At 59.7% G+C, this 265521-nt stretch overlaps 21 protein-coding genes across 66 annotated transcripts; 12 read left to right on the top strand and 9 right to left on the bottom strand.

Moving 5' to 3' along the window:
• Positions 1-23892: 23892 nt before the first annotated feature.
• LMNA (lamin A/C) lies at positions 23893-46520 on the top strand. Its single transcript, XM_082333100.1, has 12 exons — positions 23893-24350; positions 40519-40675; positions 40847-40972; positions 41098-41268; positions 41365-41490; positions 41598-41818; positions 41908-42112; positions 42243-42350; positions 42540-42659; positions 42745-42843; positions 44130-44387; positions 45016-46520. Exons 1-12 carry the CDS (start codon positions 24001-24003, stop codon positions 45046-45048), a joined length of 1974 nt encoding a protein of 657 aa, XP_082189226.1. The 5' UTR covers positions 23893-24000; the 3' UTR covers positions 45049-46520.
• An 8036-nt stretch (positions 46521-54556) lies between these two features.
• SEMA4A (semaphorin 4A) lies at positions 54557-59859 on the top strand. The gene is made up of 14 exons (XM_082332815.1): positions 54557-54724; positions 55861-56021; positions 56136-56198; positions 56288-56386; positions 56850-56958; positions 57073-57189; positions 57301-57431; positions 57529-57698; positions 57778-57928; positions 58185-58374; positions 58473-58588; positions 58678-58847; positions 58931-59043; positions 59162-59859. Exons 1-14 carry the CDS (start codon positions 54586-54588, stop codon positions 59791-59793), a joined length of 2361 nt encoding a protein of 786 aa, XP_082188941.1. The 5' UTR covers positions 54557-54585; the 3' UTR covers positions 59794-59859.
• Positions 59860-61110: 1251 nt separating this feature from the next.
• SLC25A44 (solute carrier family 25 member 44) lies at positions 61111-71946 on the top strand. 11 transcript variants are annotated; one of them, XR_014230442.1, is made up of 7 exons: positions 61111-61265; positions 62003-64241; positions 65288-65398; positions 65747-66482; positions 68443-68570; positions 69121-69573; positions 70058-71946. XR_014230442.1 is itself a non-coding variant. In XM_082333114.1 (6 exons), exons 4-6 carry the CDS (start codon positions 65861-65863, stop codon positions 69310-69312), a joined length of 942 nt encoding a protein of 313 aa, XP_082189240.1. In that variant the 5' UTR covers positions 61111-61265; positions 62003-62072; positions 65288-65398; positions 65747-65860; the 3' UTR covers positions 69313-71946. The 11 variants fall into 11 exon arrangements, 6 of the variants coding, with proteins under 6 accessions (XP_082189240.1, XP_082189238.1, XP_082189237.1 ...); XR_014230443.1 differs by having other exon boundaries at positions 69121-69898; XR_014230444.1 differs by having other exon boundaries at positions 69121-69957.
• A 62-nt stretch (positions 71947-72008) lies between these two features.
• On the top strand, positions 72009-76862 carry LOC309600654 (polyamine-modulated factor 1-like). Of its 2 annotated transcripts, XM_082333117.1 has the most exons (5): positions 72009-72292; positions 72384-72489; positions 73414-73514; positions 74265-74460; positions 74849-76862. In XM_082333117.1, exons 1-5 carry the CDS (start codon positions 72030-72032, stop codon positions 74900-74902), a joined length of 720 nt encoding a protein of 239 aa, XP_082189243.1. In that variant the 5' UTR covers positions 72009-72029; the 3' UTR covers positions 74903-76862. The 2 variants fall into 2 exon arrangements, with proteins under 2 accessions (XP_082189243.1, XP_082189242.1); XM_082333116.1 differs by lacking the exons at positions 74265-74460; positions 74849-76862 and having other exon boundaries at positions 73414-74237.
• A 416-nt stretch (positions 76863-77278) lies between these two features.
• On the top strand, positions 77279-78792 carry BGLAP (bone gamma-carboxyglutamate protein; the record flags this gene model as incomplete). The annotated part of the gene is made up of 4 exons (XM_082332739.1): positions 77279-77339; positions 77638-77682; positions 77766-77832; positions 77893-78792. The coding sequence occupies 4 exons, from the start codon at positions 77279-77281 to the stop codon at positions 78161-78163; spliced, it is 444 nt and encodes a 147-aa protein (XP_082188865.1). The 3' UTR covers positions 78164-78792.
• A 130-nt stretch (positions 78793-78922) lies between these two features.
• On the bottom strand, positions 78923-83798 carry PAQR6 (progestin and adipoQ receptor family member 6). Its single transcript, XM_082333108.1, has 8 exons — positions 83399-83798; positions 82225-82333; positions 81878-82005; positions 80759-80964; positions 80540-80666; positions 80217-80313; positions 79970-80114; positions 78923-79825 (listed from the first exon to the last, which is right to left on the bottom strand). The coding sequence occupies exons 2-8, from the start codon at positions 82273-82275 to the stop codon at positions 79551-79553; spliced, it is 1029 nt and encodes a 342-aa protein (XP_082189234.1). The 5' UTR covers positions 82276-82333; positions 83399-83798; the 3' UTR covers positions 78923-79550.
• Positions 83799-89713: 5915 nt separating this feature from the next.
• SMG5 (SMG5 nonsense mediated mRNA decay factor) lies at positions 89714-118055 on the bottom strand. 4 transcript variants are annotated; one of them, XM_082333266.1, is made up of 23 exons: positions 117890-118015; positions 115724-115833; positions 110930-111028; positions 110175-110298; positions 109322-109478; positions 106134-106223; positions 104710-104799; positions 103731-103809; positions 103032-103157; positions 102511-102579; positions 100308-100516; positions 100026-100163; positions 98237-98938; positions 96212-96381; positions 95852-95927; positions 94973-95148; positions 93695-93853; positions 93417-93476; positions 92433-92592; positions 91948-92038; positions 91233-91307; positions 90751-90889; positions 89714-90353 (listed from the first exon to the last, which is right to left on the bottom strand). In XM_082333266.1, exons 4-23 carry the CDS (start codon positions 110271-110273, stop codon positions 90270-90272), a joined length of 2949 nt encoding a protein of 982 aa, XP_082189392.1. In that variant the 5' UTR covers positions 110274-110298; positions 110930-111028; positions 115724-115833; positions 117890-118015; the 3' UTR covers positions 89714-90269. The 4 variants fall into 4 exon arrangements, with proteins under 4 accessions (XP_082189392.1, XP_082189391.1, XP_082189393.1 ...); XM_082333265.1 differs by lacking the exon at positions 115724-115833 and having other exon boundaries at positions 117890-118055; XM_082333267.1 differs by lacking the exons at positions 115724-115833; positions 117890-118015 and adding an exon at positions 113220-113237.
• A 268-nt stretch (positions 118056-118323) lies between these two features.
• On the top strand, positions 118324-122829 carry TMEM79 (transmembrane protein 79). The gene is made up of 4 exons (XM_082333274.1): positions 118324-119072; positions 120006-120836; positions 121100-121313; positions 121591-122829. The coding sequence occupies exons 2-4, from the start codon at positions 120104-120106 to the stop codon at positions 121793-121795; spliced, it is 1152 nt and encodes a 383-aa protein (XP_082189400.1). The 5' UTR covers positions 118324-119072; positions 120006-120103; the 3' UTR covers positions 121796-122829.
• Positions 122830-123101: 272 nt separating this feature from the next.
• GLMP (glycosylated lysosomal membrane protein) lies at positions 123102-128622 on the bottom strand. 2 transcript variants are annotated; one of them, XM_082333273.1, is made up of 6 exons: positions 128434-128622; positions 126930-127187; positions 126080-126262; positions 125702-125920; positions 125305-125582; positions 123107-124035 (listed from the first exon to the last, which is right to left on the bottom strand). In XM_082333273.1, the coding sequence occupies exons 1-6, from the start codon at positions 128500-128502 to the stop codon at positions 123867-123869; spliced, it is 1176 nt and encodes a 391-aa protein (XP_082189399.1). In that variant the 5' UTR covers positions 128503-128622; the 3' UTR covers positions 123107-123866. The 2 variants fall into 2 exon arrangements, with proteins under 2 accessions (XP_082189398.1, XP_082189399.1); XM_082333272.1 differs by lacking the exon at positions 128434-128622 and having other exon boundaries at positions 123102-124035; positions 126930-127795.
• A 196-nt stretch (positions 128623-128818) lies between these two features.
• Positions 128819-137730, bottom strand: CCT3 (chaperonin containing TCP1 subunit 3). Of its 2 annotated transcripts, none has more exons than XM_082333271.1 (14): positions 137573-137618; positions 136007-136068; positions 135492-135542; positions 135334-135396; positions 134638-134734; positions 134135-134252; positions 133759-133945; positions 133156-133305; positions 131840-131972; positions 131299-131380; positions 130993-131173; positions 130424-130669; positions 129686-129817; positions 128819-129062 (listed from the first exon to the last, which is right to left on the bottom strand). In XM_082333271.1, the coding sequence occupies exons 1-14, from the start codon at positions 137601-137603 to the stop codon at positions 128958-128960; spliced, it is 1638 nt and encodes a 545-aa protein (XP_082189397.1). In that variant the 5' UTR covers positions 137604-137618; the 3' UTR covers positions 128819-128957. The 2 variants fall into 2 exon arrangements, with proteins under 2 accessions (XP_082189397.1, XP_082189396.1); XM_082333270.1 differs by lacking the exon at positions 128819-129062 and adding an exon at positions 129087-129478 and having other exon boundaries at positions 137573-137730.
• A 1535-nt stretch (positions 137731-139265) lies between these two features.
• SSR2 (signal sequence receptor subunit 2) lies at positions 139266-147840 on the top strand. Of its 3 annotated transcripts, none has more exons than XM_082333231.1 (6): positions 139266-140449; positions 143360-143514; positions 144062-144160; positions 144548-144656; positions 144828-144905; positions 145232-147840. In XM_082333231.1, exons 2-6 carry the CDS (start codon positions 143360-143362, stop codon positions 145340-145342), a joined length of 552 nt encoding a protein of 183 aa, XP_082189357.1. In that variant the 5' UTR covers positions 139266-140449; the 3' UTR covers positions 145343-147840. The 3 variants fall into 3 exon arrangements, with proteins under 3 accessions (XP_082189357.1, XP_082189356.1, XP_082189358.1); XM_082333230.1 differs by lacking the exon at positions 139266-140449 and adding an exon at positions 141467-141529; XM_082333232.1 differs by lacking the exon at positions 139266-140449 and adding an exon at positions 141530-141637.
• A 1466-nt stretch (positions 147841-149306) lies between these two features.
• On the bottom strand, positions 149307-157192 carry NUP210L (nucleoporin 210 like; the record flags this gene model as incomplete). The annotated part of the gene is given in 10 exon segments (XM_082332738.1): positions 149307-149374; positions 149377-149395; positions 149602-149664; positions 151174-151314; positions 152324-152437; positions 153291-153457; positions 154599-154823; positions 154989-155081; positions 155313-155444; positions 157120-157192. Coding segments are annotated over 10 exon segments (1095 nt in total).
• A 457-nt stretch (positions 157193-157649) lies between these two features.
• On the bottom strand, positions 157650-177887 carry TPM3 (tropomyosin 3; the record flags this gene model as incomplete). 18 transcript variants are annotated; one of them, XM_082333183.1, is made up of 11 exons in its annotated part: positions 157650-159583; positions 163140-163203; positions 165129-165207; positions 167028-167097; positions 167260-167322; positions 168399-168474; positions 169270-169340; positions 169590-169707; positions 170553-170686; positions 177271-177396; positions 177774-177887. In XM_082333183.1, 11 exons carry the CDS (start codon positions 177885-177887, stop codon positions 159506-159508), a joined length of 993 nt encoding a protein of 330 aa, XP_082189309.1. The 18 variants fall into 18 exon arrangements, with proteins under 18 accessions (XP_082189309.1, XP_082189299.1, XP_082189315.1 ...); XM_082333173.1 differs by lacking the exon at positions 168399-168474 and adding an exon at positions 167826-167901; XM_082333186.1 differs by lacking the exon at positions 168399-168474 and adding an exon at positions 167826-167901 and having other exon boundaries at positions 158806-158856.
• Positions 177888-182193: 4306 nt separating this feature from the next.
• Positions 182194-186521, bottom strand: LOC309600590 (protein C1orf43 homolog). Its single transcript, XM_082333001.1, has 7 exons — positions 186346-186521; positions 185133-185234; positions 184772-184880; positions 184477-184530; positions 183992-184158; positions 183798-183856; positions 182194-183377 (listed from the first exon to the last, which is right to left on the bottom strand). The coding sequence occupies exons 1-7, from the start codon at positions 186412-186414 to the stop codon at positions 183179-183181; spliced, it is 759 nt and encodes a 252-aa protein (XP_082189127.1). The 5' UTR covers positions 186415-186521; the 3' UTR covers positions 182194-183178.
• A 58-nt stretch (positions 186522-186579) lies between these two features.
• Positions 186580-218056, top strand: UBAP2L (ubiquitin associated protein 2 like). Of its 9 annotated transcripts, none has more exons than XM_082332993.1 (29): positions 186580-186639; positions 190597-190726; positions 191310-191387; positions 191820-191930; positions 194452-194620; positions 194957-195052; positions 195782-195827; positions 196113-196225; positions 197881-197955; positions 201459-201511; positions 202978-203063; positions 203522-203693; positions 204544-204745; positions 205977-206251; positions 206529-206701; positions 207441-207630; positions 208235-208289; positions 208750-208924; positions 209113-209185; positions 209899-210094; positions 210201-210289; positions 210987-211040; positions 211691-211772; positions 214078-214295; positions 214384-214489; positions 215723-215790; positions 216101-216298; positions 216746-216796; positions 217415-218056. In XM_082332993.1, exons 2-29 carry the CDS (start codon positions 190637-190639, stop codon positions 217508-217510), a joined length of 3390 nt encoding a protein of 1129 aa, XP_082189119.1. In that variant the 5' UTR covers positions 186580-186639; positions 190597-190636; the 3' UTR covers positions 217511-218056. The 9 variants fall into 9 exon arrangements, with proteins under 9 accessions (XP_082189119.1, XP_082189120.1, XP_082189121.1 ...); XM_082332994.1 differs by having other exon boundaries at positions 186589-186674; positions 197881-197940; XM_082332995.1 differs by having other exon boundaries at positions 186589-186674; positions 216761-216796.
• A 2529-nt stretch (positions 218057-220585) lies between these two features.
• On the top strand, positions 220586-222765 carry HAX1 (HCLS1 associated protein X-1). Its single transcript, XM_082333033.1, has 8 exons — positions 220586-220705; positions 221155-221363; positions 221472-221614; positions 221725-221770; positions 221884-221999; positions 222116-222266; positions 222339-222484; positions 222630-222765. The coding sequence occupies exons 1-7, from the start codon at positions 220653-220655 to the stop codon at positions 222455-222457; spliced, it is 837 nt and encodes a 278-aa protein (XP_082189159.1). The 5' UTR covers positions 220586-220652; the 3' UTR covers positions 222458-222484; positions 222630-222765.
• A 3359-nt stretch (positions 222766-226124) lies between these two features.
• Positions 226125-237194, top strand: ATP8B2 (ATPase phospholipid transporting 8B2). 3 transcript variants are annotated; one of them, XM_082333292.1, is made up of 27 exons: positions 226125-226196; positions 227786-227844; positions 228591-228704; positions 228856-228954; positions 229153-229214; positions 229344-229416; positions 229768-229838; positions 230008-230087; positions 230303-230461; positions 230536-230624; positions 230699-230895; positions 231625-231833; positions 232059-232102; positions 232178-232343; positions 232421-232609; positions 232809-232924; positions 233078-233242; positions 233326-233437; positions 233569-233674; positions 233804-233948; positions 234035-234218; positions 234409-234632; positions 234941-235024; positions 235210-235455; positions 235593-235731; positions 235818-235948; positions 236048-237194. In XM_082333292.1, the coding sequence occupies exons 1-27, from the start codon at positions 226166-226168 to the stop codon at positions 236333-236335; spliced, it is 3582 nt and encodes a 1193-aa protein (XP_082189418.1). In that variant the 5' UTR covers positions 226125-226165; the 3' UTR covers positions 236336-237194. The 3 variants fall into 3 exon arrangements, with proteins under 3 accessions (XP_082189418.1, XP_082189420.1, XP_082189419.1); XM_082333294.1 differs by lacking the exons at positions 235593-235731; positions 235818-235948; positions 236048-237194 and having other exon boundaries at positions 234320-234632; positions 235210-235386; XM_082333293.1 differs by lacking the exons at positions 226125-226196; positions 227786-227844; positions 228591-228704; positions 229153-229214 and having other exon boundaries at positions 228858-228954.
• A 456-nt stretch (positions 237195-237650) lies between these two features.
• On the top strand, positions 237651-241905 carry IL6R (interleukin 6 receptor). Its single transcript, XM_082333019.1, has 10 exons — positions 237651-237765; positions 239337-239594; positions 239680-239803; positions 239953-240137; positions 240215-240375; positions 240464-240608; positions 240690-240733; positions 240865-240943; positions 241036-241144; positions 241219-241905. Exons 1-10 carry the CDS (start codon positions 237672-237674, stop codon positions 241406-241408), a joined length of 1389 nt encoding a protein of 462 aa, XP_082189145.1. The 5' UTR covers positions 237651-237671; the 3' UTR covers positions 241409-241905.
• A 1284-nt stretch (positions 241906-243189) lies between these two features.
• Positions 243190-247863, bottom strand: SHE (Src homology 2 domain containing E). Its single transcript, XM_082332785.1, has 6 exons — positions 246858-247863; positions 246097-246223; positions 244976-245284; positions 244377-244527; positions 244150-244269; positions 243190-243712 (listed from the first exon to the last, which is right to left on the bottom strand). Exons 1-6 carry the CDS (start codon positions 247251-247253, stop codon positions 243526-243528), a joined length of 1290 nt encoding a protein of 429 aa, XP_082188911.1. The 5' UTR covers positions 247254-247863; the 3' UTR covers positions 243190-243525.
• Positions 247864-250806: 2943 nt separating this feature from the next.
• UBE2Q1 (ubiquitin conjugating enzyme E2 Q1) lies at positions 250807-259172 on the bottom strand. Its single transcript, XM_082332782.1, has 13 exons — positions 258834-259172; positions 257581-257685; positions 257143-257247; positions 256735-256785; positions 254489-254629; positions 253828-253912; positions 253284-253344; positions 252656-252746; positions 252495-252553; positions 252176-252224; positions 251870-251965; positions 251636-251702; positions 250807-251232 (listed from the first exon to the last, which is right to left on the bottom strand). Exons 1-13 carry the CDS (start codon positions 259116-259118, stop codon positions 251201-251203), a joined length of 1227 nt encoding a protein of 408 aa, XP_082188908.1. The 5' UTR covers positions 259119-259172; the 3' UTR covers positions 250807-251200.
• A 555-nt stretch (positions 259173-259727) lies between these two features.
• On the top strand, positions 259728-263013 carry CHRNB2 (cholinergic receptor nicotinic beta 2 subunit). The gene is made up of 6 exons (XM_082333121.1): positions 259728-259959; positions 260514-260659; positions 260753-260797; positions 260915-261024; positions 261149-262109; positions 262677-263013. Exons 1-6 carry the CDS (start codon positions 259917-259919, stop codon positions 262845-262847), a joined length of 1476 nt encoding a protein of 491 aa, XP_082189247.1. The 5' UTR covers positions 259728-259916; the 3' UTR covers positions 262848-263013.
• Positions 263014-265521: the final 2508 nt, after the last annotated feature.

The following is a 265521-nucleotide window of genomic DNA, read 5'->3' as shown; positions in this document are numbered from 1 at the left end:
GGCTGGGGCAGGTTGTAGGACGGGGTCGGGGCAGGTTGTAGGACGGGGCCGGGGCAGGTTGTAGGACGGGGTCGGGGCAGGTTGTAGGATGGGGCTGGGGCAGGTTGTAGGATGGGGTCGGGGCAGGTTGTAGGACGGGGTCGGGGCAGGTTGTAGGACGGGGTCGGGGCAGGTTGTAGGATGGGGTCGGGGCAGGTTGTAGGACGGGGTTGGGGCAGGTTGTAGGATGGGGTCGGGGCAGGTTGTAGGACGGGGCTGGGGCAGGTTGTAGGACGGGGTTGGGGCAGGTTGTAGGATGGGGTTGGGGCAGGTTGTAGGACGGGGTCGGGGCAGGTTGTAGGATGGGGCCGGGGCAGGTTGTAGGACGGGGCTGGGGCAGGTTGTAGGACGGGGTTGGGGCAGGTTGTAGGATGGGGTTGGGGCAGGTTGTAGGATGGGGTCGGGGCAGGTTGTAGGACGGGGTCGGGGCAGGTTGTAGGATGGGGTCGGGGCAGGTTGTAGGACGGGGCTGGGGCAGGTTGTAGGACGGGGCTGGGGCAGGCTGTAGGATGGGGCCGGGGCAGGTTGTAGGACGGGGCTGGGGCAGGTTGTAGGATGGGGTTGGGGCAGGTTGTAGGACGGGGCCGGGGCAGGTTGTAGGATGGGGTCGGGGCAGGTTGTAGGATGGGGTCGGGGCAGGTTGTAGGACGGGGCTGGGGCAGGCTGTAGGATGGGGCCGGGGCAGGTTGTAGGATGGGGCTGGGGCAGGTTGTAGGATGGGGTTGGGGCAGGCTGTAGGATGGGGTCGGGGCAGGTTGTAGGACAGGGTCGGGGCAGGTTGTAGGATGGGGCTGGGGCAGGTTGTAGGACGGGGTTGGGGCAGGTTGTAGGATGGGGCCGGGGCAGGTTGTAGGATGGGGTTGGGGCAGGTTGTAGGACGGGGTCGGGGGAGGTTGTAGGACGGGGTCGGGGCAGGTTGTAGGATGGGGCTGGGGCAGGTTGTAGGATGGGGCTGGGGCAGGTTGTAGGACGGGGCTGGGGCAGGTTGTAGGACGGGGTTGGGGCAGGTTGTAGGATGGGGTTGGGGCAGGTTGTAGGACGGGGTTGGGGCAGGCTGTAGGATGGGGTCGGGGCAGGTTGTAGGACGGGGCCGGGGCAGGTTGTAGGATGGGGTCGGGGCAGGTTGTAGGACGGGGCTGGGGCAGGTTGTAGGACGGGGCTGGGGCAGGTTGTAGGACGGGGTTGGGGCAGGTTGTAGGATGGGGCCGGGGCAGGTTGTAGGATGGGGTTGGGGCAGGTTGTAGGACGGGGTTGGGGCAGGTTGTAGGACGGGGTCGGGGCAGGTTGTAGGATGGGGCCGGGGCAGGTTGTAGGATGGGGCTGGGGCAGGTTGTAGGATGGGGTCGGGGCAGGTTGTAGGACGGGGTTGGGGCAGGTTGTAGGATGGGGCCGGGGCAGGTTGTAGGACGGGGCTGGGGCAGGTTGTAGGACGGGGTTGGGGCAGGTTGTAGGATGGGGCCGGGGCAGGTTGTAGGATGGGGTTGGGGCAGGTTGTAGGATGGGGTTGGGGCAGGTTGTAGGACGGGGTCGGGGCAGGTTGTAGGATGGGGCTGGGGCAGGTTGTAGGATGGGGTTGGGGCAGGTTGTAGGACGGGGCTGGGGCAGGTTGTAGGACGGGGCTGGGGCAGGTTGTAGGACGGGGTTGGGGCAGGTTGTAGGACGGGGCTGGGGCAGGTTGTAGGACGGGGTTGGGGCAGGTTGTAGGACGGGGTTGGGGCAGGTTGTAGGACGGGGTCGGGGCAGGTTGTAGGATGGGGTCGGGGCAGGTTGTAGGATGGGGCTGGGGCAGGTTGTAGGACGGGGTCGGGGCAGGTTGTAGGACGGGGTCGGGGCAGGCTGTAGGACGGGGCTGGGGCAGGTTGTAGGACGGGGCTGGGGCAGGTTGTAGGATGGGGTTGGGGCAGGCTGTAGGATGGGGTCGGGGCAGGTTGTAGGACAGGGTCGGGGCAGGTTGTAGGATGGGGCTGGGGCAAGTTGTAGGACGGGGCTGGGGCAGGTTGTAGGACGGGGTTGGGGCAGGTTGTAGGATGGGGCCGGGGCAGGTTGTAGGACGGGGCTGGGGCAGGTTGTAGGATGGCATCAGGGCAGGTTGTAGGATGGCATCAGGGCAGGTTGTAGGATGGGGTTGGGGCAGGTTGTAGGACGGGGCCGGGGCAGGTTGTAGGACGGGGTCGGGGCAGGTTGTAGGACGGGGCCGGGGCAGGTTGTAGGACGGGGTTGGGGCAGGTTGTAGGATGGGGTTGGGGCAGGTTGTAGGACGGGGCCGGGGCAGGTTGTAGGATGGGGTCGGGGCAGGTTGTAGGACGGGGCTGGGGCAGGTTGTAGGACGGGGCTGGGGCAGGTTGTAGGATGGGGCTGGAGCAGGTTGTAGGACGGGGCCGGGGCAGGTTGTAGGACGGGGTTGGGGCAGGTTGTAGGACGGGGCTGGGGCAGGTTGTAGGATGGGGTCGGGGCAGGTTGTAGGATGGGGCCGGGGCAGGTTGTAGGACGGGGTTGGGGCAGGTTGTAGGACGGGGTCGGGGCAGGTTGTAGGATGGGGTTGGGGCAGGTTGTAGGATGGGGCTGGGGCAGGTTGTAGGATGGGGTTGGGGCAGGCTGTAGGATGGGGTCGGGGCAGGTTGTAGGACAGGGTCGGGGCAGGTTGTAGGATGGGGCTGGGGCAGGTTGTAGCACGGGGCTGGGGCAGGTTGTAGGATGGGGCTGGGGCAGGCTGTAGGATGGGGTTGGGGCAGGTTGTAGGATGGGGCTGGGGCAGGTTGTAGGATGGGGTCGGGGCAGGTTGTAGGATGGGGTTGGGGCAGGTTGTAGGATGGCGTCGGGGCAGGTTGTAGGACGGGGTTGGGGCAGGTTGTAGGATGGGGCCGGGGCAGGTTGTAGGATGGGGTTGGGGCAGGTTGTAGGACGGGGTCGGGGCAGGTTGTAGGATGGGGCTGGGGCAGGTTGTAGGACGGGGCTGGGGCAGGTTGTAGGACGGGGCTGGGGCAGGTTGTAGGATGGGGTCGGGGCAGGTTGTAGGACGGGGCTGGGGCAGGTTGTAGGACGGGGTTGGGGCAGGTTGTAGGACGGGGCTGGGGCAGGTTGTAGGACGGGGTTGGGGCAGGTTGTAGGATGGGGTCGGGGCAGGTTGTAGGATGGGGCTGGGGCAGGCTGTAGGATGGGGCTGGGGCAGGTTGTAGGACGGGGTTGGGGCAGGTTGTAGGATGGGGTTGGGGCAGGTTGTAGGACGGGGCCGGGGCAGGTTGTAGGATGGGGTCGGGGCAGGTTGTAGGATGGGGTTGGGGCAGGGTGTAGGATGGGGCTGGGGCAGGTTGTAGGACGGGGCTGGGGCAGGTTGTAGGACGGGGCCGGGGCAGGTTGTAGGATGGGGTCGGGGCAGGTTGTAGGACGGGGCCGGGGCAGGTTGTAGGATGGGGTTGGAGCAGGTTGTAGGATGGGGCTGGGGCAGGTTGTAGGATGGGGCCGGGGCAGGTTGTAGGATGGGGTTGGGGCAGGTTGTAGGACGGGGTCGGGGCAGGTTGTAGGACGGGGTCGGGGCAGGTTGTAGGATGGGGCTGGGGCAGGTTGTAGGATGGGGCTGGGGCAGGTTGTAGGACGGGGCTGGGGCAGGTTGTAGGACGGGGTTGGGGCAGGTTGTAGGATGGGGTTGGGGCAGGTTGTAGGACGGGGTTGGGGCAGGCTGTAGGATGGGGTCGGGGCAGGTTGTAGGACGGGGCCGGGGCAGGTTGTAGGATGGGGTCGGGGCAGGTTGTAGGACGGGGCTGGGGCAGGTTGTAGGACGGGGCTGGGGCAGGTTGTAGGACGGGGTTGGGGCAGGTTGTAGGATGGGGCCGGGGCAGGTTGTAGGATGGGGTTGGGGCAGGTTGTAGGACGGGGTTGGGGCAGGTTGTAGGACGGGGTCGGGGCAGGTTGTAGGATGGGGCCGGGGCAGGTTGTAGGATGGGGCTGGGGCAGGTTGTAGGATGGGGTCGGGGCAGGTTGTAGGACGGGGTTGGGGCAGGTTGTAGGATGGGGCCGGGGCAGGTTGTAGGACGGGGCTGGGGCAGGTTGTAGGACGGGGTTGGGGCAGGTTGTAGGATGGGGCCGGGGCAGGTTGTAGGATGGGGTTGGGGCAGGTTGTAGGACGGGGCTGGGGCAGGTTGTAGGACGGGGTCGGGGCAGGTTGTAGGATGGGGCTGGGGCAGGTTGTAGGATGGGGTTGGGGCAGGTTGTAGGACGGGGCTGGGGCAGGTTGTAGGACGGGGTTGGGGCAGGTTGTAGGACGGGGCTGGGGCAGGTTGTAGGACGGGGCTGGGGCAGGTTGTAGGACGGGGTTGGGGCAGGTTGTAGGACGGGGCTGGGGCAGGTTGTAGGACGGGGTTGGGGCAGGTTGTAGGACGGGGTTGGGGCAGGTTGTAGGACGGGGTTGGGGCAGGTTGTAGGATGGGGTCGGGGCAGGTTGTAGGATGGGGCTGGGGCAGGTTGTAGGACGGGGTCGGGGCAGGTTGTAGGTTGGGGCTGGGGCAGGTTGTAGGACGGGGCTGGGGCAGGTTGTAGGACGGGGTCGGGGCAGGCTGTAGGACGGGGCTGGGGCAGGTTGTAGGACGGGGCTGGGGCAGGTTGTAGGATGGGGTTGGGGCAGGCTGTAGGATGGGGTCGGGGCAGGTTGTAGGACAGGGTCGGGGCAGGTTGTAGGATGGGGCTGGGGCAAGTTGTAGGACGGGGCTGGGGCAGGTTGTAGGACGGGGTTGGGGCAGGTTGTAGGATGGGGCCGGGGCAGGTTGTAGGACGGGGCTGGGGCAGGTTGTAGGATGGCATCAGGGCAGGTTGTAGGATGGGGTCGGGGCAGGTTGTAGGATGGGGTTGGGGCAGGTTGTAGGACGGGGCCGGGGCAGGTTGTAGGACGGGGTCGGGGCAGGTTGTAGGACGGGGCCGGGGCAGGTTGTAGGACGGGGTTGGGGCAGGTTGTAGGATGGGGTTGGGGCAGGTTGTAGGACGGGGCCGGGGCAGGTTGTAGGATGGGGTCGGGGCAGGTTGTAGGACGGGGCTGGGGCAGGTTGTAGGACGGGGCTGGGGCAGGTTGTAGGATGGGGCTGGAGCAGGTTGTAGGACGGGGCCGGGGCAGGTTGTAGGACGGGGTTGGGGCAGGTTGTAGGACGGGGCTGGGGCAGGTTGTAGGATGGGGTCGGGGCAGGTTGTAGGATGGGGCCGGGGCAGGTTGTAGGACGGGGTTGGGGCAGGTTGTAGGACGGGGTCGGGGCAGGTTGTAGGATGGGGTTGGGGCAGGTTGTAGGATGGGGTCGGGGCAGGTTGTAGGATGGGGCCGGGGCAGGTTGTAGGACGGGGTCGGGGCAGGTTGTAGGATGGGGTCGGGGCAGGTTGTAGGATGGGGTTGGGGCAGGCTGTAGGATGGGGTCGGGGCAGGTTGTAGGACAGGGTCGGGGCAGGTTGTAGGATGGGGCTGGGGCAGGTTGTAGCACGGGGCTGGGGCAGGTTGTAGGACGGGGCCAGGGCAGGTTGTAGGATGGGGTTGGGGCAGGTTGTAGGATGGGGCTGGGGCAGGTTGTAGGATGGGGTCGGGGCAGGTTGTAGGATGGGGTTGGGGCAGGTTGTAGGATGGCGTCGGGGCAGGTTGTAGGACGGGGTTGGGGCAGGTTGTAGGATGGGGCCGGGGCAGGTTGTAGGATGGGGTTGGGGCAGGTTGTAGGACGGGGTCGGGGCAGGTTGTAGGATGGGGCTGGGGCAGGTTGTAGGACGGGGCTGGGGCAGGTTGTAGGATGGGGTCGGGGCAGGTTGTAGGACGGGGCTGGGGCAGGTTGTAGGACGGGGTTGGGGCAGGTTGTAGGACGGGGCTGGGGCAGGTTGTAGGACGGGGTTGGGGCAGGTTGTAGGATGGGGTCGGGGCAGGTTGTAGGATGGGGCTGGGGCAGGCTGTAGGATGGGGCTGGGGCAGGTTGTAGGACGGGGTTGGGGCAGGTTGTAGGATGGGGTTGGGGCAGGTTGTAGGACGGGGCCGGGGCAGGTTGTAGGATGGGGTCGGGGCAGGTTGTAGGATGGGGTTGGGGCAGGGTGTAGGATGGGGCTGGGGCAGGTTGTAGGACGGGGCTGGGGCAGGTTGTAGGACGGGGCCGGGGCAGGTTGTAGGATGGGGTCGGGGCAGGTTGTAGGACGGGGCCGGGGCAGGTTGTAGGATGGGGTTGGAGCAGGTTGTAGGATGGGGCTGGGGCAGGTTGTAGGATGGGGCCGGGGCAGGTTGTAGGACGGGGCCGGGGCAGGTTGTAGGACGGGGTCGGGGCAGGTTGTAGGACGGGGCTGGGGCAGGTTGTAGGACGGGGCCAGGGCAGGTTGTAGGACGGGGTCGGGGCAGGTTGTAGGATGGGGTCGGGGCAGGTTGTAGGACGGGGTCGGGGCAGGTTGTAGGATGGGGTTGGGGCAGGGTGTAGGATGGGGTCGGGGCAGGTTGTAGGACGGGGTCGGGGCAGGTTGTAGGATGGGGTTGGGGCAGGGTGTAGGATGGGGCCGGGGCAGGTTGTAGGACGGGGCCGGGGCAGGTTGTAGGACGGGGCCGGGGCAGGTTGTAGGATGGCATCAGGGCAGGTTGTAGGATGGGGTTGGGGCAGGTTGTAGGATGGGGCCGGGGCAGGTTGTAGGACGGGGTCGGGGCAGGTTGTAGGATGGGGTCGGGGCAGGTTGTAGGACGGGGCTGGGGCAGGTTGTAGGACGGGGCCAGGGCAGGTTGTAGGATGGCATCAGGGCAGGTTGTAGGATGGGGTTGGGGCAGGCTGTAGGATGGGGTTGGGGCAGGGTGTAGGATGGGGCCGGGGCAGGTTGTAGGACGGGGCCGGGGCAGGTTGTAGGACGGGGCCGGGGCAGGTTGTAGGATGGCATCAGGGCAGGTTGTAGGATGGGGTTGGGGCAGGTTGTAGGATGGGGTTGGGGCAGGTTGTAGGACGGGGCCGGGGCAGGTTGTAGGATGGGGTCGGGGCAGGTTGTAGGACGGGGTCGGGGCAGGTTGTAGGACGGGGCCGGGGCAGGTTGTAGGACGGGGCCGGGGCAGGTTGTAGGATGGGGTTGGGGCAGGTTGTAGGATGGGGTCGGGGCAGGTTGTAGGACGGGGCCGGGGCAGGTTGTAGGACGGGGCTGGGGCAGGTTGTAGGACGGGGTCGGGGCAGGTTGTAGGATGGGGTTGGGGCAGGCTGTAGGATGGGGCTGGGGCAGGTTGTAGGACGGGGCCGGGGCAGGTTGTAGGATGGGGCCGGGGCAGGTTGTAGGACAGGGTCGCAGGTGGCTGTGGCCCAGTCTGTGGGGTTTGCTCCATGGAGAGTGAGGGCATAGCTAAGACGGAAAAATAAGAGCTGAGAAAAGCTAATTTGAGCACGTTAAAGGTTTCTTAGAGTTCTCCTCGCCTCTGCCTTGCAGGGGTTAAGGATCCTGACAATACCTCTGATGGCTAGGTTTAAAAAGCGGGAAGAACGAGGTGCGGACACGCAGCCTCGACCCCTCTTGGTTTTGCCCACAAGTTACTCCGACGGGCGCTGGATTGTGCCCAGCCGCGTGAAGCGCACGCTGAAGCAGAATCAGGCCCTGAGCCAATTTAACCCTTCTTCTTATCAGTCTAGACATCCTCATTATCCAGATAAATGTCTGATCCCTCACTGAATCCCGCTAAGCTCCTGCCTTTATGGCGCTGAAGGCAGAGGGCACTCGCCCTAACCCGGGGCTCCCCTTTGGGTGGGAGATCCTGCCCCCGGCCCCGGTCCCTGCGCCGGGAGCAGGTCGCCGAGCCAGCATGTATTATTAAGAGTGCTTTACCAATTACAAGTCATTACTAATGCCTTTATTACTATTATTTAATAGGTTGTGTTAATTATTATTATTCATTTGCTTTAAAAGAAGTGTTTCCATAGCAACGGGGAGATGTGTGCTGCTTTTCAGGCACGTCAAGTGGACACGTTCCCGGCCTCCTCCAAAATGGGCTGACAGCCCACTGCAGTGCCGGGTGGCCTGGGAGGGAGCCGGGCCTCCATCGTAGCTGCGCCGAGATCCCCGCGCGGATTGGTACCCGCAGGGCCATCCGGAGAAGGCGACGGCACCGTCTCTGTCACCGAAAGGTCCCTCGTGCCATTAAAAAGTTCCTGCTGGATGCAGACTTTGCGCCTAAACGGTGAGGATCCTCTAAGAGAGCAGAGTTGGTGCGGTAACGTTCGTACATATGTGTGTGACCCAGGAATGAAGGCACCCGCTGTTAATTATTGCGTTGCTGAGTGCCCCGGACTCCAGGGCTTCCTGAGAAAGCGCCTTGTCTCCTTGTGTGTTTTCCAGCCACCTGCAGAAGGACCAGGACTTTGAAGTCAGGCAGAAATCCAGCAGATCTGGCCTTTCCCGGCTGCGGGATGCCAAATCCCCGGGCTGGTCCTGAAGAGGTCTGCGGTGAGACGGGACGCTGCTGCCGGCACGCGGAGGAGGCTCTGAGCCTCTGCGTGCGCTGCGATGGTTCCTGGGGGCGAAGGGCCGTCCCTGCAGCGGCTGCTCGGATGCCACCTCCCTGCTCCCAGGTGCTGGACGGGCTCTGGTCCAGGTAAGGCTGTGATGAAAGGGGAACGTGGGGGATGCTGCAGGCTCTTCGAGGGTGTATTCAAGGCATCACACGTTTGCCGAGGCTGGAAAGGGAACCCAGGCATGCTGCTTCCTCCTGGCTTTGCAGATGAGGTTTAAACACCGAGTCCATGTTTAAAGTTAGTCTCTGACTTGTCCAGTCCTGCTCACACCGTACCCAGCTCAACGCTTTGCTGCACCGCAGCTTCTGGGGGGCCGAGGGGCTGGCGGTGTGAGCGGGCGAGGAGCGGGGTCGACCTGTAGTTCGCTGGGGACCGCGTACACCAGCGGTGGTGGAGATAACAGCGCGTCGGGGCTGTAAGCTGGGTCCTCTGGAGGGGAGTTTGCAGCAGAGGAGATGCAAATGGCCAAGGTGAGGCTCAGCTGGGAGCGGCAGGGCTGGGGCTTGCCCTGAGCCCCCAGCGCTGTTCAGCGAAAGCCCGTGCCCAGCGATAGCTCCAGAATGAGCTGGTGTGCTAATTGGCACCCTTGCTGGCAGCCTGAACGCAGGGCCCGCTGCTGGGGAGCCTGTGGGGACCACGGCTCCCGTCTGCCCGATCTCGAGGCGTCCCTGCGGGGCTGGAGCGAGACACGCTGTCGCCTCGTCCCTGCTGGGTGGAGGTGGCTGCGGCGGGTGGGCGACTGCTGGCCCCGAGGGTGGCACCGGCAGCACACGTGCTCCCCCGCGCCGAACGGGTCCCCGGTCTCCGCATCGTGCTGGCAGCTCATCAGCAATTGCATTTCCCCACCACTTTCTATGTTGTCAGAGCGGTGGAAATCGGTCATCTTCATGGAGGTTACAGCCAGAGGCAATTGCTCAATCCAGCGACTCCTAAACAGTGGTCTGAAAGCTGCAGCCTTAAGCGAAACCAGCAGTGACGGCCCAGGCAAGCAGCAACGCTTAAAAGCACTTGCTGTAGCGCTTAAAAGCACTTGTTCAGCGGCAGCGTGTCCTGCATCGCTCTGATTTACCCCGGCGCCTGCCTCCGCTCTCCCGGGACGGCGGGTTCCCCGGGGCCGGGGTGGGGGATAGCCCTGCTCGGCCCTACGCGTCCCTTGGGGAACGCGGCTCCCAGCAACGCTCCGCTGCTCGGGGTCAGAAATGGGAATGGCAGGTGGCTGGGACAAAGCACCGTGTCACCCCCCTTGCCGGCCCGCGGCGTCCCCGGGGTTCGGGGGGCTCCGGCTGCCCCGCGCGCGGGTAAGTCAGGTGCAGGCAATTATGTCTAGACGGGACCCGCTGGGAGCGCGGCGGCATAATGGTCCCGCGGGGACACCCGTGCAGCTCCATGCTGCACAAAAGCTGCCTTAAGAGCCCGCGCCTCCCCCTGCTCCTCCGAGAAGTGGAGAAACACAAAAGAGAGAGGCAGGAGGGGCTGGGAGCTGGTGGGAGAGAGGGAGGGAGAATCCCCCCGTGCCCGGCAGCTAATCCCAGCTCCGCTCTGAGAGGGATCTCGAATAACAAACGTCCGTGGTCGAGGCCAGATGGATTTGATTTAATAACAAAGCAGGGGGGCTTGGGATCATTTCAGAGCCTGCCAAGGGGCCGGATCCTCCGCAAGCAGCAAAGGGCCACCTGGTGTAAATCCAAGTTTGAGTTGCAGGCAGCTGGGATGCTCCCCGAAATGCTGGGATTGCCTTGGCTCTGGGAACACCCTCCTGCCCCTTGGGAGCTGGTGGGGTCCCAGCCACCCGCAGGGCACGGGGCCGTGCCGAACGCGCAAGGGCTGCGGGTTTCTCACGCGGACGTGGCCGGGAGGCAGAAGGTGGAGGGGAGCGGGAAGCAATGCCTGGGGTCTCCACAGCCCCCGGCTCTGATGTCTCAGCTCGGGTAGGGCTCGGCGCTTGCCTTGGGCTCAGACCTCTTTGCGGGGTGGCCAGCGAGAGGAGCAAGGGACAGCCCTTGGCCCTGCTTTTGCAAAGCCCAAGAGATCCCCACTGCATCCCATGATGGCTGAAGCCTTGGTTTCACCATCTTGGAGGCAAGGAGGTGGCGCAGGGCGGTGTCATCCCATCCCCGTGACATGCCAAAGGAGGAGGCAGCGGGTCAGGCGAGGGGGTAGCACCCAGGGCAGCGATGCTGATGCCAGATTTTACCCTGCTCCTGCCTCAAATCCCACCCTGGCTTTGCCTTGGAGAGGGTGGGTGGACGGGCTCGGCTTCCCTGCCTGGTGGGTGATTGCAGGGAGGTGTTTCTTGCATATGGCACAATTCAGCGCTTTGGCAAAGAGCCACCCAGCTGGCTGAGCCCCGCTCCTGCCCTCGCAGGGTCTGTGGGGCCCCTAGATCAGCGTCAGGAGATGCAGTGGGCTCCTCGGGCCATGCCTGACCCAGCGCCTTGCTTAGGGGAGCTGCAAGGTCGGTGTCAGTGGGGCGGATGCTCGGGCAGTGCTGAGGTGCAGGGCTGGGGACCGGGCTGGCTGCAGGCAGCACCAAAAAGCCTTTTACCGGGCGATGCTCCCGCGGCAGGCAGGGTCGCGGCGCAGCAGAGCGGCACCTCGCTGCCGGGCCGTCCCCGCCGCGGTGTTTGCCACGTCTGCCAGTTGGTGCCTGGGCCAGGCAGCCTCCCTGGAGATCTTGTTTCTGGAAACCGGAGAAGCCTTGGCGCTGCCCCCGCCACCTCCCCGAGCAGCGGGGAGGTGCTGCTGTCAGCCCAACACCTGCAGCTCAGCCCGGCTGTCAGCCTGCTAACTATTCCCGTCCAGATCGCTTGGCGCTCTGCCTTGGGAGCAACGAGATCCCGGCGCCAGCGATGTGCCGGCAAGAGCAGAGGAGTGTTTTGTGCTCGGGGGAGGATGCCGGGGCCGTGCAGCTGGGCTGGAAGGGCAGTGGGAGGCAGGAAGGACCATGGGGTCCATCCCAGAAGCGGGGAGCCCGGCTCCGTGTCCAGCATGCTCCGTGCAGAGAGGCCGGGATGCTATATCGCTTGCATCCCAAGTCACCAACAGCCCATGCTGTCTTTTTGGTCCAACGCTATGATTTTTTACCTGCACAGCGCACGGTGTTTGTCTCCATCCCCGTCCCACCCGCTCCTTGGTGGCACCACGTTAGCTTGCTCCGTGCAGGGGCTGCAGCTGGTTTCCAATTCCTGCTTTCACCCAGCAGCCTTGTTGGCAGCGTGTCCCGTCTCCTGGCCGGCTCACCGGGACTATCTGCTGTCCGGGAGCCTTTTTCCCCTCTCTCCTCCCTCTGCAGCGGGCATTGGCAAACGGCCTGGAGGGGGAAACGGGCCGGCGTAGGGTGGTTGCTGCTCAGGGAGAGGGAGGTGAGGGCTGTTCTGCCATGCTGCCGTGCCACCGCCGGGGTCAGGACATGGTTGTTTCTCCCCCCGCCGGCATCAAGTGGAAACAAGTGGGTGCTCCCCGCAAGCCAGAGCTGCATTGGGTGCACAGGGACAAGCGCTGCAGGCAGTGCAGACCCCGGTGAGGGACGTCTCCTCTCCCCGTCCCCTTTGCGTCCCTTGGTAGGACGCCAGCCCGTTCTGGGAGCTCGGCACCATTTATTACCAGGCTCTGCTCTTCTAATGAGAAGCAGTTTCTCAGCGCTGGCGCTGTGCCTATAAAAATGAATCTGTGCCTGTGCTTTCGGTGCCATGTGCGGTGCAGCGAGAGCAGGGATCTGCGGAGAGGGGTGGCACGGGGCAGCGAGAGGGTGGCATCCCCATGGGTGAGCACCCCCGGACTGCTGGGAGCCTGAAAGCTCTGGATGGCATCCGGACGATCCCCTGGGTCTCCAGGCTGGGGACTTCTCGGAGACGAGTGACATCTCTGCCATAAGTCCCGGCCTCCTCCAGAAGCCACCGGGTGAGGATGGCTGTGACACCAGTAGCCCCCAGAGCCCAGCCACCTTGGGGACCCTGGGAGATGGGGAGATTTGCTGCCATGGACAGTGTTGTCCCAGGACTGGACTCGCCTCGTCTGTACTGCACACGTCAGACACGAGATGGTGCTGCCGTTCGCTCCTGTTCCCTGTCTGGGAAACCAGGATGCGCTGAGCTGAGCCCTGGACCTTGTCCGGCTGGCAGAGCACCCCGCTGCTAAACACAGCCTCTCCTGGGGGACAGATCCAGCGTCGCCCGCGGCGTGTGCGACCCTGCCATCGCTTTCTGGAGAGCTGGCAGCTCCCCTTGGCCGCCGCGGCTGCGGGGGGCAGAGAGGCTGGGGGTTGCGGGGTAAGAGACGGTTTTGTGCCGTGCCTTCGCCAGCGCGGAGCCCCACGGGGACGGCTGGCTGTGCCGGCCTCTCGCTGCCAAGGGGAAGGGAACTGGGAGGAACCGGCCATGTGTCTGCAAAATCATGCGAGTGGTCAGACCCTGGGCGTGCAGAGCATGTGGTTATACAGATGATGCTGTATAATCATTAATAATACATGACTTTATTTGTGTTACGGTAGTTTCCAGCATCCTCGGACGAGAGCGGGGCTTGCAGGTAGCCACGTATACATGTCCTACCAGAGGGGATGCGTTACCGGACCTGTTGGTCACCAATGCAAGTAAGGTAATCAGAGGCGTCAAGATGGGAGACAGCCTGGGCTGCAGCGATCATGCACCGGTGGAGTTCGCAGTCCTGAGGGACACGGGACAGGCGAAGGGTAAAGGCAGGACCCTGAATTTTAGGAAAGCAAACTTGCAGCTCTTGAAGGAGTCGGTCATTCGGAGCCCCTGGAAAGTGCCCTCAGGGAGAGGGGAGCGGAACGGAGCCGGCAGGTCTTTAAGGACGCTGTCCATAGAGCGCAAGAGCTCTCAGTCCCCGGGTGTAAGAAATCGGGCAAGGACGGCAAGAGACCGGCATGGCTGAGTCGAGACCCGCTGGGCAAACTGAAGGGCAAGAAGGAAAGGCACAGGCAGTGGAAGCAGGGAGACCTTATTGCGTCCTTTCAATATTTAAAGGGGGCTTGTGAGAGCTGGGGATGGGCTTGTTAGCAGGGCCTGTAGCGACAGGACAGGGGGTGATGGTTTTTAACTAAAAGAGGGGAGATTCAGACTGGATCTAAGGAAGAAATGTGTTCCGCTGCGGGTGGCGAGACACCGGCCCAGGTTGCCCGGAGCAGGGTGGATGCCCCGTCCCTGGACGCATCCAAGGCCCGGCTGGACGGGGCTGTGAGCAGCCCGGTCTGGGTGACGCTGTCCCTGCCCACGGCAGCGGGGTTGGACTGGGTGACATTTAAAGGTCCCTTCCAACCCAGACTATTCTGTGATTCTATGATTCTATATGCTTAAAGAGAACCATCTCTATCCAGAGAAGCTCCCAGGTGAAGAGCTAAGATGGGAAAAGGCTGGAAAAAGGCGCTTACCCCACTCTGGCAAATGGAGAAACTGAGGCACGGACCTCCTATCACGGACAGATGAGCGCTGAGGACTCCGCGGCTCGCTGGAAGGTGGAGGGGGTGTTTCACGGGGTGAACTGAGCCCTGCAGACCAGGCAGGGCAGATCTGGAAGGCCGGTGCGGGGGGCCAGGCTTCGCGCAGAGAAGTACAAAGGTAGAAGCGGAGGCAACTGGAAGGGGAACCTCACCTCCAGCACGGGAAGGGGAGGACGGTTTGGTGCTCTCTGTCTTTGTTGTCGGAGCCAAGGGTGTTTCCTGACTGTCCGTGAGTCGTTCCCGGTGGGGTCTGTCCTCCAGCCCCTCTTGTGCAGTGGTTCTTGGGGCTCGTGTGTGTAACCAGCACCCTGCGCTCCTCCTGGGCGAGCTGGGGTGGGTGGCACTGGGTGCATCGACAGCTGCCGTCAGGCCCCACAGCCTCCATCCCCACGGCTCTCCGCAGCAACCGGGGTCTCCACCGGTGCCGGCACGGCCAGCACAGCCGCCTTTCCTGGTACCGCAGGCTCCGTCCTGCCCAGTCCAACCCAATCCTCTGGTTTCAGCTCTGCCAGCAGATCAAAGGCAGGGATCTCCCTGGCTTCCCCCATCCCAAACCCCCTCGGCGAGTTCGAAACAGCGGCTGAACCGCAGAGCTTGCAAATCTCAACCTGCAGCCGCGGGGCACTTGGCAACCGGCAAACAAACAGCCCGGCGCGGCGCTCGGCCGCTGGGCTCCGTCACACCGCGGCCCACAATTAACAGCGAGGACGGAAAGGCCCGTTTGTCTGCTTGGCCTCTCCTGCCTGGGACAAAACCAAGACGAGGCACTTTTACATCATATTTTTCCTTTGATGTTAATCTATTCATTTCCAGCCTCCACTGCCTTTTACGTCCAAACCCCATTAAGAAAACTCCCATTGCTCCTCCGCCCACGTACCCAGAAATGCTGCAGGATCAGCTCAGATTGGCAGCACCAGCAAACCTCTGCCGCGTGGGTGCTCCGGCTTCACCCCACGTTGCCAGCCAGCGGCTCCCCTTGCAAACCATAGCCCGGGCACTGCCCGCTGCCATTTTGGGGCCTCCAGTCCCTTCCCCGGCGCCGATATGCAGAGCTTCCCCCCATGGGGTAGATTTGTTCGCCCCACTTTAGGCAAAGACTTTTTGTCACCCATAGTGTAGACGAGAGCAGCCTCAGGGTTGCTCTAACTCTGCAGGGTCCGGGCTGGAGCAAGCAGGTAGCAAATCCTGCATCCCCCTCGCTCGGACGGTCCACGCCGTGCTCTGACCACGGCTTCGTGCGACGTCTTGCTCTCATTTCTGCAACCGAGCCTGTTTCTTTTTCTCCTTTAATCCGCGGGACTCCCCCAGCACTTCCGTTTTGCACTATTTTGAGTGCAAATTTTTTTTATTTCGCTTTTTGCAGTACTAAAGTGTGGTAAAGGCAGCCAGCCCACATCCCTCGCCTCTCCCGCCCCAGCAGAAAAGCTGAGCGGGGCTGGGAGGGAGAGGTGGTAGTAAATAGCAGGAAAACACCCCTGTTGCAGAAAGCTCTGTAAAGGGAAATGAATGAAAGGCAGCTGCTGACGCACCCGTCTGGGCTCACGGGGTTTGGCCGGCGCAGCTTCCCCCATTGATGGGTTACGGGGAGCGATGGTTCCTCTCCAGGAAATACAGAGGGGTGCAGAGGAGGGAAGGTGCTCGGCTGCCAGCAGAGCAGCTCCCGTCGCCCAGGCCCTGGGCACGGCTTGCGTCCCCTCCGGGTGCCCGGCGGCGCCGCGGGACGGGGGGTTCCCTCCCCAGGAGGGCACAGCCCCGGCACTGGGAATTGTGCCGCGCTGGGCAGCTCTCCGCTGCCGGAGGAGCCCAAGGGATGCGCAGCGTGCCAAGCGCATGGGGAGCGTGAGTCAGGCCTTGGGACCGGGAGATAAAGCGCCGTAAAGGCTGTGTTTTTCCCTTCGGATCCTGCTCTCTGAGCTTCTCAGCGTTGCTCGGTCACACTTTAAGTTGCCTCCGCAGCGGCAAGGGTTGCAGATTTAGGAGGAAAGAAGGGAAGAATTGAGATTTCCGTAACCCCGTGATTCAGAGCTGAAAGAAGCAAACACCATATTTTGTATGGGAAAACACCTGGGATGTTTCTTGCAGCATTTAAGGAAACTGAGGAGTTCATTGCTGTGGGATCCAAAGCGGCCAAAAGGAAAACAGGCTCAAGAAAGGGATGAGATGGTGGTTTTGGAGGACGAGGGAGTTTACGAAACATCTCTGGCATAAGAAGACCGCGAGCTGCTGGTAGCTGGATGTGCCGCGGCTAGATTTCCTTCTGCCAGTGTGTGAGATGGGTCAGCCGCTCTGCTCCCGGGTGGGCACGGATGCCGGCCTCTGGAGACATCACCCCTTCTCCAGGGAGCTGCCAAGAAGCGACCGAAGGAGCCATCCCCGGCTGCGAGACCGTGGCACCCACCCAAGGAAACGGAGCTGCGCGGGGGCTGCCGGGGAGGTGGGGATGCTGTCTGGAAACACGGGGTGCGTCCGCTCTGTCCCGCCTGTGCCGAGGACGCCGGGAGGGATGTGCCGAGGCCGGTGTGTGCCGACGCTCGCGGGCCATCCCTGGCCTCTCCCCGGCTCTCCCTTTTAAAGGCAGCAAAAAGGGATGTGACTATCTGCACCGCAGCTGTGGGGCTCCGGGTGTTTGTCCTGGCACTGTCCCAGCACCTTGTCCCTGTCCCCGTCACTGTCCCCATCCCTTCCCCAGGGCTGCAGCAGGGAGTGAGCGATGCCAGGAGCCCACAGCAGCTGTGGGGCTCCGGGTGTTTGTCCTGGCACTGTCCCAGCACCTTGTCCCTGGCCCCGTCACTGTCCCCATCCCTTCCCCAGGGCTGCAGCAGGGAGTGGTGATGCCCAGAGGCTGCTCTCGGGTACAGGGCCCTGCACAGCCCCCAGTAAAAGGTGGGGTTTAATCCCTGTAGCTGCCCGCAGAGCAGGAGCAAAGCTGCTGGGCTGGGCATTGCGTACATGGGCAAAATGTAAAAGTAGGAGAGGTCACCTCAGAGGCAGGATTAGTTCATCCTGAAACCATCCCTGGAGATATTTGTCTCCTGGGATCCTAAAAGCCCCAAGAAATAGAGACCTTTGAGCATGTGGCTGTTGTACCGTAGGAGCAGCAACAGCCCCTGGCTGCAATTTCTTGCACCCGCAGCCGCCCTCCTCGGGGCTTCCCCCGGGGACGAAGGCACGGGAGCACCGCCAGCCTGGGGACATTTGCCCAGAGGCCAGGGCTGGAGTCGTGGAGGATGCGGGGGAAGCTCAGCAGGGCCGCGGCGAGCCCTGGAGGCAGAATGGCTTTTATCCACCTTTCCTGTGGGCTGTCAGCATGGCAGCCGGGGCAGGCTGAGCATCACGAGCGTCCTGGATCTTCTCCAGCTCCATCCTGCACAAACATCCCCTTCGGCACCTCCACTGCCCTGCGAGGAAGCTGATGAGCTGCCGCCCTGTTGACACAGCCAGGGATTTCTCTGGCCGGGGATGAGGGCAGGCAGATCCGCATCCTGCCCGCGGTGTCGGCTGCCAGACCTGCCAGGGCTCGGAGGCTCCGGCGTTTTGCATGCCAGGGCGAGCTGGCACAGATCGCACAGGAGGAAAACCCCCGCGGCCCTGCAAACCACATCCCTGCCTGTGCATCCCCGGCCGTGCCGCAGGCTGCCCGCGGCTGGGCAAGCGGCAACACCGCGGGACTACCCTCAGCCCAGCCCAGCTCCAGTCGTGGCCAGGGGGGCTCAGGAGGGAGCCCCCAGCCCCGCGCATTGACACCCCAGCCTGGTCGCAACCAGCCCATCCCTGCCTGGGAGTATCGCAAGGGACGTGGCTGCTTTCGACCTTTTGATAGCACAAATAGTGAGAGCGGCTGGGAATCACCACTAGCAGCTCCGCTTTTTTATTTGCAAAGCCTCTGGTCCCCCCACTCTGCCCTCCCTCGAGGCACCGCGTGTCTACGGAGCCCCCGCTGCGGGAGATCCCCCAGCTCCCCGCCGCGGCAGAGATGACTCTGCTGCTGCCTGTGTGGGAAGCAGAGATTAATTTCCAGCAGCGGTAAGGTTCCCCTAATTTACCCCAGGTGTCTGGGCAAAGGGATTTTTAACTCCTTCGAGCCCCCTCTCCGGCTCGATGGGGGTGAGCCGGGCTCCCGCCGGCCGGCTGCGGGTATGGGTGTCGTTCCTGAGGTGGCATTTAACGGGGCAGATCCCGGGCTGGTGCGGGTGTGCGTGCCTCCGTCCTGTACCCCACGGCGGCCTGGGCTGGCGCCAGCCCATTGTGTTCGCCTTTCCTGCGCACGCCAAGCTCGTTGCTTGGGGAAAAAAATGGTCATTAAAATGTGAGCGTGACCCCAACCCAGCAGCGCCGGGGGGTTGTGGGGAGCAGAAAACTGGCTTGCTCAGGATTTTATACTCGGAAACTTGCTCCTTTCAGTGAAATGGGATATTTCGGGTGGATGTATGTGTGGTCTACTGACTTTATGGAAAACAGGCTGATCCTGCTCTGTAGGAATGACCCTCAGCAAAGTTGGGAAAGGGGCAGGAGGGCTCAGCATCCCGTCCATCCCTGATCCCCAACGGACTTAACGTGCGGGTTGGATAACGGGGCCACAAAGCAACGCCACACCAAGCCAGCTTTTCCTTTAAACCCCTCCCCTCGTGGGGAAGCCATGAGATGCATTTTCCACTGGGCTGCCTGGAGCGGCCGCATCTTGCCGCTTGGCAGCCCAAGCGCTCCCGGCTTTGGCGAGAGTTTGGGGGAGCGCCGAGCGTGCTGCAAACCCCGGGGCACGCTCCCCTCTGCCCCAGCACCCTGGGTGTGCGCCTGGCTCTGCTGCTGCACCCGTGGGCTCCTGCACCCTCGGGTCCCTGCTCTCTTGCTAAAGAAGGATTCAGATGCTGGCTTTTAGGGATGCTTTTGCTCCCGAGGGAAGCGTGGGACTTGCGGGGGGACACAGGCATCCCCTCGGTCGTTGCTGCGGGGCAGACATCTGCCCCGGCCCAAGCAGACGGAGCCGTTCCCATCCCAGGAGCTCAAGCAGAGCAGAGGTGACTTGTTCCAGCGTCCCAGAGGGACACGGCAGGGACCCCGTGAGCCTGAGTCTCGCAGAGCCCCGTCCTCATGTTTGGCATGTCTGTCTGTCCATCTGCTCTGCTTCAACACCTTGGCTGCTGATCACAGGGCGGTTCGCAGGTGCTCGGGGTTCCCAGGCTGTCTTGGGCAGAGGAGCTTGAATAGGATTCGTGCCAGAGTGGCTCCGCGGCAGCTCCCGTTTCTGCTGTTGCCATATCAGAGCACAGCCATCAGCGCTGCCCTGGCTGCTGCTCGCTGCAAATTTCAGCTCTCTCAATAAATACAACTGGTAAATCTATTAATTTTACAGCTCTAATTGGTGTATTGCTGTAATTACCTTTTATAACAAGGCAATTAAACCCTATTAAAGATTATTAGCTAATTAAGACTCCTCTATACACACACACCAGCCCCCTTATGCGCACAGATTGGTGGTGGGGGGAACTGGAAGCCCATCGCAGTCACGGCCTTGCAGGTCAGCACGGTGCACGGCGTGATGTGATGGGTTGGGGTGCTGGACGGGGAGATGCGGGTCCCATCCCTGCCTCTACCACCCATCTCTCCATCCTTGGGCATGCCACAGCTAGAGCTGTAAGGGAGGGCGACTGCTGCGTACGTCCAGCCCAGCGATTTTTGGCTGTCTGGGATCAGACGGGAAAAAACTTGGAGGCTGGGAGCTTCTCCTGCTGGTAATAGGGTGGGTGGGGATGTAGGGTTAACGGTGCTATGTCTTGTTGGCCAGAAGAGAGGGTTGGAAAGGGAAAATCCCCACTTGGAGATGGGGTGTGTCGGCTTTGGAAAGGAAATAACTGGAGAAACGGCCCCATGGTGGGGCCGGGAGCGAGGGGAGCACGTCGGCTGGGGAGAGCACTTGGAAGGCGCCCGTGGGATCGGGGTGGCTCCGTCCTGGGTTGCTCTGCGCCTGCAAAAGCGGGTGACAAAAAGCTGTGCACGGCCTGGGAAGTGAACCCCAGGGTCCTTGGAAAAAGCCAAAAAGAGCTGAAAAGCCCTCTGAAAAGCAGTCCACAGGGCTCCCACCTGGGGCACTGCCTGGCCCGATGGCACATCCCCTCCCCACGTCCCTCCGTGCTGGAGCAGCCGCGTGGCGTGGGGGTCCCCGGAGCCGCAGCTCCTCTCGCCGCCCCCGACCCCCGGAGCCGCTGCGCTTCATCGCTCCCCACGTGTCCACATGTAAGTTTGCATTGCGGCATTTGCAGGCACCCAATGTTTCTGGGCTTTTTTGCAGGCCAAAGAGCTTTGGAGGCCGAAAGGGGTTTGAAATTCCAGGGATGTGACTGCTTTCTGCCTTCTGAGTCACGCCGAGGAAGATACAGCCCATGCTGAGAGCCTCTCCTTGGGCCACGCAGCCTCCTTGTCCATCCATCGTCCCTCGCCCGTCCCCCTTGCTCCGCTGCAGCATCATGAATGCCGCTCCAGCTCCCCGAGCGCTCGTGGAAACCGCAGGAATTCACGTTTGTGGGCTGAAGCATCGCGCCGTGCCCCGGCCTGTGCCATGCCCTGGCCTGTGCCATGCCCTGGTCTGTGCCGTGCCACGGCGGGGCTGGCCGCGGCAGGGAAGGGAGTTGCGGAGCGGAGCCTGTCCTCCCGGCTTGCCCGTGATGCAGCCTGGCTCATCTGGTTTAAATTAAACCCCTCCTGCCTTGCACAAGTGACAAGCGCCTCTTTGCCAGTCGTGAGCCAGCCAGACCCAGTGACCGGCTCAGGGCTGTGCCGGCAACGGGCTCCTCCGTCTCCTCGCATGCGTGCCAGGTCGGGATTCTCCTGCCCTGGTCCGAGGCAGGGCTGAGGGCATCACCCCCTGCAACCTTGCTTGGGGCTGGTGGGGAAGCCGCAGCAGCGCGGGGCTGTCTGCACCCAGGAGACGGGGGTTTGCACGGGTGCAGCGTGGGGGCATCGCCGTCCCGTCCCGGAGGGGTCTGCACGGAGCAAGTAGTGCAAAGGAGCCAGAGTCCCACCCTCCCCGGGGCCTCTTTACTCCGGGCTGCTGAAACCACCAAGGAGGACTGCAAAAGCCCTGCGGGCTCCCCAGCCAGCAGAGTCCCCCCAGCCCCCCGTGTCGTCCTGCTGCCCCCAGCCCAGGGCAGCCCTCGAGCTCAGTCCCCCCAGGGCAGCGCAGCAGGGGACCGAGCGCCGGGGTCCCGTGCACGGCAGGAGCTCTGCGGGGAGCGCAAGGAGCCACGACGTGCCGGGGGCTGCCAGAGCGGGGACAAGCTGTGCCGATGACCCTTAGCTGTCATTTTTAGCTGTTGCCCAAGCTGGTCCCTCCGTGCCTTTGCCCTGGCCGCAGTTTCCCACATTAAGGCAAGGAAGCTTTAACCCTGCTGTCCTTGTCCCAGGGGATGCTCTGCACCCTGGCAAACATCGCCTGCTCGGGGAGCACCCGGAGGCAAAGGGCATAAAGTGCTCTTCTTCCCGCCCCGGGGTTAATTTTTAAAACTAAACAAAGCTGCGGAGTGGAAGGAGGCTGTTTGTGTCCCACAGTGCCCCGCGGCTTGGCAGCCGCCGCGCCGCAGCCGTCGGCCAGACCCCGCCTTTGGCAGCGAGGCTGCGCAGCATGGGTGTCCCGGGGGGCTGCGGGTCCCCAGCCTGGCCTGCCATGGTGCCAGGGCCACCGTCACCATCCCTGTCCGTGTCCCCTGCCTGCATTGCAAGCACCCAGGCTCCTGCGTGCTCTCACCTCCCTCGGGGACGTGACATGCGTGGGGGTCCCCAGGGCTGCAGCGTGTCCCCCCCGGGGAAGGGGGAAACGGGGGAGGAAAGGCAGCCCGGGACAGGCAAGGAGGCAGAAGGTGGGAGGAAAAGGGGAATTCAGCTAGAAATGCAAAGGAGGAGAAGGATTGAGCAAAGGAGCGGGGTAAAAGAGAGCGGACACCCCTGGGGCCGGCAGGGAGCCCGACGCTGGGTGGGTGGTGGCACAGTCACCCCCTGCACACAGCACCCGAGGGTGCCTCTGCGTGCAGAGAGGGACCCCCAGCGAGCAGGGATGGGGAAGGGGGTGCAACGAGGCCAGGGGAGCTGAGCACCCCAAATACCCCCCAAACCTCTCCCCATTGCAGTGCCAGGAGGGCTGTGCCCAGGCTGCCCCAGCCGCCCGCCCCAGCTCTGCCGCGGTGCCGGGGCGGCTTCCTGGCATCGGGCTGTTGCTTTTTGAAAGTTGGACCCGGCTTTTTGCTGTGGTCCCTCTCCCCACCCCGCTACTGTTCTCCGGCCGCCGTGACTCATTGCTGCTGGGAGAGGAGCGGGGATTAATCATTCATAAAGCGCGCATGCACACGCACGTGTGTTCGTGCGTGCGTGTGTGTGTGTTTGCCTGTGTTGCTCCGGTTGCTGCGTGAGTCATTCCCAGCCTGCCTGGGGTTTTGCTGCACTTCAATTAGCTGGGAAGCGAATCGAGCTCGATTGCACCGCGCGCAGGATGAGCTGGTTGTGGCTCGGGAAGCAGCGCTTTCGCCGTGCCTTTGGCCTTGAATCTCGCCGGCGTCGGACGCCGCTGTCCGCAGGGGATGGCTGGGACGGGTCGTGCTTTGGGGTGGGCACCGCTGCCCAGGCTCTCGCCAGCGTCCCCGGCCGCGGGGTGCAGCGCCTTTTCCAGCTTTCCTCGCTGCAGAACCCAATTTTGCAAGCACAAAGAAGGAAGCTGGAGCCCCCCTGACCGCCACCCACCGAGGTCCTGGCTCAGCCCCTCATTTCTGGGGCGCAAAGGGGTTGCTCCTCCATTCCCCTCGCCGTTCCCAGTTGTCCCTCTCCCGCACAGGAGGAATTGGCTTTGAGGTGCAAAGCACGGGGGGACAAAGTCTGGCGAGGGGACGAAGTCTGGCGAGGGGACGAAGTCTGGCGAGGGGACGACACCCCCGCGGTAGCACTGGGGGGTGCCAGGAAGCCTGTGGCAGATCTGGAAGTCACGAGCTGCCGAGTCGCGGCAGCGCTTCGAGGGAGGCAGGGCACCCTGCTCCAAGCTGGGAGGACTGGGAATCACCCGTGCTGGGAACTGGGGATAGTGGAAGAATGGCTGAGCGCTGGTGGGACTGGGAATGGCTGGCACTGGGAGGTGGGAGAATGGGAAACAGCTGGGGTAGGGGACTGGGGCAGGGGAAATTGGATTCAACTGGTGCTCAGAACTGGGGGAGTTACAAACTGGGCACAGCTGGCATGGGAAACTGGGAAAAAGGATAAAACTGGGCACAGCTGGTACTGGGGAGAGCTAGGAAATGGGGACAGCCAGTGCTGAGAGAACTGGGCAAAGCTAGGGCTGGGGAAACGGGGGGGTGTCCGTCCCCATCCGTGTGTCCGTCCATCCTCTGGTGCCCCAGGGCTCTGTGTCTGTGATGCCTCGCGGTTCTGGGGTGCCCTAGGCAATGGTGTTTTGGGTGACTTGGGACTGTGTATTTGGGTCCCCGGAGCCCAGAGTTTGGGGTGCTCCAGGGTCCTGTGCAGCCAGGTGCACCAGGACCCCCCAGCACCCCGGGGTCAGCTGCCGGGGTGCCGCCTGCCCTGTCCTGTGGGGCAGCGATGTCCTGGGGGTGCCCAGCCCGGGGGTGCTGGGGGTGCCTGGCTGCACCCCGTTGCTGCAGCCCCTCTCAGGGAGCACTTTGCCCTTGCCAAGTCCCCCCAGGCTGAAAGCCAACCTCAGCTGGGGGGGGGGGGGGCACTAGAAAAGGGGGGGGCACGGGGTGTTTGCGAGGGGGTCACCCTGGGCTGCGCGCCCCACAGCCACCCTCCCCAGGTCCAGGGATGCTTTTCCAGTTTTTCCCAAGCAAGGGCCTTGACTGATGCAAGTGGGTTGTCTCCACCCAGGGTTTCGGATAACTCCACCCTCCTCCTCCTCGCAGCTCCTCCTCCCGGTGCACAGCCCAGCTGGGATATAAGCAAGTCACTCAGACAACCAGGAGCAGCCGAGACAGCTGGGTGGGTGGCGTGGGACGCTGAGCCGTGACCTGTGCCGTGTCCTTCGCCTCGACGCCGGACCCCATGGCGACGCCTTCGCAGAAGAGGAGCACCCGCAGCGGGGCTTCGGGGACCCCCTTGTCCCCCACCCGCATCACTCGTTTGCAGGAGAAGGAGGACCTGCAGGAGCTCAATGACCGCTTGGCCGTCTACATCGACAAGGTGCGCTCGCTGGAGCTGGAGAACGCCGGCTTGCGGCTCCGCATCACCGAGTCGGAGGAGGTGGTGAGCCGCGAGGTCTCGGGCATCAAGGCTGCCTACGAGTCGGAGCTGGCGGATGCCCGCAAGACCTTGGATTCGGTGGCCAAGGAGAGAGCTCGGCTGCAGCTGGAGCTCAGCAAAGTCCGGGAGGAGCACAAGGAGCTGAAAGCCCGGTGAGTGCCCTGGGGACGGGAGGGACCGCGGCGGGACGGTCACTGTCGTCATGTTTGGAAGGGAGCCGGGAGGGAGGAAGGAGCGACCTGGAGGAGGCAGGGAGAGGGGAAACCCGTGACCCGGCTGGGGCAGGAGTGTCCGTGGCAGGGACCAAGAGAGGAGAGAAGCTCTCCCGGCATTCCTGCTCTCCCTCCAAGCGCCATCTTTGGCCGGGATGCCCTTGGAGGGGGGGATCTGGGAGCAGAGCTGCGAAAGCCCGGGGCCGGGGCTGCGCGGACGTGCCCCGGGCTCCTGGGGAGGGTCTGTGCGACGCGGGGCGCGAGCGCTGGGCTGGCGGCCCCTCCGCGTTCGTCATCCTGGAGCTATTCCTAAACGCGCTCCAGCGCAGTCCGGGAAGCGGTGCCAGCCAGCTGGCTCTGTCCTGCCCACAGATCTCGCCTGCTCGTCCTATTTTCCTCTGCTGTCTTTGGCATTGGTTAAAGAACCTGCTTGGGTTTTGTTTGCCTTAACCCTCCCTACGCCGAGCTGTTCCCGCTCTGCAGGGTCCCCTGCTTGGGGGCAAGCAATGCTCGGGCAACGCCTGCATCCCTTTCCCGTCAGCTGGCTCTGGGTGATGTGCTCCAGGTCTGCTTTGAGGCTCAAATCCCCCCAGCCCCTTCCCCTCAGGTTTCTCTCTTTCCCCTCCTGACATCAGAAATGCCCACCTCTTGCCACCTCCCCTCCTCGGGACCGGGGCAGACGCCCAGCGCAGGGCCCCTGAGGACACGGGTCCCTGCGCGGGGCTCCCTGGCCGGTGTCACGCTGCTGGCCGGGCCGGGACCGGCCGCCGGGCTTCCCCGGGGCTCTGCCAGCCCCCGCGGCATCGGGACCACAGCCCTGTCGCGCTCAGCTCCTCGAGTCCTGCTCCGTGGACGGAGGAGCAGGTCCCTTTCCATCATCAGCTTTGGCTCGGGGCAGGATCTGGGCTGGGCAGTGGCGGGACAACCCCCTCTTCCTCCGTCTGATCTTTTGCCTCTTCTTCTGGATACCTCATTTTTGAGTCTGTACCAAATGAGGCTAAAATTAACTTCCTCAGAAGATGCCATAAATATTCTACCTACTGGGAAGGGAGCGAATGTGCAGCCTTTTACAGCTGTCTTTGAAAGCGGTGCAGTGTTTTATATTTAGCTTTCTGTTTCCCGTGCGCTGCTGCGGCTCTGTCCCTAGATAAGGCGGCTTTGCTCGTCCCTCTCGCTGCAAGGCAGATCCCTGCTCACCAGATCCCGAGGAGCTGGCGAGCTGAGCTGTCTAAAGGCTTTTGCTGCCTTATGCAAACCCAGAACTATCTTGGCTGCGATCTTTCGAGGGCTGGAAAAAATGCCCGGCCTGCAGTCGTCCCTGGCTGAGAGCTGCGTGCTCAGCCCGGAGCTGGCTGTGCTGCAGATCCGTCCTTGCGGAAAAAAAAAATATGTTAAGCTTTTCCCTGCGATGGGCTGCGTTCCTGGAGCTTTCTGTGCTTGTTCCCTAACGCTGACAGATCCCCCTGAAGAAGTGCTTTGACTCGAGGGGATTCCCAAAGAGCGGCTTTCGGTTTGGAGGCGGGTTTCGGTGGGGTTTCAGACCACCGTATTCGGAGAACGGGTGGTGAGCATGGTTTCTGAAGGAGAGAGGTGTTTCAATGTGTTGAGTCGTCTCTGAGTCACGGTTCATGAGATGGAAGAGCAGCTCGGCCGGGGGAAGCCGGTGCTATGCATTCCTGCCTCTGGCGTGTCCCTGCTTGCTTGGGTGGTGGCGTGGGGGCCGCTTTCCACCCCCCAAAATCCCTGCGAAGGGGCTGCAGCTCATCTCGCGTCACTGGGGACCTTCTCCATGTGGCGGAGTTGCTCAGAGAGGGGCACAAATCAGCTGCCAAGCTGTGATGTTGCTCCTAGGGCTCACTTTGGCGGGGTGCCCCGAATCTTTCGGGAATGGGGCAGCCACGAGCCCGACCCTGCGGATGGGTCGGAGGCGACGGGGTCGGGAAGGGCCTGTGTGCCGCGCTGGCGGCAGTGCGGCCATCGCTGCGCTCTGTTATCTGGCTGGGCAGGGAAGTACCGGTCCCGCTGGCTCTGCCTGCCCACCCCGACCCCTGTGTCAGAGCCTTGTCCCCAGCAGTTTCGCTGACCTCACTGCAGCGACGTTTTGCTGGGCTAATAAATAACTCGGTACCCCCTTCGCTCTCCCCGTCAGCCCCGGGGGAAGCGCTGGGTATCTCCCGCCGGGCAGGCGGCTCTGGGGCCATGTTATCAGCACCCGCAGCATTGCCGCTGCCCGCGGCCGGGGTTGTCTTGCCTGTGCAGAAGGGAGGGTGGGGGGCTGGGGGTGCCGGGGCATGGCGTGGCGTGTCTGGCCGCGGGCACGGTGCCCGGCGCTGGTGGAGTCGGTGGGTGCTGGGCCCACCCCGGGAGGGAGAGGAGCTGGGTGCCCCATGGGGGAAGAGGTGCTGGCTGGAGGGGGACAGGGTGTGCAAACAGGAGACCAGTCTCACCAGTTGCTGACGCACTGGTGCAGGAGCTGCGTGGGTGGAGGAGGGTCTGGCCGGCCTGGGGCAGAGCTGGGTTGAGCGGTGCAGGCAGCTGCCTGCCCTGTGCCTCCTGCCACCCCTCTCCTCCTGGCCGGCTGCTCTTCCCTTTGGGCTGGACCCTTCCCGCTGCCTGTTCGGCTGCTCGCGATGCCAGTCCAGCAGGGGCTTCCCAAAGCACCCACCCTGGCTCCTTGCACCAGGGGACCCCCATCCCTGTGCAGCCTGGTGCTGGCTGTGCCCCCGGACAAGGGACCCCCTCCGGGCACCGCTGCCTGGCCCTGTGCCGTGCCTGTCCCCAGCCCCTGGGTTTCCTTGCTGGCTCCCCGGCCCCGTGTGGCTGCTGGCTGTGCCGGAGCCGCGTTTGAGGCGAAGCAGAGGGTGCGGCGAGGGCGGCCGGTGACTCAGGGGTGCTGGCAGCGCCTGGCATCGTCCCCTCCCGGACCGTGGGGAGAGCCCGGACCAGCCTGAAATGCCCCTGTTCCAGGTGTCCCTGACCTGCGGTCCCCAAGGAGGGGCAGGCAGGTGGGGTTGGAGGGCACAGGCTCCAGCACGGCACCGGGCTGCTGCGGAGAGATGCTCTGCGCCCCGGTCCTGCCCGTCGCCGCCTCTCCATGAGCTGGCCCCTCACTCGCAGGGGGAAAACAGGAGCCACAGCCCTCGCCTTGCCCCGCTGAGGATTCCCCTCATCCCGGATCCTCGAGGCAGAGGTGTTTGTCAGTGCAAGCCCCGCTTTGGGGGCGCAGGGGTGTATGGATACGGCCCTTGGGCACCTCCATCCCCGAAAGAGGAGCCCCGGGGGGGGTCTCGGTGCCCCGCTCCCATGGGGGCAAGGGGTGGCTGGGCTGTGGCCGGCTCCCTCCTCCGAAACAGGAACCAGGCCCTCGTTAGCAGCACGGCTGATGAATGATGGCTTCCTGAATTGCAGCCCCTAACCTGATTAAGCCAGCGCCTTGGCAATCCCTCTTCCTCCCCAGGCCCAGATCTCATCCCTGACCCTAATGAGGAAAAATCTGTTTTCCAAAGGTCGTTGCGGTGAGGGAGCTCATCCAAGGGCAGAGCAAAGGAGGCAGCAGCCAGGGTGCCAGGAGGGCTGGGGTGAACCCTGTAGCCCTTCCCCATCCCAGGTGGATTTTGCCTAGTGATGACCTTGAAGGAAGGAGCAGGTAAACGGCACCCGTTTACTGGAAAAAGGTGGGGGGGGGAAAAAAGCCTCCCCGCCGCAGGGCCGGGCGCTGCCTCTGTGCCGCCTTTAGCAGCAATGTGCTTGCGCTGGAACATTTTGCGTGGGGGAGAAACCTCAGGCTCCTGGGCTGTTTCCCCCCCTCTGTCTCATAGAAACCCTGCCAGGGAAGGAACGGTTTGGCTCGGAGGAAGCTTTGCCCTTTCGGAGCAAACAAAGAACAGCTTGTGCAGCCGGGTGATGCTTTGGGGGAGCAGGCGATGTGGAGCCGGGGCTGGTCCGGGACACCCCATGCCCCTCGGGGACCCTCTTAAACACGCCGCCTCTGAGTCTCCAGCGCTCTGGACAGATTTATTTTCCCCTGACATCGACTCCTGACAGCTCTGGATGGCCGGGCGCGCCTGCACGGTGCGGCGCTGAAAGGCTCGGTGGCAAAAACCCTGTTGCTTTGAGGCTTTCATTAGCCCCTGGCTATTTCTGTGCGGGGGTATTTCTTGCCTGGGCAAACATCCAGCCCCCCTTTTTCCCCAGCTCCCCGAGCAGGACAATCTCAGGCGGAGGAAAATGCTCCAGCACTTTCATTTTGTGGCTCTGCTCTCGTCACTGGCTGCATTCGCCAGCATTTTCCAGACGCTGCTGCTACCCTGTCCTGCTGCAGGGCTGTCCCCTCGCTGTGCCGCCCGTCCCCGGGGATAAGGGGAAGGAGAAGAAATCCCGTTGCCTTCAACATATTTATTACGATAGGATCCACCCTGGCAAATTAAGGACTTTAACCTCAGAGCTGGGGGATTAAAGAAAAGCAATTGCGAAGGGAAACGGGGCTGGTTTTGGGGTGGGAATGTATCCGTTCCCCGTACAGCGCCTAGCGCGGCGCGTCCCAGCCTGCCCTGGCCGTGCTTGCTGCCACAAGTGTTTTTCAGCCTCGCGCACGTCACTTCAGTTGTCTGAATCCCATTAACGCTTAAACTTCAGAGCCCAGCAGAAGTCGGAGCCTTTCCCGGCTCGGCAGAAGCATGCGAAGAGGGTGGCACGGCTGGGGTGGGGCACGCCGAGCTGCTGCCAGCTCCTTATTTTGCTAAATTTGTGCCCTTTGGGAGCAGCAGTTTCCTTCTCTGCTGTTGGCAGCCGGGATGGGAGGAAGCCACCGGAGTTCTTCCCCCGGTCCTGGCCAAAATTAGGGCTGGCGTGGAGGAGTCCCTGGGAAGCATCAGCCCAGCGGGTTCGGGATGGGCTGTCCCGGGGTAGAGCTGGGAATCGCCTCCCGCTCTCCTGCTGCCAGCTGTGTTGCCCATTTCCCCGTCCCGCTCTCTTTGCGAGGCCGTTTGCCGAGCCTGCTCCTCCATGACTGGCTCGGCACCTTCCCAAACAGCTGAGGCCGGTGCCATGTGAAACCCGTATCTGTCTGGCTGCCGTCAGTCACCCGCAGCCCCTCACCGGGGCGTCGGGGCTGGGTGCCCACCTGCCTCCGCTCCCTGCCGAGGGCTGAATAGCCCCAGTGTGAAGCTGAACAACTGCAAGGGGCTGGCACGGTCCCCCGGCCCCGCTCGGTGCGGTGGCAGCTGCAGCCCCGTGCACCAGTCCCTAGCGCAGAGACGGCTGCGCTGCAGCCCGGCTCTCGGCCGTCCTGGAGAAGCCCCGTTTCGGTATGCGACGGGCATTGCAGCATGGCGGTGAGCCCCACGGCGTGATCTGGGGCTGTGGGTGTAAGGAGAGCCAAAGGGGGGTGGAAGTTGGTTAATGAAGTGCATTGAACCGAGCCCGCAGAGAGGCCACAAAACCAACCTGGGGTTAGGACACCTCTGTTCCTGAGCGCCGCTGAGTCAACATCGCCTGTTGTCGATCGTAAACCAATTTCCTTTCCATGATGAAGGTGAACGTGCCTGTGGCTGGGGTTATCATCCAAGCCGTAGCCAACCGTGATGCTCTATTGCTGCCTTCCTGGTTTAGAGCCAGGAGGTGCAGCAGCGATAGAGGCAAAGGTCCCCAACAACCCGGGCAGCGTGCACGGTGAACGCCCCGCCGCCTCTACTTTGCCCTGCTTAATTACGGGGTTGCACCATTGGCGCCGTGTCCTTGCAAAGAGGCGATGGAGCCGGGGTTAAGAGCAAGCAACAGCTCTTCTGAAGCTCTCGCATTTTTGCATCGGGGCTGTGAGTGGCCCAGAAGCACTTCTGTAGGAGAGGGTTTCCGATAGCGGAGGTTTCTCAACCCTCTAGGGACAAACGCCACCTCCAGCCGCTTGCTCTGGCTCCTGCTTTCAACGCCCGCGTCCTCCTGCCATCCAGCTTGGTGCCCCCAGCCCTGGCTGAGCAAAGCTTGGCATCCCCCTGCCGCAGCGCTCCGCTGGAGGCCGAGCTCGGTGGTGCCAATTTGTTGGGGTTTTATTTAATAACAGTTTAAGGACATGCCTTCTCCATTAAAGCGCCAGCTCTGAGTCATGTGAGCCCAAAAAAAAGTTAAGCTCTTGACATGAATGTGCAACATCTGGGCTTCGAAGGGGTAGGAGCCCACAGGAGACTTGGCCCTAGTGCTCACAGGCACCCAGCGGCCAAGGGCACCCGGCTGTTTTCCAGCACCAGGGGTGGCCGATTGCCCCATTGCGCTCCCAGTCCCCACTGGGAAGAGCGACTTGTCCCCCTCTCCTTGCAATTTGGTGGCCGAGCAGGGCTCTGGGCTCACCGGTGGCTTTGGGGAGGGCTCTGGATCCAGCCCTGGCCGCGCTCGCAGAGCCTTGGCAGCCCGGTGCCGAAGCAGGACGGGAACGGTAGCAATAACGTGAAGCCCTGCAAATGGTGGCAATAAAACCTCCGTGCCACTCGCCATGGTTTTTTAACGCCTGTCCCTCTCGGTGGGGACAGGGAGGGAGGTTGCAGCGCAGGAGGAGGAGGAGGATGGAAGATCTGCACTGGGGCAGGAGCAGGGGGATGAGTCACGCTCAGCTGCACGGCTTGGGCTGGAGCAGGGTGCGGCCGCCGCGGGGCCGTGCTTCGCCACGTCTTCGGGAGGCCCCCGGCTGCCACGCTCGCCTTCCCCTTCCTTCCTGGCGTGACGGGTGCCCGCAGATAACCCGCTCCCCGCCAGCATCTGCGGGGTGTGAGGATGCTCCCCCACTCATCTCCCCACAGCCCTGCGGGCACTGGGAGAAATTAGGGAGAGTTTGCAAAGCTGAGCCTTCGCGCCGTGGGCTTTAGGGGGGAAGCAGAGTGCTGGGGAGAGCAGGTTTGCTCCTTGGCATCACGCTTTTGCAGGCTGGGTTGCACCCGGAGCCCCCATTTGCGGGGCAGAGACGCAAACCCGCAGCATGCATGTCCCAACTAGCAAGCGGCGATGCTTTTTGCAACCCAGCCTTGGCTCTGTCGCTCCAGTACAAAAAGCTGCCGGACTGGGGCATGCCCTGTGGCGAGGGCTGAGCAGGAGGGAGGCAACGGTGAGGCTGAAGCCTCTCGCAGCGGCCCCGTTGGCAGGGCGATGCTGCGCATGCAGCGATTGGGGCTGAATTGCACTTTCTAGGGATGCCACGTCCGCGGTCCCCGCCGGTGGGGAAGTGGTTATTTCCTGCACACATGTCGAGCAGGCCTGGGCTTCATCCTGGCGCAGCGCGTGCTGGCAGGGAAAGCGGGCAGAGGTGCGCCGGGAGCATCTGCCGCACCGGCTGCCTATGGCAGAGCGCCGCAAAACGCCGGCGTTCATCTTCGCCGCCGCTCGTCCCTGCGCCGAGCTGCCTTTCCCCAATGGCACCGCGTTCGGACCCATCCCGGCAGCCACCCTGACGGAGGCGGTGACTCACGCCGGCAGCCGAAGCGGGCAAACAAGGCGGCTCCAGTGCAACCCGTGCTGGCCTTGCCGCCGCTGCATGCAAACAAACCTTGTGGCAATGTAAACACCTCGCCTGCCTTTATCTGCGCTCCGGGAGCCGGGATACCAATCGCGTTTGTTCCCGGGAGGATGGGTGGCAGCTGGATCCAACAATCCCCTGCTTTGTTTCTTAAGCAAATTTTGCTGGCCGGAAGCTTTACGTACTCAGATTTATGGAAAATGGGGTGAGCTGCTGCTGCTGCTGGAGAGGAAAAAGGAGACCTTGAGCTCGCTCCCTGTCTTGCCTCTCCTGGGTCCTCTCCGCCTCGTCCCACCTTGCCCAGGGACGCTGTTCCCCGCTGAGGATCGGTGCGATGCAGCAGGCACCGGCTGGGGTGCAGCTTTGTCCCCGCAGCGGAGCTGGGACAACGACGGCCCCATGAGCAGAGCAACCTCCTCATTGCTTTCCGTCACCCCACCTCGGGGCTGCAAAGCTTTGCATTCAGAGATGCCGGTGGACCGCAGGTGTGTGCAGAGGGAAAGGAGGCCACCGCCACATTTGCATGGTGCCAATGCGTTTCCTTGCTCCCGGGGCTGGGATTTGCATCCCTGTTCCTTCTCCGCTGCCCCAGGTCCTGGCCGCATCGCCGGCTCCCAGCGAAACACGAGCTTACGGCTGTTTTTCCCCCCTGCCCCAACGCTCCCGATCCCGAAGACGTGATTAATACGAGTGACTCAGCTCACTGCTTTTAACCCTCTTTGCAAGGCCTCCCCCCGCCGTGTCGAATCCCCAAGGGAACACCGGGAATCTGCACTTGGTCTTGGTGCTTTAAGGCGGTGTTTTATAGGCTTTGCATTTCTCATTCGTCAAGAGAAGGATGTATTAAAGGCAATCGAACGTGCTGGGATTTCTGTGGAGGTGCAACACTAGGAGTTGTTTTAGGTGCCAAAAAAAAAAAATTACGTACAAAACTTTCCCATTAAGTTTGAACCCAGTTATTGCGAAAACTGGGATTTGCTGTGTCGGAATAAAATAGTCCAGACTGAGCAAAATCCCTTAAATTTCATTCAGTCCAAAATGTAACTGTTGTGTGAATATTTGCCCGTTATATTAAAGATACGGAACTGCACTTGTCACCGTTGTGACCGTTCACAGTATTGCAATGAATACTTCGAATTTCCTTGTTATCACCTCTTCCCGAAGGCCGAAGCACGCCCAATGCAGGCTTAAGCTTGAACCGGGCTTTTATATTATAGACAACACCGCAAAATGTTAGTAAATTCTGGATTGGAAAAACAAGCTTTCTCCTTGTGCCTTTTCTACTGAAACCTTGTCCGCAGAAGATGGGAGGTGAGCAACGTCGAAGGTGGGGTATTCACATATTTGAGCTACGTCTAAAAAAATTGTCTTTCCAGCCCAATTCCAGTCTTTTTTAGAGAGTTCCTTTTTCCTGATGAAGGACGTTATTGCTTTAATCTATATTTAAGTTGGTTTAAGTCCAGGCCATCAAGTGTCTTTTAGATAACCGGATTCAGAATTCTATGGGAAGGCAGCAAAAGGCAAGCTGGCACGTTGATGACGCATGGCTTGGGGTCGTGCCGAGCTCGGGCGGGCGAGCGGGGATTGATCCGTGTTTGAGCGTGGCTTTCTGAGCAGTCAAGATGTTCAGGGGGGTTTTAAAGTCTTCGGTGATTTTTCTCAACGGCAACTGCAGTTTTTGCAAGCGAGGAAGCAGCCCTCCCTCTGGAAACCCCAGGATCAGCCAAAGCCCTGGGGACCTGCACAGACAGAAACGTTGGCCGGGTTTTTTCCCGTGCACCATGCAGACAAATTGCTGAGCTCTGCTTTGGGGACAAACCTGGGGCAGGACCAGTCTTGCTAAATCAAGTTTCAGCTGATGGCATGTAATCCCAGCCTGGAGGCCTGGCTTCTTCCAGGTAACCCAGGGTTTTGGTGGCGAAGGGAATCCAGAGGGAAATTTTGCCCTTGTTTTGCTCGCTCGTCCCCGAGGCTCAGCCACGAGCGGTGCCGGGGTCTGCACGCTGCTGGCACGGGTGGCTTCCAGCAGCTGATGCTCACTTGCTCCTTCCCAGCCCTTTGCATCCTCTTTGCATCTGTCTCCTGGGGCTTGCCGCACCCTGGAAAAGTTAAAGGCGGCTGTGCAAGGGGGTTTCGCAGGCGGCAGGGCACCGGCAGACGCGGTGGGAAGTTGTTGCGCCTGCTCCACGCTGGGGTACGCGTCTGTGGGGAATAAATCCTGCCCCTTAGTCTGTGCAGCCACATAGATGGATGCAAACCTCACCTGGGGCCCGCAAAAGCGCAGCGTGGGCAGCGGAAAGCCAAGTCCCGTCCGTTCCCCATCGACTCCCACATGGGTGCTGGCAAAAACCCCTTTTCCAGCTATAAAACCCCTCTGGTAATACCACTCGCCCCTCAAAACCGCGGAGCCCTCCTGTTACTAGGGGGGACTCAGCCCAAACAGCAACCTCACTTGATGACTCGGGATTTCCATTTCGAGCCGCTGGCGAAGGCTGAGATGAGTCACCAGCGCTGGCGTGACAGCCCCGGACGGGGAGCGAGTGACACCGGGGCTCCCCAGCCAGCACGGGGTGTGTGGGGCTTTTGAATACATGATTTATTCTCTGAAATCGTGTTTCTGGCTTTTAAGTAGCGAGGGGGGCCATCGGTCCACGCCGCGGTCACGCGCTTCGATTTGTTGCAGTGCTGATGAAGCCTAATTGCTTTTCCCCATCAGGGGAGGCGAGGCTGCGGGGAGCCGGGGCGTATCCCGGTGCTCCGGTGTATCGCGGTGAAAGGAGAAAAGCTCCTAAAGGCTTCGTGGGGAGCGTTCGTAGCCGATTCCTGGAGGTATCAGCTGCGATCGGGTCCAGTCGCGCTGGGCTTTGTATGCGCTCGCAGCTCCCAGCGAGGCTCCTGGTGATGGGGTTTGTGGAGGGACAGGAATGACGCAGGTTTTGGGAATCCCAGGCTGAAGGGTCCGTTTGCATCCCTGTGAAATGCTCTTTTCTGGTTCCCAACGAAGCAGCGGTTTTGGTTCATTTCTAGGACGCAGGGAAAGGCCAGATCCCAATTCCAGGAGGGGGAAGCCCAGCTCTTAGGAGATGCCAATAAGCCGTTCTCGCTCCGCTGGGGCCATGGGGAGCTGAGCGAGCCCCACGGCCCCAGGGATGAGCGTGCCAGGAGCGTGCGGCATGGCCGGCACCAACCCTGGCACCGGGAAGGGGCTTTGGCCCAGCCGACACTGGAGGGTGGAGGCTGTTTCCACTCGTCCTTGAAGGCGGCCGGCACTGGCATCCCCTGGCTGCCATTTGGCAGGGGTTTTGGTGCCTAACAGGATGCTGGCTCCGTGCAGATGTTGTCCTCGCTATACATCGCGCTGGCTATTTACAGCTCCCCTGCTAGGAGACGGCCTTATGTTTATCCTGGTGATTTGGCAAAGGCGCAGCGGCACAGATGAGTCAGGAGCTGGGAGAAGCTGCTTTGCCACATTCCCATTGCCCCACCGCAGAGGTTTTCCCAAGACCGCCTTTCCTCATGCTGTCCTTGCTGCTTGTGGGGCCCTGGTCCCTGGGATGGGGGAACGAGCCCTGGGATAAGGGGGAATGAGCCCTGGGATAGGGGGAACGATCCCTGGGATAAGGGGGAGCGATCCCTGGGATAGGGGGAACAATCCCTGGGATAAGGGGGAGCGATCCCTGGGATAAGGGGGAGCGATCCCTGGGATAAGGGGGAACAGTCCCTGGGATAGGGGGAGCGATCCCTGGGATAGGGCAGAACGATCCCTGGGATAGGGGGAGTGATCCCTGGGATAAGGGGGAGTGATCCCTGGGATAGGGGGGAGCGATCCCTGGGATAAGGGGGAGCGATCCCTGGGACCAGTCCCAGGTGCTGAAGGCAGCGCAGTGCAGAGCAGCAAGCCCAAGGTGGGGCAGAGCAGGTTTTCTGGGTCCTCCCAGCAATCACATCCATCGCAAACCTCCTTGGGCACATGATGCCTCTCTTGCCTCAGTTTCCCAACCTGTAAATATGTCGTAAAGCCTTTTCTGGGGTAGCGGTTCCCCACTCTTGTGGCGGGGTTGCAGGGGAGCGGGCTGGCATGTCGCCTGCCTCCCTGGCAGCAAGGTGAGAAAGAAATCCGCGGTCCCTGGGGATCTGCAGGCGTGCAAAAAGATTTATCGACGGGGCATGAGCCCGCGAGCTCCCCTGACTTGGCGCTTTGTCAGGGGCGGGGTGGCTGCGATTTGGAGGCAGGGAAGGAGGGGAACGCCCGTTTCTCCCACTGGCTCCATCCCATCGCCTTTGGTCTCCTTCCAGCGTGCGAAGCTCGGCGCTGCCCGTTGTCGCTCTGAACGGCAGCCGCGGGAGCAGCCTCGTGCTTCAGAAATGGCTCGTGGTGATTCGTAGTAGGGTGAAACCAAAGGGTGTTTCCTAAAATGCATCTCGTGGGCTTTGGCTTCTCGGAGAGGGTTGGCACCTTTCCACCAGCCGGGCAGGGCGCGTGCCCAAAGCTGCTCGCCGCCCGTCAGCTCCGACGGCTCTGACCGGTCTCAGCTTTTCCAGAGGGAGAGCCCAGGTCTGCCGGGTTTCTGGGCTGGGATTTTGGGGCAGAGCGACGGGGAGCGACAGCAGCTCCTGGGCGGATCTGCGGGGCTGTCCCTGAGCCTTCTGCAGGGCCCGGCCGCCCGCAGGGTCTTCAGCCCCGGCCCTTTTTGAAGCCATCGCTTTGCAGGCTCGTTTCTGTGCCTGTGCTGAGCACAGTCAGAGCAGGTCCAACTTTCCATTAACATTTGGATTTTCTGGCAGGTCAGCTGCAATTTTCGTTCTTTTTTTTTTTTTTTTTCCTCCTTCCTGCTTTTAAAAGCTAAAAATAAAACGTCTTGAGGCCCCTTTTCCCTCCATCTTTTCTCTTGAGACATTTGTTTCTTGAGGATTCGGTGCCTCTGTTGTGTTTTCTCCTCTTGGCTTCGATAAATGCTTGTTTTTACACCCGGCTCTCCTGGCACAGGGGATCAAATCCTGCGGGATGCTGAGCCCCTGGCCGCAGGCACGCAGCCCTTCAGGGTGGATCTCTGCTTCTCTTTTGGCTGGCAGAGGATTTGGGATCTTTTCGGCTCTAGCAGGCAAGATGGGGAGGCCAGCGAAACCCTCCGGGGAGGAGGAGGAAGGTCCCCGTTCGTCCCCTTGCCGAGGGAAGTGGGAGCGACGCAGCTGCCATGGAAGTTTTTATTTTTAGCCCAGCGCCAGCTGGAGCCCGGGAGGCTGCGGGCGAAATAAAAGCAGGACCCAACGGGAGGCGAGGGGAAAACCCAAATCCTGGCTGGGCTGGAACGGGGATCGCAAGGGCTTGCGTGGACCGGTGGGCGCAGGGGTCCCTGGGACGGGAGAAGACTTGCGTGCGTGCTGAAATCTCGTCTGGAGGCTGCCGTGTTCGGGGTCAGGGCTGTGTTTTGAAGGAACATGGAGGGAGATGCTCAGAGCCGTGTCATGCAGACCTCCGGACTCGCCGGAGGAAAGGACAGGACAGGACAGAATTCCTCTCATCCCTCTCCTTCCTGCAAAACCTGCTCCCGAGCTGAGCCCCGCAGCCGCCACCGCGCAGCCCGGCCGGTGAGCTCCGAGCTGCCGTCCCTGCTCCTCCCGGCTGCAGCCCAGAGCTGAGCACCGCAGGCTTTTAAGGAAAAGGGATTTGTCCTCGAGTCTTCTGGGATTTACCATGGGGCTTTCTAGGCATCAGTGCGTTTTGCCCTGGGCTCTGGATCCCTCCAGTCCCCGGACAGGGCAAATCTGTCCCCACTGGTGTAACCCTCCAGTCTCAGCATTTTCCCCTCCGTATTTCACTTATAAATGGTCCTGGCGGCCCCTAAAGAGTCGGAGGCTCCAGGTTGTGCCTGGCGCTGCACGTGCCACAAGCACCATCCCAAAGAGCCGGTGACCCCGAGCTGTATCCAAGTCTTTGTAGCCAACACGGCGAGCAAAGAGCTACAGAAGCAAAATGCCAAGGGCGAGCTTTTCCCGGAGTTAACCAGTGGTTAACTCGATCAAGGAGAGCAGGATCAAACCCTGCCGGCAGCGCCGGGGTGGCCACGCTGGCTGCAAGGGCGAGCCACTGCCAGATGGGAAAACTCAGCCTCAAATGTTGTTTGCAATGAGCTGAGGAGGCTCCGGATCCGCTCCCAGATGGCATTTTTGTCCTATGAGTCAGTGGCATGAAAGGAGTGGGTTGCAGGGGAAGTACCCGCCGGCGTGGCGCTCGGGCGGCCGGCTCCGGCAAGCGGGACCGCGGTTCCCCGCAAAAGGGGGCTAATGGAGTACGGCAGGGCCTCGCACGGTGTGAATATCTCGGAACAACTTCTCCGCGCTGGCTCGGGTCGGAAAGCAGAAAGAAATGCAGGAAAATCTGCTGTTGGCCAAGCAAGGAGCTTCCCACATGCGTGCAAATCTGGGAACGCCGGTTCCTGCTCGCCCTGGTCCCCGTGGGCAGGAGGAGAGGAGTTGAACCACCTCCTCGGTGTCTCAGGGCCAGATCCTGCAGCCGGGGCAGGCTGAGCACCGTCTGTGCCGCAAGCCCCTCCCTGGTATTTTTTTACCCATGATCTAATGGCGCGGGTGCGTGCTCACCGCCCCAGGAATGTGCACCACGCGCCGGCGTGCAGCCAGCGCTCGCCCACGGCCGAGGGGGCACCGCAGCCGGCGCCGGGCCCCGGGTGCATCCTGCCTCCGCGAGTCCTACACCCGATTTTGAGGGAGGCAGGGTGACAATCTCTGTCATGAGCCGACAGTGCAAGCCACTGCGGTGCTGACGGCCACCGGGTGCCGCAGAAAGAGCATTGGGTCTTTTCTTTTTATAGGGCCTACCAAAATAGCGTCAGGTTGCGTTTTGGTGGTTTAGCCGGATCAGATTCCCTATGCAGACAGCGATGTGTCTCGAGTCTGCTGCCTGTAAGAAATGGCCTTGACCTGCTGTCGGGGGGCTTAAACAGCAAGGGGGGAAACGGAGGCACGGGATGGCGCGGGGGCTCTGAGGTTGCACAGCGATGCTGGAGGCCGGGACGCCCGTCCCCAGTCCTGTACTGGGAGGAGGCTGGGGCCACGGGGGGCTGGCATCGCTGCTCGGCACCCACCAAGCGACCGTGGCGGGCTGAGCTCACGGCGAGGCACGTCCACACCCGGGGCAGCCCCCGGCCCCCGCTCGTCGCCCGGTGCCCTCCAGCCGCCCCAGGGAGAGGCACCAGCCTCCCGGCGCCCTGCCGCTGCCTCGCTTGGGCAGCTCTGGCCGCAGCGCGGCTTCTGCACCCTCCAGCACCCTCGCTCCTCCTCGGCTGCCGCCGCACCACGCAGCCCCGGGCTGCACCGTGCTACGCTGTGTGACACGGTTCTGCACTACGCAGTGGTGTTCCGCACTGTGCCGCGCCATGGCACACCGTGCCACGCCGTGCCGCACCGTGCTCCACTGTATCGCGCCATGCTGCACCGTGTCACACCACGCTGTGCCGTGTCACACCACACTGTGCCATGCCATGCCACACCGTGCTGCGCCGTGTCACACCGTGCTGCACTGTATCGCGCTATGCTGCACCGTGTCACACCACGCTGCGCCGTGTCACACCACGCTGCACCGTGTCACACCATGCTGTGCCGTGTCACACCGTGCTGCACTGTGCCATGCCATGTCACACCGTGCCGCTCTGTGTCACACCGTGTCACACCATGCCGCTCGGTGTCACACCGCGCCCCACCATGTTACACTGTGCTTCACTGTGCCGCGCCGTGTTGCGCTGTGTTGCTCTGTGTCACACCATGCTGCACTGTGCCATGCCATGCCACACCGTGCCGCTCCGTGTCACACCGTGTCCCACCACGCCGCTCTGTGCCGCACTGTGTCACACCATGCTGCACTGTGCCGTGCCATGCCACACCGTGCTGCACCGTGTCACGCCGTGCTGCACTGTGCCGTGCCATGCCACACCGTGCCACTCTGTGTCACGCCATGCTGCACGGTGCCATGCCATGCCACACCATGCCACTCCGTGTCACGCCATGCTGCACGGTGCCATGCCATGCCACACCGTGCCGCTCCGTGTCACACCGTGCCACACCACGCCGCTTCGTGTCACACCGCTCTGTGTCGCACCATGCTGCACTGTGCCATGCCATGCCATGCCTCACCGTGCCGCACCGTGTCACGCCGTGCTGCACTGTGCCATGCCATGCCACACCGTGCTGCTTCGTGTCACACCATGCCACACCACGCCACTTCGTGTCACACCGTGTCACACCGTGTCACACCACGCCGCTCCACCGCCGGCCTGGTCCGCACTGACCTCTAGTGGGTGCAGCCGGGCCGTGGGTGTGCGCACCGCCCACGGGCGTTACAGCCCTCAGGCACCCCTGCTCACCCAGCTTTCCCCAGCCCTTTCTGCGCCCCAGTAGCCAAACCGGTGCTGGACCCGCCGGGTGGCCAGGACCCGCCGGTCCCTTTGGCGGGTGGGTGTTAGGTACAATCCTGCAACTGTTTTTGGGGCGGAGGGGTGCGGCGCGATGCTCTGTGTGCTTGGGGTGGGGGTTCGGGGTGCGACGCGTGGTTTCTCCCTGCCGCGCCGCTCACCCGCGCCGTCCGGTGCGTTGCAGGAATGCCAAGAAGGAAGGGGACCTGCTGACCGCCCAGGCGCGCCTCAAGGACGTGGAGGCTTTGCTTAACTCCAAGGAGGCCGCGCTCTCCACAGCCCTGGGCGAGAAGAGGAATCTGGAGTCCGAAGTGCGGGACCTGAGGGCGCAGGTGGCCAAGGTGAGCGGTGGCAACAGCCCTGTCCCCAGCTGGCCCAGGGACCCCCCAGGTCCCCTCTGTGCCAGGGGACCGTGGGGCACAGCTGGGTGGTGGGTGCCTGACCGGCCCCGGGTGCTGTGCCTGGGCAGCCCCCAGGAGCCAGCCGTGACGGTCCTTCTCAATTCCCTGCAGCTGGAAAGCGCCTTGAGCGAAGCCAAGAAGCAGCTGCAGGATGAGATGCTGCGCCGCGTGGATGCCGAGAACCGGCTGCAGACGCTGAAGGAAGAGCTTGAATTCCAGAAAAACATTTACAGCGAGGTGAGCCGCGATGCGCCGCTGCGGTGCCGGGCTCACTTGGGATAACATCCCCCCCATGTGTTGTGTCCCCATCCCCAAGCCGATCCCACCCCGAGGTGACACCGTGTCCCCTGACCCGTCCCCAGGAGCTGCGGGAGACCAAGCGCCGCCACGAGACCCGGCTGGTGGAGATCGACAACGGGCGGCAGCGGGAGTTTGAGAGCAAGCTCTCCGAAGCCTTGCAGGAGCTGCGGAGCCAGCACGAAGCCCAGATCAGGCTTTACAAGGAGGAACTGGAGAAGACCTACGGGGCGAAGGTGAGCAGCACCCACACGCCGCCGTCCTCCTCCGACCCTGCCCTGCGGAGTGCCGGTGGGTGCTGGGGATGCTAAACCACCCGTCTTCTCCTCCAGCTGGAGAACGCCAAGCAGTCGGCCGAGAGGAACAGCAACATGGTGGGTGCTGCCCATGAGGAGCTGCAGCAAACCCGCATCCGCATCGACAACCTCTCCTCTGAAGTCAGCCAGCTGCAGAAGCAGGTGAGTCAGGACCAAGGGATTCCTCTGGATGTCCGCCCCCGGGGATGGTCCCCTTCTGGGGATGGCCCCAGGTGGAGCGGCCACCCTGACCTTCCCTCCCCACACAGTTGGCTGCCAAGGAGGCGAAGCTGCACGATTTGGAGGATATTCTGGCCAGGGAACGCGAGACCAACCGGCGCCTGCTCTCCGACAAGGAGCGGGAGATGGCCGAGATGCGGGCACGCATGCAGCAGCAGCTGGACGAGTACCAGGAGCTGCTGGACATCAAGCTGGCTCTGGACATGGAGATCAATGCCTACCGCAAGCTGCTGGAGGGCGAGGAGGAGCGGTGAGCGTGGGGCACAGCACCCAGCGGGCTATGGGGGTCCTGGCCCTTGTGTCCTCACTGGTTCCATTTCTCCTTCTCCTCCTGCCCAGGCTGAGGCTGTCCCCCAGCCCTTCCTCCCACAAAGGTGCATCCCGTAGCCACATGTCCACCCCGGGCTCCTCCAAGAAGCGGAAGCTGGAGGACAGCGAGAGTCGGACCAGCTTCTCCCACCATGCCCGGACAAGCGGCCGCGTCGGTGTGGAGGAGGTGGACTTGGAGGGCAGATTCGTCCGTCTCAGGAACAAGTCCAACGAGGTGCGTTTGCCTCCGGGGAGGAGCCCTGGCAGTGTAGTTCAACCCCACTTCACCCCACGGGGAGGAGGTGAACTGGGACAAGCTGGGGAGGAATTGGGGGATCTCAGGGTTGCTGCTCTCTCTCTCACAGGACCAGGCGATGGGGAACTGGCAGATCAAGCGGCAGAATGGGGATGATCCCCCCATCACCTACCGCTTCCCCCCAAAGTTCACCCTGAAGGCTGGCCAGATGGTCACGGTGAGTCACTGCCTGCTGAGGGATCCGGGAGAGATCCCAAACCCGGCCGGGCCGTTGGCGATGCGGAGCGGTTGGAGCCATGGCGCAGGCTCCTTGGCGCCTGGCTTTTTTGGGGGGACAGACCCGTGTCCCCGGGGTCTGGGCTCTGCAGACCTGAGACGTTGCTTTTTTCTCTGCTTTTCTCCCTAGATCTGGGCCTCGGGGGCTGGGGCGACCCACAGCCCCCCCAGCAACGTGGTGTGGAAAGCCCAGAGCAGCTGGGGCTCCGGGGACAGCCTGCGCACTGCCCTGATCAACTCCAACGGCGAGGTGAGAGCCTGACGGCAGCACCGGCTCGGGGCCCAGGGGGTCGGCAGACACCCAACCCCCCCAACTCCTTCCCTGTCCCCCGCAGGAGGTGGCCATGCGGAAACTGGTCCGCACCGTGATCATCAACGATGAAGATGAGGATGAGGACGACGATGAGGTTAACATCCACCACCGCCATCACCACGTGAGTACCGCGCTGGGGAAGGCGTTGGTCTCAGGGGGTCTGTCGCAGGGATGCTGGGGGAACTCGGGTCCGGTCCCAGTCAGGGTGGGAGGCGGCTCAGCATCACACAGGATCAGGCCTTAAGGGAGAAGGCAGTTGGGAGGCTGCTGCGGAAACAACCACACGGGAGAAGCCAACAGACCTCCAGCACCTGGAGAAGATTACTGCTTGCCAAAAAAGCTCTAGAGGCCTTGCTGGAAGTCATCTCCAACCCTGAGCAACCGTGACCTGCCGTGAAAAGGGCTGGAGGAGCCGGGCGGGAGGCTGAGCTGGTACCTCGCACCACTCGGAGGTGGAGGACAGGATGGTGGGAAGATGATGGACGACACTTCTCCGCGGCAGCTGCTCCATCCTCTCCGCTTCACGAGGGTGCTGGAACAAATCCAGAGGTGACTTTGTCCTTCCTCTCAGCCCATCGCTCCCCTCGCAGAGCTGAAATATGCACCGGGAAGAGCAGCGGGCAGAGAGCAGGCAGCAGGCAGAGAGCAGGCAGCATGCCAGGAGCAGAGCTGCAGCCGCTTCTCCCCGTATCAAAGCAAGCGTCCCTGGCTGCAGCCCAGGAGCCCCCGCCAGCCTGTCCCGCAGGGAGAGAGCTGTCTTGCACACGCGATGCCCGCGCGAATCGTGCGCGGAGCGATGCCGTCACCGCCACGCTGTGCCTCGACGCTGGTGAAAAATCTGCCAGATGCCGTTCCCCGGGGCTCTGTGTGAGAGGAGCAGGATGGGGCCTCCATCATCCGCTTTCCTTTGCCTTCTCTGGATCTGAAGAGCCGTGCCGAGACGGATATCGATTATCCCTGGGCGGAGGAGCCAAGCTCCTGTGGGCCAGCGCCGCCCATTCATCTGGGAGCTGAATCCTTTCCAGGAGCGAATTTCCCGTTGGAAAGCAGGCAGCCTGCACTCTCCCAGGCAGCGAGGAGGAGGATGCTCTTGGATAAGCACAAGAGAAGCACAGTTAAGATGTCTCCCGTGTGCTGAGAGCCCGGGGTGCAAGGACAGGGCAGGACAGCGTGCCAGCTCCAGTAATTTGGGATTATAAATATAATAATAATAATAATAATATTTTATTATTTTTAAACCACGTGATGGAGAGGATGGGTGGAGTGTGGACCCTCTTTGAAGATCAACTTCCAGAGCCCTCCTGGGTCACACCGGTGCCGCCGTGGTCCTCAGGGCAGGGTGCTCAAGGCAGAAGGTGCTCGGGCGGGTGGTCAAGGTCGTTTTGTCTCTCCCCCCGCCACATCTAGGGTAGCTGCGGTGCCTCTGGGGACCCCGGTGAATACAACCTCCGCTCGCGCACGGTGGTCTGTGGCACGTGCGGTCAGCCGGCCGAGAAGTCGGGCAACCAGAACGCCGGTATCAACACCATGTCCTCGGGCTCGTCCACTTCCAGCGTGACCGTCACCCGCAGCTACCGCAGCATGGGTGACTCTGGCAGCATCGGCCTTGGGGACAACCTGGTGACCAGGAGCTACCTCCTGGGGAACTCCAACCCCCGTAGGCAGGTTAGTGCCGTTTCCAGACCCCGGGGCCAGGCTGTCCCTGTGCTGCCGGCTCTCCACCCTGTCCCTCCATCACCCTTTCTCAGCAAGGCAGCGCTGCGGGGGTCCCTCCTCCTCCTCCTCCTCCTCCTCTCTGCTTTTCCTCTTGCCCCGGGCACCTTCGGGCTTGCACAAGCCTCTTTGTGAGGGGAGCGTGGAGTCTGAGAGGGATTGGAAAAGGATGTGGCCATCGCGTCTCCCCACCCCGTCCCACGCTCGGCCCCCTCGGCGCTCCCGAGCATCCCTCATCCTCCGCGGCTCTTCTTCCCCCGCCGCCAAGCATTATTCATGTTGGTGACATGAATATTTCAGCACTTGAATGTTAATACCCTCAATATTAGTCAATATTATTACCCTCATATATCACCGCTAATTCTCAGATTTCTGATTTCAGTGCTATAAATACCCCAGCCGAGGGATATTTATTATACCCCGAGGGCCAGGGCGGATGAGAGCCGGGGCAGACAAAGTCCGGGCACCGTGGGCATCCAGAGGGTCCCGCTCGGACGTTGCTGCCTCCTTCGCAGTCGGAGCAAATGGATAGGAACACTGGGTTATTTTTAATTTTCTTCTTTTTCTTTCTTCCTCCCAGGCTCAGGCTGTGCAAAACTGCAGCATCATGTAACTCTGTGGCACCATTCCTGTGTTTCCTGGCCGTCTTGAGCTAGTTTTTTCCCAAAGCAAAAGAATTTTTTTTTCCTTTAAAAAAATGATATAAAAAACCAAGGTTGGTTTTTTTTTGTTTTCTATAGCAGGAATTTTATATATATATATATTAAAAATGCTAAAAGATGCTTTGATTTTTTTTTGTAAAGAAAAAATCTATTTCTATAAAAAAAACAAACAAAAAAAAGCTTTTCAGCTTCAAAATTTTTTTAAAACTTCAGCCAAAGACACCGAAGAATTGTGTTTACCAAGCAGCCGTGCAGGAAGAGATTGTAGTGTAATAGGTCTTTAGATTATATCTTTTTTGCCAAAGCTTTTTATATGGGACTGGGAGAAGCAAAGCCATCCCCGTCCGAGCCGCGCGCTCCCGCGGGCGGCGGGCATTGCGCCGCGGCAGGAGCGGATCCGCAGAGGTGCTGGGGCGGAGGCCGAGCTCAGAGCCCCGCTGCTGTTGCAGATCATCCTGCCCGCGCCGGCGGGCTCGTGCCGTGGAGGGTTGCTGTCTCAAGCAGAGCACAGCACCTTTGCAACCCTTTTTTTGGGGGGGGATCTGAACCCCAAATTCCCTTTTCTTTCCTTTTTTTTTTAAATTTGTTCCCTGCAGCGCCGGCGCGGGGGGCTCCCGGCAGCTTGCAGGCGATGTCCCCCGTCTCTCCGCGGCCGTGCGGGCATTCCCCCGCTTCCCAGCCCCTCGCCCGCGTGCACTGCCAGCGCTCCACGTACTGTATTTCCCACCCGAGGCACCTCTTGCCCTTTGGATTTTCTTTTTGGTTTTTTTTTCTTTTTTAAGCAGCCGAGTTGTGCCTTAGCCGAGGCGGGGGCCGCTCCGGAGCAGGGCTGGGAGCCCCGCGGGACCCCGCATGGCATCAAGGGTGGATGGAGTAGGGGAAGTGAAAACCCACCGGAGCGGCATCCCGGGACCAGATGGATTTGGCGGATGGGGTGATGGACCTCGCTCCTGCGGGCTCCGACCCAGCGGGACCCCCTTGGACCCCCTCTTTGGGGGCTGCTGCATCCAGTGGGGCTCACCCCTGTTTTACTCAGCTGTGGTTAGTTGGGCTCTTCTCCAGTGGCAGAAGCTCAGGAGCCCGTTTCAGGGCAGGATGAGGCCAAGGATGGGGACGGGGCTGGTTTGCCAGGAGGGCACTGAGGAAGGCTTTTTGTCTGAGTGAAGGGGATTTTGGGGTCCGGCACGGGCAGCTCCCCTCTCTGCAAGGGTCCCTCCAGCCGTTGACAGAGATTTCAGCTTTTTGCCTCGACCGGGGAACGGCCGCAGCACCCCCTGCCTCGAGTGCAGCCCGGGGGCAGGATCAGGTCCCCAGCACAAGCCCCCCACTCCGGCGGGTTCTGGGGAGACCACGTATGTATCTGTGCTTGCAAAGCTTCTGTATTACTGCCTGTATTTCCTTCCAGAATCAATACAGCCGAAGCCTTCCCACCCCGTGTGCTGTCGTCATTGCTGTCTGGGGGGAATGGGGGGGTGCTTTGCTGCACCCCAACCTTGCTCTTGGCACGGGGGGGGATCTCTTTTAGCCCCGCAGCCGGGGCTGGGGCTCAGCACCCTACCGTGGGTAGGGGGAATGCAGGGTGGCCCCGTGCACCCTGATGCACCCAGAGGGGTGCCCAGGGTGGGGTGCTGAGAGCCGGGGGAGCTGGGGTCCTTGCAGGGCCAGAAGCCCCCCGGACCCGGCACTGGTGCAGAGAGGGGCTGGCGGGGAGGGGATGGAGTTTGGGGAGGAGATTTCCTCCCCCCAGGGTTTTGGGGAGCAGACCTGCCCCTGGATGGGATGGACTGGGGGGGTGCAGAGCCTGAGCGAGCCCCTGATTGCAGGTTTGCTCCTACCACGGGGGTGGCCCCGGCACCCCGCCAAGGGGACTCCCCTGCCGCCCCCGGGGCCGTGCCAGGCACTGGAGCGAGGCGGGAGGAGATGCTGGGGCGAAGGAGAGAGCCGTAAAGCCGGCGCGTAATCGGCTTTACCGGGCACAGCGCTGGGGAGCCGCGATGTGAGGGAGCACGGGCGGGCGGCCGGGGCGCAGGCACAACCAGGTAGGTGCCCAGGGTGCCCATCCTGGTGGTACCCCCCACCCCAGTGCTCGGATGCCTGGGTGCCCCCAGCCGCGCGGGGTCACGTCGCCCCGGACTTGGGTGAGCCTCGTGAGGGCGAGGGGTGCCGAGGGGTCTCCGGGGCATCGCTGCCACCTTCCAGCTTTGGGCTGGCTTGTGGGGACCCAGCAAGGTGCCCACCTCCCCTCCCAGGAGGGGAGGTGACAGCGGGGGATCTCAGAGACGGGTGCTCACAGGGTGACAGGGGACACACCGGCTCCAGTGCCACCCCCTCCCTGTGCCCCATTTGCCCCCCATCTTTCTGCCAGGGATGCCAGTGCCACAACGCCGGGGCGGGTACCCCGCGCAGCCGGCAATGCCAAGGAGCTGCAGCGTGTCCCCTCTGTGCCGCATCTGGCCCCGAGGTGGGGATCCAGCCTGACCCCAAGCCCTGCGGCGCCAGGCCCCAAAAGTCATGAGATTGTGCCCAAACTAGCGGGTTATTCAATGTCGGGGGGAAGCCAGCCGTGCCGCTGGGACCTCGTGCTCCTGCCCAGCCGTGCTGCGGGGAGAAATCGGGTCAGGAGGCAAGGGGAAATGTCACGGGTCCTCCCCACGGCCCCCACGGGACCCAGGGGACGGCAGGGCTGGGTCACGCTGGGGAAGGGCTGAGCTGGCGGCGCTGCTCCGTGCCCCTTTGCCACCCTCGGTGCCCCACGGCTTGCACGACCTGTGCAGTCCCTGCACGGCCCCACGGGGACGTTGCGCAGCCCATGGGGACCTCGCACACTGCTATGGTGAGCGTGTATGGCCCACGGGGACCTCACACAGCCCATGGGGACCTTGCACAGCCCTGTGGTGAGCGTGTATGGCCCACGGGGACCTCGCACAGCCCATGGGGACCTTGCACAGCCTCATGAGTCCCATACACATCCCCCGTGGACTTTGCACAGCCCCATGTAGACCTTCTATGGCCCCATGGGGACCTTGCACAGCCCATGGGGACCTTGCATAGCCCTATGGTGAGTGTGTATGGCCCATGGGGACCTTGCACAGCCCCATGAGTACCATACGCATCCCCCACGGACCTTGCACAGCCCCGTGTAGACCTTGCATGGGTCCATGTGGACCTCGCACAGCCCACGGGGAGCGTGTATGGCCCACGGGGACCTCACACAGCCCATGGGGACCTTGCACAAGAGTGCCTGTGACAGAACTCCAGCCCCGCTCCAGCCGAGGCACTGGGTCAGGCTGGGGTTTCTCCAGCTCCTCCTGCAGTTCCGTGGGGCTGAGCCCGGCTCTGGGCTCTCCTGGGGGGCTGGCAAGAGGGAAATGGGAGCCCGGAGCAGGGGGCCGTGACCCGGCCTCGCTCACTTGCGCACTGAGTGTCAGGGTCTCTGCGGAGGCACCCTGGGGTGCACGGCCGGGTGGGAGCACCGGGGTCTGGGCATGGCAAACAACCACGGAGGGGCACACGCTGGGGACCGTCAGGGTTTGGGGGGAAAAATCTAGCACAAGGGAGCCTTGGAGCAATCCCTGGGATGGGGTAGAGCCAGGAGTGACCCCGATGTCTGGCAGCCACCGGGGTTTACCGGGCCGGGGCATGGCTGAGCGGGTGCCGGGGGCCCTGCGAGCCCCACACTGGCCCCCTCCAGGCCCCTGCGTGCCCGGGGGGATTAAGGTCAGGCCTCCCCGCTAATCCCAAGGGTGGTTTAAGATGCGAGCTTATGCCCGCTGCCACCCCCCAAGGTTGCACCCCAAGGTGCTGCATGTCGTGGGACACCCGCAGGGCACCCTTGGGGGTACCAGGCAGGGGTGGGGGGGTCACAGCTCAGCCCTTGGGGTGGGAGGGGGCCAGGGCAGCTCTGCCTCCCCGCAGCAGCCCTCGGCTAAGCCTGCAGTGCCGACGGGCCGGCCGGCACGAGGCACAAGCTCCTTACGACTCCCAGGCAAAGGCTCCCAACCTCCCGAGCCCCGTGGGAACCGGGGCAGCAGAAAGGGGGGAGCAGCCGAGGGGGCACGGGGGTCCGCGCCCCAGCCCTGGGCAGGGCAGGTACCCCCAGCGCGGGGTGCAAAGGGGCCCCTGGACGGGCCCATTCCCAGCTCACCGCTTTTGAAGGTGTTGATACCGGCACGCCAGCCTGTGCAAAGCAGCAGGGCCGGCACCTTTCCTGGGTGTCTCAAGCCTGGTTGTGCAATTTGCAGGCTGGGGACGAAGTGACGCACCCGAGGTCGTGCAGGGAAGGCGGCTGCAGAGGGAGGAAGCAGCGATGGCGGGGGGATCCTGTTTTGGGGCTTGGTGCGCCCCATTCTCACACGGCCGGGAAGGGGAAGGAGGGCAGGTTCCAAAGGAGAAGTGGGATCTGCCGGCGCCAGCCGGGCCAGACTTCCCCGCAAGGGAAGTTTCGAGGGGGGGATGTGGTGTCCACCATAACCGGGCGCTGTGGGTGCTGCGGCAGCGTGGGGATCCGTGTGGCGCGCGTGGGGCCAGATCCTGGCAGCTGCTGCTGGCGGCATGGCTGGGCCTTGAGCCCCCTCCTGGGACCCCCCAAAGCCAGGTCGCGCGGGCAGCCAGAGCCGGCGCGGCTCCTCTGGGGCCGGTGAGCGGCCATGGGGCGCTGAGACGGGGAGCCGGAGCGGGGGGTGCAGGGGGGCGGGGTGGATATGGGGGAGCAGAGATGGGTGCAGGGACAGGGGTGCAGTGTGGATATGGGGGGGCAGAGATGGGGTGCAGGGATGCGGGTGCAGGGATGCGGGTGCAGGGATGCAGTGTGGATGTGGGCGAGCAGGGATGGGGTGCAAGGATGCAGTGCAGATTCGGGGTGCAGGGGTGCGGTGTGGATATAGGGGGGCAGAGATGAGGGTGCAGGGATGCAGTGCAGATTTGGGGATGCAGGGATGCGGTGTGGATATGGGGGTGCAGGGATGGGGTGCAGGGATGCAGTGCAGATTTGGGGATGCAGGGATGCAGGTGCAGGGATGGGGTGCAGATTTGGGGATGCAGGGATGCAGTGTGGATATGGGGGTGCAGATTTGGGGATGCAGGGATGCAGTGTGGATATGGGGGTGCAGGGATGGGGTGCAGGGATGCAGTGCAGATTTGGGGATGCAGGGATGCAGTGTGGATATGGGGGTGCAGAGATGGGATGCAGGGATGCAGGTGCAGGGATGGGGTGCAGATTTGGGGATGCGGGGATGCAGGGTGGATATGGGGGTGCAGATTTGGGGATGCAGGGATGCGGTGTGGATATGGGGGTGCAGGGATGGGGTGCAGGGATGGGGTGCAGATTTGGGGATGCAGGGATGCAGTGTGGATATGGGGGTGCAGGGATGGGGTGCAGGGATGGGGTGCAGATTTGGGGATGCAGGGATGCGGTGTGGATATGGGGGTGCAGGGATGTGGTGCAGGGATGCGGTGCAGATTTGGGGATGCAGGGATGCGGTGTGGATATCGGGGTGCAGGGATGGGGTGCAGGGATACAGTGCAGATTTGGGGATGCGGGGATGCGGTGTGGATATGGGGGTGCAGGGATGCAGGTGCAGGGATGGGGTGCAGATTTGGGGATGCAGGGATGCAGGGTGGATATGGGGGTGCAGAGATGGGATGCAGGGATGCAGGTGCAGGGATGCGGTGCAGATTTGGGGATGCGGGGATGCGGTGTGGATATGGGGGTGCAGGGATGCAGGTGCAGGGATGCAGTGCAGATTTGGGGATGCAGGGATGCGGTGTGGATATGGGGGTGCAGATTTGGGGATGCAGGGATGCGGTGTGGATATGGGGGTGCAGATTTGGGGATGCGGGGATGCGGTGTGGATATGGGGGTGCAGCGATGGGATGCAGGGATGCAGGTGCAGGGATGCGGTGCAGATTTGGGGGTGCAGGGATGCGGTGTGGATATGGGGGTGCAGATTTGGGGATGCGGGGATGCGGTGTGGATATGGGGGTGCAGGGAGGCAGGTGCAGGGATGCAGTGCAGATTTGGGGATGCAGGGATGCGGTGTGGATATGGGGGTGCAGAGATGGGATGCAGGGATGCAGGTGCAGGGATGCGGTGCAGATTTGGGGATGCAGGGATGGGGTGCAGATTTGGGGATGCAGGGATGCGGTGTGGATATGGGGGTGCAGGGATGGGGTGCAGGGATGGGGTGCAGATTTGGGGATACAGAGACAGGGTGAAGGGACACGATGCAGTTACGGGAGCACAGGGACGTGTCAAGAGAGGTGTTGGCCGGGATACACGTGGGTGCGCCATTGGGTGCACAGGGGTGTCTGTGCCTCTGTCTGTCTGTCTGTCTGTCCCCATCCGCGGGTGTGTGCACGTTCACCCACGTGTGTGCAGGTCCGTGCGTGTCAGGGCCGGTGTGCACGCCGCTGCGCGCCCCCCCCGTGCCTATGCCTGAGCCCAGCCGTCTGTCCGTCTGCCGAGCGTGTCCGTGTGTCCGGGCGGGGGGAGGCCAGCCGCCGGCCGAGGTAAGCCGTAGCCATGGCGACGGGAGCGGGAGCCGCCGGCCCCGCAGGGATGCTGCTCCCGCCGGGCCCCCGCCGCCGCCGGGCTGCGGGGGCTGCCACAGGTCGGTACCGCCGCAGCGGGGCCGGACCGGGGCTGGGGCCGGGCCGGGGGTGCCCCCCCCCGGGGGGCGGGCGGCAGGGCCGGGGCTGGGGGCAGCCGCCATAGCGGGGACGGGCTTTGGGGACCCCCGGGCAGCGCTGAGGCTGCCAGGCAGCGACAAAGGGGCCGAGGTCCCGACCCCAGGCAGAGCTTCCCCGCGTCCCCACCCCCGTCCTCGCCTTTGCACCCCTCCGTAGCCCCTTCCTCCCTCCCGTGTCTCCTTCGCATCCCTCCACATCCCCTCTACCCCCCAATCCCTTCCCGTGCATCCTCCTCTCTCTTCCCTGCACCACCCCACGTCTGTCCCCACCCTTTGCATCCTGCCCTTTGCATTCCCCACCTCCCGAATCCCTCCCCTGTCTCCCCCTACGCCCCCCAGATTCCTCCCATATCCTTACTGCATCCCCCCGACCCCTCCTCGCTTTCCATCTCCCCCACACCCCCTCTTGCTCCGGGTCTGGGGGGATCGAAGGAGCCTCCCCCAGTCTGAGCCAGGCTGCCCCAGTCCAGCGGAGAAGGACCACACTCTTCCCTGCTGCTGGGGGACCCCAGTTCCCAGCTACTCGGGAAACTGAGGCACGGGGAAAATCTCGGCAGCCAGGAGATCGGTGCCCATGGGGCCACCAGCTTCCCGTCTGCCCTGCGCCGTCGCCTCGCACCTTGCTGAGCGCGGGGGCTGGCTCTGTCCCGCGGCAGGTTAAGCCGCTCTTTGCGAGGAGGCTCTGTGTTTATTGGCAGCGTAATATTCCCTGGCCTGGGGGGAGGCTGGAGGGTGGGTGGGACAGGGGACCAGGTCCAGTGGAGCCATGGCCATGGGGAACCCGAAAGCACCAGGGAAAACGAAACCACCCCGAAGCTGAGAGGCCCTTGGTGACACTCGCCCCCACGTGCCAAATCCGACGCAGGGAGGCTGTGATGTCCCCCCCAAAATGTCCCCAGGCCACTTTGGCCAGGGGACCCAGAAAGGAGGAGGGACAGGGCTGTGACGGAGCTTCGGCTCCCCATGCCGCTGGAGCAGCCTTGAGGCTGCTCTCGCTTCACACCCTGTATCAGCGGTGGCTCACACGGGGGGAACACTCTCCGGGGGCTTTCCCCAGCCCCACCACGGTCCCCCTGAGCCTTCAGCCTCACCGAGGAGCCTCCGCTCCCTTTCCCATCCCTCCTCCCCCTCTGCCGGCCCCGGTGGCTCCGTCCCAGGGCAGAACAATGCGGCCGGTCCAAGCCTCCGTGCGGCCCCGTTTCTCAGCCAACCCTTCGCCAAGTGGGAAATCCGGGGCAGAGTAACCTAGTTTCTGTGCTTACAAGGAGCTTTCTGTCCTGGCCAAGCAAGGTGACGGGGACAGCGCTGCCCACCCTGGGTTTGGTGTCCCAGCGGGCAGATGGTGGCACTGGGGGAGGCAGGTAAGGAGGCCCCGACAGGGCAGGATGCTCCTCAGCCTTGTCTGGAGTGGGATATTGGGGTACCTCAGATGTGGCTATGGTGTTGGGGGGACCTCAGGGCTTTGGCTTTGTTGGGTTTCTCACCCACAGCCATCCCAGAGCAGCCTGGGGTGGAAGATGGAGCCTGCAGGGAGCCTGGCTGCTCCAGGCTGTTTGTGGGGGCGACGCTCGGCCCCATGGGGCTGTTTGTGGGGGTGATGCTTGGCCTGGGGGGGGCTGCTCACGGGGGCGACGCTCGGCCCCATGGGGCTGTTTGTGGGGGCGATGCTTGGCCTGGGGGGCGCTGCTCACGGGGGCGACGCTCGGCCCCATGGGGCTGTTTGTGGGGGTGATGCTTGGCCCGGGGGGGGCTGCTCACGGGGGCAACGCTCGGCCCCATGGGGCTGTTTGTGGGTGCGATGCTCAGGCCCGCTGTGGATCCTCACAGCCAGCAGGCGAAAGGACATTGCTTTGCTCTCATCCCAAAGATTTCCCCAAAGCCGGGAAAGGAACCCAGGCATCCGGGTGCTCCATTTTCCCCTGGGCATCCCAGTTGGAGGAGCAGAGCACCCCGGCTCCCATCCCGGCTCCCATCCCGGCTCCCATCCCGGCTCCCTCCGCCAGGCTTCGCTGCCCTCCCTACGGGGAGGTAACGCAGGCGAGGCGGGAGCAGGCGCCCGCTGCCCCAACCTGCTGAGGCTCGTCCTCTTCCAGCAGGACTTTCTGGTTCCCGCAGTCCCCAGCGGGGCCACGCTGGGCTGGGCTGGGCTGCAGCGAGCCCTGCCACGAGCGGGGCTGGGAGCCCGGCAGCGCGGCTGGACCTTGGCCAGGCGCCGGGCATGGGCCCGCGAGGGTCTTCTGGCCGCAGCCCCCTGCGGCCAGGCGCCTGCCGGGTGCCGATGCTCCAGGGGCGGAGGTGAGCCAGCTCTGTCCTCGCCTGCCGGAGAGGTAATGCCGTTTGCTGGGGACACGGTGGCTGCCTACAAGGGGTGCCGGGGACCACACGGTTGTTGAGACGTTGCTCTTTCACCATTGCTTCCAGCAAGCGCTGCAAAAAGAGCTGCAAGAGAGGGTGTCCCGTCCCCCCCCTAATTTTGTGGACCCTTCGGGCCGCTGATGGAGGCTCACAGAGGAATCCCCGATGGGGACGGGCACTGTGGGGCTCTGCGGGGGCAAAGGCAGGAGCATCTGGGCACCTTTGTGCCAAGGGGGTCCCGGTGCAGAGCGCCCAGCTCTGGGGACGACTCTGCCTGTGCCAGGGTGGCAGCGGGAAGCTCTCGCCCACATTCCGGGGCCATGCGCGGCGTGAGGCACCAGGGCCCCACGGCCCCCCTGCGCCGGGTGCTGGCTTCCCCCTCTCATTTCCGCTCAGTGGCACAGAGCCCGGACAGCGCGGGCCCTAACCCTCGCCCTTCCCGCAGGGATGGTGCTGGGACCTTCGAGGGGTGCATCCCTGCCGCCCCCCGCCATGCCCTCAGCTGCCCTCCGCCTGCTCTGTGGTGTGGTGATGCCGGCCACCATACTTTGCGCCGAGCCCCTGCCCCGCGTCGCCTTCCCCAGCGGTGAGTATGGCACTGAGAGAGCAAAAGGGCCGGGGAGGGGATGGGGACAAGCTGGGTTGCGGAGGGGACAACGACGGCTTGGGAGAGCATCCGTCCCCAGGGTTGAGCATCCAGCCTCAGGGACCCGTGGGCTGCTCTCCATCACAGCCTCCCTGCCTCGTTACCCCTCTCGTTAGCCCTGCGTGGCGTTGGGGCAGTGGGATGGCGGCTACGGGGCTGGGGACCGGTGCTGGTGGCAGCAGGGCGATGCGAAGGGCTACGTGGCCGCTGCGGGGGCAGATGTAATGAGGCTGGTTGGCACCCAAACACCGTTGGGAGTGGGAGCTGGGTGCACCCTAGGGTGCCAGCTCTAGCAGAGAGATTTTGGCACCCACCTGCTCCCTGGGCCACCCTGGATGGAGGAAAAAGCTGCCGCCTTGGCGAGACAGGGCACCGCGTCCTGCCTGCGTGTCCAGCCAAATGGCAGGTGGCAAAGAAAGGGGTTTGGCGGTGCTGTGGCACGGCGGCGTTCGGGCAGGCAGGAGAGGTCTGTGCCCCCCCAGCAGGGCTGTGCCTTCCCAGCGCCCCTGCCTGTGCTGCCACTTCCCCTTCCCCATGTAGCTGTGGCGACAATTGCAAAAGCTCCTTTTTCTTTTTCCCTGTTTCGGTGGCTGGCAGGGGCAAACAAGAAGGGGGGGCTGTGCTCCAGGGCACCGGGGGTCTTGTAATTCCCCCCCCCCTCCAGGCTGGCACCTTGGGGCGGCGCATCCCCCAAACGGAGCATCGCCCCGTGGCCGTGGTCCCCAAGCATCACGGGCAGAGCTTGCAGCCCAGCAGGGAAAGACGCACTCCGTTTCTTACAGAACAGCAAAGCAGCGGCAGAGGGCAAGGGATGCGCGGGCTTGGCGGCGTGGGGACGTCCAGCTCTTGCAGCGGGACCCAGAGGGGACGGGGGTGGAGGTGGGGACGTGGAGGGGGAAGTGGGGCCAGCGATGGCGGGGCTGTGGGGGAAGCAACGCACCCCATTTCCTACGCGAGAGGTGAGAAAAGCATCAACGGCAGCTGCTGCCGCATCCGCCCGGGCTCGGCGGTGGTTGTAGCGCTGGGACGCGGGTGTGTGTCCCTTGGCCCCCGTCATCCCCCTTTCCTCCTGCCAGGGGACCCCCGACGGACCCTGACCCATTTCAGCCAGGACAACGTCTCCCACTACGACATCTTCCTCCTGCACGAGAGCGAAGAGGAGCTGTACGTGGGAGCGCGTGACTGGGTGCTGGCCCTCACCGTCGGCACGCCGGGCAGCATCCGTGCCAAAGCCTCGGTGAGGAGCAGCCACTTTTGGGGAGTGCCCACTGCTGTGCCTCAGTTTCCCCGCTCGGGCTGGGCGGTCGTGGCCTGGCTCAGCAGCTGTGGACCGTCTCTATTCCCTCCGCAGATAACGTGGGGACCCACGGCCGAGAAAACCTCCGAGTGTGCTTTTAAGAAGAAGAGCCAGGAGGTGAGACAGCACCACGGGGGGCTCGGGGGGGGGCACCCACAGAGCTGCAGGGGTGCTCAGCCCCCGCCTCTGCTCTTTCCCCGCCGCAGACCGAGTGCTTCAACTTCATCCGGGTCCTTGTGGCCCTGAACGAGACCCACCTCTACGTCTGCGGGACCTACGCCTTCAGCCCCGCGTGCGCCTACATCGTGAGTGTCCCCCCCCCGCCGAGGACGGGGACGAGGGGGGGGGGTCTCCGGACACGTTGTGGCATTGCCACGAAGAGCCACAAAATATCGGCCCGGGAACCACAGCGGGATGGGGGGATTTGAGCTCATTGCATCACGGGAATTCCCCTGGGATGTGGGGTGCCGGGTGCCCCCGCCGCCGAGGCGCATCTTCGCGTTTCGTGCACTGTAGGAGCCTATGGTGTTTCTAACCGTGGCTGCCAGCAGCTTTCCACCCGCCAGGTCAGACGCAGGTGGTAAACCCCCGATTTTGGGTCCCGGTTCCCTCAGGTGACCCCAGGCAGCCTGTCCTGCCTCAGTTTCCCCATTTGCTGAGCACAGGGTGAGCACCCCAGCTTCCCCTCAGGCCAGAAGGAGTCCACAGCCGTTTCTTGAAGATTTGGGGTTTAACTCCGTCAGCTGATTTTTCTCCCCTTTCCCACAGCACCTGGAGAACTTCACACTGGTGTCCAGCGGCAGAGGACAACCTTTCCTGGACGGGAAGGGCCAGTGCCCCTTTGACCCCCAGCACACCTACACAGCCGTGCTGGTGGGTGAGTACAGGGCCAGAGGCCCCCATGGGTGGGCACCCATCCCTGGGATGGAGCGGAGGGTGACGGCAGGGATGGGGCCCTGCCGCCGCTCACCCTCACCCCCTCCCCGAGCAGACGGCGAGCTCTACGCCGGCACCATGAACAACTTCCAGGGCAACGAGCCCATCATCTCCCGCTCGCTGGGCAGCCGGACCCTGCTGAAGACAGACGCCTTCCTCCGCTGGCTTTCGGGTGAGCAGGGTCCTTGGGAGGGCCCCCCTCACCCTCCCCGTGCCAGGGGGTGCCTGCCGCAGCCCCCCTGCTTCCAGCTCCTCACCCACCTGCCCTGGCTGTGCCCCACAGCCGACGTCTCCTTCGTGGCCTCCTTCAACATCCCTGGAGATGACAAAGTCTACTTCTTCTTCGAGGAGACGGCCGATGAATTCGATTTCTTCGAGCGGCTCCTGGTGCCGCGGGTGGCCCGTGTCTGCAAGGTGGGTGCAGGGATGAGGATGGAGGACGATGACAGGGGACGATGGGGGCACCCAGCTCCTGTCGCCCCGAGGCTGAGCATCCTCCCGGCTCTCGCAGACCGATGTCGGAGGGGACAAGGTGCTGCAGAAGAAGTGGACGACGTTCCTGAAGGCCCAGCTGCTGTGCTCGCAACCCGGCCACTTCCCCTTCAACGTCATCCGTCACGCCTTCGCCCTGCCCCGCCGCAACGGCAGTGCCGATTTCTATGCCGTCTTCACCTCGCAGTGGTGAGTCCCAGCACCCAGGGGTGCTGCGGGAGCACTGGGGACCCGCGTCCTCCCCATACCCACCTTGCTGTCCCTGCAGGCAGGCGGGCAGGGCGGGCAGCGCAGCCGTCTGTGCCTATAGCCAGGAGGCTCTGGAAAAGGTCTTCGAGGGCAAGTACAAGGAGCTGAACAAGGAGAGCTCTCGCTGGACAGTCTACAGCGGCCCCGACATGAGTCCCCGCCCCGGCAGCGTGAGTGCTGCCCGCCCGGGGGACGAGGCCCTGCCGGGGGACGATGCTGGTCCCCATGGGGAGGGGTTTGTCTGTCCCAGTTTGCCCCGTGCGCTCGCACTGGGGTGAGACGGTGGCGGTGTTGCAAGTGGGATGGAAAAGGGAGGGGTCCCTTTGCACCTAGTTGATGCTGGCACAGGGCAGGCTGGTGGCACGTGTCCGTCCCCCTCTGTGCCTCAGTTTCCCCACACCAGCACTGACTCCTCTCTCCCTGCAGTGCTACATGGGTCCCTCCTCTGACAAAGCCCTCACCTTCATGAAGGACCATTTCCTAATGGACGGGAAGGTGTCACCCATCCAGGGGCGGCCGCTGCTGGTGAAGACAGACGTCACGTACACACGCATCGCGGTGGACGAGACTCGTGGCGTCCTGGGGGCCACCTACCGCATCCTGTTCCTGGCCACGGGTGCGTTTCTGTGGGGGTACGCACAGGGTGCCTGGTCACCCCTCCTTCCCTTCCCTTGACCCCCCAAAACACCGGTGATGTCCCCTGTGCCCCCGCAGAGGAGGGTTTCCTGCACAAAGCGGTGGAGCTGCCCGAGGGTCCCCACATCGTGGAGAGCATCCAGCTCTTCAGGACGCCGGAGCCGGTGAAGACCCTACTGCTGGCCCCGGGGAAGGTAGGGGATGGGGGTGACGCAACGGCCCACCCCAAGCCTGGCACGGGAGGGCAGGGGAGAGGCTCAGCCCTGCGCCTCTCCCTCCCCAGGGCATCCTCTACGTGGGCTACTCCGGTGGCATCCTCCAAGTCCCGTTGGCCAACTGCAGCCTGCACCGGAGCTGCGCCGAGTGCGTGCTGGCGCGGGACCCGTACTGCGCCTGGCACAGCCTCAAGGGCTCCTGCCAGCCCACCCGCGCCGCCGCAGCCGACGAGGACGTGTGAGTCGGAGAGGCAGCGGGATGAGGATGGGAAGGGGGACGCGGACGGGACCGGGATGCTGATGCCACTCTCCCGGCCGCAGGAGCGTGTGGCTGCAGGACATCAAGGAGGGGAGCCCAGCCGCCGTGTGCCACCGCGGGAGGAGCATGGCCATGCCCCGAGCCTGGGGGACACAGGAGGATCCTCCCGCAGAGAGTTGAGTATGGGGGCGCGGCGGGACGGGGTGGGGGTGCTGCGGGATGGGGCCCGGAGGGTGGGATGGGGCACATGGGGTGCACTGCATCACCCTGCTCTCCCTCTCTGCACCCCGCAGGGTTCAGCCCCCCGCTTAATGCCGTGGTCCGCCTGGCGTGCCCCCGCCGCTCCGCCCTGGCCACCTACAGCTGGCAGCAGCCCGGCGGCCAGGGAGGCCGGAGGGACACGGCGCTGCTGCCCGACCACACGCTGGTGGTCATCATGCAACCGGGGACTGCTGGCACCTACAAGTGCCAGGCCACCGAGAACGGCTACACCTGGACCGTGGCTCATTACCAGCTCCGGGACCCCAGCGGGGCGGACCCCGAGTCGGACAGGCTGGCTGAGGAGGGGTTGGCCTGGGGGTCCTCAACCCCCGGCACTCCCCGGTCTTACTGGCCCCAGTTTGTCACCGTCACCGTGCTGCTGGTCGTGGCGCTGGCCGCTGCCGCCTGCCTGGCCCTCCTCACCTACTGCGACCAGCTCAAAGCCAGGAGCAAGGTACGGGGGTGCAGCGCGCCCCACAGCCCCCCATCCCAGCGCCGGGAGAAGGTACCCCTCAATGGGGGGACTGGAGAGCCCCCGGCACCCGTCGTCGCCACCGAGGAGGAGGAGGAGGAGGAAGACTCCCGCGCTTGCTGCCTCCAGCTTGATGGGGACATCGATGCTGATAACAACAGGCTCCGCGTCTCGGCGGGGGACACGGCGTGACACTGCCACCGGGTCGGGGAGACCGTGGGGAAGGAGTGGGGTGTGGGGGGGATATGGATGTGAAGCTTTTTGGGGTTTTGTTTTGGTTTGGTTTTTTTTAATTTAAGATGTGTTTTAACATAAGGTAATATTTTGGGGTAGTGGCGAGGGGCAGCGGGGTGGGATGGGCCCCTGGGAGCAGCGGGGGAGGCAGCGAGGGGGTGGGATGGGACGAGGGGAGCGTGGGGGGCGAGGGAAGGACACAGGGACAGGGAAAGGACGTGGGCACCGAGGAGGGACGTGGCCCCACGTGGGGCAAGGACGAGGGGTGGGGGCGGGCGGAGCTGGTGGATGCTGACACTGGTGTCACCCCAGGAAAAAACCCTGGGATCCATAAAAGCCCCAAAATGGGGAAAGCCGAGCCCGCGGGGGCTCCGTGGGCCGACCCCCCGGGCACCCACCCTGCGCTGCCGGACCTCCCCCCGCTCCCCACCGCCCTGGGTGCTGGGGGGACCCCGCATCGCCCCGACCCCCGGACAGCCACCGTGGTGGAGCCCCCCGCTTCTCACCAGCTGCCCCCCGGGGTTGGCCCCTGCTGCTGTTTTGATGACGCTGAGCCTTCTTTTTTTTAAAACGAACCAGCTGTAAATTTCCCTGCTCTTTGTACATTTGGTTTTTTTATTAAAAAAAAAGGAAAAGCTGCTGCGTTGCGCTGCTGGGCCCAAGGAGCGGCTGCCCTCCCGGGAAGGCCGAGGGGCTTTGAGAGGTGTGCGGCGCGCGCGCACATCTGCGCAACGCGGCGGGGCGTGCGACACGCGCGGGCGGGGAACGCGCGTTCGCGCGCGACGCGGGAGCGTGCAAGGGCGCGACGGACGCGTGCACGGGCAGCGTGGGTGTGGCGCGTGCGTGCACGTGCCACGTGGGGTTGTGCAAGGTGTGCAAGGTGTGCATGCACAACGCGGGGCGAGGAGCCGGGGGAAACGGCCCTCACACCCCCGCCCATCACTCCCTTACTTTCGACACATCCCTGCTGTTTTCCCCACCCCGCCGCGCCCTCTGCCCTTCCAGCAGCCAGGACGTGAATTCTTCCCGGGAAACACAAGAATCCCACCCAGTCGTTAAAGGCCGCTGGCCCTTTAAGAGCCGTAATTCGGCGTGGTCTCTTTAAGGCGAGGGCGCAGGCCTGCTGCGCGCATGCGCACTCCCGTCCCCGCCCGTCTCCGCGGGGCGCAGCAGGCGGCCGCCCTCTTTACTGCGGCCGGAAGTGCGCGGGGTCTCTTCCGGAACGGCGTCAGCCCTTCCCTAAGATGGCGCCGGTGCTCGGACGCTGATTGCTCGGGCGGCGCGCGAGTCCCCCGACGCGCTGCCGCTGCCGCCGTTCACTTCCGGTCCGGCGGCGGCTGAGGCGGAGGGGGGGGCAGCGGCCATGGGGTGGCGGGACCGGCCGGCGGCGGGGCGGGACGGGACGGGGGCCTCCCGCCCGCCGGCCTGAGGTAAGGGGGCGGCGGAGGCCGGGTCTGGGCCGCGGGGCAGGGGGCTGTGGGGCGGGAACGGGGGCTCGGTTGTGGGGCGGGAGGAGGAGGCCTGGCCTGGGCGAGCGGCGGCGGCGGCGGCCCGGCTCGGGGCCGGTGGTGGAGGCGGCGGGGGGGGCGGGGCAGCTGCTGGTCGGGGCTGGGGGGCCCGGGGCGGGTGGGTGATGCGGAGCAGGCGGGGGGCGGCTGGCGGGGCCTGCGCCGGGGCCTGCGGGGAAACCGGGGGGAGGGGGGGAGGCCGGAGGGGGGGGTTTGGAGCGAGAGCCGCTTGGCTGAGGAGGAGGGCGCTGCGCCATTGAGGAGCCCAGGGGAAGGGGATGGAGGTGCCCGGCGCCTCCGGGGCCGCAGGAGGCAAAACCGAGAGGGGGACGCGGCCGCGACGTGAAAGCAGGGCGCTGGGAAAGGCTCCTTGTCTGCAGCGCTGCTGCTCCGCTCAGTGACCTTGAGCGGGGCCCGTGCCAAACTTTGCACATGTTCGCTGCCTTTAAAGCACATCGCATTTTTTTGTTGTTGTTGTTGTCTGGCCAAACGTAAGCGCTGATGGCTTTATCTATAAGGTAGGAGGCCGGCTTGCTGCGCCAGCTGCCTGCCTCCTGCCCCTGGCTCCCTGGGTGCAGGAGGTGGAGGGGAGGCAGTGCGAGGCTGTGGGTGTGTTGGGGAGTGCTGGCCTTAGACTCTCTCTGCCTCATCGTTTACAGAGAGACAGCTGCTCGCGGAGGAGCTGCAGATCTTCAGTGAGGCTGGTTTTACATCCGCGTCCACCCTGGGGTAAATTTAAGGAGTGCAACGGTAAAGACTTTGATAACGGAGCTGCCTGCTTACACCAGGTTCGGCGTAACGTGGCACAGATAAAAGGCTTCAAATTTGAGAGACTCGTAGTGGATTTGTTTGATCTCGTGCTTTCTCACTTGAGAGGATCTCCACAGGCAACCGCGTATAGCGGTTGGGGCTTGGAAGGGCGGCCTCGCTGCCTGCTTCTGGATGGTTCCCAGGCCGTCGTGCTCAGGCATTAGTATGCTGAGCAGGAGACATCCTTGGCCGGGGGTACACAAAGGGCCTGTCTTTATTTGCCAAAGAATCATATTTAGATACAGCTGCAGCAAAAACGGTTTGGAGACCGGATTGGTGGGGCTGCATTAAAAAGGAGAGAAATTGGAGGGGGGCGGTCATGCTAAGTTGCAGTCTGTGTTCAGAAGACTGAAGCTGTATCCTGTAGGTCATACCGCAAACCAGCGAGAGAGCAGAAGCAGGTGCGGTCTGCTTGGTAATCTCCTGCTTTAATTTCCAGGCAGAAATTCAAGAAATGCCTTTCTGTTCATGGTGAGAAGTCACCATCTGTATAGATCTATTGAAGTGTAGTTTTGGCACGGCAACTGTTTAAGTGTCGAAGTAGAGAATGGCTCCGTGACCTGGGAGGGAAGCTGGTGTACTTGTATTTCATTTTGGAGGGCAGGTCAGTTCTTTAGAGATTTAGCAATTACTTTTCTATCGATCTCCCCAAAATCACTTGGAAGTTCGTCAAAGAGTTACTGAAACTGGATGTGACGGGATCACTGCTCTGAGCACGGCCCTAGATTTAATTTCTGCAAGAATGAATGCTCTGAGCAAAACTCTCGTCTTGGCAGAGCCAGAATTGTGGCCACGGTGGTCAAACCGAAGCATCCCTTGCGATGCCAGGGTGCCTTCCCTCCTCACCTCCCCGCGGGAGGGACTTGCGGCGTTGACTGCTTGCGGGCCCTGCGATTACAGTGACGTTGTCTTTCTAAGTAAGATCCCGAATGCACGTAGTTATTAGTAAGAGTCCAAAGAAAGTACAGTTCTTTCCTCAAGGGGGTTATGGCTGAAATTCGAAAAGCACTGTAGCACATAAAACTAAATAAAAATCAAGGATACTTTAAAAATTATTATTATTTATTTGTTTTCCTTATTGCAGCGATGAGGATTTTCCTTAGCAGGTACACCTCACCTTTCACCTGGGGAGCTCTGTTGGATATGGTTCGGTTTTTGGGTGGCAGAGGAATTTGGAGTATGGACTAAACCCTCAGGCTTCACCAGAAAATTTTGTTGGCTAGACTGTTTTATTTTTTGATAAAATATTAAGCTAGTGGCACTCCTAACAAGCAAAAGATAATGTTTTCGTAGGCGCTGTGTGCAGGTGATTCCTGTGTAGAAAGCTTTATGCTGTCTGATTATGCCTGTATTAGTGAACCGGTAATATTGTAACTATAATTAAAGCAATACAACTTTTGTTTAGCCAAGCCGTGGTATTTGTTACGCCTTATCTGTCTAAGTCAATTGACTGTAACAATAAAGTGTAGTTTTCTTTGTACTGGGTAAAATAGGGTTCCCCCACCCTCCCTGTTGGACCCGGATGCCCTTGGGTATTTTTAACTTCGCTGTCCATCAGCAGGAGCCCTGGCAGCCTGTAACGCTGTTTGCTGATGTTAAGCAAATATTTTGTTGGCAGATAGGCAATGAAATGGTCTGTTAATAGCACACCCCCCCCCCCCAATTTCATAATCGTAATTTCTTCTTTGTGCCAGAGGTAAATAATTGCCAGTTGTTTTGTAATTGCATTTCTAACCAAATGGCTCTCGATTGTTTGAGCTCTCTTCGTGAATCCGGCAATTTGGAGACGTTTATGCTATGGCCTTTCTGCATTACATCGATAACGTAAAATGGCCCCCAAATTGGTGTATGGTGTTGACTGCGTCTCACGTTAAATTGGAGTTCTCACCCAGGCTGGATTCAAAGCAAATCTGTTTTCGGATCTCTGGTTTTGGCACGCTTGTTCCAGTTTCTGCGTTTGCAAGTGGAGCTACTTGGTATTGCTCTGCTCTCCAGCAGTTCAGCTTGTGCCTGTGCACAGACTCCAAATGCCCGTTTGCCGGAGCCTGGAATATAAGCTGTGACGCAGCTGCAGTCGAGCTCTTTCTGGTAATTTATCAGTCTGTTATTCCTGCAGACCTGTAGGCTTTTTTTTGATATGGAAAGAAAGTCCTTGCGGTCAGTGAAATAACCAGTTTCATGTTGGGTTGATTCTTTGAGATGCTCTTCTCTTTTTGCTTGTATCTGCCTGGCCCTGCAAGGAGGTTAGCCGATTCCAAGCTTGGTTAATCGTGCACCACGTCAGAGCAAATTACAGCCAAAAGGGAGATGGGTGGAACTACCGAGAGTCTTGTCCTGGGGAAGGAGTTGTTGGTGACTGCGGGGATGTGGCTGCCGGCGGGATGAGATGCAGCCGTAGTGCATCGGGGCAGGAGCCGGGCTTGGGAAGGGTCGCTGCCGGCGGGATGAGATGCAGCCGTAGTGCATCGGGGCAGGAGCCGGGCTCGGGAAGGGTCGCTGCCGGCGGGATGAGATGCAGCCGTAGTGCATCGGGGCAGGAGCCAGGCTTGGGAAGGGTTGCTGCCGGCGGGATGAGATGCAGCCGTAGTGCATCGGGGCAGGAGCCGGGCTCGGGAAGGGTCGCTGCCGGCGGGATGAGATGCAGCCATAGTGCATCGGGGCAGGAGCCAGGCTCGGGAAGGGTCGCTGCCGGAGGAGGCTGAACCAGGACCTCCCCTCCTCGTCCCTCAGTTCCCGATGCTCTGAGTGCTGCCAAAAGTGGCAGGACGGCAGGTTTGTGAGTGTTATCATACCAGAAGCGATGACGCAGTATTGGAAGTGAGGATGAACTTTGCTCGCCTTCGCTGGAAAGCGCAGTTAGGCACTGTTCAACTGAGAGATCCCTGGACTGTGATTTTTAACCCTTTCTTTCCAGGGTCTTGGTCATCAACGTGGAGACTCTACGCGTCTGTTTGCATTTGCCTTGTTCTCCCATTGTTGCTCCTCTTTTCACGACCTTCTCTTCCCCCTTCCCTGGCTTGCGTCACCCTCCAGCTTTAGGAAAGTCAAAATGGAAATGCCCAGAAAAACGTGTCTAATTTGTGCAGGGAATCTGGGAACACAAACAGACACTTGTCACTTCCTTCTTTATACAGAGCCTGGAACTGAAAAGTGACATCCTGACATCTAGGAGCGTCGCAAACCCGGAATGACTGGGGAGAAGCTGCTCTGGTTGACAATCCCTGTTCCTGCGTGTTCGTTAAAAGGTAGCGCTCGCTGTTGGAGCTGTGCTCTTCCCCTGTGGATCTCAAACCTCTTTGCAAAGTCTGGCAAGCTTTGCTTTGCAGCAGAGTAGTCTGGACCGTAGTGAGAGCTGCCGTGTGTGCAGACCGCTGTTAGAGTTTAACAAATAGCTGCGGTGACATCAGAAGGTGCCGCCGTCAACCACGTGATAACGGCCCCGCTTCCTGAGGCCACAGTCCCACCGCTCTGCCAGCAGAATGGTTTACACAAGGGCTCTCTGTACTTGTGGAGAATCGGCAGAGCTAGGTGACGTAGGCTGCTTTAGCCAACTTAGGTGCTTCATCACCTACTGAAAGTGTCTCTCGTTTCAGATGCCAGCACTTCCAGTCTAGTCGGGCAAGACAGGAGGGCTGAGCCTGGATCTGCTCTGTACTTTTGAGGTAGATCCGGGGCGTAGCAGCTCTCCTCCGCCACTCCGAAGAGTCATGGAGGACAAACGCAACATCCCCATCATCGAGTGGGAGCACCTGGACAAAAGGAAATTCTACGTGTTTGGGATTTGCATGACTATGATGATCCGGGTGAGCGTTTACCCCTTCACGCTCATCCGGACACGGTTGCAGGTTCAGAAGGGCAAGAGCCTATACAACGGGACTTTTGATGCTTTTGTGAAAATCCTGCGGACAGAAGGGACAGTTGGGCTCTACCGTGGCTTTTTGGTCAACACTTTCACCCTGATCTCTGGACAGTGCTACGTGACAACATACGAGCTCACTCGAAAGTACGTGTCACGGTACAACAACAACAATGCCGTGAAGTCTCTGGTGGCCGGCGGCTCAGCCTCCCTGGTGGCCCAGAGCATCACGGTACCCATCGATGTGATCTCCCAACATCTCATGATGCAGAGGAAAGGGGAAAGCATGGGCAGGTTTAAGGTGCAGAACCAAGATGGCAAGCGGATGTTGGTCTTTGGCCAAACCAAGGACATCATTGTACAGATTTTCAAGGCCGATGGCTTTAGAGGCTTCTACAGGGGCTACGTGGCCTCGCTCCTCACCTATATTCCCAACAGTGCAGTCTGGTGGCCCTTCTACCACTTCTATGCCGGTAAGTGAAAGGAGACTTTGACTATATCTTCTCCCAGGAGACCTAGAAGCCCCTCAGATCAACCCTGAAACTGTGGATCCAGCGTGATTTGCTTTCTCTCTTTGATTTGGGGTGGGAGCAGAACCTGTCTTGAAACAAATAGCTGCATCCAATTTAAAGGAATTCTGCAGATGTGGGTGGAAGTTTAACAGAGCAGCATTGTTTTAAACGCAGAGCTAAAGAATAAGGGTCTGAGTGCTACAGGACTTGGAACGAGGCAAGAAGGACTTGATGCGTCAACTTTAACTTTCTCTTCCGCTAATCCCCAAAAATGCTTACTTTCTGCACGGAAGTGAGGAATGCCGTTGTCTGGCATCGGGCAGAGATTTGAAGCCACCGTGTAAATTCGTCTTTCGGTTCACATGGACCCGGTATGGCAAAAAGACTTCTAGAGCCACAAATCTCATAACAAAACCAAAAAACAGGCAGAGACAAAGGCCGGGTCTTCTGTGGTTTTGCGTCTTAAGATCATGCTTCGGTTTCTGTACCTTTAAAACTGGCTCCGAGCCTTGTGCTATAAAACTACACATAACAGTACGTTCTCTCTCCCTAGCTTAGCTCTGGAAATCCTCAGGGTGTTCCCAAACACTGAAGATATTGGCCAGCTAAGATTTATTCCCGCCCCCCGCCCCGCCAATCCTTTAAATTTCTGTCATGCAGCTTTGCGTGTGGTTTTTAGACTAATATTTACCTAATAGCAATCTGCCTAAAAGCGATGGTAATGAGAGGCTTAGATTTCACTGTACTAGGCTTAAAGTATATCTTGGAAATCACCTGTTTTTAACAATGCAGGTGTCTCAAATGTCTAGTTTGCTTTTCAAGAGTGGGCACGTTCTGGTAACAACGGGGAGCGTTGGTTACGCATCAGTGCTGCATTTAAATGGGAACAGCAGCTTGGGCTGTTGGTCCAGTCTGGACTTTTTGGGAGCGCTCCCTTCACTCTCCATGTCAACAATTTTTAATACCAAAATCCACTGTATCCATTGTGAGACTTTCATGCCAAAAAGGTTTAAAAGTGGACATGTAAGAATAAGCAAGTTGATATGGAGAGAACGGAGCTTGCCTCTTTCAGACGTTTGCTCTCTTTTCTAGTCTTCTGCAGTGGAAATCAAGATGATGCTGAGCGTAAGCCCCAGCCGTCAATGCGTCTCTACTTTGGCTGCCTTCTCTAGTCCTCTGTCCCTGGATAGTGTGCTGCTCTCGGCTGGCAGCAGCAGGGGCCGTTGAACCTTCCTCGGGGCTCAAAGTACGCTGCTGGCAGCGATTCACGTCAGTGCTCTGGGTCGCAAACAGAGCAGCTTCCTTCCCTCTTGCCAGATAGACGCAACCACCGCCTCATCCAAAGAAACTGGGACTTTTGGACTGTCTTCCATAATACTTTAACCGATAAAAGTGTGGGAGATTCAAATCCCGTTTGCCAGGTGGTAGGAGCAGAATGAGGAAATCCCTGGGATGAGGAGTACGGAGCGCTTTTCTCCTTAGAGATCCCACAGCGGGATACCGCGTAGATACCTGGTGGTTGTGAGAGCTTTCTGGATCTGTGTGAATCTCTGCAGACAACTTCTGATAGCCTTGTCTGAAGGTTTCCCCTCGCCTTTTAAAGGGGGGGGGAACGTTTCTGTGCTCTGTTTTGGGGCCGTACAAGCTTATTCTTTGCTCAGCAGGTCTGAGAGGCTGTGTTGGAGCCGATTAGAGGCTGCGTGATGGGGCACTTTGCCGCTGGGGTGTTTACCGGCTTGCTCCCTGAGCTTTGCTAACTTTCTGGCTGATGTAGAAAGCACCACTTAGACATGCTGTGGGAGGAGGTGACAGGTTGTAAATCAGGGGTTCTGCCCACTGCTGATCAGTCTAAATTAGCAGGTGGAGTTAAGGAGCTGATGAGCAGCCACTTGTCTGAAACTTTACTCTCTCCTGTTCCCAGAACAGCTTTCTAGCTTGACTCCTAAAGACTGTCCCCATCTCCTCCTGCAAGCTATATCGGGGCCGCTCGCGGCTGCAACAGCTTCCACGCTCACCAACCCCATGGACGTCATCAGGGCTCGGGTTCAGGTAAGAGCTCAGCCTGCTTGGCACGTCTGTCTGCACCAGCAGCGTGACGCAGGGGTGGGGTTCGGTCTCAGCTCTTTGATCTCTGTGGCTTCAGGTAAAGGCTCCCCTTCTCTCTCCGATCATAAGTTGGTTTGTCCTAGATATCGTGCTGCTTAATTTGCCCTCGGCGTTAATAGGAGGCGGCTCAGGTAGCGAGGCTGGCTTCGCCTACCTGGACTGCTCAAATGAGGTTCCCCAGCAGATGTGGCATCCTTCAGAAGGGGAGAGGTGCTTCTGGTAGTGCCGGTTTTAGTGAGACTCGAGCTGTTGTGTTGATCCAGCCCCTTCTAGATGGGAGGAAGGAGGAGACAGGTCTAAGAATCCCACTTACTGCTGCCTCTTTAGGACTTCTTGCCTTTTTTTTTTTTACCCCTCAGGGAATTCTAGAGACTAGATTAAGGTTGTTGGACTGACTGATCTGCAGTCTCTAGAGTCTGGAGCTGGAGCAGAACCCCAGAACGGCTCAGCATGAAGCCTGGCAGCTCTGTGATTGTTTGTTCTGGCTTTGCAGGTGGAAGGCAAGAGCTCCATCATCCTCACCTTCAGACAGCTCATGGCGGAGGAAGGTCCCTGGGGCCTGACTAAAGGCCTCTCTGCCCGCATCATCTCGGCCACTCCTTCCACCATCGTCATCGTGGTGGGGTATGAAACTCTGAAGAAGCTGAGCCTCCGCCCGGAGCTGGTGGATTCGAGACACTGGTAGAGGCAGCTGGTGGAAGAGAAACCTTCTTTTGAACCCTCTGAATTCAGACTGTCACGGTTGAAAGCTCGGGAGGAGAGGCTGCTGCTGTCTCCTTTGTCTCTCACTGGTTTCGCAGTACAAAGCAGAAGCAAGAGCAACTGCAAGTCACCTCTTTAGGTTTGATTGTAATACAATGCTCTGCTGCTGTTCCTGCTTAAAACCATCAAAACGTGACCTTTGGCAATGCTGTTTGCCCATGACGGTTCATTCAAGAGCAGCCAGGTGCGTGAACGCATCCCGGCAAATTCTTAATTCCCTTTTTTTAAATTAAAGACTTACTGGCTGAAGCGAAAAGCCAGTTTATTCTTTAAATTATTTTAATCTTTGCCAAACTTCCGAGGAGGGGAGTCTAACGGACTGCAGCAGAGCCCTCTGGTGGGTTTTGTGCTGATTGCAGTTGTACTGTGGGAAGCTGGAAGAACAGAATAGACAAGGAAATTTCTCCAATCGCCCACGTTTATTTCTAGAAGATGTGAGACGAGAGTCACCTGGAACCACTTAAGACCTTACCTGCTGCGTTTCGAATAGATCTGTACATACCTTTTTTGTATGTTCTTGGAAAATGTTTCCTATCTCTCATCCTTCAAACAGCAAGCTGGCTGATAGGCAAGTTAGGAGTTGAGTTGGCTGTTTGTAGTTAGCCGATGGCAATTTTGACACCTAACCTATGTTTTTAACCCGTTGTTATTTAATTTTTTTATTTTAGGGAAGCTTATTCCGATTGCTGGGGGACTGAGTGGTTGTTCTGTGGCCTTGTTCAATGTGAGTGTCCGTGCTGCATGTTCAGGGTGGCTGCTGCCGCTTCCCGCCTTTAGTTAGTTTAAGCACAAACAAACGCCGAGTTTGGAAGTGTCAGATTGCTGCGCTGCCAGCAGCCCCGATGAGACCCGAATGTGACTTCAGCTGCGACTGGCTGTGAGGTGGGGAAGGAGAAAAAAAAAAAAGCTTGTACTGGCTTTTGATCCAGTTCAAACCCGATTGGCATGTTCATATTGAATAAGAAGTAATGGTTCGTTAATACTTTAAGTTTAAATCCTGCTTATCCTGTTTGGGAGGGGCAAGGACGATTCTTTGCACACTCTTGCTGGATCAAAATCTTAAGCTATGGTCTGTGTTTTTTACCAGATGAAAACTTGCAATCGAGTGGCGAAGCAAGAGGCTGCTCTTTGGGGAGGAGGAATGAAGGGTTTGTTTGACTTCGCTCTGCTGGTCTCAGTATTTGAGATTCGCCTCTCGTGATGCCAGCCCACGCGCGGCGCTCGTCCCGGTTAAGCCGTACGTCTGGGAGGTTGAAGATACACCTCCAGATAACAGACCTATGCTCCCTCTGTTCATCTCGCTGCCGTAACAAGGAATTCGTGGTGGTAGCATTAATCCTGCCAAACTGCGGCCGCTGCCAGGCTCTCACCTGTCTTTTCACCCAGGCCTTGCTAAGCCTGGCTCTTGCCTTGATCCCAGCCTCTGCAGTTCAGCCCGTGCAGCTGTGCCGCAGTTTCTGCTGGAGGTGGAATAAGTACAGGCAGACGCTGCTGAAGTTGGAGATGTCTGTTTAAGGGCAGAACTTGGTTATAAGATAATTTTATAAGATAATTCTTTAGTGGGGTTGCAGATGAGTCATCAAAAGCCTTTTAATCCCACCGTGGTTTCCTGCAGGGCTAAATAAGTCGGTGGACGCCTGAGCCACCGGCAGAGCTGTTCAAGCAGCGTGTTCGGCAAGCTGCTCTTCCGTCGCCTTTTTCGTGTTTAAAAAACGACGCCGATCGGCTTTTTCTATAAGAGCGGATTCTGCTCTAAAAAATGGAACAGCAGCATCACGAGATGGCAAGGCAGTACCCCGGGCGTACGGTAGCCCCGTTCTCACGCAAAGGCGGTCGTAACACCAATATTAAACACCAATATTAAACGATAACCAGCCTCTGCTGATGAGCAGCAGGGTAATGCTCGGCGTGTGGCGCGGAAGTGGCAGACAGCACAAGGGAGATGCTCTCAAGCTTGATCTATTCCTCTCTTAACCAGCCAAGTTCTTGACAACTAATAAACTTGAGAGCTTCAAGTTGACACCCGAGTTTAGACGCGCGGCGAGCGCGCCCGTCTCTGTCGCTTGGCAAGGGAGCTTTCTTGGGTTTAAGGCTTTGCCTTCCGAGTAGCACCGGGAGAGACCTGGCCAGCGGAGACTGCCTGGAAAAACAGCGACGGTGACTGCGTTTAAGCTGAAAAAGGCAGAAAAAACACCGGCTAAAGCAGCTGTAGCACCTGAAACCAGGGGTTAGGGTGGGGTTTTTTTCCTGGTTAGCTCTTACAGGCGGTATTTTGACGAGGGGAATGATGCGTTTTCCCTCTCTCTCTCTGTGCTGAGCTTGGGTTATTCTTTCCCCTTTGAATTCTTCAGGTTTGATCGTTTTATTTCATTAAATGATGGAGAAGGGGAGTCGGCCGGGGTGAGGGTTTCCGCGGGGATCTCCCCAGGTTTGTTATCTTTATCGCTCTGTCCCAGGGGCTCGCTCCCTGCTTCTGAGGCGCCACGTGAAGCGTTTCAGCCCCCTGTGATTTTTATTACTGTTTTATTTTATTTTATTTTTTTATTCACCCCAGTCCTGGGCGTGAGGCGGCCGAGGCCACGCCCCCCGGCGGCCGAGGCCACGCCCCTCTCAGGGAGGGGTGGGCGCGCCCCACCCCGCATGCGCAGTCCGCGTGGGCGGGCCTCCCCCGCGCAACCAACCAATGGCAGCGGCGCTTGGCGGTGGCGGCAGCCAATGGGCGGCGGCGGCGGCGGCGGGGCCGTTGAGCGACCGGAGATGGCGGCGGCGCGGAGCGGCCCTGAGGAGGAGGCGGCGGCGGCGGGCGGCGATGGCGGCTCACCCGTACCGGCGGCCCCGGGCCGCGCCCAGGTCTTCACCACTGTGGTGGACACCTTCCTGGAGAAGCTGGTGGCAGCCGGGAGGTGAGGCGGGAGCGGGGACTCGCCAGGGCGGGCGCTGCCGCCAGGAGGCCCCGGCCCTGTCAGTGACTCCCTTGCCCCTCCGGTTTTGCAGCTACCAGAGGTTTGCGAACTGCTACCGCTGCTTCTACAAACTACAGCCCGAGATGACCAGGAGCATTTACGATCAGTTTATATCCCAGCTGCAGACGTCCATCAAGGTGACAGGGGAAGCGGGCCCGCAGGGGCTCGGGGATGCGCGCGCCCTCAGAGGCTTCGAGCCCTCGGTGTAAAAGCGCTGAACGCGTCGGTATTAAGGGTAGCAAATACATTCCTTGAACGGCAAAACCAGAAAGTTCAGGCTGCTCCCCAGAGGTTCTTCCAGACCTCTTTGTCTTCTCTTCCCAACATAAGAAGGATGTGGAGCTGTTGGAGCGAGTCCAGAGGAGGCCACGAAGACGGTCAGGGGGCTGGAGCGCCTCTCCCGGGAGGGCAGGCCCGGGGTCGTCCAGCCTGGGGAAGAGAAGGCTCCGGGGAGACCTTAGAGCAGCCCTTAGTGCCGGAAGGGGCCTGCAGGAAAGCTGGAGAGGGGCTTTCGACAAGGGCACGCAGTGGTAGGACGGGGGAATGGCTTTAAACTGAAAGAGGGGAGATTTAGATTAGATAAAAGGAGGAAATTCTTCACTCTGAGGGTGCTGAGGCACTGGCGCAGGCCGCCCAGAGAAGCTGTGGGTGCCCCATCCCTGGAAATACTCAAGGCCAGGCTGGACGGGGCTTGGAGCAGCCCGGTCCGGTGGAAGCTGTCCCTGCCCGTGGCAGGGGCTGGACCCAGCTGATCTTTAAGGTCCCTTCCAACCCCAACCATTCTGGGATTCCCCAGAAAGAGCTGTAGAATCACAGAACCATTTAGATTGGAAAAGACCCTTAATATCAAGTCCAGCCGTTAATCCAGCGCTGCCAAGCCCACCACTAAACCGTGGCCCTAAGCGCCACATCTACCCGGCTTTTAAATACCCCAGGGATGGGGACTCGATACCTGGCGATTCCCAGGATGTAGCCTTCACCCAGGGAAAAGCGAGGGCTCACGAGCCCGTGTCCATTCAGTTTGGGTCCTGCTGAATCCCAGTGGTGTCCTTCCTTCACAGGAGGAGATCCAGGAGGTAAAGGATGAAGGGAATCTGGAGGTGCTCTTCAATTCGCTGGATAAGATCGTGGAGGAGGCAAAGGACCAGGAAGAGCCTGCGTGGTACGGATCGCTCCGCGGGAGGCAGGCTGGGGAGCGCGTGTGCGGGGGCGCGCGTTCCTTCAAGGGCGAAAGCCGGTGCCCGTGTGATGTTTTGGTCACGGAGACGTGTCCTGTAGGCCTTGTGCTGCGAGGGAATTTTTTAAACCTCGCGTACCTTAACAGCGACGTCGTTGCGTCTAAAACATCCAAAAATCAGGTTTATCTATGCTTCTCTGGGTCACGTGTCTGTGCTTCCTCCGTGCAAGGAGGAGGTTAGTGCCGCCGAGACCAGAGGGGAGGGAAACTCCGTTCTGAATAATTCGCAAGGCTGATGGCATGTTTTAGCCACAGCCGCTGCTGTGACAGCAGAGCTCCCGTCGACGCTTCTTGCTGGGATGCCTCGCTCAGGGACTCAGCGGGCACCGGAGGTCGTACGCGCCGCCTTTTGTTCGCCCTAAAGGCAGCCTGGGTCTTTTAATCAAAAGTATCGTCGCCATTTCTTGTTTCTGTCTTTGGGGAAGTTCATTACAGCCTGCCTGCCCCCAGGCCTCAACGAACGGCAGAGTTTTGGGAAGGACTCCTCCCGTTCCTTCACGTGAGGGGGCTTACGCGGCGGGGTGGCCGTTAGCCACGCACGTTCTAGCTGTCCTCAAGCATCCAGTGCCGGAGTCGGTGCTGGAGCCGGCGAGCCGATACGTTGCGGCAGCGAATTGAGGCGCGCGAGACTAATCGCTGCGTCAGACGGTTGCTTCACGTCCCAGTTGTTCCCAGGCGTCCCAGCGGGATCCCGGAAGAGGACGTTCGCAGCGCGATGGTGCCGTACCTCCTTAAGCACAGGTCCTACCTGCGGAAAGTCCTAAAGGAGAAGGAGGAAGAGAACAGGAAGGTAGCGGAGTCCGTGCTTGCGGGGAGGGACAGGATCGCGGAGCTGCAGCAGCTGATAGAAGCTCGCAAACACGCCTGGCAGGTAAAAATAAAAAAATAAACAAATAAAACCCCATTCTCTTTGCAGCAGCAGCCAGAAAGAAACGCTGTTCCGTGGCTTGACGAGCGAACGGCTGCGCTATATTTAAGCCCTCTGCTTATCGATGGCCTCGCCAGGAGCCAAGCGTTGCTGAGACGGGCCTGGGAGGCCGGGGCGTTTCCGCGGGCGGTCGCGGGTGTTTTTCCCCGTGCGCTGGGTGGGATGTTCCCGCGGGTGAGCCTGGGGGATCGGTGGGTTGCGTTCCCCACGTCCCGGGGACGGCAGCGTACGTGGCGCTGTGTTTTCCGTCAGCCTGCTTTACGTCCTGAACGCTGGCGTCTGTGGAGAAAAGCCCTTTGCCGAGTTCAGCCGTGGTTGTTTTTCCTTCCAGGCGATCAGTAAAGAGCAGCGGGAACTCATCGTGACGTTCAGGGAGCCCCAGTGAGGACGCGGGGCGACTCCGCGCGTTTCCCGGGGGAGTTGACCCTCACCTCGGAAGCGCTGGGAAGCGGGACTCTGCGCGTGGCGTATGCAAACCACGCGAACTCGCCTTCGTCTCGTCAGGCCAGAAGAAACTCGGCAGCGGGACTGAAATCTGCCGGACTTGGACAATTTGATCAAAGTTTGTGAAGAAATAAAAAAAGAACACATCGGGATCTTTGGAAGTAGATGACCGTTTCCTATTCCCTGCTCAGCTCAAGAGGGAGGAGAAGCCTACGGAGCGCGTCTGTACGCTCGCACGCTGCTTTAGCGCTGCGACGGGCGCGATTCTACCTTACTAAAGCCAAAGTTGTGGCCTTGAAGGTATTTTAGATGGGCGTGAGAGGAAAAATTGGTGCCTTCGGCACCGAGGCTGTGCTGCGCACAGGAATGAGGAGCCGGGGAGCTGTAGCACACGAAGCCCGCGGTCGGGCAAACGCCGCCGTGGCATTTTGCGCAGCTGGAGCGTAGCCGCATCGGACTCCCGCCGCGTTTTTGCAGTTTTCAGTCTCCGCGTCTTTAAACAATTGGCCCATCGGAACAGACGTGGCAGCAGCTGCTTTAGCGCACCAAGTTCCTCGCTGCCATTTATTCTTTTTTTTTTTTGGTTCGGTTATTTTCCAGCCCTGCTGCCCTCCCAGCGCGCCGAGGGCCGCGCGTGCGAGGGACCCGGGGCCGTGCCGTTCGCGGGTGTGGAGGGGAGCGGAGGTTGGCACGGCCCTGCCTCGGCTTTGGGCGCTCGGAGGAAAGGGATTTAACGTTTCCCCGTGAAAGCTCCGTGTTGACTCCTGGAACCGAACCGGGTTCGGTTTTACCCATCTGGGGTTGTTCTTTCCCGTCTCATCGGAAGTTTGGCAGCCAGGGAAGCGGGGATCGCGGGAGTCTGCCCGCCGGGGCGTTAGTGAAGCCCTGCGAGTGAGGTGTGTCTTCAAAATGAGGATAACGCAGATAACGAGGAGCTGCCGAGCCCGGCGAGGCCTGGTTGTGAGTCTCTTTCCGCCAGACACCCGATCTGCCAAGGGCAGCGGGTTCTCCGCTCGCCCGTCGTCCCCCCTCGCCTGTCGTGCGCCTTGGCTGTTGGTGCGCGCCGTTCCAAGGAGAGGCTGTGCCCTGCGTGGTGGGGAAATACAAACTCTGGGAACAACGGTGGCAATTGCCACCAAGCACAAGCCTCTCTTTTCAATTAGAGGCAGCCAGAGCCTGCGATCGACTGACTTAGGCATATTTTCCTTCTGTCGTAAACAAGCCTTCCCTCGCTGCATTATAATCTAAATAAATTGGAGCTGTTGTTCCCCCGGTCTTGGCTCCCGCTGCGTGCGCTTGGCCCGCGCACTCTGTAGTTTATGGGTTTGTTTGACAAAGGCTCTGGCTTCAGCATTTCTCTCCTCCTCCGCCCCAAAGCCTCCGGTTCCGCTTTTCAAGACAGGGCTGGGATTTATAGGAGCTGAAAGTCTGGAAAGCGGTCAGGATCCCAAAGAGGAATGTCGCCCCGGGCGGCCCCGGCAGCTCCCGCTGCTCGGAGCAAACTGGGGAGGTGGGTGAGCAGCCCGAGCGCCGCTGGGGTCTTGGGGAGAGGAGGAAGGGAAAGGAGGGATGAACGGGAGACGCTGCTTCAGCAGCTCCGCTCCCCTCCGCCTCTGCTCCGTGCCTGAACCACACCAGCAGCACAATTTTTCGCTCTTGCCAAGCCCCGTTTTGGGGGTTGAAGAGGTGCTGGGCCTCTCTCTGAGCTCCTGTTTCTCGGGAACAGGCGCGGCGTCTGCCCGCGGGATGTGGCAGGGGAGAGCTGCCTCCGCTCGCCCGCTCCTCCCGCTCGCGGCAAGGGGCTGTGGTGACGATGCCGGGGAAGGAGCACGCGCTGGTCCCCGAGGCAAAAATTGGCCAACGAGGCCCCGTGCGGAGAGGAAAACCCCACGGGTTTTGGCAGGGAACTCTCCTCGCACACCAGCAACCCCGCTGGGATCCAGCGGTGGGAACTGGGACAGACCAGTCAGGCGCTGGGGAGCGCAGCGAGGCGCCCCACCAGTGCCCCATCTCCCGTCCCAGTGACGGGCTGGGGGCCTGGGTGCTGCCAGGCTGGCAGGGTTGGGCCCACCAGCAAACCTCCGCTGGCCTGGGGCTGCGGTTCCCTCCCTGCGGGCTCTGGCCGGTCACGGGGGAACCGAGTTCACCCCAAACCACAATTGCTGCCTGCGCTGGCGGCTCCCGGCCCCGGCGGATGCGCTGGAAATAGCCCTGGCAGGGCCGCGGGGCCCCTCCTCGATGGCGGTGGCGGCACCCTATAAAGCCGCTCGGGGACCGGGGGGCCGCACCGAGCGCAGCGCCCGCGCGGAGAGGCACCATGAAGGCCTTCATCCCGCTGACCCTCCTGGCCCTCCTCGCCCTCGGCCTCTGCCGCAGAGGTACGGGGTGTCCGGGGGTGGCGGGGATGGGGGGGACCCAGGCTGGGAAGGGGGCGAAGGGGCTGGGCGGGAGATTTGCTGAGCCTCGGGGCGGAGGCGGCAGGGCGGGAGCAGGGGACCGGGGAGCAGGGGACCGGCGCAGGACCCCTTTGCCGGGCTGGGGGGGTCCGGGTGCGGGGTTGGAGCGGGGGGTGGTGGGATGGGAGCCCCAAAAGGAGGAGCAGGGCGAAGGCGCAGCCTGCGCGGGCTCCCCCCGAGCCCCCCGGCTGCCCCCACCGCTCCGCGCCGTCCCTCGCAGCTGCCGACAGCTCCATCAGCGCCGACGACTCGCCCAGCTCCGAAGGTGAGTGTCCGCGGCCGGATTCGGCCCTGCCGCCCCGGGGACGGGGGCCCCCGGCTCTCCCTGACCCCCTGCCGTCCCCGCAGCCTTCGTCTCCAAACGCGCCAGCGCCGAGGTGGTGCGGAGACACAGGCGGCATTACGTCTATGACAGGTAGCGCTTGACCCCGTTGTGCCGGGGACCGCGTCCCCCCCAGTGACACCGCGGGGGGCACACGGTCCCCATCCAGCACAGACAACAAAACCCCGCTTTCGGGAGGGGCCGCGCTGGCTGGGCCCTTCCCCAGGACCCTCCAGCCCCCGCCGGGGCCGGGGACCCTCCACCATCCCCTGCGTCCCTCATTGTCCCCAGCAGCGTCTACGGCGCCGTGCGGAACCCGCTGGAGGCCAAGCGCGAGGTGTGCGAGCTCAACCCCGACTGCGATGAGCTGGCCGACCACATCGGCTTCCAGGAGGCGTACCGGCGCTTCTACGGCACCGTCTAGCGCCCGCCGCCGTGCCGCGGCCCCGCGGGTGCGGGGGCTGAGCTCCTCGCACCGCCCTCCCCCCAGCAGCCCTCCTTTCGCACCCCTTTCTCTTAACTGTGGAAAGAAATAAATGCATAAATGGTGGAACCAGCTCCTTCCCAGTCTGAGGGTGCGGGACGGGCGTGAGACCGCAGCAGAAGCGCCCCACGCCGTCCCCACGAGGCTGAAGACCCCCGGCCTCTTCCTCCCTCTCCCAACACCCAAAGGCTCCAGGGCAGAGCCGTGTCCATCACCGGCCGGCGCCTGTCCCTGGCAAGGATGAGCCTGGCGCTCGCACCACCGTTATTCCAGTTTAATTTAAAGCTGCTTCTCCCAAGCGCGGGGTTACGGGGGGCAGCGGGGCTGCGCCGTGGAGCCCTGCGCCCTTCCCGGCGGCGGGGTTTCCTTAGCCAACCACCCTTTCCTGAAGGAGGGGAAGCGAGGGGAGATTGGGACCCGCGTCCCGCGCATGGCGCCCTGCCCGGCCGCAGCCATGGCATCCCGGCCCTTCCTGCGCGCACACACACACACACGCACACACGCACACACACGCGTGTGCGCACCTCGTCCTGGGGGCTGCTGGGCTCCGTCTCTCCTATCCCCCCCCCCCAAACCACCTGCGACGTTGCTGCTGGATCCCCGCCCGGGGCGACCTACGTCCCCTGCCCCAAAGTCATCTCCGGTCCAGCCCTGGCTCCTGAGCTCCCACGGCTAGGACGCCCTGGCCCGCGCTCCCCGCTCCCACCACGCCCGGCCTTTGCCACCCCTCTGCACCCTCACCTCGACCCCAAACCCCTCGGCTCGGCCCCAGCCCCGTCCCCGCAGCCCTCGGCTCCCCCAGGCTCCCGCCACCGAGCAGCGGCCGTGCTGCAGCGGGGCCGCGCACGCTGGGTTGGAGCTGTGCCTTGCTGGGCTGCGACAAGCCTGGCTACGCACACGCACACAGACAGACAGACAGACAGACAGACACGGGTCCCCGGGGTTCCTGCACTGAACCTGCTGGGAAAGGGGCCGGTGCGGTGGATTTGGGGTCCCACGCCCCAGGGGCGGAGGCCGGGCGCCTCTGCGCAAGGCTGCTACATGGGTTAGGTGCAGCGTAAGTGCGCTACAGAGCCCTCCCGGCGGAGGTGAGTACGATTAGCCATGTTTACAAGACAGGGAAACTGAGGCACGGGGCGGGGAGCAGCTTGGCTGGCTGCAGAGGGACCAGGGCAGGGTGGGGATGCCATCCCATGGCACCCCAAGGCAGCCAACAGCGGGACCCAGGCGTCCGAGCCCCGAGCCCTCTCCTCCCCACGCTTGGGCGGGGGGAAGCTCTGGGGGTGCCAGGACGCCGGGGTCCCCACAGCCCCCGCAGCCCGGCCACTCACCCCGCAGCGTCACGGGTCCCTGCAGCGCCCAGCCTCGGCGGGGTGCTGGCAGAGCTGCCAGGCGCCCGGGGCAAGGCAGCGGTGAAGGCGCCAATGATGGCGGCGTTGCCCAAAAGGGCCAGGCCGGCGGTGCCAAAGGTGCCGGGGAGCCCCGGGGCGGGCAGGCGGCCCCGCAGCCAGGCCCGGCGCGAGCGCACGTCGCAGAGGATGGCCTCCAGCTGGAAGTGGGTGCCCAGCACGGCGCAGATGTGGAAGAGCTGGTGGCTGTGTCCTGCCCGGGGTGAAAGCCCAACGTCACCCCGAGTGCTGGGACTCCTCGGCCAGCTCCTGCTGCGAGGGGTTGCTTGCAGGGGGCAGGGGACCGGAGCCGCGGCACTGGGAGGCACTGGGAGGCACTGGGGGGGCTGCTGCTCACCGATGTAGTCGAAGCGGCCGGGCGCCAGGCGCTCGGGCAGGTGGGACGCGAAGAGGAAGCCGGTGAGCAGCGCGAAGAGGAGGTGGTAGCAGTACCCGGCCACAGCCTCGGTCCAGGCGCAGTTGCTCCAGGAGCAGAAGAGGAGCTGCGGGGAGGTGGGTGAGCGATGGGGGGGGGGGGGGGGGGGGGGGGTCACCACACTGGGACCCCCACGGCGGTGGCCCCTGCCCCAGGAGACCCCACTCACCCGGTAGAAGAGCGGGATGTTGTCGTAGAGGAAGGGGTACACGAAAGCCGCCGTCCGCAGCACCTTGCTCAGCCGGGGACGCTCCAGCTCAGGGAAGCTGTGAAGGGGGAACGGGGAGGGGGGCGCGGACCCCTGTCAGCCCCCACAGCGAGGACCCTGCAAGCACCTTGGCTTTGGGTCAGACCCACTGCCCGAGCAGGGGAACCCCCCCAGAGACACTGCAGGACCCCAAAGCCGAGGAGGAGGAGGAGGAGGAGGAGGAGGAAACCTCCAGCCCCGGTTTCCATCCAGCTGCAGCGCTGGCGCCTTTACCCAGAACTCACCGGGAGTAGCAGGAGAGGCCGGTGCAGACAAAGGAGTTAAAAGCAGCCGCGGGGACGAAGTAATTGTGCAAACCGCCGCTGACCCAGTGGTCTGGCATCGCGTAGGCACCATAGGCAAACGCACAGCCTGCAAGAGAAGTGCAGCATCATGGGGCCAGCGGCTCCCCGGCCCCGGCCCCAGCCCCAGCCCTGGGCCGGTCCCTCTCTGCAGCGGCTCACCCAGGCTGTAGAGGCTGAGGGCTCCATAGTCGCAGAAGTAGCAGATATGGCGGGCGCGCGCCGACATGGAGCTGAAGGTGTGGGCGCAGCTGGAGGCGAAGGGGTAGAGGCAGACGAGCAGCAGGTAGATGAGCAGGGGCCAGTGGTAGGGCTCCCGGCACAGGTCCAGGGAGGATGAGAGCACCAGGAAGCGCCACACGAAATACCTGGGGGCACAGCACGTACTGGGGTCAGCCCCATCCCTGTCCCCGGCCCCATCTCCATCCTTTCATCCCCATCCTTTTCCCCATCCTCATCTCCATCATTTCATCCCCATCCCAATCCTTGTCCCCGTCCCTGTCCCCATCCCTATCCCCATCTCCATCCTTTCATCCCCATCTCCATCCTTTCATCCCCATCCTTTTCCCCATCCTCATCTCCATCATTTCATCCCCATCCCAATCCTTGTCCCCGTCCCCATCCCTATCCCCGTCCCCGTCCCCATCCCTATCCCCATCTCCATCCTTTCATCCCCATCTCCATCCTTTCATCCCCATCCTTTTCCCCATCCTCATCTCCATCATTTCGTCCCCATCCCAATCCTTGTCCCCATCTCCATCCCCATCCCCAAGCTTTTCCCCATCCCTGTCCCCATTCCACACCTCTGCCCCCATTCCAATCTCCATCCTTTCGTCATCCCCAGCCTTGTCCCCATCCCCATCCTTTCATCCCCATCCTTTTCCCCATCCTCATATCCATCATTTCGTTCCCCATCCCAATCCTTGTCCCTATCCCCATCCCCATCCTTTCATCCCCATCCCAATCCTTGTCCCCATCCCCATCCCGTCCTCATCCCCAAGCTTTTCCCCATCCCTGTCCCCGTTCCACACCTCTGCCCCCATCCCCATCCCCATCCTTTCATCTCCGTCCCAATCCTTGTCCCCATCCCCATCCCTTCATCCCCATCCCGTCCTCATCCCCAAGCTTTTCCCCATCCCTGTCGCCGTTCCACACCTCTCTCCCCATTCCAATCTCCATCCTTTCGTCATTCCCAGCCTTGTCCCCATCCCCATTCCTCTATCCCATATCCCCATCGCCATTCCTGTTCCCGTCCCCATCTCTGCCCGTCCCCAGCCCCACCAGGTCGGGAGGAAGTGTGTCCAGATGTTGACTGTCTCGTTAGTCATCTGGAAGGAGCTGAGGACGCAGTCAAGGGCTGAGCTCTTGGGGTGCCGGTACCCCGACATGATCCCATCCTCCCAGAAGATCTGTGGGGACAGCGGGGCTGGTCAGGGGACAGGGACAGACTGGGGGGAGCGGGGCAGCCCCAGCGAGCTGCTCTGGCCTCTGGGGAAACTGAGGCAGGATGGGCTGGGAGCATCTCACAGTTGGGCGGGGAGCCCAGGTGATTTTTCTGCCTTGGATGAGGGATTTGGGGGGGGGAGAAAGCTGGGGGCAGAGCCCCACCGTCGCCCAGCCACACCTACCCGAGGCACCTGATGGACCCTGAAGATCTGCGGCAGCTTTATCGTCAGCATGGCGGGGCCGAGGCGCGCAGGGCTAGAGGCGGTGGGGCTCCGGGCCGCAGCCCATGTCCTGCAGAGACGGGACGGAGCCCGCTGGGTGACGGGGATGGGGCCGCAGGAGCCGGGACGGCCGCCCCCCCCTTGGCTCTCGCCTCCCGTCGGTGGCTTTTTCCAGGGATGCGCTCGGGGAAGCCTGCTCCCCGCTTGGCTCCTCCGCAGAGCCGCAGTGGGGGTGTCTAAGCAGGATCAGGCCCCCCAGGACGGGCCGAGCGCGATGGGGCCGTGGGTGAGGGCTGGCAGCCGTCGGAGGGGCTGCAGCAAAGACCCTGCCCTCGCCCCCTGCCCCGCGGAGGCTCCCGACCCCGTTTCCCAGCTCTGGGGACGTCGCCGGTGGACGCAGGCTTAGGACCAGGCCACCGTGGAGGGGGAAAAGCCCCGTGGACGCCCTGCAAGCCCCCCGAGGTTGTGTTACGGAGGGGCTGGGATGAAGCAGGACATCGAACTGGGTGGCTGGGAAAGTGTTGCCCCAGTGGGGGAAACTGAGGCACGGCACAGGGAGAGCAGCACGAGGGGAGTCCTGAGTGTCCCCACCACCCCCCCCAGCCCAAAACTCACCCGGTGGTTTAGAAAGGCGGGAGAAAAAAGGAAAAAAAAAAAAAAAAGCCAAAACCAACCCAAAAGCGTCCCAGCCCCCTGCGCGGAGCAGGAGCGGAGCCAGCGAGGAGCGCCGGTGGGCGATGCCGTGCTGGGCGTCCCCTCCTCCAGCCGCCCTGCGGAGCCCCCTCCTCGCCACCGCGGGCCGGGGGTCTCGGCCCCGCCACGGCCGCTCGCCGCCCTGCTCCCCGGCCGCCGTCCTGGGCTGTGGCGGTGGAAAGCGGCCAAAGGGTCCCTCCCCGGCAGCTCCGGCGCAGCCGGGGCCTCTGCGGGGGCTCAAAGGGAGCTTTGTGCTGGAAACGCCGCCTGCCCCGCCACGGCCTCGCCGCCTGCTTTGGCTCAGATCCCCCCAAAATCCCCCCTGGATGCAAGACCCCGAGTGCGCACGGGGGGGTTTGCCCCCCGCGTGCTGCCAGAGGGGCACGTGCACCTCCCTCGGTGGAGGGGCTACTGGAAAGCGGCTCTGGGCATCAGACTTTACTTGCCAACGAGCCCTTCAGCTGGGAGAGCCGGGGCGGGTGATGGAGGAGCCGGGTGCCAGGTACCAACGCAGGGACCCACAGCCCGCCCCGGGTTACACCACGGGGTTCCACGAGCGCTGCAGACGGGATCTGGGAGCTGGAGAGAGATGGAGAAAAGAAGTGGAAAAACAAGTTTGGGAAAACCTCCCCAACTGACCTGGCTGCGTCCCGCTGGCACAAGCAGGGCTGGAGGTGGCTCAGGCTTCGTCCATGGCAGCAAACGCCAGCGGAGGCGTCCACGCCGCAGTCGGATGCAGCCACCGTTCAGGAGGTGGAGGGTTGAACTGGGAGCGGGATCGACGCTTTCAAAGCCCCCGTCTTTGGGGATTTCTTTACCCCCGGAGCGCTCATGTTCCGGGCAGAGCGCGGGGAGCCGCAGCGCCCCGGGACGAGCGGCTCAAATCCACCACGCTCGGTAGGAAGAGCCGCGGGCGCGGGGCTGATCCGCACGCAGGGCTCTGGTGCGCCGGCAGCCCCGGCCAAGGGGAAGCTGCGTTTCTCTGGTCGGCGTTGCCAGGAGGTGGGTGGGAGGGTTTGGGGTCTCCTTGCCTGCCTGCAACGGGACCTGCTCTGTCTCTGCAGGGACGCAGGCCCTGGTGCTGAAGAGCTCCTCCAAAATAACCCAGGCGAAGCACAGGGAACCCCGGGCGGGGACCTATTCGGGGCAGGGAAATCGCATCTCTGTGCAGGGAGAAGCGGGAAGCGGAGGCACAGAGAAGGAGGGGAATGGCCGGTGAGCGGAGCTGGAGAGAGGGGGACTCCGGGCCTTTCCAAGGACTCGGCCCCCCAGCGAGCGGGACCAGGCGTCCCAGCTCCTGCTCGGTGCCGTCAGGCTTTGTCCTGCTTCAATTTTGCAGGAGCAAACCCCTCGGTTCGCTTCCAGCGCGAGGGGCGTGGGCCAGACCCACAGCGACGGGGCACCCCGTGCACCAACCTGCCGCCCGACAAGGGCGGCGCCGAGGCGGTTAACGGGGCAGGTTGCACATCCACAGCCCCCGCCGAGGCCGCCAACGCCGGGCAGCGCCTTGGCACGGCCCTCTGGAGCTGGAAGAGGCGTTTCCAGCCCCTTCGGAGGGGCCAGAGCCGGCAGTGACAGGTCCCTTTTGTGCCACCGCAGGCAGCGGCGTTGGGACGCAGGGCACGTCTCGCCCCGCGGGAAGAAGTCGCCCATGGCTTATTCTCCCACCGGGGACTGAAAGGCGGATTCGCCTTTTCGCAACCTCCCTCTCCGACCTTCCCGCTGCTGGCAGCCTCCAAAGAACTGGAGAGGGAGAGTAAATTATATTGGTGGCCATGCTTTCCACTAGCAGAGCAAATAAAGGAGCTTTGGTGTGAATGAATACAGGGAATGGAAGATTTTTTGTTCCTTTCCCCCCCCCATAAAACACGGCCCCCCAAATTCCCTGGTCACTGGTGCCTGGCGTGGACCCTCAGAGCGCCTGGCTGCGAGGGGGCTGCCCAGCTCTGCCCCTGAAACCAAGCCCCTTAAAGGCACCTCGAATTAACACTTAAAAATTACGAATTTTAAAAAACGTACACTTTTCCAACCCGTTTTAAATCCAAGCGGAGAAGGCGCCCGATAAACTGCGGTTATTTTCGCCGATCACAAGGTTGCTGGGGTTGGGGGTGCTCTCGTGGGCAGCAACACGCGGAGTCCCGGCACGAGGACGAACTCGCCCCGAACCACAAAGGCGGCGAGCAAAGGAACAAAGGAGAAACTATTGCTGGTACAGGGATAAGGAAGGGACCCACCTACATCTCATCCTATCAAATCCGAAGCTAACCAAGGTTATGCCTTCCTTCACCCGAGTCAAAAAACATTCAAAGGGGTTGGGAATGGCAAAGCTGTTTGGTTTTTTTTTTCTGAAAAGCAGAAAGTTTGGTCAGCAAAGTGCAGGCTTGAGGGTGGATTCGCGTCTCAAAAACGTACGCGGCTCTGGGGCTGCGTAGGAGAAACGCGGGCTGGGCTGGAATCACCACAGAAGAAGAGGTACAAACATCTCGTATTTTATTAAGCTAGTCGATGTGTTCAGATCACAGTCAAGACACATGCCGTGAGAGCCCCCGCGCTCCTCCTCGTCCCAGCCGGGGTCCAACAGCGGGCCCCCAGCGAGAGCTATCGAAGCACAAATCCACAGGCTGGGCTTTTTTTGTGCTACAAAAGGAGGAGGGAGGGAAGAGGTGATTGTCCCTCGCCTCAAACCAAGCAACAGCCCTCTCCCTGCCAGCAGCCGGAGGCAGGACCGGTGTGCCGACCCTCCTGCCCTTCTCCGTTGTCACGGGTGCCCCGTTTTCCCCACCTCATTTTCTGCCCCAGCCAGACTGGCTAGCTCTGCTAGACATCAAGAAGGGAAAAAAAAAAAACAAAAAAACATCTAAGATGCAAGCGAAAATCCAAGGCAGCGCAGGTGGCGTCGAGCCGAGCAAGGATGGGAGAAGGAAGAGTCGCTTGGCGCAGCCCGCGAAGCCACTGAGCGAAGTCCAGCAAGCGCCAGTGCCCGTGTCCACCAGCCACGGCCCGGGGACAGCCCCTGGCCCGGGGACAGCCCCTGGCCCCCGCGCTGCCGCCCCGGGAAACCCAGCGAGCCTCAGCCACCGCAAACCTGGGCTCTCCCAGCTCGGGGTCACCCCATAAACTTCCGAGAGCTCAACATGGTGGTAAGGAAAAGAAAAAAATCAAACCCAAGAAACACATAAAAACACATTAAAAGCAATGCTTTCAGCCCACAAGATTGGTTTTCTTTTTGCTCGCCTTCCCAGCACAGTGGGCGTTACGGGACTGGCTTTGAGCGGGTACAGAAATAGCACCATATGGATGAGCAGCGGACTAGAGCTGGCTTTCAGATGGCTCAGGCGTTGCATGACGCTAGCTTGGCGAGCCGGTTCGCGGCTGGCACGAATACGCCGTGGCAAGCTCTTGGGAAACCCCAGCGCCAGCGGTCGGGAGCCACGGGCAGAGCGGGAAGCCAGGACACACGGAGCCTCCCCACCGACCTTCAAGTTTCTTTTAGCCCTGGAGAACGGCTTAGCGTCGGCAACCAACACAACAGGCCAGGGAAACCGGCCTCCTGCTTTTGGCTTCTCGGGTGGGATTTGGAAGCATTGCACCAAATCCCCTGTGGGGCAAACTGGGACAGGCCCTCGGACGTAGCAGACCAGTACCAATTTACACCCAGGGAGGAGACTCCAACTCATCACGAGTGCTGGGATGGGGGCTAAGGAGTGTCCTCCTTTACCCCAATCTTAAAGACGTCAAGTTGAGCCTCCATTAGAAGGCAACACTTGCCGCAGGACACAGCTTGCCATCTTCCCCGAGGCCACTTGGCAGCTACGCTGTTCCGGAGCTTTGAAGTCTCCCACTTTTTCAGCTTCGGGTATCTCTGACTGGGGACGTACATCCAAAAAACCAAAAATTCATCAGGTCCTCAACCGTAGTCGCGTGTTCTGGAGAGGAAGCAGGGTGGCACAGGGATCTTTCAGGTGCCTTTTTTAAAAGGCATGATGTGTGATGTACTGAAAGATGCCACTGGGCAGTTAAGATTCCCTGTTGGAGGGCTAGGCCCTTTTCCTCCTCTCCAGGTGTGCAAAACTTCAGGGTTATATTAAAACACCACCTCAGGAGACCGGGGCAGTTACTAAGGGATGGCTATGAGGAAAGCAAGGCAACAGCCTTGCTGCCTTTGAGAAAGAAGCCCTCTGATTTTGCCGTGTGGCCCCGAAATGGGCTCACGGCAGCTCAGCAATGACGTCTTGTTCCAGAAATGTCAAGTTTATTTACTTTTGCTCTTAAACTGCCTTCTGTATCCAGCCCAAACAAGCCAGCAGGCTGGTTCAGGACAGGGACGGGCCGTCTTAGCCCACCTTCTGCACTGCGACCCCTTGCGCTACCCTCGCCTGCTGCCCTGACCCCGCAGCGCTGGGCTCCCAGCTCTCACCCCGCGCCAGCGGCAGCCTGGGGAGCTACAGGAACCGAGCCGCTCGTCATCGGTGCGACAGGCGTTCCCTTTTGGTTGCTGCTTTATTTGCATTGCTCTTTTCTCCGCTCAAGAGCCAGCTGTGGCCAAGGGAATACCTGGCCCAGAGCAAAGCTGAGGAATGCCTCCAGCTCCTCGCTATTTTGCTTTCAGCCAAGCAACGCTCTTTTCTTCACCAACCCCAAGTGCGCGCTTCGCACTACGCAGCCGGAAGGGAATGACAATTAGGCCTCTCGGGACTGCAAACACAGCCAGGCTTCAGCTCGAGCAGACCTCCAGAAGGGAGCTGCAGACTGCAGCCCCTTCTGATGTGCTTTGCAGTAAGGGGGTGGATGGTTTTCTTAAGCAGCAGGGAAAAAAAAAAAAAAAAAGCAAAGCACAGTCCACCAGCTATCCATCCCACTGAGCCAGGCTTCCACTGAACGCGGAGCGCGTTTCAGCATAACTGAGCAGCGCTCTGCAAGTCAACGGAAGGACAGAAGGGGAGGCGACTCTGCTCCCCACCTCGCCACGCTGCTCTGGGTCAGACACCGAAGGACAAGTCCCACAAGGTGATTCTCTTTTCTTTTCTCGCCCCATCAAACAAAACGAATGAGTCGGACAAACAAATGGCTTCAAATAAAAACACGGGTAGCACTGGAGGAAAGAGTGACTGACAAACTTCACAGCCCATCTTAGAACATCTAAGAACACCCAAGATGAGCCAGAGTCTTTGACCTGCTGTTCTGCTTACGTTGTTTCCTTGGCTTAGCCTAGAAAAGCACCGCGAGTTTCAGGAGAAGCTGCAAAAGGAAAAACCTGTAGGGAAACCCTGCCGCTCTATCCCCTCCACCTGCCCTCCCGACCACAAGGTACGGACCTCGCAGGGCCAGCTCCAGCTGTAACTTAAAGCTCGGCACGTCTCTCTGCTGTGCTACAAGGCTGCATGCTGCAAAGGAACTGAAATTGGAATATAAATGAATCCTCTGGGACTTGTGCTGGTTGTTTTTTTTTTAGTTTTTACCTGAAAACAAGGAACATCCTGCCACTCCAGTACAATGCATCATGCTAGGAAGTCTGCACAGATTGGAGTAGCTTACTTGTCTTTCCATATTATGCCCCTTTTGTAGCAGCTTCTGGCTGGCCCATGTGAAAAAACACGCAAACATAGAAGACTAGTGGTTTTTACTTGCATAGCTGCTGTTAGTTCATGTGGATGGAGACATCTGTTTCTTGAGTACATCGACACAGATGAACTACGAGGCCGTTCAGCCTATCTCCCACCGCTCTGCTGTCCTGGGAGCAACCCGTTTCTTCATTTCCAAGCATCAGCGTGTGACGGGACGTCAGACACAGGTTGCTTGAGATGCTGTCAGGATGGAGGTCTGAAAGGTCCCTCGCAGGTCACACGGGGAATTAGCTCTTCCAGCATCCGTCCAGGTAGCATCATCCCTTCTTTTTGGGGATGCTGAAAGCACTGAACGGTTTGCGAGCTCAGCCCTGGGCAGCGGCAGCCACTGCGCCGCCTTTGCCTGCCCTGGAGGGATGTGAGGAGGGGGGATACAAACGCTCGAGTTCTGCCACCCTCTCTAGCACGGCATAGCAGCAGTGGTGTGTCGGAACAACCAGCAGAAGAGATAATGGCTTTGAGATCCTCCTCCACACCTCATTGCAAGATTTAGAAGAGAAAAAGAAAAAAAAAAAAAAAGGAAAAAGGGGGGGGGAAGAAGAAGAGGCATTGGGTCCTTCGGAGATGTCTGCTCCATCCCGGGGTGACAGCGCTCGAGCCAAGTGGTTGAACCTGATCGGCGTTTAAATCCCACACGGCTCTTCTCTCTCTTCCAGCAGCTCTGCTGGATTCCGCTCCTTTTCTCCAAGGTCTAACGCTGGAAGCAAAGAAGCGGAGGGACTGGGGAAGGAGGAACAGAGTCCTTTTCGCCTCTCTCAAGCAGCCCGGCCAACGTCTTGTTGCTCATGAAGCATGCAGCTTGTAAGGAGAGCAAGGATGTGCACCGAGCCCATCGGGGCCCTTCGGACTGCTCTCTCCTTGCAGGCCAACATCCCTTTGCACTGAGCCCGCTCCATGGGGGACAGGGAAAGGAAATAAATATGCTTGTTCAAAGAAAAAAAAAAATTATATTAAGAGCTTTCCCCCCCTTTTAAATAGCATAATTGTTTCCTTTTCTCTCTGACATTGGAAGAGTATCCAGAACCCCAAAGGAACTCCACTTTTTCTTTTTTTTTTTTTTTTTTTTTTTATATTATTTATATATATAAAACCTAAGAATTAAAAGGAAAAAAAAAACCTTGAAAAATAATTAATTCAAAGGAGGGGGGGGAAAAAAAACACAACCAAAAAGACCCCTATCTGCTTTCCTGTCACCAGATTGCCAAACAAGAGCTAAACACTCTTTGGATCTTCTTTCCCAAGCTAGGAGGGCTCCATTTCTGCTGCGCTGGTTTGGTTTCATTTAAGTCAAGTCCACGCTTTCGAAGCCGCCTGCCCGTTTCAGATGACCAAGCAAGCTTTGGGGAGGAATGAGGGGGGAATGAATGACTGCCCGTCTCTCGCCCATCTCTGCCGACTGGGAGAAGGGCAGAGCTCTGCCTCGGCCATGCCGAGGTGCCTCTCTCTTCTCAGAGCAGTTGGCGCCGTCGGAGATGTACAGCCGTCTGGTCGGGATACAGGTGGAGGGTGTCTGTGTGCGTGCCCAAATTGGATTTTTTTTTTTTTTTGGTAGATATTTTTTGTTATTGTTGTTGCTGCTGCTGCTTCTTCGTGTCTAAGTGTCGTCCGGATTTTTGTTTCCTTCGTTCAGACGCTGCACGTTCCGAGAGGGGGAGAGAAAGGTACACCAACCCGATGCCTTTCTGAACATCAGCCCATCTCTTTCCACTGCTTGTAGAACTCCAGAACATTTTTTATTTCTACGCTGGCATTGGCGGCTGCCTGGATGGCAGACTGCAAGCAAGCAGAGACAAAGCAGGTTATTTTTTTCTTGCCCTGTCAAGAGGACTGCCCTTCACAACCTGGAGATCCTCAGGCAGAGTTTGTCATGGCTAAAAAGCCCCGTTCTCCTTCGTGCTAAAGTTGCTCTGGCACGAGAGGCCCGCACATTCCTTCTCCTACCTCCCCCAGGACACCTCGCACCCCAAAAGCGCGACAAATCAAGGGGCCTTCAAGGAAATAGGAACCACGACTTGTAAACTAAATTTGGGAAATCTAGGACAGCTATTACCCAAGGCAGCAAATATTTTAGGAAAAAAAAAAAAAAAAAAAAATCTCTTGCCAATCAACCAGATTTTAATCTTGCTCGGAAGCAGAAAGGCTCAGCTCAGCCAGCCGACGAGCTACTGACCTGCATGGGTGCCGAGAACGTGCTTGGGTCCTCCAGCTGAAAGCCCGTGATGATGGTGACCATTCCTGTGGTGTCGTCCTCTCCGCTTCCTTGGGACACTGTCAGTTGTTTGCAGCTGTCCAGTATTTTATAGAGATTCCTGCCAGGCAGATGCAAGGAAAGAGAAACACAGGGGAAAGTCAGAGGGAAGCCCACTTGTTCGTGCAAAGAGTTTCATTTATGCTCAGGAGGACACGCGGAAAGCAGGACTGCTTCTCTGTTGCCTGTTGAGGGCTTTTCCAAGACCCTTCTTAGCACCAAGCGTTCAGCGCTATGCGAGATGCGCAGATGGACGCCCTAACGCTCTCTCTAGGGAATTTTAGACTTACATAGAGCACCAAATCAAGCAAGCTGCATGATGGGTCCCAGTGCTAACACCTCTCCCCAAAGCCACCTGCCTGCTGGGAATCAGGCTCAGACATCTCCAGATGCTGTAATCTTACCAGGCATCTAAATCTTGTCTCTTCAATTTATGCCTCTCAAAGCTCTTCCCAACATCTTTCTGGCAACGAATGTACCTAAGGAAAGACCAGAGTCACTGAGCTCACACGAAAACCGTCACACAGGCTGAAGTCAACGCTCTAGAGCAGGTCCACCAGGTGCTGCAGGAGCCTTTTGCTGCTTTTTATCAACCAAAATAACACCCAAAGGAATCCCCTGTGCAGTCCCTTAGGTCGCCTCCCCCGTCTCATCGCCATCGCTGTGTGCAGTTCACAATACCACAAGTGTTTCAAAGCTCACCAGCCCGGACACAGGCCTTGACGATGCAGTTTATCTTCACATAAGCACAGTTTTTTGTCCTTCTGCCCAGCTAACCTGGGCAGTACAGCTCTTCCAGCCCTCCCGGTGCATCAGTAAGAGGTACTGCTCAGTTTTATACGCTGATAAAGAGATGCAACTCCCTCCATTCCTCAGAAGCAGCTACATTTCATGGCCGAGCAGCAACTACAAGCGCATCTGGAGAACCAGCTGCCAAATCTGTTACTTCACCACCTGCCCTCTCGCCAAGTGCATTCCTGAGGCCTGGCTTTCCCTTGTCCCACTCCTCGCTCTGCTCCGAGGGATGCACAGGCTGCTCCCACCACTCACATTTTCTTGCACCCCAAAATACAGCCATTCCAAAAGCAAGGGCAAATCGCATCACTCTCCCACTCTCACCTGTTTCCCTTTTTAAATTCTGCCTCCAGATACCGGATGCTGTCCCGAGCACCTGCGTTCTCCTTTTTCAGGAAGTCTAAGCCATCAATCACTAACAGGGGAAAAAAAAAAGCAGCAAAAACATCTGGCTTACAGCTATACTTCTGCAAACTAATCCAGATGTGTCAAGAATTCCTCCTCCTGCTGAACTGCCTCTGATGCACAGCAGCAGTGGCTGCCACAGGAGGCAGACGAAGCGGGGGGTGAACAGGGCCTCTCTCTTTCCAGCTGTTCTTCGACACACTATGTTAGAGTCCAAACATGGGCCACACATAAAACAGGCCCCAAAAGCGACACGTGGCAACGGTGTTTCAGCTGCTCCAGCCGAAGTAAAGGACAACAGGAGCAGGACAGAAAGCCACCACCTTGGCCCACAGGGCTTGTTGCCCAGCAAGGAGGGGATGAGGGGAAGGCAGGCTCAGGTATTTGACATGGAGTCCCCGTACCTGTTCGAGGGATGATGATTATGAACCTCCCGCTGGTGGCCAGCTGCTTGACAACAGCCAGGTGCTGGCAGAGGGCCTGGGTGTCCGGGACAAGATAAGGAGACATGGCTGACTGTGCTTTGGGCTGCTGGAGACTTCCCTCCAGCTGAGAAACCTCCAGCTGAAAAAAAAAACCACACGTGCAGAGACACTTGCTTCACATTTATGCTGAAACCAAGATTAAACAGGGCAAGACTCGCCCTGCAAAGCTCCACCGGGCCCCTCCAACCTTCCAGTGCATGGAGCAGAGGGCTGGATGCAGGCAGGGGGACAGAGGGAGGTGATTGTCCCGCTCTGCACTGCCCTGGTGCAGCCCCACCTCGGGTACCGCGTGCAGTTTTGGGCATCTCAACGTAAGAAGGACATCAAACTGTTAGAGTGTGTCCAGAGGAGGGCGAGGGCAGGACTTATGAGGAGCGGCTGAGGTCACTTGGCTTGTTCAGCCTGGAGAAGAGAAGGCTGAGGAGTGACCTCATTGCTGAGGAGTGACCTCATTGCTGAGGAGTGACCTCATCGCAGCCTACAGCTTCCTCAAGGAGGGCAGCGGAGGTGCTGATCTCCTCTCTCTGGCGACCAGCGATGGGACACGAGGAAATGGAGTGAAGCTGTGTCAGAGGAAGCTCAGATTGGACATCAGGAAAAGGGTGGTTGGTGACTGGAAGAGGCTCCCCAGGGAAGTGGTCGCGGCACCAAGCCTGTCAGAGTTCAAGGAGCGTCCGGACAACGCTCTTAGGCATACGGTTTAGTTTTGGGTAGCCCTGCGAGGAGCAGGGAGTTGGACTCGATGATCCCTATGGGTCCCTTCCAACTCCAGATATTCTACGGTTGTCTTTGCAGAACAGACTCTGTGTGGGATGGGAGCAGAGAGCTCCCCCTTCCCTTCCTAGTTTCAGACATTTCAGCCACTACCCTGCCAGTTTTCAGGCTGGAACCAGCATCTCCTACCTGCAGTCGAAGCTGAGCCATATCTCTCATTAGCCTGTTCCGACGAGCTTCCTCTGCAGCCTATTTACAAAAACAAACTTCCATATCAGTTAGCAGGAAACACATGCTGACAGTAGCACACGCTTCCAGAAACAGGGTGAAAAGGGGACACCTGAGTAGCTTTAAGGAGCAAAACTTCCATCTCCCACCAAAGATCTGCGATTATAGTTACAATCTAATAGCAATCTACAGGAAATTGTGCCAAGTACAGAGAATTAAGCCCACCTCTGCCAACTCACCATATGAAACTGGGCTTGAGCCTGGTGCAGCAAGTTGTCTTGCTCCGACTGTGCTATGCTGATGAAGATCCCAAGCTCCGAGTTGAACTGCAGGATGCTGCCTTGCAAGTGGGTAATGAAGTGGCCAAAACTCCGAATGCAGCAAATCCGAACCACAGACTGCAAAGAAGCAGACAGGCGATCACCAGCCACGCATCCCCATGGGAGTTGTAGCCTGAGCCAGCTCCGACCCTGCAGCTCACGCTTTTCCAAAAGGCAGAAACTGCTAATTAAAAAAAATTCAAAGGAAACATTTCTGATGGAAATGCGTTTCTGAAGACAGAGGCTGCAGGAGAGCCTACAGCTGACCAGAAAGCTTAGAAGCGCTCGAAGTCTGGGCTTCCCCAACTCAAGAAAACCTCAGAAAACATCAACAGGCTCTCCCCCATAAATCTCTGCTCAAGCCCTCAGTGCTGGGCAAAGGAATCAAATAAAACAACAACCTATACCTGATTTTGGGGCAGGCATTCCTCTTGGCTGGGCTGCTGAGCAAAGGCAGCAAAAGGGGAGCTCACGTGGGATGCGAGATTGCTGCGCTTTGCTCCAGCTGCCCCGGCAGCTTGAGGTGACATTCAAAACCTCAGCCGGCTGGACTCTGATTTAACAAACACTGGTCCCACATCAGAACAGTGCCCTCAAATCGAGGCAGAAGATGTTAATGTATTCCCCACACCAAAGGAATCAGATTGGTCTTGCAAGGCAAGAGAGGAGAACAATTGCCTTTTTCTGCACACCTCCGCTACCCAGAAATGATCACCTCGGCCCTTTGTGCTTGGGAAAAAGAGACAGAAGCGCTCTGCGAGGGCACAGAGTGCTGCGTGAAGTGAGATTTCACTGACTTTTGCATTTACTAGAGAAGGATCACAGAAAGCATCCTGCAGCTCCAACCAAATTCCTTTCATTCAAGGCAGGGCAGAGATAACAACTCTTCTGCCCAGACAGGGAGGTCAGGAGACTTCACGCAGCAAAGCTGTCAACGTGTGACTGCGCTTCCTTTCATAATGACTCCGGTGGGAAAGGGAAGGCAAGGCAATTTTTTGAATGCTGATTTTTGGATAGACAGATGACTGCAGCAACCACCAATAACATGAACCCATCTCAGACTTCAAAAGTTTGAATCAGTTTGGGGTCTTTTTTGACAAGAAAGAACTAGAGCTTCATCTGCACAGCTAAGACAGGCTGCACCTCCAGAAAGCGAAACGCAGCTTGGGCCAGGATTCAGGATTTCCCCTGACTCACCTCCTCAATTGCTGAGAAAATGGGCCGGTCCTGCTCGAAGTTAAACCTCTTGTGTGCGTTCTTCAGAGGGGGAAGATTTCGCAGGGCCACATCTTCTGGGAGCAGCAAGTTGGCTTTCAGGTCTGGGAGCTCTGCGCCACTCAGAACATCCTTGACTTCATTACATAGGGCCAGCCCTGGAGAGGACGGAGGGGAAGCACAGCAATATACGGTGACTTAAAGAGGAGAACTGCTTTAAGGCCCACGATCTGTAATATCAAGGGCAGAGGTTTTAAATTACACGTGTACTGTCAGCATGTGTTGAAAGAGGAACAAAAAGGCCATCCACAACAGAAAAAGTAATTGTCCCAAACAACCTGCTGAGGCACACCACTTCAGAAAAACCGTCGTTTGGAGGGTTAGCTTTCCCATTCGTTCCAACAGACAAGTGTCCCCGTTTAAACTATGCTTCTCATGAACCGTGGGGATCTTTAGGCTGAGGTCCAGGGCACATCGCGAGCATTTGGAGCTTCGTAACTAGTTTCCACGATTGCCATGACAAAATCATACCTTTACTTATGGTCTCGACAGTCAATTCCAATCGTGTCGGCCACACAAGGACTTCACGCACACAAGTGCGAGTGTTTCAGTATACTATCAGCCATATACCGTGCATTAATAGAGCCAACGTCTACAGGACAGTATTTAACTGGAATGGTGTTTAAACACAAAAACAACACATGCATAATGTCGCTTCCCATTGTGCTTATAAGCAAACTGCTTTTTTTTTTTTTTATTTGCTACTGGCAAATCTCACACCCCGGGATCTATCACACACCACGGAAGTGACTGACGACTAGGCTTGCTGAAACATCACATTGCCGCTTCCTTCTCCAGTACCTGATTCCTGCAGGTCTGCAGCAGAAGGCAGAAGGTTCAGGAGCACAGACAGCCTGTTCCACAGGCTCTGAGAGCTCTGCAGGAACAGAACACAAAAGGCCACAGAAAATGTCAAGACAGATGTATGCAATAACCAGGCCGCTCGGGCTTTCCAGCGCCTTTCACAGACTTCAGAATGCTTTCTGAAGAGTAAACTTCCCTACAATTCTTAGGTCAAAATTATCTTAATTCAGCTGGTGGGGTATTTAACATCACCTTCTGTCCAGAACTGGGACAGTAGCTTCAATATGCCCTTAGCATCCCAGCCCAGGGGAGGTGAACAGACGCAGCCTTGGACCCAACACCGAGCCCGGTTCCCACCTGAGCACACATGATGATGAGGTCCGTGTTTGTCCTCAGCCAGTCCAGGAACACCTTGACCGTGAGAAGCAGCCCTTCGTTGGTCACGATCTCTAGCCTCTCCTGAAGGGATCGCTCATTCCTGCAGGATTTGTTACTTGAAATGCTTTCCTCAGAGTCGGACACATCGTCTGGAAAACGAAGGGAAAAGCAGGATGGCAGGCATTAAACCCCTTGAGAAGCCAGGCCCGACTGGTATGAGAACAGCGCTGGGTCGGTAAGAGTCGAGTTGAACTTCTCAGTGCCTCCACACATCCTCACAAAACCAGTTCCCTGTCCCCTGTGATGCTGGGAAGTGTATCGCTGTTGCATTTTCTTCTTTGTAGGGAGAAGATTGCTAAAATCTCCCTGTGAAAGTCTGACAAATGCCTTAACCCCTGGAGCAGCCTCCGAGACGCTCACTAACAGAGCGGGGGGAAGCGGCGTGTGCCGGCACAAGGACCGTATCATTTACTGCAGAGAACAGAGCCAGCCGTCGCTGTTTAGGACAACGCGCACCAATCTTTGGGCTAAGGCAAGAGAAGAAAATGGTAGGGCTATTTTATGAGCCAGGGCCCAGGTGATTTTAAATACTGAATATGCTTTGCAGCCTTGTCATTCTACAGACCTGAGGATCTCAAAGCCACTGCCGATGAAACTGCAGGCTCGCTACATGAGTGACCTGAGGTCAAGGGAGCAGCAAGCTGGGAATCGAGGACATATTTTGCTACAGTCCCTCATTTTAATTCCACAGTCATTTCTGCATATTAGCACAGCAATTATCATTCAACAAACCCTCAGAATCAAGAGGGAGGAAGCAATTTATTCAGAAACCATCCCTGATAAGAGCATTAAGACCATTAAATAGCTCGAGTTTTGAAACAGCATGGCTGAGGCAAGGAGAGCTCAAAGCTAAAAAGCACATGGGTTAATTCATTCAACCTGGCTCATTCAACCTCTCATTTTCCACATCTATAAAAGTACGTGGCCACACTATTCAAATACGTTCCTAGAGCTGCAACATCTGCGTAACCCATTGAAGGAAAATGTTAAACAGACCAAAAATCGTTTGTTTCTTCCTTTACCCCCATCTCTTTCAAGTGGCTATGAAGCAATGCCGGGAGCCAGTAAACATTAACATGATCTAATATTCCCCCTTCAAATCCTGGCCCAGGCAAAGCCTGAATCTTGCCAGTGCTGCAGGCCCATTGGATTTGGCAGCACGATGCAAACATGTTTCCTTGCTCCAGGGAAGCTGGGAGGAATGACAAACAAGACCAAACAGGCCCATGTGGTTTTATCTGAAATACAAACAACTCCCTATAGTGCCTCAGATCTCCCTTTCAAGCTGGTTTTTTTTTTCCCAGAACATTACTCAGTGGTGTAAGTTGCATGGTAATAGAGACATCGCAGCTCCACCTGCTGTGCATCTGCAGTTTGCTTCAGCCCTGAGCACGCAGCGAGGCCGCGTTCAGAGGGTCACAGAGCGAGGCGCTCGGCTCCTCTCGCATGCGCCTAGGTCACATCTTGCAGACAAGAGCTTTGCAGAGTTGATAACCCGACATCTCGTGGAGAACTGCCTGGACCACATCTGCACTGTCCCTCACCAGAAGCGCTGAGAAATGTCTGATTACAAAGATTTCACGTGGGAAAAAGGAAGATAATCCAAATTTTTACTACCTGCTGGAATTATCCTCTGTACTATCAGAGCTGCTCAGCATTTCGCCTGTTGAGCGGAACAACAGACAACCCTGGCTGGCTGCAGGTGTTTCCTTTGCTCAGCGCGCATATTCCTGGATGTCAGGCAGTAAGAGTAAACCTCCTCCTTCAGGAAACACCCAGCCCGAGACCTGCCCAGTACTTGGGCAACCTCCTCCTCCAAACCTGGCTGAAGGAGAACTTGCCCCATGAGAAGGGGTGGATTTTAGCAAACAGGCTGCTACAGCTTGCAGTTTTCTACACAGAACTGCAACAACAAATATTTTGAGCAAGGTTGCTGATCCTTACCTTGCTCTGCCAAGCTGGGCTTCTCCAGATCTCCGTTGACACATGGCTTGCTTTCCATGCCATCCTTCAAGACGGGTGGTTCACTGTTCGGTTTCAGAAGGATGTTGCTGAAAGTGGGAGCCAAACGAAAGCAGCGTTTGGTCTGAAAGAGCTGGGTGGACATGGCCTGGAGATTACTGGCTATGCTTGCGTCATTAGTGCTCAGGGAAGCTGGCCCGTTGACTGCTGGATCCGGAGCCTCAATTTTAGAGATGCTCGGGCTCTTGGAGTCCCCCAGCCCACTGCCATCCACACAGTTTTTTAAGGCCTCTTTGGGCCCGCTTTTGCCTCGGCCGCTTCCCTCCTCACCCGGCTCATCCTCCATGTCCTCCAAGTCGGACCGAGATTCTTGGCTGTTCATGTCAGAGTCCGTCTCCACATCAAAAGCAGCTTCTGCTTCCTCGTCACTCTTCTCCGAGCCACTTTCCGAGCCATCACTGACCTTTGCGGAGCCCTGGCTGGAGTCAGAGTCAAAGCCCTCGCTCAGGTCACTCTCATCCACCTTCTGGGGGTGGCGGCGGCGACGCAAACAGGAGAGGCGGGAGTATTTCTTGCTTTTCTTGCAGTCATTCTTCCGTTGTGCCTCGCTGGGCTGGTGATTGGCCAAGTCAGCTTCAGCCTCCTTCTCAATTGAGTTCAATGGCTCCCGTGGCTCCTGGTCATCTGCAGGCATTTAAAATGAGACCACAAGTTAAGAAAGTCCCGATGTGTCACGCAAGCTGCTTGCCAGCCCTGAGCCTGGCGAACCAGTAGTGCAAATTTCCATCGCTTCTATTAGCGTCTTCAACCAGAGAACAAGTAATGGCAACCCGAGAAGAATGACTCACTTTCTAAAAGGCACCCAGAAAGACTTGGGAAGCCTGGATTCCTACTGCCCAAGCTGTGCTGCTCCGTTATCAGGCAGGCTGAATGCTGCCAGACCAGCATAAAATACACAGTTGAATCTTAAATCTTTTCTCCAGCTTTCTACAGTCCGAGAGCCAAGCGACCCACCAAGCAGGGCAAGGGCATGTGCCAGTCAGCTTGACTTAACCAGCCACTCCGCCCTGTAACCAGAGCTGACGTAATCCCTTCCTTGACCAACGCGCTGACAGCTTTTCCAGCAGCCCTGTGTCACCCTGGTAGCTTCAAAACCCACGCAGGAGAGGAGTCATTCATTGTTGGTTTTGACCAAGAAAACTCTAGTCTTGCATTCTGTGAAATATTACAAATCGAGAGTTTGCAGGGGAAAGATTCAGCAGTTTTATTCTCTGCTCAACAGGATCCCCCGGAAACTAAAGATTTGGTTTTGTCTGAACAGAGGTGAGGTGCTGCTGAGCAGGGCCTGCCTCCCTTAGACACTGCTCTGCCCAGGTGTTTCCCCTGAGATCATCTCCTCAGTGGAGGAGAAAAGAGTCCAGTAAATAACAGCAAATAGAAACACAGAAAATAAGAACACCGACTGGGGTAAACAGATGATGAATGAGCTGCCGAGAGATACAGAAAGATAACTCCTTACCACAAGGAAAGCAACATTTTCGTCCTGTGATGATTCTGATACTCACAGAGAGCATCTAAGCGGAGACTGTCTCAGCAGATTACCCATCTTTGGGGATTTCAGCCCAGCAGTCAAAGATCAAGATGCCCCTAACACCACTCAGGCACTACACTATAAAACCCATGCCCGGGAGATTTAGGAAAGAAAAGTAAAAGCCAGCCCTACAGGCAGGCAACTGGGGAGACCCAGCTTATACTGTCTCTGTTCTCTTACCTGTGCCATCACTCTGAAAGGCTGGGACTGGATTTTCCCCTTCTTCTAGCTCTGCCTGCAGGCGAATATTGACGTGGTTGATCAGGTGAGAGAAGAGGGCCAGCGTGAAAGCGATGGCTGCGCTGTACTGCTTTGAACCTGCAAGAAGACAGCGTAATGAGGGGGAGGAGACTGACCACGAGTCCAAAACATGAATGCCGATTAAGACAACATCTTAAGCCTAACTGGACTGCTGAATGTTAATCACTAAATTGCTGAATGGCTGAATAAAGCACTGGTTACCTGCTCTCTTGAGGCTGTGAACACTCATAAGGCAGATGATCACCATGCGAAAGATCAGGAGATCGGGAAGGAAGGAGTAGCCACTCTCATACTCTTCTTCATCTTCACTAGTTGAGCTCAGATTAGGAGGAGAGGGCAGGTAGAACAAGCACAGGTTGAAATCCTCCAGCACAGACTGGCAGAGAGATGTCAGCTCAGAATCCAGAGAGCTTAACAAGAGGAAAAAAATAAACAAGAATTATTGTTCAAGACTCAAGCTCCTGGCAATGTCCGCACGGAAACCGAACCAAAACTGGCAGTTAGGCTGTCCTTTACCACTAGACAAGATGAAGCACCAGGGAACATACTGCAGGCAACAAACAGCTAGGAGAAGCAAGCGAGATGAATCAGATTATGTTTTCCTCTCCAAAGCTGCTAATACTAAAGACAAACGATAACTAGAGCACCTCTCTGCAAAGAGATGGGTCACCAAAAAATACAGGACATTTTCCCTGGGAGCTCAGGCAGTAGCCATTAAGGGCACTTAATGGGTGCTTGTGCAGCACCCATAATATATAACATATAACATAACATATAACAGGGCACTTCAACACTAAAGGCAGCAGCAGTTTCAGCTGCACTGCTCAGTTAAAGGATTACATTGCAGCGCGCAAACTGGGGACTCAACTTTTCCTCCTCCCGTGGCTCTAACTTGCAGCCCTGTAAGAATATTCCAAAATCCTCTGTAGCTATTAGCTACTTCAAAGGAAGCACCCCCGGTATTCAGTATAACGGGCTACGGGAGTCTCCAGTTACGAAATAAACCCATCTGCAAGACACCTAGCAAATCCTTTTCAGGGGGCAACGTGCTTGGGAAATTGAAGTAATTTCCAATTTTCTTAGGCGCTAAATGGGTGTTAAGTGGATATTAAATGAGCCTTGAAGTTCCACTCCGGTATAAGCCAATATTTGAAAGCTAATCCCATACTGGGCTGCATTAGCAAGGGCACAGCCAGCAGGTTGAGGAAAATGATTATCCCTCTCTATTCGGCGCTCAGGAGATGGCATCTGGAGCGCTGCACCCAGCCTTGGGGTCCCCAGTACAAAAAAACCCAACCAAACAAAAAGACCCTGACAAACTAGACTTAGTCTAGCAGAGGACTGTCAAGGGGAGCAGAGAACATGATGTATGAGAAGAGGCAAAGAGAATCAAGTTTGTTCAGCCTGAAAGAGAGAAGGCTCAGGGGGTATAATCTTCTGTTTTCAGATGCCAAACAGGTGGTTATAGAGGACTGAGTAAGACTCTTCTCAGTGGTGCACAGCAAAAAGAAGGGAAGCGATGGGGACAAGCTGCAGAAAAGGAAAATGAGGCTAGATATAAGTTAAAAAAAAAAAATTCCACAGTGAAGGTGGTCAAACACTGGAAGGGAGACCAGAGAGGTGTGGAATCTCTGTCCTTAGATCCATTCAAAACTCAGCTCGATGAGGCTCTGAGCAACCTCATCTGACTTCACATTGGAATCTACCTTCACAGTGGACCCTACTTTGGGGGAGGACTGGACCCCTAAAAGGTCCCTTCCAACCTAAACTATTCCATGCTGAGTTTAAGGGTAGCCTGTGTACAAGCCCTTCAAAACACCTGCTCTATTTCAAGCAGTAAGAGGTTAATTTACAATCACCTGAAAACCTCCCAGCAGAGACAGAGAAAATCCAAGGGAAAAAAAAAAAAAATATCACACAGCTGTACAAAGCTTTCCATTTATTCTAACATGAACGGGTTATGCTATTTTTTTTTCTTTGAACAAGGTATTTGGTTACAGATTTCCAAATGCAATGAACAGCCCTGCACACAGACAGTGACTCTTTGCTGCCCTATCAGCCTAAATTCAGTGCTTGCCAGGAAAAAGCATTCAATGACTGAAGAAGGCAAGAAAACACCAAAGGCACAGTAGAGCACAGAGATGAGCTGCCAGGCTCAGGAGTTCAACATTCACTCAGCTACTGGCTTGATTTAGCCAGAGTCGCGAGGTATTTAACCCTTTGGTATTTCAGCCTCCCTCGGAAGACAATCTTCTTCACTCTCCCTGCGAGGTTAGAAGTCTTGGACCTGTTGGCAGAAAGCCTCAGCACAGGCACTGTTATCCTACAGCGAAGAGTCTCTTCCAATTCTGAATGCCCGCTCCCGTGAGTTATCAATACAAGATATAATCTGCCGTAACCTTACCTGCTCTTTGGCTGCAAAAGACTCTGCAGGTACATAAAGCTCACCAGCAACCTTTTAATGTCTTTGCCTCTAAAAAGATTGAGAAGAAAACACTGTAAAGCAGGTACCCCGTCACAGAGATGGACTAAACTAACAGAGCTCTATTAATAGGTAAATCAGGTCTCAACTGAAAACTACATTCTGATGAAACTGGAGAAAAAAGACAGCTTATTCACTTTAACTGTCACCAATATGCCTCCACCCTCATGAACAGTCACCAGCTCCAGGGGAGAGTGAGAAAATCTCTCACCTCAAACTCTACACCTAGCCAGCATTTAGCTTTTCTCCCGAAATTATGACCCGAAAGATCAAGAATGGGATCTAGACTGGGGCCCTCAAAACTCTGGGAACAGTCGCTGCCTCCAACGGGCCATCTACCAGTTCCCACTTTCCAGAAAGACACCACCCTCAACCCAGAGGGTGACACCGGTGGCATTGCGAACCCCCAGCCTGCACCCCTCTCCTTTTCTTTTCCCTCTTACCGTTTCTTGCTGGGAGACAACTTTCTGATTTCACATTTCTTCAACTGATGGTACATTTTGGCTGCTTTGTCATACAGCCGCTTCAGGTTCCCATAGGCACCTTCAAAGGACACTTCAGACTGGATACTGAGATACCAAAATAGAACACATCAAAAGTTACTTTGCCACAAGGTTGCTCACATTTTATGGCTTTAATTCACTAAAAAGTTATTCAGGCATCTAAGCACGAAGACAGGTACCCAGTGCTTTTGTTTGAACACGCTGGGCTACTTAACTCCCACTCACGTCTGCAAAGCCTACTTCAAGCTGCACCACAGCTCCATCTGCGATGTTTACACACCTTTACAAATTCGTGCCTTAAGGTCACGTTCAGGTAACTGAATTCCACCCAGCACCTCCGCTCCCCTTCAAACCTGCCCCTCTAGCTCAGGCTGAGGGTCTCCGATGAAACCCTGCCCTCCAACTGCAGCCCCGCACGTGTATTTTAGCAACCAGCGTGACAGTTTGGTTTGACCAAGGCTCGCTCTTATTATCAGTCCTGCTCAGGGGTGAAATAAACCCACCTCTCTTCCCCCTCCCCTCAAACTCATCCACTGAAAACAGTCACAAGTCCAAAGTCAAGGAGAAAAGAATTGGGCACCAGCAACTGCAGCGCACTGGTTCTCTGTCCAGAAAGCCAAGATCCTCACAGACACTCACCAGCGTAAGTAGCAATAGGTAGCCTCCACATTGTAGTACTTGCTCCCTGCCAACGTCCCCAGCTGGTTAAAGGGCATGCCTGTCATGAAAGAGAGGGGCAATGGAATTCACTTACAATTCTCCTGCTAGAAAGCAGATCCTTTCCCTCTCACTACATTTCCACACAGGAGGGAAGCCAGGAGACACAAACAGTAGTAAAGCTGCAGTACAAAGGTCTGGACTACTCCATCCTTTTGCCACCCAGTTTGGTTTTTTTTCCCCCCCTGTTTTACAGGGCTTTTAGATCCTCCCCACCTTCCTGCCAGTTATCTACATCAGAAAGCAGAGCAAACAATGCCTCCTCCTCTGTATTAATAACTCCACGGCCTTGACTCTGTATTCCTCTTGACATAGACGTCATCTTATCAGCATTTAAGAGCTCTGTTCCAGCTCACTGTAGTGCATAAATTTTTGTCACTTATTGGTATTTGGGATCAGCCTATCAAACAACTCAGAGCTCTGCAAAGGCAGCACAGAGAAAACATTTTTTCTGGAACTGCACACTTTTTGCGATAAGACAAGCCCTCGACTCTTGCCACAACGTGTTCTCGTAAGGTAGTCACTTCTGAAGGAGAAAGCAGCGTGTGAGGTTTTTTGGCAGGGGGGAAGAAGGAGATGACCAGTAACGCTCTGCTTCTGGCAAGGGAGAGCTGGATCTTCCCTTAGCCAGACAAGCACAACGTTACCGCGTTCGTGGAAGTCTGAGATTCTCCGAGGTTATCAGGTGAGGTCACTGGTGAAAGCACTTTTGCTTTAACTCCTCTCCTTGGCTTGCCAGCAAGAGAGAGATTCTCAAAGAAGGAAGTCATTTTAACCAGACGATAAAACCGCTCCTCTCAGCAGCAGGATACAAACCTGACCAGCGCAGTATCACAGAGTATTGTTTTTAGGTTGCGGCAACATGATTTTAATGACTAAAAATTCATGGTAACTCACTCACCAATTTGTGGTGCAACAGAAAGGGCTTGATAGTAAAACCGCTCAGCCAGCAACTCTGTGTCCACACCTGCCAGTTCATTCTGATAGCGAGCTGAAAGAAAACCACACACACCACACATCAGAACCCAGAAGACAGCGTCTTCTCTTCCCTTCTGCAGAGAAGCACAGCTTCCCTACAGATTAAAAACACCACAAAACTAGAAATACTGGCCAAGTCAACAAATCCATCAAAGAACTGCTCTTGGCAAAGCACAGAAACGTGCAGGGCGTGCCAGGCCCATCTGAAGCGTTTTTATTTTAACTGCGCTATTCCGCACATCACAACCCCTGCCGTTTCAGGCAAAGGGGATATCCCTCCACACTTGTGGCAGCATGTAAGCAAAAGGAAGAAATTCTTCTGCTCCATGTGTTAAGTGCTGATTCATTTATCCTTGAAATAACTCAGAGTTGTGCTCCATTTTCCAGTACCTCAGACTATATTCTACTACAGCAGAGTGCGAAATCTGAAGCAAGTCAGCTGACCTAATAAAAATACCTGGCTGCGGATAGACTGGACTTTATTCTATTTTTTTTTTTCTCTTGGACAACAGTAGGCATTTTGGAAACCTTAGGTGAAAGCATTATGAAGAGGTGAGCACATTTCTCTCCCACCACCAGTCAGGTAAGTCATTCTTACTACCCCCGTAAGACATTTATTTGTAACGCCGTTTTTAGGCTGATTCACGCACGACGATAATGCCAAACAGCTTTCAGGAGCTTGAAGGCTGCTGCGTGTCAAGCACATTTATCCGCGACACACTTCAAATAGCTGTTTTTCACACAGTTACATGTTTTCTCACTGCCTTCACTCCCACATGTTCACAATCAAGCAAGAAGCTGACACACTTACCACACGCTTCAGGAGGTCGTGACTGTGGGATAGACGCGTCTGCTATAAAAAGGACGACACGCAGCCAGACACAATCACAAAGAACCTGGGGCTTTGCAGTGGCCTACCGCTCTGGACTGATTCACAATTTTGCTTAATAAATCTGATTTTCAGTCACCCTTGCGCTGAGGACAGTGGCTCCGTAAGGCAACGTTAAAGCAAGTCTGAACTGAGAAGTCAGCCCACTTTGAGATTCCTTCACGCTGTCCGAACACCACAAATAAAAGCAAAGGCTTCCAGTCTTACACAGCCACGGATACAACTGTTTATCAATAGCAAACTCCTCAGCTACTTGCCCAGAAACAAAGCTTCCGCAATTTGCAGCGGTTCAGTCATCCACGAGGATTTCAGCCTATACCAGTCATTGGGAAACGTGTCCGAGGGAAACCAGCGTCTGCGAGTAACTACGGCTGGTGACTAACGACGGACTCAGCACTGCGCCGGCACCGGCTTTTTAACGTATTAAAGGTTGCCCTGAAAGACGATGCCATTCTTACCTAGATCTCCCAGATAAACCAGACATCTGTGACATGCCATCTGTGCCCACTCCATCTCCTTCTCCGATGCAGACACGGGTTTCTTGCAGCCTACATGAGAAATAAGAAATCACATACACCATTGGGTAAAGGCGGCTGGAAAGACACACGAGCAGCCTACGCCTCTGCCTGAGACACCCAACGTTTCACCGGATGAAAACAAAGACCACATGGTCAGACCACACTCTTGGCTGCCATCTGTGGCATCTTATAGCCCAGCACCGGTTCGCTCTTGTCAAAAATGTGGAAAATAAATGTAGAAAATACATGTAGACACCGATGCTCACCCACTCCCCCTTCAACTCCCTGCTGATTAGGGGCAGCGCGTGTCACTGCATCACGAACAGTCACCGAAATGACTGTCACTCAGACTTTGCCTACAAGGTATGCCGCAGAGAGCTGGCTCCGTTTGCACTCAGATGAGAGGACAAAGGCCAATTCCCGTCTACAAGCCATGTGATCGTGTTAACATAGCATTGAGCACAAGCTAATAAGGTCTGTTGAGAGGCTGGTTTTGTTAGCATGGCTAATGAGGCCTTTGGATAGGAGCCGGCGCAAATCCCTGGAAGCCAGAACAAAGTCTGAGCACACTTGCACCTGGCAGCAGCACACGATGTGGACGTACCCTCCCCGACACTGAAGATGGAAACAAACTCATTGTCTCAAGACTGAGATCTAGGTTTGGGACTGGCCAACCAAAACGGGAGGAAGAGAAGTAAAACAAGGAAAAATCAGCACAGCAAATCTGTGTTGTAGCCAGGGCAGCTGCAGTCAGTTAGGAAGAACGGCCTCTGGACAAAACTGCCGTTGCGTCCAGAGAAGGGCAACAAAGGTGGTGAAAGGGCTGGAAGGAATGTCCTCCGAGGAGCAGCTGAGGACTTTGGGCTTGTCTCGTTGGAAGAAAAGGAGGCTGAGGGGCGACCTCGTCGCTCTCTACAGCTTCCCGAGGAAGGGAGGTGGAGAGGGAGGTGCTGAGCTCTTCTCCCTGGTATCCAGTGATAGGACGTGGGGGAACGGTTCAAAGCTGCGTCAAGAGAGGTTTAGACTGGACGTTAGGAAGCATTTCTTTACCGAGAAGGTGGTCAAACGCTGGAGCAGGCTTACTGGAGAGGCGGTCGATGCCCCAAGCTTGTCAGCGTTTAAGAGGCATTTGGACAATGCCCTTAATAACATGTTTTAACTTTTGGTCAGCCCTGAATTGGTCAGGCAGTTGGACTAGATGATCGTTGTAGGTCCCTTCCACCTGAAATCGTCTATTCTATTCTATTCTGTACTGAACTTAAACAAAAAAAAAAAAGCAGTTCAGGCAGTGGGAAGTGTCGAAAGCAACAGGGAAAAGCTCCAGCCAGCTGATCTGAACTAACATAAGCCATCAAACATGACTCAGTTCCTAGGAGGGGCTGCTGCTGGCAAGCCCGTGCTTCCCATCTCCCTATCAGCACCTCCTCCCCAGCCAGCGGGGCCATGGTTCAGCCAGGGATCAGGAGGCAAAGGCGACCGCGTTCAGGCTTCCTCTCCAGAGAGCATTCACTGCCACCGGGCAGACCAGTATCGGGGATTCAGTCTAGGTTGTCTTCCTGTTGCCAAGGTCTTCCACCTTCTGGAGGAGAAAATTCCCTCAAGCAGGAGTCCCAAAGGAAGATTTTTAAGCCCGGTCCAGCCTGCAGTCTGAGTTGCTTCCCTCTTGGCTTAATTTAAGAGAGTGGAAGTGAAATGTGGAGGCTTAAGTGACCAGTGAGGAATGGCTCCCGCTTACTAACGGGCATTGTATGAGTGGCATTGTACAAATACGTGGCCATCAAATCTGCGTCCACATATGCTATCGGACCTATCCTCCCTTTCTTTTCTGCTTTGAATCCTTTTGCTCCTATTTATACAACCATCAAGTTGGGTCCACCCTAATTTGTAGTTCATACAGGATTCTTACATATCCATCTCTTGCAGATAGGCAAGGTTACATCTCTATAATCCAGTTATACTCATCTGCTGCAGCCTTTTAATTAAAGAGCTTAAACACATTAAGAACCCTGAATAAGGGGAGCCTTTCAAATGCAATCACGCACCACAGGGTACAAACCCATCTGGAATGCGCATTTCGAGAATTTATTAATTCTGCAGCACCGAGATACATTTCTCAAAGCAACAGTTGCCAGGGACATCTGCCTTTTAAAACCGACATTTCAAAGCCGATCATGATACAATCATCTCCCAGAACTAAGAATAGGATACCAGCAACTAAAACATTCTATTGCTAAAGACACACTAACTTCTCTTATCCCCGTTTCTGCCATCCTCCCCCCTGCCAGCTTTAAGAATGTCAATTAAATCCTTGCTAATACAGTTGACAAAAGATACAGAGGCTCCGTTTCTCACCTGGACTCACCCAAACAGAAACGTGAGGCCCCTGTGCACAACCCAGGAGCAAATGTCAACAAACCATTACAAGGTAATCGAGGATGTGAATGCATATGCAGCCTTGAGCTGTTTCAAGCCCGTAAACGCTCTTATTCTTCCTCCCCTAATAGGCAAGATACTTCGAATTGCCCCGCATCTAAGGGCGTGCACAGAGGCGGTGACTGAGCCAGCTAACGTACCTCGCTGTGTTACAGGAGCTTCCTCCTGTTCTCAGTCCAAGATTCAACAGCAGTTTCGAAGCTACACGCAGCACAGCTAGGGAGTACGTGAAGGGAGCACAGACAGAAGGGGCACCAAGAGGAGAAGCAATATCTTACACCTAGCGAACAGGATGTCCTGACAAAAACCTGTTGATTTTAAGAACCTGTTCCCCCAATGGCCCATTTGCCTGCTTTAATTAAGCGTTTAAAAACATTCTGTACAGCCAGAAGTGCCCAATTTTCCAGAAAAATCTGCCATCACCAAACACTTCCTAAAGAATTTTCTAACAGCATTTTCTTCCTGTTAGAAACCCTTCTTTCTTCCTTAGTTTAGTATTTAAAAAAACAACAGAACAATGCCATGGAAAAGAGAGGAGGACAGACAGTCGGTTCTAAACAGATAACGAGGTAATCAGAAAAATAAAATTAAAAGATAATCTCTTGAATGCTGAAAGAAAGATGGACTAGCGCAAGGAGAAGCCACCTGTCTGGGATTCAGGCCTTACGCACGAGTCCAACACCCCGAGCACTCACCTATGAGAGGGTCCGTGACGTGCGTCCAGTCAATACAGCACTGCAGCTCCAGCTGATAGTGAGACTGAATGTAGAGGAGAAGGTGCTGGTAAAATCCTATGCCAGCAACTAAGTGAGTCCGGTACGCGCACTCCAGAGTGCTACGGCTGTGAATGTGCTGGAGGGAAGAAAAATGAGAATATGTTAACGCAGGCCGGGTAACATTCTAGGCTGGCCACCTGAGTTTTACCAGGTACGAAGCAAGATAGCGGGTAGCTCAGCTGTAATTGGTTTTGCACACTTCTGCACCTCCTCTTGCTCAAAAATGTTGTATTTACTAATGGTCCTAAAACCTAAAACGGTCCACTAAAAGTGGTATTTACTAACAGTCAACATCAAGAAGGAGAAATACTTGCTGCAGCAACAACTAAATAAAACCAAGGTGTCTCATTAGAGCACCTTCAATATATTTGGACAACCAGATCACCAGGAAGGTTCCTGGCATTAGAAAATAGCGTGAATATCGTGAGTGTTTTCCAGTGGTCAACTCTAGTAAAAACAATCAGCACTGACAAAGCCTCTTAAGCCCATCGTTCTACGTGGAGATGTACGCCTTCTGAAGATGGGAAGACAAAAATTAAGCAAATTATGTTGAAACATCCCCTGCAATGGCAGCTCTCTCAGCAGCTCGTTAACGCTTACCTGCCCACAGCTAGGCAAAAAGTGTGTGTCAGCTCCCCGATTACAATTCAGGAGTGCCTGGCTTCCCGCCCTGTGTTCAGACCACAACTTCTCCAAGCAAATAAAGCTTTTAACTTGGTCTCACCCATTGCGCAGCCAGAGACTTTCTCATGCCAGAGCCGTAGATACCTGCCTTTTTATTTGTTTTAATGAGCTGGATAACTTCATAGTAAACTTTTCTCCAGAGCAGTTCTTCTGCTTTTCTTCCATAATCCACTGGATGCAAGAACATCAGCTTCACACACAGCTCCCGCAGCCTGAGACAGACAGCAGAGAAGTCACATTGAGCTACAGCAGCTTCAAATACAGCTGCCACTACATAAGCATGGAAAAGGAAAATCTGAATTCATTACGATGGATGAGCTAGGCCATCTGGTGATGGTACAGCTTGTATCACTCCCACACAAGAGCATCTGGAAAAGCCATACCCCTGAGCGGTTATCTCGGCTCAGCTGGCCATCGGTAACTTCCTAAATTGCAGTAATGTCAAGAATTGTCTTGACAGCTTAAAAAAAATAGTAAGAAAAATCATCTCTGCTAGGCACCCTCTGACCCTGATAAAAGATTTCACACGCATATAAGAAGTTTCTTCACCGGTTTTTTACAGATAATTACAGGGAAGGCACTGGCCAACACGAGGACGACTTATTTGTATTACGACGACACCCAGGAAAGCCTCCAGCCACGGACTGTATGGTTAGGTGCTGTTCAAATACAGAGCTGAAATCTAGCCTCTGCTTCAAAAACCTGGAGGGATCGCAGGTCAACAGGTGCACCAAAAATCGAATAATCTGTAAAACTGCAGATTCAAAACCTCCACGTGCTGCTTCGCATGGATTTTCCCCAGCCAAATATAAAAAAGAAAACCAAGTGCCCTGCCCAACTTACTTGTTCCTCAAGCTGATGTTCTCTGGCTTGAACACTTCTTGATACGCGGCCTTATTACCGAGGATGAGATCCAATCGATGAACGGCCTCTACCACTGCTCTGCAAGGCAACACAGAAAGAAGAGTTTCGGAATAGCAGGTCATCTGGGATTACTTCACAAGACCTGGGATGCCTACACAGAACCACGCTAGCCTAGTTAATTCCATTATTAGCAAGCCGCGTTATACCACCACACAATATTAATGGATTTCCTTTCTGCACTCTATTTTAAAAAGCTTATGGAAAGAAGAAAAAAAAGCAGAGTTACATACACTGTAATGATTTTGCTGTGAATCAGCTGTTTAATCACCAGTTATCACTGCCTGCCTGGTCAAAAATGTCAATTATTGCTACAGTAGCAAAGTCAGAAATGTCTTTGGACACCTTAGCAACTTTTAACCTCAGCAATTGAATCACGCTACACATACACTCAGATTAATTTAAACGTCTTAAACTCGATGATTAGAAAATGGATCGATTTCTAACAATTACTGTTTTGATAGGGTAAGAGTCAAACCTCCACCAATTCCTGTTTCCTTACCAACTTGTCTATGAAAGAAGGCAACTCACGTCATTCTCATTTACCAAAACTTCCTGATCTTCGTTACAGTGATTCATTGATTAAAGCCCTTAAAGATCTCTCAGTGATAGGTAACAGAGATATTCAAAACCAGCCTAAAACATAAAATTTGTTCGAGATTTTTCCCCTGAAAGCCAGCTAAAAGGCAGACCAAGCAACCTCCAAACATCTGAGTCATGCAAAAAAATACTTCTGTGAATCACTGCCCAAGACTCTCCTCCTGCAGGAGGAATACCACACCGCGCGTAAAATCCCAAGCACTCAAAAGTTTGTAGCCGTGAACAAATCAGACTACGATTCCAGAGAAATAAAACCAGGGAGTTAGAGAAGCATGGGTGCTGACAGAAAGTACCCTTATCAATATCTCATGGACAGTTCGATAAAGCAAAAAAAAAAAATAATTGACCAGCCATGTTAAACCCTTCCTAGCAAGAGAGATCATCTCTAAACGTCTTTGCCTGTATTTGAGGTCAATAAACTGACTCCTGAAATTCACTTTTCCCAGCTGTTGACTCTACATGTTCGTCTTTAAGAAATACGTCCTCCAAGCCATCCCCAGCCATTAGCTATCAACTCCACAGGTACTTGCTCTCCCCCTCAACTTCACATCAACCTACCTGCCATTCCTCGTTTGCTCTAATACCTTTGCTGCTCCTACTGCTGAGCCTGCCGCACACGCAGAGTTGTTTGAACAAGAAGCTGAAGACAAGCAAGATGCATTGTAAATACAGAATGAGACAGACCTGATCAGAGCAAACTTCTGCAAAGCAGAACAGTTAGATGCTGCTACCAGCCCGCTCCCCCTCCCCAAAATCTCCATCGTCTGCAGAATGCAAACTCCCTCGCCAGGCTCGCAGCACGACGCAAGGACTGAGCCTTCTTTTCGGGCACAAATGGGCACCCGATTGAATACAGGGCACTCACACGGCACTTGCAAGTGAGAGCATGCAAAACCGTATGCTAAGGAGGTACGCTGAAACCACCACCACTTCCTTGAAAACTACAGATATTACTGTAAAGTAACTGACGGTTTCATATACCAGCCCCTTACTAGCAAGGCAAATCTCCTTTCACAAACCCACCACACCAAAAGGAACCTGAAAAAAAAAAAAAAAAACCAAAAAAACCAAAAAAACAGAACATTCAGGAGCTCAAAGAGCAAAATGTCCCATTTCATGCTATGTCACGGGAAGCCTTTCATCCAAGGGTAACTGGAAATCTGATTTGTTTTCAGTAAACCACAGAACCTGACAGAAGAAGAGAGGTCTAGGGAACAGGACTGTCTTACACAATGGCTTGGGAGATCAAAACACCGCAGAGATGAACCAACTTCTTCCTCGCTAAGCAGGAAAAAAACAAGAATAGAGCAAGAGACACACAAAAGTCTGCTGCTAACCTTGATATCCACAGCCACTTCTGCTCACTAGCGTCTTTCTCACATGGCCTGAAGGTCCTTTGCAAACTCTAACAACCCTCAACAGCAAGTAAGGCAAGCGAGTAAAACTCTTTTTGGTTTATAGGTAAAAGGCAGTAAGTATGAAGCATTCATCCAAGCTCACAGCATATTGGTGAGCAGGGGGAGAAAAAAAAAACACCAACAAGCCCCACATACACGTTTAGTTTCCCCAAAATAGATCTCCACAAAGCAGCAGGTAATAAACATATCCTTACTGCAACCTGTGATTAACGTCCTGTCGCTGTATCGCTCAAAGACTCTCAGCAGGGAACGAACAGCGTGGCTCACAGGGAACTGATTTGTTTCCTATGCAGAAGGGTGACCAGAAGAAAGGGGAACTGCTTTTTCATTTGATTCCCAGAGAGAAGTATAGCAAATCTACGATCTTCTATTCCCAAAATAGGCAGTCTCTGCATCTTCAAAATAGCTGTAAAAACGCGTTCACCGTGCAGCGAATCGGCAGCTGCTGCGTGCCTGACAGAGGCTTACATGTCCCTGACACCTCAAGGTGGGAAATGATTTCCCAGTGACTACAAGCAGCCGACACCTCGATCCAAGGACGCGGTCAGCCCTTAGGGTGGGAAGTCACACGTGCAGCGTGAACCCGTGCGCCCAAATCCTCACGTGCAAGTTAATTCGTACTGTAAGGCTCAACACTGACTCCTTCTTCAATTCAGATTCCTTTATGGGCACATGGTCCAGGTTCTCACTGCTCAGCAGCTCACAGGCCAAACAAGCCTCTATTTTTTTATATCTAAAAAAATAAAAAAGGGTCACAAAACCTTATCTAAGAATCCTCCTGAGTTCAGCAGTGACAGAAACACATCTTGATACTGTGCAGCATGACACCCATGAAATGACAGGAATTACTCAAAAAGCAGTTGCCAGAACCCCCTTTCCAAGTCGCAAGCAAACAGACAGCTATTTGGCTGCCAGCAGGATCAGTGGGTAAGAAATGTGATCGAGCAGTTAAGGAAAGCCTACTCACATGCACCAGGACTCAAATGCCTGCCAAATGTGAAGTACGGAAAAGTTTCCTTCCAGAGACTATCTGAGCAGGGACATCGGAGGGTATTTCAGCTTCCCGCAGGGTGGGAAGAATCCCGGAGGGCATCTCCCATACAGCCCTGCTTCCTACGACAGTCAGGGACGGGCACATGAAGACGCTGGTTGCTTCAGCTACTTTTTATGGGTTCATAAAGAAACAGAGCGACTTGAAAGCAGCAAGGTTTATCTTTTAGGATGCGGGTTGCTGAGCCGTAAGGCAGAAAGCAGACCCCACGCTAACATATCTTCTGATCAGCAGGAGCTCGATGGTGGTGCTGGAGGAGGCGGAGGCAGGAGTAAAGAAGAAACTGCGACGGTCAGTGAGGACCTGCAAGGATCCTACGTCGGCAGTGGTGAGGAAAGGGGACGCGGTGAGGACAAAAAGGTACAGGGGCCAGCCTCACTTCAAAAATGTTAGGAAACATCAACACAGGCGCTGTAGACCATGCACGGATTAAAATGCAATTTAGCGTTTGTGCCTTGGGTGGCTTGAGACCATGGGCTGAATTTTACTTAGCAGTTAAGAGGCCCAATTTCGTCCCAGTACCCGTTTTTATACCTGCTGGGTTTAAATGTTGCTTTCAGACAGCACATCAGAACCACAGAGGAGGCAAATCAGATGCCAGTCTATTAAAAGAACGAAGCACAGCACATCATGCCAAGCAGGGTGGAAATGGTCCAACGCAAAGTCCTCTTCAGCCACGCAGACACCGATCTATCCCTTTCCTTCTGTGCCATTAACATTCTGGGATGGGGCAAGATGGCAGGGAGAATTATTTGTCCTCTCTGTCTTTATTTAATACATCACTGCGAGCCACAGCCTCCGAGGAGTAAGACATTTCTCAGGCAAAAGAGCTGCAGCCATTCATTTGTATTCTGGCATGTGTCAGTACACAAATAATACTGCCCAGAACAAGGCTGGCAGACAAGAATAGGAACACAAAGCCCATGAGCTAATGGTTCCCCAGAATCCGGAAAAGAAATCGGTAAAATAAATCCTGTCACCCTATGCTAAAACATACGTTGTAAAACAGCACCCAGGATAATCCAGTTGCCACGTTCTGAGGTGAAACTTGGGGATTATCAGTCCAGGAAGACTGAAATGGAAAAGATCAAAGAGCATCCTACGAACAGCGACGGGCAACCTCATCTCCAAAAGGACGCTCCACTGGCCAACACACTTGCCAAGGACCGCGGAGACCCGAGCTCAACTCCCACTGCTCTCACAAGCAGACGCAAAGCTGATCCCACGCGAGCACAGTTTACGGCTGGGACTGTGACATTCAAACATCTGTGATTCAAAGGCACTGTTTAATCCCATGGCCAAAAGTTTCCAGAGACAGTCAGCCATCACACAAAGTACAACATGCTGCTCAGAGGGCGGGAAGTTACCGCTTCATCTAACTGAACTTCAGGCTGAAACAGAGAAGAATCGACAAGAGACTGTTACGGTAGAGAGCCTGCTAAGAGCTATCAGCTACGTAGCAAGAAAATCTGCGGCCACTGCAGATATTATAAATCCTGTACTAAAATCACAATACTTACTTCCAGCTAAAAGAAGAGCCATCTCTGCAGGAGTGTGGTTTTCTTTTTCTGCTCTAAAAATGCTATAAAGCAACCGCACACCTTATTCTGCCATAAAAATTTAAACAGAAAACAACCGCTTCCTTGCCTTGATGATCAATCCCGTGCCTGGTCAAGGGACGTTCACTTGTGAGCTCCAGCGGCGTAGCGAGGTGCCGCTCCTCAGGTGAGCTAAGCAGCACACGCATTCCTGGTCCACTGTGACCACAAAGTAAAACACATCGTAACCCACGACGAAGGCGGTTTAAACAAAACGCGTTCTATTTCGCAAGCAGGAGCACCCGCGTCCTCTCCGATCGTGCCCACCCCACCGCAGGCGGCAGTGGGCAAGACGTTACGCTGCGCTAGCTCAACCACCAGCAGATGTGGGAAGCCAGCTCTAAGATCAAATGGGGTATCTCAATGCGACAGCAGATACAGAGCTCCGCAGCCCTGGAGGCGCTTCCAGCACCTCCGCAGCCCACGCCTCCGGTAATCCAAGCCATTGTGTTTTATCACTGACCTTGCAATGAGAAAAAGAAACGCACCTAATATGACTTCAAAGCGGAGGGAACGTGCTTGTACGAAGCGCATCACGGAAACAAACAAATCCTAGTATCTACCGCTCAAAGCCGCTATTACTGCTTTGGGCTTTTGGGCAAGGATCTTGCCAGGTTTCTCGGAGGGAGGGAAGCCTTGCCCTGTTTTAGAGGAGGGCAGTGAGGTTCCACGAGATGAAAGGACATGCCCAATGTCACCAAGCAAGTCAGCAAGGCAAAAAGAAAATGGACCCTGACATAAAATCCATCTCTTGCCTTCGTCATTTTGCTCATCTTCACAACCACGTTGTCGCTGCTGAAACTCCGCTATGAATCTGCTTTACTGATGGAGAAACCGAGACAGAAGGGGACAATTTCTGGGCCACGCTCACAAAACAAGTCATCAGCAGGCAGAGGCCAGGCACCTCAGCCCTGCGGGGTTGAGCTGGCCAAGGCCATCATTATTTCCCGAATCTTGTCTTCTGACGCTATTTCCAACGTACAGTGCAGAGATGTAAGCGAGTGGACTCCCAGGGAGTGTTTCATTGGGTAGATCTGCAGCTAGAGCAGTCTTGCCCTCCATACAGCAGGAAAGTGCCGTGGCTCAAGCCCCTGCTCATCACACCCTCTTCTCCAGCACTTCCCACGTAATCCCTGTCTACTGCCAATGCCAGGGACCCCTTCTCCAGCCCCCCTCTCCCTGGATGCGCCCCGCATCTTGCCCTTATCCCACTGCATCCCCACACCTCCTTCCCCCTCAGCCCCCATCATCTCCTACCCCACCTCCCTGAATCCCGCACAACTCCTTCCCCCATCCCCCATGTCCGGACCCATCTCCCTGGGTCCCCTTCTTACCCTCCCGCCTGCCTTCCCCCCATCTCCCCACTGTTCTCCCATCTTGCCTGCATCCCCCACAGCTCCTTCCCCCACCACCCCTTGTTTTGACTCATCTCCCCTGGATCCCCCACACCCCTTTTTCACCAGGGCCGCCCCCCGCCCCATGTGTTGCTCATCTCCTCTGGATCCCACACAACCCCCTTCCCCCTGTTCCCTTCCCCCCAGCCTTCCCTAGATCTCCCCCTTCTCCCTTCCCTCAGCACTGCCTGCTTGCCCTGGATTCCCCCCAATTTCTCCACCTCAATCTTCCCTCAATTCCACCATCCCCTTCCCGTTTCCCCCAGTCTTCCCTAAATCCCACCATCTCCTTACCCCACCCTTCCTTTCCTGAATATCCCTCCAATCCCCTTCTCCCCAATCTCCCCTGGATTCCTCTCCTCTCCGGATTCCCCTCCAATCTCCCCTGGATCCCCCCCATCCCCTTCCTCCCCGTTAATCCCCAGTCTTCCCTTGATCCTGCCATCTCCTTCCCCAGCCCCCCTAAATCTTCCCTGGCCACTTCCCCCATCTCCTTCCCCTCAGTCTTCCCTAAATCCCAATCCCCTCCGCCTTGGTCCTCCCCGGTCTCCTCTGGGTGTCGTCGTCCCCCCCCATCCCCTTCGCCCCTCTCACCCCCAATCTCCCCTGGACCCTCCCCATCTCCCTCCCGCCCCCCCAAGCTCCCCCGGTTCCCTCCCCATCCCCTTCCCCCGGGCCCCCCCGATCGCCCCCAACCGCCTCCGGACCCCGCCCCGCCTCCTGCCGTCCCTCTGGTCCCCCCAGCTCCCCCCGGCCCCCTCGCCCCCTTCCCCGCTCCCCTCACCCCTCATCCTCCCCTCCCCCGCCGCCCCTCTCCTCACCGGTACAGCCGCTTGGTGTGCAGCACCTTGGCCTCCGGTTCGCCGCTCTCACCGCTGGCCCCGCCGCCCTGGCTCATGGCGCCCGGTGAGGGCAGGGCAAGGCAAGGCCCGGCCGAGGCCCTCCGCCCCCTCAGCACCGGCCCCGCCGCCCCGCCGCTCCCCGCCGCCGCCGCCGCCCCCGGCCCCGCTCGGCCGCCATGGCTGCGCGGCTGCCCCCTGCCCCGCGCCGCTCTCGCGAGACTTCCGGCGAGACGGGAGAGCGGCGGGCAAACATGGCGGCGGCGGGGCCGGCCTCACCTCGCGAGAGTTTACCCTCTCGCCGCGCCAACACTTAGTGCTGGCAACATGGCGGCTGCGCGGCGTCATCTCGCGAGAGTTCTCCCCGCCCCTTACGCACACGCACGGCGGCCGCGCCAGCACTTAGTGCTGGCAACATGGCGGCCGCGCCGGCGTCAGTCAACGCGCTGTGTTGGTCGCCCACGGGCGGTGGGGCTGGTGGCCGGAGCCGGGCCTGAGGGGGTCCCGCTGTGGCCTGCTGGGTCCTCCCTATGGTTGCCCTACGCCATGGGCCCGGCAGGAGCTGTGGGGCAGGCGTCCCTCTCCCTTGGTGCCTCAGGGCCGCCGGGACCCCTGTGGGGGCTCGAACGGGGGCCACCCTCCCTCGTTGTGGGGGCCACGGGCGGCCCAGCGGGAGGGAACGGCGGCAGGAATCCCTCCCCGGTCCCGGGCATCCCTTCGTGCCCTCGTGTAGCACGAAGGCCTGGTGCTGCGGGCTGGGGCTCCCCAGGGCCCCCCGCCCCTTGGGTGCTTCACCTCCTGGGCACGGCCCCGGCCCTGACAGGAGCAGCCATGGCCGATGAGCTCTGGGGCTTCTCCTTCTCCGCCAGGCCCTGGCCCTGCCGCCAGCCCTCCCGGCGCAGAGACCCCCCGTCCGGGGCCGTGCTGCCCTGTGCTTGCCCCTCCGCGGCGGCTGTCCCTGAGGACGCGTCCCCGGGCGCGGGACGGGATCGGGAGCCTCCTGGGGCGAGGCTGCTGCGCCTGCCCCTTCCCGCCCAGCCCCACCTTAGCTGGTTAAACAGGTTTGAAGTCCAGACGGCGGAGAGACGGTGGAAGCATTTCGCAGGCTCCCAGCGGGGCTGCCGCCGCGCGGCCCCCAGCCCCATGGCCCCCCGCCTCTCTCCAAGTAAGTCTCGCAGCGAGGGGAGCCGGGCGCCAGCTTCCTCCCGTGTCCCACGGGGCGATGAGGGAGCGGGGCTGGGAGAGGGGAGAGAGAGGGGTGCGAGGCCCAGGAAGCTGCTTCAGCCATACTCCCTTGCGCAGACTCAGACGAAGCCGAGCCACTCTGTGCCTCAGTTTCCCCATGCCTGCAGCCAGGCCAGGGCTCTTTCTGGGGGTGCAGGGACGAACGTGCCCAGAAGGGAGAGAGAGATTTTCGTGGCAGGAGGCTCCCGTGCCCGCAGCCAGCAACACCTGGGACGGGCTAAGAGACGGGGATCCCCTGCTGAGAGGGAAAAATGTGAGATTTCGGCCTGGATCTCCTGCTCCCCCATAGCAAGCGGCACCCAGCAGCCTCCTGTGCCCGCCCCAGGTCGGTCTCAGCCACAAGAGGCAGCAAATCTGTCCCGTCCTGGCTTTAGCTGTGGTTCCTAGATGCGGCCTGCCTGGCTCTCCCCAGGTATCGGGGCTTGGCTGATGCTGGCACGGAGCCGCAGGTGGAGCCGGGCAGTGTCCAGCTCCCCCGAGTCACAGGGCTCACGCCCAGCCAGAAACCCCGGGACGTTTGGCCGGGTGGGGAAGCAATTCCCAGGCTGCCCCAGTTTTGCAGCCAGACCCGCGCACCCGGGGCTGATCAGGCGCCCAGCTCTGGGCAACGGTGCCCGCACGCATGGTGCCACGTGCCCTGATCCCGCTGCCGTGGGCCGGGAGCACTGGCAGGGCGGGAGAGCACGGAGGCGCTGAGCTCCGCTTTCCCCTAACAGCGGACGGGCAGGCAGGTGATGAGGACCCCAGGGGCGGCGGCTGCCGATTCGCATCCCATGTTGTGACTGGGGCTGCGTGCACGACCCCAAACCTCATTTCTGATGGGTTTTTGTCTGTCTCCTTTCTCCTGGCGCAGGGTGAAGCGGAAGGGACGGGAACCTAGTCCCCTCCTGACACCCCAAAACGCAGGAGCGTTTCTTGCCAGCCCCCAGCAGTACTGAGCCGGCCTCTCTCATGGCTGCCGCTGACCCCGTCCTGCCCCCGGAGGAGGTGGCTTTGCTGGAGCTGGGGAAGGTGGCCCCGGCCACCCCCCTGGACAAGGTGCCACCAGCCCCGGTTGAACACCCGGAGGACCCTGATGCCACCCTGCCGTGGGACCGGTGCCAGCACAGCGCCCGGGGCCAGCCGGAGCCCGTGGAGCCAAAGAGGCGCTCAAGTCCTGAAGGGGGCTGCGAAGACCCCGAGGAGGCCGCTGTCACCAGCCCCCCAGCTGAGGCCGAAGACGAGGAAGCCCCTGGGCTGCCTGTGATGGCGACCCACGTCTCTGTGCCCATCGACCCACAGTGCATTGAGCGGACACCCGGCAAGCAGAAGAAGGAACCCACCCCGTGGCTGCGGGAGGAGGGCAAGGGGGGCTACGTCCCCCACAGCGACAGACCCGACGGCCTCCGCCAGAAGCAGGTCTTCCTTTCCGTCAGCCCCTCGTGCTACAGCGACCCCCTGGGCTTCGAGAGGCGAGTGGCCAAGCCGCTGACCGAGGGGCCACGGTGCCCATGCGCCAGGGACTGCGGCGCCGGCAACCTCAAAGCCGTGGCCTCGGTGGTGGGGGCCCTGCTCTTCTGCCCCTGCCTCATCTACGGCGCCTACGTCTTCCTGCCTTTTGATGCCCCGCTGCTGCCCACCGTCAGCGCCCGCCTGGTCTACACGCTCCGCTGCGCCGCCTTTGCCACGTTCCCCATCGTTCTGGGTGAGCCCTGGGGTTGGCGTGCAAAGCCCCTCGCCCCCGTCGCTGGGCTGCGTTATCCCCGGGGCAGCGGGGGCTGTGGGGAGCGGTGAGCAAAGCCGGGGCTGAGCTCTTTGCGGCTCCATCGCTCCCACCAGGAGCCGCAGACTGAGTTTTTCCTACCCTCTTCCCACCCTGTCGCGCCTCTCGCTGGTCCTCCCCCAGCCCTCGGGCCCCAGCGCTGGTTTTCACTGGGCGCCCGCTCAGCCCCTCTCTCTGCCCCCCAGGAATGATCGTCAGCGGCATCTCCCGCCTCTGCCTCTCCGCACTGGAGCCCTTCGGGGAGCTGCAGCGGGAGGTGGAGATCCACCGCACCTACGTCTCCCAGTCCATCCATCTCTTCATCCTCTACTTCTTCAACATGGCTGTGCTGGCCACCTACCTCCCCCAGGAGGCCCTCAAGCTCATCCCCCTGCTCACGGGGCTTTTTGCCATCTCCCGGTAAGCGACTCCTTTACCCTACCCGGGCTGCGGCAGCGCCCAGGGTGCAGAGGGGGTCTGTCAGTGCCAAACACCACGCCTCGGTGCAAACTCTGGCGGCTCCTTGCCCGGCCAACGACAGCCAGGAAAGCCGGCAGAGGGGAAGGGTTGCTCCATCCCTCATCCCGCAGCGGCCGTGCCTGGCAAACCCTCGCGGGGGTCAGAACCCCTGAGCGAAGCTGGGTGCCGGCCCCAAGGCATCGCCCTCGCTGATCCCGTGCCTCTCTGCCCTTTCCAGGTTGATTTACTGGCTGTCGTACGCCATCGGGCGCTCCTTCCGCGCCTTCGGCTTCAGCATGACCTTCCTGCCCCTCCTGGCCATGCTACTCTGGAACCTTTACAGCATGTTCATCCTGGAGCCCGAAAACCTCCTTGCTGTGGCAGCGCCGAAGCCCGAGGACGGCTCCAAGGATGGCGGAGCCAAACTCCGGTACTGGGGGTGAGGGAGGCCCCGGGGAGATGGGGTGCCTGGACCCCACGGAGCAGAGGGGCTGAGCCCTCCTCACTGCCCTGCCGGTGGAGGGGCGCAGGCAGATCTGGCTGGGCCCCTGCTCCCTGCCCGGACCCGGCAAGGTTTTGCTGGGTGACCGGGGTTGATAGAGCCAAGCTGTAAAACCCTCTGCACTGGGAGCTGCCTGCAGGAGGGCCAACAGGGCCTGGAGCAAGACCCAGCGAAGCCCGTTCCACGAGGATGGGTTGGGATTTGCCTCACCTCCCGCTGGAGCTGGCTTTGCCCAATAAAGCCCTGCACCAAGTGGCTCTGTGGCTGCTTTGGGGAGGGTGGGTTAAATTCCCCTAGGAATCGCTGCTGCCAGGACCCGTAGCTTTGCCCACGGGATGCCATCATCCAGCCCCAAACCGATGTTTCCCCCAACTCCATCTCCCAGCGCTGCAACAGCCGCACCCCAGCTCCTGGGTCCCTGCGTGGCGCCGTGGCCAGTCCCGCCCAGCTCGGCCCTCCTCCTCTTCCTCCTGGTGGGGGTTCAGCACCCGCTTCACGAACCAGTTGGAGCCCTGCCCCAAGGAGGGACACGGGGAGAAGCCGGGATGGGTGAGATGGCAGCGGGCTCACCGCTGCCTAGGGACGGCCGATCCCCCCCAGGACGGGCACCCAGCCTGCACCCCTCGGCCCCTCTGCAGACACGGAGGGACCCCGCGGAGTCCAGCCCCATGCAAGTCCAATTCTCTCAGTCCTCCAATTCTCGGGCACAACCCAAACCAGTTAAAAATCCACCAAATAAAGGGAAAGTTCCTCCACCTTCCATCTGCCACGTGTTCGGCTTGTCCCACCTCCCGTCCCCGACGGCTGCGTCACGGGAGCGGTTCACCCGCTGCAGCCCAGCCCAGTCAGCGAACGGGAACCGTCCGACCCTTTCAAATGCGCTTCTCCGCAGGGACAGGGCCCACGGCCAGGGCTCGCGCTGACCCCACGGCTCGTAGGCAGAACCACCCCAGAGCACCAGGAGCTGCCGCGGGGCACGAGTCAGGCCAGGGGCAGGGAGCCTCCCTCCTCTCAGAGGCCTGGTTTCGAACCTTGGCTCCTGCCGAGTTCCCTTTAATCCCCACAAGGCCCGAGAGCTGCTCTCCTCGCGGTCGCCCGTAGCACAGTGTTTCCACAGGAAACTGCTCTTAGAAGTCCACTTTATTTGGTCAAAGACAAGTCAGTGATGGAGAAGATGAAAACGCAGCACACCCCTAAGTGACGCCGTACCTCTGCAAACACCGAGCAGCCACGGACCACGCTTGCCCCGTGGCTTCAAGCACCTGGATAGCACCTCTGAGCCAGCCCTGCGGAGCCAGCGGCCGCAGCTAACCCAGAGCAAGGCTGGATCGGCCCTGTACGGGCTGACAGGACGTACCTGAGCTCAAGAAGCTGCTGCAAAGCAGCACTGGGTTTCCCTCTTGTACCAGCAGCCCTCACCGCACAGCAGAAAGTGCCTGTTGGGGACCGAGGAGTCCGCGAGCCCCAGCTGGGTGGAGGGGGGCTGTTCTGGGATGCCCCCAGCACAGCGAGAAGCAGCAAGGCACCCTGCACGCTGGCAGGAGCGGTACTGGTCCCCAGCCCCGTCCTCCAGCCCCTGCTCCTGGCTCGGAGCCACCCAAAGAACCCTGGAGCGCTCTGGAAGCGGCACAGGACAGGGCGCAGCCAGTCCCAGCTTTGCTTGGCTGCAGACATGGCAAGAGTGGTTTTATCCCTTGGGAGAAGGCGGATCATTCCACGGCTCAAGGCAACCCTGACCAGCTCCCCCCGGTCACTTCCCTAGGCTGGATGGATCAGGAAAAAACAGAGGAAGAAGTGTAATCAGACGTGGGATCTGGGCAGGAGGAGGGAGCAGGACAGAGGGATACGCGACGTGGGCAACTGCTGCAGATGTTGCCCTGGTCCCCTCCGAGTCTGGACTGCGGGGACGAAGGGGAAGAGAGGAGATTGGAGCCCCTGCAGCAGCCGCGGGCGTTTCCTGGTGACAAGAGAGAGCCAAGAGACCCCGGGGGTCTCTCCAGGGACCGTCGCAGTCAGTTGATGGGCTCGTACTCGGAGTACCGTTTCCTCTGGGCAAAGAGGACGACGCAGCTGCCCACCAGGAGCATCACCATGGGGGTGCCCAGCGCCACGGCCATGATGGAGATGACGAGGGGGGAGAAGGTGTCCTTGGGGGGCTGCCCGAAGCCCAGCAGCGCCGACCTGCAGGAAGGGATGGGACAAATCAGCCATGGAGATGGGGATCAGCTGCGTCCCACAGGTGGAATATCTGGGGCTTTCTACCCTGGTAGGGTCAGGTCAAGATTTCTTGGCAGGATCCCACATGGGGCAGGAGAGGGGAGGGGTGAGAGGATCATGGAATCGCTTGGGTTGGAAAAGACCCTTAAGCTCATCGAGTCCAACCGTTAACCCAGCGCTGCCAAGGCCACCACTAACCCATGTCCCCAAGCACCACGTCTGCCCTTCTTTTAAATCCCTCCAGGGGTGGGGACTCAGCCCCTGCCCTGGGCAGCCTGGGCCAGGGCCTGACAGCCCTTTGGGGGAAGGAATGTTCCCTGATACCCAACCCAACCCTGCCCTGGCGCAGCTTGAGGCCGTTCCCTCTCGTCCCATCGCTTGTTCCTGGGGAGCAGAGACCGACCCCCCCGGCTCCAGCCTCCTTTCAGGCCGTTGCAGAGAGCGAGGAGGGCTCCCCTCAGCCTCCTCTTCTCCAGGCTGAGCCCCCCCAGCTCCCCCAGCCGCTCCTCCCCAGCCTTGTGCTCCAGCCCCTGCCCCAGCCTCGCTGCCCGGCTCTGGCCACGCTCCAGCCCCTCCATGGCCGCCTTGGGGTGCGGGGCCCAGCGCTGAGCACAGCATTCGAGGGGCGGCCTCGCCAGTGCCCAGCGCAGGGGGACGATCCCTGCCCTGCTCCTGCTGGCCACACCGTTCCTGACACAAGCCAGGGTGCCACTGGCCCTCTTGGCCACCTGGGCACCCTGCTGGCTCATGTCCAGCGGCTGCCGACCAGCACCCCCAGGCCCTTTCCCGCCGGGCAGCTCCCAGCCGCTCTCCCCACGCCTGCAGCGGTGCCCGGGGTTGTTGTGCCCCCAGGGCAGGACCCGGCCCTGAGCCTGGCTGCCCCTCACCCCGGGGCCTGGGCCCATCGACCCGGCCTGGCCAGGGCCCTCTGCAGAGCCTCCCTCCCTCAGCAGATCAGCGCTCCCGCCCGACTGGGTGCCCTCTGCAAACCGACTGAGGGTGCCCTCGATCCCCTCGTCCAGGTCATCGATAAAGATACGAAACAGAACCTGCCCCAGCACTGAGCGCATCAATAAACTGCAAAACTCCTTGCTACAGGATCATAGGAAAACACAGACTTTTGAAAGGGGATCGTTATTTAAACAGAGACACCCTCTAACCTCGCGGTTCCCCAAGCTGCAAGCTGTTAGCGGCTGGGAGAGCGTCGTTTCACGCGCAGCGGGCCCCACTCACCAGCTAAGGTAGCGCTTCTCCTGGTAAACCTTTCCCTCCTCTCCCCCGAAGGAGATGTTGATGGCGCTGACGGTGTAGGTGCTGCCTACGCCCTCCCCAAAGTAGGCGCGGACGATGCTGGACGCGGGCAGGGTCCAGTTGGCTGCTTGCAGGCCGCGAGACCGGCACTGGATGCTGTCCTCGCGCCTGGGGGTCTGGGAGCCGTAGGCTGTCGCCTTCCACTGCAGGAAGCTGAGTGTGGAGCTGTCGTTTTGGGACTCGGCTTCCAGGGAGAGCATCTGGTGGTGAAGCGAGGACGGGAGATGGTCTCCATGCCAGGGTGGGGAGCCACGGGTCGCCCCAGATCCCCCTCACCCTCCTTCCTGCAGCCGGGGACCTCCCCAAGCCCGGCGCTCACCTCGAAGATGGTGGGAGTGTACTCGTCGTCGATGGAGCGCGCCGAGCGCAGCTTCTGCACCACCCCGCTCTCCTCCACCGTGGCCACCTCCAGCGCGAATCGGGAGCTGTTGCCCCGCGGAGCCACCCCAGCCAGGACAAACTCCACTTTAGAGCTGTTTGCCGTGTGCAGGAGGCTGGGCAGGCGCCCGTCACGGCCACTGGCCTCGTAGGCCGTCACCTGCAGGGGACACAGGTCAGAGGGACAGCACGATCACCGCTCGGGACACCGAGGAGCAACATTCCCTCTCTAGAAGGTGCTTTGGACGTGGCATTCGCCGTGTTCTCCCTACGGCATCCCGGCACGGTACAGCCCCCCTCCCTGCCCCTATGGACCTACCCGAAACGCCAGGCTGCCGTTGGAGAAGCTGCCACCGGGGTCGGCGGCCGGGATGCCCGCGAACTCGGCCGTCAGGGCCGTGTGGTTCAGCGTGCGATTGATGCTGTCCCAGGAAAAGTCGGCCAGGTCGTACGTGGGGTAGAAGAGCTCTTCCAGTGTTTTGGCCTCGCTGTACTCAAACACCTAGGGAGAATCACAGAATCGTTTGGGTTGGAAAAGCCCTTTAAGGTCATCGAGTCCAACCGTTAACCCAGCGCTGCCAAGCCCACCACTAAACCATGTCCCTCAGCACAACACCTACCTGGCTTTTAAATCCCTCCAGGGGTGGGGACTCAGCCCCTGCCCTGGGCAGCCTGGGCCAGGGCCCGACAGCCCTTTCGGGGAAGACGTTTTTCCCAATACCCAACCCAGCCCTGCCCTGGCGCAGCTTGAGGCCGTTCCCTCTCGTCCCATCGCTTGTTCCTGGGGAGCAGAGACCGACCCCCCCGGCTCCAGCCTCCTTTCAGGCCGTTGCAGAGAGCGATGAGGGCTCCCCTCAGCCTCCTCTTCTCCAGGCTGAGCCCCCCCAGAAGGGGAGAGGGGCCGGGAGCCACCAGCAGCTGCCATGGACACCAACCTCCGCGTTGTGCTGCGGGCCATGGGCTGCCGCCGCCACCGGGCAGAGGAAGGAGACCAAAAAGGAGCTGCCTTGGCCAAACAGCTCAAGGCACCGTCGCAGCTCAAGGCAGAGCAGGGCAGGACGCGCGAGGGGCCGTTTCGCCGCAGCTGGGACCCGCTCTGCCCCCAGCGACCCCCCCGTGTCCCCTCCAGCACGGGGCTCCCGGAGCAGGGCCACCTTCCTCAGCGGTACCTTGGTGAAGACAACGGCAGCGGAGTAGACAACGCTGCTGGGAGGGTCGATCCAGATGGCGCCCGCGGGAGCGGGCGAGAGCAGCTGGGTCCAGTTGACGCACAGGGCGCTGCTTCCGCTCTGCGTAGCCACCAGCAGCACCGCGGGGGCCCCGATGCTGCTCCAGACGTAGTGCAGGGTGTCGGCGGGCCCCGCCGCCCGCACGTGGAGGAGGTTGACGGAGGAGTTGTTCCAGCCCGGGTTGTACTGCATCGACACCTGCAGAGGAAGGAGAGGTCTCAGGGGGGACTCGGTCCCAGCGCAGGACGGTTCCAAGCGTGCGGCAGCCTGGGGACGCGCAGCCCTGGCACGCGAAGCTCGGCGTCCCTGGGAGCCGCGGAGGCGACGAAGCCCCACTGCGACCCACGCGAAGCCTGGCGTCCCTGGGAGCCGTGGAGGCAACGAAGCCCAGCCATGGCCCATGTGAAGCCCCACCGCAGCCCATGCGAAGCTCGGCGTCCCTGGGAGCCACAGAGGTGACGAAGCCCAGCCACGGCCCATACGAAGCCCCGCCGTGGCCCACGCGAAGCCACACCGTGGCCCACGCGAAGCCCTGCCACGGCTCACGCGAAGCCCGGCATCCCTGGGAACCGCGGGGGTGACGAAGCCCGGCCACAGCCCATGCGAAGCCCCGCCGCGGCCCATGCGAAGCCACACCGTGGTCCACACGAAGCCCTGCCACGGCCCCCGCGAAGCCCGGCGTCCCTGGGAGCCGCGGAGGCAAGGAAGCCCCGCCGTGGCCCACGCGAAGCCCCGCCGCAGCCCACGCGAAGCCCTGCCACGGCCCCCGCGAAGCCCGGCGTCCCTGGGAGCTGCGGAGGCAAGGAAGCCCCGCCGTGGCCCACGCGAAGCCTCGCCGCAGCCCACGCGAAGCCCTGCCACGGCCCCCGCGAAGCCCTGCCACGGCCCCCGCGAAGCCCGGCGTCCCTGGGAGCCGCGGAGGCAAGGAAGCCCCGCCGTGGCCCACGCGAAGCCTCGCCGCAGCCCACGCGAAGCCCTGCCACGGCCCCCGCGAAGCCCGGCGTCCCTGGGAGCCGCGGAGGCAAGGAAGCCCCGCCGTGGCCCACCCAAAGCCCCGCCGCGGCCCCCGCGTTGCTGAAGCAGCTCGGTCAGCGCTTGACATCCGGCTCTTCCCCAACTGCTTTCCGGCAGCGAGGCGCTGCCCTGCCCGCAGCCGCCGATCCCCCGCCGGGCCCGGGGAGGGAGGGAGGCGGCAGCGGGGTGGCGGCGGGGCGGGCTCCCTCCAGCTCCGGCCTGAGCCCCGGGGCGGGGATTTGCTCGGTGCGGGGCCCCGCGGAAGCCCCTTCTCCGCCCCAAACCCCGCAGCTTTGGGCCGCGCCACCGGTCCCAGCCCCGCGCAGGATCGGGCCCCCCAGGGTCCCGCCCGGGCGCTCGGCGGGGGGGGACGCGGGGGCCCGGCCCCGCACACGGCCGAGCCCCGGGGCCCCCCCGGTGCCCCGCTCACCTCCCGGCCGCCGGCCCGGCCGCCCGCCGCCAGCAGCGCCGCCAGCCGCAGCAGGGCGCTGGCCGCCATCTTGCGAGCCCACCCGCTCACGTGACCGCGCGGGGACCGCGCCCCCCCCCCCCTTAAAGGACCCGCGCGGGAGACTCTTAAAGGAGCCGCCGCCCTCCAAAAAGATTTCGGGGGTGGAGGGAAAATCGCGTCCCGGCCCAGAGCTCCCTGGCGGCTTCCACCCCTCCTCCCTGACCTGCAGGAAACGCGCAAACGGAGAGAAACGCCGTGTTTTATTCTCAAGGCAAACAGCAACAAATTAAATTAAGCATCAGCATCTCCGCCCCGCGCAGGGGCCCCTGGGGGGGAGATCCGCCCTCTCCCCCCCTTCGTGGGTTTCTTTTTTCCCCCCATCCCTCCCGCAGACTTCAAAACTTTTCCCCAGCTCAGCCTGGGGCCCGGGTCGTTCCCTCCAGCTCTTCCCCGGGGGCCGAGTCCCGGGCGCCTGGATCTTCCCCGCGCTGACTCCATCCCTCTCATTCCTGGGCCGCCTCCGGCGCGGCGGGCTGCTTGCTTTGATCGTCGCCCTTCTTTTTGTGCCCCGAAACAATGTCATCGATGCGGAGGAGGAGAACGGCAGTCTGGGGAGAAACCCCGGACCGGGGGCTAGTCAGGAGCTCAGCGCAAGGAATAAAACCCAAGCGACGCGGCTTTCACACCAAAGCACCCCCGCCTTGGACGAAACGATTGAATTACGCGGCAACGCAGCAGCGCGGAGAGGACACGGCGCCCGTCAAAGGCGGGCGGGAGCCCCGCGGATCCAGCAGATCACCAGAAAGGGACGCAGCCCTGCTCCGAGCAACCGCCTTGATCAACCGGCAGCGAGCCGACGCTCGAAACGGGATCTTTTAGCAGGGGGGGAGCAGCTCAGCGAGGCCGCGCAGACGAGGCGAAGGGCAGGAGCGCCCCGGGCCACAGCTGGATGCCAGCACCTTGCCGGCACCGAATTCCCCGGTCGGGGCGCTGGGAGCAGCCCATCCTTGCGACACCAACCGGTCTGCGGGGTTTGCGGGAAAAGGTGGGATTGAACACCACGAATTTTAGCCACGGGATCAAAAACCAACCCCAGTGAAAGCCCGAGCTCCCGGGGTGCCGCACCCCTTAGCGAGCCCGAACACCGGCGGGTGCCACGCTCGGCCTGCAGTGCTTACCCAAAAGTAACGTTCCCTTCTCCCCAAAAGACACCTTCCCCCTCTCTCCTTACCTCCACCGCCGTTTTGTAGGTCTGCAATTTGACGGCTAAAGGCTCCCAGATCCCCAGGTCCTTCATATCCACCAAGGCGCCGGTCTCCCCGTTGACGCCCCACGTCTGGCTGCCCTCCTGAGCGTGTTTTGCCTGGAAGCAGAAGGGCAGGTCACCCCCGAGGGAGCCCGGCGGCAGATTCGCCTTCTGGCGACTCCAACCGATCGGGGGCTCAGGAAACCAGTAAAAGGTCATGAGAATTTTCTCGGTTTGGGAGTTTATACAAGAGCGTGGCACTGAGCACCACGGGAAACACTTGTGTCAGACTGGGAGACGCTCGCTCTCTCATGCCACCCAATCCCATCGCAAAGGAAGATTTTGATTTTGTTCACCCTCAGGGTTTTCTTGTTTTGAAACTCTGCGTCCCGGTTTCAGCTGGGATAAGAGTTCATTTTCTTCTTTTTGTCTGTACCACGACACTCTGGTACCTCAAACCAGCTACTGAATTCCATTTTCAGGCTTTCAAATTTGGCACAAAACCTCCGTAAAAACATTTGCAGCCCAGCTAACGCAAAAAAAACACCCCCAACAACAGTCTTTCCATCACCTTCGATGGGTCGCTTACTTCAACGCAGCTTTGCTTTAGTGTAAAAGCCTACGACTAATTAAAAAGCTGCGCCCTCAGCGGCCCGACGAGCTGGGGAAGGACGACAGGAAGGGGCTGAAGCTCCGCAGATGACCCCGCGCCACGCGCCTTACCCTCAGCGAGGTCAGCACGCGGATGGTACTGGCGCCGCAGTTCTGGATCAGCGTTCGGGGAATGACTTCCAGAGCCTGGGCTACCGCGCGGTAGGGCCACTGCTCCACACCCGTCATGCCCTTGGATTTCTCCGTCAGCGCGTGGGAAACGGCCATTTCGGTAGCTCCCCCTCCCGGCACCAGCTGCGGGTCGATGAGGACGTTGCGACACACCTGCATGGCGTCCTGAAGGTTGCGCTCTACCTCCTGCAACAGGCGTTAAAACCGGAGGTTTAGGGGTTGTAGGGAAGCGTAGCGCACCACCAGCTGGAAGCGCGGCCTGCTGGGCCGGTTCCTCTGCAGTACGCAGGCGTCGCCTTCGCTGCACGGCACAGCCCACGGGATGGGAATTCTTTGTCGCTCCAGAACCCAAAGTGAAACTCGCGCTTGCTTCATCCGCACGCAACAGCTGCTCCGAAGGAAGCAATGACTTCTTGACACCAAGAAGGTGGCCAGGACAGGAGGGGAAGCATGTAATAATAAAATCAGTAATAAAAAAAAGGTAATAAAAATAACACGTAATAACTTACTGCTAGGATTTCCTTGCTGGCTCCACGCAGAATGATAGTGCAAGCCTTGGGGTCTTTGCAATCAGTGATGAAAGCAAAATACTCATCTCCTATTTTTTTAACTTCAAAGAGCCTGGCTCCGGTTCCCACGTCCTCCTCCCGCAGCTCATCCGTGCGACTCACAATGCGAGCTCCGCAGGCCCTAGCACACGAACACCCCCCAAGTCAGACGCTCGCAAAGAAGAACCGGGGAGAAAGGGCGAGATGAGAACGAAAACGCGGTGCCACGGGCAGGCAGAACGGGCTCCGGCGAGGGGACGCGGTTACCTGGCGATCCGGTTGTTGTCCGTCTTTCTCACCCTGCGGATCGCGGTGATGTTGGCTTTCATCAGGTAGTGTTGGGCCAAGTCTGAAATCAGGTTTGCGCCATTTTATTGATGAATCAGCGGTATCACGACAAACTTTGTGTGTCTTTAAAGTAAAAAGGGTTATGGAAAGAAAAACCTAAATGCGGCTTCTTAAACCAAGCTGCAAGGCAAAATTACAGCGCAGCTTTCCGTGGTTTGCTAGACTCAGCCTCGCTGATATCTTGATATCATTTCCAAACGCTGGAAGAGCAAAACATTATTTTAAGTGTCCGTGTTCACAAGGCAACCTCGAGAACCAACTTCAACGCCCGCAACGTAGAACTACTTGCTAGAAGGCTAAAAAACCAAACCAAACCAGGGTCAAAATCAGGTTTATGGGGGATTTTTGTGAGGTTTTTTTGGGGGCTTGGGGTTTTTTTTATTACTGAACAGTGCATTCAACACAGCAAGAACCTCACTAAGATGAATTCAACACAAAGAAGGATGACACGTGTTATTACCAGAAATTCCTTTCTCTGTGATGACCAGATCTGGCTTGACTCTCATCAGATCCTCGCACATCTGCTGAATGTACTCTTCCTCCATCTGCAGGATGCGGGCAAAGTCTTCCTCCCGCGTTATTTCGATATCGGTCTGCACAGAAAGAGGTGTAAAGATCTTCCTGTATTCCTCCCAACCCTTCGCCGAGTAAGACACAGATCCCCTGGCCTGAGTGATCTTAACTCCTCCAACATTGCCTGGGGGAGAGTTAAGAACTACGCTACCAAAAATACCGGCGACAAACCGGGACGCTGCGGCAGTTTAACAGTGTCAATTAAAGCACAGAAATATTTGGCTCTTGACCATCGCTTAAGATACACAAATCCCTGTCGCTGCTTCAGTGAGTAAAAGCTATATAAATATATTTTTATAAAAAGATACTTGTTTTTATTTCGACCTTTTTCTCCAGGGCACTGACCCCCCAGCAGAATTAGCCTATACATGCACAAGGTCTCTGAAAGGCACAACACGGAGAGAGCCTTTTGCCGCTCGTGCTTTTAACTACCAGGATTCCTTCACTTCACTCATCTTCAGTCCAAAGCTGCGGACATCTCCAATAGGAGTTGGGCCTCTAACAGAACACGGGCCTGGCGAAGAGCAAAGTCAGGACCCTGAACTTTAGAAAAGCCAACTTTCAACTGGTTAAAGATTTAATGGATGAGATCCCTTGGGAAACTGTCCTTAAGGACGAAGGAACGGAACAGAGCTGGCAACTCTCTAAAGACACTTTTAGAGCGCAAGAGCTCTCCATCCCCCTGCGTAAGACATCAGGCAGGGCAAGAAGGAAAGCGGTGTGGCTGAGCAAGGCCCTCCTCCCCAGCCTAAGGCGTAAGAAGGCACAGCCAGTGGAAGCAGGGACACGGAGCCCGGGGGGAGCGCAGGGAAATGGCTAGGACACGTAGGGGTGGGATGAGGAAGGCCAAGGCACAGAGGGAACAGAAACTGGCAAGGGATGTGAAGAATAATAATAAGAAGGGGTTCTGTAAGCACGAGTCAGACTCTTTATAAGGGCAGATAGCAATAGGACAAGGGGGAAGGGTTTCAAACCGAAAGAGGGGAAATTTAGATTAGACGTTAGGAAAAAATTCTTTACTCGGAGCGCGGCGAGGCGCTGGCGCAGGCTGCCCAGAGAGGCTGTGGACGCCCCGTCCCTGGCCGCGTTCAAGGCCAGGTTGGACGGGGCCCCAAGTACCCTGCTCTGGGGGCTGGAGTTAGGCGATCTTTAAGGTCCCTTCCAGCCCGAGCCATTCTGCGATTCTACGACGACTTGCTTTACCTGGCTCTCTCCTTTCTTGTACTCTAGCGAACAATCCAGAAGGACAATGCGTGGATTCTTAATAAGGCGACGCATCCTGGGGTGAGTTACATCTTTATTCACCATGATTCCGCGCAAAACGCAGGAGTCTTCGCTAAAGCCACCTGGAATCTGACAGACACAAGAAAAGGGGAAAATAAGGCAAGTGCATCGGTGCTCCTGAAACCATCCGTCCCACGTACTGGAAAAGGAAAACTCTAAGTAACCATGACGCACCCAGCTCACAATCTGAGTTCATTTTAAGAGCGCGCTGACTTAGATGAAGCGAAAAGCCGTGGAAGAGCTTGAGAAACTGCTCACATCCTATTGCCTGGCAACATGTGTTTGGAAGGCGGAAACCGGAACAACTTAAATGATCTTTTTGGCAAATATTTTAAGAGTTGAAACAACTGCCCCTGTTTTCACTGCAAAGCAGCGAAGCTGATAGCACGGACTAAAATATTTTCAAGGGTTATGTTTGCGGACTGCAGATCGGTAGCAGAAAATTGTTCCCACTGCATCCGAGGAACGAGTTCAGAAGGAGAAAGGGGCACACAGGTCAGAAACGGTTCAGGACGTACTCACCTTTTCGACTTTTGCATATTTTTTAATATCAATTTCCTTCCTGCCATTTTCTTCAAACTCCACAGTCTTAACAGCATCAAGAGCAATGCTACAGGCCAAGTCAGACCAGCGGTTTATCGCCTTGGTATTTATAGCGCTCTTTATGATTTTAAGCATCATCTCTTTGTTGTTCACATCCACTGGAGTGCTGACACAAAGGAAAAACCAAACGGTAAACCCAGTATTGCTCCAGGCTACAATCTATTCATAATCCCACTGAGTCCCTCTCCAATTCTATTAAGTTATATTTTATTAACGTGAGTCCCTGAAGAATCATCTCCAGGCAGCACAGAAAGCCCGTGTCCCTTCTCGCTAACTCCCACCAGCCCACGCTTACCCGATTTTCTTCAGAATACTGATCATGTCATCCAGAGCCTTTCGATAAGCCCCGATGATCACAGTTGGGTGCATCTGCTGTTCAAGGAAGTGTTCGGCAACAGAGAGCATCTCTCCAGCTAAAAAAAAAAACCCAAAACCCATCAAAATTCCCCAGGTAAGTTAGTAGAACAATCAACAGTCAAGAGAGGAGAACAGCATGCCAGAGAAAAAGTATCTGCTGTCCACGCAGAGAGCTCTAACGCCATCTATACCTTTCTTTACACTTAACTGTGCTTGGCTCAGGGAAAGAACCCAACTTTCCAAAGCACGGAGCTGATCACCTAAGGCTCTAATGAACCCAGCATTCTCTTCCACAGTAAAAAGAAATACAGATCAATTGTAGGGTTGGTAAATAACGAATATCTGTCTCATTAAGGCACACTCACTGGGCTCTGATGAGCAAAAAGGGCAAACTTCAGCCTTAACCCGTTATAAAAAGTGTGTCTTATTCACCCTCCTTACCAAGGATAATTACAGATGTGGTCCCATCTCCAACTTCTTCATCTTGAGTACGGCTGATCTCGATCATTGATTTTGCAGCTGGATGCTGGACTTGAATCTGTGCAGGAGCAAACGGGATGGTTTTGTTCCAGAATACTAAAGCCGAAACTTCTCGCATCGCTCAATGGAACGAATGCCACACCTTTGAAACAACCAAAGGCAGTCTGTCCAACTACAGCAAAGATTTGTCTTCCTTTTTGAGACCTAAAATAAGCCCTTGTATTTCACAGTATTGTGTCTCCCACAGTTTTTCAGGCGTTAGGATTTTTGAGATGTTATTTCAACAGCACTTGCACCAGCAAGACGACAGCGATTTCTTGGTCTAATTATCTGGCATCGTAACAGCAAACATCTACTCATAAGGTTTTGATGCAAGCAATTATAGCTACAATTCCCACAGAATTTACACCAGTCTTGTAAAACCTCCGTGAAAACTTACCACCCTGGGATCAAACCTCGTTTTCTGAGGAGGAAGAGCGCTTGCTGGAAATATTTAATTCCTCCCCAGTAAGCACCCTTCTTGGCACTGCTGTTTAGTACTTGCTGGCTCTCAAGACAGAAGATGAAGCAACACAGTTCCACCGGCAGCTACGTAACTGGATCCTGGAAGATTCCGACTCGCGTGTTAAGCAAGACAATCCTCCAGGAGAAACTTACTTCTCTGAGAATGGCGTTGCCATCGTTGGTCATCACGATCCCGCCCATGGGGTCCAAAAGCATCTGCAACCGGAAGAGAAGCGATATTTGCACGTATTTGCATATGTGTAGCGTTTCCAGTCAGTACGCAGCAGGGGTATTTCAGCAAAAGTTCTCACCTTCATCATAGCTCTTGGTCCTAAACATGTTCGGATGATGTCAGCAATAGTCTAGGAGGAATAAAAGAAATGAGGCAATACAGGAGGGCATCAGAAAGTCTAAAAAACCCATAGTCTCTATGAAACAAGCAGCCACTGCAAAATTTAAGTGACCCACTGACTCTGCAGTTGCTTAGATGCAGCAGGAGTTAAGAACTGTGTGGGACTGAGAACACGGGGGATTATAAGAGCACTGGCACCACACTAAGTTATTCTCTAAATCAGCTGTCAGAACGTACACACTTTCAGATTTTGCAGAGAAAGAGGTTTCAGTGGGTGAAACCCCTCCGTGTTCAGTTACATCGCACCTATTATCTCAACACTGAAATTAATTTTCCTATGCTGCTTCTACTCTGGATTCATACAGACTAGAGAAAACATGCTTCGGATCCAGCTTTCCCTCTTAAATACATATATGTGCAAACACATAGGGGAAAAAAGAAGAATCGAAATAGCCTGACATGAGAATACGGTACCTTAGCAGCAGTGATGTTTCCAGCCTGGACTTTTCTTCCAGACTCACGTTTCATATTCTGACCTAAAGCGCATAGAAAAAAAAAAAAAAAAATTAAAGCACAAATATAACTTCAATCTGACCTTACCAAGAAGTCCAAGACTGAAACAGCAATACTGACAGCGCATCAAAGACACCCTCTCAGTCACACACCGCCGATATATGAGGAGCTCTAAATCAAGAGTTCACAATATAAATACCACAGCCGCTCCAAGAAAGCACAGAGGAACGTCAGTGAAAACCAACATTGCTTATTGTAAGAGAATTCCTGATTAGCATCCTAATTCAACGGAGATAAAACTTTGCAACCCTCAAACATAACCTGCTCCCCCAAGAAAAATCGAACAGCGGTGACTCACTAGAATCTGCAAGATCCCACCAAGCCTAGAACTGCTGCACAGTGGTTTTCAGTCCAAAAAAGTTACAGATGCTCACACGCCGTAAGAACAACACCGGTTTAAAATTAAGTTTTTAAGTCAATTAAGTGTTGCTCGGCCTTCGTTGGGGTGCGTAGCCACTGCTGTACCACAGCACACAACCATATTTGGGGACCAGCTGCCACAAGAGTCTGCCCTGAAGGATCTCTCGGCCCGGTGCTGCTTTTCTTTTATTACAAGCCGAGACTGGACGAGCACAGATTCCGTCAGGAGTGGATGTCTCTGCATACAGTTACAAGGCAGAACAGAAGAAAGCAACAGGAAAAGCAGCAGCAAGAATGAGGGAAGCAGGCCGACAGCAAAGGGGCCCTGGGCTACAACCGCCTGCCTCTTGGGTTAACGGTGAGCAGAGCAGGTGGAGAGATGAGAATCCCAGAATGGTTGGGGTTGGAAGGGACCTTAAAGATCAGCTGGGTCCAGCCCCTGCCACGGGCAGGGACAGCTTCCACCGGACCGGGCTGCTCCAAGCCCCGTCCAGCCTGGCCTTGAGTATTTCCAGGGATGGGGCACCCACAGCTTCTCTGGGCGGCCTGCGCCAGTGCCTCAGCACCCTCAGAGTGAAGAATTCTTTCCTTTTATTTCATCCAAATCTCCCCTCTTTCAGTTTAAAGCCTTGACTTTAAAGAATAAGAAACCCCAGCAGAATGAACCCCCCTGGGGAAGTCTCCTATTGGAGGGCGGTGAATCACAAAGCGCAAGGGGCTCAAACGGGAGGGCGCCAAGCACCGCGCTGAGAAGCACACGAGGAGCCGAGCTCTGCCAGGAAAGGTTCACCGAGGAGCGGGGGCTCCGGTCGCCGGGCAGCTCCCGCGCAGGAGCAAAGCGGGGCCGCGGACGGAGGGGGGGCCCGGCCCCCCGGGGCTGGGCAGCGGGAGCCTGCGGGGACGGGAGAGCTCGGGGAGAGCTCGGGGCGTGCCGGGGCCCAGCGCAACCCCCCGGAGCAGAGGGAGCCCCGGCCGGGCTGGGGGTCTGTGAGGCGAGGGGGAACCAACATGGCGGCGGGGAGGGCGAGAGGGAAAGGGGGACCCCTCCCCTCGCCCTCCGCCACCGGGGGCCCCCCGGGAGGCCGGGCCGGAGGCGGCAACACTCACTGAGAACGAGGACGGGGCGCGGGCCCATCATCGCGGCGGCGGCGGCGGCTGGAGCGCTGCACCCGGCGCGGAACCTTCTGGAGACGGCGAGGGCGAAGCGGCCGCACCGAGAACTGCCGCTTCACCCTGCCGCGACACCCTACCCCGCCTCGCCGCGACGGCCAATCCCGCCGCGCACCGCCGGCCCGCGCTCCAATGAGAAGGCGGCGCTCCGCCTCCCCGGCGCTCAGAGCAAGTTCGGTTGAGAAGCGAGGCCCCCCAGCGCATGTGGGGCCGCGGCGCGTTGGGCGGGGCCGCGCGGGACTGCGCATGTGCGGGCTCCCCAGGGCCGGTGCGGGGGGGGGGGGGGGCTCATTGCGCGCACGCAAAGGGGGCGACGAGCAACCGTCGGGCGGCCGCAGCGGGGACGCTCCCCTGCCGCGCTCCCCGTTGCATCTGGGAGACACCGGAGCGGGATGCGACGCCTCCGCAGGCGGGCGGAGCGGCGGATCGAGCTCTCTGAGAATCGCGTGTGGAAGTCCTCAACGTCCACCCCCCCCCTTCCCATTAGCGCTGTGGTCTCGCCCGCCCCGCGCCGCAGCGCACCATGGGAGCGGCGGGCTGCCGCGAGGCATGCTGGGAGCGGTAGTCCCGGGGGGGGCAGCGGCCTCCCCGCCGCACCTCGCCCCTTTCGGCGGCTCAGGGGCTGAGGCGGAGCGGCCTGGCCGGACCCGAGCCCCTCCCGGTGCCCCGGAGGCTCCGGTGTCCCCTGAGAGCAGAGCTCCTCGGCCTGCAGCTGTGAGGCGTCCCCGCAGCAGCCATTCCTGTCAGGGCGCGCGTCCTCAGCCCCGTCCCGTTGTTCACCGTTAATTACCGGGAAGGAGGGCACCAGCGCCGTCCCGTTTGCCCTTTCACAGCCCCTGTGCCTACGAAAGTTTCCAGCTTGTCTGATTTATTTTTTTCCCCTCAAATTGTTCTGCTCAATAACAAAGCTTTGTCTTTCTCCCCCATAGTTTCCCGCTCTCTTCCAGCCCACGTGGACCCACCGACTGCTAGCCAGGAAGAAAAACATACAGAAGTAGATTGGCTGCAGCGACCTCTGATAGCAAACTGCTGCTTCGTTAAGGGGCTCTGCGGAGAAAATCAAGCCCCTTCTTTGTCAAAACAATGGGGGCACCACAACCCCGGGCACCGCTGCAGGCGTGGGGAGAGCGGCTGGGAGCTGCCCGGCGGGAAAGGGCCTGGGGGTGCTGGTCGACAGCCGCTGGACATGAGCCAGCAGGGTGCCCAGGTGGCCAAGAGGGCCAATGGCACCCTGGCTTGTGTCAGGAACGGTGTGGCCAGCAGGAGCAGGGAGGTGATGGTGCCCCTGCGCTGGGCACTGGTGAGGCCGCCCCTCGAATGCTGTGCTCAGCGCTGGGCCCCGCACCCCAAGGCGGCCATGGAGGGGCTGGAGCGTGGCCAGAGCAGGGCAGCGAGGCTGGGGCAGGGGCTGGAGCACAAGGCTGGGGAGGAGCGGCTGGGGGAGCTGGGGGGGCTCAGCCTGGAGAAGAGGAGGCTGAGGGGAGCCCTCATCGCTCTCTGCAACGGCCTGAAAGGAGGCTGGAGCCGGGGGGGTCGGTCTCTGCTCCCCAGGAACAAGCGATGGGACGAGAGGGAACGGCCTCAAGCTGCGCCAGGGCAGGGTTGGGTTGGGTATCAGGGAACATTCCTTCCCCCAAAGGGCTGTCAGGCCCTGGCCCAGGCTGCCCGGGGCAGGGGCTGAGTCCCCACCCCTGGGGGGATTTAAAAGCCGGGGAGATGTGGTGCTTGGGGACATGGGTTAGTGGTGGCCTTGGCAGCGCTGGGTTAACGGTTGGACTCGATCTTAAGGGTCTTTTCCAACCCAAACAATTCCATGATTCTGTGATTCTAAAAGCCCTCCGCTTCTTAGGCCAAGGACGAGTATTTTCCCAGTGTTTGGGTGATGGGGTCCTGCTCTATCCTGGCACTGCAGCAAACCCTGCTGAGGTGCGGGAGAGAGAAGCCCACCCTATGCTTACACTGTCCGAGTGGCGCGCGGCTAACATTGCTTTAGGCTCTGTGATGCTTTCCATGGTCTGCAGCTTGGATAAGCTCTGCGTGGTTCAGCAGGGAAGGAAGAAAGTGGGTGTATGGAGAGCTGCTGGCAAAGGTTGGGAGTGGGGAGCTTTGGTAAGGGTATGAGGTGGCACATGGAGGCTGGGGCCCTGGAGAGGCAGATTTGTGGGGTGTTCGTCTGTGGGCGTGAGGAGGAATGTGTGGAGGAGTGGATTTGTGGCCCTTCTCTCACCAGAGGTCTGCGGGCAACGGCCTGAGAAACATGGGAACAGGCAACTTCTCAAGGCTTCCTCCAGCGCTAAAAATCGGGCCCAGTGGCTTTCAGTTTTGCTATTGGTTTTGCAAGAGGGAGGTCAGGACATTTCCTAATCTGTCGGAAACAGAAGGGTGGAGCCTCTCTGGTGTGGGGTTAGGTAAACAGGGCGTCCCTAATACCTGAAGTTTTGGGGTCTGCGCACTAGGAGAGACATCCCACCTGATGTCTGGGGAATTTAACCCAGATCCTCCTCCCTGCTCTCATCCTCTTCTTCCTCATCGCTCTGCAGAGCCTCTATGCAGTCGGCAGCGCTGCTGAGCTGGGCAGAGCTGCTGGCCATCTTCATCTTAGGCGTGCTGCTGCTCCTCGTTGGAGCGCTCCTCCGAGCCATGCTGGTCATCGGGCTTCTGCTCTACGTCCTTGTCACTAACTGAAGGCAACGCGGGGAGGGCGCCTCTTTCCCGCCTTGTTCCCAGAGCTCTTCAAGAAGGAGATGAGAGGCGAATCACGCCGACCTGAAGAACAGATGGAGAGAAACAGGAGTAGTCAAAGGAGGAGGGGAGGTATGGGTTTTTTCTGGTTCCTGCATTACATCTTTGCTTGGCAGCTTTGTTGTCTTCTCTCCCAAAGCGCTGACTTCAGCAACGAGCCTCCAGCAAACCCAAATCACAGGTTCAGGCCACTTGTTCCCTTCTGCCTAACGGGAAACTGAGTCCTGGCATTCCTTCAGCCGCTCCAGGTCCTGCCCTGCTCGGGGCAGCTCCGTCGCAGGGCTTGGGGTCCTCCCCGGGGCTGTGAGACCCAGGGCAGGGCAGGGGGTGGGGGGCAGCGCTCTGTGTTCTCCCCCGGAGGGTTTGTAAGCAGTGTTTTTGGACTAAAAGCTAGTGTTTTGCAGGGGCTTCTGTTGGAGATATGCGAGAAATAAGGCAAAGGATGTTAAGGCAGAGGACGTTCATCAACCTCTGTAAAGAGTTAGCGAGACCTGGCCTGAGAGGAGGACACTGTAAAACAGTCAAGCAAGGAAATCCCAAGATAAGCATGAGGAAACCAGGCTGGTGGTAAAGCCGAAGTGAGAATCACTTGAGCCATGAGCGAACGATCCTAATTAACACAGTAAAACCCACCCCTCCAGTAATGGAGCCCCCGGCCCAAGGAAAGACCCCTACCCACTGAGCGTGCGCTGTGAATTTAAAACGTCTTAAGTGGCGAGGAGGCTTGTGAGACCCGATAGAAGCAAGGATGAATAAGGAGAATGGTAAAAACACTGATAACGGCTACTCGGGACGTATAAAACATCGCTGTGTGCGCCAAGGGGTGCTGGCTGTGTGGAGCGACCAGGCACCCATCTCTGCGCAGGCATGAAATAAAGAAATATCTGGGCTGTGTGCGTTATTCGGCTTTTTGCACGCCGGTAGCAGACCCCTGCTTTGGGGACAGCGCCTCGGGGGGGCGGCTCAGCCCCTGCCCCCGGGGGAAGCCGCAGGGCCGCGGGGAGGCCGCTCTGCGCAGGCGCGGAGTCCGCCCCCCCCGCTGGAGGACTACATTTCCCAGCGTGCCGCGGGGCGCCGCTGCGGCGCCATGTTGCGTTCTGCCGGTACTTCCGCTGCCGCTGCGCTGACTCGGCCTTCCGCGGGGCAGCGACGGTGAGGGCCGCGGGCCGCCAAGGGGGGGCTCGGTGGTCGCGAAGGGGGAGCTCGGTGGCGCAGCCCCGGGTTTCAGGCGTGGGGGGATCCTGGGAAGCGTCCGTGGGGGTGAGGTGGGCTCTGAGGGGAGGTGAGGGAGCGGGCGGGGGCTGCTGCAGGCAGCGGGGGGTTCCTTTGTTGTGTGTGGAGCGATGTGAGGGGCAGCCAGGCTCAGGGCCGGGTCCTGCCCTGGGGGCACCACAACCCCGGGCACCGCTGCAGGCGTGGGGAGAGCGGCTGGGAGCTGCCCGGCGGGAAAGGGCCTGGGGGTGCTGGTCGACAGCCGCTGGACATGAGCCAGCAGGGTGCCCAGGTGGCCAAGAGGGCCAGTGGCACCCTGGCTTGTGTCAGGAACGGTGTGGCCAGCAGGAGCAGGGCAGGGATCGTCCCCCTGTGCTGGGCACTGGGGAGGCCGCCCCTCGAATGCTGTGCTCAGCGCTGGGCCCCGCACCCCAAGGCGGCCATGGAGGGGCTGGAGCGTGGCCAGAGCAGGGCAGCGAGGCTGGGGCAGGGGCTGGAGCACAAGGCTGGGGAGGAGCGGCTGGGGGGGCTGGGGGGGCTCAGCCTGGAGAAGAGGAGGCTGAGGGGAGCCCTCATCGCTCTCTGCAACGGCCTGAGAGGAGGCTGGAGCCGGGGGGGTCGGTCTCTGCTCCCCAGGAACAAGCGATGGGACGAGAGGGAACGGCCTCAAGCTGCGCCAGGGCAGGGTTGGGTTGGGTATTAGGGAACATTCCTTCCCCCAAAGGGCTGTCGGGCCCTGGCCCAGGCTGCCCAGGGCAGGGGCTGAGTCCCCACCCCTGGAGGGATTTAAAAGCCGGGGAGATGTGGTGCTTGGGGACACGGGTTAGTGGTGGCCTTGGCAGCGCTGGGTTAGCGGTTGGACTCGATGACCTTAAAGATCTTTTCCAACCTTAACGATTCTGTGGTATCTCTGTGCTTTCCTTTGGGTCTCAGGGCTGTGCGGATGGGTAGGAGCAGCCTGGGGTGGAAATGCTGGGGAGTACTGAGGGGAGGGGAAGGTCCTCTGACCTGGGAGCAGTTTTTGCGCTTAAAAGCACTACCAAGCTTCCGAAGGGGTTGCGTAGATACTGACCGCGAGGTTTCCATGTCCTCCCAGCGAGGCAGCTCCGGAGATGCTGGGCTTTGGGGGAACTGGGACACGTGGCCTGAAGCAGGGACTTCTGGGGACCAAAAGGCCGCTGGAGGGAGTTGGTGGTACCTCGGTGGCTGGAAATAGGAAAGAATAACAAATGTTGGAAAGGAGCTAGTACTTCATGGGAAGAACAGAGAATTTGCTGGGGAGAAGAGCTGACTCTGTTGTATAAGACAGTGCTAGAAAGCTGCCATGCTTTGCAGTGGCAATTAACCGTTAATTGCTAAAACTGCTGAAACCGTTAATTGCCAAAGCTTTTTGCTCTGAAGAGGCTTTGTGATCCGAGCCCTTTGCCAATTGCCGAGATGCGATAAAGGGGAGTGATGCTTGCCGGGGCTTTGAGAAGGGAGAAAACCCGTCCTCTCTTCTTCCATGCCTGCAGATCTGGGACGCTGCTGTGCCACTTCCTAAATCCTCGCAGGAAAGCGCACAGGCATTTCAGGGGCAGTTGCAGGCTTGCGTGGAGCCAGGGTAACTTTCTGCCAGCTTGTGATAATCCTTGATCAATATTGCTGTGAATTCTACAGCTGTTTGTGTCTCACTACACATGAATGCCCGCATTCCCTTCTTTAGTTGTCCTGTTCGTGTTCTTTTTGCAATTAAATCATCAATGACATTCCATTTTCTTTTGCTTCTAGATGAAGCTCCCGATTCTCGCCGTGTTTGCCCTGTTTTATGTGGCCCACTGTGAGGAAGGCGCCAGGCTCCTGGCTTCCAAATCTCTCTTAAACAGATACGCGGTGGAGGGGAAGGACTTGACTTTGCAGTACAACATCTACAACGTTGGCTCCAGGTAAGCCTTGTCCAGGCTTCTGATGCTGACCAGGAGCAAACGTCGCGTGCGTGTGTCTGAGGCTATTTCTCGGCTCCACGATGTGCTGTTACCTTTGCTCCCCCTAACTCCGAGCTTACCACCGCTGCGTGAAGGTTTGACCCTGCAATTTGCCTTTTTCTTCCTGTTCCGTTTCCCTGCTTTCGCCTCGTGGCTGCTCTAGCTGTTGGCCCAGCATGGTGTAGTTACTTTTGTGTCTTGTGATGCTCCGCTCCCCAGGCACGCAGCCTCCCTTTCTTGCCTTTGTGAGCTCTTTCTCATCTGGTTTCCTGTCTTGTTTGTTTGTTTTTGCAGTTTCTCTCAGCTTTGCCTTCCTCTTTCTGCAGTCTCCCTGTAATACACTTCGCCTTTCCTCCCCATCTTCCACTAGTGCCTTTTTTACGTTTCAAAAATCAGTTCTTCCAGCTGCTGAACTGTCAGTACGGAACCGTCATCGCTCTTTGGTGCAGTCCCCCGTGAGAGGAATGCCAAGTCTAAGATTCTTTTCTCATCTCTTTCTCGCCTTTAGCGCTGCTTTAGATGTGGAGCTGTCGGATGATTCTTTCCCCCCAGAAGATTTTGGCATTGTCTCTGGGATGCTCAACGTCAAGTGGGACAGGATCGCTCCGTATCTTTTTCATGGTTTGACATTTCCCCCAACGCTCCTTCTTCCCCCCAAGCATCCTGTAGCTCTCCTGTCTTCATTCGTTGTCGCTGAAATTCCAGCATGCCAGACCCTGGGCAGGGTATTGAATGCAAACCTCTGTTCTCCTTGAAGGTGCTGTGTAAAATAAAAAAAGTTCCTTGCAAACAGGGTTAGGGCCCTGTGGAATTCCTCTGCCTGGGAAGGAGCAGCTGGATGCGCCTTGGATGGGTCTGGATGTCTGTAACCAGAGGACTCGGATCTGTCATCAGGAGGGACTTTTCCACTTGGTTCGAGACCGCTCTCTACCTATCTCCTCACTTTTCTTCCTTTGACGAAATGCAACTATTTTCCTTAACTTACGGCCCTCAGAGCGAGCAACGTGTCCCACACTGTGGTCCTGCGGCCCCTCAAAGCTGGTTACTTCAACTTCACCTCTGCTACCATCACGTACCTGGCACAGGAGGGGGGACAGGTTGTGGTGAGTTGACTCTTTATAGGATCCTTGCCCAAATCGGACAGCAGATACGCCCGACCGCGCTCTTCGAGCTGCTTGTTGGGGGATGATGCGTGTCCCTGCGCTCTTATACTGCACAGGCTCTGTTGCAAGAAGGAAAGGTGGCAAAATCTTTTTTCCCCCTGCCTTTTTCAGGTTGGTTTCACTAGTGCTCCTGGGCAGGGAGGAATCTTGGCTCAGCGGGAGTTTGACAGGAGGTTCTCCCCTCACTTTGTAAGTACCTCGCGGCTGGAAATTGAAATTGTACTGCAGCAACTGTGCAACCCCAGCACAGTGGCTTTTTGCCAGCTTGCGGCGTGTTTGGGTTCTACTACGGTCACCGGGAAAACTCCAACGTAGATTGCAATTAATCCGTATCAGTTGTCCAGAAGAGTACCACAAAAAAAAAAAGGCAAAGAGTTTTCATCCCAGCTACCTCTGTGAAGGAGCTGGCACTGTGGGATTTGAGCCAGAAGCTTTGAGAGTAGAAGATCTGATGGCTGTCAGTCAGACTCATTTGTGCATGATTTGTTTTGACTTCTAATAATTTCTCCTTCTAGCTGGACTGGGCAGCTTTTGGTGTGATGACCTTGCCCTCCATCGGGATCCCGTTGCTGCTGTGGTACTCGAGCAAGAGAAAGTATGACACCCCCAAAACCAAAAAGAACTGAGCAAAGTCAAATGCCACCAGCGCCCCAGAGCTCAGGAAAGAACAAGCGTTAACCCACCCAGAAGAGCAGGTGCGTTGGGATCAGCAACAGGCACGCTGCAAAGCGCTGCCTGGGCTACGCGTCAGCCCCGTCAGCGAGAGGGAATCCATCGCTGCAGTGGCAGTGATGCGTTGTCTTCTACGTTTTAAAAAAAGAAACAAGCAAACAAACAAAAAACAACCAAAAATCCCCAACTCCCACAGCCAAACCTCCTCGTCTGCATATTCGGAGCAGAGAGCCGTTGCGGACGTAGCGCCAGGGCGTCTGTTCACACCCAGCGGCGCTTGTTTGCGGGGGGTGCAGCTCCGCAGCGTTTCTGGCGTCTGTGCTGCCTTCCAGCCTCCGTTCAGCCGAACGGCGCTCTGCCTGCTGCAGTCTTCTCCAACGGATTAAATCTCAGGGCCCCCCTTCCTCCAAGTGCTGCCCGTCTTGCTGAAACACCTGCGGGAGGGAGCTCTGTCGAGTGCCAAAACCAGAGCTCCTTTTGATAGAGCTTGTTAGAGCTGCTGCTTTGGTGGGTGAGGCACGGGAGGTCCCTGTCCATGCTTTGCTCTCTAGGAAGCCCCGTTGTATTTTGGCGAGCAGTTAATGGCTGTGGTTCTGTTCTTTCTGGTTGCTCTGTTAAGGGTTGAGGTGCGTTGAGGTACTGAGGATTTTGTAATAAAATGAAGACCATGAAAGAAGCCTGCCTTTCTTTTACCAGGAAGTCCTGGAGGCTCCTGGCTGCCTTCAGAAGCAGCTAACGAGCATACAGTCAGTAAAATAAATCACTTCATTACCAATAAAATAAATAGAAGAGGAAAAGAAAGGCCCAGAAGGGCTGGTACCTTGCACCGGCTTTCCTGACAGCTCCAAGCCCTCATATAAGATTTCTCTTCACGGCCATAAATCAATGCTGCTGCGGCTGCGTTGTCGGGCATCGGTTTGTGCTTTCCCTGGGGGCGAGGTGGCGGCACGATGAGGACCTGCAAGGAGCGAGAGGTTGATTTCTGCCCTGAGCTTTGGGCAGGGAGGCAGCGGCCGCTCACGGAGCGTGGCTGGGCCGTGTGGCCTGGTCTGGCCAGTTGTTGGACCCCGCTCAACAGCACGGCGGTGACAGCTGAGAAATCCCGGGCCGCGCTGGAGGGAACGCTGTGCCTTTCTTACCAGAACCACGTTTCCAAGCCAGGATTCCTCATCTCCTCCTCTGCTGCTGCTGGTTGCACCCTGTTTCACCTGGCGAAGGTCCCAGGGCGCTCTGGAGTGCAGCAGGGAACCGCCCGGGCATCGGCAAAGCTCGGCGAGGGCCCAAGGAAATTCTGGAGGGCGGCTGGGCCCTGGAAAAGCCCCGTGAAGGCCCCAGGCAAACCAGAGGGACGCAGGGCCCTGCTGTTTTCTACAGTATCCCAGAAGCTTCGCCAGGTTTTTCTGATGCCCGTGTGAGGCCCTGCTGCATTCCACAGAGCCCCCTGGCATTTGCTGGGCTTTTCCAACGCCTGCTTCTGTCCAGAGCGCCCTGGGGGCTTGGGGGGACCTGGGCTCTGGCAAGGGTGAGGGTTAGGTGGCAGAGCAAGCACAGAAAAATCATTAGGTCACGTTATACGTCATTACAAATTGAATGCGAACGCTTAAAAATTGGGAGCGGAAGGGGAATGATGATACACGCATCATAAACTTATCACCAGTAGTATTATATTCTCTGTAGTCCTTTAAAGTACAAACCAAACCCTCCTCTCCCTCGATTAAATGACTAACTTCAGTGAAAAGATCCTATCCTCTTCCCACCACCAATCGATTCCCAAAGCACGCGACAGCATTCTAAATTTCTACAAAGGAATTCCAGAAAGCACCGTGCACGTGTGAGCTATAACACGGAGGTCAGTACCGCTGCTGCGGGCGTTTGTGTTCTGGCACTTCTAGGCTGCTCCTCGCTAAGCCCCGCTTCTTTGCCGCTGCCCTCCCCTGCACGCTCCGCAGTCCTTCCCAGACCCCGACTGCAGTTCAGCGCAGAGCTCCGGCCCGCTACAACGCTTGAATTCCTCGCGTTAGGCCAACGGGGCTAAAGCAGCCGGCCTGAAGAGCTGGACGAGGCTGTTGCTTCTCTTTCATAAGCCAGCAGCAGTACTCGCTTTAGCATGCTACAATTACTGAATTAGAGAACTGAAGAAGTTCTTTTGACTGATTGCATCACTCAAGTAAATGCCTACCTCAGGGTTTAAACCCACAGTAAGTTACTCGTTGCAGTAGCCCATTAGGGTGAGTATCCTTCTGGCCAACAGAAGTTTTCAGTATTGGCCACAATACTCATAAGTTTTGTGGCAGGTACGTGAACTCTTATTGCTTTTAACTGAATTACTTCTAATTGATCCTGCAAAAATAAAACAACTAAGCTTTGAGACATCTGAAGAAACTAAACAGCTTGAAGTGGTCTATAGCTCCACTTCTGAAAAGAACTGTCCATGTTGGGTGGAAGTGTCGAGCTGCTGGAGGGAGGGAGGCTCTGCAGAGGGCCCTGGCCAGGCCGGGTCGATGGCCCAGGCCACCGGGTGAGGGGCAGCCAGGCTGAGGGCCGGGTCCTGCCCTGGGGGCACAGCAACCCCAGGCACCGCTGCAGGCGTGGGGAGAGCGGCTGGGAGCTGCCCGGCGGGAAAGGGCCTGGGGGTGCTGGTCGACAGCCGCTGGACACGAGCCAGCAGGGTGCCCAGGTGGCCAAGAGGGCCAGTGGCATCCTGGCTTGTGTCAGGAACGGTGTGGCCAGCAGGAGCAGGGCAGGGATGGTCCCCCTGCACTGGGCACTGGTGAGGCCGCCCCTTGAATGCTGTGCTCAGCGCTGGGCCCCGCACCCCAAGGCGGCCATGGAGGGGCTGGAGCGTGGCCAGAGCAGGGCAGCGAGGCTGGGGCAGGGGCTGGAGCACAAGGCTGGGGAGGAGCGGCTGGGGGAGCTGGGGGGGCTCAGCCTGGAGAAGAGGAGGCTGAGGGGAGCCCTCATCGCTCTCTGCAACGGCCTGAAAGGAGGCTGGAGCCGGGGGGGTCGGTCTCTGCTCCCCAGGAACAAGCGATGGGACGAGAGGGAACGGCCTCGAGCTGCGCCAGGGCAGGGTTGGGTTGGATACTAGGAAAAACTTCTTCACTGAGAGGGTGGTCAAGCACTGGCCCAGGCTGCCCAGGGAAGTGGTTGAGTCTCCATCCCTGCAGGTATTTAAAGAACGGATAGATGTGGTGCTCGAGGACATGGTATAGATGGACTTGGCAGTGATAGGTTAACGGTTGGACTCGATGATCTTAAGGGTCTTTTCCAACCTTGACGATTCTATGATTCTATGATTCTATGTCCTGGTTAAGGGCTCGGCCGGTTTTTGCCAAGCGGGGAAGGGTTGGCTACCACGTCTCCAGGAGCCGCCGAGTCGGTGGTTGCATTGCCACACCAGCTCGCCGTTTCCAAACCGTCTCCTGTACAATGCTGGTACCTGCTGACAAAACTAACACGCTTAGATTTCTTTTAAAGCTCTCTGACTTCTCTCACGGATTGAATATTGCCTTTAACACTATCCCGCTGGGGGCACCAGAAAGCAAGAAAAAAGAAAAACCACCCAGAGAAAGAGCAGCTTCCCACCCATGATGTAACAAACAGCCTCATCTCTTGTTTACAACAGGGAACAAGTTAAACTGAAACGGCCATTTTACAATTACCTCTTCCCCTTAGCTGTCACGGTACAATACGAGATCAAATATGCCATTAATGGGAGTTTTTTCCAAGGCCAGCTTTTCAAGGTCAAGGCAACCAAGACAAACCATTAACATTCTTTCCAAGGGGAAGGGAAAGGATGAGACAGGAAAGAATACGATGGAAAGACACCTGTGAAAAACCAGTCACTTTTCCTGTGTCTTCACTAACCACCCGGATAGCACCGCGTGTCACAGCTGTTCCGACTGTCCTTCCCGTTACTCATCCAAGCCAGTTAACCTCGGCAACGGAGCAGCTCGTGACAGAGAAGTGGATGATGGACTGTGGCTGGGGCCACCTTCCGACATCACCTGAAGTATATTTAAATAAAACACAAGCTCTTCACTGAGGAAAACATACATATATTAGCAAATCTAAACCCTGGGGTTTAGGGAATTAATGTCTCCGGTTGCCTGTTGCACGCCTCCCCTGAAATATCCCAGTACTGAGGGGGAAAGGAAGCAATGGGTGAAGGGGAGTGAAAAATTCTGATTAGTTCAGAAGAAATAATGCTCACCTGCATCATATTGTGTGGAATAAGAGTGATTTTCTTTGGAATCGGTTTAAATGGAGGAAAGACCTGCTAAAAGGGAAAATATTCTGCTGTAAAATGTTACAGACATTTCTTTTTTGTGAAACATCACTAGACAGAATACCAGGCCTGTTAGCGTTGAATCGCATGAGCCTGGCTAAGGAGATCTCGGAACAGATTTATTACAGAGATTTCTCGTGAGGGAAGTGATTCTGCCTCCTGAATGAAAGGATTAGGAGAAAACAATGGATACTTTGCCAAAATACAGAAATGCTATCAATGGTCCCTGACAACAATTATTTATAGAATCTCTTTTATATGAATTCAAGAGATATAAAACCTTGAGCCTTCAGAACAGCATCGTAAGTGGGATTTTTTTTTTTTCTTAAAGAACTTTGGGAAAAAGGATTCCACGGTGGGTCAGAAACACTCAAAGGTGAGCAGCTTTAAAAGCTGTGCACTCTTAGCTCGACTTTCTGAGCAGCAGAAGTAAATCTTCTTCCCATCTCATCCCGGGCCATAGCTACTAGTTCGTAGCTCGAAGTACGTACAATTCAGAATATTCTCCCACTCCTTCCATTTGCCTGGGAAGAAACCTTACCATGACTTCACCGTTCATTTATTTCCTGCACGATAACTAAGAGAGAACCCAGGCAGGAACTGTCTCATAGGCAAGCTGTGACTACTATTGAGGCTTGAACTCTGAGATATCCATCGTCCTAGATAGAGGACGCACAGAGCTCCACGTGGCAAAATACCATCTAATAAATGCAGTAAGTGTGAGGGAATCAATTCCTCTGTCAAAAGAAAATTTGCGGACTGAGCTACCAGGTCTGAATTCACGCAGAGAGATATCACTTTCAGCTGTGTTTCATGTGCCCATGTGGTAACACTGAAACATAGGCAGTGGGAGATGAAATAACATTTTAGTCCTGCAACCAGGGATCTCAAAGAGCTTTATAAATACGAGTGAATTGCCACAACCTGCCAAAAAAGTTATCTAGAAATTCATTACCACTTTGCAGAAGGGTAAGTGGAGATTCTCCTGAGAACTCACTGCGCAAGCTGGCAATTACAGTCCTGACACCTTTCGTGCCCTCTACCCGCATTTACACACTGAGCCAGCGAATAGCAAGGGGGTTGCAAATAGGTTTTCTTCTGTAATTATCAGTTCTGGTTTTTTCAACACAAGGTGAATGTTATCAGTCAGTAAAGAGTGCTCCAACCTGCCAACTGCAACGCTCACACAAGTGTAACGACAGGACACGCTGCTTGCAGCTTCAGCTTCACGTGCTTGAAGTATTTAATCCGCAAGGGAAGTTGCTGAAAACCCAGGACTCGAACAGTAACAAGAGACTTGCGATCTCAAGCTCGATTAAAAAGAGAAGGGGAGAGGAGAAAGGAAGAGAGTGCTTCATATATTCTTCCTTGAGGGCTCTATATCCATGTCCTGCTCTGGGTGCTCAATCCTAAAACCTGTCTTGGTGCTGCCTCCTCTCTGTGGGCAGGGAAATACATCCTACCACGTTCGGTTTTAGAAGCATTTGAGCTTCCCTAAGACTGCATCGCCTTATCAGTGAGATCCAGCTCCAACTCACGCAAGTCAGACACAGGCAGGTAGGCTCTAACTGGTCCCAGGAATCCCAAACACAGATCATAAATCTCCAGGCTTAAAAATTCAGGCTGCGAAGGGATGATCTATAATGAAAGCAAAGAGGCAAAGACATAATAACTGAAGAAAATACACATTTGTGTCTCTGTTACAGAGAAGTTACATTTACAGAAAGGAGATATTGTACTCAAAAGCCCAAAAGCCATTGCTCAAATCAACGTTGATCATTGGTAGGCGACTACATTGATCTGACGTAAGAAAAGCTTCACTGGGCTCAGCCCACACAATTCAACACAAGATTATTTCCTGTAACAAAGCGAGCAGTACTAGCTTAGCTACGGAGTAACAGCATAAAAAAAAACCAAACCAAAACCCAACCAAAACCACCAGCAGCACTCCTGTAACTTTTTTAGCCAAGGATCTCAAAGTACTCTGCGAACTTCTATTACGTCTCACAACAGACTGTCAGAAGTAAAATGAAAAGCATGTAGATTTATTTTACAACTCAAGTAAAACCAAATAAATTCCATGTTTCCAGCCAAGACACAGGGAGACCATTTACCCCAGGTAACTAAGGACCAAAACTTGCGAAAGAACAGGGAAAAAGTGGGTCTCTCTTGCCTCTTCTTACACTTACACAGCACTGTCAACAGCTCAAAAATCCAGCGAACTTTGATGATGCACAGCCAAGTGAACAGCAAATGACCCGGGAATACGGGCATGTGACCAAAGAGCAAGACAACAAACAGACACGAGAGAGGAAGACAGAGGAAAAGCATGGCGGGGAGGAAGAACGCTTGAGGACAGGAGCATGGCATCTCTGGAGAAAGGAAAAGAGTACCTGACTTATCAACAAAAAACGCGTTTGCTGGAGGGAGCTAAAGAGAGAGCAGCGTGGGAGTAGAGCTGTTACAAGGCTAAAGAAGGAAAATGAGAGTGTTTTGGCCCGTTCAGTGCTCAGGATTCTCCTTGAGCCTCTATCGGCTAGACGTTTTTAACTAACTCTCCTTCTGGAAGAGGTTCCCACACCAAGAAAGCCTTCATGATTTTTCTATCCATAGTCTACTTCACCTGAAGTTTCTATCAGTAGAAGACTTCCATGGGATGGTGTGGAAACACAAGGAAAGAAGGTGACAGCTTGATGGGAAGGTAAATCTTCACCTCCTGCTCATGGCTGACTGGTATGGGGAAGTAAACCTCAGAGCCATCCTACAAACAGACGGGGGGAAAAGGAAGGACTCTTTCAAGCAAAGTAGCTGACCATCAAAACGAGAAAGCTCGCGCTTTTAACCATTCACAAATGACAGGTAACAGAACCAGGCACTTTGTGCAAGCCTGAACAGGTCTGAAATCCTGCGAAGAAGATTTGTACTGATTGCTTAGGACGTAAGCTTAAAAAACACGTATCTGAAATCAGTTGCTTCTTTTTTGAGGTAATGAACGTGTCGCACATTATAACACGCTGGATTGCCTCCAAAATATTCTGCTCTGTATAAAATTAGAGACAGGAGTCTGTGGCTACATTTATATTAGTTCCTGAACACATTTAATTTACATTCCCAGGTGCTGAGGCCAGTTGGCATGGAATAACTTGCTTCTGCTTTGAAACTCATCAGCTTCAAAACCTACATCTAATTCACCTATGGAGAATGGTCCCTGGAACACCCTCGCTCCAAAACTTTGTCTGGAAATTGTTTGCAAGAACATGGCTTGGCAAAGAGCAAGCGTGTCATGGACCTGCACGTGGTCTAGGTAAGAAGAAGCCATGCTGCACGCAGCTCAGGTAAGAGCTGCTGCTGCTCGGACGCCAGAGCAGAAAGTTCCAAGAGTCGCTGCTGTAATTCAATTTTTCCCGGCCTTTCTATCAAAGTGCCTGGTTTCTCACGTTTCTGAGGGAGTCCGATTTGCCTCCTGGACTGCTCACAGCTGCAGAAACTGCGGAAGGCATTGCCTACAAAAACCTTGTAGAGAGTAACTTGCTCTCACAGGAGAAATAGGACATAACTTGAACCACAGAGCAGTTCCTTCCACATAGGTGTGAACAAGGGTATTATTATATGACCCGAGGGACTAGAAAAAAAAAATTCTGGTGAAAATTACTACCACCTTTGCCTCTTTCCTGTAGAAGAATAGAAACCAGTTCAGCTTTTATCCCTGTGATGCCATCTTTCAGGACCTGAACTATAAGGTAAGACCCATTATGAGAAGACAGGAGCTTTTCAAAATACTCTTTAGAAAAATAGCGAGTTATTCTCAGGTTCTGCAAATTGACAGAGATCAGTGAAAATCGTGTCCCCTTCCAAGGAAAACCTGATGCATTTTCCACAAGCACTCGCAGAATTGAGCATTTCTGTAGGGGTTTGTAACACAGGAAGACGACTGGTGAGGATGAAACGTGAATAGAAATGTGTGAGAGACTGAGATAACACCACAGCAAGAGTTAATTTCCTTCTCTCTCTCTCTTTCTCCCTCATTTCCTTATTAGCGCTAAATATCTGTAACACAGTTCATCATGGCAGTCCCTTTGGCAGCGGCTCGTTGTTAACTAAACACATATTCACATCAGATAAATACACTTTAGTGCTGCCCGTGTCATAAACTTCCACAGCGATCACATACTCTCGCTTCGCTTCCAGGATCCACCTGTCTCCTGGCTAAGGGAAACCTGAAATAAAACACGTGGTTTGCTCCCGAGAACCATCAACAGCAACTAATGGTGGTAACGCATTTTTCATTAAGAAAACTCTATTATCAAAAGTTATTAATCTGCCAATTAATAACAGAAGCACTCCAAATTGGCTTGGAAACCAGAAGTTTGCATCACGTTTTGTCCCAGAGCAATGAGAGTGCCAGTGGTGCTAATTTCTGTAACGGAGACATCTTTCTGCTGCCAATAAACAGATTTCAGCGCAGAATGGAGGAGGACAGCCGTGAGGCAGCCAGCACTTACGGGCACTGTGAAACTTTTCTGGATAGGAATTAGTGACTGAAGCAGAAAGGCTCTCATTATTCATCCTCCGAAGTATCCAGTACCATGTAAAAACTAATTCTTGAATCCAAACACTCTCCAACAAAAATAGTTCAGCAAGCGGCACGAAGGCAATCATGACACATCCTTTCCAAGCTCCGAGGCCCATTTTCTGTTGTTAATCTTTCGTTTAGTTAATTACTCTGATTTCGAGAGCAGCCCATCAAATGGAGAAAAGCCAACTTCAATTTTCAAATCAATGCACTTGAAAAGATGCAGTCTGCTTTTGCCTTTAGATGCCCACTGCCAACGTAATGGATGCAATTATATTTTAAAGAAGTATGTTCCTGATTTAAAAAAAAAAGTGAGAGTTTTACAATCAAGTTTTCATTTTCTTATTACCTAAAAATCCAGCTTCTACAACATAGATAGTGTAATTAGGAAGACCAGATGCAGCTCGCATGTGAACATCTTTGCTCTTGTACAGGAATTCTTTCACGATTTCCATTTTATTAAAAGAGAACATGGACGTCCTCAAAGAGCCCAAGTAACTACTCCAAGAAGTTAAAGCGGAGAAACTCGGAATTGGACCCCAAAATTTCCTGTTTCCCTTTACAGTCTCTTTTACTCACAGTCTCTTTTACTACAAATCAGGTTGGTTATACTTGGGAAAGAGGATGGCCATGTATCGGGACATAAGATCTAGCCGGAACTCTATTTAGAAGGATAGTCTCATGAACAAAGACAAGATCGCTCTGTCCCAACCGCACTGCTCCCACAGTGGCTGTCTTCACCTCCAGGCCACTGGAAGAAGGTCAGACCCACCAGGCGCAATAACTTGAGCACGAAGTTCAAGCTTATGATGTCCAAGGGGAAGTTTTAATTCTGCAAAAAGGTCAGTTTACAAATTACAGGAATCTGATCATCACCTACAGAAAGGAGAATTCGCACAGAGACTAAAACTCATGGATTCTTGCTAGCGGACATAGTAAACCCAAACTTCCTTTCCCTTTAAATATGACAACAAGAAGCATTTCTTTCTCAGGAGGAAGAGTTACAACTTTGGAATTATAGCAGGAGAGCTTATCTCACAAGTAACGATTACGATTCTCATACCTTCGACGTCCAGAGCTCTCGCAGCCAACTCCAGGGAAGAATCATCCACACAGAGTTCTCGAGTTCGGGAGAGAATTTCAGTACTGTCTATCATATCAGCAATGACATCCCAAGGGAGTAAATGGCCTCTCGCTACAACAAGAGAACAAGCAATCATAGAACAACAAGCTCCTACTGGCTTCAAAACTTGTGAAAAACTAGTACTACTGAAAATAATAAAGAACAAATAGATGGCTTCCTGTCTTACAGAGCCTGAATAACATGCTATCACAAACCATAGTTTTTTCAACAGAATAATTAAATTGTTCTTCTTTCTAAAACCTTACATCTCTGTGTACAACCCTCTGCTCTACGAATTTTTACTTTTCTACGTACCACATTCCTCAGCTGTCACAACACTGCTTAGCTTTCTGCCTTGTGAAGACTGAGCAGACACCAAAGCTTTTTGGGAACAAATGGCACCGTTCTCATCAACGGGCTTGACAGTGACTATATCGTGACATGAGAAAGGCCTGAAAGACAGGAGGATGCTTTTCCCCCCTCCACTCACAGGTGGGGCTTAAAAACAAGAAGTGGCAGAGTGCTAAAATAGATGCAGGTTTATATTGTCATTAAAACACTCCCTTTTTTAGTATTTATTCCTGTAGTAACCTGCTTTAATGCATTCATCTCAGTGCTGGGTAGAGGTCGCTCACGACAGCTCACGTATCGAGATCCAAAGTTGCCCAGGCCAAGAGTTGATGGTCCCTCTTCTCCAAGTCTTGATGTTGACGCCGGCCAACGGTAAGAGCCCAGAAAGCAAACCAGCCCTGCCCTGCCCACGCAAACCGGCGTCCCACGGCTCAGCAGATGGGATCCCCTCCACCACCCCGTCAGATCGCAGTGGCCCCTCCGACTCCGGTGCTTTTAAACGAGGCGAGAGCCTTCTGTCTCACAGGCAGAGGGCACAGCCATGCCCGCCACCCCACGGGAAGACCCTGAGCTCAGGGGTTTGGGTTTTTTCCAGGACGGCCGCTCGTGCTCTCCAAACCTTTCCCTAGCCCAGGAAAACAAGCCACTGACCCCTCCTCCCAACACCCTTCCTTGGCCCCTTCATTCTCCAGCCCTGTTACCAGAGGGTCCCTCAACACCCCCCATAGCCTTGTTTTCGCCCCTCAACACCCCCCATAGCCTTGTTTTCTCCCCTCAACGCCCCCCATAGCCTTGTTTTCGCCCCTCAACGCCCCCCATAGCCTTGTTTTCGCCCCTCAACGCCCCCCATAGCCTTGTTTTCGCCCCTCAACGCCCCCCATAGCCTTGTTTTCGCCCCTCAACACCCCCCATAGCCTTGTTTTCGCCCCTCAACGCCCCCCATAGCCTTGTTTTCTCCCCTCAACGCCCCCCATAGCCTTGTTTTCGCCCCTCAACGCCCCCCATAGCCTTGTTTTCTCCCCTCAACGCCCCCCATAGCCTTGTTTTCGCCCCTCAACGCCCCCCATAGCCTTGTTTTCGCCCCTCAACACCCCCCATAGCCTTGTTTTCTCCCCTCAACGCCCCCCATAGCCTTGTTTTCGCCCCTCAACGCCCCCCATAGCCTTGTTTTCTCCCCTCAACGCCCCCCATAGCCTTGTTTTCTCCCCTCAACGCCCCCCATAGCCTTGTTTTCGCCCCTCAACGCCCCCCATAGCCTTGTTTTCTCCCCTCAACGCCCCCCATAGCCTTGTTTTCGCCCCTCAACGCCCCCCATAGCCTTGTTTTCGCCCCTCAACACTACTCCCTTTGTCACCAGGAGCAACAGCCATACCGCTGCCCGCTCACCAGGACTAACAGCCCCCCTCAGCCTCTAGCCCAAAGGGAACCGGGAGCTCCCGGCTGAAGGGCAGCAACGCTCTGGGGCACATTTAGCTTTAAGGCGAAGTCAGGCACCACCGAGAACAGCAGGAGGAGGAGGAGGAAGAGGAGGAGGAAGGGGAGAGCAGCCAGCCAAGCCCGCCTCATCCCGCCAGGCTGGAGCCGCAGCGGCGCTGCCGGCAGAGCGCCCTTCCCGCCTTCCCACCCCCGCGCCTGCGCTCCGCCACCTACAGCTCCGCGGCCAGCGGGGGCCAGCGGCCGCTCGCCCCGCGGGAAGCAGCGGCTCTCCCCGCAAGGGCTGAGGTAAAAGAAGGAGGACTCGCCCCCCGCAGGCCCGCTTTTGCGCTCTGGCCCCGGGAAGAAGCAGGCGAGCTCGGCCTTAACCTCAGCGCCGGTCCCCTCCCTGAGGGACGGGCACAGGCCCCGGTCCTCACACCCACCCTCATCCCCCGCCAGCCCGGAGGGAGCGGCTCCCACACAGTAAAGCTCTGCAGCTGGACAGCAGCGTGGAGGGATTGGCTTTTATTTCAAAAGACAGTAAGACAATTGTTCAATTTAGTATCAAAACACTTGATAGGGTTTTCCTCTAGATTGGCCCCTGAAACTGCTACAACCAAGCAGCATGCTCGAGCACAAGCTACACGCCGCGAGCTTGACACGTCTCCACACTCACGCCTCACAACAACTACACATCAGCAATGCACAGCAAAATGGCTTGTACCTTAAGACACTAAGAGCACTCTCCTGGCCAGGAGGGAAGACCTCGGTTCCCTCCCTCAGGGTAGGCAAAAAAAAAACAAACAAAAAAAACAACAAAACAAAACTTCCCCAAGAAAACAAGGCTGTTGTACTTAAGCTGTTAAGTGTAACCCAGCGATGAGCAATAAAGCTTGGTGTGTCAGCACTTAGTGAAGGCAAATTCAACCCCTGTGTAGCAACAGGTTAGAGGGGCTGTGGCTTCTCTAAGCCTACCAGGAAAGGAAGTGGCCAACAGTCGGGGGGAAGGGGAACAACCCCTGTGAAGGTTCAATTGTTCAGAAAACAGGCTGGGCTTTAAAAAAAAAAAAAAAAAGTCTCCTTTTGCACAAGTTGCTTCTCCACAACACATAGTTACCTTAAAGCTGAGAAACTGAACTGCTCTTTTGGCAAACAGCTCCTGGAAAGGAAGTTTTCCCAACAGGCTTCTAGCCCGGCTACTCTGATTCAGTGGCCCGCGGCCAGGAACTGTCACACCCTCCTTCCTCCCCTGCCCAAGCAGGGTGGCCCAGAGCTGATTAACAAAAGGTTAATACCGAATTTTAAAGCCAAGAGCTTTGAAGTGGAGCTCACCAGCCTCAGAGTTATTTGGAATGTTTACAATGGTTGCTACAAAAAAAAAAAAAAAGGTAGTTACAAAATGTATACATCTCAAACATGCTCCCCAAACATTATTGCATTGTTTATTTCCCTTAATAATGCTGTTTGAAGCTCTGCCCAACCTGATGGCCTTTAACCCTGAGGCAAAGGAGAAGATTTACGTTTGGTCAAGTTGGCAACAGAAAGTAAACTCTGGTCCCCAAGGGTTAGAGGTCAGCGGCGGCTGGGCTGGCCCCCCCCAGGCATCGTGTGGCGGAGGCAGTGGCAGGGATCCATTACATCTCGTTCAGGTCTAGCAGGGTCTGGTCCAGCATTCTTTGCGTGCAGAGATGCTCCTCTTTGGTGGATTTCAGTTTATCTGGCAGGAAGCAAGAGTCGAGAGTTACAAGTCAGCTTCAGACAACCGAGAAACCTTCGCCAAAGAAAGCTTGCGCTAGCCCCTTCCCAGCACGCTGCCGCAGCAAGTCCTCGGACCAGGGGTGCCTGGCTGGGTGCAGCTAGAAGCTCTGAAGTTACCTGGCTCGTTTGTAGCCCTTGCCTCTCGCATTGCCGGTGCTCCCAGGCGGCACGGTCACGATGTACTTTTAGCCAGTGCTCTAGGCAGTGTTTTGCATGCAGGTGCCTCCGACTGTAGCTAGCTTTCCCCAGGGCTTCAACACTTCCAGACAGCAGACCCCCCGTGGCCCAGCAAGCCACCCAAGAGCACCACGGAGGTAAAACACACTTGGAAATCACCCCCTGGAATTACAGCTGGTCGTGCCCCCTCCTTCCCCCCAGCGCAGGACAGAGATGCCAAGCTGGTCACCAAGACCGTAACTACCTAGCAGCAGGGAGCAGACAACCATGCCTCAAGGACAGCGAGGAAGAGGCTGCTTTCAGTGAAGGGCAGGCAGGGAGCAAGTAGGAGCGAGGGTGCTGCGACTCTGCCCAAGACTACAGGCAGCTGCACAGTCAATTCTCACATGTTCCTTAAGCCAGGAGGAGAGCTCAGATCAGCAACTAGCGCTCTAGGTAGGCTTTACTCCAAAGGTGAGCCCACCCTTATCACTGAAGAAATCCACACGCTGGGACACTGGACAGACAGGCTGTAGAAAGACGTCCTTTAGGTACAGGCAGTTTCTCAAAGCCGCTCCCCAACCTCCCCAGGGTCAGAAACTGTGCACAGAGCGAGAAGCAGCCTTCCTAGAGCACTAGCAACTGCAGCGCTTAAAGATTCCCTGCGGGCACTCAAGACACAGCTTCACGCTGTGGATTTTGGGAACTTGCTTTCAAAGATGTCCATGAGTTTTCCCAACCCGTTCTGGGGCTCTGCAGCTGCACTGGGGTCAGGCCCTGGGAGCAACCACTTCCCCCAAACTTTTTCGCTTAGGACTCAACTATATAGGAAAGTACTACAGGTGTGCAGTGTCTTAGAGACCACGAGGTCAGTCATTTATTGTTAGAAGCCATCATTCCATGCAGCAGGACATCCTACAGTCATTCAGCTAACAGTAAATTAAGTCGTAGCACTTGACAGGCATCTTTTAGCAGACGTAAGCCTAACTTCACCCCACCCCTCTCTTGGTGGGTGCAGCCATTCTGGTTCCATGGAGGAGCCAGGCAGGACCCCCTGGACAAGTGAACAAGACTGCTCAAAAGACAGCCAAGTCTGAGGGTTACTTCAGCAAGAATAGAGGTTACCTTTATAAAAAAAAAAAAACACTCTTAAATAAATTAGAGGATAAATTCAAGTTAAATAGCAGCAATTGCATAAAATTTGCAAGTCTGCCAGTCAAAGAATGATCAGATTTCACTGTGGTCCACAGCATTGGTGGTCGCAATAAGCTCGTTTAATGGCATTAGTGGGCCCCCTTCTCAGTCACACAGATCATGCAGCGTTAACTTCAGCTCGTTAGAGAGCAGGCGATTTTTCTCAAGCTGGCTGTACAGGCGCTCTGCAGCGGCAACAGGATTAGGGGAAACAAGAGGAAGAGAGAAAAAGAGAGAAAGGGAAGGTTAGTAGTGTACCAAGATGAGCACATCAAATAAGCTGTCTCCATAACGCGTGCCTCTGAGGATCAAGTCTAGGCTATGGCACAGATGAAGCCGGGGAGAACAAAGGTTTGTCTTACTCTAACTTGCATTTCAGCTCAGGAAGATCACAGAGGAAACCAAGTGCGGGCAGAAATGGAAGTGCTGCCAAGGGCTTGAAGGCAAAGAAAGGAAAGGAGAACACCAGAAGAGGAGCCTGCAGGCTGGGCTGGGCCGCACCCAGGTAAGGAGAGAGACTCGGGCTGTGCTTTAAGGCTATGGAGCACTTTGCAGAAAGAAGTAGTCCTACCACAGCTGAACCAGAAGCACCTTCCAGAGTGAGCCACACCACACAGCAGTGGGATTGATGGGGTTTTAACAGTAGGACAGGGACACCCGGAGAACTGAGAACGACAGCATCTCATACCTGACCTGGAGGACACTCCTCCAAGGACATGCCTTTGTGCCACCCTAACAACCCACCGCATCTAGACAAGGACTGAAGGCAGCATCTGCTTCGGGTACGGGACAGAGGAAGTTCTGGAGCACAGGCTCTTATTTTACATCTGCCCCAGAGCAATTAAATGAGCTGGGCACCAACTGCCACTGCATCTGACAGCCTTCATCTCCCGCCCGGTCCTTACAGCGGCCACACTCGTCCCCAAGGCTGGTACCACGCACACGTGCTCAGCAGCAGCTGCAGGGAAAGGGAGAGCCAGGCTGATCCTCTCCCCGGACAGGTCACCTCTCAGGGCTGGATGGCCACTGTCCTGCCATGCCACAGCCAGCCACCGCAGAGAACCACTTCAGCATCTACCTCTGCCCGTCTACTCCAATTCCTGCATTTGGGGGAATTCCAGGCAGTGAAAAAAATCCTTATACGACAGCTTCCAGCCTGGCAGAACTAATCATCACAAACTGCAGCGATATGCACAGCGTGCTGCCTCTGCCTGATGAGCGAGCATAAAGCACAGCAATTTTCACTGGCCTTTGGATTCTTCTCAAATCCTTGTACTACAATGTCCCTAGGAATCCAGGGCACCCTCTGAAGGGGATCTACACCATTCCTCGTTGCTTTCAACCTAGGAATATTTTACTCTTGAACAAGACCTGGCCAGGTAAGATTCAGGACACTGAGCCAAGCTGTTCACGTGGAGCAGCCAAAGCACGTGCCCCTCTCCAGAGTCTCAGCCCAGTCCCTCCAGCGTGACAGCCGCACACAGGGAGGGAAGCTCACCTTCACCCAGCTACCCTCAGCAGCTGCTCTAGCTGCACCTCACTCTGCAGGACAGAGGTACTAACACTGATTGATTGTCCCTTCTTTAAAGCCACCAAAGGACCAAGCAACAGCCAGAGAAGCCAACAATTTCTGTCCCACCGCAATCTAACTAGAAGCTGAGGGAAGGTGTGGTATGGGGGACAGGTACACCCCATCCTGGCCTACACCTACCTTGCACATCGGCTACTACTGCTGCTAAGGACTTGCTCTCTGGCCTCCACGCTGGCTCTGAGTGGGTAGGCTGGGCACCCTGATGCCGGTTTCCAGTCCCAGGAGATATGGGCTGCTCCTGGGTCTCCAGAGTGGCAGAGAATGGGAGCAAACCGCGGTCAAAAGCACCAGTGACTGTAGGCTGGTGCAATGGCTCCCAGCCTTCAAGCAAACATTACTGCTTGTAGACAGGGACCCGATGATCCACCCACCCGAGGGAGCAGGCTGCCTGAAGTAATTAGCATGACCCTTCCTAGACCTCAGGAACAGCTCCTCAGCACGCAACGCTTGCCCCGGTCTGCTGGGGCCAGCTCCAATGTTTGACCTGCTCCCTTCTCCACCCAGCCCGCAGGGCAGCCTTAGCAGCCATCCTTGCAACCTGGGGAGCGCCAGGACCTGTGCCTCCTGGTCAGCTCATCTGCATTTGCAGCACTCCTGAGTCAACAGCCCAGCTCTTGGTAACCAGCCTGCACAAGCCTCGCGATCCAGTCAGACCAGAAGCCTCTCAAAACCTCCCAGGGCAGAAGTTGCATCACCCACCCATCCATCCATCTACCACCCAGCGTGGAGTTCCATCAGGACAAGCAGGGAAAGGGCCTGCCACAGCCCAGCCTTCGATAACATCGCTTGCAACACCACTGTGCAACAGCAGAGCCACCAGCTCCACACAGTGCGAGTCAGTAATAAACCCACAGCTGACAGGACCTCCCCACGAGGAGAGAGGCCATTTCACAAGGGCAGGGCACCACCTCCCACCTGGTAAGAGCTGGCAAGCGAATGCTGGGCTAGAAGCCACCACACGCCCAGCCGCTTGTGACAGAAGCCCTCCCACAGGATCTAGACCCCCTACTCCACCTGCAGGTTTGGTTACTGAGGAGTTCTGGGTTCTTGCTTTGTGCTTACAGGGCAGAGAGTCACTGCCCCATACCTCAAGAGAGTCAGACCACCATCTGCCAGAGCTTTCCAAGCTATTATCCTTTGAAATTCCCTGTGGGAATGCTCCCTCCTTCCCCACCCAGACCCAGCAGAGAGGGGATAGCCCTGACACAGAAGACAGAGCGAGAGCAGGCTGGGGCAGCTCAGCGTGTCTGGACTATCCTTACTGCTAGTGCCATTTGTGCGGAGAACGGAGTGACACAAACCTGAGGAAACCACGGGAGATGTCCCATTTCATCAAAACTCTGTTCATGAAGGGCTCTTCGGGCACTGTGGCAGATGAACCAATCCAGAAAGGAAAAGTATTTGACGAGCCACCACGAGGCAGCACATACAGTTACGAGAGGCTGATCAGTGTTTATGATACCAGAGCAACCAGCAACAGACCCAGAGCAGTGGTGACACACGTCAAGTGTTTGCAGCCTGCCGCCAGCTGCAGTGCTCAGTGTAAAGCTCCGTGCCACGCTGCCAGGAGGATCCCGTCACCCTCAGCCCCTGCACGGGGCGGGGAGGACTCTGCAAAACACGGATTCCCTGGCTTGGATGCTCACGGCCCTGCTGCGGTGCATTCTCATTCCTGAAGCAAGGGGCCATACATCCCCCCCACAGGCACAGGCAGCACCTCGCACCCAACCAGTCCCATCCAACTGGAAACCAGCCAGAGCTCGCTCCATATTTATTAGCTTTCACACCCTGCCAGCGACCTAGTGACTATCAGGCGTGGTGACTTCCCACTGCAAGCCGGCGATTTGGCAACCGGTGCCGGTGAACACTACAGAGCAGGCAGGTGTGAGGAGTGTCTTCAGCCAGGCTGAAGCAGGCACAGCTCGAGGACCTCCTGCTGCAACCCCCAGCCTCCCGTTTCACCCTACAGAGCATGCTGCACACCAAGGCACCGTTTGCAGAGCTGCAATTCGTATCTGTGAGCCAATAAGACACCCAAAAGGAAAAATCCAGAGCGTTAATGAAGTCTGTGTATTCCACCCAGGACGATGAGGGTTACACTGGTTTGAAGGCAACATTGCAACAGTTACTCTAAAGCAGCAAGTGGTCACTAGAAACCTATTTCTCAAAAGCACCAGCCGTTCTGTTCAATTTATACAAGAATTGTTTTCCTTAAAAAAGGTGACATCATGCTCAAGCAAGAGGCAAGAGAAATACAAAAGGAGCTTTATGGCTCTACACAAGATATGCAGATGAGAACAACATACTCCCAGCTACACCCAGACATTGAAAGGGCAGCCCCTCAGAGCACAGCAGTGTCTGGCACATCGCGTCAAACAGAGGGAGCTTTGTTTAGGAGCAAGTGCAGCATAACTGGGGGGCTGCTGCTGCTGCTGCTGTCAAGCTTCAGCGTCTTTACAGCGCTCGTTCCCAGGGATGCCCTGCGCACAGTAACTGGAAAAAGGTACTGGAATTCAGAGCGAGATGACGAGAGCGTGAATGCAGGGTGCAGATGCAGAACAAGCCACCAAGCAGAGAGGCAAATCCAAAGTGGAGTTTGGAATCGCAAGACTTATCTGTGTGAGACAGAAGGAGACACTAATTTTAAGAGAAGCTTAAGTGTTTGTGCACAGCAAACTTTGCTTAGGGAGCTTTCGGACGCTAGCGTTAAGGCTCTTCCTCCGCAGCGCAAGTACCTGGCCTCTCCTTGGTTAGTGGTAAGGACTGTGCAGAGCAGCTGTTAGCAGAACCCACCGCAAATCTGAACAAAAAGCCCAGTAGCAAAGTTGCAGAAACGTACGCGTTCAGCTACTTCCACAGATCAGTTCACGATCCGGCCCGTCTCAAGCCTGTCACGGCAATTCCTAAGGAATCCACTCGAGCGCTATCCACAGCCTCTTCCAGGAGGAATCCCGAGACCATGGCCCAGTGGCTCCAGCAGGCAACTAAGCCACATTACCTTAGGACGCCTTTCCCAGCGCGACTGGGAATTGCGCTCGTAGAGTTCAAGTAAGAACCCTTTCAGGCCAGCCCAGCGCTTAGTGTTACACATGCAGATCACAAGGACCTAGAGTTAGAGTACAGCATGCTGCAGGGAAGCCTCCACAATCCTCGAGGCAGAGATCTGTAGAAGTAACCTAGACAACACAGTGCCATTGATTCTCCAACTATGAAAATCACAGCAAACCAAGCAAGCTCTGGCGGTCTAGCCTGCTGAAGCGAGAGGCGAACACCAGCCAGCTCATATTTACATGGAAGTCATGTCATTCAGGGCGTGGTCCAGTTCCTCACTAATTGCTTTGTACTTCAGTTTCTGGGCATAGAGCTCATCTAGAAGAGGTTTAGGAGGAGAACAAAAGGGACACAATGAGGGAAGGCAGAAGAGTTCTTCCAACACCCTGGGGCAGGAAAAGCAGTATGGGATTCATGAACAGAAGAAAATGAAGTTAGATGTGGAGCCATCACGACTCCGTATTAGTTCCCGACAATGAACGGGAGGCTTCCAGCAGCCTGAGGACAGTCTGACCAGCAAATGCCTTCCAGGATTACAAACCAGCTCCGAGGGGAGCAGAGCCAAGAACTCAAACCACATCAGCTTGTGAGAACAAGCTGCCCAGCTAGGTCAGCAAGAACCACTGACAGGAGTAGCAGGGAAGGGCAACTCCATCCACTTAGGGAGAAGCTCGCTACACCTAAGGGAGGCACAGATCAGTCGAGGTGCTTTGTTCTCACCTTCAGTCTCAATACAAAAACCGGCTTGGGAGAAGTCAGTCACGTAATAGTCCTGGGCATCCGAGGGAATTCCCATTCTGCAGCACACAGCTAGGCAGGGTGAGCCGAACAGACAGGCCGCACCCGTGTTCTCCATCAGATAATGGAGCAGACAGGCAGATCACCCGCCTTCAGGGGAGGAGGCAGTCCTGAAACTCTACCGATGCACTCCTCCAGCACTGTGCGGAGCTGGCACAGACTTCTCCCAGCTCTGGCTGCCTAGGCTACAGTACAGCTGGTAATGTCGTTAACGGCTTCGCAGAGCCCAGAGAACTTTGTCAGTTGTCATAAACTAGGTCACTTCAGCAGCAAGGCTGGAGACCGGAGCCAACTCTCCATCAACGTGTTTCAAAGGGGAGCATGCAGGGATTTGGAGGAGCTTTTGCAGTTCCCAATAAAAGCTTGTCCTGGAGCATGAGGTGGCTCAGATTGCTGCTTGGCTGCGGTTCTGGAACAGCTCAGCTGACACCATTGCTATTTCTAGATAAAAATATCTCCTGAGTGACTCCAGACGGTAGGATGTGGCTTTGAATCTCCAAGACCTGGCACTAAAAGACCACAAAGACACATGCTGTGGTTGAGGCAGGAGGCCTGTAAGAGTCTTGGTTTACCAGCACCGCCACTCCAGCCACAGCTATCCACAGAAGAATCCGGCCACAGCCCCAGATTTAAGGGAGGCCGTTGGAACCTTCTTCCACAGCTTGGGGAAAAGTAGGATTCTGCAACGGCCGGCCTCAGGAGTGCTCCTGGAGTACTGTGAAACCAGGAGGAGGAAAGGAACCCATCCTTGGCACAGGCTGCCCACCACACTGCGTGGATGGGGCTTCTGGTGATTTAATCTCAAACCAGGACCGACACTGGGGAGTCTGAGTCTTCACAGGGGCTGTTTCAAGACTCACCAACTACTTGTGGCTGACTTACAGCAACACTGTCTGCAGCACACAGCCACGTGCATGAGATTCTGCACACAACTATGTTATTGTAACAAATTCCTGTTGAGTTCAGGCGGTATTTTTTCCTATGCCACTCCTTAAATTGGGTTAAGCTGGAGCATAGGAATCCAGTTACATTCCTGAGGACATCACAACCAAGATACACCGGCCACGCTATCTGTCACTATCAGTCAGATACGGCAAGGTGTTTGGATCGAGAGATTGATACCTGCCGCAGCACAGCCAGGGAACTGTTTCCAGAGTAGATACACGAGGCAAGACTTGAGCCTAGAGGCACCAAGCCTCACCTTGTAGGCCGAGTTAGGTCATGCTCCAAGTATTGAGGAGCAGAGCAGTGTCTCCACTCTCCAGCTATCTGGGAGACAGCCTTCCTCAGCTCCCCACTCCTCACCACATATTCTTTGGCTTCCCATCCCCAGAATGTACCTTCCAAATCATCAATGGTCTTCTCCAGCTTGGCTACAGACCGCTCAGCAAATTCAGCACGGGTCTCCGCCTGCCAGACAGAAGCGAGCCAGTTAGCACGACGGCTTTGGGACACAGCGAAGGACTACAGAGGCATCAGCCTGAGAACATGAAATCTCCCACCCTCGACGTCTCTCCCCAGTCAAGCTGAGGCCAGCTCACCCAGCTGGACCATCCCAACATCGTCGCTCACCTCTTTGAGTTTATCAGTCAGGATCTTGATCTCTTCTTCGTATTTATCCTCTTTTTGAGAGTACTGTGGGAAAGGAGAGGAGTCAGCAATCAGCAGCCCTCAGCAGCCCCAGGTACCTCCCACTCCAGAGAGCCAACAGCTACAGAGGGAGGCTTGAACTCCTCACCGCAGCGCACGTGCCCGCAGAAACTTCCAACTGGGAGCCGTTCTCATCCCACCCTAGTCCAACAGAACTGGGGCAGGCAGCAAGTCCCACATCATGCAGGCAACACAAACTTGTTACAAACTTGGGCGCAGAAAAATTCTCATCCCAGCAGCATAAATATCTTGGCTGATCGAGTCTGCCCCAAGGCAGGGAAGGGCAGCCAAACTTCCTGCGCTCCCAGCTTCTACAGTCAACATTAGCCCTGCACTGAAATCCGTTAGCCTTCCCGGGTGAGCAAACACAGCTCTCCTTGCTTGCTTAAGGCTGCAGTTGTGTCATTTCCATCCCAGTGGGTGCTCTGCTGTCACACACCCTCCTAGCAAACCAGAAATGTTCCTGGCCCTTGGACAAACAGCCCTACCTTCTCAGCCTGAGCCTCAAGAGACTTGAGATTGTTGGTGACATTCTTCAGCTCTTCTTCCAGCTCGGAACATTTACTGTGGGGTTTTGTAAAGAAAGGGGAGAGAAAAAGGAAAAGAAGAAGTGGGAGGGAAAGACGGGAGAGACAAGAAGTGAATCCACGTGCAGGGAAGACCAGGTCGTTCTTTAGGAGAAGGTCTGCGATCAGACTGGATGGGACCCTGCTTTGAGGCACTTGTGCGGAAAGCAGGTTCCCTTCCCGCCTCCAAGGTCATATTTAAAGTATTCTGCCAGCACATGCGCAGGGCGCTGAGCCGAGCAGCCGAGATGTGGACACAGATTTCTGCCTGCCTCGGAGTCTTCGAGTAGAAACTGCATGTTTAGTTTGCTGTAAGGCGGGGAGCTGTTCTGACGGACAGACGGACAGCCACCACCACTCAGACAGGACTACTTATGGGCAGAGAGGACAGAGCATTCCAGGAGAGAGAAAGACGCAGTTAAGCTGAGGGAAGGAACGTAGCAAGAAGACCACAAGAGTTCTGGTTTAATGGTTCGAGAAGGGAAAGGTTAGTACCTTTTCTTCGGCAACAGACAGACACTTCAAGTTCTGGTCCATCACTCTGATCTGCTCCTGCAGCTCCCGGCAACGACTGTTAGTGACGGTCACATGATGGCACAAGCCAGGTAGGGGCAAGGGTCAAAAGGAGCACCAATAACACAATACCGCAGAGCAAAAAAGGGGGTAGGGGGAAAAACACAAAAAAGTCATGGTCATGACATGCATGTCTGGGCAGGAAGCACAGTGCTACTGCTGCGTACGCACTAACTTTGTTAGACAAGGCCCGGAGTACAGGAAGGCCCTGACCAGCTCCTCAAGGATCAGCTAAAGCATCCAGACATGTGAAAGGAGCCCAGACACCACAATTTGTGTGTCTGCTCCGAGCAGAGCAACTCCAGCTTGCTGCTCAGCAGTGCAGAAGCCTGTAGTGGTTACCGCAAATACGGTAAGAGGCCAGAGACCAACCTCAGCCACAGTTCCGCCCTTGGACATCCCGCATGCCGCTTCAGCTCCCGGCTCGGGAGGCCTCCGCCGCTTTAGGACAAGTGCTGTGCACTCATGTGCCGCGTAGCAACGTGTAAGGATCTCGTGACCTCACGTACAAAGCAGTGCTGGTGAACACCGAGCAGAGAAGGATTCTCCAGCCTCGGTAGCTCCCTCCATGCAAAGGGGCAGAACATCTCCACTACACGGCAAATCACATCATCGCAAACTCCACATCCTCGGTGGACCTAATCCCGTTCCGAGCAGGACAGCGCTTCCAACTCTTTCATCTGAGGATCTGAACCCACCCTGTGCTTCAGGCCTTGTGTAACAAGGTTAGAAATGCTGTGTTAGTTCCCATGCAAAGGTAGACGTGCCAGTTACATGCAAGCAGTTTACTCACGACTCTGCAAGCTCAGCTCTCTCTTCAGTACGCTCCAGATCTCCTTCTATGATCACCAGTTTCCGAGCAACCTGGAAGGGAGAATCGGAGTTAAGAGGAAGGAAGAGGATTTTGTACTTGCAGGCTGTGCAAGGCAGTAAAGGGAACACCTGCAGGAGCCACTGGAGCTGCCAGAGTCTTTTGGCGAAGGGGAGCACTGATGTAGCTGTGCTGGGAGCCAGGCTCTCCCCCCAGGTTTGCTGAGGAAAGCCCTGTCAGCAGGAAGAGGAGCCGCCTCTCCCGGCCAGGCTCAGCTGTACGACAGCATCCAAGGGTCTCACCTCCTCATACTTCCTATCCGCCTCCTCTGCGATGTGCTTGGCTTCCTTGAGCTGGATCTCCTGCAGTTCCATCTTCTCCTCATCCTTCAGAGCTCTGTTTTCAATGACTTTCATGCCTCTGCCCAAAAGAAAGCACAGGGAGGGGAGATGTATAAAACAATCTGGTACGAGCCAGCGGTGTAATGAGTTTCAGAGCATTAACGGTGCTCCCCCGGGACCACGTTGCTTCCTTATGAGCCACGACACCTCCGAGTGCAGAGGGTAGCACAGGAAGGCAGACACCGCTGGGCTGATGCAAACACAGCAACCTCGACTCCTCAGAATTAACTGTTCCTAGGAGCATTACTCCAGCAGCTCATTGGGCTCCTGGACCAAGGGAAATGTGGTGCTGCCGAGAAGAACAAGCCAGGCTGTTTTAGGGACTCCTCACAGCTGAGCCAAGTACTTTCCAGGCTGGAATGCAGGAAGAGCCAAGCCCGTCTTTATGGCAGGACATCGGCCGGGTCAGGCTGCTCACTACAGCGTGTACACCGATAAAGCACATCAGCCAACGGGAAGTGGACCGCTCCCCTCTGAATCACACCGCCAGGTCAGGGGACGCCTGCCAGACAGGAGGATGCTGGCAGAGGCAGCGGGAAGAGAGACTTCCCCACCGGCAGCCACCTTTACAAGTCCATGGTGTCCCACAACCCACTGATTTCTCCTCCCTTGGAGGCGGGGATGCGTGGTAGCACACAGCACTTACTTGCTCCTTAGCCTCAGGTTCCAAGATACTCACTCGAGGCCAACAGCATTGTTTGAGTTGCTCTGCATAAGCGGGTACCAACTCCCACATCCAGCCTTGATGTGGTACCTACTTCCCACCCTCCAGGAAGCCCAAGAGGTTGATGGCACCGGGCCCTCAGTCAGAACACGGCTGAGATGTTTGACGGAGTGAGAGCAGCAGCCCTTGCCCTTGCTCACCTTTCACTTTCATCTGCAGCCTTCTCTGCCTCTTCCAGCTTCTGCAGAGCTGTGGCAAGGCGCTCCTGCGCTCGGTCTAACTCCTCCTCTACCAGCTGGATACGGCGATTCAAAGATGCCACTTCTGCCTCAGCCTAGAGGGAGCAGACGAGGGTGACTCAGTCTGTAGCAGGTTTAGCAGTTAGCGCAGGACAGCCGAGGTCTGCCTTCAGGTCAGCGGCAGCACACGGGAAGCCAAAATAAAGCCGGGGTGCTTTATCCACTTTCTTACAGAGCTGCACTCCCATAGGCTTGCACGCGCATTAAGCTTTAAGCAACATTTCACACACGCGCGCGCGTGCTTTGTCCGTGCAGCAGTCATCCTGCAGGTTTCTCGCCTGTCAGCTTGAGCTGACGTGACAGTTTAAGCCGTAAACACTAAGTAGATGACTTACGCTAATGGGTCTTCTCTGCAGCTGCTGTAATCCTGCCAGGCCATCAATCACAGCCCTATTTATCCACCACACCAGAGCTCTGTGACAGCTACCATTTAGCACAAAGTCAGTTTACTCATGTGATCTGGACACGAGCGTTGCTTGAAACGAACCCTCTCCTCAGCAACGTGAGAAAGATTAACAGCTTCAGGTTCAGAGGTCTGCCAAGCTGTGTCAGGGCGCTGGCGGGCCAGGCTTTCCACAGCGCTGTCCCGACCTGGGGCAGCAGCAGGGCTCAGCCGATCGCTGAAGCGCCCGCAATCCCAGCGGCTCAAGCCCTGGAGAGCCGGCTGCGCCCTAGGCTTCCTTCCTCCCAGCCCAGAGAGAGAGCAAAAGCCTCAATCCAGTCTTGAGACAGGTTGAGGAGGCTGTTCCCCAGCAACAACCACATGCAGACAGCCACCTCAGTTCAGTTGTACGTGCCAGGAGCCGGTGAAATTGCCGAGAGCCTGCAGGCGCCGCGCGTTTGCCAGAAGCGTGACCACAAAAGTGACCGAGGTTTTAACGAACGAGCAGAGATCAGAAGCCATCACGCTCCCCCGCAGCCAGGCCTGTTACAGCAGCACTGCTATCAACTGCGAGGCGTCTGCTTACAGCCCAGCCTACGTCAACCCCGACCAGAGCCTGGGGGGAAGCCTGGACACTTTGGGGACACCAACACCCCACCTGAGCCACGCCGGGGGAACCCAGAACCCTGCTCTCCAGCAGGATTACTGCGCTGGTACAAAGATGGACAGGGCTGCAGCCATTTCAGGGCAGCACTGTGATCTTTTACAGAAACCTGTGTATAGGCACATGCCAGGCATATATGAAATATCCCAGCTACTTGTAACAAAGCAGCCTGCGAGGACGTGCTGCTTCTAACCAAGCCCAAGGAGGGAGGAGCGGAGCGATGAAAGAAGCCAGTGTTAGAGCAGGGCCCAACACAAATCACATTCAGTTCCCAGGAGAGGCTGGCCGAGCTCTTCCCCCGGTCGGCAGCGAGGTTTCGAGACCAGGTTGCGAGAACCCAAGTTGAAGAGGAGCTCCCATGCCGGGCACGCCCTGCTCTTCTACCAAGGAAACCCACAACACTTTGGTGCTCAAACAAGGCAGCGCTGCAGCGGCTGCCCCGAGCCAGCCCCGCCGGCACGTTCCTCGGGAGGAGGAGGAAGTGGTCTGCTCAAAGAGGAACAAAATGATACGTTTAACAGAACTGGGAAGGAGACTGCTTGACACACACGTCTTTTGCCTATTAAAAAGGCAACGAGCTGTCAAGGTGGAGAGCCTCCTCCTTCTCCCAGGGGACGGAGACACACCAGCACAGCAGGCCGCCTTTTCCTGACCCCCTCAACCGCATCATTTAGCCCTGACTTCCCACAGGCAGCGCTTAACCCACCCCCAAAAAAAACCAACCCTTGCTTTTAAGGAACTGCTTCTCTCCCTCTGCAGAAGGGTCCTTATACCTCCCTTTCTGCTCCTCCTCACCAGCTACAGCTGAAGCTCTCAGGCTTCCCCAGAGCACCACGGTGACACTTCCAGGCAGCCCCGCTGCCGAGCGCCACATTCCCATTACTCCGTGCTTCCTTCAGGAAGGCAGCCCTGAATCGGGGAGCTACCAGGAGCTCTGCAAGCCAAGGGCAGAGCTCCCCTTGCCCTTCGAGGCTCACCATCGCTTCCCCAGGCCACAGAGATCTAAAACAGGGACATTCCTCAAGGCCAGGCCACAGGCTGAGTACAAGACGCCGCGACACTGGGAACACTGGTTCTCTCCCCTGTAGCGAGGCTCCGGCAAGCTAAGAGAAACGCGCACGTTCCCATGACAACGCTGCTATTGCAAGAGAATTCCTTATGTGGCTGCAAAGAAAGAGCCCAGCTGAGGCCTGGGAGTGGCCTCGTCCCACTGCACGGCAGAAGCTTCTGCCATCAGCCTCAGCGGCAAAGCCCGATCAATCCTACGGCGGCGGCACCGCACCGCTCGTCACGGACACCAGATTGGGGCACCGGGGGCGGAAAAGCCTCAGCTTCACGTTTTCAACAGAATCAGCAGCAAAATCACTACGTAAATTTGCAGGGGGTCACGCTCAGATCCCGGCCGGTCACCCGCAGGGACCTGCCCCGTGTCACCCCGTCCCCGCCACGACGCCAGCCTCGCCGCCCTGACGGAGCTGCGAGCGCGGCCGCTCCCCAGTTCGGATTCTGCCCTGGTTGCTCCTTCCCTCCCTCCGAGCAACCCCAGCCCAGTCCCTGCCCGTCCCCGCCACGGCTGCGGCTCTCGGGGGCAGCGGAGATCCCCGCTCCCTGGGATTTCGGCAGGATGCGGAGCTCGGGAGTTTTCCAGTCGCCTCCTGCGCTGGCAGCGTCGCCAGTGAGATCACTTCCATTTTATCGGCACTCGCCAAGGCCACTCGCACCTTTGTGCTTGCAACACGGGGCCAGACAAGATGGCCGGGTTCCTCCCCTTCCTCCCCGGCAGCTCCGGGCGAGCGGGCAGCCACGGAACCCGCCCGGGGACCGGGCGCCCTCCCCGACCGCCTCGGGTCCCCCCTCCCCGCCGGCCGCTTTCAGCTCCGGGAAACCGGTAACGGTGAAAGCAAGCTCCGCCGGCTGCCTCCAGCTCCGGTCGCTCTCCCCGGCACCGGCCGGGGCACCGCGGTTGGGGGCCGGGGGACCACGGCGGGACAGCCGGCGGGGACGGACCCCCCCGCCCGGGCCCAGCAAGACACCGCGGCGCCGGGCCCCGATCGCTGCGAGGCGCCGGCGGAGGAAAGCGGAGACCCGCGCCGGGATCCCGCAGCCCCGGGACCGGTTCGGAGCCGACCCCCGGGCACCGCCACACCCGCGGGAGCGCCGCCCGCCCCGGCTCTACCCCCCCCGGGGGATCGGCACGGCCGGCTGCGGGGCACCCCCTCCCCGGGGGAGCGGCGGGGCCGACCCCCGCCCCGGCCCGCGGTACCGGCGGTACCTGCTCACGGTTACGGCGCTCGGCCTCCACCTCCCGCTGCAGGCGGTCGGCCCGCTCCTCCGCGTCGTCCGCCTGCTGCTGCAGCACCTGGATCTTGCGCTTCACCGCCTCGATGGTGGTGGCCCCCGCCATCCTCCCCGCCCGTCCCGGCCCGGCCCGTCCTGTCCCGCCGCTCCGCGCCGCGCCGGCCCCGCCCTGAAATACCGGAACCCCGCCGCCCCGGCCCCGCCGCCCGGGAAGTGACGTCACTTCCGCTGCCCGCGTTGCCGTGGAGACGGGGGGAGCAACCGCCCGGCTCCACGACGGCGGGGCCTGGGGGCACCGGGACCTGCCCCACACCGGCCTGGGGACACCGGGAGCTCCCCGTGTGGGCCTGGGGGCACCGGGACCTGCCCCACACCGGCCTGGGGGCACCGGGACCTGCCCTGCGTGGGCCTGGGGGCACCGGGACCTGCCCCACACCGGCCTGGGGACACCGGGAGCTCCCCGTGTGGGCCTGGGGGCACCGGGACCTGCCCCACACCGGCCTGGGGACACTGGGAGCTCCCCCTGTGGGCCTGGGGGCACTGGGACCTACCCCACATGAGTGTGGGGACACCGAGAGCTGCCCCACACGGGCCTGGGGACACCGGGACCTGCCCCACACCGGCCTGGGGGCACCGGGACCTGCCCCACACCGGCCTGGGGACACCGGGAGCTCCCCGTGTGGGCCTGGGGGCACTGGGACCTGCCCCACACCGGCCTGGGGACACCGGGACCTGCCCTGCGTGGGCCTGGGGGCACCGGGAGCTCCCCCTGTGGGCCTGGGGGCACTGGGACCTACCCCACATGAGTGTGGGGACACCGAGAGCTGCCCCACACGGGCCTGGGGACACCGGGACCTGCCCTGCATGGGCCTGGGGACACCGGGACCTGCCCCACAATGGCCTGAGGACAGCGGGACCTGCCCCTCACAGGCCTAGGGACACCGGTAGTTGCCCCACATGGGCCTAGGGACACGGGGACCTGCCCCACGCAAGTGTGGGGACACCGGGCCCTACCCCATGGATGCCTGGGTACACTGGGACCTGCCCCATGTGGGTGTGGGGACAGTGGGACCCGCACCACATGGGCGTAGGGGCGTAGGGACCTGCCCCATGTGGATGGGAGACAGCGGGACCTGCCCTGTGTGGGTGTGGGGACATGGGGACCTGCCCCATGCGGGCGGGGGGACACCAGGACCTGCCCCACAGGGTCCTGAAGACCTGGGCCTTGCCCCACAGAGTCCTGGGAGCCTGCCCCCCACGGGCCTCCATGTCCTGCCCCATGTGGGTGCACCCTTTGGCCCCCCACCCCTCGGGGTCCTGCGCCAGGCGGCCCCGGCAGCGCCGTGGGGCCCCAGGACCACCCCATCCCTCAGCCCCGCGGGCCTTATACGGGCACGGCCGGGCCGCAGCGGCGCTGCATTCCCGGGGGCTGAGCTCACCCACCGCCTCCCCCTCACCCACTCCCGCCTTGGAGCACCCCCGGACCACGCCGGGCCCGAGACCCCGCGTCCCTGTGCCGGATCACGCTGCCCTCCTTCCTCCCACCCAGCCGCCACGCGCCAAAACCCGCCGTTGCGGCAGCTTTAGCCATTGCTAAAACTCTCCAGTCTCAGTTAGGGGAGAAAACGCTGCCGAGGGTGGCGTTCCTCTGCGCCACGAGGGTCACGGAGCCCCTGAGAGCTCGATAAAAACATAACCGAGACCTGTCGCTGCCCTCGCACACCACAAAGCCTGTTTGGCAGCGCCTCGGGCACGCGAACAGAAGGGAAAGGGGCACCAGGCTGCCGCCCCTGCGCCGCCTCCTAAAAACCTCGGCAGCCGGGCAGGCACATGCCCCAGGGGTGCGTTTGCCGGGGCGGAGAAGGCCGGCACACGCTCGGCCGGCCGAACGCCTTGGCACGTCCCCCAGAGATGAGCTGGCGACCGAAAGAGCCTGAGCCTGCGTGTTCTCGCTGGCTGGAAGCAGCCGGGAGGCAGCTCTGCGCATCCAACGCTCCGGGGTGCGAAACCCCTCCTCCCGCCCCTCCGCTTCCCTGAGCCGGGGTGAAACCAGGGGAGCCCCGAGAGCCGCCCTTGGCGGTGGACGGCCAGAAAAACGGGGGCTCCAAATGCAGAGAAAGGGATGAAGGAGTTGCGGGGACGTGGTCCTCAGCGCTGCGGTGTGATGGCAGGGAGAGAGCGTGAAAAAGCCAGCGGGGAGCGAAGGGAGGGAAGAAGGGTGCGAAGGAGGGAAAGGGCTCCCCGGAGCTCTGCAACGCCGTGCTCAGCACACACCGAGCTCCAGCACACAGCCGGCGCTGCCGGCACGCTCAGCCGGGGCCGGGACAGGAAGCCGCAAGCAAAGCCGCAGGGTTGATGAACCGCCCGGCGCTCAGGGAGGGCTCGGGAGTTCCCGATTACGCCCTGGTCCCCAGCTCGGAGCCGGGAGGTGCTGGCAAGAGCCAACCCAGGCGCCGTGCCGGGGCTTGGGGCGCGTCCCCACGGCCCGGCGTCAGCACCGTAGCGGGAGGAGAAGGCCTCCGGGCTGGATGTCAGAGCTGGGCCCATCGAGGGCCGGGGGCTTTCTCCTGGCTCCCGCAGGAGGGAAGAGCTGCATCTCCCTGACGCTCGACCCCGAGACCTGGCGGCCCCACGGGGTGACAGCCCCTCCGGCTGCCAGGTGATGAGCGGGGCCAGACGCCGCGCCACGTGGTGCCCGGGAGAGCGGCCGGCCGGTGAAACCCTGCACCGCTCGCGCCATTGTTTTCCTGGAAACGGCGGCCAACAATAGCCGGGCTGTGCCGTTGTCACGCTGCCCACGCGGCCTCTGCCTGCCCGGGGAGACGAGGGCTCCCTCCTCCTCTGGAGCCCGGCTCCTCCGACAGCAGCTGGGACTCGGAGCTCCCTGGGGACACGCACGGACCCCACGTCCCATGCTCGAGGAGCTGCTCGCTGCCGCCAGCCACCATGGCTCTGCCCGCAGCTCGGGGAGCCTGGCTGCCCAGCCTGCTCCGTCCCTGCTCCCAGGCGGCCCGGGACGTCCTTGCCCGGGAAGAAGCTGGGACCAGCCCTGCCAGCATCCCTCCGTCCCCTGCGTGGCCGTGGGTGGCCCCCCCAGGATGTGTCCTTCCTGGGGTCACTCTGCTCCCAGACACCCACGCAGCTTTGCCAGGAGCACAGAGCCTGACCGTGACCTCCCTCCGTCCCCAAGGCCGCAGGGAAGGGCTGCAGGCCCACTGGGAGGGCGACAAGGGGAGGACAGCCAACCCAGCTCCCACCCTGCACCCCATACGTACGTCCGCCGCCTTCTTCTCCGCCAGCTCCAGCTTCTCCTGGGCATCTTTCAGGGCCTCGGAGTATTTGTCCAGCTCATCCTCCGTCCCCTTCAGCTTCTTCTGCATGGCAGCGAGCTCATCCTCCAGCTGGAAGGGCAGTGGTGGTCACCGCAGGCGGACGCCCCTCTGGACCCCCACACGGCGGGAGAGCCCTGCCTGCCCCATCCCAGGCTCAGCTCTGCCCCACAGCATCCCTCCTGCCCCAGCCCGGGGCCAGCTCTGCCCCACAGCGTCCGTCCCTGGCCCACATGACACCAGCTGGCTGGGGCTGAGCCCTGGGCAGCCCTCGGGACACCCCACGGCATCGTGACACGGTCCCCGAGCTGTGGGACGGCGGCAGCTCTCACACCCTTGTTCCTCCTGCCAGAGTCTGTGTTGGGTCTGGGCTCGGCAGGGTCCAGCACGGGGAGAAGCCGTCCCCCCCGAAACATCCCCGGGCTGGGGGCTTCTGCCTCCCACCCTACCTGCTTGCTCCGTTCCTCCGCCTGCTTCTGCTCAGCCTCCGCCTGCTCCGCCCGGTCCAGGGCGTTCTCCTTGTCCAGCTTCAGCATCTGCATCTTCTTCTTGATGGCCTCCATCCTCGGTAGGACACGGGCGCCGGCGGCGGGGCGGCGGGCAGCGGGACGGGCAAGGGGCAGGCAGGGCGGCAGTGCTGCCTGCCGCCCCGCTGCCCCGTTTATCAACTCTGCCCTGCCCGCCGGTGCGGGGGCTTTGCCTTTCTTGGGCCGAGCTGCCTCCCCACCTTCCCAAAAAGTCTGTGCTCGGGACCCATTGTCTGCCCTGGGGGGGCCGGGCGGCCGCAGCCTTATTTGGGCTCCTGAGGACAGCTGAGGCGGTTATAAAAAGCAGCAGCAGGTCTGCGAGCGGGGGGTCCCGCATTGTCCTGGCCACCCACCCCCCCCGTGCAATGGGACACCCTGGCCGGTGTCGCGGGGACACCGTGCTCCCACCCGGCTCTCCCGCGGGACACGCCGGGCAGGCATTGAGCCGGGTCCGTGCGGCACTGGCAGCGAAGCCCCCCCAGGTTTGCACTCCACCGGGGGCTCGGGATGTTTTGGTGGCCCCTGCGCTGACATTTACCCGTGCCCGGGGGTGGCGTGGAAAAGGGCAAGCTCAGCCCAGCTCTATTTTAAGAGCAGGGGCTTAGCAGCAGCCCCTGGCCCAAATTGTTTGGCTCAGGAGGGAGCCGCGGGGGGAGCCGAGCCCGACACCCCGGGAAGAGCCCCCCGGGAGCCCGCTGAGCCCCGAGCCCGGCTCCGGCCACGCTGGTGCTTGGCGGCGAGGCAGAAGATGCTGTTGGCAGCTGGAGGAGCAAATTCCCCAGGCGCGGGGAGGAATTCTCAGGGAGAGCGGCAGCACTTCCTACGCAGCCCGGGGATTAGCAGCCTCCTCGCGCCGGCCACAAGGTCCTGCTGGGAGAGAGGACCCACAGGGGAGACCCGCTGTTCCCATCCAGGGACAGATTTTGGGGGCTGAGGGGGTCAGGAGACGGAGACCGACCCCGGTGGCAGCTCCCCGCTCCCTGGGCAGGGCGCCAGGAGGGATGGTGCCCACAAAGGGCCCCGAGCGAGCGGCCGCTGCACCTCCATGCCCCCGGAGCCATAAATAACCCCGTGCGCCAGGGCAGCGGGGTGGGCACGGGGCCACGCGCCTTTGTCCTGGGATCATCCCAGGCGTGAGCGGGGGGACAGGTGCTGAGCGCTGACCCCGTCGCCATCCCAAACCTCCGCCAGCCCCCGGGGATGGCAGCTCCCGGCTCCCTCTCCCCGGCCTCGCGGAGACGGGCGCGCGGTGCGGGCAGAGGGGTTTTATTGCAGCAGCGATCGAGCGGGCAGGGGGTGTGGGAAGGGGCACGGAGGGATCCCCCCTGCCGTCCCCGCTGCCCGCGGGAGGGCACAGGCAGCATCTCGCCAGGTCGACGCTGGGCATCCCTGGCGCTGTAAGAATATGTTTGATATTTAGTTGGTTTTCCAATAAAACAACCTAATATCAAACATATCAGACAGAGGCAGGGGCAGGCGGAGGCGGACAGGACCCGGGGCTCAGCTCCCTGCAAGAGAAGGAGAGAAGGAGCGGCTGAGAGCGGGGGTGGGTTAGCTCCTCGCTGTTTGCCCAGGCAGGACCCCCCCGGGCACCGTGCAGGTGGCACCCCGGTGTCTGGAGCCCGCTGGGGCGGCTGCACCGGCACCGGGATGCTCTGGGATCCGGTGCCGGAGCATGAGGCATCCTGCAGCGGAAATGAAGCCGGAGCAGGGCAGTGCAGGCACGGTCTCCTGGCACGGCACGCCATGGCACAGCATGTCATGGACCGGCACGTCATGGCACGGCACGGCACGGCAGGCAGCGCTGCCCGCCTGTCCCTGCGCGCCCGGGGCTGAGGGGACCCCACGTCCATCACCGCCTTACCTGGGCCGGCTTGGGGGGCTCCTCGGTGGACTGGCTCAGGGGCCGCTTGGCCACCATTTATAACCGCGCTCAGCTGCACCCGGTGCGGGGACACGGCCAGTGAGCGCCCTGGCCCCACGCACGTGGCCTCGTTCCCATTAATTACCACCCATCTACGTCCCCCTGCCCCCTCTGCGGACCCCCGCGCCCTTGCCGCTGAGCGCTGCCGGTCGATATGGGTCGATGGCCCCGCGCCGCCTGCTCCTGCCCCCGGTCACACTCCGCCGTCATTAGCGGGGACGTCAATACCGGGGAGCCGTCCCCGTCCCGGCAGGCTCTGCACCACCGAGGGGCTGCGCGTGACCCTGCCCAAGGACGAGCCCTGGCTGGCGCTGGAGACCTGTGCCCCACGTCCCCTCCTTCTGTGTCCCTGTCCCCTCGCTTTGGGGAAGCCGCTGGGACCCCCTGTCCACCGGAGCATTCCCTCCGTGCGGTGGTCAGGAGACAGACGCCTGTCGCCCTGCCCCGTCCCTGATGCAGATGTGGCCACCGTGCTGGGCACAGCTGGGTGACAAAGGCAGGACCCCAGACCTGCTCTGGGGTGGCCGTTGGGCCCCGGCTGGCAGCACCCAGCCACGAGGGCACACGGGGTCTCTCGGGGGGCACGTGTCTCCCTGCGCCACGCCGGTGCTTCGCCGCAGCGGGACGCACCGACCTTGGGAATGGCATTGGAGGCTCTGCGGGGCCCCAGACTTTGGGGGGCCAACGGGGCGGGACGTGGGGCAGCCAGAGCCCCGAGTGCCACGGGGGGACAGGGGCACAGCCCCTGCCCCGCTGCCTGCCTGGGCTGGGGGACCAGGGGCTCCAGCCCCATGGGGGTGGCGGCAGGGCCACGTGGGGAGGGTGGCAGCGGGGACAGCAGGGACACATATGGCGGCAGCACGGTGCCGGGAGCCGGGGACACGCGTGCAGCGGCGGCTGATGTGATGCAACCCGACAGCCGAGCTAATGAAGGGCCGTGGGCAGGGGGTGCCGGCCCGGCGGCCCCCAGCCCTGTCAATAAGCGGAGTCAGGGCGGGCGCTGATGGGCCCTGGGGCCGGGAGACACCAAGGTCGGGCGCAGGCAGCGGGGACGGGAGGCGGGGGACGGGGGCCCCCCAGTAGGGGAGCAGACGGGGGTTCAGGGGTGTCCGGACGGTGAGCGGGGCCAGGGAGCATCGCACCCAGTCCGGCCAGGCTCCTCTCCCCGCTGCCGCGGGGCTGTGCCGCACGGCCAGGAGCACTGTGCCACAGGGGACGGGAGCGCGTGGCTGATGGCGGCACGGCCGGGAGCGGGACCCAGCCGCGGAGCGCGCAGGGCTGGCGAAGCCACGCCGGCCGTGCTGCCATCTCCTGGCGTGGTCGTGGCTGGGACCGCGTGTGCAGGATCCGGCACGTGTACGGTCGCGGGCAACGTTGCCAGATTCCAGCCACAGCAATCGTGTGGCTGCCACTTCCCTCCACCTCCGCCTGGGGCTGTCCCACGTCCCGGCACGCACCAGACGCGGCCCCCATCTTGCTCAACGTGTTTTATTCCCTGCCAGGCAGCCGGGAGATGCCAGGCCGGCGCCGAGCCCGCCGGGTCGGGCGCTCACAGCCGCTCCACGTAGAAGGCTTTCCCGAGTTGACGCAGCTCCCGCTGGTGCTGCTGGTGCTCGTCCTGGAGGAGCCGGTGCAGGGCGGCTCGGCGGATCTGCTGGGCACAGGACCTGGTGCTGAACCCCACCACCGGCAGGCACGGTCCCCCGGGATCCGGTACTGGAGCGGGGCACCCAACCCTGGCGGCACAGGGCTGGGTGCACCCGGCCGTGCCAGACCCGTGCCCGGCCTCACCGCCATCCGCTCCTTGCCGGCGAGGCGCAGCTCCGACTCCACGCGCCGCTGCAGCGCCCCGCGGGCTGCGGCCCAGATCCTCTCCCAGCACTGCGGGTGCTCCCCGGCCGCCTGCCCGCAGCTGCGGGGACACGGGGTGGGCAGGACGGGGTGCCGGGGGGACGCCAGCACCCACACCCCCCGGCTCACCCCACGCCGGGGCTCCCCCTCGCCTGCTGCCCCCCAGCACAGCGGGGCTCAGCCCCCGGCGCTCCCTTTGCCGGCTCTACCTCTCCGGCAGCCTTGCGCAGGCCTTCCCCTTCGCCAGGACCTGCAACCAAAGCGACGCATTGGGGGGTCTGGGGTTTAACCCGCACGAGGGGGACGTCGCACCCCGCTGTCCCCAACTGCTGCCAGGACCCCCAGGACAGCCACCTCCCCGCCCCCTGCCCCGTCCCACCTCCTCCTGCCACAGCGAGGGGGTCTGGCTGCTTGCCGCTGCCATGGCCGGTGCCGCAGGGACCCCGCAACCGCCCTCTGCGCCAGCCGTGCCGTTAACGGCGCCCCGGTTACCGCGGCAGCGGCACAGGGACAAACGCAGCGCAGGGAAGGGCTCCCTGCAGTCAGAGGCCGACGGCGCACATCCCGCTCGGGGTAACTGTCATTTTATTAAACAGCGATTAAAAAGAGTGCAGAGGCCCAGGCGAGGGGCAGGGGTCCCCGCCCCGCGCGGTACACGCCGCGGCGACTGGTGAGCAGCGGGTGTTGCCATAGGCCTGGCAAGGACGCAGACGTCAAGTTGGGGGCCGCGAGCTTTCACCCCCAGGGGCTCGGCAGCCGCTGGCACACGAGGCGCTGGTGAGAGTGGGAGGAAAGACCCCCTTGGCAGGACAGACAGGACGTTCCAAGCTGGTATTTGTCTGCCCGAGACGTCCCCAAACGCCCGGTTGCAGGAGAAAGAGTAGAAACCGCAGCCCAAAGAGGCACCTCAGCCGCGGCGGCTGAGAACTGGCCACCAAACTATTTACACTCCGTCCAGGCAGCTCGGTGCACGGCCCGGGCACGCAGGCAGGCTGGGCACACCCGGCTGAGAGCGGCAGGCAGCGACGGTGCCACAGGGAAAAGAAGAGCATTCACTCTTTGGAAAGAACAGATGAACGGTTCCAGAGCCTGAGACCCACACAGACAGGACGGACAGACAGCATCAGCCCCGCCGGCCGTCACAGGGAAAGAGGACAGGTGGAGGAGAGCACTGGCTGGGATCCATGTCTTTTATAAATACGCTAAAGCTAATCGGAGTTTATTCACAGGGCCAGGGCTCCGAGACGTTGCCAGACTCAAAGCCTCAAGCCTCAAGCGCGTCCCAAGCCTGCCGGGGAGCGGGGCCGCACGGGCCGAGCCCCTCCGCCTTCAGCAGGCGGGCGCGCTGCTTTCAAACGGGCTCCGGGCCGAGCTCCACCCGCTGAAACGGAGCCGAGCGACCATCTCCAACGTCGTGCAAGAGGGAGACCCGAGAGCGCAGCCGCTTCCTCCTGCGCACCAAACTGCGGCCAAAACCCGCCCGGGACACCAGCTGCACCCAGCAAGGGGCTCTGCTCGTGGCAGGTCCCCGGAGCAGTGCTCCCTGCGCGGCTCACAGGGTGCTCTCCAGCGTGTTGTAGTTGTCCTTGAAGCTCTTCAGCTCCAGGAAGTGTTTGGCACGTTTGCTCTTCTGGTTGGAAGGCAGGTAGGTGACCTGGATGGTGGCGGGGTTGGAGACTTCGGGGGAGAGGGTGAGGTCCTTTGCTGCTGACTGGTGCTGCCGCTGGCTGCTGCCTCCCCGGGCCTTGGTCCTGCGGGGAGAGGAGAGGCACCGTCACGGCCGCCGCCCTCCCCAGAGGAGCCCCTCGCCCGTCGCGTCTGTCTGTCCGACACCAGGCAGATCTGCCCTCAGGATGACGGCGTCGGTTTTGAAAAGGAAGGCTGGCGCTTCTGCGGGTGCCAGGCCTGGAACCCGCGCGAGGTCCCTGGCTCAAAGCGGCCAGCGCAAGCAGGAACGAGGACTGTGACCAAGTAACAAACCCAAAACCGCGTTCACGGGCGGGCTGTAAGGAGTAACTAAACCTGGAAGGACGGACAGGCGTAAACAGCCCACATCTCAGAGGCTGGGTTTTGCCCCCAAACCCGTCTCTGTTCCCACGTCCACAACGGGCTGCTGGGGCCCACGAAGCCACCGCCGCACCCCAGCTACGCCCCCGGGCAGTAACACTCACATGTTTGCCAGCTCGTTCAGAGCATCCTGGTACTGCAGATATTCCGGTTTCCCAAAGACCTGGATGCAAACAGAAAAGACCGTGGAAAATCCAGCCAAGGTTAGAGCGCAACCTCAGCCCAGCCATCAAACCGGAGCGCAGGAACAGCCCCCTGCGCTGCGGCGGGGGCCGGGCGACGCGGCGCCGGCGCTTACCCCGGTGCCGTAGCGGGCACTCTCGTACCCATCCAGCAAGGTGTCAATCAAGGCTTTGCGGATGCCTTTGAAGGAGGTGCTGGAATTCCGCAGTTCCAGCAGGTAGGCACAGAAGTTCTTCCCTATTAAAGACTTTGGGTACCGGCCCTCTGCGTGAAACGGGATTTCTGGAAGATAAAAAGGCACAACGCAACCAGCTGAAGCGGGGGTCAAAACGCTCGCGTTCACCCGCAGACAACGTCAGAAGTTGGCAGCGGATTAAACTTCCCACCACATCCGCTGCCGCCGTTTGCTGACTGCTTCCAACGCGTGAGCAGAGCGGACCCTCAGGCCGCCAGCCCCGGGCGGGATAAGCGACTGCTATTCCCAAACGAGGACCTTGAACCTTACCACGAGGCTGCTGGCCGCCGCGCCGCACCCTTATTTCCTCCACGCACGGTTTCTCTCCACCCTTCCCCTCCCACTCCTGCCCTCAGCTCCCTTACCAGATGTTCTGATCGCATCCAGCGCCTTCATCCTGTACAGGTAGTTATAGCAGCCTGGCAAAGAGAGAAACCAAACTGAAAGCTCTGCAAAACTTGGCAGCGGGAGGGAGGTGGGGAAAGCAGATAGGAGCAGAGTGCGGAGACACCGTCTCGCCGAACGCAACGTTGTGACGGGACAGGCAAGAAGAGAGGCCAGCGACGCAACTCGGCCCCAGGGGAACGAGCTGCTGCAGCGGGACAAGCGCCGGACGGTGTCTCTGGTGGCCTCCGACCGACAGGCAGCGAGCGAGGGTACCTTGTGTCTCCAGCTGCAGAAGCCTGCTGTCATCCTCAGCTAACAGCCGGGGCTCGTACTTGATGTCTTGCACCCTCGAGAGCCGAATGTCGATTTCTTCCTTTAAATCCTGCACAGTGGGGGAAAAAAAAAAAGCCATTTACAGAGCACTCGCTTTGTTTGTGGGATCACGAGGATGATAACAGTCATGTCCTCTGAAATAAGCCCGCTCCCCCTCTAGCTGCCCGTCACCACCCCAAGGTGGCAGCTCCTGGAAACATCTGATTTTGAAGGAGACCCTGTCTGCCCCTCTGGGCACGGACAGGTCCGTGGGCGCAGGGGAGGGAGGGCGCGTCCCCAGCGCGGGGCCGCGCGCACCCACCTTGGGCGCGTGCTGTCCGACGGGCACGTGGGGGCCACGGCGGGACTTCATGGCGAAGCGCATGATCTGGCGTTTCACAAAGATGAACAGCAGCACGAAGACCTGGAGCGGCACAGCGGGGACGGGGGTGAGGCACAGCGGGGACGGGGGTGAGGCACAGCGGGGACGGGGGTGAGGCACAGCGGGGACGGGGGTGAGGCACAGCGGGGACGGGGGTGAGAGGCGCCCCGAGCAGCACCAGCCCCGCTGACACCCGGTTCCCAACCCCACGGACACCCCAGGCCAAGCAACCACAGGGCCCCACAGACCCCCCGAACCCAGCGAGCACAGGGGCTCCTGTTCAGCCCATCAGGAGCCCCACGGACACCCGGGCCGGCCCGCAAACACCCCAGCCTCCACAGAGGCTCCCGCTCACGCCTTCTCCCTGCCCCACGGGTGCCAGCACCCCACGGGTGCTCCAGCCCAGCCCTGTGAGGGCCCCGAGTCTGGCTCCAAGGGAGCTCCCCGTGGATATCCTGGGACGTCCCTCACTGGAGCTTTACAGACGCCTTGGGCCCGGCTTCACAGGGGCCCCACGGACACCCCAGGATGGACCCCAGAGGGGCCCCACGGACACCCCAGGATAGACCCCAGAGGGGCCCCACGGACACCCCAGGATGGACCCCAGAGGAGCCCCACGGACACCCCAGGATGGACCCCATGGACACCCAGGATGGGTCTCACAGGGGCCCCACGGTCAGCCTGGTCCCAGCACCACGGACCTGACCCCACGGGAGCCCCAAAGACACCCCAGGACGGGCCCTACAGGAGCCCCACAGACACCCCGGGCCCAGCCTCGCAGAAGCCCCACGGACACCCCAGGATGGGCCCCGCAGGAGCCCCACAGACACCCTGGTCCCTGCCCCACGGACGCCCCGGGCCCGGCCTCACAGGAGCCCCACGGACGCCCCGGGCCTGGCCCCACGGACGCCCCGGGACGGGCCTCGCAGGAGCCCCACGGACACCCCGGGCCCAGCCCCACAGGAGCCCCACGGGCACCCTGGTCCCGGCCCCACGGACGCCCCGGGCCTGGCCTCACAGGAGCCTGACGGACACCCCAGGACGGGCCCCACAGGAGCCCCACGGGCACCCCGGGCCCGGTTCCACGGGGGTCCCGGCCCCCCGGAGCCATCAGGCCCGCCCCCCTGGGCCGCCCCGCGCCCGCCCGCCTCACCAGGCTGCCGTAGGCCATCACCAGCACCACGTTAACCCCGGAGAGCCAGTTACTGCCGGCCCCCGCCATCCCCGGCCCGGCCCGGGGCCGCACAACATGGCGGCCGCCGAAGCCGTTCCGCGCCCCTACCACGTGACAGGGAGAAGGCTCCGCTCTCACGTGACGCCAGGAGAGCAGGGACACCCCCCCCACCCCGTGCGTCACGTGGGTGAAGCCGGGCTGGCCCCGCCCCCGCGCCCCCGTCACGTGATGGGGGCGGGCGCCGCTGGTAGTTGTCAGTGCGGTGAGACCCAGGTAAAGTTGGCGGCGCGGAGGCGGCGGCGGCTCCGGTAACTGCGCGCGGCCCCTTTAAATCCCGCCCCCCCCCCTTCCCGCCCCCGCCGCGCGCCCCCCCGGTCCCGCCACCGTCGCCCCCCCCCCCCCCCCCTCCGGTCCCGTCGCGCCGTTCCGCTCCGGGGGTGGCCGCCGCGCCCCGCCGGCGGGCCCCGCGCGGCCTAGTGGGCCGGGCCGCAGCCGGGGGCTGGCGTAGAGCGCGGCCGCCGCAGGTGAGGGAGGGCGGGCGGGCGGGCTGGAGGCGGGAGGGGGGGGGAATGGCGGCCGCGGCCATGAGGGCGGAAGCGGCCCGCGCTTGCCCGCCTCCCGGGTGCGGGCCCGGCCTGGCGCCGCGCCGCCGCGGGGGCTCCCGCCCGGCCCCCGCCGGCCCCCTCCGCCCCCCGCTCCCGTTCCCTCCGGCCGCTCGCCCCCATTGTGTGCCGCGGGCTGGGCCGCCGGGCCTGCTGGGCCGCGGGACCGGGCGGCTCCGGCCCTGCCGTGCTCCCGGGGCCCGCCCGGCCCCGCCGCTGCCGGCGGTAACAATGGGGGCCGCGCCGCCCCGCTGCCGCCGCGCTCTCGGGGCTCCTCGCGTGTGACCGGGCCCCGCCTCCGGTACCCTTCCTTCGGCGGCGCCCCGGGGGCCGTTACCGGCGGCGGCCTCGCGGGGCGGGGCGGGGCGGGGCGGGCCTCGCCGCGGGTCCCGCCGGCCTACGCCAAATTCCCGGGCGGTGCCGGTTCGGCGGTGCTGGAGCGATCCCGGCCCGCCGGCGTCTCCCCCGCCGGAGGTCCCCTCCGTGGCGCTTCCCTCCGTGCCCGTTTGGCCGCTCCCGGACGGCAGCACCGGCCGGTGAATCTTCCCAATAAAGCGCTGCAGATCGGTGGCGAACTGGGGTCTCTGGTGGCGAACTGGGGTCTCTGGTGGCGTAGCGGGGGCATCCCCCAAAATCTCCTACTCTGCACGCACCGGAGTTACTCGCTTTGCAGCCGCAATGTGTTTGCTCCAGAGGAAAAACCATAACGCTGATAAACCAGCCCCTGCGGCGGGCTCCTTTGGGTGCTTCTCCCGCCCCACGTTGCAGGAAAATCTTTCCAAATGCTTTTCCCTTTCCTTTGGAGCTTCGGAGCCTTTTGCACGCGTTAATTAAGCTTTGTCGGAGGGGGATGGAAATACCAATTTTCTGTATTAACAGATAAGAGAAACTGAGGCTGGGATGCGCCAGGACTTGCCCGGCATCAGCCGGCAGGTTTGGCACAGCCGGGGATAGCGGATGTGACCGACAGATCCTTGTTCTAAAATTGTAACTTACCTGAAATTTCTAATAAAATGAACAGTTCGTCACGTTTCTGTATCACCTCTTTTTCCGGAGACTCCGCACTTCGTGTAGCCGAGACTCTCTCCTCTCTAGACGCGGAAGGCAAGTAGCGGTGTAGTCTGAAAAGGAAAAGGGTAACGACGAAGTGCGGTACGGTTACTTGCAGCTTCTTTGAAGAAAAGGTGTTGTAACCTGTAGCGGGGAAGCTTTTTGTTTTCCCTAAATCCTGCACGAACGCATCGCTTTCACGTTGTCTTGAAACGTAAGCGGTCGCCCGGTTTGACGCTGTTTTCTCTGGTGTGGATCAGCCACGATTCGCTTCGGCTGGAGTCGCCCTTTTTGATTACATCCCTCTTGGTGAATACGTACGGGTTTGCTCTTTGCGGGGGAAAAAAAAAAGTCAAAAAAAGGGGTAAAACACTTTGGATAAAAACCGCTTTGAACCGGTAAACTCATGTTATTATTACTTCCGCGCAGGGCCAGTTCAAGTGTCGGGATAACCAAGATTTGCAGTTAAATGTTGCCCGTGAGCTGTACCGAGGTGACACGATTGAGGAATAAATTATCAGCAGCCGAGTCCTCTTCCCCCGGTGTTGCGTGGGGTGTTGCGTGGGGACGCCTGCTTACCCGACGGTCTTAGCAGGGTCAGGGCCTGGCTGAGATCTCTCTAACAGATGTTTTTCTTGTGGTTTTTGGACGCTAAAGAAAAAATAATCGTGATTTAATCGTGGCAGAAATGCAGCTGGGCAGAGCGGAGCGTGGCAGCTGTTGAACAATGCCCAGCCGCTGCACAAAGGTTCGGGGCAGCAGACTGCTGGAACTGTATCCTATTGAAATTGCAGATTAAGTTACTGCAAACGCGCAGGATTGCTTCCCTCTGGGCCTGCAGTTCTGCTGCCAAATTGGTTTAATATGACAACTTGTTTGTGCGTGAAACCCTTAGAACTGGAAGAGACGTAGCGGTGGAGAGGGAAAATAAATACAGTGGGGAAGGGACGGCTGCGTAGCCCAGGAGGCTTTGTCTGCTCTGCCTTGGGTGAAGCCCAGGCTTGGCGCTCTTCCTTAAATCTGCTCGGTGTCACACGCACTTTGGGAGCTCCCGGTGACCGGACAGGTAGCTCGGATTGTTTCCCGATGAGAAACCTTGGCACTGTGTAGCTGGAAAACTGCGTTTTGAAGTTGCTGCGAGGCACGGATGGCCCCAAAGGGCGAACTTTGGAAGTTTTGTGGGAAGCTGCGGGAGCATTTGAAAACTTGCCTACAAACAAACGCTAGGCGCTGATGGGAGCAGGGAGCGGTGGCGAGCGCGTGGAGGTGATGTTAGGGTCTCCGTGCTCTCGGGGAAAGGTTTCTCAGCCCGGTCGAGCCCTCCGCTCGCGGACTTTGACATGAGGCTCCCCAGTTCTTACAGGGCTGTTTGCTAACGCTGCGTCTGAGCTTTCCCCGCTTTGCACGCCAGGTCTGCGCTGCCACGTTGGTGTTCACGAGCAATGTTTCAGATCGTACGCTGCAGGTCGGATTTTCTCGCTCGGGTTTCCTTCCCGCTCTTACACCTTGTGGTTCCTTGCCCTGTCCCGAGCGTCTGCCCGCAGCACCAGCACCCGGAGCAGACCCTGCTGCTTTGGAGGAAGGCGTCGCAATCTTGTTAACGAAATCTGAAAATGTGAAAGTTTGCAGTTATTGAGATTTCAGGGGCTCGGAAGTAGCAGGAGCGCGGTGGGACGTGCCTGGCATCCCTTGTGTCTGGGAGACAATAGGCAGGGTAAAACTACTCGGTGCTGATCCCGTTGTAACCATCGAGGTTGGGCTCTTCCCCCGAAGGCCAGGGTGAGGTTATAAAACTCCGCTTGCTTTGGACGCTCCATGGCCTGAACTCTTACTGGGATTTTTTGCCTCAAGCAGTTACCTAATGACGTTACTGGCCGTCGTTCCTTGTTGACATCTAGTTCACTCTTTTGGTAGTTTTTTCATCTAGAACACTCAGTAGAAGAAAACTTAATGTTTTCAGTTCTGGGGAATAATTGAAGCAAGCAAAAATGGGCAGTTCTGCAAGGGCGGTATTCTTTTAAAACAATATCCCACAAACCTGTAGCACCACGTATTACTGGAGCGTTTTTCCTTCCCCTGCCCTGCTTTGAAGGCAAGAAAGGAGAAGGGGAAGTAGCTGATGTGTCTGAGGCTCTGAGATGTTCTGCTCTCAAAGTCAAGTTTCTTTAGAGCTGTTTTTTCAAGTGTTCCTCGCTCCAGTTGATCGCCGTAGCCTCTAATGGCAAATCCATGCCCGCTCACACGCTTGCGTTAGCAGCGAGTCGTTAAACCCTTTACCCCAAGTACTTCTGCTCCTGGGTCCCGATTGCTCCCACCTGGATGCAGGTGATGGTTCATTCGGAGCGCTCCGCCTTGGTAGCGGTGGAGAAACCTCGAGAAGTACAGGCGGCCTTTTGGTCTTGGGGGCACGTGGAAATGGGAGGCCGGCCCGCCGTGGCTTTTCGGGAAGCGGCGGGGAGGCTGGGGGCCCGCGACGGCTTCGCTGGCTGCCTCGCCCACGCGATCATTCAGTGTCGGTGCTGCCTTTTGTTTTTGGTTTCTAACAGTCTGTTCTCTCTTCTCCCCTGCCCCACCACAGAGTTCTACCTTGTAAATACTGTTATTTGTATATACTGTAAATGATGACATCGGTGGGCACTAACCGAGCCCGGGGGAACTGGGAGCAGACACAGACACAGAGCCAGACACAGCACAAGCAGCGGCCGCAGGTAAGGGCAGCGTCCATGGAAACCAGTTAGCTTGGAGGTGGAGAGCTGGCGCTCCTGCCTGGCCCAGCGCTAACGGCTGGGCTTGGCCTAACGAACTTCCCGGGTGCTGCAGGGTGCTGCTCGCAGAGCCAGGTTAATTGGGCGGCCACTGACGGTGGGGTTTCCACATCGGTGCCTCCGAGCGGGAGCCGGGGCTGAGATTTATTTTCACTTCCATCTGACCATTCCCCGTTCACTTTAATGAACGCAAGTGGCTGAGAAGCCACCTGCAGCGGGTCTTGATGTTCTGGTGGCGCTAAGATCTGCCTCAGAATGGACATAGTTTAGGTGATTGCTGCTTACCCGGGGCTGCGAGGCCATCCAGCAGTACGTCCCTTTCTTCCAGGCTCCCCTTGCTCGCTCCTCCTCCCTCCGTCTGACTTTCTCTCCGAAGCTTTCCTTCTTCTGACCCCTGTTTGCGCCTCCTCTTCGTCATATTGATTCCTTTCCAGACATATCAGGGAAGCGGTATGGCCTTTGGAGGAAGGTTTGTTGGAAATGCGCCACTCTAACCACGCTTTCTCTCTCCATTCGATTTCTTTAGGCCACTGCGGAACAGATTCGACTTGCACAGATGATTTCGGACCACAATGACGCTGACTTTGAGGAGAAGGTTAAACAAGTGAGTGTGGAAAGCGAGGGTGAACCCCGATGGGAAGGCAAGAGTGATGTCGAGAGTACCGTGGAGGCTGCAGGGGGTGGGAGGGATGTGGCTGGCTGCTCCCTGAATTTCCTTGGACTGGCTTGTTTTTCAGGGGCTCTAGTGCCTGCCGTGCTGAGCCCCAGAATGCAGGGAGCGGTCTTATCCTGAGAAAAGGAGGTTGTAGGTTGGGTTGTGGTGAAACAACGGCAACTCAGAAATTCCCACCTTCAGTTACTTCTCATTGAGGGGGTGTAATTCAGCTGAGGAGGCTGGGGAGACTCCCAAACCCTGACATTTCTTTGTAGGATTGCTGGTTTGGGATTCAACTTGCTTGCCTCCTGAGAGATCCGTAGAGATTTTGGTGCCTTCTTGGTTTAGAACATGCTGACTGTGGTGTTGTCTTCTCTACAGCTGATCGACATCACAGGCGAGAACCAGGACGAGTGTGTGATTGCTCTGCATGACTGCAACGGAGATGTTAACAGAGCCATCAACGTGCTGCTGGAGGGCAATCCGGACACGGTAGGATTGGGTCCTGTAAATCTGGTGAGGCCTAGTTCAGTGTAACTGCATATTTGGAGACAAGACATACAGTAATGTCTAGATAACGAGAGCCAAAATGACTGACTCCTTCCACAAGTGGCATGTAAAGCGTGATTGTGTCCTGGCTTCTTAACGCTGCTCTCTGTAGGCTTGCACAGAAGACAAGCGTGGCCAGCAGGCCCAAAGGAATAGAGCGGAAAATGCAATAAATCATTTACTTCCTATTCCTTTTGAATCCCAGCGCTTTGAGAACGGTACAGTGGCACCTGTATAAGCTCTCACGCTGCCGCAAGCGTGAAGTAACTTACCTTTTCCCACGAGGGCTAAGTGACCTGTGTTGAAAGGCAGTTATGTGTCAGCTGTGGTTCGTTTCTGTTAGAGTAATGCAGTTTTGTGTCTCTGGCCCTAAGCATTTGCTTCTTAGCGATGCGCTGAGTGTGTGCCGCTGCCCGTGCCGCCTTTTTGAGGGTCTTTTTGCTGTTCGTTTTTGGTGGAGTTAGGCTTGACTGCTGTCACTCACACAGGTGCCTGTCTCAGACAAGCCAAAGTCAGCTCTGAGAACAAGTGAGCGCTTGCTTAGGAGGAATCTTCCGCCTGGTGTGCGGGATGCCATTCATCTTGTGACAAAGACAGCAGAGACACGAGTTCTGTTACAGCCCAGTAAAAAGCCTACGAATATCAGATCCTTCCAAACTGCCGCTGATCAAACGTATCCTCCCAGCACCCTGGTTTGGCTGAGGCCAACTCAGCTCTTTGTAGAGTTGAGGCTCTAAATATCACTTCAGAATATAACGCATTAGCTCTTTTTTTGTCCTCATTATTAGCCCCGAGCGTAGATGGATGAGCTGGACAGCTCAGGCTATATTCCCTGTAACGTAGCTGCTCCCCAGCGCCAGGTGCTTTGCTGGCTTTGGCACCGGCCAAGCTCAGTACGGCGCACGTAAGGGTTCTTCCTTGCCTTTAGAGAGCCCTTTCCATTGCCAGCTGAACAAAATAGCTGTTGGAAAATCCTTTTAGAAAGGGGGATGATATGAATGTGCATTGCTGAGGCAAAGCTCTGCCGTGTATTTTCCTCCACATCCCTTGTAACCGGCGCCTTCTAGTTTAACGCCAAACTCCTGCCGTCGCAGCAATTGCATTTCCTAGATAAACACATTGCTCGTGAAAATAGCGTGCAGCAAACGGCGTTACGTAGCGGTACCTCCTTTATTCGAGCAGCTGAAACGCCCAGCAGCGTGAGATGCAGGGCGAGGCATGGCTACTGCGGAAGATTTGTAGAGGCAGAAATGGAGTTGGCAGAGCAAAGCCCTCGAGTGCCTGCCACTTCTCCAGCCTGCAGCGCCATGGGGGGCCTGCGGGCTGGTCCCCGCGGCACCGAGCGCAGGCAGCGGCGGCACCGTCATTGGTCAGCGCTCTCGGAGCTGCTTCTGGCCTGGATTCAGCTTGTGCAGCGGTCCCGTAAAGGGGATTTTCCTGATAAGAAACAGACTTGCTAATTGCTCAGATACTCCCGTGATGATGAAGACAGCTCACCTGCTGAGCGAGTTACTCATAACCTACCGTATTTCAAACAGTAAAGGAGCTGGCGTGATCGTAGCGTTGGGTTAGATTTGGCTTAAAATTACAGTATTCAAAGTAAATATTTTCCGAAATTTCCTTCTGAGCCAGATACCTATGGAGAGAGACTTCAGAAGCCTTGGGTTTGAAGGCAGTTTGTGCCTCTATGGTTTTTTTGTCACTGTCCCTGCATGTTGCCATCCAAAACCAGATGTTTACTTGTCTGCCAGTTGTGTTTTCAGGTGTTTGTCAATGACTCGTGACTGTTTTTAATTGTTCTAACAGTGTGCAGCATCAGTTTAAGAGTATGAAACCACTGCAGACTGTCATAAAATAAACGGATGCGGGCCCACGGCAGTAAGCTGGAGGCGTGCTTAACTTCTTACAGTTGAACTGGGGATGACTTGAACTTGCCTGTTGGATAAATCCTGTGATACTCCTCTCCCTGTGAGCTGCTGTTTAGGGGAGGGGTTTTGTTAAATCGCTCTGCATCTGAGAGAATAACTTAACCCGAAATGTTGACTGCAGAGCACTTTGGAGCACTTACCTGGGTCATTTACCTGCTCCCCAAAACACTGGCCTATATGAAATGGCAGTTTTGGGTTTTTTTTTCCCTTAAACAGGGTAAATTTATCCATGCTTTGAACTTGAGTAAGTATTATGCCCGCTCTGTTTAAGAGGTTTAGTAGATCTTTGCAGAAATAGAGTAACTCATCTCCTGTTACCTCAAACTGCGTGCCAGTCAGCTGTAAGAAAGCTTTCCTCGAAGGAAGAAGCTGTACTGTGTGTAGGCTGATAGACTCTTCTAAAAAAAAATTGGGCTGGAAACCATTTTTTCTGGCGACCCTTGTTATATTCTCCGTAGCGTGTTTAAATATGTGTGTATTTGCATCTTGTGTCGATCAGACTATGATTAACTTCTTTCCCCTCTGCAAACCTTCAGCATTCCTGGGAAATGGTCGGGAAGAAGAAGGGTGTCTCAGGACAGAAGGAGAGTGGACAGACAGAACCCAGTGAAGAAAGCAAAGAAAACCGGGAGAGGGATCGGGATTTCAGCAGACGACGTGGCGGGCCACCGAGGCGGGGGCGAGGTGCCAGCCGTGGAAGAGAGTGTATGGACCTGCCCTTTAATACCACCCGTAACTGCCACAGCGCCCACCGAGGCGCTTTGTGCTGCATAAAAGCTGTCAGTAAAGCTGCTTGGGCAGACGCGTCTTTGAGGAAAACCATCCTTGGATGTGTGGCGATCTGTTTGATGCTCCCCTGTCCGAGATGATTCCTTGGGTGATGCTCTCAATACCGTCAGCTTAAATAAAAGGAGTTACGGGAGCGTTTGGCAGCGTGGTCTCCCACACAGCCGCTGCGCTTCGGTGTTTGAGGTCTGGTCTTGTATCCTCCCTAAAGCAGGATGAATCTTGAAATTGTCTTTGTGTTGTTCTGTTTTTCAGTTCGCGGCCAGGAGAATGGACTAGACGGTGGTAAGAGTGGAGGATCTTCTGGAAGAGGCACAGAAAGAGGGAGGCGGGGACGTGGCCGAGGCCGAGGTACGCACGGGGTTTGAGGTCGGAGGGGGTGGGAGGAGAAGAATTACGTCAGCGTAATCATCTCCGTGAGGCTTGAAAGCCTCTTTTCTGCGAGGAATTGCCAAACTGAAAACGAGCACTAGGTTTTACTCTTCTTATACTTAGTGCCTACATGTTGCTTCGCCATCTTAAGCCTGCTAGAAACAGTATCTAGTTCTTGCATCCCATCTGTGGAGTTGGAAAAAAAAATAGGGCTTTATTGTATAGAGGTGGGAAGTTAAAAAACCTAAGGTGGCTATTTGGCAGGGGGGCCAATTGCTCGTTAGCAACAGAGTCTGGATCCTCGTTCTTGCACGTGTGGCTCTGAGCACCATTGCTGTGCAAACGCTCGGCTCGGTTTTTAAATAGTCAGCGGCGGAAATTCATTTTGCCACAAAATCTGTGCTGCTCAGGAATTGTTGCTGAGGTCACACACTGCAGAAATGAGAACCTGGGGTCCGGTACTTATGGTTTGTGCTCGCTGGAAACCTCATCTGAGCCTGGGATCATGCATCGCTAATTATACTGCCAGCCAGCTGAGGTCATTCCTGTACCTATAAAGACGCTGCTGGAAATCCCATCGACTCGGGAAGATCCTCACCACTTTCATATTCTGGGCATCAGGACTCCATATGTTGTTCAAATGTTTCTTTTCCCGGTGATGCAGAGCCAAGAGAGATGCCTAGCAGCGCGTGTGTGTATATTTTACAGGTGGCTCTGGAAGGCGAGGGGGAAGATTTTCTGCCCAAGGCATGGGGTAAGCTTCACTGGTACAAACCGCAGCAAAAATCAAAGTCTTTGTGCATGAATGGTACTGTTTGTGTCAGTCATTTGTGTTCCGATTTTCCTTTTTTTGTTAATAAAGCCAAAACTGCCTCATGCTAACTTAAATTTGGAATGGCTGGTGTAGCTGAAGCATCCTTCTGCTGAGAAAACCGTCTTTTGAGGCTCTTTGAGATGTGTCATAGTCTGAATAAAATCAGTTGCTTTTAAAATGCTTAGGGAGAGGGAGTAAAAATTTCCATCCTCATATTTCTTGCAGAACTTTCAACCCGGCTGACTATGCCGAGCCGGCCGGCACGGATGAGAACTACGGGAACAGCAACACCAACACGTGGAACAACACGGGCAGCTTCGAGCCGGATGATGGCACAAGTAAGTGGTCTTCACGCGCGTGTTGGCTGGTTTGTATTTAGAGGGTAAGTGGATTTTGTGTCCATCCAGTTGCGCTGAGGAGGTTCTGGGTAGGTCTTTGGCTCAGGGACAGAGGAACGGGCTGTTGGTTCAGAGATGGATTTCAGTGGCCCTGTTTCTTTGCAGCCGGCGGTGCCTTTGCGTCTGTTAGGGTGCCCGCGTTGGAAACTGGGAGCCGGGTGATTGTTCTGGTGTGAGCTTGTGCGCGCTGTTGCCCAACAGAAGCACAGGAACGCTTGCCTCCGTTTGTTTTCCAGTAGAAACCACGCTGCCTCTTTGGAAAAGTCTTTTTTATAAACTGTAGTGTGATAAACACATGCAAGTTCTCCCGATATTCGGTGCATCCTCCAGAGATTATTACTCGGAATTCAGATGTTTTGCTCTTGATTTCGGTATGGGGAGCATTCTCTCTTTCATGGTTGTCTCGCTCGAACTGCTGTAGGATGAGACCTTCTTACAGAAAGCTAGCTGGAAAGAAATCTTCATCGCTTGCCTGTTTGAAGCAAACGTTTCTTCACTGGGTGGTTCGTGAACGCCGATCTGCCCTTGTGCATTCTCTTGCGTTGGAAAAATGGTATTTTTTTTTTTTGTTTCAAGTATGCACACTATTGTAAGCCACAAATGAACTCAGATTTTGCAGTGTGATAACTGGACAGAGTCGCAAGGGACAATCCTTAATCGTAAGTAGTCTATTTGTGCGGGGGTTTTAAGAGTGGTTGCTTTTTTTTTTATGGAGGAATCTTGCACCACCGTGAAGTCAAACTATTTTTCCATGATTTTCGAGCCTTCAAGTAAATACCGCATCTCGGTTATAAGAAGCATTCACAAACGTATTAATGTTGCTTTAGGCCACTTCCATGTTTGTTGTATTTGCTGAAAAACTGATAGCTTTGGAAAGAGAGAAATAAGGTACTGTAAACTCTGATAGCTTTTACTACACACTGTTAGTGTAGGGGTTTTTTTTGGTTTGTTTGTGTTTTGGTGGGTTTTTGTTTGGGGGTTTGGTTTGGTTTTGGTTGGTTTTTTTTCCCCAGAAAAGGGAGAGCTGTTTTGAAAGAGGGAGAAAAAAATAAGCATGGTTTTGTAAAACACTAGCAGGTTGAGTGATCATCTTCTTGCCGACTGAAAAATGGAGTTTTAAATACCGGAGGGAGTAGCGTAGGCATGTGTTAAGGGCAATGGGTACGCTTGGCTTTGGAGGAAAAAGGGATGGGAGTGGATGACCTCTACGTGCTTGAAGTTTAACTGTCTAGTCTGAACAGGCTTCTGTGGGGCTTTTTTTTATTTTTTCCATCTGTTTTGGTGTTTTGTGGAATTGCGGAATAAAGCGGGTTGGAGCGTGGTTGGGGGAATTGAGGATTTTTCTGATGGAACAACGCAAATTTGCTCTAGTACTACAAGGCAGCTGTAAAGTTTATTGCGCAACTACGCTATTCACCTGTGTTGTGCGTGGTCATTCTGTTTCCATTTTAGTAGCCGCAGGCATCTCTTTAAATTAACAATATCCACAGGTACAACGTGACTGGTGTAAACGGGGGCAATGAAACTCGCCTTCACTTCTTTAAGTCAAAATTTCACTCGTTGTCTGTCTTGTCTTTTTTTTTTTTTTGTTTCAGGACTTGATTTCATTGGGGGTGAGGGGTCAAATTATCCCCGAAAATTTGACACTGCTCCTGGTACGATACATCCAGGTGCACTAACTGCCCCGGATACCTTTACTTTATAGCTTTTTTTTTTTAAAACCTGAAATATCTGTGGATATGTCAGTCTTCTCTCCCTTAATTTGTTCATTTTAATGAATATTTGATGTTTGTTCTGATTGTGCTTTTACTAATGCTGACGCCTTGAATGTAAATTGGGAGAGGTTAACCCAAATTCTTGTGGATTATGTAAATTTTAACTTCAGCCACTGCTTCTCGGTACCCAGAGCAGCTCCGTGTCCACAGCACCGATGACAGTATCCCACCCGAGGGGAGGAAGCGTGACGCAGCTTAGTCGTATTCCGCTTGTCTCACATCTGGAAAGCTGTGACTTGCCGTTGTCCCCGTGCCGTTTCCTCGGCGCGGCGGTTCGGTTCTGCAGCGATCACTTCGCTGGCCTCCCCGCTGTGTTTCTGCTTAGGGTCAAAACGCTGCTGCCAGGGGCATTAATCTGGCTAAACTACCTCAGCGCTTCGCCTCCGCTTACGGCTACCTCTGGGCGAGCGATGCGCTCGATGGCTGCTTTGGCATGCTCTTGCTGCCCGGCCGCTCCTCTCCCCCTGAGCAGACCTGCCCTGCAGCTGAAGATGACAGTGGATTTGGAGATGACCGGGATGCTTGATGGCAAAGCTGCTCGGTGCCTGGCCGCTTTATTTCCTGCTCTTACACCTTTATGCCTTATCAAGCCAAGAGACGCCCGTGAGACGCTCGTTTGCCTTACACCTCCCGAATCCCATCGGTGTCCATAACAAGGCCAAAATCGCGTTTGACTAACATCTCCTCCATCTAACCTGAGGCCTGGAAGTCGAGGCTAAGGGCCCTTCTGGAGGAACTTGCCACTTTGCTCTCGAAGGTCAGGGCAGGAGGAGGAGTGTTGAGGCTGTAGGGTGTCTTTTGCAGGGGCCCGGAGGCAGACGTGCTTGGAGTGCTTCTGTTGCTTTGGAGCATCTCCTGGTTCTCACCTCTGCGTTAATCTTTAACTCCCGCAGGCAGCACAAGGCCATCTGCTCCAGTGCTGCCATTGTGGATTTTGCCACGCTTTGGCTTTGTTTGGATTTACATTCCGTTGAGTTGAGGAGTGGAAGGTTTGGGTCTGTCACCCTTCCAGGCTGGGACATCAAACACGTGTCCCGTCATGGAGACAGCAGCAGACCGCCTGACGGGCTGCAGGAGGAGCAAGCCGGTTGCTCATCTCCCGGTTTAAAATAGAGAGAGAGTGTATTTGGGGAGTGTGGGGGGAATCTTGAAGACAAAACGGGATTTTCTTCTTCAGCACATTCATATTTACAAATGCCTATTGATTTTTTTTTTTCCCCTTTTCCTGGTTTGAGGAGCTTCAAGACCAGCAGCTCTTTGAAGGGCTTTCTTAAAGCAGAGAGGAGGGATTGCCGTTCAGAAGATGACACTTCTGAAATGGTGTTAGAAGCGTCAGGGCGTTGCTTGCGTTGCAGCTCTCCCCTTCGGAGGAGCTTGATGGAGAGTGATACGCTCAGTTTCTTTAAAAAAAAAACCCCTAAACACGCTGTGCTGGTTAGGAAGCTTTCTGGAGCATTTCTGGCGAATGCCTGGTTGTACATCACAGGTCTTCGGTTTTCCATCTGTCCCTTCGTGTGCAAGGAGCACAAGCCGTGCTGAATAGGTGTCCGGTACTCGAGAAGTCATCTTGCCAGGAAAGCCCCATCAATGGCTGCTCTTCATCTGCAGGATTCCCTTCTGCTTTTGTGCTGCTTTGCTTTTCTCCTCGTTTCCCCCAAGCGAACAAGACTGAGAGCCCTGTGCCGCGTTCCTACGCGCACAAACTCTTCTGGGGGCAACTCTCCTGCGAACTGCAGCTGACCCAGGTACCTCCAGCTCCCCCTTCACCTCTTGGCGAAGGGTTGAGCTGGTGGGATCTTTCTGATCCATGAAAATCTGGAAAGGAGCCTTCCCACTACTGCTGTGAGGGCACAAAAAAAAAAAAAAAAATCTAAGGAATGGTGGAATCTGGGTTTTTAAACCGCAGATGTGTTTCGCGTTGAATGTGTTGAACTCCTCCTGATGTTTCTGTCTGGGGAGGAGGGGGTAGAGTAGTGTGCCTTGAGACTCCTGGCACTCAAGGAAGTCAGGTTTTATTAATATCTATATTTCTAACTTAAATATTTAAAAAAAAAATCCAGGAAGGCTTCTTGAATTGACTCAACTTGTCAAGCAAAACAAAAAACCTAACAAAACAACAATGAAAAAAGAATAATTCGCTGATAATATACTTATTTCACGCAGTAAATCCCCCACTTCTAGACAAGCAGTTGTCTGGATGTTTTGGCCTTATAATTAAATGTATATGGGAAGATACGCTGTGGGTTTTGCCCCCTGAAATCTCAGCGAGCCCGATTGTGTCCTGCAGAAGAATCCGCAATGTTCTCGTTCCCTGTGTGCTATGTTTTTATGCTGTAAAAGGCTTTTAGCTTATAAAAGGGCTGATGCCAACTTGTTCCGTCCTTGTCGATGTCTCCAGGATTAACCCCGTTGGCTGTGTCGGTTTTTGTTGAGCTGGTTTGCATGGGCTGAAAACAGACTGCGCAAAATGGGGCTCTTCTCATGCTCTGAGTTTTTTGGGATGTAAAATGCTCCCGCTCTCCTCCCACACCAAATTTTAAGTTGTCTCATGGATTCGGAAGTCACCACGTAATATTCAAAGTACTGAGGTTAAACTGCTTGAAGAGAGGGACGGAACAAGTTGAAGATGTGGCCAGGCAAAACTTTTTTTCCCAGTAAATTTTGCTCTCTTACAAATTGCGCTGTGCTGGATTGCGGCTGAAATCTCCTGCTTTTCTCCCTGATATTTTAAGCTACTCGCTTTGAGCGTATCTCCGAAATTGGTCACAGAAAACATGGGAATTGCTTAGTCCCTTAAATTTTCCTTTTTGATTCCCGTTTGCCTGTGCACAGGAGGTCCTGGTGCAGTGAAGTTTCAACATTTTGGGGGGGAGCGGGGAAAACCAAACCGAACCATGTGAATGGCTCAGTTGTCCCGGGTTTTACAGAAATTTAAGGTTTAGCTGGGTGGTGAGGTCCTGCGCAAGAGCTGGCAGGATGGCCCCAAAGGAGGTGCTGTGTCCGAGCTGCTGAGGGAACACTAACTGCTCGCGGGTGCAGAAACTTGCAGCTACTGCAATACGAGGGGAAATCAGGAAAATGGCCCAAGGAGGCTGGGGACAACGCTGGGGCTTCCTTGCCGAGCTCAGCTTCCCTCTTCGGTGTCGGGGTGTGTGCGTTGCCCTCGCTGCCAGCCCGGCGGTCGCTCTCTTTCAGCCTCGCCTGCCCGAGCAAGGCTGAGGCGATCCCATCGTGGTACCTTGCTCGTGAATCGTGGGTTGGCATCGAGCGCTTTAACTTGTCTGGTTGGCAAATAGAAATTATCTCAGCTGCTTGCAAAGCTCCCCAGTGCTTCCCCGGCTCTTGGAGGTAGAGCTTTGATGCGCGCGTAACTTCTCTACCTGTTGTTATCCTTGTAGGTGCATGGAGGGCAGCGACAGAAGAATGGGGCACGGAGGACTGGAATGAAGATGTAGGTACTCTCCAAACCCCTCTCCTCCGCGCGTCTGCCGGCAGGCCGCCGTCCTGTTTGCACACACACAGCTACAAGAGGAGCGCAAAGCCCATCCTCCCCAACCTATGGGCATAGCCCAAGCCAGGCTCCCAATTCCAGGAGCTACGATAAATAAGTAAACATCACTGCTTCTAAAGTACACGTGTAGTAGAGCTTGTCGTAGGAGCCCAGGACATGAAGGGATCTCCCGGGGCATCGAGTCTGATCCTCTCCTTTCCTCCAACTGCATGACTGAACTCTTCCATAAACTGGCCTGACTCCACACAAGATCTTTGCGCGGCTCCTCCGGTGGAGCGGCAGGTTGGGAAGGTTTGCCTTTGATCCACGCCACGTGCCGTGGAGGAGGCAGCAGCAGTTTTCGTGCGTGTGTCACGTGCCTCTGCTGGTCCTCGTGATTTGGATTGAACAGAAGCTCTTGGCTTTGCCTTCTGACTTGCTCTTTGGCGTGTCTCGCTGCTTTTTGCTCTCTACCTGGCATCTCCTTCAGGGGAGAACGGATGCTGTTATCACCTGCTTTTAATGCCTCCGTATCAGTTTCTTCTGAAACGGGCTTCAGTCCCTCTCTGAATTGAGGGAGAACTTCTGTGCTTGCAGATGGGAGCAGGGTTGGGCTTTTTTAGTATTATTATTAGTTTTGCATGCTCATTTTTGCTAAGCCTACAGAACGGGCACAAAGGGAAAGCTTTTGCTTTCCAGACACTGTCTGAAGGAAGCGCTCCTGCTGTGTTTGGAGACGCAAGCAGCTTCTCTGTCTGTTCAATCAGGTCTCTGCTTGAAGAGAGCCTTTGATAGCCCTTCTTGCCTTCAGTGTGTGTGATACGCTCCCAGCGGTTCCTGATTTTGATTTTAAACTCTTGCAGTTTAGTTGCTGGCAGCTCCTCAGTCTGGAATAAAAGCTGATATGTTCCAGGCTAAATCACAGGTGGTCGTTAAACCTCCGCTTCATTCATTTTTGAGCGATGTTATTTTCCCCGCTATAGTTGAAGTAGATCTGTTGGTCTCTGGTCAGATCATCCCGATGAGGCCAGGATCGTTGGAAGCTTAACTACAGCTCTGGAGCTTTCTTCTGTGACTTCTCTACCTGCGCAGGGGGTTTGGAGATCAGTGCTGTGTACCATCAATTCAGGGCACCCGTCTAACATCGTAGCAGCCCTAGTGGATTTGTGGACTACGGGAAATTGGTAGAAGGATTTGGGGTTTTTTTAAACTGGCAGGTGATTTGTGCACTTGCCTGAGAAGAAACAAATTAAATAGAAGCTGATTCTGATACGAGCCAAATGATAGAGAAGTTGAAGTCTAAATACTTGAATTTCTTGAATCTTTCTGTGGCTGTTTGAGACAAACATTTGTGTGCTTTACTTGGAGTCCCGAGACGCTGTTCTCACTTTTGGATTCTTTTTCCCTTTTTTTTTTAAATCTTTCAGCTGTCTGAGACGAAGATCTTCACCGCCTCCAACGTGTCTTCAGTGCCTCTGCCTGCTGAGAATGTGACAATCACAGCTGGACAGAGGTGATAGCCCGTGGCGATGCTGTTTACGTGGGAAAAGCACAAAAATCCCAGAGCAATTTGCCGTCTCAGACTAAACCTTGCCAGCTAGCTAAAATGCAGTAGCTCTGAATAAGATGAGATGGATTTAAATGGAAAAGTTGAGTTAGGAGTTTCCAGGTCCTAATCCTGGATTAGAGTTTTCCTAGGCTCTGCTGCTGGTTCTTCAGATTTGGGGGCATTTTGCTGCGTTAAATTAATAGAAGACATGCTTTAAAATAGAAGGCCATGCAGGATCTTGCTTGGTCTCTGTCCTTTTGAGGTTGCTACTGGCAGTTGTGAGTTAATGTTCTGCAGATTTATTCAATTTGTAAAGTAAAAGCTATAAATTGTGAGGCTGGAGGTAGCGTATCGCTGTAACGGACGTGAGGGGTGTGACAGCTCGTGTTAACCTCAGCGGGTTATCTGCTTTCTTTACCCAGAATCGATCTTGCAGTCCTGCTAGGAAAGACGCCCTCTTCTATGGAGAATGAGTCAACAAACCTGGAGTCATCCCAGGCTCCTTCCCTGGCCCAGCCGCTGGTGTTCAGCAATTCCAAGCAGAGTGCGATATCCCAGCCGGCCTCTGGTAACTCCTTCTCTCACCACAGCATGGTAAGGAAATACTGGGCTCTGCCAGCGCCGGGGTTTTGGCAGATGTTGGTCTCCCTGACGTGCTCTGTCTGCATTTGAGCAAAATGGGAAATACGGTTCTGACACCCGCTCGCTTCTTGTGGGTGGCAGAGTCCTCCGCTTGGGTGATTTGCCAGTCTGCTCTAAATAGAAGCATGAAGTCCATTGCTTAATTAGAAATAATTGGGATAATTCCTCCCCTGTTGCCCTTGTCAGACTTGCAACAACTGCTTCTTTCCTGCTCAGAGGGAAGGAAAAACTCTTGCAGTCCAGGGCTTGCAAATTCGACGGTTTGAGAAGTGGAACTGGTTGGGAGTTTGGTGTGGGATGAAACGCTGGCATCTACTGACAGGGGAAGGAAGGAGGCATTGAATCTGCATCAGGGATGTGCACAGACCTGGGCAGATGCTTCTTTGTGTAATTTCAGCAAAAGAAATAAAAACTGTGCCCTTAATGGTGAGATAGTTCAGGAAGGATTTTCAAAACCACCGTAACTGTAAAGCCAAGTTCTCCTGGTGGTTGTCTTTTTTAAAGATCCTATCTGTTAACTTTTCTTTGTAAGTCTCCGTGACACTGTAAAATGCCACGGGTTGGGTAACGGATCAGCGTACCCGCGCTCATATGCGATAAAGGCTGTGAGAGAAGTATGAGCTCTCCTTGCCAGTGGTGTCCGTGTGCATCTGGAGCTCAAGAGCGTTAAGCCGAGGCACCCAGGGAGAAGCAGCAGGGTACGGCGCGTTCAGGCTTGTGTTAAGAGATGTACCTGTCCTCTTGAGCCAAGTTCCAAGCCAAGGGAGACGTTGACTGTGTTGTTTCATTGCTGAAATTGCAGGTGAGCATGCTGGGGAAAGGGTTTGGAGACGTCGGGGAGGCCAAAGGCAGCAGTACCACGGGTTCTCAGTTCCTGGAGCAGTTCAAGACGGCCCAGGCTCTGGCTCAGCTGGCTGCTCAGCACACCCAGCCTGGCGGGAGCACCACTGCTTCTTCTTGGGACATGGGATCCGCTACGCAGACCTCGTCTCTCGTGCAGTATGGTGAGGAAAAGCGGGGTGGCTCGCTAAAGGGGAGCGTGTTCTCTCGGAAGCGCGGAAACGCGCTGCGGGCAGCGGTGTGAGGGATTCGGTGAAGGGCCAGATCACAAGTTCACAGCCAAGCCAACTGTGAAATTAAAAGAACCATGGGTGCAAGTTTGTGAGAGTAAAATGTAATAGCGCATGTGAGTCTGCCCCTGTTCCTCTTACACTTAGGGCAATTGAATCCGTCTGCCCCTTGGTCATTCCAGCCAGCTTCAGGGCCAGGGACCCGGCGTTCCCGAGACCCTCGCGGTGTGCAGAACCGTTCCTGGTGTAAAGCTGTGTAACGGAGAAGGGGTCCGAAAGTGGGCACCTCTGCAGAATAGTTCCCGAATGCCAACACTTGTCAGTCAGCTGCTGGCCCGATGTTGTCTTTTAAAGGAATGCGATTCTGGTGACTGTTAAATGCCAAGAAGTAACTCTACCTCTGGGTTGGCACGAGGGAATAAACAGTGATTAAGAGAGGCTCCGGCTTTTCAGATGAGATGCTGAGCCCTGCCGTGGTCGAGTACTAGCGCCATTTCTTTCAGCTTGTGCGTTTTATTTCTTGCTATAGGGAAGTGGCTCTGGTTCAGATCTAAGCTGAAGAAAAATCGAGCCCTGTCCTGGTACCAGTCAGCATTGGCAGCTCCTGATCTTTTCAGACAAGGAGCCACAGAAGAGAGTCAGAGAGAATAGGAGTTGGTTTTTAATAAGCTGCAGTAAGACTTAGGCGAAGGAGGAGGGTGGTGCAGTTGTGCAAAGACCTGAGGGTGGGCAGCCCCGAGCGGCGGTGGTGCTTGGAGGACACCCAGTACTTGCAGGGGAAAGAGCAGGCGATGAAACGCAGCCGTGTTGGCAGAGAGGGGGAAGGAAGCGGCGTCAGGAGCATGCAGGACTCCGACACGCAGTGCCTCCGCACAAGGGACTCTCAAGTCCAGCTTTTCTCGGAGGATGGAGCACTTCTGCTGTGCAAGCTCTCGTTGTCCTGTAGAGATGGTGGAAGGAGCTGAGGGGAGAAGGGCTTAAAAGGCTCGGTGTTGATGGTGGTGAGAGCGCAGATGCTGGGGTTCTCTGCTCTCTGATTTTAACAGGCTCCAGGAGGAATCATGGTGTGAAATGATTTTATTTTTCTTGATGCTGAGAAGTGTCAGAACTTGGTTTGGTTTTAAGGAACCAAATCCTGCTAACTCAACTCTGTCTCCCCTCGTAGATCTCAAGAACCCAACAGACTCTTCTGTGCATAGTCCCTTCAAGCGTCAGGCCTTCACGTCAACTTCAACCATGATAGAAGTGTTCATGCAGGAGAAACAGCCTGTGGTGACTGCCTCCACAACCGTGCCGGCACCCCCTTCCTCGCCGCTGCCCAGCAAAACCAATCCTGTTCCCCAGATGTCCCCAGGGTCCTCGGACAACCAATCCTCCAGTCCCCAGCCAGCCCAGCAGAAGCTGAAGCAGCAAAAGAAAAAAGCATCGTTAACATCAAAGGTGAGGATGCCTGGTGGGGAAGGAGGCGTTGTATTGTGTTAGAGCTGCAGAAAAATCCATTTGGGCTGGCGAGGGAAGGGCTGGGCTTGGCCTTCCTGCTGTTAGCGTTGGGTGTTTGTGGGGGTGACGGAGAAAAGCTTGCCTGCCTGGGTTGAACACTGTAATTCAGAGGATGCAAGCCTGTAACTAGTTATGTGCTGGGAAATGTGGATGCTAAAGTCATTTTCTGTGCTTATCCAGGGCGCGATTGACCCTTTCTGTTGTTCCTCCCTTGCAGATTCCTGCGCTTGCGGTGGAAATGCCTGGCTCAGCGGATATCTCAGGGCTAAACCTGCAGTTTGGGGCGTTACAGTTTGGTTCGGAGCCTGTTCTCGCGGAGTACGAATCGACGCCCACAACAAGCGCTGCCGTTAGCCAATCTCAAAGCAGCCTGTACACCAGCACGGCTAGGTGAGGACCGGGCGCGAGGAAAGGAACGATTTATCCGAGAAGGTAGCTTTGGAAGGTAGCTGGTCCTGTGGACTTCAGTCACGCTGCATACTAGTAGACCCTTTCTGACTGTGCCGTAGTCACAAAGGGGGGACAACGTATGCAACAGCAAAGCATAAGTCGCCGGCAGACTCATTCAGGCAGCTCTGTGACTGATTGGCCTGTGGTACTTATACAGAAAGCAGACGTTTCCTGCTGCCGTTAAACTGTGTTGCTGGAAACACAGGAGGGGAATCCCCAGCGCAACTGCTCCTTGTCCCTGGTGAACAGATTCCGTGTGCTGTGTCCTGCTTTTTGCCTGGCAAACCGGGACGCAATGGCGTAGGTGGATCTATGGTGATGATGCCTTGCCAAAGCGAAGTGTTTCCGTCTTCTCTTGGGCCGATCCTGAGTATCTGGCCAGTCCCTTGAGTGGTGGCAGCTCATGAAATGTCACCTCGAGCGCAGCAGTGTGTGAGGCAAGGCTGCAGCTAGGTGCCAGCATCCTCCTGCGGCTGGGCTAGCCCTTGTCGGGGTACGTTTCTCTGCTTGGGTTGCTTGGCTGCTTCGCGTGGTGCCTTTATGCTGATGCTTGGGGCTCTTTATTGTGAAGATTTGAAATGCAGAGCCTACAGTCTGGGTCAGTGGCTTACAGCAGGGCTGTTTTAGAGGAAAACATAAACTCCTTTTCTTTTTTTTTTCTTCTTCTTCCCCTTTGTAGTGAATCTTCATCCACAATTTCGTCCAATCAAAGCCAGGAGTCTGGTTACCAGAGCGGCACAATACAGACAGCAACGTTTACCTCCCAGAACAGCGCTCAGGGACCACTGTACGAACAGAGATCCACCCAGACGAGGCGATACCCAAATTCAATCTCCTCCTCGCCCCAGAAAGATCTGACCCAGGCCAAGGTAAAAAAATAGCTTTGCTCACGCTTTGTGCTGAGTAAGCATAACGTGTGAAGCACTGTCTCGGGGGAAGCTAAGTGGTTTATCAAGTGTTTCTGTGATCTCACGAGTCCACAAGCCACGTGGAGGAGCTTTCTTCTGGGTGCTGCCAGAGCCCTTAGCTATGTTACTTACCTGGGGCTGGGCCAGTGGGGTTAACAGTGGTCAAGTTGATGGCAGGCTGTGTCACGTCACGCATAATTACCCTGCTGCAGAGTGGCGTTCAGGCCAAGGATTTAGTTTTGTCTTAAGAATTCGATTCTTGCATGCTGCACCCAAGTTCAGTAACATCGGTTTTGGCTAGCGAACTTGGGTTGAGGGTGTTGAGCCAGTCTAACCACCAGCAGCGGAGAAACTTCTTGCACTGCTTTCTCAAATATGCGCTTGAGGGTCATGCTGGCGTGGGGCTAGTTGAACTTCGGACTGACTCCGACGCGGTCTGCTGACCCGTGTTGGTAGCACCCCTTTTTCACAACTGAGGAGGGAGTGTGGGAGGGGGCTGACACTAGATCTGCCTCTGGAAACGAGCAGCTGCAATGCCCAGTGCTCTTTTTCTCTTCTTCCTCAGAATGGTTTCAGTTCTGTACAACCCACGCCATTGCAAACCACGCAGGCCGTTGAAGGTAAGAGTCTGTCAGTGCAGCGGGTGTCCTGAGTCTCTTGTGCTGCTCCTATTCTTTCCTTTGGATGAAAAGCTTTATCTGTGCTAATAGCAAGTCCTTTCCCTGCTGGACTAATTGCTGCCACTCAGATTATTTGCTTGCCTTGAAATGTTCAGCTTTCTGCTGATGGATCCATGAGATCCTTGATGAGTCACTCCCTGATGACAATAATTTGCTCTGATTTGTTTGTGAAAGCCACCGCATCTGTAGGTCTTGAAGCTCTTTGCAGAGCCGATGGCGGTGTTGGGGTAAAGTGGGGCGTAGAACACAATCACGCTGTCACGAGTGTGTAACTGGTTGGCAGCAGCGAGGGAAGCCCCAGATCTCCCAGCTCCTCTAGCTGAGCCTTTCTGATCCTCACCACGAATCGCCCTCCGGGAGCTGTTAGTAGCTGCCCCTAACCCAAAGCTTTTGTTCACAGGTGCTACAGGCCCCGCAGTCAAATCCGATTCCCCCTCTGCTCCCAGTATCACGCCTCTCAACGATGGGGTGTCTGCAGCGTCCTTGCTGACTACAGCCAGCCAACACTCGACAGCTCTGAGCAGCCTGAGCCACAGTGAGGAACTCCCCAGTACAACCACCGCCCAACTCAGCAGGTGAGCAGGCGTGGTGGATGGGTTTCTAGAAAAGCAGAACCAGAAGTAGTAGACATCAAAGTCTGTCTCATGCAGTGGGGAAGAGTGAGGTGACTCATCCCGTCTGAGTAGACGGGGAATGGGATCTGGCCTGGTGCTGCCAATGGTGACTCTCGCATCTTGACAACCTTTTATTCCTCCTTCCGCAGTACGTTACCCGCCCAGCAGAACAGCCTGTCCTCATCCACATCCTCTGGGCGAACGTCAACTTCAACTCTTCTGGTGAGTCTAGGAGTGCTCTAGCGCCGCGTACCCCTATTCCTGCTCGGCTTGGAGAGGTCTGCTGGCGTGGCCGACCTTGGGCGTGCGGCCGGCGGGGTCTGCCGTTGTGCCGGGAGCTGCCGGGCTGCCGGTTGTCCCGCTGGAGTTTGGACGTTACGACACCCTGCCTGCCTGACGGAGGGTTATGTCAGAACACTCTCTATGCACCTCTGGCTCCAGGCTTTTGACACCCCGCCTGTTTCGGACATAGCAGCGGCTTCTTTTGAGCCTGTAGCAGCTCTTGAAAGTGCTGCTGAGTTGAAACCAGATGTCAGAGCAAACCGGTAGCTGATGGAGTGTCACTGTTCAAACGCATGTACTGCTGGAGCTCCTGCAGCACAGAGTCACTGGGTATTGGCTTCTGCAGCAGAATAAATCTCCCTGCCGCAAATGCGGTGTTCAGCCCTGCTTCTCCCAGCAGACAGACATGTTGGGACACAGCCGCATGAGAGGCTTGGAAGCATTAGGGGTTGGCTGCTATCAGGACTTTGGACTTAAGCCAGATGCAAAGCAGGTTTCTTTGTAGCCTGCAGCAGCCGAATTCATTGCAGGCTCTCGGGAACGTCCGGGTGCAGACAGACCCGCACAATATTTTGCGTAGACAGCGTCCTGCGATATTTCTGCGCTCAGTTACATCCACCTGGTCCCCTAACTCTCTTCCCTTCCTTCCCTAGCACACAAGTGTGGAGAGTGAAGCAAGCCTCCATTCTTCTGCTAGCACTTTCTCCACCTCCTCCAGCACAGTGTCAGCCGCCCCGCCAGTCGTAAGCGTTTCATCCAGTCTCAGCAGCGTCAGCAGCCTGGGCCTCAGCCTCAGTAGTAACTCCACGGTGACGGCCTCGACTCGCAGCTCTGTTGCAACAACATCAGGTACTTTCCTGGGTACTGCTACACAGGAGGAGGGTGGGGGGGCTGAGAGAGACAGCTTCTGCTGTTTGCTTCACTGTGGAACTTATCCTTTCTTTTCCTTTTTCAGGAAAAGCCCCTCCCAATCTCCCTCCTGGAGTCCCACCGTTGTTGCCTAATCCGTACATCATGGCTCCAGGGTTGCTACACGCGTACCCGGTGAGTGGGACAACCGGCTCTTTGCAGTCGCGTCGTGCCGCTAGATCCCTCCGAGCTCTTTCAGCTCGCAGGGAGCGATGTAGTAGAGAAACCAGAAACAGTAACATCAGCCCAGCAGAACTGCCTCGAATGGGAAGAGCTTGGACCTGCTGTTTTCCGTAAAACAGTAACAGAGGAAATCCATGTGCCCGTGGGGGTAAACGTCTGTAGTTGGGGTCACCCCAGAGCAGATTCTGTCTGCCTGGTCTCTACAGCCTCCCCAACCTTTGGGGAGCAACAGCCCTTGGTCAGAGCACGGCTCACGAAAGTGTGGAGCTGTATTAGCAACATGGTATGGCAAAGGCCAACCAGGCAGAACTGCCACGAAGTCTAGGGGTGCGTCACAGCCCTCTTCTGAAGGTGAGGACAGATTGCGGCGTCGGAATAATTTCCAGAGGAACATTGTCGAGTGCCTTTGTGGTCTGGAGCAGCGGCGCTAGGCGTTGGTGCTCACTCTTCATTTGAGCAGCTCATAAAAACACTCGGGGCAGTGCCAGTCTTGCGGTAGTGAATGCTGCCTGCCTGCACCTCGGTGATTGTGTAGCCTCTGATCATCTGCTTCTGGCTTTCTCTAATGTTTATCTAAAGGTTTAATCTAAAATTAGGTAAGTGTCTTTAGTCTGTGGCCCTAACATAATCTCCTGCTTTCTTTCTCTAGCCACAGGTGTACGGATATGACGACTTGCAGATGCTCCAGACGAGATTCCCATTGGTGAGTACTGAAGACTGACGTGGCCCCGCCGCTTCCACTGGGCTCGCAGCTCACCGCTGCGGCGTCCTTTGGGTGCACAGGCTGGGAGGTGGTCCCGAAGGGCTGGCAGAACAGGGTGCGAAGCGGATGCACCTCTCCGTGGCAGCAGCGAGGAGTTAATCAGTTGCTCCTTTGGGCTTGGGGAGTTAGGAGCAGTAGCTATTCAGAGGTATCGATGGTGGGGCTAGGCAATGAGAAAGCTACAACAGGCAGAGCTGTTTCGCCTCGACGGTGGTGTCAGGAGCTGTTGTAGATACTTGTCTCTGATCCTTGAAAGAGGCAGTAACTAAATACTTTTATGAGAATGGGTTTTATTTAGCAATACGACACGCGTCCCTTGTGTTGCGGTGGGGAAAGTCCAGGCAGTTTAAGGGCTGCATACCAGTAGACCTTATCTGGTTCTTCTGATAGCCAGACAAGGGGGATGGTGCATGCTACACAAACCTGGGCTTGCTGTAGGCTGTGATCAGCCGTGATGTGGCTGATTGAACTGCAATACTCCAACAAATCTAACAGCTGTAGTCCAGAAATCCATCTTTTCCAAAAGATACTGCTTTGCACCTTTGGACAGAGCTCATAAAACTTCCTCTCCTTTTGTTTTTATCCTTCAGGATTACTACAGCATCCCATTCCCTACACCCACCACCCCGCTGACTGGAAGAGATGGCAGCCTGAGCAGCAATCCGTACTCTGGTAGGGAAAAAGACTGATCTGATCGCGTATCCCATCCGGCGTTCGGGCTGCTGCGTACGAGGTTCCTGTGCCGTTGTCCACTGGAGCTACGTCTGCACCAGCCTCCTGCGCTGCCTTTGGTCTGGAGCGTGTTTCTCAGCAGCTATAAATTCTTGACTTCCCTTTGATCATTTGGTCGTGTCGAGGCACGTTCCCAGGAAGGTGTGGACACGTAGGAGTTGATGCGGCAGTTGGAAAGGGAGCGAGGAAAGAATCCGTGAGGTGTAAAACCGGGGAATTGCTCTTCAGGTTGCGGTGAGGCAGGGGTTAAGCAGGGCTTCTCAAGCACTTAGAGTAAAAATAGAAAGAAACACAAAATCTGGAGAAATTAAGTTTTTTATCTATGCGGCAGTCTCATGGAGAAAGAAAACAGGGCGTTCAGGAGCTGTCACATTCGACCCAAATGCCCAGTGGGTGGCTGATCTCTCACTGACCTTGGTAGGTGCGTTTATTCACGCCGCTGATTCGCAGTGGGCAGCGGTTGTGCTGAGCTTTCGCGTTCTTTAGGAATGGTTGCACTTTGTGGATCGCTCTTTTTCCAGCCCCGCTTCTCCCCTGCTTCAGCAGGAGCTCGTTTGTGTGGAAGCGCTTTTGCCTGGCGCACCGAGGCTGAAATCCCAAGCTCAGAGTGCGGCACTGTTGCATGCGTAATTTGCCAAGTTACCATCGGCGATAATTAATGTTTGTGGCTTGTGAGCTGGGGCAGCACTAAGAAATTCACTGCCTTACTGTGTGAACGCTGAATAGGGAGAGTGTTTGCATGGAAGAGCCAAGCAGGTGCTCATCCAGAGCGGCAAAGGGAGCTTCCCCGAGCCCCGCAGCCAAGCCCTCGCACGGTGCCCAGACCGGGAAGAGAGGAAGCGGTATTTCCGAGGAAGCGGTATTTCCGAGGAAGCGATATTTCCGAGGAAGCGGTATTTCCGAGTACCCTCTGCGGGCTGCTGGACCTCTGCAGCAGCGTTTGATGTGGTGCCACCAGCAAGAGGGAGGGAAGCGTGAGCCCTGCTGTAAAAAGGGGCCATTCACACATCCTCAGCTGGAAGATATTTGACTTTCTTCTTCAGTGAGGAGCTGTTTGCCGGTAGGACAGAGCCCCCAGGCTGCTGCCCTGGCCTCGGGCCTGGCTCTGGAGGGCGTTGAGCTGCGTTCAAGCCTGCTGCTGATGCACGGAGAGGGTTTAGGGAGAGCTCTAGCATCTGGGCTCTGTCGCTGCGCAGGCGGCCAGCGGCAGGTTTATCTGGTGCCGGATCGTGACATCAGGCGGTGCAGCGCTGTAGCTAAGCTGCTGCGGGTTTCCCTTCCCCGCTGAAGTCCTCCTCTGGGGGATGAGAGCAATTAACAGCTTAGCCTTACCAGCGTGCAAGGGTCTGAGGGCTTGCAAGGGCTGCAGTCCTTAGCTGTAGGAGGGGGGATGATTCAAGTCACCGTTGATCAAAATGGTTTTGGGCTGGGCCCAACTGTATGAGATTCAACAAGGCTCAGGGCCGGGTCCTGCACTTGGGGCACCACAACCCCGGGCACCGCTGCAGGCGTGGGGAGAGCGGCTGGGAGCTGCTTGGCCTCAGGTGGCCGAGAGGGCCAGTGGCACCCTGGCTTGTGTCAGGAACGGTGTGGCCAGCAGGAGCAGGGAGGTGATGGTGCCCCTGCGCTGGGCACTGGTGAGGCCGCCCCTCGAATGCTGTGCTCAGCGCTGGGCCCCGCACCCCAAGGCGGCCATGGAGGGGCTGGAGCGTGGCCAGAGCAGGGCAGCGAGGCTGGGGCAGGGGCTGGAGCACAAGGCTGGGGAGGAGCGGCTGGGGGGGCTGGGGGGGCTCAGCCTGGAGAAGAGGAGGCTGAGGGGAGCCCTCATCGCTCTCTGCAACGGCCTGAAAGGAGGCTGGAGCCGGGGGGGTCGGTCTCTGCTCCCCAGGAACAAGCGCTGGGACGAGAGGGAACGGCCTCAAGCTGCGCCAGGGCAGGGTTGGGTTGGGTATTAGGGAACATTCCTTCCCCCAAAGGGCTGTCGGGCCCTGGCCCAGGCTGCCCAGGGCAGGGGCTGAGTCCCCACCCCTGGAGGGATTTAAAAGCCAGGGAGATGTGGTGCTTGGGGACATGGGTTAGTGGTGGCCTTGGCAGTGATAGGTTAACGGTTGGACTCGATGATCTTAAGGGTCTTTTCCAACCTTAACGATTCTATGAAAAGGCTGGGTCGCCTTTGGGCTGAGCTGGAATGGGCCAGGATTTGACACGTCCATCCTTCAGTCTCCTCTCATCTCCTGCATTCCAGGTGACTTAACAAAATTTGGCCGAGGTGATGCCTCTTCCCCCGCTCCTGCAACGACTTTGGCCCAGCCCCAGCAGAGCCAGACCCAGACTCACCACACCACGCAGCAGACGTTCCTGAACCCAGCGCTGCCTCCTGGCTACAGTTACACCAGTCTGCCATACTACACAGGGGTACCAGGGCTCCCCAGCACCTTCCAATACGGGCCCGCCGTGTTCCCTGTGAGTTTCCCAGCGGCAGAGCCTGGAATTCGGGCAGGAGGGCGACGCGGCAAAGCTTCTCCTCACTCCGCTTCTCTCCTTTCTGTAGGTTGCTCCTACCTCTTCCAAGCAGCATGGTGTGAATGTCAGCGTCAACGCATCAGCAACCCCTTTTCAGCAGCCCAGCGGCTATGGCTCTCATGGCTACAGCACTGGTAAGAGACCTGACAGCAGCTTTTTCAGCAGCAGTTACCGACCGTGGCAGGGCTTGTTCGCAATCTCCCTGGCCGCATTAACTGCTGTCTCACTGTCTCCAGCAATAAGGGAGGAGGAAAATGGCCATGGTACAACTCGCAGGTCATTTGATTCTCCTTGGAAAGGAGAATTCACTGGCGGCTTGTTCCGCGTCCAGGTCTGCAGCGGGTTTGAGGAGTGCAGAGCACTTCGGGCCCTCCTCTGTGCCCAGCAGTCAGATGGCCAGGGCCTTGGACTCGCAGCACAGAGCTTAAGGCTGCTAAATTGTTTGTTTTGGTTTTTGTTTGTTCGTTTTTTCTGCCTGTATGTGGTGAATAGAACAATAATTATTCCACATTTGTGCCTGGGAACTTGCTTGACTCCTGCGTTTGGCAGATGCACGCTTTCTAGAGAAGTGTCCTTGATTCAAAGATGCCAGAAGGTCGTGAACCTGTCACTTGTCTCGGTACTGGGTTTCGCTGGTTAATGTCTGGCTGATTATGAAGAGCCTGTGTTTGGCTCCATCTTCCAGCCTTTAAATTCCTCTTTTGCCTTTTTTTGCTACATTAGAGCCCTTCACGACGCTATTTTCTCATTGCGAAGACGCTTCAGCTCTGTACCAGATTGCCTGGTACCGAGTCTTTCAAACCTCTTTCATTTCAACATTTTCTGGGCCTTAAATGATTGCTGAGGCTTCGCTCTGTACCGCCACCTTTTAGAAACGGCCAGCACCAAATGCGGGTTGTGTGCCAGCGTTGCCAGTCGTCGCCCCGACCATCCCAGCCCGCGGCTGACTCGCCTTTACATGCAATTGCCTGTTTTACAGCCGAGGAGCTCTCAGGCCGGTCTTGCTACCGTGTCACGCTGCGAGTTTGTTTCCTTGGCTGTCTGCTGCATCCCCCGGCTCTTCTCAGAGTTGCTATTTTCTGGCCTCTTCAAGAACGCGCGTGTCTCTGGGCGACAGCGGGCCCCTACATTTATTTCTGGAGGCATTCAGAAACTGCTCTTGTCCAGAGCAAAAGAACTTACGCTTGTACGGACACTTTGCAGCCTGACCTTGCCGAGAGCCTGCTCCCTAGGACGATGTCTGTCCCCAAACCTTACCCGGCTGCGGGGCCACTAGAGCTCTCCAGCACCCGATGCTGGCGTTAGCGGCAGTAGCTCCCGCTGAACCGGCGGCTGCTGCCTAACACGTTGCCTTTCCTTCTCCCCAGGTGTATCTGTGACATCCAGTAATACAGGAGTGCCAGACATCTCGGGCTCTGTCTACTCCAAAACTCAGGTTAGTGTCTGGTGTGTGCTCCGGGAAGGCGCCACTTTGCTGGGGAGCGGAAGCCCAGCTCCGAGACAGCCCCCCTGGGCAACGAGGTCTCTTCCCCTTGGAGCAGCCAGCCAGGAAGAAGGGAAATGCTCGGCCTTTCCCAACTTAGAGCAATTCCAAGCCCAGAAAGAGCCACGGGCAGAGATTCCGTCCGTTCTCTGCACCGCACGCTGACTCCCAGGCCCGTGGGAAGGGACGCGCTGCCAGCCAGGGGCAGGGGAGCGCCGCCCCGCTCCCAGCCCTTACCCCGCCGTTGGTGTCTCCTCCTCAGCAATCCTTCGAGAAGCAGGGATTTCACACTGGAACCCCGGCAGCCTCCTTCAACCTGCCTTCGGCGTTGGGCAGCGGCGGCCCCATCAACCCTGCGACGGCGGCGGCGTATCCCCCCACCCCTTTCATGCACATCCTGACCCCGCATCAGCAGCCCCACTCGCAGATCCTCCACCACCACCTGCAGCAGGACGGGCAGGTAAGCGACCCCCCCGGCCCCCCGGCCCTTGCTGGGGTATCTCCTAGGGCTCTCGCTCCCCCCTCCGGCCCCCCTCTCCCTCCCTCCCTCCCGCCCTGCGGCGGACACGCGCGGACACGCGGTGACACGCACACGCTCACACCTGCACATACACACAGGGCCGATAAGAGGACGAGGTGAGGAAGGCCCGGGGTGCGCTCCGCTGGGGGGTACTCGGCACAGCCCCCTCGCTGCCGGGCCGTACCAGGTACGGTCGGGTAGTGCCCCTTCACGCAGACATGCCTGGTACGCCCTGACCTCCCCCTTCCTCGGAGTGGCGGCTCCGCAGGCCAGCAGCGAAGGGGTTACTTGCCACAGCCACGACCCCGCCGTAGCTTTCAGGTCTAACCGTGGATTTCTATTGTCATAGTTTGTCCCTTTATTTTACATATCCTGGTACTGCAACAGCTTCCATATTTGCAGATGATACTGTGCTGCCAACGCCAGCAGGAAGACCAGGTAATGAACCTCTCTGATAATGCATTGCACTTGCCCTGGGGTCTCCCCCTGCCCCTAAGGCCCCCCAGGCTCACGTAGCCCCTTCCTTCTCCCCCTGCGGCCCCGCCAGGAGAGGAGAGAGGCCCTCAGTCAGTATGTGCACACACACACACCCGCGCGCACAGACACACACCCCCCCGCTCGACCCCTTCCCTCCCTTTCCCCCTTCCCTGCCGCGCGGCAGCCCCCGCGGAGCTGCCAGGGCCCTCGCTGCCTGCGGTCCTGGCGCGGTGCTGGTCCGGAGGAAGGCGCAGAGCGGAGGGAGGGTCCTGTGGCTGCTGGGGCGGCAGCCGGCATGGCGCGAGGGCCGCCGGCCGGCCGCTCGCTGCAGGAGGCAGCCCATGGCCCCAGGGAGCTTGCACCGGGCTGAGGCGGGTCAGCGAGCGCCGAGGAGCCGTAGCCCGCAGCGCCTGGGGTCTGCGGGCTGGAACCGTCCTGCGGGGACGGCGGTGGCCGAGCCGCCCGAGGCACGCCAGCGTCGCCCTGCGGAGCAGGCCGGGGTTGGGACCCCGGAGACGACGGCGCCGGTTCCCCCCCCGCGATAACCGCCCGCTTCTCCTTCTCGCCCCCTTCCCGCAGAGCGGCTCCGGGCAGCGCAGCCAAGGCAGCTCCATCCCCCAGAAATCCCAGGCCAACAAGTCTGCCTACAACAGCTACAGCTGGGGCACCAACTGAGGCCGGGGCGGCCCTGGCCCACCACTTGCTTCCGGAAGAGAATCCCACCGAATGCCGAAGGATCCCGGGGAGGAGAGCGCCCTGCCGCGGGGCAGCGCCCGGGCCCCGCAGCCCCCGGGCAGGGCAGGGCAGGGCGGGCGGCTCTGCGTTCTCTCTTCAGCCACCTTTCCTGTTGTATGTAATATAGAATTTGTATTTTTTTTCTTTTTGTTTTTCTTTTTTTGTTGGTTTGGTTTTTTTTTTTTCCCCTCTTCCCCCCCCTCCTCTCTCGGCATTCAGATTCTGAACCGTTTGCCGTAGGGGCCTTTTTTGGTTTTTACTCCTTTCTCCCCTCTCCCCCCACCTCCCGCTGCCCCAGAATCTCTCGGATCCAAAGGAGTGGAAGCTGCGAGTCGCCTACAGCAAACCCCCTTATTATTAGGATAAGAACAGTAATTGATATGAACAGCATTGTAAGATGAATTAGTTGAAGTGGTTTTTTTGTACCGTGTTCTAAATTTAATGGATAAATGTGTCTTGTATATAAAAACAAAAACCCCACGCCGTCCTGTAGTTCTCTCATTTCCTCGCCCGCCCTCCGCTGCTCTCTGCCACCGGCCCGGAGGAGCCCCGGAGGGCACCCCCCTATTTTACGTTCTCCATCTGCGCCCCCCTCCCTCCCCGCGGGCCCTGAGCGCAGGTCCCGCCTCCCCCCGCACGCTGTAAGTATCTTCTGCTTTTGGGTTTGGGTTTTCGGGGGTGGGGTTTTTTTTTTGGTCTTTTTTTTTTTTCTATGCAGTCCAGATCTTGTATTTTTCAGTTCAAACCGGTCACTTCAACTGAAGCCCCCGTGCGGGTGATTTACTAAAGAGAATAAAGATCACAAAGTGATGTGTGTATTTTTTAATACCTACCTTCTCAGCCTGGTTCCGTATTTTTGGCGCAGGGTGCGGGAGGCCCTGGGCCGGGGGGGGAGCGCTGCCCCCCGCCCCTCCCCAGCTTTTTATTTTTATTTTTCTTTCCCCCTTTTATGGATTTTTCCTCTTCCCGGCTGCGGCGCCGGGATCCCGGCACAGGGACGTCGTTGCCATCCTTTTCCCTGTCCCGTCCCCACGCCGGGGACCCCCACCCTCCACTTCTCTGCCTCCTGCGCTGTGCGGAAAAATCCGCAGGGAAACAGGGCTCCATGGCGCGTAAGGGAGACTTGGGAAGACAAACGCCATCGCTCCGAACGTCCCCCCTTCTTCCCGCAGCTTTATAGGCTGAGCACGACGTCATATAGAGTCATGGAGTCGTTCAGGTTGGAAAGGGCCTTTAAGCTCATCGAGTCCAACCGCTAACCCAGCGCTGCCAAGGCCACCACTGCACCATGTCCCTAAGCACCACGTCTGCCCTTCTTTTAAATCCCTCCAGGGGTGGGGACTCAGCCCCTGCCCTGGGCAGCCTGGGCCAGGCCCTGACAGCCCTTTGGGGGAAGGAATGTTCCCTAATACCCAACCCAACCCTGCCCTGGCGCAGCTTGAGGCCGTTCCCTCTCGTCCCATCGCTTGTTCCTGGGGAGCAGAGACCGACCCCCCCGGCTCCAGCCTCCTTTCAGGCCGTTGCAGAGAGCGATGAGGGCTCCCCTCAGCCTCCTCTTCTCCAGGCTGAGCCCCCCCAGCTCCCCCAGCCGCTCCTCCCCAGCCTTGTGCTCCAGCCCCTGCCCCAGCCTCGCTGCCCTGCTCTGGCCACGCTCCAGCCCCTCCATGGCCGCCTTGGGGTGCGGGGCCCAGCGCTGAGCACAGCATTCGAGGGGCGGCCTCACCAGTGCCCAGCACAGGGGCACCATCCCTGCCCTGCTCCTGCTGGCCACACCGTTCCTGACACAAGCCAGGGTGCCACTGGCCCTCTTGGCCACCTGGGCACCCTGCTGGCTCATGTCCAGCGGCTGTCGACCAGCACCCCCAGGCCCTTTCCCGCCGGGCAGCTCCCAGCCGCTCTCCCCACGCCTGCAGCGGTGCCTGGGTTGGTGTGGGGTAGCCCTTTGGCCAGTTGGGGTCACCTGTCCCAGCCACGTTCCCTCCCAAATTCTTGTGCGCCCCCCGCCTCCTCCGGGGTGGGCGAGAGGCAGAAAAGGCCTTGACTCTGCAAGCGCTGCTCAATAACAAAAACATCCTGGCGTTACCAACAGTTTCCAGCACGAATCCAACCCACGGCCCCACGCTAGCTCCTGCGGAGAAAATTAACCCTGCCCCAGCCAAAACCAGCACCGGGGGTGGTCCCCACCCCACCCCCCCCACCGCGAGGGCCTGGGGAAAGGGCTGCCTGTCACGGGAGGGGGTCCCCAGCGCGGGGAGGGGAGCGGGACCCCCGCTGCGGGGGCTGGAAGCCACGGGTGCCCCGGCGGCGGGTGCCGAGCCGCCGTCACGGCCCTGCGCTCCCCATCGCCCTGCTCGAGGAGCGCGGGAGCTGCTGCCGGAGGGCGGCCGAGCTGCGAGGAAAGGGGCTGGGGGCTCGGGGGGTCCCTGCCTCAGCTGGGGGGGCTCCAGCCCCTCCTTGTGCTCTGGGGGCCCAGCGGAGGAGCGGGAGGGCGGTGGGACGGGACGGCCGGGCGCCCGGCAGGGCTGCAGGACCCCCGGACGGTGCAGGATGGACCCCAGCCCCACCCGGGTGCTGCGCAGGCCCCCTCGGCCCTTCTCCGCTGGCCCAGCGCGACCGCGGCCTCGCCCACCCCGGCCTGCGGCCCTCGGGGGACCCCCCCCGGGGACAGGGGGCTGCCGGTGCCGGGGGCCGCCGCTCCCAGGCAGCCGCGGGAGCTGGGCGGCCCAGCCGAGGGCCGGCGGGCGACGCGGGCCGGGGCCCGCTGCCTCCCGGCTGCCCGGGGACAGCAGGGGCCTGGCGGCCCCAGGCAGAAGCCCCAGAGCCGCCCCGGGCCCGGGGCGCTCAGACGGGGAAGGCTCCGGCCTGTGAAGAGCACGGGGGGCCCTGCCGGGGCCGGGGGGGGCCCGGGGCGGGACGTGGCCCCGGGACGGGCCCGGGCCCCGCGGAGCCGCCTTCCCTCAAGGCCGCATCGGTTCGGTCGCGGCTTTTCGCGACACCCGGCGGCGCTTTGCGGCGTCTGCGCGGCTCCGGTGCTTTACGACAACGCGCCCCGGGCGGCGGCGGCGGCGGCGGGCGGAGCGCGATGAGTTTTTACGAGGCGTTTCGGGGCTTCTTCGGGTTCCCGGGGCGGCGCAGGTACCGGGACCCCGGCCCCGACCCCCGCCACCCCCGACGCGGTGCCCCTGGTCCCCCCGGTTGCCCCCCGCGCCCCCGCCCGCACAGGCCCTGTCCCGGGTCCCCCCCCCCCCCCCCCCCCCCCCCCCGGTTCCTCCCCAGCCCCTGGTTCCCAGCCTCCGGTTTCCAGCCCCCGGTTCCCCCCTCCGGTCCCTCCCAGCCGTCGGTTCCCAGCCTCCGCCCCCAGTTCCCCCCCCCAGCCCCCGGTTCCCCCCTCCGGTTCCCAGCCTCTGCCCCCGGTTCCCAGCCTCTGCCCCCTGTTCCCCCCTCAGCCCCCGGTTCCCTCCTCAGCTCCCGGTCCCCCCCCCCCCAGCTCCCCGGTTCCTCCCAGCCCCCGGTTGCCCCGCGGGTCCTGTCCCAGCCCCCGGTTGCTCCGGGCCCGGGTGTCTCTCAGCGCCGCGGTCCCGCAGGCCCCGGGACCCGCTCTTCGGCGGGACGGCGTGGGATGAAGAGGAGGAGGAGGAAGATGACGGCCCGTCCCTGGCGCAGCCCCCCCAGGACTTTGGCTTCGGCTTCAGCCCCGGCGGGTCCCGCGGTGCCTTCGAGGAGCTGTTCCGGGACGTGGGCGAGCTCCTGGGCGTCTTCGGGGGGGCCTGGACCGGGCCCCCACAGCCCTTCGGTGGGGATGGGGAAGGGGCTGCCCCCGCCGGGGGCTGAGCGGGGGCTGGGGGCCGATGCGGAGCCCCTCGGGGGGCCCGGGCTGACCCAACCCCCTCCTGCTCCCCAGAGCCCCCCCTGCCCGGCCCCGGCGAGGGCAGTGCGGGGCGGCCGCTGCGGGACTCCATGCTGAAGCACCCGGACAGCCCCGCGTCCCCGGGAGACCCCGAGAGCGCCAGCGACCCGGCCCGGCCCTGGAGACCCTTCCTGGGGGTGGGTGAGGGCTCTGCCTCACGCGGGCTCGGCCGTGGCGGCCATCAGAGCCTGCCGTCGCGGTGTCGCGCTTTGCCTCTCCGTCACCGGCGCGTGGCTTTGCCTTGCAGCTGGAAGACGCTCACCCGGCTCCTCCTGGCCTCAAGGAAGACCAAGGTGGGTGCCGGGGGCCGCGGGGTCTCTGCCTTCCCTGCTCCGCCTGCCCGCGCTGTCGCGGGCCTCGGGGCGCATCGCCGCGCTGCTGTCACCGTCTCACCTCTGCCCCGCAGACCTGGACTCCCAGGTCTCCTCCGCGGGGTTGGGGACCATCCTGAGGCCCGAGGAGCCCAAATCCCGCTCTTACTTCCAGAGCGTCTCCGTCACCAAAGTGACTCTCCCTGACGGGGTGAGTGTCCGCGGCGGGCACAGCCGTGGGCCACGGGTGACCTGGGGCCGCGGTCCCCGGCGCAAGGAGCAGAGCCCAGGGCGGTGGCGTCTCTCAGGGCTCGGTGCTTTGCGCAGGCGGTGGAGGAGCGCCGGACCGTGCAGGACAGCCAGGGCCGCCGGGAGACGACGGTGACGCGCCGGAGGGGGGACCAGGCCTTCATCACCACCACCAAGGAGGACGGGCAGAGCAAGGACTACCGGGAGGAGGTGGTCAACATGGATGACCGTGAGTAGGGCGCTGAGGTGGCGAGGGGAGCGGGCCGGGTCCCCTCTGAGCGAGCTCACCCTGCTCTCCCAGGGGAGCTGGCGCAGTTCGCGGGCACGTGGCCGCAGCAAGACGAGCTCCGCGCTCCCAACCTGAGCGACCCCTCGTCCACGCTGGGCAGCTTCTTCCGACGCTGGTTCTCGAGCTGGTAGCTGTGCCCTCTCCCGGCTGAGCGCCCCGTATGTGTGATGGGTGCTGGGTGGGGGGAGCCTGGGGCTTCCCAGGGCCGTGGGGACGGACGCCGGCTTGGGGCCGGGGCTGCCGGCTCCAGCCAGGGCGGGCAGTGGGCAGCAGCCTCTTCTCACCACCTGGGTTTTTTTGCAGATGGGTCAGATCCTGCTGGGAGCTGGCACCCGGGCTGGGGGCTGCCCCCCTTCTGGGGCGCTGCGGGGACCCCCGTGGGGGCCGAGTGCGTGTGTGCGTGTGTACAGAGCAATAAAGTCTATTTATGCTACCGGCGACCTGCCAGGCTCCGTCAGGCTGGAACCTCCCCGATGCGGAGGCCGGGGCGGCTCCTGGGGGCTGCCCCACGGGTGCAGGCAGCTGCCAGGCTCCTCTGCCCTGGCCCCGCGCTGCTCCCTGCCCACCTCCCTCTCCCCTTTCCCTGCCCAGCGCCGTCCTAACGCCTCCCCTGGGCCACTCTCAGGGCGCGTCCTGGGAGCCTTTCCAAGGCCTCTTCATTAGCGCTGCCTGCGGTTGCGGCTTGGGCAGGGATCTGGCAGGGAAAAAGCGGGGAGGCCTCCCCGGAGGGGAAACGCCCGTGCCGGCTCGCCTGAGCGAGGTCTCGGTTCCTCACAGCCGCTGGAGGATCCCCGGGGGCTCCCGCCGGGCCTGGTCCTGCCTGGGGACGCCGTTGTCCCTGGCCCCTGCCAGGTTCTCCCCGCAGCGTGGCCCTGATTGCTTTAAAGTCTGCGTGTTATCACCCACCCCAGCCCTGGGGCTCACCAAATCACGCCGGGACAGAGGCACCGCCACCGCCGCCCGTTCCCGGGCAGCCCCATGGGCACCACTTCCTTCTTGAAGAGGGCCCAGTCTCTGCTCCACGTCCGAAACCAGCTGGTGCTGGAGCTCCTGGCTGGGCTGCCGGCCGTCTTCCTGCCCGCCGGGGCTGACCGTGGGGCAGCGGCAGCACCAGGGGTCCCAGGGCTCCCCTGCCCGTCCCTCGCCGGGGGTGTGGGGTTTGGGGCTGCGCCGTGCTCGCTGGCCAACTTGGCACTGCCTGGCCTCCCGCTTGGACCCCGTTCCTGCGGCGTGGTACGCCCTCCGCCCGCGGCGGCTCCGGCGCGATAAGGGCACGGGCGCTGTGCCTTGACGCCTCCCGCCCTGGAGCAGGCAAAGGTTGGGGCTCCGGAGCCACGCTTGGCATTTGGGCTGCATCCCGCGGCGGCGAACGGTGACACCACAGCTGCGCCGGCGGCACCCCTTCCCCGCCATCTCCCCAGGGAAGCAGATTACTTAATTGCTCATAATTTGTTCACCGTGCTGGCAAAACCACAAGTGAGACCGGTGACCGCCTCCCTGCCTGTCCCCGGCCGGTGCCATGGAGAGAGCGCAGGCGGAGGCACCGGAGCGGCTCTCGCCTCGCTGCCCTTCTGCCGCCTGGGGCCGGCGCTAATCCTGCTGGTGCAGCGCGGTGGGGCAGCGGCCCTCGGGGAGCAGGGGGGCTCAGCGAGGGGCCGTGGTGGAGCCCTGTCCCTCCTCGCCAGCCGATGGCCCTGAGCGGCTCGGCGCAGACGGTCACCAGCTCCGGGACGAAGGGGAACTTCCTCACCGCCTGCCCTGCGGTGCCCTGGCCGTCACGGCAGCCGCCTACACGGCGGGGGGAGTCTCCGGTGAGGCTGGGGAGGGGTCCCAGCTCCCGCTGTCTCCCGGCTCCAGGCCCCCGGGACCCTCCTCTCCCAGCCCCTCTCCCCACGCCCTTGTGGGGGCCCACCTGAACCCGGCGCTCTCCCTCGCCATGTGCCCACTCCAGCGGTTTCCCATCTTCGTGGCCACGCAGACCTCGGGAGCTTTCATCACCGCCGGAGCCATTTACACCCTCTACTACAGAACGGGGAGGCGGGTGGGTGCCCGGCGGGGGAACACCGCGGCAGTGCCGGCGTGGCCGGGCTCGCAGACGGGCTCTGCCTCTGCTCTGCAGAAGCCGTCCAGCACTACAGCAACGGGACCCTCGCTGCCTCCAGCCCCCGGGAAACCGCCTCCATCTTTGCCAACCGCCCTGCTGGCTACCTCTCCCTCTCCGATGGCTTCTTGGACCAGGTGGGTGCCGGCGTTGGCTCGCCCAGACCCCTCCGGCCGTGCCAGTCCCTGCGGCGCTGAGCCACAGGTAATGGGCACAGCGCTGCTGATCGTGGGCAACTTGGCCACCCTGGGCCCCCACCAGGGTGTCCGCAGTGGCCGCGGCCCCGGCGGGGTTCTCTATCGAGACCTCCATGGGCTCCAACTGCGGCTGCCCCGTGAACCCCGCACGGGATTTCGGGCCCCGGCTCTTCCCCTGCGTGGTGGGTTGGGGCGCAGAGGTCTTCGGGTGGGCAGAGGGAAGGGGGCGAGGTGGGGGGTGGCAGGGGTGACCGAGATGTCACCCGGGGAGAAGTGCACTGGGGGTGCTGCCCCAGAAGAAGCGATGCTGGGGACCCCCCTGCCACCCCGAGCTGGCGGCACGGTGCCCCCCGCAGTCCCCGTCACACTGTTAAACGAGCCCGGAGGCCATGGGGTTCCTTGTGTCTGGATGTGGGGGGAGGCAGCAGCCCCCAGCCCCCCCGGAGGGGCAGAACCGGCCAGGCCTGGCTGTGGGGGGACCCCAGCCCAGGGCGCATGTGCCTTGGGACCCCCCGGGGCTGTCCCCGGGACCCCCGATGCTGCCCCTGGGACCCCCTGGGGTTGCCTCTGGCCTCCCAGGACCCCCAGGGTTGTACTCTGGGACCACCTGGGACCCCCTGGGGCTGCCTCTGGCCCTCCAGGACCCCTCCTGGCTCCCTGGGACCCCCTGGTGTTGCCCAGGACCCCCAGGGTTGTACTCTAGGACCACCCGGGACGCCCTGGTACCCGCAAGGATGCCTCTGGTACCCCCTGGGGCTGCCCAGGACCCCCCCTGGCTCCCCGGGACACCCTGGGGCTGCCCAGGACCCCTGGGGTTGTACTCTGGGAACCCCTGGGACCCCCTGGAGCTGCCTCTGGGCCCCCAGGACTCCCCTCCGGCTCCCCAGGACCCCCCGGGGCTGCCCAGGACCCCCGGGGTTGAACTCTGGGACCCCCTGGTACCCTCTGGTACCTGCAAGGATGCCCCTGGTACCCCCTGGGCTGCCTCTGGGCCCCCAGGACCCCTCCCGGCTCCCTGGGACCCCCTGGTGTTGCCCAGGACCCCCGGGGCTGTACTCTGGGAACCCCTGGGACCCCCAACGCTGCCCCTGGTAGCCCCTGGGGCTGCCCAGGACCCCCCCTCGGTTCCCCAGGACCCCCCGGGGCTGCCCGGGACCCCCGGGGTTCTACTCTGGGACCCCCCGGGACCCCCCAGGACCCCCGATGCTGCCCCCGGGACCCCCCGGGGCTGCCCAGGGCCCCCGGGGTTCTACTCTGGGACCCCCCGGGACCCCCGAGGCCGCCCCGGGACGCCCCGGTGCTGCCCCCCGGGACCCCCCGAAGCCGCCCCGTCCCCCCGGGGGCAGCGCCCGGTCGCTCCCCGCCGCCGCCCGCCCCCCCCATCACTTCCGCCGCCGACCGGCGCCGCCGCGGCCATGGGGCGCTGAGGCGGCGGCAGCGGCGCGGCAGCGGGAGCGGGGCCGCAGCGGCCCCGCCACCGGCCACCGGCCCCGGCCCCGGCCCCGGCCGCCCGCTCCCCATGGGCTGCGGGGCCGCGGGCCATGGAGCGGTGCGCGGCCCGCCGGGCCCCAGGTGAGCGGGGCGGGGGCCCGGTAGGCCCCGGTGGGCCCCGGTGCGGCCGTCGCCCCGGCAACGCGGCGGGGCGGGGCGGGAGGGCCCGGGCCGGGGCACCGGGATGGCGCCGCCGGGGCGCGCCGCGGCCCCGCAGCCATGACGGTGCCCCGGGAGATGCCCGAGAAGTGGCCGCGGGTCCGCGCCCCCGGCGGGGCGGGTGGGTGCGGGACGGGCGGGCCTGCGGCGGGGCCGGGCCGGGGGGGGCTGGGGGTGCTGGGCTGGGGGCCTGGGGGTGCTGGGCTGGGGGTGCTGGGCTGGGGGCCTGGGGGTGCTGGGCTGGGGGTGCTGGGCTGGGGGTGCTGGGCTGGGGGCCTGGGGGTGCAGCCGAGCAGGGCTGGAGGGCCTGGGGGTGCTGGGCTGGGGGCCTGGGGGGGCAGCCGAGCAGGGCTGGAGGGCCTGGGGGTGCTGGGCTGGGGGCCTGGGGGGGCAGGGCTGGGGGGCTGGGGGTGCTGGGCTGGGGGTGCAGGGCTGCGGGTCTGGGGGTGCTGGGCTGGGGGGCTGGGGGGCTGGGGGTACAGCCGAGCAGGGCTGGAGGGTCTGGGGGTGCAGGGCTGGGGGGCTGGGGATGCAGATATCCAGGGCTGCGGGTCTGGGGGTGCTGGGCTCGGGGTCCAGGGGTGCAGCTGAGCAGGGCTGGGAGTGCAGATAAGCAAGACTGGGGGTGCAGGATCTGGGGGTTCTGGGCTGGAGGGGTCTGGGAGTCGGGGGGTGCAGGGCTGGGGGTCTGGGGGTGCAGATATCCAGGGCTGCGGGTCTGGGGGTGCAGGGCTGGGGGTCTGGGGGTGCAGATATCCAGGGCTGCGGGTCTGGGGGTGCTGGGCTGGGGGTCTGGGGGTGCAGCTGAGCAGGGCTGGAGGGCCTGGGGGTGCAGATATCCAGGGCTGCGGGTCTGGGGTTGCAGGACAGGGAGTCTGGGGGTGCAGCTGAGCAGGGCTAGGGGTGCAGGTAAGCAAGACTGGGGGTGCAAGATCTGGGGATTCCAGGCTGGGGGTCTGGGGGTGCAGGTAAGGAAGGCTGGGGGTCTGGGGGTGCAGGTAAGCAGGGCTGGAGGGTCTGTGTGTGCAGAAGAAGGGATCTGGGGGTCTGGGGTGCAGGGCTGGGGGTCTGGGGGTGCAGGGTTGAGGGCCTGTAGGTCCAGGGGTGCAGCTAAGCAGGGCTGGGAGTGCAGGATCTGGGGGTTCTGGGCTGGGGGTCTGGGGGTGCAGATATGCAGGGCTGGGGGCCTGGGGGTACAGTTCTGGGGGTGCAGATAAGCAGGGCTGGGGATCTGGGGGTGCAGATATCCAGGGCTCGGGGTCTGGGGGTGCAGGACTGGGGGTCTGGGGGTTGCAGGAAGAGGGCTGAGGGTGCAGGGCTGTGGGTCCTGGCATGAGGGGTAACACAGGGCCACACGACACAACTGGGGGGGCTTCCCTGTTCCCCTGGGGGTCTGGGGCTCCTGGGCTTGCCTGGGGGGCTTTCGGGGTGCAGGGGAGCAGGGCTGGCCAGCGGTGGGGTGCAGAGGGGAGGCCTGGGGCGCGGGGCTGACGGGGCACGCCGTGTTGCAGAGGAGGAAAGGCGGGTGCGAGCCAACGCACGGGAGTACAACGAGAAGTTCCAGTACGCGGTGAGTGGGGTGGCCGAGCCCCGTCCCTCGGGGGCCTCGTCCTGCGGTTTGGGCAGGTTTGGGGGGGCTGGGGCCTGCGTCACCCCTCTGGGTCAGCGGAGGGGGGGGGGGGTACGGCTAAAAATAGATGTTTGTTCCTGAGAAAATTGTGCTGACGAGCCGGTAACGCCGACAGAGTTCTGGGGCTGGGGCGGCAGGGCTGGAGGGGGACGCAGCGCGCTCCCATGGCAGGGGACGCAGCCCCCCATCCTCTGCCGGGGCCTGAAACCCCCCAGCTCTGCCTATACCCCTGCCCGTCCCCCGGTGCGGTTCTGTGTCCGGCTAATTAACGAGCTTCCGGAGCTGCTGGGGGAGGGGCACCGCTCACCTTGGCCTCCCCCTCCACGCTGGAGGTTATTTCTGGCTGCTCCAGGCCAGGCTCGGCCTCGCTGCGGAGCGGGGAGCAGAGGGGTCTGGGTTGGGGTGACCCTTGCGGGGGGGCCGGGTGCCGCCGCCCGGATGCTGCGGATGCTGCCGCCGGAGGAGGCTGGTCCCTGGGTACCGGCTGGCGGCCGAGGCGGAGGAATCGGCTTCTCGAGGAAGCTGCCGCAGGGTTAGAGCAGGGGCAGGAGCCAGGGGGCCGGGCTGCTGCCCAGAGCTCCCAAATCAGGGGCGCGGTGAGCTGCAGCCCTGCCCCCAGAGCGATGCTGGGGGTCTCGGGGATCTCGGCAACTCATGAACCCCCTTCTTGTCCCGTCCGTCCCCAGAGCAACTGCATCAAGACCTCCAAGTACAACATCGTCACCTTCCTGCCTGTCAACCTCTTCGAGCAGTTCCAGGAAGTGGCCAACACCTATTTCCTCTTCCTCCTCATCCTGCAGGTGAGTGCTGGGGGGCCCGGGGAGGCAGGCAGGGCCCCCCGACGCTGTCCTTCCCCAGGAGGGCCCAGGGCACGGTTTGGCACCCTGGAGCAGGGCTAGCATGGGCCTGGGGCTGGCCCGGTCCCCTGTAACTCCCGCTCCCCGTCCCCAGCTGATCCCGCAGATCTCTTCGCTCTCCTGGTTCACCACCATCGTGCCTTTGGTTCTTGTGTTAACCATCACAGCTGTCAAAGATGCCACCGACGATTATGTGAGTGGTCCCCCACGCGCCCCTCTACGCGGGCTGGCTGCCTGCTGTCCGCTGGGCGCGGGGACTTGGGGCTGGGCAGGGGGCTGTGACCCTGGCGCGGGCGCGCGGTACCCGGGGCCACGGCGTTTGCAGGGGGAGGGACGCAGGACCCCGTCCCCAGAGGGGCTGACGCTGCTGTCTCTTCCCCTCCGCGCCCAGTTCCGCCATAAAAGCGACAACCAGGTGAACAACCGGCAGTCTCAGGTGCTGATCGGCGGAGTGTGAGTGTCTGGGGCACGGGGCCCTGCAGAACGCGGCACAGGGCTGCAGGCAGGGGCAGAGCGCAGTGGGGTAGGGGAGAAGCCATGCTGCTGGCTCGGGCCTAACTCCACTCCACTGTCCCTCTGCAGCCTCCGGCAGGAGCAGTGGATGAACGTCCGTGTCGGAGACATCATCAAGTTGGAGAACAACCAGTTTGTGGCGGTGAGCATGGCCCCGAGATGAGCACGGCCCCGGCTGGGCAGTGCGCAGACAGCAGCACGGCCTGGTGCTGCGCCCGCTCTGCTTTTGTGCTCCTCCATCACCTCCTGGGGTGGAGACATCGGGAACTTTCCAGCCTGCAAGTTGCATTTGGGTTGTAGTGTTTGAGCTGTGGGGATTTGGCTGATGCGAGCGCTTCAGGCGATGGTGTCCAGGCCGGGGTGCCAGCAGCGCCCGGCTAAGGACGCGCGGCTCCAGAGACCCCGCTGGCCCCTGGCGTCCGAGGAGCTTCCCTGGGGAAGGCAGAGGGGAGGCCCAATGTCAGCGCAAGCCTTCGTGTGTCTCTCCCGGCAGGCTGACCTCCTCCTCCTCTCCAGCAGCGAGCCCCATGGGTTGTGCTACATCGAGACGGCGGAGCTGGACGGGTAGGTAACCCCCGCTCGCCTCGGGTGGCAGGGGAAGGCGAGAGGTAGGAGTGAGAAGGGGCTGCGGGCAGGGCAGGAGCTGCTGGGGACCTGAAGCCACGGAGCATCTGCGAAGGCCCTCCCTGCCAGGCTGTCGGTAACCCCGCCCGTGGTGCCTCCTTGCCCGCAGAGAGACCAACATGAAGGTGCGGCAGGCCATCCCCGTCACCTCGGAGCTGGGTGACACCAGCAAGCTGGCTCGGTTTGATGGTGAGTGCCTGCGACCGGTCCTCTGCAATGGGGCAGCCCTTGGGTTTCCTCCTCCATCACCTGGCGTGGGTCCACCCTGGAGAGACCAGGACCATCCACACCGTGTTGTGGCTTGAAGCGGATCTCTGGGGAGCTGGGGACGGTGCTGGGAGCACTGGGATGGAGCTGGCCACGTGGAGAAGGCACGTTAGAGCCGAGCCATCCCCTGCGCCCAGGCGAGGTGATCTGTGAACCCCCCAACAACAAGCTGGACAAGTTTGGCGGGATGCTGTACTGGAAGGAGAACAAGTACCCCCTGAGCAACCAGAACATGCTGCTGCGGGGCTGCGTCCTGCGCAACACCGAGTGGTGCTTCGGCCTCGTCATCTTTGCAGGTGGGCTGGGACGGCTGCCGCCGCTGCGCTGCGCAGAAGGGAGAGACCCCGCTGACGCCCTTCCCTCTCCCCAGGGCCCGACACGAAACTCATGCAGAACAGCGGCCGGACCAAGTTCAAGCGGACGAGCATCGATCGGCTGATGAACACGCTGGTGCTCTGGGTATGGGGAAGGCAGATCGCAGGGAGCCCCGGCTCTGGCCCGCTTCGGGCTCTGATGTCCCGTCCTGTCCCCAGATCTTCGGGTTCCTGGTGTGCATGGGGGTGATCCTGGCCATCGGCAACGCCATCTGGGAGCACGAGGTGGGCGTCTGCTTCCAGATCTACCTGCCCTGGGACGAGGGGGTGCACAGTGCCTTCTTCTCCGGCTTCCTCTCCTTCTGGTCCTACATCATCATCCTCAACACTGTGGTGCCCATCTCGCTCTACGTGAGGTAGGGCAGGGGCCGAGGGGCTGGGCTGGGGGTGCGCGAAGGGCAGGCACCAGGAATTAGGGGTGTCCTCTGGGGAGGGGAGACGGGGATGGAGACCCACGGGCAGAGCTGTGTGCGTGTGGTGGGCGCGAGCTGCTCTCCTGGTGATGGGGCCACATCTGCCCTCGGGGATACCCCAAGACCTGAGACCCCACGGGTCCCTCGGGGCCCCCCCGGCTGTGTCTGTCTGGCTGCTCGTCTCCCTGCCCTGGCTGCATGCTGGTTATTTTGCTCTGCCCTCCTGCAGCTCCCAGGCTCCTGCACTGTCCCCTTCTCTCTCTCTTTTAATTTCTCTCTCTTTTCGTTCCCCAGCATGGGTTCTGTCACCCTTAGCCCCGAGGTAAGAACGTGTCGCCCCCACCCCTCCCACTAGCTCATTGCTGTCTGCCCTGGGGGCCGGGGAGGGGGTTCGGGGCGCGTAGGTGTGCGAGATGCCCGGGGAGCCCCGCGGGCTGCCCCCTCGGTGCCAGGCCCCGCGTCCCCAGCCCTGGCTTGGCGGTGGCTGTCAGTAGGAGCGGGTGCGGGCCACCCCCGGGGAAGGGCGCGGGAGCTGGCAAGCAGCGTGGGGGCCCTGGGTGCCAGGGTGCCCCAGGTGCCTGGGGGTCTAGGGTGGGCGTGTGTGTGCCCATCGCTGGCTCAGCAGAGCGTGCTGCCCTGCCCCGGTGACACCCGGCTGTCCCCGCCCTGCAGCGTGGAGGTGATCCGTCTCGGACACAGCTACTTCATCAACTGGGACAAGAAGATGTACTGTGCCAAGCGCCGGACGCCAGCCGAGGCCCGGACCACCACCCTCAATGAGGAGTTGGGGCAAGTGGAGTACATCTTCTCCGACAAGACCGGCACCCTCACCCAGAACATCATGGTCTTCAGCAAGTGTTCCGTGAACGGGCACAGCTACGGTGAGCGCAGGGCACCGGGGCCGAGCTGGGTCTGCCTGCGGGGTGTGGGTGCGCCGGCTCCCCTCCTGCAGACCCTTTGGGGCACTCGGGGCATCCGGGGGATGAGGGGGCTCATCCGTAGCGTTGGGGGGCTGCCACTGCCCCGTGGCCCCCCCTGGGCGTGGGTGCTGGTGGGACAGCAGCGTTGGGTCCCTGTCCTGGTTAACTCCGTGCCCCGGTTCACAGGCGACGTGCAGGACGTGCTGGGTCACAAGGCGGAGCTGGGAGAGGTAAGGGTGCCGCAGGGCCAGTGCCTGGCTGTGCCGCTTGCCGCAGGGGGGTAACCCCATCTCTGCCCTTGCCAGAAGCCGGAGCCAGTCGACTTCTCCTTCAACCCGCTGGCGGATCCACGGTTCCAGTTCTGGGACCCCAGCCTGCTGGAAGCTGTCAAGCTGGGAGACCCCCACGTGCACGAGTTCTTCCGCCTGCTCTCGCTCTGCCACACCGTCATGTCCGAGGAGAAGAGCGAAGGTGGGCGCAGAGGGCAGGACCGGTCCCTGCGCGCCTTGGGGCGCAGCGCTGGCTCTGACCCCCCGTGCCATCTCCAGGGGAGCTGTATTACAAGGCTCAGTCCCCGGACGAGGGAGCGCTGGTCACGGCTGCCAGAAATTTCGGCTTTGTGTTCCGGTCCCGCACGCCCAAGACCATCACGGTGCACGAGCTGGGTCGAGCCATCACCTATCAGCTGCTGGCCATCCTGGACTTCAACAACATCCGCAAGCGCATGTCCGTCATCGGTGAGGTCCTGGGCACAGCACAGGGGCTGTGGGGGCCGCGGTGGGGCTGGGGCGCGGGGGCTCGGTGCGGTGTGCTGGGGACCAGCCCCACGCGGGCGGTGACGTGACTGTGGAGGCATCGTGGGGTCGTGGCTGGGGGTTGGAGCGGGACCTGCTCCTGCACCCCTGAGCCTTGCAGCTTGTCCCCTGCTCCCCGCAGTCCGCAGCCCCGAGGGCAAGATCCGGCTGTACTGCAAAGGTGCTGACACCATCCTGCTGGAGCGCCTGCACCCCATCAACCAGGACCTGACCAACGTCACCACCGACCACCTCAACGTGAGCGGGGCCGGGTCCTGCGGGCAGGGCTGGGAAGGGAAGAGGGGCTGCCCAGAAGCGCGGAGCCTGGCTTGTGCCCTGTCCTGGGGGGCGATCAGGGTCTTGGGGACACCGTCGGGGTCTGCCTGTGCACCCAGCTCCGGCCGCTTGCAGGAATATGCTGGTGAGGGGCTGCGGACACTGGTGCTGGCCTACAAAGACCTGGAGGAGAGCTACTACGAGGATTGGTCCGAGCGGCTGCACCGAGCCGGCAGTGCCCCCGAGGCCCGGGAGGATCGCCTGGCTCACCTCTACGACGAGGTGGAGTACGATATGATGGTACGTGGGCTGGGGGCCCTGGGGGGTGGGAGGTGGCTGGGGGGCAGCCCCTGCTGACCTCCTGCCTGTTTGGGTCCCCCCAGCTGCTGGGAGCCACGGCCATCGAGGACAAACTGCAGCAGGGGGTCCCCGAAACCATCGCCATCCTGACGCTGGCCAACATCAAGATCTGGGTGCTGACAGGGGACAAACAGGGTGAGGCATTGCTGGGGTGGGGGTCTGGGCTGGCTGGAGAGGAGGGCTGGATCCCACCTTCCTGGGGGGCGGCGGGGCAGACGCTCCCCCCTGAGCTGACCCTGCCTTGGCCCCTGGTTTCCCATCCCCAGAAACGGCTGTGAACATCGGCTACTCCTGCAAGATGCTGACGGACGACATGACGGAGGTGTTTGTGGTCACGGGCCACACCGTGCTGGAGGTGCGAGAGGAGCTCAGGTGAGGGTCGGCGGGTAGGGCTGGGCAGACGACGCGCGCGGGGCCGGCGTGGGGCACGGCTGCCTGTGGGGGAGCTTGGGGGATACAGAAGTGCCCTGAATCAGGGCCCCCAACCCCTTTCTTTCTCAGGAAAGCCCGGGAGAAGATGATGGATGCATCGCGCTCCATGGGCAATGGCTTCTCCTACCAGGAGAAACTCTCCTCCTCCAAGCTCACCTCTGTGCTGGAAGCCATCGCGGGCGAATACGCCCTGGTCATCAACGGGCACAGCCTGGTAGGGACCTGGGAGCGCCGGGCTGGCCAGGGCACCGTGCCCGGCTGTGGGCCGTGCCCCCCACTGTCCCCCCGCTCTCCTCGCAGGCCCACGCGCTGGAGGCTGACATGGAGGTGGAGTTCCTGGAGACGGCGTGTGCCTGCAAGGCCGTCATCTGCTGCCGCGTCACGCCCTTGCAGAAAGCCCAGGTGGTGGAGCTGGTGAAGAAGTACAAGAAAGCTGTGACCCTGGCCATCGGGGACGGGGCCAACGATGTCAGCATGATCAAGAGTAAGTCCTGGGGTCTGGGGAGCCGCAGGAGGGACAGGTCCCCCCTTGCACCGTTCCGGGGCCCGTGGCAGCCTCTGTCCTCGCCCCTCTGTGCCCCGCAGGAACACAGTCCCGCTGGGGGGGTGCCACCCCCGGTCCCCTGTGCTCCTGGCAGAGCGCTCCTCGCTCCACGTGTCTCTTCCCTCCGCAGCCGCCCACATCGGGGTGGGCATCAGCGGGCAGGAGGGCATCCAGGCGGTGCTGGCCTCCGACTACTCCTTCTCACAGTTCAAGTTCCTGCAGCGCCTGCTCCTGGTGCACGGGCGCTGGTCCTACCTACGCATGTGCAAGTTCCTCTGCTACTTCTTCTACAAGAACTTCGCCTTCACTATGGTCCACTTCTGGTTTGGCTTCTTCTGCGGCTTCTCGGCGCAGGTGCGTTGCTGGCTCCTGGCGCTCGGAGTTGGGGAGGGTTTTCCTGCGGGACCCCCTCCGCTCAGAAGCGTGCCCTGGGCTCCCTGTGGGGCCTCATCCTGCGCCACCAGGCACACAGCCTGCCGGAGCACGGCAGCGTGTGGTGGGTGCGAGGAGCCTTTGGGTCCGGGGCAGCAGCACCCTGCGCCGCTCAGGGTGGGCACCCACGGGGGGCTGGCGGCGGCTCTTGGGTCCCTGCGGCTGCGGGGGCTGGCTGGGGCACGGGGCGGGCAAGTCTTGCGTCCCTCTGAGCGCTCCGTTCCACCCAGACCGTGTACGACCAGTACTTCATCACGCTCTACAACATCGTCTACACCTCGCTGCCCGTGCTCGCCATGGGCGTCTTCGACCAGGTACGGTGAGGGGGGTCCCTGGGTGCGCGAGGAGCTGGCCCGGCTCCCCTGCGTGGCCCACCCCGCGGGAGGAAGGGCTGTCCTTGTCCCTCCGCGGGCAGCGGTGGAGGCTGGCCCAGCCCCGGGGAAGAGGCTGTGCCTCCCTGGGGCTGGAGGGAGGTGCCCAGCGTGCCCCGTGCCCCCAGGACGTGCCGGAGCAGCGGAGCATGGAGTACCCCAAGCTCTATGAGCCTGGGCAGCTGAACCTGCTCTTCAACAAGCGGGAGTTCTTCATCTGCATCGCCCAGGGCATCTACACCTCCGTCCTCATGTTCTTCATCCCCTACGGCGTCTTCGCTGACGCCACACGTGACGATGGCGCCCAGCTGGCTGACTACCAGTCTTTTGCTGTCACCGTCGCCACCTCCCTTGTGATTGTCGTCAGCGTGCAGGTAGGGACGCGGCTGCTCGGCCCCAGGCTGTAGCACAAAGGGCGGGTGAAGGTTTGGGTCCCATCCTGCTCTGCAGCCGTGCTCGGAGCGCCGCGGTTGTCCCCTGAGCTCTGCTTCCTCCTTCCCCTCTCCACCAGATCGGGCTGGACACGGGCTTCTGGACGGCCATCAACCACTTCTTCATCTGGGGCAGCTTGGCCGCCTACTTCGCCATCCTCTTCGCCATGCACAGCGATGGCCTCTTCCAGATGTTCCCCAACCAGTTCCGCTTTGTGGGTGAGTCCCAGGGGGGCTGAGCGATGCCCCTCACCCCAACAGGGTGCTGAGCCCTGCCTGGATTTGCCCTTTCCCCCCCCGTCCAGGTAACGCGCAGAACACGCTGGCCCAGCCCACCGTCTGGCTGACCATCGCCCTCACCACCGTGGTCTGCATCATGCCCGTCGTGGCCTTTCGCTTCCTCAAGCTGGACCTAAAACCCGAACTCTCGGACACGGTGAGAGCGCGTGGCTGCGGGGAGCGGAGACGGGGTCCCGTCCCCTGGGGGTAGGCGCTTCTGCCGGACTCTGACCCCGTCCCCCGGCGGCGTCCCCAGGTCCGCTATACTCAGCTGGTACGGAAGAAGCAGAAGACCCAGCACCGGTGCATGCGGCGCGTGGGGCGCGTGGGCTCGCGCCGCTCCGGCTACGCCTTCTCCCACCAGGAGGGTTTCGGGGAGCTCATCATGTCGGGCAAGAACATGCGGCTCAGCTCCCTGGCGCTCTCCAGCTTCGCCGCCCGCCCCAGCGCCGGCTGGATCGAGACCCTGCGCAAGAAGAAGGGGAGCGACGGCGGCACCGCCGGCAGCCCCAGCGGCGCGGCCGACGGGACGCTCAAGGTGTGAGGCTGGGGAGGAACGGGGGGGGGTCGCGTCCCCTCCCGCGCAGCCGGGGCCCCCCCTCGCCCCCTTCTCTCGCCGTCACCCGGGGGGGGGACCAAGCCCCTCCTCGGGGGGATCCCGTGGGGGGAGCAGCGGGCCCAGGTGCTGAGGTTTGGAGGAGTCTGGACTGTCGCAGTGTAACCAAAAAACAATATTTTTCCCCGTCCCGGGGACGGACGGACGGACGGACGCTGTCCCCAGCAGCCCCCTGCCCCGGGGCCGCTCCTCTGTCAGTATTCACCTCCACGCAGCGCAAATACCCCATCACACGCGAATGTATCACGCCAGAGCCACCGCCGCGGGCAGGCGCGGGGGTCCGGGGGGGGGCCGTGACAGCGCCCTGCCCCCTCCCCGCCCCTCCCCCACGTGTCTTCTTTTTCTATAAAAAAAAAAAAAAAGAAAAAAAAAAGGGAAAAAAAAAAAGAAAAAAAAAACCAAAACCACCACAACAACAACAAAAAAAAAAAAAAGGAAGGAAAACCCCCTCCGAGGTGACAGCGCGACTCGTTTCTCGCAGCGTTGGCTGGTTGCAGGGAGAGCGCGGGGGGCCGGGGGTGAGGGGGTGGCACCGGCCCCCCGCTCCGGGGGGCGCCGGGATGGAAAGGGGAAGCGTTCCCCGCTTCCTTCCCGCTTTCTGCGGGAAGCAGGGGTGGTGGCAGGCCGCCGTGATTCACCCGCGCGCCGGGGGCTTGCACAACCCTTGGCCTGAGCTTCCTCCCTCCTCCTCCTCCTCCTCCTCGCCAGTTCTTGGGGAGCGGACCCTCTCCCATGGCGGGGGGACGGGTGGGCATCATCCCCTCCGCGCCGGGGGGTTCTCGGGGGGCCGGGGCCGCTCTCTCCTTGATACCAAAGAGGAAAGCGTTCAGGACGGGCTGCGGCGTGGGCCGGAGTCGATTTTTGGGGGGGGTTGGGGGGTTATTTTGTGTTGGGGGGAGGCGGGGGGCGAGGATGGGGGGGGGAGGAGGGGGCGCCTAATTTATTATCGCGTTTCTAGAGTGCGGAATTGTATCGTTTTATGGCTCCACAGGGAAAAATCCAAAAGAACCCCAAAACCAGCTTTTTTTTGATAAAAAACAACCACAAAACGACTGTTCTGAGCGGTGACCGTTTCTGCTGTGTCGGGGCGGGGGGGGCACCGGGGGGGTCGCAGGGAGCCCCCCCCCCCCGGTGCCGCCTGGCCCCGCCCAGGCGGGCGCACGTGCTGCCGCCGCGGAGCCGCCCCCGCCCCGTCCCCGCCCCGTCCCGGTTTCACAACCGCGGGCACCGGCGGCCCCGCCGATGTTTGCCCGGGGCCGGGCGCATGGCGCGGCCGCCGGGGCCGCTGCTCGCCCTCCTCCTCCTCCTCCTCCTCCTCCTCCCCCCCGCCGCTGCCCGGCGGCCCTGCGGCCCCGCGGGTGAGTGCGACCGGTACCGGGGAGGGTGGAGCGGCGGGAGCCCCGTCCGCCGGGGGGGCCCCGGGGGGGGGGGGGAGGCGACGCTGCCGGTAGCGGGGCCCCCCGCGGGGCCGGGCAATGGGGGGGGGCACGGATCCCTGCCCGCCCCGGCGGGGCTCGGGCGGGCCCGGGGCACGGGGCTGGGTGGGTGCTGGGTGCCGGGTGCTGGGTCCTGAGTGGGTGCTGGGTGCTGAGTGCTGGGTCCTGAGTGGGTGCTGGGTCCTGGGTGCTGGGTCCTGAGTGGGTGCTGGGTGCTGGGTCCTGAGTAGGTGCTGAGTGCTGGGTCCTGAGTGGGTAGGTGCTGAGTGCTGGGTCCTGAGTGGGTGCTGGGTGCTGTGTACTGGGTGCTGGGTGGGTGCTGGGTCCTGGGTGCTGGGTCCTGAGTGGGTGCTGGGTCCTGAGTGGGTGCTGGGTCCTGAGTAGGTGCTGGGTGCTGTGTACTGGGTCCTGAGTGCTGGGTCCTGGGTGCTGGGTCCTGAGTAGGTGCTGAGTGCTGGGTCCTGAGTGGGTGCTGGGTCCTGAGTGGGTGCTGTGTACTGGGTCCTGAGTGCTGTGTACTGGGTCCTGAGTGCTGGGTGCTGGGTCCTGAGTGGGTGCTGGGTCCTGAGTAGGTGCTGGGTGCTGTGTACTGGGTCCTGAGTGCTGGGTCCTGAGTGGGTGCTGGGTGCTGTGTACTGGGTGCTGGGTGGGTGCTGGGTGCTGTGTACTGGGTCCTGGGTGGGTGCTGGGTGCTGGGTCCCGAGTGCTGTGTACTGGGTCCTGAGTGGGTGCTGGGTGCCGTGTACTGGGTCCTGAGTGCCGTGTACTGGGTCCTGGGTGGGTGCTGAGTCCTGAGTGGGTGCTGGGTCCCGAGTGCTGTGTACTGGGTCCTGAGTGGGTGCTGGGTGCTGGGTCCTGAGTGCTGTGTACTGGGTCCTGAGTGGGTGCTGGGTGCTGTGTACTGGGTGCTGTGTACTGGGTCCTGAGTGGGTGCTGTGTACTGGATCCTGAGTGCATGCTGGGTGCTGTGTACTGGGTGCTGTGTACTGGGTGCTGTGTACTGGGTGCTGGGTGGGTGCTGGGTGCTGGGTGCGTTCCCGGCAGCAGGAGCCGACGGGAACCAGCAGGTCGGTGCTGGCTGTTGACCTTTGCAGCAGGAGCCGGGAGCGCGGCCCCGGGCGGCCTCCCTGGCCCCGGCCCAGGCCTGGCCCGCTGCCCCCGGCCAGCCCGGCCGCTTAACCCCTCCGGCCCCGGCACCCCCGGCCGGAGCCCCGCTCCCGGCTCCCCACGCTGCGCGGCCGGGTCCCCCCGCCGGACCCCCCACTCGCACCCTGGGTGCGGCGGTGGCCGTCCCTGCGGCGGTGCCGGCGGGGGTCCGCGTGCCCGGGGGCCGGTGCCCCGGTTCGGTGGGGAATCGCTGGCTCCGCGCCTCCTGCAAATATCGTCACCGAGCAGCCGCGGGGCGTGGGGAGCCGATGGTGGGGTGCCCCCCTCCTCCGGGGATGCCCGCGGGGTCTCGTCCCCATTGCCTGACCCCCTCTCGTCCCCCCCAGGGCTCTCGCAGGACACGGTGCTGGGGCGCCCGGGAGCGAACGTCACGTTGACCTGCCGGGACGAGGAGCCGGCCAACGTCACCGTGTCCTGGCAGGTGGAGGAGCGGGGGGCAGCGGCGGCGGTGGCGGGGGGCCGCAGCCGGCGGCTGGCGGAGGGCAACGCGCTGCTCCTGCGGCAGCTGCGCTACGAGGACTCGGGGCGCTACAGCTGCTACGTGGGGAGCCGCCCGCTGCGCTCCCTGCGGCTGCTGGTGGAAGGTGGGTCCGCGCCGGGGCAGGGGCTTCCCTCGCAGCATCGCCCGGTCCGGGGTCCCCCGTCCCCCAGCACCTCCCTGCCTTGCAGAGCCCCCCGAAACTCCCCGGGTCTCCTGCTACCGGCGGAGCCATGATAAAGACGTCCTGTGCGAGTGGCCGCTGCGGGCGAAGCCGTCCCCGGGGACACGGGCGATGCTCTGGGTGAAGCGGAGGTGAGCGCCGTCCCGGCACCTCCCTGGGACTGGGACCCCACGGCGTGGGACGCGGGGGACTTTACCATCCCTCCCCACGGACCCTTTCCCCGACGGGCTGCCCCGTGCCCGCTGTGTGCCACAGCCCCAGCCGAGCCGCGTCCCCGCAGGTTCGCGGCTGAGAACGCCACGGAGCAGCGGTGCCGCTACTTCTCCAAGGCGCGGAAATTTGTTTGCCGGGTGAAGGTGCCACCCGGCGTCGACGACACCAAACCCCTCGTGGTGTCCACGTGCGTCAACAATGGCGCCGGCGGCTCGGCCGGCGAAGACAGGATCATCACCCTCAGCAGCGTCCGTGAGTGCCGCTCCTCTCTTGCTGGCGGCCAGGGCAGCGGCGCGGTGCCGGGCCCTGAGCCCCCCCTTTTCTGGCAGTGAAGCCCGACCCCCCCCTCAACGTGACGGTGGAGGCGCTGGAGAAGGCGCCGCAGCGGCTGCGGGTCAACTGGTCCTACCCCTCGTCCTGGGACCCCCGCTTCTACTGGCTCCGCTTCCAGGTCCGCTACCGCCCCGAGCCCACCCAGGCCTTCACGGAGGTGAGATGAGACCCCCTCCCCAGCGCGGGGCTGGCCCCCCGTCCCGGTGAGGCTGTCCCCAACCCCGCGCTGCCCGTGTCCCCTCCAGGTGGACCAGGTGACGACGACGTGGCTGGACATCCGTGACGCCTGGCGGGGGACGCGGCACGTGGTGCAGGTGCGGGCGCAGGAGGAGTTTGGCCACGGCGCGTGGAGCGAGTGGAGCCGGGAGGCGGTGGGCACCCCCTGGACAGGTAGGAGGGGGACGTGTGGCCCCGAGGCTGGGGGCTCAGCCCGGGGTCCCCCAGCCTCACGCTCCCCCCGTCACCTTGCAGACCCCAGGGACCTCACCTCTGAAATGGGACCCTTCAGCTCGCAGGTAGGGCCCGGCCTCAGCCCCGGGGGACGCGACACGCTCCCGGTTGGGTCTCCTGTCCCCGTGTGGGACAAGGGGACACGGGGGCGGGAGGGCTGCCCCGTCCCATCGCGTCCCCCCGCCTTCTCTTGCAGTTCCCCATGGAGGATGGCACCTACGGGGTCACGCTGCCCCCCGAGCTCTTCGGGGAAGATGCCGATGATGATGCTGGTGGTGAGGAAGGCTCCCTGGGTTGGCTGCGGGGGGGCCGGGACCCCCGGGTCGCTCGTCCCCACACCGAGCCCGTCCCCCCCTCTCTGCCACAGGGGCCATCGTGGAAGCCAGCGCCCGTTCTGTGGCATCCCCCTATGCCGCCTTGGTGGCCGGGGGGAGCCTGCTCCTGGGCATCGCCCTCTTCGTTGCCATCGTGGTGAGGTGAGTGCCCGGGGGGCACCGGGGGGGGGCTCCGCCTGCCCCCCCTGACCTGGGACCGCTCTCCCCTCCTGCAGGTACCGGCGGACGTGGCGGACGGGCGGGCGGCGGGGGCTCAAGCCGGAGGGCGAGGGGCAGCACGTGCTGGTGCCCCTGGGCCCCCCCAGCTCCCCGCTCAGCGAGACCCCCCTGCTCTCACCCCCCGGCCCCTCGGCCCCCGGGGCTCTCCACGTCACCAACTTGGACTATTTCTTCTCAGGGCAGTAGCCAGGGGCTGGATGCGCTGGCCAGCGCCTGCGGGTCAGGCGGGGGTCCCTGGCCCTGGGGGGTCCCGGGGCTGGGATGTGGCCCCGGGAACAGCCCCCCCCCCATCTGGGGGTGCCGAAAGCTGCCCCCAGACCCCGTGGCTGGCAGCAGCCTCTGAGGAGGGGGATCAGTGCCGCCCCCCATGGAGAACCAGCCGGGGGGGGGCCCCAAGATGGGTCCCAGGGGGGCGGCAGCTCCGGGGCCTCGGCCAAGCTGGAGTGGCCGGGGTGAAGGTGCTGGAAGCACGGCCACGCCGGAGCGTGGGAGCGCGGCCGGGCTCTGCCCGCGGGGCCGGGTTTGGGGGTCCCGCAGGGAAGGGCCTAGCCCCCGCCGTGCCACGGGTGTCGGGGAGGGGGGGGGCCTGGCTGGATCAGCCCCATCCCTCTGCCCCGGCCCCCCCAGGGCTTGTTTTGAAAGCACGTGTTGGGGAAGCGGGGCAAAACGTGTCTCAAATAAATGCCTGGGATTTTTAGTGGAGTGGGTGCTGTGGGGGGGAGGAACGGAGGAGTGGCTGCGGGCTCCCGCGCCGGGGAGCGACGCCAGGGTGGTGGGGTGAGGCTGGGCTGTGCCCCCCCCGGGCGAGGCCCTGCGCCCCCAGCCCGTGCACCCCATGCCTCGCTGTGCCCCCAAACCACCCCGTGCCCCCCGTGCCGCCGAGTGCCTCCCAGGCTGTGCCCCCCTCCCTTCCCCATGCCCCATGCCATGCCCCCCATGCCCCCGAGCGTCCCCCAGGCCGTGCCCCCCAGTGCCCCCAGCAGCAGCAGCCCACCCCACGCTGGGTTGTGCAACGCCCCGGGGAGCTGCAGCTGCACCCAGGCAGGAAACCGCAGGGCGAGGGGAGCGGGCACCCGGGCACCCTGGGGACGCCGCGTTCCCCCGTCCCGGCCGGCCCCGCTCTATAAAAAGCCCAGCAGGATGCAGATGTGCAGGTGGGGGGGACCCCTGCCCCCCGAAACCGGGGTGGCTCCTGCTGGCAAGGGTGTGGGGTTGAGTCACTCGCCTCCGCCCCCCCCCCCCCAAGCAGGCAAGTGACCCCTGGGGGGCCAGGGGCCAGATCCTGGGGTCGGCCCTGATGGGCCCCCAGCCTCGGAAACCTGCCCTGGTTTCGGGCAGCGCCGCGGCCTCGCTGCTGGCAGAGCGGAGCTGGCAGCCGGGGCCCCGGGCGGGGAAGGGGCTGGGTGTGGCAGGCGCTGCACCCAAACCCGGGGCACCTGCCTGTCCCAGCACCCTCGGAGCCCCCAGCCCCATCCCTACCACATCCCAGCCCCCTCCCTGCACCTCTGCAGCCCCCAGCTCCATCCCTGCACCTCTGCAGCCCCCAGCCCCGTCCCTTGCCCACTGCAGCCCCCAGCCCCATCCCTGCCCCATCCCAGCACCTCTGCAGCCCCCAGCCCCATCCCAGCACCTCTGCACCCCCCAGCCCCGTCCCTTGCCCACTGCAGCCCCCAGCCCTGTCCCTGCCCTGTCCCAGGACCTCTGCAGCCCCCCGCCCCGTCCCTTGCCCAATGCAGCCCCCAGCCCCAACCCTGCCCTGTCCCAGCACCTCTGCAGCCCCCAGCCCCAACCCTGCCCTGTCCCAGCACCTCTGCAGCCCCCAGCCCCAACCCTGCCCTGTCCCAGCACCTCTGCAGCCTCCAGCACCGTCCCTGCACCTCTGCAGCCCCCAGCCCCGTCCCTTGCCCACTGCAGCCCCCAACCCTGCCCCGTCCCTTCCCCACTGCAGCCCCCCAGGACCACCCGCCTCCTCTCAGCCAACAAGTTTATTTTACGACTTCATTACACGTCCCAATCTCGCTGCGTCCCCCCGCCCCAGGCGCCGGAGGCAGCCCCGCAGCGGCTCAGCTCCGGCACAGGGTGGGCAGGATCGATCCCAGCAAAAGGGCAGCGCAGCCCTGCCGGAGTCCAGCGGCAGGCAGCGACCACCAGGCAGGAGCGGGGTCCCCGCGGGGCTGGGGACACGACCGAGGGGTCCTCTGCCGGACCCTTCCCGCGGCACGGGGCGATCGCCGGGGTCGGACCCTGCCCCACACCCTGGGGTCGGGGGGTCACGGGCCAGTCTGGGGGGGCATTAGTGGGTGCTAATGCAGCTTGCAGTGGACGGGGTGCAGCAGGGCCATGTGCTCGGCCCCCTTGAAGGGCAGCTTCTCCGTGGAGTAGTAGTGCACGACCTCGGGGACGCTGGCGAAGACGCCGCTGGCCTGGCTGAGCGTGTACTTGTTGTCCTTGGTCTGGGCCACGATGATGTGGACGCAACCCTGGCTGGTCCTGGGCGGCCGGCGGGCGTCAGCGGTGCCGGCGGGCGTCGACGGTGCCGCCAGCCCCCCGGCGCCCGCCCGCCCCGCGGCCGCGGCCGCATCCACCCCTGTTTGTTCCCGTCCAGCTCCGATTGTTTCGGCTCCAGGGGCTCCGCTTCCTCAGGAAGGAAACGCCACCGGCGCTCCCGACAATGCGCCGGGGAGGGGGACGCGCCGCTCCCCCCGCCCCAGCGCCGCGCCAGGATGCCTGGGTCCCCCCGCAAGTTGGGGGGGTGCCATCCCCTGGGACCTGGGTGCTCCCACCCCATCAGGGCTCCGGTATGAATGACTGTGGGGGGCTCCTGCCGCAGCATCCCTCCAGGGTGGGACCCGCCACATCCCTCCCAGGTGGGACCCCCCCCGTTCCAGGGCCGGGACCCCCCACTCCGCGGCCGCCCAGCCACTCACTTGAGCGCGATGGAGTACTTGCCGCTGCCGGTCTCGCTGGTGCGCACCAGGTAGCCGGCCTCCCGGCACGCCTGCAACCGGCTCTCCGCCTCGGCCCGCGTGATGGCCCCGTGGTACCAGCTGCAGGGGGACGCCATGGGGACGTTGAGCGGTGGGAAAGCCCTGGATCCCCCCCCCTCGCTGGTTCCCGCCCCGGCTGCCGCACGTGGCTCGGCATCGCGACTCACGGCTGCTTCTCCAGCGCCAGGGCGGGGTCCACCCGCTCCCCCTCGCTGTGCTCAGCGCCCGCCGGCTTCAGCATCTTGGGGGTCCAGCTCTTCTGGCGTAGGTGCTGCCGCGGTGCCTCCTCCTTGGGACGCTCCGAGCCCTCAAACTGGACTGGGGGGGTGGGGTGGAAATGAGATGTGAGCTCCCAAAGCCTCCAGGACACCCCCATCCCCATCCCTAGCTCCATACCTGTCCCCAACCCCAACCCCAGCCCCAGCCCCATCCTTGTCCCCGTCCCCCAGTCCCATTCCCATCCCCATCCCCATTCAGTCCCACCCCCTGCCATGGGCAGGGACATCTTCACCCAGGTCAGGTCACTCACAGCCCCGTCCAGCCGGGCCTTGAGCGTCTCCAGGGATGGGGCAGCCACCACCGCCCTGGGCAACCTGGGCCGGTGTCTCACCACCCGCAGCGGAACACATTTCCTCCAGTCCAGTCTGAATCTCCTCTCTTTCATTTTAAAACCATCACCCCTTGTCTCATCGCTACAAGCCCTGCTAAAAAGTCTGTCCCCGTCCCTGTCCCCATCCCTGTCCCCGTCCCCGTCCTTGTCCCCTACCTGACAGCGCTTTGACGATCTGCTCCTTCTTCCACTCCCAGGGCTGCTCGTACTCGCCCGCCGGGCGCTCGTCGTTCTCGGGCAGGCGCCCATCCCCAGCCCTCGCTCTCCGCTCCGGGGTCCCCCCGGCCACCCCCTCTCCGGGCTCATAGGGGGTGTCGTAGAGCTGCGGCCCCTTCCCCGCCGCCTCCTTGCCCCCTGGCCGCTTGGCTGGCTCCGGCTTGCCGCCCCCCTCCCCGGGCTCGCCAGGACCATCCAGCAGCAGGATGGCTTTGACCAGGGGGTCCTTGGAGCCCCGACGGCGGATTTCTGCGAGGCAGAGGGACTGGGGGTCAGGGAGGGGCCCGCGTGTCCCCTGAGACACCCCCCCCTCCAACGCCTGCCCTTGGGAGGGGTGTGCCCCAGGGCCCCCATGCCTGGGACGCCCCATTGGGAACCGGCTTGGGAGGAACCGGCGCAGGAAGGGGCCCATCCTCGTGGCGCCTGGCCTGCTGTCGCAGGCACCGCGGGCGCAGACCCACACCGGTGGGGCCGGCGAGGCTCCGCGGCGGCAGGACCCTACACCCCGTGCTGGAGCTCGGCCCCGCGGGAGGCCACCCCAGGGGCGAGGGGGGCTCACAGCCCACCCCGGCCCCCCGCTTCACCCCACGGCGCCGGGCTCCGCCAAACAGCCCGGGCTGCCCCGCACGGAAAAAAACCATCAGCAGCAAATCTTTTATTTCCAGCTTCCGGCCGAGTCAGTTCCTGTTGTTCTGGCCAGCTGGGCGGCCGCCGCGCCGGCCAGGGGGTCGCCGGCTGGGGGGCACGGCCGCGGGGGGACCCTCTGGGTGCTGTATCCCTCACGGGACAGCTGGGCGGCACCGAGGGCTGTGCATCGGCCCCGTGCACCCATCGGGTGATGGCGGTGGGTTGTGGCACCGGGCAAGGGGGCCGGCGGGCACGGGTCAGTGTCCGGCCTCGCACCCGCTCCTTATCTGGCCCCGCGCAGCCGCAGGAAGCGGCGAGTGGCTTTCCTGTTCCCGGAGCCTCCCGCGCCGGGCGGCTCCGAGGGCGGCCGCTCGTTCCCGGCTGGGGAGCGGTGCCAGCCGCGCTGCCATGGCACGGCACGGCATGGCACGTACCTGTGATCATTTGCTGGGCGTCGTAGGGCTCCATGTAGCCGTCGTTCTCCCCCAGGCGCTCGGCTTCCCGCTGCCCCTTGGTGTGCTTGGCGTCGTAGGGGTCGGCGTAGTCCTCCAGGATGATGACCTGGGGAGGGGACGGGCAGCACCGGCCTCAGGGGGCTGCCGGGGGTCCCGCCGGGTGGGGGGGGGGGTGGTGGAGTGGGAGGGGGTGGTGGGGATGCCGCCGGCGCAGAGCCAGGCAGGGGACAGGGACACTGGGGTCCCCAGGGGAAGACGGCGGCTCCGTCTGGGGTAGATGGAGCCAAGCCGCGACCCCAGGAGGGTGCAGCCGATGGCACCTTTGGGTGGGGGCAGCGCCCATCCTTATGCACCCCAGCGGTGGGGAGGATCCCGGGGGGGGCTCGGGGACCCTTTTGGGTGTCACCCCCCAACCCCAACTGGCTGCCAGCCACCCCGGGGCTGCGTGGGGGTGAAAGTCCGGCTTCCCAGAAAAGCTTTACATCAGCCTTTGTTTAAGCAGCGGCCGAGCGCTGGGGTCGGGGTGGGATGGGACGCGGCGGGACGCGGCGAGGGGGCCCGGCAAGCGCCCCCCCCCCCCCCAGCAGATGAAGGGCGGTCGGGATGAAGGGAGCTTTGAACGGGATCTGAAGGCAGCTGAGCCGGGAGCGATGAAAGGCCGGGGTTAGCCGGGCTAATGAGCCGGAGCCCAAGGCGGTTACAGCCGCCGGTGCCGCGCGCTCCCCCCGGTCCCCGCTTACCGTCTCCGTCTTGGGGGTCTTCCCCTTGTCCGGCTCGGGGGCAGGCAGGCCGGCGGGCAGGGGGCCAGGGTAGCCCTTCCCGTTCTTCTCGTGAGCCTCCACCTTGATGAGGCGGTTGATGTAGGTGCCGCAGGTTTTGGGGGGTCCCTCCGGCGTCCCCCCCTCCACTCGCGAGTTCTTCCGCATCTTCCCGGTGGCGGCCTGGAGCAGACCCTGCAGGTTGTCCCTTGACAGCCGACCACCCCCCTCCTTGCCACCCCCCGGGCCGGCCCTGCAGCCCCCCAGCTCAGCGGCCGAATTCTTGCGGCTCTTGCCCAGGCTACCGCTGCCCGGCCGAGCCCTCTCCGAAACCGTCTTCAGGTTGGAGGGGAACTCCTTGAACCATTTGGCCGCCATGGGGCCGGGGAGGGGCAGGGTACCGCGGCCCCCCCGGGGCTCCTCGACGCCCCACGGCCGCCCCGCCGGCTCAGGGCCGGCTCAGCCGGGGGGCACGGGGCAACCCGGCTCCCCCCAGCCCCGGGAGCGGGACCCTCGGTGGCCAGGGGCCAGCCCGGGAGGGGGGGATGCGGGCAGGGGGTCCGGGGCCTTCGCCCCCGACGTGGGCGGGGGGCTCCAGGCGTCCTTCGCCCCCGCGGGGACGGCTGCTGGGTCCCCAGGGGTGCCGGCTCCCACGTCCCGGGGAGGGGACCGCGTCTCCCCGGGGGTCCCTGGCCCCGGGGAAGGGTCCCGGGGGGGGCGGGGGGGGGGCCGGGGTCTCTGCTCCAGCGATGGGACGAGTCCGGGGGGTCCGGGGGGTCCGGCCGGGGCAGCCCCGGGGCGGCTCCGAGGGTCTCGCCGTGCTCCGGGGGGGTCTCGCCGTGCTCCGGGGGGTCCGGCCGGGCCCGGGCAGCCGGGGGGGTCCCGTCGCGGCTCCTCGGCGGGGCCCGTCTCCGGGGGGCGGCGGGGCTGCGGGGGGGGTCAGGCCGGCCCGGGGGGCCCCATGCGGCGGCGGCGGGACGGGACGGGACGGGACGGGACGGGACGGAGCCGGAGGGGCCGGAGGGGGCGGCGGGGCCGGCGCTCCCCGCCCAGATCCGGAGGGGGCGGCCCCGGGGGACGGCGCGGCACCGGCCGGGCGGGCGGCCACCGGCCCCGGCAGCCTCGGGGAGCCCCGGCCCCGTCCTTCCCCGGGCCGGGGTCTCCGTCCGGCGGCTGTCGTGGTCCCCGAGAGAGGGGGGGGGGGGGGGTCCCGTCCCGGTGGGGCTGGGACCCTGACTGGGTCGGGGCTGGGACTGGGAGACCTCAGGATGGGAGGAGGGGGCTTCACCCTGCCCAGGGATCCCCCCCGGTACGGACCCTGTGTGGGGACCCCACGCAGGGACCCCGCAGACAGTCCCGGTGCGCAGCCCGCCATGTAGGGGCCCTTCTGCACGGACCCCCCCCAGCACGGCCCCCGTGCACGGCCCCCGTCTATGGAACCCGGGCACAGCCCGACGGGGCGAGGGCACGGCGCCGCTGCGCTCGTGGCTGTGGTTCACACCACACCAGCGAAGACCTACTTCTGCTGCCTGTACCGAGGCCTCGCCGGAAAACCTCGGCCGAGCCCAGCGATTTGGCTTCCTGCGGGCTGGCAGCTGGGCCGCGCGGTGCCGGGGGCCCTTACCGACCCGTTTGCACAACAGAAAGGGATGGGGACGGGGTTTTTGCAGGTGAAGCTGCTCCCCGCAGCCCCCAGGACGGAGCTGCCCTGGTTCGGGGCAGGACACGGGCTCCTCCTGTTTGCAGGGGACGTCCCCAAGGAGCAGCCAGCTCCTACCCATGGCGGCGTCCTGCTGCCGTGAGAGAACAGACCCCGGCTCGGCCGGGACGGTCCCCGGCACCGTGACCGTCCGGGTGCAGGGAGGTGCCGGGGCGCTGGGCAGCCTCAAGCAAGCGGCGCAGGGTCGCCAGCAGCGCCGTAGGAAGCGGTGGCGATTTCCTCACCGGCGTTGCCGGGCAGGAAGCGCCTCGCCGCGCCAAGGCGCCGCACCTAGGCTGGCACCCGAACGGGCGGTGGGATCAGCTTCGCCTTCTCGAGGCCAAGGAAAACCCCGTGCCTCCACCGGTAAACTCAAGTGCCGGCTTAATGTGAAAGGTGCCGGTTCCTTTTCTTTCCTTGGCAGATTTAAATCCCTCCTTAATCTTTGCGAGGGCCTCAAGAGCGGGACAGACGCGCAGGCAGCACCGTCTCGGTGGCTTTGTGCCGCGGCGGCGTTCCCGGCGGCGCGCCATCCACGCATCTCTTTTGGGAAGTCTCTCCCCGTCCCCGTCCCTTGCCAGCTCCCGCAGGGGAAGGCTGTGGGAGCGTCTCCGGCAGCGGTGACAGATGGCACCGCGCGCCTGCTTCCCCGGCGAAGCCAAAACAAGAAGCGAGCCAGCGCGGCGGTGACAAGCGCTGAGCCCGTCTCGGAGCGGGACGGATCCTGACGCTCGGGCGGGTGAGAACAGACGGGACAGGCAGACGCCTGCCAGACGCCAGCTCGCGCTGTTCCCGCCACGCTTCCAGCCTCAACGCCCGCCGGGTCAGCAGCCGAGCGCCGGAGGGTCCTGCGGGGCCCCGTTCAACTCTTCCCGCTCATCCCGGCCCGGAAAGCCGCCAGGATTGGGGAACGCGCGTGCCGTGAGCTCTCCCAAGCAGCTCAGCGTACGCAAACCCAACCCCGGCGCCGGGGTCGGCGGGCGCAGCCCCCGCCTCGCCAAACAGCAACACCGGGAGCTTTGTAAACCTTCACCCAAGGGGCTTAACCCCCTCTCCAGCAGGGTCCTTGGGGCTAACGGAGCTGAAGAGGGGAGCGGAGCGCGGCTGCCTCCATCCCCCCGCGCCGGGAGCGGGGCTGGGGAGGGCCCAGGACCCCGCCGGGTGCTGATCCGGGGCAGGGGAGCAGAGCACAGCGCAGGGCAGAGCCGCTCGGCGTCGCAAACCCTCCCGTCCTTCAGCAAAGCGCTTAAAAATAGCCCGCAAGCGCAGGGCGGCCGTCGGTAATCCCTCTCCTACAGCATCTTTTTATCCCGAGGCTGGGAGCAGGACGAGCCTCAAGAGGGGAGCAGCTGCTGGAGGAGATAACGGACTTCTGAGGCCCTTTGGTTTTCTAATAACTTTTATTCAAAGACAGCGAATTAATAGGGCTGGGCCGGCTTTGATGAATCAGCAAAGCCTCCAGCCGAGGACACAGAGCTCCAACACCCAAATCTCCTTCCCGCAGCCTCAGGAGAAAGCAGGGAGGGATTCGAGCAAGGAGCGGGGACTGAAGCAAGAGGGCATGACTGCGGCACCGCCTTCCACCGCGGGCTGGGGCGCCGAGGCGAGCAGGGACGACGGCTTGAGGAGGAAAAATAAGATAAATCCCTACAGGAGCAAGGCCTGGGCAGGGACCGAGCGCTGCCCACGCTCCCCTTCCTTCGGCAGCTTTCAGCCATTTCAGGAACGAGGGGCTCAGCCGCCTTCCCCCGCTCTTGCTGCTTGGCGGAGAAGTTTGGGGTGCGAGGTGGCAGCCCTGGGCTGCGCCTACAAACCCCTCAGCCCCCGAAAAGCCTTCAGATCTTCCCCTCTCCGCTTCCAGAGGTGCAAGTTGGCAGTTTATAAAGAGAAAAGTCTGTTCTTGGTCAAGGGGAGAAGGGGATGGAAGCCCCGCTCCATTGTTGCCAAAAATAAAATAAAAGAAAGGGTTTTCTTCTTCCAAGGCGGCTGTTCCAGACCTTCCCGCGGGGCTTTTCCAGGAGCTGCAGCCAACGCCGAGGCCTGGGCCGTTCCTGTGCCCCCGCCTCAGCCCCCGGGCTCCGTCCAGCGCCCCGCCGCAGGACCAGGGCTGAAGACGCGGCCCGGCCGCTGCCGAGGGCTTTGCTCCCTGCCGCTGCCGCGGGCCGGGTACGATCCCCCCGGCAGCAGCTTGGGGGGGGAAAAAAAAAAAATAAAATTAGTGAGACCAGCATCTTCAAATTAACAAACTGTAATTTTTCTCCAAAGATACATTTTCCATACACATCCATCATACACTGTAACAAAAAAAAGCAGTGTACATGAAATAAGAAAATAAATTAAATCCATAGCATAGGTAAGGAGGACGCTCTAGACTGGAGTAGAGTCGAAAGTTTCCAGCGATACAAGAGGCTCAAAAGTTTGTTTTAACAAGAATGCCTGCTAGCAAGGGTCCAGCAAGTGTTTTAGGTCAGTCCAACTGCTTAAACAGTTTTATTTAGAGTTTTTAACAGCCATTATTGTCCTGCAACAGGCAGAGCTATTACATCCTGGGAGAAAGCCAAGAGGCGTCGTTAAGATCCAAGTAGAGCATCCAGAGGATAATGGGATTGGTCCTGCAGCATCCGCGCTAGCCGTCCTCCTTGGGCGGTGTGTACCAGCCTGCAAGAAGAAGAGAGAGATCCGTGAGGGACGAAGCCGCACGGGGAACGCGACTCCGCGCCTGGAAACGCGAGGCTGGCAAAGCTGCCGAAAGCAGCGGCGCAAACAACGCCAAGTCCCGCGTCTCCCAGATCACCGGGAGGTTTTCTCGCCGGGCGACTTCCCGACACCACCCGGATGACGACGCGCCGAAAAAGCCCAGCGCTGACCAGCGGGGAAGGGCAGAGGGACGCTGCAGCCACGCGCTCCGCGTTAGACAGCGGCTGCTGTTGCCGGCTGTCGCCTCGCTCCAGGGGATCTCCGCACGTGGGGCAGGAGGAACTCAAGCAGCTCGGCTGGATGCTCGGCCTAGGGGAGCCCGGACTCGCGAGGGGAAACGCACGTCCCTTCCCTCAGCCCTTACCGTTCTTCTCGTGGATCTGAACCAGGGACTTGTAGGACTGCTGTGCTCTCGTCAGGCTGTACTGATTCTGCAAGGGAAGCCAGGGCGACCGTCAGCGCGGCGAGAACCCGGCGCGAGCCATCCCGCGCGCCTTCCCTACACGAACCGCGCTGCCGCGGAGCTGGTTGCCCGCTCTTCCGCCTCCATCCCGCTACCAACCGCTCCTCAAGTTCTCTTATGCCGACCGGGCCTTACCTTATTGGCTCCAAACTGGACTCGCGCTTTCCCTTTCACCAGAGTTGCGCTGATCTGCATAATCACCGACTCGATGGAGTACGCGCTGCTCCAGCCCTGAGGGACAGAGCGCAGCGTGAGGCCAGCGCGGACAGGACCCCAACCCCCCGCGACGAAAGAGCCTTCCCCGCGCCCGGCACGGGCATCGCAAAGCCGCATCAGGCCGCTGCCAGCCGGGGCTACGGGCAGGATTCGGCTGCCGGCAGGAACGCAAAGCGCGGCAGACGGCAGCGGCCACCCCAAGTCCACGCGGCGACCGGTACCCACCTGTTTTGTAAGTAGCTCCATGCAGATGGCACCGCCACCCAGAACATACCTTGGGGAAGGAATCGGGCAAAGTTACATCACAGACGGACACAGCCTCCCCCACCCGCTGCTCCAGAGATGAACCGTTTTCCCAGAGTAGATCTCAGATGGAAAAAATCCACCAAAAACCCCCCTCCGCCGTCCCTCTCTACGCTTCCCGGGAGAGCTACTGCAAACTCCTGGCAGGGGGGTTACGGGAACGGGCAGCGCTGGATAAACTCTTTGTGAAGAAGCAGTGCTGGAGACCTCAGGGAGCAGAGAGAGGCCAAGAGTTACTCACCCCCCTGACAGCACCGGGGACACGACCCTCACGAACGGTGGATCAAAAGGAAAGTTATCCTGGAAGAAGAGAAGGGAAGCAAAGCCGTTGAGAAACGTCTTCCCTGGTGACTCACTGAGGCAGGCGCATCTCGAGGAGGGGGAGGTACGGCAAAGCCTTACTTTAAAGGAGAAGTTTAGGAGGATGAAATCTGTTCCTTCTTTCTCTTTGAGGATCTGGAGATCATTGTGCAAAGCGCTATCCTCGTCAACCCTGCCAAAGGCAAAGCCCAGAGGGTCAGAGGCAAGGCCGTGCACCTCAAATCAGCCGCGCTCACTGCCGCCGACCCCCGGAGCTACCGTACCTGCGCAACCTGGCTGCCACGTGGGCCCTCGGGTTCTCACCCAGAGGGCAGCGACAGCACGGGCTGTCAGCATTCTGCTCCCGGTTTGCGGAGAAGACCATCACACCCTTTTTGCCTGCTGCCAGCTTAAAAATAAAGACTGCCTGGCCCAAGGAAAAGGCAGCACTGGTGTCTGGAGGGTGTGAAAGCTCGGGGTTTTGTCTGATGCACCTCTTCCAGGACTCTAGGAACAGCAGACAGACTGGCAGAGCCCTCAGATTATCTCATCTTTCTCTGGAGACGTCATCTCCTTTCTGATGTGGAGACAGCAAGCACGCTGCCCGAGAGAGGCTAACCCAAGGTCTGCCAGGCGCTCCCCTGCCCTGCTCGCTTCCCCCCTGGCTCACGGGGACGTTTTGGTCCCACCACCAAGATCCACCACAGTTGCATGATCCCAAGGCACCTACTTCAGGAGTTTGACGTTCCAATCGTACAGGCTGTCGTTCACTAGTTCAACTGCATAGTATCCTGCGAAGCAGAGAAGAGGGGCGTCGTTACGGGGCGAGGCTGAAGAGGGGGTGGAGCCGCCACCCAGATTTCAAATCCCCCTTGGCCCTGCAGCACCACCTCAGCCTGGCACAGACCCCTCTGAAAAGCAGCACTTAGCCAGCAGGACTGTCCTGAAGGCAGCAGTTTTCCTACGATTGCTCTTTCCCGAGTCGTTGGGCTCAGGAAAAAGGGGGTAGGAGCACCCATCACCCTCAAAGCCAGATAATCCTCCCACCCACAGCGCTCTCCTCGCTTCCATCCAGCACTGGCAGGGAACAGAGACAGCACGGCGGTTCTGCTCACTCTTGACAGAGCCACAGCCACCGAAGGCTGGAGATCCCCTCCCCAGCTGAGCAGAGAACAGCTCTACGGCCCATTAGGTGCCACCCGGAACGACAAGGAAAACCCCGGCACGAACAGCGGAGCAGCAGCCCCCTCCCTCGCGCTCCCCGCGGTACTTACCGCCCTTGAAACTTGGTGATCGGTAAATATCCCTGAGCTCCTTCATTAGCCGGTCGGTGGCCTGCACAGACCCAGACACTGCACCCTACGAGGAATTTGGGAGGAGAAAAGTTGCGTTGTTACACTGCACCCGCCACAGCTGTTGTTCTACAAGGCCGACGCCTGAGCTACAACTCCCACCCGGCCTCTGAACTAGACCTTACCGCGTCCCCCACCTCTCAGTCTTCCCCTTTCCCCCTGCGGCAACTTCCCTTGCCCCAAATACGCCACCCAAGGCGGCGCAGCTGCAGCAGAAACGCCTCCGTGCCCTCTCAACTGCGTAAGAATCTCAGCCCAGGAGTCTAAAAGCACAACCCACCAGCCACCTCCGCAGCCCAAAGCGAGGCGCAGCTCCTGGGAGCGGAGGGGAACCCCAGATCTCACCGCAGGAAGGCTGCCCCACGTAGCACCCCCGCCTCGGGGGGACCCGAGGCCCACGCTTACTTCCCCGAGCTGCAGAGGCAGTTCACAGACTCCTCTGCGTCGGCCACGCCAGCCCGGCAGAGCCAGCGCTGGACCTCTGGCCAGAGACCTCTGATTTAGGGCTAGCGGGTGCCTCCATCACTCTCGCCCTTGGGTCCCTCTGCTTCCCCAGCCCGCCCACCCGCCGGGTGACACGTACATTTAAGTAATCTTGCCTCTGGTTCTTTTTTATTTTCTCTAAAATGGCCAGGTTTTCCTTCCCAATGCCTTCATCCTCTGTCTTCTTCCCGTCTGCTGGCTCTTCCTCTTTCATCTCATAGTGGTCCAAGTCCTCAGTGTCCTGGGAAGGGGAGAGGAGAGCTAGTAGGAGACGCGCCTTCGCTCCTCCCTGCTCCGAGTGCTGCAGACGGAAGCTGCCCTGAACCGGGAAGGATTCCCAGTGCAACCCTCCCTGCCCAGGAAGCCCCAAGCCCTGATCCGAGGCACAAACGGGGCAGAAAACGCAAGATCTGGGCAGGCTCAGTGAAGAAGTTTCAGGCACTGGGCCCCTGCCGCCCTCCCGTACCAAAGCCAGCAGGCAGAGCGGCGCAATTCCCTTTCCAGCATTAAACCGGGCTCATCGAAGCTCTTTGTTTGCTGGATTCCTCCCTGCCAAGTCTCACGCCTGTTTATAATTAGCCGTTAATCTTACGTACGCTCCCCAACGAGCCCCGCGTAACTGAAGGGCACTTGCATCTCGGCACGCGCGGGGCTCGAGCAGCCCCGTGCCACGTTTCTGGACAAAGCGCAGGCACTCGGCGCAGCGCTGCTGGGCTGCGCTGCTCCCCCTTCGCCAGCCAAAACCCAACAGGAACGCAGGTCGCCAGCAGCACAAAAAGAAGAGACCCTCGTGCACAAAATTCAGTGGCACGGGACGTTTTCCCCTCAAAAAGAGGCGACGTTTCCCAGCGCGTCTGGAGGCTCTTTGTAGGTCGGCTCAGCTCGCCCCCAATGCTCTTCCCAACCCCGGCAGAGGCTCTGCCCCTCATCCCTTTCCACAACGACGCTCGTCAGGCTGATGTGTGCAAAACCCCTGATGTTAATAACCAGTAAAAACCAGTCGCAGCCGTCAGGGGCCACTGCAGAGATCTCTCCCCACACACAGCAGCTACCGCACTCTGTCAGCGCGCAGGGTTCAGCCACCTGGAAGCCGCCTGCAAACGGCTGTGGGTACGCACAGCTCCGGCGCCGGTATAAATCCTCTGAACAAGTGTTTACTTCGGCCTCTCCAGGCTAGCTGCGGTTATTCTGGATGAGCAGCATTTTTGGAAGGGCTTTGACATTTTTAGACTGTCGCACAGGAAAATAGATCCTCCTAGAAAATCCCTCGAGTGGATTAACCTGCGTAATGCGTCTCTGCACCGGGGCACGGCTCTGCTGCTCTGCTCTTCTGACACGGCCCAACAAATCCAACCGCTCGGCAAGAAACCTTTGCTCTACGCGAGAGCCTCGTCCCTGCACGATGATGCAGGGTGTTAGCAGAAAGCACGAGGGGGAACACTCCGTTCCCGAGGATTTCTTTTCCAGCCCACAGGAGCGCGAGGCCTCACACATCACAAATTTGCCACGAAGCAGCGAGTCTGCAGCTAGGCGAGGTTATGCTGGTACCAGTTTAAGCCTCCTCATTTTCTCCGGGGACCCTGGCAAAGGCCGGGCCTTGATTTAGCAAGCTATTAACTTTGCTAAAACCCCAACAACTGCTAGGCGTGCTGCTGCTAAGTGACCTGCCCCCAGGTTCTGCGGTGCTGCTGACTCGGTGCCCGTGCCTCTCACACCCCGGGAGAAGTGTGCGAGGCATCGCTAAACATCACCATGGAGATTCAAGATTATTCCACCCACTTCTAGAGATCTCTAAACTGCAAACCAAACAACCGAAGCCTGTGGGTTTTGCAGCATGATATTCTCAGCCTGCAGCGAAGTATGGCTGCCTCTGCCGCTCCTGCCAATTAGCTCGCTCACACGCTCAGCCATCCTACCTAATCCTCTCTGCGGGACTCCCATTTTCACGGGGTGATTTCCCCGTCAGCAATGGCAACCTGGAAATCCCATCGCTCGTGAGGAAATTTCAGGCTCTAGAGCACAGCAGAGTGAGTCGAGAGAGAAATTGTCCAAGGGGCTCCGCGCTCAGCTCATCTGCGTGCTTTTGGAGGCCACGGCTACGCCTCTCGGCTGCTGCGGTCCCCTGAGGTTTGTGAACACGTCGCTCCCGTCCGTGGCTCAGGACCTGGGTCCCCAGCAGCAAAACGCTGAGAACAACCGAGCCTTCGAACCAAACAGTGGCTCTTCCCCGTCTGGACGCCAGGAGCTCCTCCCAGACAGGATCCCTGTGCCCTCGCACCTTTCAGCGGGCATCTCCCCGTGCTCAGCTCTCCGGTGTACTTCCTCATACGGCGAGGCGGCACTTACCTCTGGCATCTCTTCATCTTCCTCTTCAGAGGACACCTCTTCCTGTGTGCTCTGTGGGGACAAAAGGACAGAGACCAAAATCGCACCCTCAGCTTCCTGGTGCAACACTCTCCTGCCTTCCCAGACGCCTCCGAGGCAAGGTTACACAGGGATTTACAAACAGAACCAAGTTAAAAGCAGAGCAAAGCCAAAAACCTTTGTAGGAAACTACACCAGAGCAGCTAAAGAGCACCGAGGCCCAACGGAGCAGGCTGCCACCACCCAGGACAGGAATCCACCCCGAGGAGAGGAGATCACCACCTCGCCCGCTGCGTTCCTCCTTTGGGGGTTAGGAAGCCTCAGCCTCTACAGCAAACTCCAGGGAACTCCATTCTATGAGCTTAGAAAGTCTCCTCCCGAGTCACTCACCTGTTCTGCCGGCAGAGGCTGGTCCAGCATTTCAACATCTGGATGTTGGGGGAGGTTGTAGAGTTTGCACAGGTCGGAGATTATTCGCTTCAGGTGCTGCAAAAGCTGTCCGGAGACCAGACAAGCGTCAGAGAAGCGCAGAGACCCACGGGCCAAGCTAAGCCTCAGCCGTCCTCAGCGCTGCAACGCCTTCCCTCGCAAACGAAGGCCCAGAGGCCGCTCCTTCCTGCTCCAAGCAGCGGCGGACACGGGGGGAAAATGACGCCCCAGCATCAAACTCAAGAGAAGTCAGAGCTGCTCATCCCAAATTTCCTGAACCCTTTGAGACCAGGGGCACCCCCGCCTCAGGCGGCTGGAGGCACGCAGCGGGGATTTCGCCCTCCCGAAGCAGCCAGCCTCTCGCCACCCCTCCCCTCTCCCCGGGCATCGCCCCCTCACCAGCGTGTTTCCTTTCCTGACTTCCACCAGCCTCTCCAGGATAGCTGCCAAGTTCGGATCGTCCGACTCCACAGACCATATCGGGGGAACGGCTGGATAAGACTCCTAGAGAGAAAGAGAAGGTGGTGTTTGAGCTGCCGCAACTGCCTCCATCCCAGTGACGCAGCCGGCGGGGAACAGAGCAGCGAGCCAGGACAGGGAGCTGCAGCCCCACGTCTCCGCAAACGGATCCCTCCAGACCGCAGAGGAACGGCCCGCGAGCGCCTGCGTCCGCCCTCCAGGCTAATCCCGAGGGCGACTGGAACAAACCCCTGCTCCAAGCGCGCTGATCTGGCTCGGCTCTGTGCCGCTTGCCCCCAGCCCAGGGGAGCGGGGTGGAATACGGAGAGTGAGGACATTTTGGCCACCCCTTTGGTCGCTGAGGCCTTTTGGGGGTGGGGGAAGCGGTTAAGGCAGGACAGCGAGGGCGTTTCGCGCTGCCCCGCCGGCCTCTTGCCTCTGGAGCAGAAGCGCTGCAGGAGAAGGATCGGGGCGCACGACCCGACAGCACCCACGCAGGGGCAGAGGCCAAGCAGGCGCCTGTAACCCAGGCTCTGGCAACGCTCCCAAGTTGCCCCTCTGGAAAATCCCGGACACCGGCCCCGTTCGAGGTCCGCACCGGGGGCTTTCCCTGCTCGGCCGCTCCTCGCCTGGAGCCGCGACACCAGCTGTAACTTGCCGTGCGAGATGGGATCTGCACCCCATTGCAAACCGACCCAGATCCAAGATCCCCTAAAATCCAGGCGAGGAGGAGCCAGAGGGGATGCGAAGAGCCGGACGCTGACGCTGCGGGTACCCCCTCCTGCAGGCATCCCCAGTCAGGGCCACCGGGGAACCCCCCCCACCCCCAAAAACCCGGGACAAGCACGGAAAAGGGGGATCCGGAGCCTGGGATAAGGGACGGGAGCCCCGTGGAGCTCGGGGGCCCGGAGGCAGCTCCCCCCGCGGCCGCCTGAGCCTGGTCTCGCTCCCCCCGTGCCCCACCGGCCACCCCGGGAGACGGCGGGGCCCGGGCAGCGCCGCACAGGCCTGGCCGGTTCCCCCCCGCCCCGGGTTCCACCGGGCCGCGGTCGCCCAACGACCGGCAGCCCCGGGCCCTGCTCCGGCCGGCTCCCCGAACCGGCTCGGGGTGGCCTCTCGGTCCCGGGGCCGCCCCCCGGAGCCGGGGCCCGTCACACCGGGCCGGTGCCCCCCCCTCCCTCCCCGGGCCTCACCGTGATGTTGCAGTGGATGCGGACGGGCCCCGGCGGAGGCCCCCGGGAACCGGAGGCACCGGCGCGGGCCCCGGCCCCCGGGACGAACTCGCAGCTGATCTCGTCGGGGCAGGCGCTGCCGATGCGGAACCGCTCGTGGCCCCGGTGGAAGATGGACTCGAGCAGCCGCAGCTCCCGCCTCAGGAGCCGCCCGGCGGGGGCCGCCGCCACCTCGGCCCCGCTCCGCCCGGGTCCCCCCGCCGCCGCCTGCGACCCCGCCGCCTCCTCCGCCCCCGCCCGCTGCATCTTCCCATGGAGGGACCCCGCTCCGCCGCCGCCGCCGCCGCAGCCCCCGGAGCCGGCCCAAAATGGCGGCGGGACGGCCCCGCTCTCCGGAAGTGACCCCTCCCGCCGCCAGCGGAAGGGGCGGGACCTCAGCCGCCGGAAGCGTTCGCGCAACCGGGCGGGCTGAGGCCGAGCCGGAAGTGACGCCGGGGAGGCGCCCCGGAACGTGAAGGGGCGGGGCGGGAGGGGCGAGCCCCGCCCTTGGGCGGGAGGAGTCACGTGGGGGGGTCACGTGGATACCGGGGGATGGGGGCACCGGGGGGGGGGCACCGGGACGGGGGGGGCAGCGGGGGGGGGGGGCAGCGGGGCCTGAGCCCCCCCCGCCGGTGTGTGGCGGGGCCGGGGGGGCTCCGGGTCCCGGGATCAGCCCGGGAGCTCCCCCCCCCCCGCTCCCCCCTCGGTTCCCGCCCCGCCGGGATCGCGCAGGGACCGGGGGCGGCGGGGGCTGGGCCCCGGTGAAGCGCAGGGGCGGGGGAGCCCGCTCCCCCCCCCCCCCCCCCGCGGTGCCCCCCGGTGTCCCCGGGGCGGGGGCGGGGGCGGCCCCGGGGCCGCTGACGGCGGCGCTGACGGCGGCGGAGCGGGGAGCGCGGGGCGGCCCCGGCGCAGCGCCCGGCACCGCCTCCCTCCCGGGGCCGCCCCGCCCGGGCCGCCGCCGCCGCCGGCTCCAGCACCGCGGAGAGCGCGGGCAGCACCGGGGACAGCGCCCGGGCACCGGCAGCGGCACCGGCACCGGCACCGGCACGGGCACGGGCCGCCCCCATGGCGCTGCTCCGCGTCCTCTGCCTCCTCGCCGCCCTCAGACGTAAGTGCCGGGGGGGGCGGGCACCGGTACCGGCACCGGCACCGGCGGGGAGGGCACCGGCCCGGGCCCCGGGGCTGCGCCTGTTGCACAGGACCGTCCGGTACCGACCCGCCGCACCCTCGCTACCGGTCCCGCTGCGGTGCCGGTGCCGCCCGCTGCCCCCGCCCGGGCCCGGGGCTCCCGGGGCTCCCGGGGCTCCCGGGGCTCCCCGTTCCCCCCCGGGGCTCTGCGGGGCTCTGGGCCCGGGGGCTCCGGTTGCCCGAACCGCGGTGCCGGGGGGTGGCAGGGGGTGGGCAGGGGAGGGCAGGGACGGGCAGGAGCGGGCAGGAGCGGGCAGAGGGGGGCACCGCAGCCCCCCGGGTCCCCCCCCGGGTCCCCCCCGCCCTGGGAGCACACCGGCACGCCACCGGCACGCCGCCGGCACACCCGCCCTCACGCCGCCAGGCCCAGACCCCCCGGTGCGGGGGGCTCGGCCCCGGGGCGAGGGGTCCGGATCCCTCCCGGGGGGGTTCCCCTCCCGCCGCCGCGGGGCTCAGCCTCCCGCCGCGCCCCAGGGAGCCTGGGCACGGACACGGAGGAGCGGCTGGTGGAATATCTGCTGGACCCCGCGCGCTACAACAAGCTGATCCGGCCGGCGACCAACGGCTCCGAGCTGGTGACGGTGCAGCTGATGGTGTCGCTGGCGCAGCTCATCAGCGTGGTGAGTTGGCCGGGGCTCTGCGCCTCCGTCCCCCGGGGAAGGGTGGGGACCCTGCGGCTCCCCCGCCGGTAACCGGCCCCGCTCTCTCCGCAGCACGAACGGGAGCAGATCATGACCACCAACGTCTGGCTGACGCAGGTGGGAGCCCCGGACTCTGCCGCGGCCCCGGGTCCCCCCGCACCCCCTGTGTGGATCCCCCGCGTCCCCCCCCCGCCCCGCGCCCCCCGCGCCGGCGCTGAGCCTGCCTGTCCGCAGGAGTGGGAGGACTACCGCCTCACCTGGAAGCCGGAGGACTTTGACAACATGAAGAAGGTCCGCCTGCCCTCCAAGCACATCTGGCTGCCCGATGTGGTGCTCTACAACAAGTAGGCGGTTGGGTTTTGGGGGGGGACACACACCGTGCGTACCCCAACCCCATCCGGGGCTCGGGGCGGTGCCGTCGCACCGCTGGGGCAGGGCGAGGGTTGACAGCGCATCCCTTCGCCCCAGCGCCGACGGGATGTACGAGGTCTCCTTCTACTCCAACGCGGTGATCTCCTACGACGGGAGCATCTTCTGGCTGCCGCCGGCCATCTACAAGAGCGCGTGCAAGATCGAGGTGAAGCATTTCCCCTTCGACCAGCAGAACTGCACCATGAAGTTCCGCTCCTGGACCTACGACCGCACCGAGATCGACCTGGTGCTGAAGAGCGAGGTGGCCAGCCTGGACGACTTCACGCCCAGCGGCGAGTGGGACATCGTGGCGCTGCCGGGACGGCGCAACGAGAACCCCGATGACTCCACCTACGTGGACATCACCTACGACTTCATCATCCGGCGCAAGCCGCTCTTCTACACCATCAACCTCATCATCCCCTGCATCCTCATCACCTCCCTGGCCATCCTCGTCTTCTACCTGCCGTCCGACTGCGGCGAGAAGATGACGCTCTGCATCTCCGTCCTGCTCGCCCTCACCGTCTTCCTGCTGCTCATCTCCAAGATCGTGCCGCCCACCTCGCTGGACGTGCCGCTGGTGGGCAAGTACCTCATGTTCACCATGGTGCTGGTGACCTTCTCCATCGTCACCAGCGTCTGCGTCCTCAACGTGCACCACCGCTCACCCACCACGCACACCATGCCGCCCTGGGTCCGCACCCTCTTCCTCCGCAAGCTCCCGGCGCTGCTCTTCATGAAGCAGCCGCGGCAGCACTGCGCGCGCCAGCGCCTTCGCCAGCGCCGCCACACCCAGGAGCGCGCCGCCACCGCCACCCTCTTCCTCCGGGCCGGCGCCCGTGCCTGCGCCTGCTACGCCAACCCCGGCGCTGCCAAAGCCGAGGGGCTCAACGGCTACCAGGAGCGGCAGGGGCAGGCACCGGCCCCCGCGGCCGGCTGCGCCTGCGGGCTGGAGGAGGCGGTGGACGGCGTGCGCTTCATCGCCGACCACATGCGGAGTGAGGACGACGACCAGAGCGTGAGTCGGGGCGGGGGCAGGCAGGGGCTGTGGGGTACAGGCAGGGCTGTGGGGTACAGGCAGGGCCTTGGGGTACAGGCAGGGCTTTGGGGGTGCACGTATGGCCACGGGGTGCGGAGCGTGTGCACGGCTGCACTGCAGGAAGGGACGTGCACGAGCACCAAGGGGGTCCCTGCCCGGGGACCCCCCGCCGCTGCGGCCCCAGCCTGATGCAGTTGCTCTGGCAAGCGGAGGTCCCGGCAGTCCCGGCCCTGCGCGGCACCGTGAGGCTGCAGATTTTGGCAGAGCCGACCCCGGACGGGGCTGCAGGGCTGGGGGCCGCTGCCCGCGGCCCGGCTCCGCTCAGCGGCGAGATGAGTTTCCCGGGCTCGGCAGCGCGGGGGGACGGAGCCCTGCGGGGCCCACGGCGGGCTGGCAGGCAGCCCTGGGAGCTGCAGTGCTGAGGGAGCAGATTCGGGGCTCTGCGGAGCCGCCGAGCTCCCGGTCCGGCCGCCTGCCTGGCACAGGCAGCGCCGGGTGATGCCGGAGGCCCCGGCCTGACCCGCTCTCTCTCCCGGCCCCGCGCAGGTGAGCGAGGACTGGAAGTACGTGGCCATGGTCATCGACCGCCTCTTCTTGTGGATCTTCGTCTTCGTCTGCGTTTTCGGCACCGTCGGCATGTTCCTCCAGCCCCTCTTCCAGAACTACGCCACCAACTCCCTGCTGCAGCTCGGCCAGGGCACCCCCACCTCCAAATAACGCCGGGGCGGCCGCTCGCCCTCCCCGCCGGCCCCAGGGACAGCGAGGGACCGCGGGCTCCGTGCCCTCTCCCTGCTGCTGAGCCGGGGGCCGGCCAGTCCCGGGGCCGGCGAGCTGGGTGCTGAGCTCCAGGCAGCCACTGCAAACCAATAAATGCTCACACAGGAGGGGGCTGGTTCATTTTAGTGTCGTTTCATCCCGCTCCCCGCGGGCAGGAGGAAGCGGGATGCAGCCAGGGCTGGGGGGGGCTCCGGCTCCCCGTGACCGAGGTAAGAAGCCGGGGAGGAATCGGCTCTGGAAGAGGAAAATCCCAATTCCCGAGGGAGGGAGCGCGGTGGCGGCGTGAAACCGGCCCCACGGGGATGCTCTCCAGAGCACCGGCCGTCACCGCATCTCCTCCTGCCGATGCAACCCTGCCGGAGCCCTGCGCCGTCCCCGGGGCTCCTGGGAGCCGGGCAGCGCCGCGCTGACGCAGCAGGAGCACGGCGAGGAGGATGAGGCTCTGCTCCGGCTCCTCAAGGTGAGCTATTTTTAGGTCCTACCTGCAGGCAGGACCAGGGAAACGAGCACCAGGGCTGCTCCACGCTCCGGCAGCACCACCGGCTCCGGCTAAACTCGGTGCGCTGGAGCCGAGAGCAGCCATGAGCCGAATTGTGCGAGAAAAAGGAAAACACAAGGCCGCCGCCGTGGGGGCCGGCGCGCTGGGCTGGCAGCCCGGGCCCGTCCGGCAGCGGAATTCCCTCCTAGGCAGGAATTGGCCTCATCGGGGAAAATTGCGATGGAGCGGTTTGCTATAAATACCGCTAATCCTCCGTGCCGGGGGGAGCGCGGCGCAGACGGGGGCCGGCAGCACGCAGCGCCGGGGGAAGCCGCATGCTAGAAATTAATATAAATCCCAGCACTTCACCCAGCCAGAGGAATCCCGGGCTGCTCCGGCTGATGATCCTGGACCTCCTCCTCTCAGGGCTGCACCCCAATACCTAAACGTTAAAGAGCTTCGCCCCAAAGCAGCAGCCCGGGGGCTCGTCCCACCTCTGCGTCCCCTCCGCTGTCGCCGCAGCCCCGGGCAAGCGCAGGACAGGGGGGTCCCGCTGCGCCCCGGCAGGGAGCGGAGACCCAGGAGTCCTGGGAGAGCCGGAGGGTGCGGGGAGCGCGGCGGGAGCCCCGATAGCCCCCGGCACAGCACCCTGAGCCGCCGGCAGGGTGACGGGGGGGCCATCACCATCCCAGCTCCGTCCTTGTGCCGTGGCTGCCGCTGCGGCCCTGCTCTGCGCGCAGGGGGGAGCGGGGCGCCCAGGCTGGTGCCACCCCTTGCGGCTCTGCGCCGCGGGCACGGAATCGCAGAAGGCTTTGGGGTGGAAGGGAGCTTTGAAGGCCCCCGTCCATCCCCCGCCGTGGGCAGGGACAGCGTCACCCAGACCGGGCTGCTCACAGCCCCGTCCAGCCGGGCCTTGGATGCGTCCAGGGACGGGGCATCCACCCTGCTCCGGGCAACCTGGGCCGGTGTCTCGCCACCCGCAGCGGAACACGTTTCTTCCTTAGATCCAGCCTGAATCTCCCCTCTTTTAGTTAAAAACCATCCCCCCTGTCCTGTCGCTACAGGCCCTGCTAACAAGCCCGCCCCCAGCTCTCACAAGCCCCCTTAAGCACGGCGAGGCCGCAGTGAGGCCTCCCCGCAGCCCCCTCCTCCCCAGGCCGAGCCCCCCCAGCTCTCAGCCCGTCCCCCCAGCAGAGCCGGGCCACCCTCCCATCGCTTCTGCGGCCTCCCCTGGCCCCGCTCCCACAGCTCCACGTCCTTCCCGTGCTGGGGACCCCCGAGCTGGACGCGGGGCTCCAGGGGGTCTCCCCCGAGCGGGGCAGAGGGGCGGAATCCCCCCCCTCGCCCCGCTGCCCACGCCGCGGGGGAGGCAGCCCAGGACCCCGTTGCCTTTCTGGGCTGCCGGCGCACGTGGCCGGCTCACGGCCAGCTTTTCGTCCGTCGGCACCCCCAGTCCCCCTCCTCAGGGCTGCTCTCCACCCCTCCATCCCCTGCTGACACCGGGGGCTGCCCCCACCCGGGTGCAGGACCCTGCCCTTGGCCTTGTTGAACGCCACGAGGGGCCCACGGGCCCTCCTCCCCAGCCTGCCCAGCTCCCCTGGACGCCATCCCGCCCCTCAGCCTGGCGTCACTGCAAACTTGCTGAGGGTGCACGCGATGCCGCTGTGTCGATGAGGAAGACGTTGGACAGCACCGGCCCCAGCAGGGAGCCCTGAGGGACACCACTCACCACCAGTCTCCATCTGGACACCGAGCCATTGACCGCCACCCTCTGGCTGCGACCACCCAGCCCATTCCTCACCCACCCACCAGTCCGCCCATCAAATCCCTACCCTCCCACTGGAGAGAGGAGGATGCTGCGGGGGGCCGTGGCGAAGGCCTTACAGAAGCCCAGTCGGCTCCCACGCAGGGTGAGCCCACGCCTGCGGCACCGGCAGAGCCGGGGCCTCGCTCCCGGGGCTCCCCCAGCCTCAGGGCTTCTCCTCTTGGGTTTGGGCTACGCCTCCACACCCGGCGCTTCGCGGGCTCCTTGTCCGATCTCACCGGTATCAACCGTCCCAGCCCCAGGCGGCACGGCACCGGGAAAGGGGCTGCTCCAACAGCATCGAATGAAGCGGCTGGTGGATGGGAACGGCG

Source organism: Platalea leucorodia, assembly GCF_965183815.1.
Source record: "Platalea leucorodia genome assembly, chromosome: 24".
Classification (NCBI taxonomy): domain Eukaryota; kingdom Metazoa; phylum Chordata; class Aves; order Pelecaniformes; family Threskiornithidae; genus Platalea; species Platalea leucorodia.
Note: the sequence above shows the minus strand (reverse complement) of the source record. Positions and strands in the feature narration are given on the sequence as shown.

Bases quoted from the DNA above. Each gene is read 5' to 3' on its own strand.
- LMNA (XM_082333100.1), top strand. From the start codon at position 24,001: ATGGCGACGCCTTCGCAGAAGAGGAGCACCCGCAGCGGGGCTTCGGGG. The intron at 42,113-42,242 runs GTGCGTTTGCCT...TCTCTCTCACAG, and splicing joins TCAGGAACAAGTCCAACGAG to GACCAGGCGATGGGGAACTG. The intron at 44,388-45,015 runs GTTAGTGCCGTT...TCTTCCTCCCAG, and splicing joins ACTCCAACCCCCGTAGGCAG to GCTCAGGCTGTGCAAAACTG.
- SEMA4A (XM_082332815.1), top strand. From the start codon at position 54,586: ATGGTGCTGGGACCTTCGAGGGGTGCATCCCTGCCGCCCCCCGCCATG. The intron at 57,190-57,300 runs GTGAGCAGGGTC...TGTGCCCCACAG, and splicing joins CTTCCTCCGCTGGCTTTCGG to CCGACGTCTCCTTCGTGGCC. The intron at 58,375-58,472 runs GTGCGTTTCTGT...GTGCCCCCGCAG, and splicing joins CATCCTGTTCCTGGCCACGG to AGGAGGGTTTCCTGCACAAA.
- SLC25A44 (XM_082333113.1), top strand. From the start codon at position 65,861: ATGGAGGACAAACGCAACATCCCCATCATCGAGTGGGAGCACCTGGAC. The intron at 66,483-68,442 runs GTAAGTGAAAGG...TCCTGTTCCCAG, and splicing joins CTTCTACCACTTCTATGCCG to AACAGCTTTCTAGCTTGACT. The intron at 68,571-69,120 runs GTAAGAGCTCAG...CTGGCTTTGCAG, and splicing joins TCATCAGGGCTCGGGTTCAG to GTGGAAGGCAAGAGCTCCAT.
- LOC309600654 (XM_082333116.1), top strand. From the start codon at position 72,030: ATGCGCAGTCCGCGTGGGCGGGCCTCCCCCGCGCAACCAACCAATGGC. The intron at 72,293-72,383 runs GTGAGGCGGGAG...CCGGTTTTGCAG, and splicing joins AAGCTGGTGGCAGCCGGGAG to CTACCAGAGGTTTGCGAACT. The intron at 72,490-73,413 runs GTGACAGGGGAA...CTTCCTTCACAG, and splicing joins AGCTGCAGACGTCCATCAAG to GAGGAGATCCAGGAGGTAAA.
- PAQR6 (XM_082333108.1), bottom strand. From the start codon at position 82,275: ATGCTGACGATAAAGCTGCCGCAGATCTTCAGGGTCCATCAGGTGCCT. The intron at 80,965-81,877 runs GTGGGGCTGGGG...CTGTGCCCCCAG, and splicing joins ACACACTTCCTCCCGACCTG to GTATTTCGTGTGGCGCTTCC. The intron at 80,314-80,539 runs GTGAGTTCTGGG...CCCCCTTCACAG, and splicing joins GGCCTCTCCTGCTACTCCCG to CTTCCCTGAGCTGGAGCGTC.
- SMG5 (XM_082333265.1), bottom strand. From the start codon at position 117,966: ATGAGCCAGGGCGGCGGGGCCAGCGGTGAGAGCGGCGAACCGGAGGCC. The intron at 103,158-103,730 runs GTGAGTGTCTGT...TTGGTATCTCAG, and splicing joins ACCTATTGCTACTTACGCTG to TATCCAGTCTGAAGTGTCCT. The intron at 95,928-96,211 runs GTGGGAACCGGG...CTGTTCCTGCAG, and splicing joins TCATCATCATGTGTGCTCAG to AGCTCTCAGAGCCTGTGGAA.
- TMEM79 (XM_082333274.1), top strand. From the start codon at position 120,104: ATGGCTGCCGCTGACCCCGTCCTGCCCCCGGAGGAGGTGGCTTTGCTG. The intron at 120,837-121,099 runs GTGAGCCCTGGG...TCTGCCCCCCAG, and splicing joins CACGTTCCCCATCGTTCTGG to GAATGATCGTCAGCGGCATC. The intron at 121,314-121,590 runs GTAAGCGACTCC...TGCCCTTTCCAG, and splicing joins GGGCTTTTTGCCATCTCCCG to GTTGATTTACTGGCTGTCGT.
- GLMP (XM_082333272.1), bottom strand. From the start codon at position 127,613: ATGGGCCGCGGCGGGGCTTCGCATGGGCTGTGGCCGGGCTTCGTCACC. The intron at 126,263-126,929 runs GTACCGCTGAGG...GATTCTCCCTAG, and splicing joins CTGCCGTTGTCTTCACCAAG to GTGTTTGAGTACAGCGAGGC. The intron at 124,036-125,304 runs GTGAGTGGGGCC...CCCTTCCTGCAG, and splicing joins GAGAAGCGCTACCTTAGCTG to GTCGGCGCTGCTGGGCTTCG.
- CCT3 (XM_082333270.1), bottom strand. From the start codon at position 137,603: ATGATGGGCCCGCGCCCCGTCCTCGTTCTCA. The intron at 133,306-133,758 runs GTGAGTACGTCC...TGTGTCTGTCAG, and splicing joins AATATGCAAAAGTCGAAAAG to ATTCCAGGTGGCTTTAGCGA. The intron at 131,174-131,298 runs GTAACCGCGTCC...TTCGTGTGCTAG, and splicing joins GACAACAACCGGATCGCCAG to GGCCTGCGGAGCTCGCATTG.
- SSR2 (XM_082333231.1), top strand. From the start codon at position 143,360: ATGAAGCTCCCGATTCTCGCCGTGTTTGCCCTGTTTTATGTGGCCCAC. The intron at 144,657-144,827 runs GTGAGTTGACTC...TGCCTTTTTCAG, and splicing joins AGGAGGGGGGACAGGTTGTG to GTTGGTTTCACTAGTGCTCC. The intron at 144,906-145,231 runs GTAAGTACCTCG...TTCTCCTTCTAG, and splicing joins GGAGGTTCTCCCCTCACTTT to CTGGACTGGGCAGCTTTTGG.
- LOC309600590 (XM_082333001.1), bottom strand. From the start codon at position 186,414: ATGGCGGGGGCCGGCAGTAACTGGCTCTCCGGGGTTAACGTGGTGCTG. The intron at 183,857-183,991 runs GTAAGCGCCGGC...GTTTGCATCCAG, and splicing joins GTGCCCGCTACGGCACCGGG to GTCTTTGGGAAACCGGAATA. The intron at 183,378-183,797 runs GTGAGTGTTACT...CTCTCCCCGCAG, and splicing joins CTGAACGAGCTGGCAAACAT to GACCAAGGCCCGGGGAGGCA.
- UBAP2L (XM_082332993.1), top strand. From the start codon at position 190,637: ATGATGACATCGGTGGGCACTAACCGAGCCCGGGGGAACTGGGAGCAG. The intron at 203,064-203,521 runs GTGATAGCCCGT...TTCTTTACCCAG, and splicing joins ACAATCACAGCTGGACAGAG to AATCGATCTTGCAGTCCTGC. The intron at 214,296-214,383 runs GTGAGTTTCCCA...TCCTTTCTGTAG, and splicing joins ACGGGCCCGCCGTGTTCCCT to GTTGCTCCTACCTCTTCCAA.
- HAX1 (XM_082333033.1), top strand. From the start codon at position 220,653: ATGAGTTTTTACGAGGCGTTTCGGGGCTTCTTCGGGTTCCCGGGGCGG. The intron at 220,706-221,154 runs GTACCGGGACCC...GCGGTCCCGCAG, and splicing joins GGGTTCCCGGGGCGGCGCAG to GCCCCGGGACCCGCTCTTCG. The intron at 222,267-222,338 runs GTGAGTAGGGCG...CTGCTCTCCCAG, and splicing joins GGTGGTCAACATGGATGACC to GGGAGCTGGCGCAGTTCGCG.
- ATP8B2 (XM_082333292.1), top strand. From the start codon at position 226,166: ATGGAGCGGTGCGCGGCCCGCCGGGCCCCAG. The intron at 228,955-229,152 runs GTGAGTGGTCCC...CTCCGCGCCCAG, and splicing joins AAGATGCCACCGACGATTAT to TTCCGCCATAAAAGCGACAA. The intron at 231,834-232,058 runs GTGAGCGCAGGG...CCCGGTTCACAG, and splicing joins CGTGAACGGGCACAGCTACG to GCGACGTGCAGGACGTGCTG.
- IL6R (XM_082333019.1), top strand. From the start codon at position 237,672: ATGGCGCGGCCGCCGGGGCCGCTGCTCGCCCTCCTCCTCCTCCTCCTC. The intron at 237,766-239,336 runs GTGAGTGCGACC...CGTCCCCCCCAG, and splicing joins GCGGCCCTGCGGCCCCGCGG to GGCTCTCGCAGGACACGGTG. The intron at 239,804-239,952 runs GTGAGCGCCGTC...GCGTCCCCGCAG, and splicing joins ATGCTCTGGGTGAAGCGGAG to GTTCGCGGCTGAGAACGCCA.
- SHE (XM_082332785.1), bottom strand. From the start codon at position 247,253: ATGGCGGCCAAATGGTTCAAGGAGTTCCCCTCCAACCTGAAGACGGTT. The intron at 246,224-246,857 runs GTAAGCGGGGAC...TCCCCTCCCCAG, and splicing joins AGACCCCCAAGACGGAGACG to GTCATCATCCTGGAGGACTA. The intron at 243,713-244,149 runs GTGAGTGGCTGG...CCGGCCGCCCAG, and splicing joins AAGTACTCCATCGCGCTCAA to GACCAGCCAGGGTTGCGTCC.
- UBE2Q1 (XM_082332782.1), bottom strand. From the start codon at position 259,118: ATGCAGCGGGCGGGGGCGGAGGAGGCGGCGGGGTCGCAGGCGGCGGCG. The intron at 257,686-258,833 runs GTGAGGCCCGGG...CTTTCTCTCTAG, and splicing joins GCATCCACTGCAACATCACG to GAGTCTTATCCAGCCGTTCC. The intron at 251,233-251,635 runs GTAAGGGCTGAG...TTCTTCTTGCAG, and splicing joins TCAGATCCACGAGAAGAACG to GCTGGTACACACCGCCCAAG.
- CHRNB2 (XM_082333121.1), top strand. From the start codon at position 259,917: ATGGCGCTGCTCCGCGTCCTCTGCCTCCTCGCCGCCCTCAGAC. The intron at 261,025-261,148 runs GTAGGCGGTTGG...CCTTCGCCCCAG, and splicing joins GATGTGGTGCTCTACAACAA to CGCCGACGGGATGTACGAGG. The intron at 262,110-262,676 runs GTGAGTCGGGGC...GGCCCCGCGCAG, and splicing joins GTGAGGACGACGACCAGAGC to GTGAGCGAGGACTGGAAGTA.